We start from the raw sequence: 288,358 nt of genomic DNA on the forward strand, positions 1-288,358 counted from the left end.
CAAGATTTGTTTTTCTCTTTCTGACTTACTTCACTCTGTATGACAGTCTCTAGATCCATCGACGTCTCTACAAATGACCCAATTTCATTCCTTTTCATGGCTTAGTAATATTCCATTTTATATATGTACCACAGCTTTATGCATTCGTCTGTCTGTGGGCATTTAGGTTGCTTCCATTACCTCGATATTGTAAATAGTGATGCAATGAACATTGCGGTGAATGACTCTTTTTGATTTATGGTTTTGTCTGGGTATATGTCCAGTACTGGGATTGCTGTATCATATGGTAATTCTATTGTTAGTTTCTTAAGAAATTCCATATTGTTCTCCATAATGACTGTATCAATTTATATTCCCAACAATAGTGGAAGAGGGTTCCTTTTCTCCACACCCTTTCCAGCATTTTTTGTTTGTAGATTTTCAATGATGCCTATTCTACCAGGTGTGAGGTGATACCTCATTGTTGAATCCATTTCGTTGAGCAAGGGGTAGCTCTTGTCTATTCCATATTTGGCTTATGGAACGGTATCTGTGCTAATTTCAAACTCTGCTTTTATGCAGCACCCCAACTCACCTTCCCCCTTAAGCAGGCATAAGTTGGTTTTCTAAACTTGAGACCCTGTTCTGTTTTGTAATTCAGTTCATGTGTAGCCAAGTTCACATTCCGTGTATTAGTGATACCTTATGATGTTTCTTTTTCTGTGTGACTTATTTCACTTAGAATCATCATGCCTCAATGCACTCATTATGCTGGTACGGGCCTGGTGACATAGATTTCATTGCTGAGTGGTATTCTGTTGTACAGAAGTACCGCAACTTCTTTATCCATTATTTGCTCTCTGGGATATTTAACTTGTGCCGTAGAAGAGATTCCTCTAAAAAGAGCCGTCCCAAATTTTGGGGTTGCTGTGTCTTTTTGATATTAATTTCCCTAAGCTATAGGACCATAAGTGGAAGTGCCCTAGGCTCTGTTGCTTTGTTTTTTAGATGTTTCAGGAAACACCATACACTTCTCCTGAGTGTCTGTTGGCAATTTACATCCCGCCCATCAGCATAACAAGGCTCCTAGTTCTCCATGGCCTGTCCTGCCTTTCTGGATTTTACACTTTATTCTGATGGCCCTTTTGACCGGGGGGAAGTGAGACTTCATTGTAGTGCAGATTTCCTTTGCAAGCTTGCTTGGTTGGCCAAAAAGGGCGTATGCGTTTTTTCCTGAATATATTCAGGAAAAAACGCATATGCCCTTTTGGCAAAGTGCATCATTGTGGACGTTCTGCCTCTTTTCCTACGCTTTCAATACAATTCCAGTCTACCTCCTGAAATCGGTATCCTGCAATTCTGCCCCGCTTTCAAGTCCTCTTGGAAGCCTTACTTCTGTCTATTTTTGGACGATAGCTGTCATTTATAACTCTGCAGGTTTGTGAATTACAGAGCCCCTGAGCTCCTTTCTTCAACTCACTTTCTTGTGAGCTGGCCGCAACACCGCAGGATGGCTTCAGGCCCTAATCTGTTTCCGCCACGGCACGCTGAGCCTTTGGTTAATTCCTCTTCCTAGTGGGAAATGAGAGTTAAATTTGCCCGTCCAGACACCTCCAGCTAGTCTCTCATTGGTTCTCCCTATTCCTGTTCATCTTCCGCAGAAATTGCAAACTGGGCCAAACAGGAGGTTAAAGGCACTGACTGTCCAAGTCGGGAGAGTGTTAGTAAAGCGTCTGGAATGTTGCACCCGAGTACCAGGGTATGAAAACTGAGACATATTTGAACACGTCTCCCGATCACACGGTTGATCATACTCTGGGTTCCACATGCATGTTTTAGCTGAAGGAAGAACACCTTAAACCTGGAGAGTTGAGACCCGTGGAATGGGTACCATGCAATATGACTTCAAAGGGTCTTCATTTGCTCACCGAACCTCTCCAATCCTATCACTGCTGCATTTATGCCCCAGTACACACGCTTGATTCTCTTTCGGAGACATAGCAATCCATAGGTTTTAAGATACTTACTAGTCAGGTATATTCTTAGGCGTTTAATATGGGGTGTGGAGTCCATTTCGTTGAGCAAGGAGTAGCTCTTGTCTATTCCATATTTGGCTTAAGGAACTTTATCTGTGCTCATTTCAATCTCTGGTTTTATGCAGCACCCCAACTCACCTTTCCACTTAAGCAAGCATAAGTTGGTTTTCTAAATTTGAGACCCTGTTCTGTTTTGCAATTCAGTTCCTCTGTAGCCAAGTTTAAATTCCATGTATTAGTGATATTTTTTGATGTTTCTTTTTCTGTGTGACTTATTTCAGTTAGAATCACCATACCTGAATCCACTCATTATGCTGCTACGGGCCTGGTGACATAGATTTCATTGCTGAGTGATATTGCTTTGTACATGAGTACCACAACTTCTTTATCCATTTTTCACTTTCTGTGATATTGAACTTGTACGGTAAACGAGGTTCTTGTAAACAGAGGCGTCCCAAACTTTGGGGTGGCTGTGTCTTTTTGATTTTAATTTCCCTAAGCTATAGGACCATAAGTGGAAGTGCACTAGGCTCTGTTGCTTTGTTTTTTAGATGTTTCAGGAAACACCATACACTTCTCCGGAGTGGCTGTTGGCAATTTACATCCCGCCCATCAGCATAACAAGGCTCCCAGTTCTCCATGTCCTGTCCTGCCTTTCTGGATTTTACACTTTTTTCAGATGGCCCTTTTGACCGGGGGGAAGTGAGACTTCATTGTAGTGCAGATTTCCTTTGCAAGCTTGCTTGGTTGGCCAAAAAGGGCGTATGCGTTTTTTCCTGAATATATTCAGGAAAAAACGCATACGCCCTTTTTGGCCAAGTGCATCATTGTGGACGTTCTGCCTCTTTTCCTATGCTTTCAATGCAATTCCAGTCTACTTCCTGAAATCGGATTCCTGCAATTCTGCCCCGCTTTCAAGTCCTCTTGGCAGCCTTACTTCAGTCTATTTTTGGACGATAGCTGTCATTTATAACTTTGCAGGTTTGTGAATTACAGTGCCCCTGAGCTCCTTTCTTCAACTCGCTTTCTTTTGAGCTGGCCGCAACACCGCAGGATGGCTTCAGGCCCTAATCTGGTTCCGGTACGGCACGCTGAGCCTTTGGTTATTTCCTCTTCCTGGTGGGAAATGAGAGTTAAATTTGCCCGTCCAGACACCTCCAGCTAGCCTCTCATTGGTTCTCGCTATTCCTGTTCATCTTCCGCAGAAATTGCAAACTGGGCCAAACAGGAGGTTAAAGGGACTGACTCTCCAAGTGGGGAGAGTGTTAGTAAAGCGTCTGGAATGTTGCACCCGAGTACCAGGGGAGGAAAACTGAGACATATTTGAACACGTCTCCCGATCACATGGTTGATCATACTCTGGGTTCCACATGCATGTTTTAGCTGAAGGAAGAATACCTAAAATCTGTGTAGTTGAAACCCGTGGAATGGGTACCATGCAATATAACTTCAAAGGACTTCATTTGCTCACTGAACCTCTCCAATCCTATCACTGCTGCGTTTATGCCCCTGTACACATGCTTGATTCTCTTTCGGAGACATAGCAATCTATAAGTTTTAAGATACTTACTAGTCAGGTACATTCTTAGGCGTTTAATATGCGGTGTTGAGTCCATTTCGTTGAGCAAGGAGTAGCTCTTGTCTATTCCATATTTCGCTTAAGGAACTTTGTGCTCATTTCAATCTCTGGTTTTATGCAGCACCCCAACTCACCTTTCCCCTTAAGCAAGTATAAGTTGGTTTTCTAAATTTGAGACCCTGTTCTGTTCTGTAATTCAGTTCCTGTGTAGCCAAGTTTACATTCCGTGTATTACTGATATCTTATGATGTTTCTTTTTCTGTGTGACTTATTTCAGTTAGAATCACCATACCCGAATCCACTCATTACGCTGCTACGGGCCTGGTGACATAGATTTCATTGCTGAGTGATATTGCTTTGTACATGAGTACCACAACTTCTTTATCCATTTTTCACTTTCTGTGATATTGAACTTGTACGGTAAACGAGGTTCTTGTAAACAGAGGCGTCCCAAACTTTGGGGTGGCTGTGTCTTTTTGATTTTAATTTCCCTAAGCTATAGGACCATAAGTGGAAGTGCACTAGGCTCTGTTGCTTTGTTTTTTAGATGTTTCAGGAAACACCATACACTTCTCCGGAGTGGCTGTTGGCAATTTACATCCCGCCCATCAGCATAACAAGGCTCCCAGTTCTCCATGTCCTGTCCTGCCTTTCTGGATTTTACACTTTTTTCAGATGGCCCTTTTGACCGGGGGGAAGTGAGACTTCATTGTAGTGCAGATTTCCTTTGCAAGCTTGCTTGGTTGTCCAAAAAGGGCATATGCGTTTTTTCCTGAATATATTCAGGAAAAAACGCATACGCCCTTTTTGGCCAAGTGCATCATTGAGGACGTTCTGCCTCTTTTCCTATGCTTTCAATGCAATTCCAGTCTACCTCCTGAAATTGGTTTCCTGCAATTCTGCCCCGCTTTCAAGTCCTCTTGGCAGCCTTACTTCAGTATATTTTTGGACGATAGCTGTCATTTATAACTCTGCAGGTTTGTGAATTACAGTGCCCCTGAGCTCCTTTCTTCAACTCGCTTTCTTTTGAGCTGGCCGCAACACCGCAGGATGGCTTCAGGCCCTAATCTGGTTCCGGTTCGGCACGCTGAGCCTTTGGTTATTTCCTCTTCCTGGTGGGAAATGAGAGTTAAATTTGCCCGTCCAGACACCTCCAGCTAGCCTCTCATTGGTTCTCGCTATTCCTGTTCATCTTCCGCAGAAATTGCAAACTGGGCCAAACAGGAGGTTAAAGGGACTGACTGTCCAAGTCGGGAGAGTGTTAGTAAAGCGTCTGGAATGTTCCACCGAAGTACCAGGGGACGAAAACTGAGACATATTTGAACACGTCTCCCGTTCACACGGTTGATCATACTCTGGGTTCCACATGCATGTTTTAGCTGAAGAAAGAATACCTTAAACCTGGAGAGTTGAGACCCGTGGAATGGGTACCATGCAATATGACTTCAAAGGGTCTTCATTTGCTCACCGAATCTCTCCAATCCTATCACTGCTGCGTTTATGACCCTTGTACACACGCTTGATTCTCTTTTGGAGACATAGCAATCCATAGGTTTTAAGATACTTACTAGTCAGGTATATTCTTAGGCGTTTAATATGGGGTGTGGAGTCCATTTCGTTGAGCAAGGAGTAGCTCTTGTCTATTCCATATTTGGCTTAAGGAACTTTATCTGTGCTCATTTCAATCTCTGGTTTTATGCAGCACCCCAACTCACCTTTCCACTTAAGCAAGCATAAGTTGGTTTTCTAAATTTGAGACCCTGTTCTGTTTTGCAATTCAGTTCCTCTGTAGCCAAGTTTAAATTCCATGTATTAGTGATATTTTTTGATGTTTCTTTTTCTTTGTGACTTATTTCATTTAGAATCACCATACCCGAATCCACTCATTATGCTGCTACGGGCCTGGTGACATAGATTTCATTGCTGAGTGATATTGCTTTGTACATGAGTACCACAACTTCTTTATCCATTTTTCACTTTCTGTGATATTGAACTTGTACGGTAAACGAGGTTCTTGTAAACAGAGGCGTCCCAAACTTTGGGGTGGCTGTGTCTTTTTGATTTTAATTTCCCTAAGCCATAGGACCATAAGTGGAAGTGCACTAGGCTCTGTTGCTTTGTTTTTTAGATGTTTCAGGAAACACCATACACTTCTCCGGAGTGGCTGTTGGCAATTTACATCCCGCCCATCAGCATAACAAGGCTCCCAGTTCTCCATGTCCTGTCCTGCCTTTCTGGATTTTACACTTTTTTCAGATGGCCCTTTTGACCGGGGGGAAGTGAGACTTCATTGTAGTGCAGATTTCCTTTGCAAGCTTGCTTGGTTGGCCAAAAAGGGCGTATGCGTTTTTTCCTGAATATATTCAGGAAAAAACGCATACGCCCTTTTTGGCCAAGTGCATCATTGTGGACGTTCTGCCTCTTTTCCTATGCTTTCAATGCAATTCCAGTCTACTTCCTGAAATCGGATTCCTGCAATTCTGCCCCGCTTTCAAGTCCTCTTGGCAGCCTTACTTCAGTCTATTTTTGGACGATAGCTGTCATTTATAACTTTGCAGGTTTGTGAATTACAGTGCCCCTGAGCTCCTTTCTTCAACTCGCTTTCTTTTGAGCTGGCCGCAACACCGCAGGATGGCTTCAGGCCCTAATCTTGTTCCGGTACGGCACGCTGAGCCTTTGGTTATTTCCTCTTCCTGGTGGGAAATGAGAGTTAAATTTGCCCGTCCAGACACCTCCAGCTAGCCTCTCATTGGTTCTCGCTATTCCTGTTCATCTTCTGCAGAAATTGCAAACTGGGCCAAACAGGAGGTTAAAGGCGCTGACTCTCCAAGTGGGGAGAGTGTTAGTAAAGCGTCTGGAATGTTGCACCCGAGTACCAGGGGAGGAAAACTGAGACATATTTGAACACGTCTCCCGATCACATGGTTGATCATACTCTGGGTTCCACATGCATGTTTTAGCTGAAGGAAGAATACCTAAAATCTGTGTAGTTGAAACCCGTGGAATGGGTACCATGCAATATAACTTCAAAGGACTTCATTTGCTCACTGAACCTCTCCAATCCTATCACTGCTGCGTTTATGCCCCTGTACACATGCTTGATTCTCTTTCGGAGACATAGCAATCTATAGGTTTTAAGATACTTACTAGTCAGGTACATTCTTAGGCGTTTAATATGCGGTGTTGAGTCCATTTCGTTGAGCAAGGAGTAGCTCTTGTCTATTCCATATTTGGCTTAAGGAACTTTGTGCTCATTTCAATCTCTGGTTTTATGCAGCACCCCAACTCACCTTTCCCCTTAAGCAAGTATAAGTTGGTTTTCTAAATTTGAGACCCTGTTCTGTTCTGTAATTCAGTTCCTGTGTAGCCAAGTTTCCATTCCGTGTATTACTGATATCTTATGATGTTTCTTTTTCTGTGTGACTTATTTCAGTTAGAATCACCATACCCGAATCCACTCATTATGCTGCTACGGGCCTGGTGACATAGATTTCATTGCTGAGTGATATTGCTTTGTACATGAGTACCACAACTTCTTTATCCATTTTTCACTTTCTGTGATATTGAACTTGTACGGTAAACGAGGTTCTTGTAAACAGAGGCGTCCCAAACTTTGGGGTGGCTGTGTCTTTTTGATTTTAATTTCCCTAAGCTATAGGACCATAAGTGGAAGTGCACTAGGCTCTGTTGCTTTGTTTTTTAGATGTTTCAGGAAACACCATACACTTCTCTGGAGTGGCTGTTGGCAATTTACATCCCGCCCATCAGCATAACAAGGCTCCCAGTTCTCCATGTCCTGTCCTGCCTTTCTGGATTTTACACTTTTTTCAGATGGCCCTTTTGACCGGGGGGAAGTGAGACTTCATTGTAGTGCAGATTTCCTTTGCAAGCTTGCTTGGTTGTCCAAAAAGGGCATATGCGTTTTTTCCTGAATATATTCAGGAAAAAACGCATACGCCCTTTTTGGCCAAGTGCATCATTGTGGACGTTCTGCCTCTTTTCCTATGCTTTCAATGCAATTCCAGTCTACCTCCTGAAATTGGTTTCCTGCAATTCTGCCCCGCTTTCAAGTCCTCTTGGCAGCCTTACTTCAGTATATTTTTGGACGATAGCTGTCATTTATAACTCTGCAGGTTTGTGAATTACAGTGCCCCTGAGCTCCTTTCTTCAACTCGCTTTCTTTTGAGCTGGCCGCAACACCGCAGGATGGCTTCAGGCCCTAATCTGGTTCCGGTTCGGCACGCTGAGCCTTTGGTTATTTCCTCTTCCTGGTGGGAAATGAGAGTTAAATTTGCCCGTCCAGACACCTCCAGCTAGCCTCTCATTGGTTCTCGCTATTCCTGTTCATCTTCCGCAGAAATTGCAAACTGGGCCAAACAGGAGGTTAAAGGGACTGACTGTCCAAGTCGGGAGAGTGTAAGTAAAGCGTCTGGAATGTTCCACCGAAGTACCAGGGGACGAAAACTGAGACATATTTGAACACGTCTCCCGTTCACACGGTTGATCATACTCTGGGTTCCACATGCATGTTTTAGCTGAAGAAAGAATACCTTAAACCTGGAGAGTTGAGACCCGTGGAATGGGTACCATGCAATATGACTTCAAAGGGTCTTCATTTGCTCACCGAACCTCTCCAATCCTATCACTGCTGCGTTTATGCCCCTGTACACATGCTTGATTCTCTTTCGGAGACATAGCAATCCATAGGTTTTAAGATACTTACTAGTCAGGTACATTCTTAGGCGTTTAATATGCGGTGTTGAGTCCATTTCGTTGAGCAAGGAGTAGCTCTTGTCTATTCCATATTTGACTTAAGGAACTTTATCTGTGCTCATTTCAATCTCTGGTTTTATGCAGCACCCCAACTCACCTTTACCCTTAAGCAAGCATAAGTTGGTTTTCTAAATTTGAGACCCTGTTCTGTTCTGTAATTCAGTTCCTGTGTAGCCAAGTTTACATTCCGTGTATTACTGATATCTTATGATGTTTCTTTTTCTGTGTGACTTACTTCAGTTAGAATCATCATACCTGAATCCACTCATTGTGCTGCTAAGGGCCTGATGACACAGATTTCATTGCTGAGTGATATTGCTTTGTAAGTAAATACCACAACTTCTTTATCCATTTTTCACTTTCTGCGATGTTGAACTTGTACTGTAAACGAGGTTCTTGTAAACAGAGGCGTCCCAAACTTTGGGGTGGCTGTGTCTTTTTGATTTTAATTTCCCTAAGCTATAGGACCATAAGTGGCAGTGCCCTAGGCTCTGTTGCTTTGTTTTTTAGATGTTTCAGGAAACACCATACACTTCTCCCAAGTGTCTGTTGGCAATTTACATCCCGCCCATCAGCATAACAAGGCTCCCAGTTGTCCATGGCCTGTCCTGCCTTTCTGGATTTTACACTTTTTTCAGATGGCCCTTTTGACCGGGGGGAAGTGAGACTTCATTGTAGTGCAGATTTCCTTTGCAAGCTTGCTTGGTTGGCCAAAAAGGGCGTATGCGTTTTTTCCTGAATATATTCAGGAAAAAACGCATACGCCCTTTTTGGCCAAGTGCATCATTGTGGACGTTCTGCCTCTTTTCCTATGCTTTCAATGCAATTCCAGTCTACCTCCTGAAATCGGTTTCCTGCAATTCTGCCCCGCTTTCAAGTCCTCTTGGCAGCCTTACTTCAGTCTATTTTTGGACGATAGCTGTCATTTATAACTCTGCAGGTTTGTGAATTACAGTGCCCCTGAGCTCCTTTCTTCAACTCGCTTTCTTGTGACCTGGCCGCAACACCGCAGGATGGCTTCAGGCCCTAATCAGGTTCCGGCCCGGCACACTGAGCCTTTGGTTAATTCCTCTTCCTGGTGGGAAATGAGAGTTAAATTTGCCCGTCCAGACACCTCCAGCTAGCCTCTCATTGGTTCTCGCTATTCCTGTTCATCTTCCGCAGAAATTGCAAACTGGGCCAAACAGGAGGTTAAAGGGACTGACTCTCCAAGTGGGGAGAGTGTTAGTAAAGCGTCTGGAATGTTGCACCCGAGTACCAGGGGAGGAAAACTGAGACATATTTGAACACATCTCCCGATCACATGGTTGATCATACTCTAGGTTCCACATGCATGTTTTAGCTGAAGGAAGAATACCTTAAACCTGGGTAGTTGAAACCCGTGGAATGGGTACCATGCAATATGACTTCAAAGGGTCTTCATTTGCTCACCGAACCTCTCCAATCCTATCACTGCTGCGTTTATGCCCCTGTACACATGCTTGATTCTCTTTCGGAGACATAGCAATCCATAGGTTTTAAGATACTTACTAGTCAGGTACATTCTTAGGCATTTAATATGGGGTGTTGAGTCCATTTCGTTGAGCAAGGAGTAGCTCTTGTCTATTCCATATTTGGCTTAAGGAACTTTATCTGTGCTCATTTCAATCTCTGGTTTTATGCAGCACCCCAACTCACCTTTACCCTTAAGCAAGCATAAGTTGGTTTTCTAAATTTGAGACCCTGTTCTGTTCTGTAATTCAGTTCCTGTGTAGCCAAGTTTACATTCCGTGTATTACTGATATCTTATGATGTTTCTTTTTCTGTGTGACTTACTTCAGTTAGAATCATCATACCTGAATCCACTCATTGTGCTGCTAAGGGCCTGATGACACAGATTTCATTGCTGAGTGATATTGCTTTGTAAGTAAATACCACAACTTCTTTATCCATTTTTCACTTTCTGCGATGTTGAACTTGTACTGTAAACGAGGTTCTTGTAAACAGAGGCGTCCCAAACTTTGGGGTGGCTGTGTCTTTTTGATTTTAATTTCCCTAAGCTATAGGACCATAAGTGGCAGTGCCCTAGGCTCTGTTGCTTTGTTTTTTCGATGTTTCAGGAAACACCATACACTTCTCCCGAGTGTCTGTTGGCAATTTACATCCCGCCCATCAGCATAACAAGGCTCCCAGTTGTCCATGGCCTGTCCTGCCTTTCTGGATTTTACACTTTTTTCAGATGGCCCTTTTGACCGGGGGGAAGTGAGACTTCATTGTAGTGCAGATTTCCTTTGCAAGCTTGCTTGGTTGGCCAAAAAGGGCGTATGCGTTTTTTCCTGAATATATTCAGGAAAAAACGCATACGCCCTTTTTGGCCAAGTGCATCATTGTGGACGTTCTGCCTCTTTTCCTATGCTTTCAATGCAATTCCAGTCTACCTCCTGAAATCGGTTTCCTGCAATTCTGCCCCGCTTTCAAGTCCTCTTGGCAGCCTTACTTCAGTCTATTTTTGGACGATAGCTGTCATTTATAACTCTGCAGGTTTGTGAATTACAGTGCCCCTGAGCTCCTTTCTTCAACTCGCTTTCTTGTGACCTGGCCGCAACACCGCAGGATGGCTTCAGGCCCTAATCTGGTTCCGGCCCGGCACACTGAGCCTTTGGTTAATTCCTCTTCCTGGTGGGAAATGAGAGTTAAATTTGCCCGTCCACACACCTCCAGCTAGTCTCTCATTGGTTCTCGCTATTCCTGTTCATCTTCCGCAGAAATTGCAAACTGGGCCAAACAGGAGGTTAAAGGGACTGACTCTCCAAGTGGGGAGAGTGTTAGTAAAGCGTCTGGAATGTTGCACCCGAGTACCAGGGGAGGAAAACTGAGACATATTTGAACAGGTCTCCTGTTCACATGGTTAATCATACTTGGGTTCCACATGCATGTTTTAGCTGAAGGAAGAATACCTTAAACCTGGAGAGTTAAGAACCGTGTAATGGGTACCATGCAATATGACTTCAAAGGGTCTTCATTTGCTCACCGAACCTCTCCAATCCTATCACTGCTGCGTTTATGCCCCTGTACACATGCTTGATTCTCTTTCGGAGACATAGCAATCCATAGGTTTTAAGATACTTACTAGTCAGATACATTCTTAGGCGTTTAATATGCGGTGTTGAGTCCATTTCGTTGAGCAAGGAATAGCTCTTGTCTATTCCATATTTGACTTAAGGAACTTTATCTGTGCTCATTTCAATCTCTGGTTTTATGCAGCACCCCAACTCACCTTTACCCTTAAGCAAGCATAAGTTGATTTTCTAAATTTGAGACCCTGTTCTGTTCTGTAATTCAGTTCCTGTGTAGCCAAGTTTACATTCCGTGTATTACTGATATCTTATGATGTTTCTTTTTCTGTGTGACTTATTTCAGTTAGAAGCATCATACCTGAATCCACTCATTGTGCTGCTAAGGGCCTGATGACACAGATTTCATTGCTGAGTGATATTGCTTTGTAAGTAAATACCACAACTTCTTTATCCATTTTTCACTTTCTGCGATGTTGAACTTGTACTGTAAACGAGGTTCTTGTAAACAGAGCCGTTCCAAACTTTGGGGTGGCTGTGTCTTTTTGATTTTAATTTCCCTAAGCTATAGGACCATAAGTGGAAGTGCCCTAGGTTCTGTTGCTTTGTTTTTTAGATGTTTCAGGAAACACCATACACTTCTCCCGAGTGGTTGTTGGCAATTTACATCCTGCCCATCAGCATAACAAGGCTCCCAGTTCTCCATGGCATGTCCTGCCTTTCTGGATTTTACACTTTTTTCAGATGGCCCTTTTGACCAGGGGGAAGTGAGACTTCATTGTAGTGCAGATTTCCTTTGCAAGCTTGCTTGGTTGGCCAAAAAGGGCGTATGCGTTTTTTCCTGAATATATTCAGGAAAAAACGCATACGCCCTTTTTGGCCAAGTGCATCATTGTGGACGTTCTGCCTCTTTTCCTATGCTTTCAATGCAATTCCAGTCTACCTCCTGAAATCGGTTTCCTGCAATTCTGCCCCGCTTTCAAGTCCACTTGGCAGCCTTACTTCAGTCTATTTTTGGACGATAGCTGTCATTTATAACTCTGCAGGTTTGTGAATTACAGTGCCCCTGAGCTCCTTTCTTCAACTCGCTTTCTTTTGAGCTGGCCGCAACACCGCAGGATGACTTCAGGCCCTAATCTGGCTCCGGTACGGCACGCTGAGCCTTTGGTTATTTCCTCTTCCTGGTGGGAAATGAGAGTTAAATTTGCCCGTCCAGACACCTCCAGCTAGCCTCTCATTGGTTCTCGCTATTCCTGTTCATCTTGCGCAGAAATTGCAAACTGGGCCAAACAGGAGGTTAAAGGCGCTGACTCTCCAAGTGGGGAGAGTGTTAGTAAAGCGTCTGGAATGTTGCACCCGAGTACCAGGGGAGGAAAACTGAGACATATTTGAACACGTCTCCCGTTCACATGGTTGATCATACTTGGGTTCCACATGCATGTTTTAGCTGAAGGAAGAATACCTTAAACCTGGAGAGTTGAGACCCGTGTAATGGGTACCATGCAATATGACTTCAAAGGGTCTTCATTTGCTCACCGAACCTCTCCAATCCTATCACTGCTGCGTTTATGCCCCTGTACACACGCTTGATTCTCTTTCGGAGACATAGCAATCCATAGGTTTTACGATACTTACTAGTCAGGTACATTCTTAGGCGTTTAATATGCGGTGTTGAGTCCATTTCGTTCAGCAAGGAGTAGCTCTTGTCTATTCCATATTTGACTTAAGGAACTTTATCTGTGCTCATTTCAATCTCTGGTTTTATGCAGCACCCCAACTCACCTTTACCCTTAAGCAAGCATAAGTTGGTTTTCTAAATTTGAGACCCTGTTCTGTTCTGTAATTCAGTTCCTGTGTAGCCAAGTTTACATTCCGTGTATTACTGATATCTTATGATGTTTCTTTTTCTGTGTGACTTATTTCAGTTAGAATCATCATACCTGAATCCACTCATTGTGATGCTAAGGGCCTGATGACATAGATTTCATTGCTGAGTGATATTGCTTTGTAAGTAAATACCACAACTTCTTTATCCATTTTTCACTTTCTGCGATGTTGAACTTGTACTGTAAACGAGGTTCTTGTAAACAGAGGCGTCCCAAACTTTGGGGTGGCTGTGTCTTTTTGATTTTAATTTCCCTAAGCTATAGGACCATAATTGGCAGTGCCCTAGGCTCTGTTGCTTTGTTTTTTAGATGTTTCAGGAAACACCATACACTTCTCCCCAGTGTCTGTTGGCAATTTACATCCCGCCCATCAGCATAACAAGGCTCCCAGTTCTCAATGGCCTGTTGCCTTTCTGGATTTTACACTTTTTTCAGATGGCCCTTTTGACCGGGGGGAAGTGAGACTTCATTGTAGTGCAGATTTCCTTTGCAAGCTTGCTTGGTTGGCCAAAAAGGGCGTATGCGTTTTTTCCTGAATATATTCAGGAAAAAACGCATACGCCCTTTTTGGCCAAGTGCATCATTGTCGAGTTTCTGACTCTCTTCATATGCTTTCAATGCAATTCCAGTCTACCTCCTGAAATCGGTTTCCTGCAATTCTGCCTTGCTTTCAATGCCTCTTCATAGCCTTACCTCAATATATTTTTTAAAAATAGTTGGCCTTTATAACTCTGCAGGTTTTTGAATTGCAGTGGCCCTTAGCTCCATTTTTTAGCTCTTATTTTTGTGGTCTTGCCCCATAACCACAGGATTCCTTGAAGCCCTATTTTTCTTCTGGGGCACCTTGCTGTGCCTTTGGTTAATTCTTCTTACTGATGTGATATTAGAGTGACATGTGCCCATTGAAACCGCTACAGCTAGTTTCTCACTGGTTCCCCCTATTCCCATTCATCCTCTGCACTAACTGCAGACTGTGCGATACCAGAACTTAAAGGCATTGACTCCATGTGGGGATGTTGTTAGTAAAGTGGCTGGAATGTCGATCCGGAGCCCCAGGAGAGGAAAAATGAGGTGCGTTTTAGAAACCTTTCCCGATCATATGGTATACCAGTCGCTGGGTTTCCCAAGCATGGTTTAGCTGTAGGAAGATTCCCTTCAACCTGGAGTGTTGGGACCCTTGGAATGAGTAGCATGAAGTATTGCATTAAACTTTCGGCAGTTGCTCACCAAAGCTCACCAATCCTGTCAGCCCCAAGTGTCCAGCCTTATGTCTTATCCAGCTGTGGGTTTATATGTGGTCAATCCAGGTTGCATCACAGCCCCTGAGCGAATTTTGTAAGAATTTTTCTCTCTTTCATTGTTTCAGCGTTTTGTTTTTAAAATTTATTTCTATAATGGGGTTTAGCTCCTTTTCACTGCTGTGTTTGTGCCGCTCTGCACACACTTGATTCCCTTATGGAGATATATCAATACATGGGTTTTAAGATTCTTATTCCTCAGATATATTTCTCTGCGGTGTATAGGGTGTGTTGAGGCCTGTTCATTGAGCAAGGTGTAGATCTTGTCTAATACCTATTTGGTTTATTGAACGGTATCTGTGCTAATTTCAAACTCTGGTTTTATGCATCACCCCACCTCTCCTTTCCCCTTAAGCTGACATAAGTGTGTTTTCTAAATGTGAGACACCGTTCTGTTCTGTAATTCATTTCTTGTGCAGCCATATTTACCCTCCCTCTATAAGTGATATCTTATGATATGTTTCTTTTTCTGTTTGACTTATTTCAAGTAGTATTATCGGACCTAAATCCACTCTTTATCCTTCTACTAGCCTTATTACATTGATTTCATGGTGAAGAGATATTCCATTGTACATAAGTACCACATCTTCTTTATCCATTGTTCTCTTTCCTGGGATATTTAAGGTGTACTGAAGTTGAGGTTCTTGTAAACAGAGTAGCCCTAAACTGTGGTGTGCTTGTGTCTTGTTGATTTTTAGACTTCCCTAGATATACTCCCATGATTGGAAGTGTCCTATGCTCTGTAGCTCTGTTTTTTAGATGATTTAGGAACCACCATACACTTCTCCAGAGTGGCTCTCGGCAGTTCACACACTGCCCATCAGCGTATAAAGGCTCCCTGTTCTCCATGGCCTGTCCTGCATTTCTGGTTTTTACAATTTTTTAGGATGGCCCTTTTGACCGGTGGGAAGTGAGACTTCTTTGTTGTGCACATTTGCATTGCTTGCTTGCTTCGTTGCCCATAAAGTGCGTATGCGTTTTTTCCTGGATATAATCAGGAAAAAACGCATACGCCCTTTTGGGCCAACTGCATCATTGTCGAAATTCTGCCGCTTTTCATGTGCGTTAAAGACGAGTCCAATCTATCTCTTGAAATCTGTTTCTTGCAATTCTGTCTTGCATTCAGATCCTCTTCTTTGCCTTACCTCAACATATTTTTGGACGTTAGTTTTCATTTATAACTCTGCAGGTTTGTGAATTGCAGTGACCCTGAGCTCCATTTTTTAAGTTGCTCTTTTGTGAGCTGGCCTCAAACCCGCAGGATTGCTTCAGGCCCTATTTTGGCTCCGGTGAGGCAGGCTGAGCCTTTCTTTAATTCTTATTCTTAATGGGAAATTAGAGTGATATGTGCCCGTCCAAACCCCTACAACTCTTCTCTCATTGGTTCCCCCTCTTCCCGTTCATCCTCCTCACAATTTGCAAAATGTGTGAAACAGAAGTTTAAATGTGCTGATTCTCCAAGTGGGGAGATTCTAAGTAGCGTGGCTGGAATGGTGAACAGGAGCACCAGGAGAGGATAAATGAGGTGCATTTTAGACACATCTCCCGATCACATGGTGTACAGTCCTCTGGGTTTTCCATGCATGTTTTAGCTGTAGGAAGATCCCTTGAACCTGCAGATTTGGGACCCATTGAATGGGTACCAGGTAGTATTACTTTAAAGGGTGTGCATTTCCTCACCCAACCTCACATTTCTCTTAGCGCAAACAGTTTCCAGCCTTATGTCTCATCCTGCTGTGGGTCTAGATGTGTTCAATCCATGTTGCATCACCGTCCCTGAGGAAAAGTTGTAAGAGGTTTTCTCTGTCTCTCTGTCGTTTATTTTTTTCAATTTATTACTATATTGGTTACAGCTGATTTTCAAAGCTCTGTTTCTTGCTGCTGTACATCCACTTGATTCGCGTACAGAGAGACATCAATAAATTCTTTTTCAGATTCTTACCAGTCGTATATATTCTTTTCCGGTGACTTGAGTGTGCTGAGTGCAGTTCTTTTAGCTACCGTGTAGGCCTTGTTGATTATCAGTTTGGTATTTGGAATGGTATCTTTGCTAATTTCAACCTCCTGGATGATGCCTCACCCCTCCCCACCTTTCCCGTTTAGCAGCCTTATGCGTGTTTTCTACATATTTGACTATGTTTTTGTTTTGTAATTTATTTCATGTGTAGCCATTTTGGATTCCACCTTTAAGTGATATCTTATGATATGTGTCTTTTTCTTTTTGAATTCTGTCACTTAGAATGATCATACGTAACTCCTCCGGAGTTGTTACAACTGGCCATATTTCATTGATTTCCAGGCTGAATAATATTCCACTCTACCTAAGTACCACATCTCTATCCATTTTTTCCCTCCAGAGACATTTAAGTTATATCCTAGTCGAGGATCTTTTAAACAGAGAGGGGGTAAACATTGGGGTGCCTGTGTCCTCTCGATTTTTGTTTTTCCCAAGATATACGCCCATGAGTGCAAGTGCCCTATGCTCTGTAGCTCATTTTTTAGATGCTTTAGTAAACACAATACACTTCTCCAGAATGGCCGTTGGCAATATACATTTCCACTATAAGTCTCACAGGGCTCCCTCTTCTCGTTGCCCTGTCCTGCATTTCTGTTGTTTACGCTTTATGAGGATGGCTCTTCTGACTGATGCGAAGTGATATCTTTTGTAGTATTGACTTCCAGTGCCCACCTGTTTGGTTGGCTAAAAAAGTGTATGCCCTTTTCTTGAATATATACAGAAAAGAACGCATACACCCTTTTTGGCCAACTGCAATGTTGGCAATGTTCAGCTCCTTTTCTTGTGCTTAATGGCGAGTCCTTTCTACCTCCTCAAATCCCTTTCCTGCCATTCTCCCTTGCTTACAAGTCCTTTTCTCTGACTTTCCTCAAGACATTTTTCAGTGATGGATATTTTCAACTCTGCAGTTTTGTGAATTTTACTGCCCCTGAGTTCCATTGTTCAACTCGTGTTTATGGGAACTGGCCACAAAGCAGCGGGATTTCCTCAAGCCCTATACTGTTTCCATGGGCAACCCTAGCCTTTGGTCAATTCGTCTTCCTGATTGGAAATTAGAGTGACATGTGCCTGTCTGAACACCTAGGACTTGTCTCTCATTGTTCCTCATCCTTCCGCTTCATCCTCTGGACAAATTCCAAACTGTACGCAACAGGATGTTGACAGTGCTGACATCTCCAAGTGGGGAGACTGTTAGTAAAGACGCTGGAGGGGTGAACCCGAGCACCAGGAGATGAGGAGATGAGATGCCTTTTCCAAACTCTTCCCGATCAGACGGTATACCATCCTCTGGGTGTGACAGACATGTTTTAGCAGTAGGAAGAGTCCCATTCATGTAAGGAGAACACCAGGGCTTTTTCAAAATCAGTGTCTCCCCGAAACCCAAACTGGGGAAGTTTTTAAGCTACGGCTACACATATGTTCATTAAGGGCCTTGGGAAGTAGGCAGAGTCCAAACTTTAGATGATTGAAGTCTTCAGGGTCAGAAGCACTCACCACCAGCTTCCCTTAGGCTACACTTTAACTGTCATTGATAGATGATGTCAATAAAAATATCTATTCTTTTTCAGATTATTTCCCCTTATAGGTTATTGCAAAATGTTGAGTGTAGTTCCCTGTGCTATACAGTAGTTCCTTGTTGATGATCTATTTTATACATAGCAGTGTGTATGTGTTCATTCCAAACTGTTAATTTATCCCTCCTCCCACCTTTCCCCTTTGGTAATAATAAATTATAAGATTTTATACTTCTCAGAAATGGGGGAGCTGAAAGAGAGGTATCATTTTCAATGGAAAAGCATTTAAAACAAGATTGAAGGTTTAACCAAGATTATTAGCTGTACATCCTTGGAAAGAAATCACTTCGTTTCTCTAATATTGACCTGACAAATAAGACAAACCTTTTCACTGAACTTGCTTATAAAAAGTGATGGAAATATCAAATGGAAGTGTTAAAAACATCTTATTTTACCCGAGCCTTATACACTGTTCTATGTTAACTACAGTTTGGCTCACACATCTGTTCATTGAGGTTACAATAGTCTCAATTTCTGTTACTGATCCTCCAGAGTGGACCCCAACAAGTGTCCCCCTGCCCAGTGTCATTGGGGCCAACAGATCGAGACTGAGTTTGGTTCACAAGCAAAGGAAACTTTATATTTTGATCAGAGAATGGAGAGGTGAGAGCATGCACTACCCCGTGGGCTGTGGGCTGGGCTGCTGTGTAGAGATCCTGTCAGAGTCAGTGGGAGGGAGGGAGGCGGCAGAGCTCTCGAGGGCCGGGTTGGCTGTAGCTCAGGCTCTATATCGTGGAGTCTGCACTGGGCCCCAGGAGCTGAGGTGTCGACCCAGCCATTCTGCACTAGGAAATCTGGTCTGAAGTGCCGGGTGTGGAACCTCTGCATGCGGGACCCTAGGAGCACGTGAAATTAGACAAAGCACAAAGGATAAAAAAGGTTAGACTTGACTTTATTGCCCAGATTCTATTTTTATCTCCCAGGGATTTTTAATGGGCTTTGCTGGGGACAAACCCCTCCTCTGCCTTTTGTCCCGTTCCTCATTCTTGGAGTGCTGAGGGTGCAGACCCTTCTTCTGTAACTGCTGAGTGCTGAGTTGGGAGCCCTCATACCCTGGGGCGAGGGTCAGAGCTTCTCCCCAGCAGCCTCCCGGTGACGTTGATTGTCCCCAGGACCCCTGCCTCCCTGCTCGTCCACCTGAGCACCAGCATTGGAAGTGTTATAGATTCTAATGACCTTTAAGGGTCCAGGAAAGAGATGTGCAGAGACGCTGTGGGGGCCGGTTTCACCCCGCCCCACATTTGTTCGGCCACCTTAGGCTGACCGTCTCTGCCAGCCTAGATGCTCTGACCAGTAGTCTGCGCTTTCTTCAATTAGGCCCCTGAATTAACGTACAAACAGCACCAGGTGTCAGAGCCCTGCCCGCTCAACTCCCAGACAGTCCAGGGTCAGTGGTGACCAAGGACCATGATGGCTACTGAGTCAACAGCCTTTTGAAGTAAACAGGAGTCCAGCCGGTCTTATTGGCCACCATCATCACGGTGTCTGTAGGCTTTTCTATGGTGACAGTGTGGTATACTGTTCCCCCGCCAAGATTATTAGCTCCCCTCTGGGTGCAGTAAGTCCTGCAAGCAGTAGTCTACTCTTTTGGGACACACTCTTGTTGTTTTATGAGAGAAACTCCAGGTCAAGTGATGTTCACACGAGTCGTCATGGTGCCCTGTTGCCCCCGGTTATCTCTCTGGATGTTGGAGTTGGAGGGCCTCCTCACTCGAGGTCGGTGTGCCCACGGAGCGAACCCTGCAACTTCAGGGCATGGTTGGTGGTTAGGATCACCACGTGGGGTCCTTTTCCCTTAGGAGGGAGGTGGCCTTTTGGGCTGCTGATTTCCAGGTTTTTAGATACCGCCAGTATCTTGGCCAGATGTGGCAGTGGGCCAAGCCCCTTAGTGACCGTAGTTTATCCTACCTGGATGGCATTCTTGCATTGTTCCATTTCAAGCGGTCCCAGTTTTTGCACTAATTCTCCAATGGCGATTCACCTTTCACTGGGAATGTAAAGGTCAAAGGGTTTAGCTAAATTAGGGAGTTCCAGGGCAAGGGTCTGAATTGACTGCTCTTTCCATTCTTGAAAGGCCACTTCTGGATTCTATTCAAAAGGATCATCATCTTTTCCTTTCAGTGTTTCATATAGAGGCCCAGCTAGTAGACTGTAGTTAGGGATCCAGAAGCAGCAAACCCTGGCCTCCCCAGGAACCCCTAAGCTGTCTTCTAGTTTTAGAAAGGGGTAAGGCTGAAAATGGTTTCTTCCCTTTCCTGGGATGGGCTTCTCTGACCTTCTGTGAGAATGAAGCCCAGGCAGGTCACCGCAGTCTGTGATATTTGAGCTTTTTCTTGGACAACTTCTATCCTTTATTGGCTTGGTAGTTCAGAGGCCTCCTTAGTAGGGCTGGTGATCAGAATGTCGTCTGCATATTGAAGGAGGGTTTCCTTTTCCAGAGGTAGAACTTTTAGGTCTTTAGCTAAGCTTTCCCCAAAGATGGTGTGGGAATTTTTGCACCCTTGGGGCCAGACGGCCCGGAAGTATTGTTTTAGTTGTATGTGGAGTCCTGCCACTCACAAGCCAAAATTTCTTGTGACTCTGGGACTAATGGAATACAAAAGAAGGCATCATTGAAGACTAATACAGAATACCATGTCCTGGTGGTTGGTAGAATGACCAGCAGGGTGTAGGAATTAGGAGCAACTGGAGGTATATCCTCGGTGGCTTCACTGACTGTCCTGACATCCTTTACCAGGTCCCCAGCAGCCCATGGGGCTCTCGTGGTCAGACCAATCCCAGAATATGGAGCTCACCTGGGCAGGTACCCCACCCCCACCCCAGCCCACGGGGCTCTCGTGGTCAGGCCCCTCCCAGGATACAGAGCTACCCTTGCAGGTACCGTGGCAGGGCTGGGCACACAGGAACCGTGCACATAGCCCTCATTGCAGAGCACCCCCAGCTCACCTGTCGCTCAGAGCTGACACAGAGCACCTCAGAGCAGGACTTGAACTAACAAACAGCAGCTGCGACAGGTCTGTGACCCTGGGCATCACTCTGTGAGGCCTCCCTCCACCTGGTCTTCCAGAGACTTCCACTGCACCCGGGGCACCAGGCCTCTGTCTCCAACCACCACCCACCCCTCCTCTGCCTGACTCCTGGGTTCCTCTCATTAGGAGAGGGTTTTCTTGAAGTTGTCTCCCACTCATGGGCCAGATAAAATGATTAGAAAACAAGCCAAAGCTGCAGCCCCTTGTCTATCCTGACTCTCAGGAGCCCACACCTGTTCCTTGGACCTGGCCGGTTCAGCAAGTTCCATTTTCTGCAACTGTGAGCCCCGGAGGGGTGATGATTGGCTGACCTGGGCAGCCTTACCGTGCCGGCCAGCCCTCCCCAGGTGTGCCTGGGTTGAGATCAATATAAATACCACTCCAGGCAGCAAGAGCCCCTGCAGCCGTGCCTGACGCCATTTTCTCTGCCCTGTCAGCAGTCTCGGGGCTGGGCTGGTGGGAGGGAGTGAGAGGCCACGGCTTTGTGGGTGGCCCAGTGTGAGTGGGGCTCTGCTGGACTTTCTGCAGCAGTTGCCAGGCTGCCACCTGCTAAAGAAGAGGATGTGTCACCCATACCTGCTGCTGGAATTTCTCCCTGGGCAGAGGTGAGGAAGGAAAAAAGCAGTGGGGGCAGGGACAGGACGGGTATCTCAGGCAGGGAAATGGAAATCTTCCAGAAGAGCACCCAGGGCCAGGACCATCCTGGCTGGCCTGCAGGCACCAAGTCGGCCGGCATGCTGTCACTCGTGTGGCTCTATGGCCCTTCCTCTAGGCTTTCAAGTCCTTGTATATATTCAGGTGTTTTACCTGGGACGGGTGGGAATAGTTCAGCAGCAACTGGCCTGGGGCTCAGCTCACGTTTACTCACAGATGCCTCGGCACGGTGCCCCAGCTTTGCAATGAGGACGCTTGTTGTGTGGGGGCTGCTGGCTGAATGGGAGACGATTCCCCACCACTGACCAACTTCAGAATTGTTTACAACTGGAGCAAGTGCCCTGATACGGTTTTCCTCTGTGTAACTGGTGGGTTCTGTGTTTTTTTTCTCTTTTTCGTTTTTGGTTCAAGGTAGATTTTATTCCTCTTTTTTGTATTTACAGATATAAGCATGGAAATAATTTATTCATATAAATACATGTATGTGCAGGGAATAATTGTTTTTTCTGTTTTATTTTTTAAATTTTATTTCTTTTTAATTTTGAATTTTATTTTATATTTTTATACAGCAGGTTCTTATTGGTTATCTATTTTATACATATAAATGTATACATGCCAATCCCAGTCTCTCAACTCCTCCCACCACCACCCCCCCAACAGCTTTCCCCCCTTGTTGTCCATACGTTTGTTGTCTACATCTGTTGCTCTATTTATGCCTTGCAAAATGGTTAATCTGTACAGTATTTCTAGGTTCCACATATATGCATGAATATACAAGATTTGTTTTTCTCTTTCTGACTTACTTCACTCTGTATGACAGTCTCTAGATCCATCGACGTCTCTACAAATGACCCAATTTCATTCCTTTTCATGGCTTAGTAATATTCCATTTTATATATGTACCACAGCTTTATGCATTCGTCTGTCTGTGGGCATTTAGGTTGCTTCCATTACCTCGATATTGTAAATAGTGATGCAATGAACATTGCGGTGAATGACTCTTTTTGATTTATGGTTTTGTCTGGGTATATGTCCAGTACTGGGATTGCTGTATCATATGGTAATTCTATTGTTAGTTTCTTAAGAAATTCCATATTGTTCTCCATAATGACTGTATCAATTTATATTCCCAACAATAGTGGAAGAGGGTTCCTTTTCTCCACACCCTTTCCAGCATTTTTTGTTTGTAGATTTTCAATGATGCCTATTCTACCAGGTGTGAGGTGATACCTCATTGTTGAATCCATTTCGTTGAGCAAGGGGTAGCTCTTGTCTATTCCATATTTGGCTTATGGAACGGTATCTGTGCTAATTTCAAACTCTGCTTTTATGCAGCACCCCAACTCACCTTCCCCCTTAAGCAGGCATAAGTTGGTTTTCTAAACTTGAGACCCTGTTCTGTTTTGTAATTCAGTTCATGTGTAGCCAAGTTCACATTCCGTGTATTAGTGATACCTTATGATGTTTCTTTTTCTGTGTGACTTATTTCACTTAGAATCATCATGCCTCAATGCACTCATTATGCTGGTACGGGCCTGGTGACATAGATTTCATTGCTGAGTGGTATTCTGTTGTACAGAAGTACCGCAACTTCTTTATCCATTATTTGCTCTCTGGGATATTTAACTTGTGCCGTAGAAGAGATTCCTCTAAAAAGAGCCGTCCCAAATTTTGGGGTTGCTGTGTCTTTTTGATATTAATTTCCCTAAGCTATAGGACCATAAGTGGAAGTGCCCTAGGCTCTGTTGCTTTGTTTTTTAGATGTTTCAGGAAACACCATACACTTCTCCTGAGTGTCTGTTGGCAATTTACATCCCGCCCATCAGCATAACAAGGCTCCTAGTTCTCCATGGCCTGTCCTGCCTTTCTGGATTTTACACTTTATTCTGATGGCCCTTTTGACCGGGGGGAAGTGAGACTTCATTGTAGTGCAGATTTCCTTTGCAAGCTTGCTTGGTTGGCCAAAAAGGGCGTATGCGTTTTTTCCTGAATATATTCAGGAAAAAACGCATATGCCCTTTTGGCAAAGTGCATCATTGTGGACGTTCTGCCTCTTTTCCTACGCTTTCAATACAATTCCAGTCTACCTCCTGAAATCGGTATCCTGCAATTCTGCCCCGCTTTCAAGTCCTCTTGGAAGCCTTACTTCTGTCTATTTTTGGACGATAGCTGTCATTTATAACTCTGCAGGTTTGTGAATTACAGAGCCCCTGAGCTCCTTTCTTCAACTCACTTTCTTGTGAGCTGGCCGCAACACCGCAGGATGGCTTCAGGCCCTAATCTGTTTCCGCCACGGCACGCTGAGCCTTTGGTTAATTCCTCTTCCTAGTGGGAAATGAGAGTTAAATTTGCCCGTCCAGACACCTCCAGCTAGTCTCTCATTGGTTCTCCCTATTCCTGTTCATCTTCCGCAGAAATTGCAAACTGGGCCAAACAGGAGGTTAAAGGCACTGACTGTCCAAGTCGGGAGAGTGTTAGTAAAGCGTCTGGAATGTTGCACCCGAGTACCAGGGTATGAAAACTGAGACATATTTGAACACGTCTCCCGATCACACGGTTGATCATACTCTGGGTTCCACATGCATGTTTTAGCTGAAGGAAGAACACCTTAAACCTGGAGAGTTGAGACCCGTGGAATGGGTACCATGCAATATGACTTCAAAGGGTCTTCATTTGCTCACCGAACCTCTCCAATCCTATCACTGCTGCATTTATGCCCCAGTACACACGCTTGATTCTCTTTCGGAGACATAGCAATCCATAGGTTTTAAGATACTTACTAGTCAGGTATATTCTTAGGCGTTTAATATGGGGTGTGGAGTCCATTTCGTTGAGCAAGGAGTAGCTCTTGTCTATTCCATATTTGGCTTAAGGAACTTTATCTGTGCTCATTTCAATCTCTGGTTTTATGCAGCACCCCAACTCACCTTTCCACTTAAGCAAGCATAAGTTGGTTTTCTAAATTTGAGACCCTGTTCTGTTTTGCAATTCAGTTCCTCTGTAGCCAAGTTTAAATTCCATGTATTAGTGATATTTTTTGATGTTTCTTTTTCTGTGTGACTTATTTCAGTTAGAATCACCATACCTGAATCCACTCATTATGCTGCTACGGGCCTGGTGACATAGATTTCATTGCTGAGTGATATTGCTTTGTACATGAGTACCACAACTTCTTTATCCATTTTTCACTTTCTGTGATATTGAACTTGTACGGTAAACGAGGTTCTTGTAAACAGAGGCGTCCCAAACTTTGGGGTGGCTGTGTCTTTTTGATTTTAATTTCCCTAAGCTATAGGACCATAAGTGGAAGTGCACTAGGCTCTGTTGCTTTGTTTTTTAGATGTTTCAGGAAACACCATACACTTCTCCGGAGTGGCTGTTGGCAATTTACATCCCGCCCATCAGCATAACAAGGCTCCCAGTTCTCCATGTCCTGTCCTGCCTTTCTGGATTTTACACTTTTTTCAGATGGCCCTTTTGACCGGGGGGAAGTGAGACTTCATTGTAGTGCAGATTTCCTTTGCAAGCTTGCTTGGTTGGCCAAAAAGGGCGTATGCGTTTTTTCCTGAATATATTCAGGAAAAAACGCATACGCCCTTTTTGGCCAAGTGCATCATTGTGGACGTTCTGCCTCTTTTCCTATGCTTTCAATGCAATTCCAGTCTACTTCCTGAAATCGGATTCCTGCAATTCTGCCCCGCTTTCAAGTCCTCTTGGCAGCCTTACTTCAGTCTATTTTTGGACGATAGCTGTCATTTATAACTTTGCAGGTTTGTGAATTACAGTGCCCCTGAGCTCCTTTCTTCAACTCGCTTTCTTTTGAGCTGGCCGCAACACCGCAGGATGGCTTCAGGCCCTAATCTGGTTCCGGTACGGCACGCTGAGCCTTTGGTTATTTCCTCTTCCTGGTGGGAAATGAGAGTTAAATTTGCCCGTCCAGACACCTCCAGCTAGCCTCTCATTGGTTCTCGCTATTCCTGTTCATCTTCCGCAGAAATTGCAAACTGGGCCAAACAGGAGGTTAAAGGGACTGACTCTCCAAGTGGGGAGAGTGTTAGTAAAGCGTCTGGAATGTTGCACCCGAGTACCAGGGGAGGAAAACTGAGACATATTTGAACACGTCTCCCGATCACATGGTTGATCATACTCTGGGTTCCACATGCATGTTTTAGCTGAAGGAAGAATACCTAAAATCTGTGTAGTTGAAACCCGTGGAATGGGTACCATGCAATATAACTTCAAAGGACTTCATTTGCTCACTGAACCTCTCCAATCCTATCACTGCTGCGTTTATGCCCCTGTACACATGCTTGATTCTCTTTCGGAGACATAGCAATCTATAAGTTTTAAGATACTTACTAGTCAGGTACATTCTTAGGCGTTTAATATGCGGTGTTGAGTCCATTTCGTTGAGCAAGGAGTAGCTCTTGTCTATTCCATATTTCGCTTAAGGAACTTTGTGCTCATTTCAATCTCTGGTTTTATGCAGCACCCCAACTCACCTTTCCCCTTAAGCAAGTATAAGTTGGTTTTCTAAATTTGAGACCCTGTTCTGTTCTGTAATTCAGTTCCTGTGTAGCCAAGTTTACATTCCGTGTATTACTGATATCTTATGATGTTTCTTTTTCTGTGTGACTTATTTCAGTTAGAATCACCATACCCGAATCCACTCATTATGCTGCTACGGGCCTGGTGACATAGATTTCATTGCTGAGTGATATTGCTTTGTACATGAGTACCACAACTTCTTTATCCATTTTTCACTTTCTGTGATATTGAACTTGTACGGTAAACGAGGTTCTTGTAAACAGAGGCGTCCCAAACTTTGGGGTGGCTGTGTCTTTTTGATTTTAATTTCCCTAAGCTATAGGACCATAAGTGGAAGTGCACTAGGCTCTGTTGCTTTGTTTTTTAGATGTTTCAGGAAACACCATACACTTCTCCGGAGTGGCTGTTGGCAATTTACATCCCGCCCATCAGCATAACAAGGCTCCCAGTTCTCCATGGCCTGTCCTGCCTTTCTGGATTTTACACTTTTTTCAGATGGCCCTTTTGACCGGGGGGAAGTGAGACTTCATTGTAGTGCAGATTTCCTTTGCAAGCTTGCTTGGTTGTCCAAAAAGGGCATATGCGTTTTTTCCTGAATATATTCAGGAAAAAACGCATACGCCCTTTTTGGCCAAGTGCATCATTGTGGACGTTCTGCCTCTTTTCCTATGCTTTCAATGCAATTCCAGTCTACCTCCTGAAATTGGTTTCCTGCAATTCTGCCCCGCTTTCAAGTCCTCTTGGCAGCCTTACTTCAGTATATTTTTGGACGATAGCTGTCATTTATAACTCTGCAGGTTTGTGAATTACAGTGCCCCTGAGCTCCTTTCTTCAACTCGCTTTCTTTTGAGCTGGCCGCAACACCGCAGGATGGCTTCAGGCCCTAATCTGGTTCCGGTTCGGCACGCTGAGCCTTTGGTTATTTCCTCTTCCTGGTGGGAAATGAGAGTTAAATTTGCCCGTCCAGACACCTCCAGCTAGCCTCTCATTGGTTCTCGCTATTCCTGTTCATCTTCCGCAGAAATTGCAAACTGGGCCAAACAGGAGGTTAAAGGGACTGACTCTCCAAGTGGGGAGAGTGTTAGTAAAGCGTCTGGAATGTTGCACCCGAGTACCAGGGGAGGAAAACTGAGACATATTTGAACACGTCTCCCGATCACATGGTTGATCATACTCTGGGTTCCACATGCATGTTTTAGCTGAAGGAAGAATACCTAAAATCTGTGTAGTTGAAACCCGTGGAATGGGTACCATGCAATATAACTTCAAAGGACTTCATTTGCTCACTGAACCTCTCCAATCCTATCACTGCTGCGTTTATGCCCCTGTACACATGCTTGATTCTCTTTCGGAGACATAGCAATCTATAAGTTTTAAGATACTTACTAGTCAGGTACATTCTTAGGCGTTTAATATGCGGTGTTGAGTCCATTTCGTTGAGCAAGGAGTAGCTCTTGTCTATTCCATATTTCGCTTAAGGAACTTTGTGCTCATTTCAATCTCTGGTTTTATGCAGCACCCCAACTCACCTTTCCCCTTAAGCAAGTATAAGTTGGTTTTCTAAATTTGAGACCCTGTTCTGTTCTGTAATTCAGTTCCTGTGTAGCCAAGTTTACATTCCGTGTATTACTGATATCTTATGATGTTTCTTTTTCTGTGTGACTTATTTCAGTTAGAATCACCATACCCGAATCCACTCATTATGCTGCTACGGGCCTGGTGACATAGATTTCATTGCTGAGTGATATTGCTTTGTACATGAGTACCACAACTTCTTTATCCATTTTTCACTTTCTGTGATATTGAACTTGTACGGTAAACGAGGTTCTTGTAAACAGAGGCGTCCCAAACTTTGGGGTGGCTGTGTCTTTTTGATTTTAATTTCCCTAAGCTATAGGACCATAAGTGGAAGTGCACTAGGCTCTGTTGCTTTGTTTTTTAGATGTTTCAGGAAACACCATACACTTCTCCGGAGTGGCTGTTGGCAATTTACATCCCGCCCATCAGCATAACAAGGCTCCCAGTTCTCCATGGCCTGTCCTGCCTTTCTGGATTTTACACTTTTTTCAGATGGCCCTTTTGACCGGGGGGAAGTGAGACTTCATTGTAGTGCAGATTTCCTTTGCAAGCTTGCTTGGTTGTCCAAAAAGGGCATATGCGTTTTTTCCTGAATATATTCAGGAAAAAACGCATACGCCCTTTTTGGCCAAGTGCATCATTGTGGACGTTCTGCCTCTTTTCCTATGCTTTCAATGCAATTCCAGTCTACCTCCTGAAATTGGTTTCCTGCAATTCTGCCCCGCTTTCAAGTCCTCTTGGCAGCCTTACTTCAGTATATTTTTGGACGATAGCTGTCATTTATAACTCTGCAGGTTTGTGAATTACAGTGCCCCTGAGCTCCTTTCTTCAACTCGCTTTCTTTTGAGCTGGCCGCAACACCGCAGGATGGCTTCAGGCCCTAATCTGGTTCCGGTTCGGCACGCTGAGCCTTTGGTTATTTCCTCTTCCTGGTGGGAAATGAGAGTTAAATTTGCCCGTCCAGACACCTCCAGCTAGCCTCTCATTGGTTCTCGCTATTCCTGTTCATCTTCCGCAGAAATTGCAAACTGGGCCAAACAGGAGGTTAAAGGGACTGACTGTCCAAGTCGGGAGAGTGTTAGTAAAGCGTCTGGAATGTTCCACCGAAGTACCAGGGGACGAAAACTGAGACATATTTGAACACGTCTCCCGTTCACACGGTTGATCATACTCTGGGTTCCACATGCATGTTTTAGCTGAAGAAAGAATACCTTAAACCTGGAGAGTTGAGACCCGTGGAATGGGTACCATGCAATATGACTTCAAAGGGTCTTCATTTGCTCACCGAATCTCTCCAATCCTATCACTGCTGCGTTTATGACCCTTGTACACACGCTTGATTCTCTTTTGGAGACATAGCAATCCATAGGTTTTAAGATACTTACTAGTCAGGTATATTCTTAGGCGTTTAATATGGGGTGTGGAGTCCATTTCGTTGAGCAAGGAGTAGCTCTTGTGTATTCCATATTTGGCTTAAGGAACTTTATCTGTGCTCATTTCAATCTCTGGTTTTATGCAGCACCCCAACTCACCTTTCCACTTAAGCAAGCATAAGTTGGTTTTCTAAATTTGAGACCCTGTTCTGTTTTGCAATTCAGTTCCTCTGTAGCCAAGTTTAAATTCCATGTATTAGTGATATTTTTTGATGTTTCTTTTTCTTTGTGACTTATTTCAGTTAGAATCACCATACCCGAATCCACTCATTATGCTGCTACGGGCCTGGTGACATAGATTTCATTGCTGAGTGATATTGCTTTGTACATGAGTACCACAACTTCTTTATCCATTTTTCACTTTCTGTGATATTGAACTTGTACGGTAAACGAGGTTCTTGTAAACAGAGGCGTCCCAAACTTTGGGGTGGCTGTGTCTTTTTGATTTTAATTTCCCTAAGCTATAGGACCATAAGTGGAAGTGCACTAGGCTCTGTTGCTTTGTTTTTTAGATGTTTCAGGAAACACCATACACTTCTCCGGAGTGGCTGTTGGCAATTTACATCCCGCCCATCAGCATAACAAGGCTCCCAGTTCTCCATGGCCTGTCCTGCCTTTCTGGATTTTACACTTTTTTCAGATGGCCCTTTTGACCGGGGGGAAGTGAGACTTCATTGTAGTGCAGATTTCCTTTGCAAGCTTGCTTGGTTGGCCAAAAAGGGCGTATGCGTTTTTTCCTGAATATATTCAGGAAAAAACGCATACGCCCTTTTTGGCCAAGTGCATCATTGTGGACGTTCTGCCTCTTTTCCTATGCTTTCAATGCAATTCCAGTCTACCTCCTGAAATCGGTTTCCTGCAATTCTGCCCCGCTTTCAAGTCCTCTTGGCAGCCTTACTTCAGTCTATTTTTGGACGATAGCTGTCATTTATAACTCTGCAGGTTTGTGAATTACAGTGCCCCTGAGCTCCTTTCTTCAACTCGCTTTCTTTTGAGCTGGCCGCAACACTGCAGGATGGCTTCAGGCCCTAATCTGGTTCCGGTACGGCACGCTGAGCCTTTGGTTATTTCCTCTTCCTGGTGGGAAATGAGAGTTAAATTTGCCCGTCCAGACACCTCCAGCTAGCCTCTCATTGGTTCTCGCTATTCCTGTTCATCTTCCGCAGAAATTGCAAACTGGGCCAAACAGGAGGTTAAAGGGACTGACTCTCCAAGTGGGGAGAGTGTTAGTAAAGCGTCTGGAATGTTGCACCCGAGTACCAGGGGAGGAAAACTGAGACATATTTGAACACGTCTCCCGATCACATGGTTGATCATACTCTGGGTTCCACATGCATGTTTTAGCTGAAGGAAGAATACCTAAAATCTGTGTAGTTGAAACCCGTGGAATGGGTACCATGCAATATGACTTCAAAGGTCTTCATTTGCTCACTGAACCTCTCCAATCCTATCACTGCTGCGTTTATGCCCCTGTACACATGCTTGATTCTCTTTCGGAGACATAGCAATCTATAGGTTTTAAGATACTTACTAGTCAGGTACATTCTTAGGCGTTTAATATGCGGTGTTGAGTCCATTTCGTTGAGCAAGGAGTAGCTCTTGTCTATTCCATATTTGGCTTAAGGAACTTTGTGCTCATTTCAATCTCTGGTTTTATGCAGCACCCCAACTCACCTTTCCCCTTAAGCAAGCATAAGTTGGTTTTCTAAATTTGAGACCCTGTTCTGTTCTGTAATTCAGTTCCTGTGTAGCCAAGTTTACATTCCGTGTATTACTGATATCTTATGATGTTTCTTTTTCTGTGTGACTTATTTCAGTTAGAATCATCATACCTGAATCCACTCATTGTGCTGCTAAGGGCCTGATGACACAGATTTCATTGCTGAGTGATATTGCTTTGTAACTAAATACCACAACTTCTTTATCCATTTTTCACTTTCTGCAATGTTGAACTTGTACTGTAAACGAGGTTCTTGTAAACAGAGCCGTTCCAAACTTTGGGGTGGCTGTGTCTTTTTGATTTTAATTTCCCTAAGCTATAGGACCATAAGTGGAAGTGCCCTAGGTTCTGTTGCTTTGTTTTTTAGATGTTTCAGGAAACACCATACACTTCTCCCGAGTGGTTGTTGGCAATTTACATCCCGCCCATCAGCATAACAAGGCTCCCAGTTCTCCATGGCCTGTCCTGCCTTTCTGGATTTTACACTTTTTTCAGATGGCCCTTTTGACCGGGGGGAAGTGAGACTTCATTGTAGTGCAGATTTCCTTTGCAAGCTTGCTTGGTTGGCCAAAAAGGGCGTATGCGTTTTTTCCTGAATATATTCAGGAAAAAACGCATACGCCCTTTTTGGCCAAGTGCATCATTGTGGACGTTCTGCCTCTTTTCCTATGCTTTCAATGCAATTCCAGTCTACCTCCTGAAATCGGATTCCTGCAATTCTGCCCCGCTTTCAAGTCCTCTTGGCAGCCTTACTTCAGTCTATTTTTGGACGATAGCTGTCATTTATAACTCTGCAGATTTGTGAATTACAGTGCCCCTGAGCTCCTTTCTTCAACTCGCTTTCTTTTGAGCTGGCCGCAACACCACAGGATGGCTTCAGGCCCTAATCTGGTTCCGGTACGGCACGCTGAGCCTTTGGTTATTTCCTATTCCTGGTGGGAAATGAGAGTTAAATTTGCCCGTCCAGACACCTCCAGCTAGTCTCTCATTGGTTCTCGCTATTCCTGTTCATCTTCCGCAGAAATTGCAAACTGGGCCAAACAGGAGGTTAAAGGGACTGACTCTCCAAGTGGGGAGAGTGTTAGTAAAGCGTCTGGAATGTTGCACCCGAGTACCAGGGGAGGAAAACTGAGACATATTTGAACACGTCTCCCGATCACATGGTTGATCATACTCTGGGTTCCACATGCATGTTTTAGCTGAAGGAAGAATACCTAAAATTGCGTAGTTGAAATCCGTGGAATGGGTACCATGCAATATGACTTCAAAGGTCTTCATTTGCTCACTGAACCTCTCCAATCCTATCACTGCTGCGTTTATGCCCCTGTACACATGCTTGATTCTCTTTCGGAGACATAGCAATCTATAGGTTTTAAGATACTTACTAGTCAGGTACATTCTTAGGCGTTTAATATGCGGTGTTGAGTCCATTTCGTTGAGCAAGGAGTAGCTCTTGTCTATTCCATATTTGGCTTAAGGAACTTTGTGCTCATTTCAATCTCTGGTTTTATGCAGCACCCCAACTCACCTTTCCCCTTAAGCAAGCATAAGTTGGTTTTCTAAATTTGAGACCCTGTTCTGTTCTGTAATTCAGTTCCTGTGTAGCCAAGTTTACATTCCGTGTATTACTGACATCTTATGATGTTTCTTTTTCTGTGTGACTTATTTCAGTTAGAATCATCATACCTGAATCCACTCATTGTGCTGCTAAGGGCCTGATGACACAGATTTCATTGCTGAGTGATATTGCTTTGTAACTAAATACCACAACTTCTTTATCCATTTTTCACTTTCTGCAATGTTGAACTTGTACTGTAAACGAGGTTCTTGTAAACAGAGCCGTTCCAAACTTTGGGGTGGCTGTGTCTTTTTGATTTTAATTTCCCTAAGCTATAGGACCATAAGTGGAAGTGCCCTAGGTTCTGTTGCTTTGTTTTTTAGATGTTTCAGGAAACACCATACACTTCTCCCGAGTGGTTGTTGGCAATTTACATCCCGCCCATCAGCATAACAAGGCTCCCAGTTCTCCATGGCCTGTCCTGCCTTTCTGGATTTTACACTTTTTTCAGATGGCCCTTTTGACCGGGGGGAAGTGAGACTTCATTGTAGTGCAGATTTCCTTTGCAAGCTTGCTTGGTTGGCCAAAAAGGGCGTATGCGTTTTTTCCTGAATATATTCAGGAAAAAACGCATACGCCCTTTTTGGCCAAGTGCATCATTGTGGACGTTCTGCCTCTTTTCCTATGCTTTCAATGCAATTCCAGTCTACCTCCTGAAATCGGATTCCTGCAATTCTGCCCCGCTTTCAAGTCCTCTTGGCAGCCTTACTTCAGTCTATTTTTGGACGATAGCTGTCATTTATAACTCTGCAGGTTTGTGAATTACAGTGCCCCTGAGCTCCTTTCTTCAACTCGCTTTCTTTTGAGCTGGCCGCAACACCGCAGGATGGCTTCAGGCCCTAATCTGGTTCCGGTACGGCACGCTGAGCCTTTGGTTATTTCCTCTTCCTGGTGGGAAATGAGAGTTAAATTTGCCCGTCCAGACACCTCCAGCTAGCCTCTCATTGGTTCTCGCTATTCCTGTTCATCTTCCGCAGAAATTGCAAACTGGGCCAAACAGGAGGTTAAAGGGACTGACTCTCCAAGTGGGGAGAGTGTTAGTAAAGCGTCTGGAATGTTGCACCCGAGTACCAGGGGAGGAAAACTGAGACATATTTGAACACGTCTCCCGATCACATGGTTGATCATACTCTGGGTTCCACATGCATGTTTTAGCTGAAGGAAGAATACCTAAAATCTGTGTAGTTGAAACCCGTGGAATGGGTACCATGCAATATGACTTCAAAGGTCTTCATTTGCTCACTGAACCTCTCCAATCCTATCACTGCTGCGTTTATGCCCCTGTACACATGCTTGATTCTCTTTCGGAGACATAGCAATCTATAGGTTTTAAGATACTTACTAGTCAGGTACATTCTTAGGCGTTTAATATGCGGTGTGGAGTCCACTTCGTTGAGCAAGGAGTAGCTCTTGTCTATTCCATATTTTGCTTAAGGAACTTTGTGCTCATTTCAATCTCTGGTTTTATGCAGCACCCCAACTCACCTTTCCCCTTAAGCAAGCATAAGTTGGTTTTCTAAATTTGAGACCCTGTTCTGTTCTGTAATTCAGTTCCTGTGTAGCCAAGTTTACATTCCGTGTATTACTGATATCTTATGATGTTTCTTTTTCTGTGTGACTTATTTCAGTTAGAATCACCATACCCGAATCCACTCATTATGCTGCTACGGGCCTGGTGACATAGATTTCATTGCTGAGTGATATTGCTTTGTACATGAGTACCACAACTTCTTTATCCATTTTTCACTTTCTGTGATATTGAACTTGTACGGTAAACGAGGTTCTTGTAAACAGAGGCGTCCCAAACTTTGGGGTGGCTGTGTCTTTTTGATTTTAATTTCCCTAAGCTATAGGACCATAAGTGGCAGTGCCCTAGGCTCTGTTGCTTTGTTTTTTAGATGTTTCAGGAAACACCATACACTTCTCCGGAGTGGTTGTTGGCAATTTACATCCCGCCCATCAGCATAACAAGGCTCCCAGTTCTCCATGTCCTGTCCTGCCTTTCTGGATTTTACACTTTTTTCAGATGGCTCTTTTGACCGGGGGGAAGTGAGACTTCATTGTAGTGCAGATTTCCTTTGCAAGCTTGCTTGGTTGGCCAAAAAGGGCATATGCGTTTTTTCCTGAATATATTCAGGAAAAAACGCATATGCCCTTTTTGGCCAAGTGCATCATTGTGGACGTTCTGCCTCTTTTCCTATGCTTTCAATGCAATTCCAGTCTACCTCCTGAAATCGGTTTCCTGCAATTCTGCCCCGCTTTCAAGTCTTCTTGGCAGCCTTACTTCAGTCTATTTTGGGACGATAGCTGTCATTTATAACTCTGCAGGTTTGTGAATTACAGTGCCCCTGAGCTCCTTTCTTCAACTCGCTTTCTTTTCAGCTGGCCGCAACACTGCATGATGGCTTCAGGCCCTAATCTGGTTCCGGTACGGCACGCTGAGCCTTTGGTTATTTCCAGTTCCTGGTGGGAAGTGAGAGTTAAATTTGCCCGTCCAGACACCTCCAGCTAGCCTCTCATTGGTTCTCGCTATTCCTGTTCATCTTCCGCAGAAATTGCAAACTGGGCCAAACAGGAGGTTAAAGGCTCTGACTCTCCAAGTGGGGAGAGTGTTAGTAAAGCGTCTGGAATGTTGCAACCGAGTACCAGGGGAGGAAAACTGAGACATATTTGAACACGTCTCCCGATCACATGTTTGATCATACTCTGGGTTCCACATGCATGTTTTAGCTGAAGGAAGAATACCTAAAATCTGGGTAGTTGAACCCCGTGGAATGGGTACCATGCAATATGACTTCAAAGGGTCTTCATTTGCTCACTGAACCTCTCCAATCCTATCACTGCTGCGTTTATGCCCCTGTACACATGCTTGATTCTCTTTCGAAGACATAGCAATCCATAGGTTTTAAGATACTTACTAGTCAGGTACATTCTTAGGCGTTTAATATGCGGTGTTGAGTCCATTTCGTTGAGCAAGGAGTAGCTCTTGTCTATTCCATATTTGGCTTAAGGAACTTTATCTGTGCTCATTTCAATCTCTGGTTTTATGCAGCACCCCAACTCACCTTTCCCCTTAAGCAAGCATAAGTTGGTTTTCTAAATTTGAGACCCTGTTCTGTTCTGTAATTCAGTTCCTGTGTAGCCAAGTTTACATTCTGTGTTTTACTGATGTCTTATGATGTTTCTTTTTCTGTGTGACTTATTTCAGTTAGAATCATCATACCTGAATCCACTCACTGTGCTGCTAAGGGCCTGATGACACAGATTTCATTGCTGAGTGATATTGCTTTGTAAGTAAATACCACAACTTTTTTATACATTTTTCACTTTCTGCGATGTTGAACTTGTACTGTAAACGAGGTTCTTGTAAACAGAACCGTTCGAAACTTTGGGGTGGCTGTGTCTTTTTGATTTTAAATTCCCTAAGCTATAGGACCATAAGTGGAAGTGCCCTAGGCTCTGTTGCTTTGTTTTTTAGATGTTTCAGGAAACACCATACACTTCTCCCGAGTGTTTGTTGGCAATTTATATCCCGCCCTTCAGCATAACAAGGCTCCCAGTTCTCCATGGCCTGTCCTGCCTTTCTGGATTTTACACTTTTTTCAGATGGCCCTTTTGACCGGGGGGAAGTGAGACTTCATTGTAGTGCAGATTTCCTTTGCAAGCTTGCTTGGTTGGCCAAAAAGGGCGTATGCGTTTTTTCCTGAATATATTCAGGAAAAAACGCATACGCCCTTTTTGGCCAAGTGCATCATTGTGGACGTTCTGCCTCTTTTCCTATGCTTTCAATGCAATTCCAGTCTACCTCCTGAAATCGGATTCCTGCAATTCTGCCCCGCTTTCAAGTCCTCTTGGCAGCCTTACTTCAGTCTATTTTTGGACGATAGCTGTCATTTATAACTCTGCAGGTTTGTGAATTACAGTGCCCCTGAGCTCCTTTCTTCAACTCGCTTTCTTTTGAGCTGGCCGCAACACCGCAGGATGGCTTCAGGCCCTAATCTGGTTCCGGTACGGCACGCTGAGCCTTTGGTTATTTCCTCTTCCTGGTGGGAAATGAGAGTTAAATTTGCCCGTCCAGACACCTCCAGCTAGCCTCTCATTGGTTCTCGCTATTCCTGTTCATCTTCCGCAGAAATTGCAAACTGGGCCAAACAGGAGGTTAAAGGGACTGACTCTCCAAGTGGGGAGAGTGTTAGTAAAGCGTCTGGAATGTTGCACCCGAGTACCAGGGGAGGAAAACTGAGACATATTTGAACACGTCTCCCGATCACATGGTTGATCATACTCTGGGTTCCACATGCATGTTTTAGCTGAAGGAAGAATACCTAAAATCTGTGTAGTTGAAACCCATGGAATGGGTACCATGCAATATGACTTCAAAGGTCTTCATTTGCTCACTGAACCTCTCCAATCCTATCACTGCTGCGTTTATGCCCCTGTACACATGCTTGATTCTCTTTCGGAGACATAGCAATCTATAGGTTTTAAGATACTTACTAGTCAGGTACATTCTTAGGCGTTTAATATGCGGTGTGGAGTCCACTTCGTTGAGCAAGGAGTAGCTCTTGTCTATTCCATATTTTGCTTAAGGAACTTTGTGCTCATTTCAATCTCTGGTTTTATGCAGCACCCCAACTCACCTTTCCCCTTAAGCAAGCATAAGTTGGTTTTCTAAATTTGAGACCCTGTTCTGTTCTGTAATTCAGTTCCTGTGTAGCCAAGTTTACATTCCGTGTATTACTGATATCTTATGATGTTTCTTTTTCTGTGTGACTTATTTCAGTTAGAATCACCATACCCGAATCCACTCATTATGCTGCTACGGGCCTGGTGACATAGATTTCATTGCTGAGTGATATTGCTTTGTACATGAGTACCACAACTTCTTTATCCATTTTTCACTTTCTGTGATATTGAACTTGTACGGTAAACGAGGTTCTTGTAAACAGAGGCGTCCCAAACTTTGGGGTGGCTGTGTCTTTTTGATTTTAATTTCCCTAAGCTATAGGACCATAAGTGGAAGTGCACTAGGCTCTGTTGCTTTGTTTTTTAGATGTTTCAGGAAACACCATACACTTCTCCGGAGTGGCTGTTGGCAATTTACATCCCGCCCATCAGCATAACAAGGCTCCCAGTTCTCCATGTCCTGTCCTGCCTTTCTGGATTTTACACTTTTTTCAGATGGCCCTTTTGACCGGGGGGAAGTGAGACTTCATTGTAGTGCAGATTTCCTTTGCAAGCTTGCTTGGTTGGCCAAAAAGGGCGTATGCGTTTTTTCCTGAATATATTCAGGAAAAAACGCATACGCCCTTTTTGGCCAAGTGCATCATTGTGGACGTTCTGCCTCTTTTCCTATGCTTTCAATGCAATTCCAGTCTACCTCCTGAAATCGGTTTCCTGCAATTCTGCCCCGCTTTCAAGTCCTCTTGGCAGCCTTACTTCGTCTATTTTTGGACGATAGCTGTCATTTATAACTCTGCAGGTTTGTGAATTACAGTGCCCCTGAGCTCCTTTCTTCAACTCGCTTTCTTTTGAGCTGGCCGCAACACCGCAGGATGGCTTCAGGCCCTAATCTGGTTCCGGTACGGCACGCTGAGCCTTTGGTTATTTCCTCTTCCTGGTGGGAAATGAGAGTTAAATTTGCCCGTCCAGACACCTCCAGCTAGCCTCTCATTGGTTCTCGCTATTCCTGTTCATCTTCCGCAGAAATTGCAAACTGGGCCAAACAGGAGGTTAAAGGGACTGACTCTCCAAGTGGGGAGAGTGTTAGTAAAGCGTCTGGAATGTTGCACCCGAGTACCAGGGGAGGAAAACTGAGACATATTTGAACACGTCTCCCGATCACATGGTTGATCATACTCTGGGTTCCACATGCATGTTTTAGCTGAAGGAAGAATACCTAATATCTGCGTAGTTGAAATCCGTGGAATGGGTACCATGCAATATGACTTCAAAGGTCTTCATTTGCTCACTGAACCTCTCCAATCCTATCACTGCTGCGTTTATGCCCCTGTACACATGCTTGATTCTCTTTCGGAGACATAGCAATCTATAGGTTTTAAGATACTTACTAGTCAGGTACATTCTTAGGCGTTTAATATGCGGTGTTGAGTCCATTTCGTTGAGCAAGGAGTAGCTCTTGTCTATTCCATATTTGGCTTAAGGAACTTTGTGCTCATTTCAATCTCTGGTTTTATGCAGCACCCCAACTCACCTTTCCCCTTAAGCAAGCATAAGTTGGTTTTCTAAATTTGAGACCCTGTTCTGTTCTGTAATTCAGTTCCTGTGTAGCCAAGTTTACATTCCGTGTATTACAGATATCTTATGATGTTTCTTTTTCTGTGTGACTTATTTCAGTTAGAATCATCATACCTGAATCCACTCATTGTGCTGCTAAGGGCCTGATGACACAGATTTCATTGCTGAGTGATATTGCTTTGTAACTAAATACCACAACTTCTTTATCCATTTTTCACTTTCTGCAATGTTGAACTTGTACTGTAAACGAGGTTCTTGTAAACAGAGCCGTTCCAAACTTTGGGGTGGCTGTGTCTTTTTGATTTTAATTTCCCTAAGCTATAGGACCATAAGTGGAAGTGCCCTAGGCTCTGTTGCTTTGTTTTTTAGATGTTTCAGGAAACACCATACACTTCTCCCGAGTGGTTGTTGGCAATTTACAAACCGCCCATCAGCATAACAAGGCTCCCAGTTCTCCATGGCCTGTCCTGCCTTTCTGGATTTTACACTTTTTTCAGATGGCCCTTTTGACCGGGGGGAAGTGAGACTTCATTGTAGTGCAGATTTCCTTTGCAAGCTTGCTTGGTTGGCCAAAAAGGGCGTATGCGTTTTTTCCTGAATATATTCAGGAAAAAACGCATACGCCCTTTTTGACCAAGTGCATCATTGTGGACGTTCTGCCTCTTTTCCTATGCTTTCAATGCAATTCCAGTCTACCTCCTGAAATCGGATTCCTGCAATTCTGCCCCGCTTTCAAGTCCTCTTGGCAGCCTTACTTCAGTCTATTTTTGGACGATAGCTGTCATTTATAACTCTGCAGGTTTGTGAATTACAGTGCCCCTGAGCTCCTTTCTTCAACTCGCTTTCTTGTGACCTGGCCGCAACACCGCAGGATGGTTTCAGGCCCTAATCTGGTTCCGGTACGGCACGCTGAGCCTTTGGTTATTTCCTCTTCCTGGTGGGAAATGAGAGTTAAATTTGCCCGTCCAGACACCTCCAGCTAGCCTCTCATTGGTTCTCGCTATTCCTGTTCATCTTCCGCAGAAATTGCAAACTGGGCCAAACAGGAGGTTAAAGGGACTGACTCTCCAAGTGGGGAGAGTGTTAGTAAAGCGTCTGGAATGTTGCACCTGAGTACCAGGGGAGGAAAACTGAGACATATTTGAACACGTCTCCCGATCACATGGTTGATCATACTCTGGGTTCCACATGCATGTTTTAGCTGAAGGAAGAATACCTAAAATCTGTGTAGTTGAAACCCGTGGAATGGGTACCATGCAATATGACTTCAAAGGTCTTCATTTGCTCACTGAACCTCTCCAATCCTATCACTGCTGCGTTTATGCCCCTGTACACATGCTTGATTCTCTTTCGGAGACATAGCAATCTATAGGTTTTAAGATACTTACTAGTCAGGTACATTCTTAGGCGTTTAATATGCAGTGTTGAGTCCACTTCGTTGAGCAAGGAGTAGCTCTTGTCTATTCCATATTTGGCTTAAGGAACTTTGTGCTCATTTCAATCTCTGGTTTTATGCAGCACCCCAACTCACCTTTCTCCTTAAGCAAGCATAAGTTGGTTTTCTAAATTTGAGACCCTGTTCTGTTCTGTAATTCAGTTCCTGTGTAGCCAAGTTTACATTCCGTGTATTACTGATATCTTATAATGTTTCTTTTTCTGTGTGACTTATTTCAGTTAGAATCACCATACCCGAATCCACTCATTATGCTGCTACGGGCCTGGTGACATAGATTTCATTGCTGAGTGATATTGCTTTGTACATGAGTACCACAACTTCTTTATCCATTTTTCACTTTCTGTGATATTGAACTTGTACGGTAAACGAGGTTCTTGTAAACAGAGGCGTCCCAAACTTTGGGGTGGCTGTGTCTTTTTGATTTTAATTTCCCTAAGCTATAGGACCATAAGTGGAAGTGCACTAGGCTCTGTTGCTTTGTTTTTTAGATGTTTCAGGAAACACCATACACTTCTCCGGAGTGGCTGTTGGCAATTTACATCCCGCCCATCAGCATAACAAGGCTCCCAGTTCTCCATGGCCTGTCCTGCCTTTCTGGATTTTACACTTTTGTCAGATGGCCCTTTTGACCGGGGGGAAGTGAGACTTCATTGTAGTGCAGATTTCCTTTGCAAGCTTGCTTGGTTGGCCAAAAAGGGCGTATGCGTTTTTTCCTGAATATATTCAGGAAAAAACGCATACGCCCTTTTTGACCAAGTGCATCATTGTGGACGTTCTGCCTCTTTTCCTATGCTTTCAATGCAATTCCAGTCTACCTCCTGAAATTGGTTTCCTGCAATTCTGCCCCGCTTTCAAGTCCTCTTGGCAGCCTTACTTCAGTCTATTTTTGGACGATAGCTGTCATTTATAACTCTGCAGGTTTGTGAATTACAGTGCCCCTGAGCTCCTTTCTTCAACTCGCTTTCTTGTGAGCTGGCCGCAACACCGCAGGATGGCTTCAGGCCCTAATCTGGTTCCGGTACGGCACGCTGAGCCTTTGGTTATTTCCTCTTCCTGGTGGGAAATGAGAGTTAAATTTGCCCGTCCAGACACCTCCAGCTAGCCTCTTAATGGTTCTCGCTATTCCTGTTCATCTTCCACAGAAATTGCAAACTGGGCCAAACAGGAGGTTAAAGGGACTGACTCTCCAAGTGGGGAGAGTGTTAGTAAAGCGTCTGGAATGTTGCACCCGAGTACCAGGGGAGGAAAACTGAGACATATTTGAACACGTCTCCCGATCACATGGTTGATCATACTCTACGTTCCACATGCATGTTTTAGCTGAAGGAAGAATACCTAAAATCTGCGTAGTTGAAACCCGTGGAATGGGTACCATGCAATATGACTCCAAAGGTCTTCATTTGCTCACTGAACCTCTCCAATCCTATCACTGCTGCGTTTATGCCCCTGTACACATGCTTGATTCTCTTTCGGAGACATAGCAATCTATAGGTTTTAAGATACTTACTAGTCAGGTACATTCTTAGGCGTTTAATATGCGGTGTTGAGTCCATTTCGTTGAGCAAGGAGTAGCTCTTGTCTATTCCATATTTGGCTTAAGGAACTTTGTGCTCATTTCAATCTCTGGTTTTATGCAGCACCCCAACTCACCTTTCCCCTTAAGCAAGCATAAGTTGGTTTTCTAAATTTGAGACCCTGTTCTGTTCTGTAATTCAGTTCCTGTGTAGCCAAGTTTACATTCCGTGTATTACTGATATCTTATGATGTTTCTTTTTCTGTGTGACTTATTTCAGTTAGAATCACCATACCCGAATCCACTCATTATGCTGCTACGGGCCTGGTGACATAGATTTCATTGCTGAGTGATATTGCTTTGTACATGAGTACCACAACTTCTTTATCCATTTTTCACTTTCTGTGATATTGAACTTGTATGGTAAACGAGGTTCTTGTAAACAGAGGCGTCCCAAACTTTGGGGTGGCTGTGTCTTTTTGATTTTAATTTCCCTAAGCTATAGGACCATAAGTGGCAGTGCCCTAGGCTCTGTTGCTTTGTTTTTTAGATGTTTCAGGAAACACCATACACTTCTCCCGAGTGGTTGTTGGCAATTTACATCCCGCCCATCAGCATAACAAGGCTCCCAGTTCTCCATGTCCTATCCTGCCTTTCTGGATTTTACACTTTTTTCAGATGGCTCTTTTGACCGGGGGGAAGTGAGACTTCATTGTAGTGCAGATTTCCTTTGCAAGCTTGCTTGGTTGGCCAAAAAGGGCATATGCGTTTTTTCCTGAATATATTCAGGAAAAAACGCATATGCCCTTTTTGGCCAAGTGCATCATTGTGGACGTTCTGCCTCTTTTCCTATGCTTTCAATGCAATTCCAGTCTACCTCCTGAAATCGGTTTCCTGCAATTCTGCCCCGCTTTCAAGTCTTCTTGGCAGCCTTACTTCAGTCTATTTTGGGACGATAGCTGTCATTTATAACTCTGCAGGTTTGTGAATTACAGTGCCCCTGAGCTCCTTTCTTCAACTCGCTTTCTTTTCAGCTGGCCGCAACACTGCAGGATGGCTTCAGGCCCTAATCTGGTTCCGGTACGGCACGCTGAGCCTTTGGTTATTTCCAGTTCCTGGTGGGAAGTGAGAGTTAAATTTGCCCGTCCAGACACCTCCAGCTAGCCTCTCATTGGTTCTCGCTATTCCTGTTCATCTTCCGCAGAAATTGCAAACTGGGCCAAACAGGAGGTTAAAGGCTCTGACTCTCCAAGTGGGGAGAGTGTTAGTAAAGCGTCTGGAATGTTGCAACCGAGTACCAGGGGAGGAAAACTGAGACATATTTGAACACGTCTCCCGATCACATGGTTGATCATACTCTGGGTTCCACATGCATGTTTTAGCTGAAGGAAGAATACCTAAAATCTGGGTAGTTGAACCCCGTGGAATGGGTACCATGCAATATGACTTCAAAGGGTCTTCATTTGCTCACTGAACCTCTCCAATCCTATCACTGCTGCGTTTATGCCCCTGTACACATGCTTGATTCTCTTTCGAAGACATAGCAATCCATAGGTTTTAAGATACTTACTAGTCAGGTACATTCTTAGGCGTTTAATATGCGGTGTTGAGTCCATTTCGTTGAGCAAGGAGTAGCTCTTGTCTATTCCATATTTGGCTTAAGGAACTTTATCTGTGCTCATTTCAATCTCTGGTTTTATGCAGCACCCCAACTCACCTTTCCCCTTAAGCAAGCATAAGTTGGTTTTCTAAATTTGAGACCCTGTTCTGTTCTGTAATTCAGTTCCTGTGTAGCCAAGTTTACATTCCGTGTTTTACTGATGTCTTATGATGTTTCTTTTTCTGTGTGACTTATTTCAGTTAGAATCATCATACCTGAATCCACTCACTGTGCTGCTAAGGGCCTGATGACACAGATTTCATTGCTGAGTGATATTGCTTTGTAAGTAAATACCACAACTTTTTTATACATTTTTCACTTTCTGCGATGTTGAACTTGTACTGTAAACGAGGTTCTTGTAAACAGAACCGTTCGAAACTTTGGGGTGGCTGTGTCTTTTTGATTTTAAATTCCCTAAGCTATAGGACCATAAGTGGAAGTGCCCTAGGCTCTGTTGCTTTGTTTTTTAGATGTTTCAGGAAACACCATACACTTCTCCCGAGTGTTTGTTGGCAATTTATATCCCGCCCTTCAGCATAACAAGGCTCCCAGTTCTCCATGGCCTGTCCTGCCTTTCTGGATTTTACACTTTTTTCAGATGGCCCTTTTGACCGGGGGGAAGTGAGACTTCATTGTAGTGCAGATTTCCTTTGCAAGCTTGCTTGGTTGGCCAAAAAGGGCGTATGCGTTTTTTCCTGAATATATTCAGGAAAAAACGCATACGCCCTTTTTGGCCAAGTGCATCATTGTGGACGTTCTGCCTCTTTTCCTATGCTTTCAATGCAATTCCAGTCTACCTCCTGAAATCGGATTCCTGCAATTCTGCCCCGCTTTCAAGTCCTCTTGGCAGCCTTACTTCAGTCTATTTTTGGACGATAGCTGTCATTTATAACTCTGCAGGTTTGTGAATTACAGTGCCCCTGAGCTCCTTTCTTCAACTCGCTTTCTTTTGAGCTGGCCGCAACACCGCAGGATGGCTTCAGGCCCTAATCTGGTTCCGGTACGGCACGCTGAGCCTTTGGTTATTTCCTCTTCCTGGTGGGAAATGAGAGTTAAATTTGCCCGTCCAGACACCTCCAGCTAGCCTCTCATTGGTTCTCGCTATTCCTGTTCATCTTCCGCAGAAATTGCAAACTGGGCCAAACAGGAGGTTAAAGGGACTGACTCTCCAAGTGGGGAGAGTGTTAGTAAAGCGTCTGGAATGTTGCACCCGAGTACCAGGGGAGGAAAACTGAGACATATTTGAACACGTCTCCCGATCACATGGTTGATCATACTCTGGGTTCCACATGCATGTTTTAGCTGAAGGAAGAATACCTAAAATCTGTGTAGTTGAAACCCATGGAATGGGTACCATGCAATATGACTTCAAAGGTCTTCATTTGCTCACTGAACCTCTCCAATCCTATCACTGCTGCGTTTATGCCCCTGTACACATGCTTGATTCTCTTTCGGAGACATAGCAATCTATAGGTTTTAAGATACTTACTAGTCAGGTACATTCTTAGGCGTTTAATATGCGGTGTTGAGTCCACTTCGTTGAGCAAGGAGTAGCTCTTGTCTATTCCATATTTTGCTTAAGGAACTTTGTGCTCATTTCAATCTCTGGTTTTATGCAGCACCCCAACTCACCTTTCTCCTTAAGCAAGCATAAGTTGGTTTTCTAAATTTGAGACCCTGTTCTGTTCTGTAATTCAGTTCCTGTGTAGCCAAGTTTACATTCCGTGTATTACTGATATCTTATAATGTTTCTTTTTCTGTGTGACTTATTTCAGTTAGAATCACCATACCCGAATCCACTCATTATGCTGCTACGGGCCTGGTGACATAGATTTCATTGCTGAGTGATATTGCTTTGTACATGAGTACCACAACTTCTTTATCCATTTTTCACTTTCTGTGATATTGAACTTGTACGGTAAACGAGGTTCTTGTAAACAGAGGCGTCCCAAACTTTGGGGTGGCTGTGTCTTTTTGATTTTAATTTCCCTAAGCTATAGGATCACAAGTGGAAGTGCCCTAGGTTCTGTTGCTTTGTTTTTTAGATGTTTCAGGAAACACCATACACTTCTCCCGAGTGGTTGTTGGCAATTTACATCCCGCCCATCAGCATAACAAGGCTCCCAGTTCTCCATGGCCTGTCCTGCCTTTCTGGATTTTACACTTTTTTCAGATGGCCCTTTTGACCGGGGGGAAGTGAGACTTCATTGTAGTGCAGATTTCCTTTGCAAGCTTGCTTGGTTGGCCAAAAAGGGCGTATGCGTTTTTTCCTGAATATATTCAGGAAAAAACGCATAAGCCCTTTTTGGCCAAGTGCATCATTGTGGACGTTCTGCCTCTTTTCCTATGCTTTCAATGCAATTCCAGTCTACCTCCTGAAATCGGTTTCCTGCAATTCTGCCCCGCTTTCAAGTCCTCTTGGCAGCCTTACTTCAGTCTATTTTTGGACGATAGCTGTCATTTATAACTCTGCAGGTTTGTGAATTACAGTGCCCCTGAGCTCCTTTCTTCAACTCGCTTTCTTTTGAGCTGGCCGCAACACCGCAGGATGGCTTCAGGCCCTAATCTGGTTCCGGTACGGCACGCTGAGCCTTTGGTTATTTCCTCTTCCTGGTGGGAAATGAGAGTTAAATTTGCCCGTCCAGACACCTCCAGCTAGCCTCTCATTGGTTCTCGCTATTCCTGTTCATCTTCCGCAGAAATTGCAAACTGGGCCAAACAGGAGGTTAAAGGGACTGACTCTCCAAGTGGGGAGAGTGTTAGTAAAGCGTCTGGAATGTTGCACCCGAGTACCAGGGGAGGAAAACTGAGACATATTTGAACACGTCTCCCGATCACATGGTTGATCATACTCTGGGTTCCACATGCATGTTTTAGCTGAAGGAAGAATACCTAAAATCTGCGTAGTTGAAACCCGTGGAATGGGTACCATGCAATATGACTTCAAAGGTCTTCATTTGCTCACTGAACCTCTCCAATCCTATCACTGCTGCGTTTATGCCCCTGTACACATGCTTGATTCTCTTTCGGAGACATAGCAATCTATAGGTTTTAAGATACTTACTAGTCAGGTACATTCTTAGGCGTTTAATATGCGGTGTTGAGTCCATTTCGTTGAGCAAGGAGTAGCTCTTGTCTATTCCATATTTGGCTTAAGGAACTTTGTGCTCATTTCAATCTCTGGTTTTATGCAGCACCCCAACTCACCTTTCCCCTTAAGCAAGCATAAGTTGGTTTTCTAAATTTGAGACCCTGTTCTGTTCTGTAATTCAGTTCCTGTGTAGCCAAGTTTACATTCCGTGTATTACTGATATCTTATGATGTTTCTTTTTCTGTGTGACTTATTTCAGTTAGAATCACCATACCCGAATCCACTCATTATGCTGCTACGGGCCTGGTGACATAGATTTCATTGCTGAGTGATATTGCTTTGTACATGAGTACCACAACTTCTTTATCCATTTTTCACTTTCTGTGATATTGAACTTGTACGGTAAACGAGGTTCTTGTAAACAGAGGCGTCCCAAACTTTGGGGTGGCTGTGTCTTTTTGATTTTAATTTCCCTAAGCTATAGGACCATAAGTGGCAGTGCCCTAGGCTCTGTTGCTTTGTTTTTTAGATGTTTCAGGAAACACCATACACTTCTCCTGAGTGTCTGTTGGCAATTTACATCCCGCCCATCAGCATAACAAGGCTCCCAGTTCTCCATGTCCTGTCCTGCCTTTCTGGATTTTACACTTATTTCAGATGGCTCTTTTGACCGGGGGGAAGTGAGACTTCATTGTAGTGCAGATTTCCTTTGCAAGCTTGCTTGGTTGGCCAAAAAGGGCATATGCGTTTTTTCCTGAATATATTCAGGAAAAAACGCATATGCCCTTTTTGGCCAAGTGCATCATTGTGGACGTTCTGCCTCTTTTCCTATGCTTTCAATGCAATTCCAGTCTACCTCCTGAAATCGGTTTCCTGCAATTCTGCCCCGCTTTCAAGTCTTCTTGGCAGCCTTACTTCAGTCTATTTTGGGACGATAGCTGTCATTTATAACTCTGCAGGTTTGTGAATTACAGTGCCCCTGAGCTCCTTTCTTCAACTCGCTTTCTTTTCAGCTGGCCGCAACACTGCAGGATGGCTTCAGGCCCTAATCTGGTTCCGGTACGGCACGCTGAGCCTTTGGTTATTTCCAGTTCCTGGTGGGAAGTGAGAGTTAAATTTGCCCGTCCAGACACCTCCAGCTAGCCTCTCATTGGTTCTCGCTATTCCTGTTCATCTTCCGCAGAAATTGCAAACTGGGCCAAACAGGAGGTTAAAGGCTCTGACTCTCCAAGTGGGGAGAGTGTTAGTAAAGCGTCTGGAATGTTGCACCCGAGTACCAGGGGAGGAAAACTGAGACATATTTGAACACGTCTCCCGATCACATGGTTGATCATACTCTGGGTTCCACATGCATGTTTTAGCTGAAGGAAGAATACCTAAAATCTGGGTAGTTGAACCCCGTGGAATGGGTACCATGCAATATGACTTCAAAGGGTCTTCATTTGCTCACTGAACCTCTCCAATCCTATCACTGCTGCGTTTATGCCCCTGTACACATGCTTGATTCTCTTTCGAAGACATAGCAATCCATAGGTTTTAAGATACTTACTAGTCAGGTACATTCTTAGGCGTTTAATATGCGGTGTTGAGTCCATTTCGTTGAGCAAGGAGTAGCTCTTGTCTATTCCATATTTGGCTTAAGGAACTTTATCTGTGCTCATTTCAATCTCTGGTTTTATGCAGCACCCCAACTCACCTTTCCCCTTAAGCAAGCATAAGTTAGTTTTCTAAATTTGAGACCCTGTTCTGTTCTGTAATTCAGTTCCTGTGTAGCCAAGTTTACATTCCGTGTTTTACTGATGTCTTATGATGTTTCTTTTTCTGTGTGACTTATTTCAGTTAGAATCATCATACCTGAATCCACTCACTGTGCTGCTAAGGGCCTGATGACACAGATTTCATTGCTGAGTGATATTGCTTTGTAAGTAAATACCACAACTTTTTTATACATTTTTCACTTTCTGCGATGTTGAACTTGTACTGTAAACGAGGTTCTTGTAAACAGAACCGTTCGAAACTTTGGGGTGGCTGTGTCTTTTTGATTTTAAATTCCCTAAGCTATAGGACCATAAGTGGAAGTGCCCTAGGCTCTCTTGCTTTGTTTTTTAGATGTTTCAGGAAACACCATACACTTCTCCCGAGTGTTTGTTGGCAATTTATATCCCGCCCTTCAGCATAACAAGGCTCCCAGTTCTCCATGGCCTGTCCTGCCTTTCTGGATTTTACACTTTTTTCAGATGGCCCTTTTGACCGGGGGGAAGTGAGACTTCATTGTAGTGCAGATTTCCTTTGCAAGCTTGCTTGGTTGGCCAAAAAGGGCGTATGCGTTTTTTCCTGAATATATTCAGGAAAAAACGCATACGCCCTTTTTGGCCAAGTGCATCATTGTGGACGTTCTGCCTCTTTTCCTATGCTTTCAATGCAATTCCAGTCTACCTCCTGAAATCGGATTCCTGCAATTCTGCCCCGCTTTCAAGTCCTCTTGGCAGCCTTACTTCAGTCTATTTTTGGACGATAGCTGTCATTTATAACTCTGCAGGTTTGTGAATTACAGTGCCCCTGAGCTCCTTTCTTCAACTCGCTTTCTTTTGAGCTGGCCGCAACACCGCAGGATGGCTTCAGGCCCTAATCTGGTTCCGGTACGGCACGCTGAGCCTTTGGTTATTTCCTCTTCCTGGTGGGAAATGAGAGTTAAATTTGCCCGTCCAGACACCTCCAGCTAGCCTCTCATTGGTTCTCGCTATTCCTGTTCATCTTCCGCAGAAATTGCAAACTGGGCCAAACAGGAGGTTAAAGGGACTGACTCTCCAAGTGGGGAGAGTGTTAGTAAAGCGGCTGGAATGTTGCACCCGAGTACCAGGGGAGGAAAACTGAGACATATTTGAACACGTCTCCCGATCACATGGTTGATCATACTCTGGGTTCCACATGCATGTTTTAGCTGAAGGAAGAATACCTAAAATCTGTGTAGTTGAAACCCATGGAATGGGTACCATGCAATATGACTTCAAAGGTCTTCATTTGCTCACTGAACCTCTCCAATCCTATCACTGCTGCGTTTATGCCCCTGTACACATGCTTGATTCTCTTTCGGAGACATAGCAATCTATAGGTTTTAAGATACTTACTAGTCAGGTACATTCTTAGGCGTTTAATATGCGGTGTTGAGTCCACTTCGTTGAGCAAGGAGTAGCTCTTGTCTATTCCATATTTTGCTTAAGGAACTTTGTGCTCATTTCAATCTCTGGTTTTATGCAGCACCCCAACTCACCTTTCTCCTTAAGCAAGCATAAGTTGGTTTTCTAAATTTGAGACCCTGTTCTGTTCTGTAATTCAGTTCCTGTGTAGCCAAGTTTACATTCCGTGTATTACTGATATCTTATAATGTTTCTTTTTCTGTGTGACTTATTTCAGTTAGAATCACCATACCCGAATCCACTCATTATGCTGCTACGGGCCTGGTGACATAGATTTCATTGCTGAGTGATATTGCTTTGTACATGAGTACCACAACTTCTTTATCCATTTTTCACTTTCTGTGATATTGAACTTGTACGGTAAAAGAGGTTCTTGTAAACAGAGGCGTCCCAAACTTTGGGGTGGCTGTGTCTTTTTGATTTTAATTTCCCTAAGCTATAGGATCACAAGTGGAAGTGCCCTAGGTTCTGTTGCTTTGTTTTTTAGATGTTTCAGGAAACACCATACACTTCTCCCGAGTGGTTGTTGGCAATTTACATCCCGCCCATCAGCATAACAAGGCTCCCAGTTCTCCATGGCCTGTCCTGCCTTTCTGGATTTTACACTTTTTTCAGATGGCCCTTTTGACCGGGGGGAAGTGAGACTTCATTGTAGTGCAGATTTCCTTTGCAAGCTTGCTTGGTTGGCCAAAAAGGGCGTATGCGTTTTTTCCTGAATATATTCAGGAAAAAACGCATACGCCCTTTTTGGCCAAGTGCATCATTGTGGACGTTCTGCCTCTTTTCCTATGCTTTCAATGCAATTCCAGTCTACCTCCTGAAATCGGTTTCCTGCAATTCTGCCCCGCTTTCAAGTCCTCTTGGCAGCCTTACTTCAGTCTATTTTTGGACGATAGCTGTCATTTATAACTCTGCAGGTTTGTGAATTACAGTGCCCCTGAGCTCCTTTCTTCAACTCGCTTTCTTTTGAGCTGGCCGCAACACCGCAGGATGGCTTCAGGCCCTAATCTGGTTCCGGTACGGCACGCTGAGCCTTTGGTTATTTCCTCTTCCTGGTGGGAAATGAGAGTTAAATTTGCCCGTCCAGACACCTCCAGCTAGCCTCTCATTGGTTCTCGCTATTCCTGTTCATCTTCCGCAGAAATTGCAAACTGGGCCAAACAGGAGGTTAAAGGGACTGACTCTCCAAGTGGGGAGAGTGTTAGTAAAGCGTCTGGAATGTTGCACCCGAGTACCAGGGGAGGAAAACTGAGACATATTTGAACACGTCTCCCGATCACATGGTTGATCATACTCTGGGTTCCACATGCATGTTTTAGCTGAAGGAAGAATACCTAAAATCTGCGTAGTTGAAACCCGTGGAATGGGTACCATGCAATATGACTTCAAAGGTCTTCATTTGCTCACTGAACCTCTCCAATCCTATCACTGCTGCGTTTATGCCCCTGTACACATGCTTGATTCTCTTTCGGAGACATAGCAATCTATAGGTTTTAAGATACTTACTAGTCAGGTACATTCTTAGGCGTTTAATATGCGGTGTTGAGTCCATTTCGTTGAGCAAGGAGTAGCTCTTGTCTATTCCATATTTGGCTTAAGGAACTTTGTGCTCATTTCAATCTCTGGTTTTATGCAGCACCCCAACTCACCTTTCCCCTTAAGCAAGCATAAGTTGGTTTTCTAAATTTGAGACCCTGTTCTGTTCTGTAATTCAGTTCCTGTGTAGCCAAGTTTACATTCCGTGTATTACTGATATCTTATGATGTTTCTTTTTCTGTGTGACTTATTTCAGTTAGAATCACCATACCCGAATCCACTCATTATGCTGCTACGGGCCTGGTGACATAGATTTCATTGCTGAGTAATATTGCTTTGTACATGAGTACCACAACTTCTTTATCCATTTTTCACTTTCTGTGATATTGAACTTGTACGGTAAACGAGGTTCTTGTAAACAGAGGCGTCCCAAACTTTGGGGTGGCTGTGTCTTTTTGATTTTAATTTCCCTAAGCTATAGGATCATAAGTGGAAGTGCCCTAGGTTCTGTTGCTTTGTTTTTTAGATGTTTCAGGAAACACCATACACTTCTCCCGAGTGGTTGTTGGCAATTTACATCCCGCCCATCAGCATAACAAGGCTCCCAGTTCTCCATGGCCTGTCCTGCCTTTCTGGATTTTACACTTTTTTCAGATGGCTCTTTTGACCGGGGGGAAGTGAGACTTCATTGTAGTGCAGATTTCCTTTGCAAGCTTGCTTGGTTGGCCAAAAAGGGCATATGCGTTTTTTCCTGAATATATTCAGGAAAAAACGCATATGCCCTTTTTGGCCAAGTACATCATTGTGGACGTTCTGCCTCTTTTCCTATGCTTTCAATGCAATTCCAGTCTACCTCCTGAAATCGGTTTCCTGCAATTCTGCCCCGCTTTCAAGTCTTATTGGCAGCCTTACTTCAGTCTATTTTGGGACGATAGCTGTCATTTATAACTCTGCAGGTTTGTGAATTACAGTGCCCCTGAGCTCCTTTCTTCAACTCGCTTTCTTTTGAGCTGGCCGCAACACCGCAGGATGGCTTCAGGCCCTAATCTGGTTCCGGTACGGCACGCTGAGCCTTTGGTTATTTCCTCTTCCTGGTGGGAAGTGAGAGTTAAATTTGCCCGTCCAGACACCTCCAGCTAGCCTCTCATTGGTTCTCGCTATTCCTGTTCATCTTCCGCAGAAATTGCAAACTGGGCCAAACAGGAGGTTAAAGGTGCTGACTCTCTAAGTGGGGAGAGTGTTAGTAAAGCGTCTGGAATGTTGCACCCGAGTACCAGGGGAGGAAAACTGAGACATATTTGAACACGTCTCCCGATCACATGGTTGATCATACTCTGGGTTCCACATGCATGTTTTAGCTGAAGGAAGAATACCTAAAATCTGGGTAGTTGAACCCCGTGGAATGGGTACCATGCAATATGACTTCAAAGGGTCTTCATTTGCTCACTGAACCTCTCCAATCCTATCACTGCTGCGTTTATGCCCCTGTACACATGCTTGATTCTCTTTCGAAGACATAGCAATCCATAGGTTTTAAGATACTTACTAGTCAGGTACATTCTTAGGCGTTTAATATGCGGTGTTGAGTCCATTTCGTTGAGCAAGGAGTAGCTCTTGTCTATTCCATATTTGGCTTAAGGAACTTTATCTGTGCTCATTTCAATCTCTGGTTTTATGCAGCACCCCAACTCACCTTTCCCCTTAAGCAAGCATAAGTTGGTTTTCTAAATTTGAGACCCTGTTCTGTTCTGTAATTCAGTTCCTGTGTAGCCAAGTTTACATTCCGTGTATTACTGATATCTTATGATGTTTCTTTTTCTGTGTGACTTATTTCAGTTAGAATCATCATACCTGAATCCACTCACTGTGCTGCTAAGGGCCTGATGACACAGATTTAATTGCTGAGTGATATTGCTTTGTAAGTAAATACCACAACTTTTTTATCCATTTTTCACTTTCTGCGATGTTGAACTTGTACTGTAAACGAGGTTCTTGTAAACAGAACCGTTCGAAACTTTGGGGTGGCTGTGTCTTTTTGATTTTAAATTCCCTAAGCTATAGGACCATAAGTGGAAGTGCCCTAGGCTCTGTTGCTTTGTTTTTTAGATGTTTCAGGAAACACCATACACTTCTCCCGAGTGTTTGTTGGCAATTTATATCCCGCCCTTCAGCATAACAAGGCTCCCAGTTCTCCATGGCCTGTCCTGCCTTTCTGGATTTTACACTTTTTGCAGATGGCCCTTTTGACCAGGGGGAAGTGAGACTTCATTGTAGTGCAGATTTCCTTTGCAAGCTTGCTTGGTTGGCCAAAAAGGGCGTATGCGTTTTTTCCTGAATATATTCAGGAAAAAATGCATACGCCCTTTTTGGCCAAGTGCATCATTGTGGACGTTCTGCCTCTTTTCCTATGCTTTCAATGCAATTCCAGTCTACCTCCTGAAATCGGTTTCCTGCAATTCTGCCCCGCTTTCAAGTCCTCTTGTCAGCCTTACTTCAGTCTATTTTTGGACGATAGCTGTCATTTATAACTCTGCAGGTTTGTGAATTACAGTGCCCCTGAGCTCCTTTCTTCAACTCGCTTTCTTTTGAGCTGGCCGCAACACCGCAGGATGGCTTCAGGCCCTAATCTGGTTCCGGCACGGCACACTGAGCCTTTGGTTATTTCCTCTTCCTGGTGGGAAATGAGAGTTAAATTTGCCCGTCCAGACACCTCCAGCTAGCCTCTCATTGGTTCTCGCTATTCTTGTTCATCTTCCGCAGAAATTGCAAACTGGGCCAAACAAGAGGTTAAAGGCGCTCACTTTCCAAGTGGGGAGAGTGTTAGTAAAGCATCTGGAATGTTGCACCCGAGTACCAGGGGAGGAAAACTGAGACATATTTGAACACGTCTCCCGTTCACATGGTTGATCATACTTGGGTTCCACATGCATGTTTTAGCTGAAGGAAGAATACCTAAAACCTGGGTAGTTGAAACCCGTGGAATGGGTACCATGCAATATGACTTCAAAGGGTCTTCATTTGCTCACCGAACCTCTCCAATCCTATCACTGCTGCGTTTATGCCCCTGTCCACATGCTTGATTCTCTTTCGGAGACATAGCAATCCATAGGTTTTAAGATACTTACTAGTCAGGTACATTCTTAGGCGTTTAATATGCGGTGTTGAGTCCATTTCGTTGAGCAAGGAGTAGCTCTTGTCTATTCCATATTTGGCTTAAGGAACCTTATCTGTGCTCATTTCAATCTCTGGTTTTATGCAGCACCCCAACTCACCTTTACCCTTAAGCAAGCATAAGTTGGTTTTCTAAATTTGAGACCCTGTTCTGTTCTGTAATTCAGTTCCTGTGTACCGAAGTTTCCATTCCGTGTATTACTGATATCTTATGATGTTTCTTTTTCTGTGTGACTTATTTCAGTTAGAATCATCGTACCTGAATCCACTCATTGTGCTGCTAAGGGCCTGATGACATAGATTTCATTGCTGAGTGATATTGCTTTTTAAGTGAATACCACAACTTCTTTATCCATTTCTCACTTTCTGCGATGTTGAACTTGTACTTTAAATGAGGTTCTTGTAAACAGAGCCGTTCCAAACTTTGGGGTGGCTGTGTCTTTTTGATTTTAATTTCCCTAAGCTATAGGACCATAAGTGGAAGTGCCCTAGGCTCTGTTGCTTTGTTTTTTAGATGTTTCAGGAAACACCATACACTTCTCCCAAGTGGTTGTTGGCAATTTACATCCCGCCCATCAGCATAACAAGGCTCCCAGTTCTCCATGGCCTGTCCTGCCTTTCTGGATTTTACACTTTTTTCAGATGGCCCTTTTGACCGGGGGGAAGTGAGACTTCATTGTAGTGCAGATTTCCTTTGCAAGCTTGCTTGGTTGGCCAAAAAGGGCGTATGCGTTTTTTCCTGAATATATTCAGGAAAAAACGCATACGCCCTTTTTGGCCAAGTGCATCATTGTGGACGTTCTGCCTCTTTTCCTATGCTTTCAATGCAATTCCAGTCTACCTCCTGAAATCGGTTTCCTGCAATTCTGCCCCGCTTTCAAGTCCTCTTGGCAGCCTTACTTCAGTCTATTTTTGGACGATAGCTGTCATTTATAACTCTGCAGGTTTGTGAATTACAGTGCCCCTGAGCTCCTTTCTTCAACTCGCTTTCTTGTGAGCTGGCCGCAACACCGCAGGATGGCTTCAGGCCCTAATCTGGTTCTGGCACGGCACGCTGAGCCTTTGGTTAATTCCTCTTCCTGGTGGGAAATGAGAGTTAAATTTGCCCGTCCAGACACCTCCAGCTAGTCTCTCATTGGTTCTCGCTATTCCTGTTCATCTTCCGCAGAAATTGCAAACTGGGGCAAACAGGAGGTTAAAGGCACTTACTCTCCAAGTAGGGAGAGTGTTAGTAAAGCGTCTGGAATGTTGCACCCGAGTACCAGGGTACGAAAACTGAGACATATTTGAACACGTCTCCCGATCACATGGTTGATCATACTCTAGGTTCCACATGCATGTTTTAGCTGAAGGAAGAATACCTTAAACCTGGGTAGTTGAAACCCGTGGAATGGGTACCATGCAATATGACTTCAAAGGGTCTTCATTTGCTCACTGAACCTCTCCAATCCTATCACTGCTGCGTTTATGCCCCTGTACAAATGCTTGATTCTCTTTCGGAGACATAGCAATCCATAGGTTTTAAGATACTTACAAGTCAGGTACATTCTTAGGCATTTAATATGCGGTGTTGAGTCCATTTCGTTGAGCAAGGAGTAGCTCTTGTCTATTCCATATTTGGCTTAAGGAACTTTATCTGTGCTCATTTCAATCTCTGGTTTTATGCAGGACCCCAACTCACCTTTACCCTTAAGCAAGCATATGTTGGTTTTCTAAATTTGAGACCCTGTTCTGTTCTGTAATTCAGTTCCTGTGTAGCCAAGTTTACATTCCGTGTATTTCTGATATCTTATGATGTTTCTTTTTCTGTGTGACTTATTTCAGTTAGAATCATCATACCTGAATCCACTCATTGTGCTGCTAAGGGCCTGATGACACAGATTTCATTGCTGAGTGATACTGCATTGTAAGTAAATACCACAAGTTCTTTATCCATTTTTCACTTTCTGCGATGTTGAACTTGTACTGTAAACGAGGTTCTTGTAAACAGAGGCGTCCCAAACTTTGGGGTGGCTGTGTCTTTTTGATTTTAATTTCCCTAAGCTATAGGACCATAAGTGGAAGTGCCCTAGGTTCTGTTGCTTTGATTTTTAGATGTTTCAGGAAACACCATACACTTCTCCCCAGTGGTTGTTGACAATTTACATCCCGCCCATCAGCATAACAAGGCTCCCAGTTCTCCATGGCCTGTCCTGCCTTTCTGGATTTTACACTTTTTTCAGATGGCCCTTTTGACCAGGGGGAAGTGAGACTTCATTGTAGTGCAGATTTCCTTTGCAAGCTTGCTTGGTTGGCCAAAAAGGGCGTATGCGTTTTTTCCTGAATATATTCAGGAAAAATCGCATACGCCCTTTTTGGCCAAGTGCATCATTGTGGACGTTCTGCCTCTTTTCCTATGCTTTCAATGCAATTCCAGTCTACCTCCTAAAATCAGTTTCCTGCAATTCTGCCCCGCTTTCAAGTCCTCTTGGCAGCCTTACTTCAGTCTATTTTTGGACGATAGCTGTCATTTATAACTCTGCAGGTTTGTGAATTACAGTGCCCCTGAGCTCCTTTCTTCAACTCGCCTTCTTTTGAGCTGGCCGCAACACCGCAGGATGGCTTCAGGCCCTAATCTGGTTCTGGCATGGCACGCTGAGCCTTTGGTTAATTCCTCTTCCTGGTAGGAAATGAGAGTTAAATTTGCCCATCCAGACACCTCCAGCTAGTCTCCATTGGTTCTCGCTATTCCTGTTCATCTTCCGCAGAAATTGCAAACTGGACCAAACAGGAGGTTAAAGGGACTGACTGTCCAAGTCGGGAGAGTGTTAGTAAAGCGTCTGGAATGTTGCACCCGAGTACCAGGGTACGAAAACTGAGACATATTTGAACACGTCTCCCGATCACATGGTTGATCATACTCTAGGTTCCACATGCATGTTTTAGCTGAAGGAAGAATACCTGAAACCTGGGTAGTTGAAACCCGTGGAATGGGTACCATGCAATATGACTTCAAAGGGTCTTCATTTGCTCACCGAACGTCTCCAATCCTATCACTGCTGCGTTTATGCCCCTGTACACATGCTTGATTCTCTTTCGGAGACATAGCAATCCATAGGTTTTAAGATACTTACAAGTCAGGTACATTCTTAGGCGTTTAATATGCGGTGTTGAGTCCATTTCGTTGAGCAAGGAGTAGCTCTTGTCTATTCCATATTTGGCTTAAGGAACTTTATCTGTGCTCATTTCAATCTCTGGTTTTATGCAGCACCCCAACTCACCTTTACCCTTAAACAAGCATAAGTTGGTTTTCTAAATTTGAGACCCTGTTCTGTTCTGTAATTCAGTTCCTGTGTAGCCAAGTTTACATTCCGTGTATTTCTGATATCTTATGATGTTTCTTTTTCTGTGTGACTTATTTCAGTTAGAATCATCATACCTGAATCCACTCATTGTGCTGCTAAGGGCCTGATGACACAGATTTCATTGCTGAGTGATACTGCATTGTAAGTAAATACCACAAGTTCTTTATCCATTTTTCACTTTCTGCGATGTTGAACTTGTACTGTAAACGAGGTTCTTGTAAACAGAGCCGTTCCAAACTTTGGGGTGGCTGTGTCTTTTTGATTTTAATTTCCCTAAGCTATAGGACCATAAGTGGAAGTGCCCTAGGCTCTGTTGCTTTGTTTTTTAGATGTTTCAGGAAACACCATACACTTCTCCCGAGTGGTTGTTGGCAATTTACATCCCGCCCATCAGCATATCAAGGCTCCCAGTTCTCCATGGCCTGTCCTGCCTTTCTGGATTTTACACTTTTTTCAGATGGCCCTTTTGACCGGGGTGAAGTGAGACTTCATTGTAGTGCAGATTTCCTTTGCAAGCTTGCTTGGTTGGCCAAAAAGGGCGTATGCGTTTTTTCCTGAATATATTCAGGAAAAAACGCATACGCCCTTTTTGGCCAAGTGCATCATTGTGGACGTTCTGCCTCTTTTCCTATGCTTTCAATGCAATTCCAGTCTACCTCCTGAAATCGGTTTCCTGCAATTCTGCCCCGCTTTCAAGTCCTCTTGGCAGCCTTACTTCAGTCTATTTTTGGACGATAGCTGTCATTTATAACTCTGCAGGTTTGTGAATTACAGTGCCCCTGATCTCCTTTCTTCAACTCGCTTTCTTGTGACCTGGCCGCAACATCGCAGGATGGCTTCAGGCCCTAATCTGTTTCCGGCACGGCACACTGAGCCTTTGGTTATTTCCTCTTCCTGGTGGGAAATGAGAGTTAAATTTGCCCGTCCAGACACCTCCAGCTAGCCTCTCATTGGTTCTCGCTATTCCTGTTCATCTTCCGCAGAAATTGCAAACTGAGCCAAACAGGAGGTTAAAGGCGCTGACTCTCCAAGTGGGGAGAGTGTTAGTAAAGCGTCTGGAATGTTGCACCCGAGTACCAGGGGAGAAAAACTGAGACATATTTGAACACGTCTCCCGTTCACACGGTTGATCATACTCTGGGTTCCACCTGCATGTTTTAGCTGAAGGAAGAATACTTTAAACCTGCAGATTTGAGACCCGTGGAATGGATCCCATGCAATATGACTTCAAAGGGTCTTCATTTGCTCACCGAACCTCTCCAATCCTATCACTGCTGCGTTTATGCCCCTGTACACACGCTTGATTCTCTTTTGGAGACATAGCAATCCATAGGTTTTAAGATACTTACTAGTCAGGTACATTCTTAGGCGTTTAATATGGGGTGTTGAGTCCATTTCGTTGAGCAAGGAGTAGCTCTTGTCTATTCCATATTTGGCTTAAGGAACTTTATCTGTGCTCATTTCAATCTCTGGTTTTATGCAGCACCCCAACTCACCTTTCCCCTTAAGCAAGCATAAGTTGCTTTTCTAAATTTGAGACCCTGTTCTGTTTTGGAATTCAGTTCCTGTGTAGCCAAGTTTACATTCTGTGTATTAGTGATATCTTATGATGTTTCTTTTTCTGTGTGACTTATTTCAGTTAGAATCATCGTACCTGAATCCACTCATTATGCTGCTACGGGCCTGATGACATAGATTTCATTGCTGAGTGATACTGCATTGTACATAAGTACCACAAGTTCTTTATCCATTTTTCACTTTCTGTGATATTGAACTTGTACGGTAAACGAGGTTCTTGTAAACAGAGGCGTCCCAAACTTTGCGGTGGCTGTGTCTTTTTGATTTTAATTTCCCTAAGCTATAGGACCATAAGTGGCAGTGCCCTAGGCTCTGTTGCTTTGTTTTTTAGATGTTTCAGGAAACACCATACACTTCTCCCGAGTGTCTGTTGGCAATTTACATCCCGCCCATCAGCATAACAAGGCTCCCAGTTCTCCATGGCTTGTCCTGCCTTTCTGGATTTTACACTTTTTTCAGATGGCCCTTTTGACCGGGGGGAAGTGAGACTTCATTGTAGTGCAGATTTCCTTTGCAAGCTTACTTGGTTGGCCAAAAAGGGCGTATGCGTTTTTTCCTGAATATATTCAGGAAAAAACGCATACGCCCTTTTTGGCCAAGTGCATCATTGTGGACGTTCTGCCTCTTTTCCTATGCTTTCAATGCAATTCCAGTCTACCTCCTGAAATCGGTTTCCTGCAATTCTGCCCCGCTTTCAAGTCCTCTTGGCAGCCTTACCTCAGTATATTTTTGGACGATAGCTGTCATTTATAACTCTGCAGGTTTGTGAATTACAGTGCCCCTGAGCTCCTTTCTTCAACTCGCTTTCTTGTGAGCTGGCCGCAACACTGCAGGATGGCTTCAGGCCCTAATCTGCTACCGGCACGGCACGCTGAGCCTTTGGTTATTTCCTCTTCCTGGTGGGAAATGAGAGTTAAATTTGCCCGTCCAGACACCTCCAGCTAGTCTCTCATTGGTTCTCCCTATTCCTGTTCATCTTGCGCAGAAATTGCAAACTGGGCCAAACAGGAGGTTAAAGGTGCTGACTCTCCAAGTGGGGAGAGTGTTAGTAAAGCGTCTGGAATGTTGCACCCGAGTACCAGGGTACGAAAACTGAGACATATTTGAACACGTCTCCTGATGACATGGTTGATCATACTCTAGGTTCTACATGCATGTTTTAGCTGAAGGAAGAATACCTTAAACCTAAGTAGTTGAAACCCGTGGAATGGGTACCATGCAATATGACTTCAAAGGGTCTTCATTTGCTCACCGAACCTCTCCAATCCTATCACTGCTGCGTTTATGCCCCTGTACACACGCTTGATTCTCTTTTGGAGACATAGCAATCCATAGGTTTTACGATACTTACTAGTCAGGTACATTCTTAAGCGTTTAATATGCGGTGTTGAGTCCATTTCGTTGAGCAAGGAGTAGCTCTTGTCTATTCCATATTTGGCTTAAGGACCTTTATCTGTGCTCATTTCAATCTCTGGTTTTATGCAGCACCCCAACTCACCTTTCCCCTTAAGCAAGCATAAGTTGCTTTTCTAAATTTGAGACCCTGTTGTGTTTTGGAATTCAGTTCCTGTGTAGCCAAGTTTACATTCTGTGTATTAGTGATACCTTATGATGTTTCTTTTTCTGTGTGACTTATTTCAGTTAGAATCATCGTACCTGAATCCACTCATTATGCTGCTACGGGCCTGATGACATAGATTTCATTGCTGAGTGATACTGCATTGTACGTAAGAACCACAAGTTCTTTATCCATTTTTCACTTTCTGTGATATTGAACTTGTACGGTAAATGAGGTTCTTGTAAACGGAGGCGTCCCAAATTTTGGGGTGGCTGTGTGTTTTTGATTTTAATTTTCCTAAGCTATAGGACCATAAGTGGAAGTGCCCTAGGTTCTGTTGCTTTGTTTTTTAGATGTTTCAGGAAACACCATACACTTCTCCCGAGTGGTTGTTGGCAATTTACATCCCGCCCATCAGCATAACAAGGCTCCCAGTTCTCCATGGCCTGTCCTGCCTTTCTGGATTTTACACTTTTTTCAGATGGCCCTTTTAACCGAGGGGAAGTGAGACTTCATTGTAGTGCAGATTTCCTTTGCAAGCTTGCTTGGTTGGCCAAAAAGGGCGTATGCGTTTTTTCCTGAATATATTCAGGAAAAAACGCATACGCCCTTTTTGGCCAAGTGCATCATTGTGGACGTTCTGCCTCTTTTCCTATGCTTTCAATGCAATTCCAGTCTACCTCCTGAAATCGGTTTCCTGCAATTCTGCCCCGCTTTCAAGTCCTCTTGGCAGCCTTACTTCAGTCTATTTTTGGACGATAGCTGTCATTTATAACTCTGCAGGTTTGTGAATTACAGTGCCCCTGAGCTCCTTTCTTCAACTCGCTTTCTTGTGACCTGGCCGCAACACCGCAGGATGGCTTCAGGCCCTAATCTGGTTCCGGCACGACACGCTGAGCCTTTGGTTATTTCCTCTTCCTGGTGGGAAATGAGAGTTAAATTTGCCCGTCCAGACACCTCCAGCTAGTCTCTCATTGGTTCTCGCTATTCCTCTTCATCTTCCGCAGAAATTGCAAACTGGGCCAAACAGGAGGTTAAAGGCGCTGACTTTCCAAGTGGGGAGAGTGTTAGTAAAGCGTCTGGAATGTTGCACCCGAGTTCCAGGGTACGAAAACTGAGACATATTTGAACACGTCTCCCGATCACATGGTTGATCATACTCTAGGTTCCACATGCATGTTTTAGCTGAAGGAAGAATACCTTAAACCTGGGTAGTTGAAACCCTTGGAATGGGTACCATGCAATATGACTTCAAAGGGTCTTCATTTGCTCACCGAACCTCTCCAATCCTATCACTGTTGCGTTTATGCCCCTGTACACATGCTTGATTCTCTTTCGGAGACATAGCAATCCATAGGTTTTAAGATACTTACAAGTCAGGTACATTCTTAGGCGTTTAATATGCGGTGTTGAGTCCATTTCGTTGAGCAAGGAGTAGCTCTTGTCTATTCCATATTTGGCTTAAGGAACTTTATCTGTGCTCATTTCAATCTCTGGTTTTATGCAGCACCCAACTCACCTTTCCCCTTAAGCAAGAATAAGTTGGTTTTCTAAATTTGAGACCCTGTTCTGTTCTGTAATTCAGTTCCTGTGTAGCCAAGTTTACATTCCGTGTATTACTGATATCTTACAATGTTTCTTTTTCTGTGTGACTTATTTCAGTTAGAATCATCATACCTGAATCCACTCATTGTGCTGCTCAGGGCCTGATGACACAGATTTCATTGCTGAGTGATATTGCTTTGTAAGTAAATACCACAACTTCTTTATCCATTTTTCACTTTCTGCGATGTTGAACTTGTACTGTAAACGAGGTTCTTGTAAACAGAGCCGTTCCAAACTTTGGGGTGGCTGTGTCTTTTTGATTTTAATTTCCCTAAGCTATAGGACCATAAGTGGAAGTGCCCTAGGTTCTGTTGCTTTGTTTTTTAGATGTTTCAGGAAACACCATACACTTCTCCCGAGTGGTTGTTGGCAATTTACATCCCGCCCATCAGCATAACAAGGCTCCCAGTTCTCCATGGCCTGTCCTGCCTTTCTGGATTTTACACTTTTTTCAGATGGCCCTTTTGACCGGGGGGAAGTGAGACTTCATTGTAGTGCAGATTTCCTTTGCAAGCTTGCTTGGTTGGCCAAAAAGGGCGTATGCGTTTTTTCCTGAATATATTCAGGAAAAAACGCATACGCCCTTTTTGGCCAAGTGCATCATTGTGGACGTTCTGCCTCTTTTCCTATGCTTTCAATGCAATTCCAGTCTACCTCCTGAAATCGGTTTCCTGCAATTCTGCCCCGCTTTCAAGTCCTCTTGGCAGCCTTACTTCAGTCTATTTTTGGACGATAGCTGTCATTTATAACTCTGCAGGTTTGTGAATTACAGTGCCCCTGAGCTCCTTTCTTCAACTCGCTTTCTTGTGACCTGGCCGCAACACCGCAGGATGGCTTCAGGCCCTAATCTGGTTCCAGCACGGCACGCTGAGCCTTTGGTTAATTCCTCTTCCTGGTGGGAAATGAGAGTTAAATTTGCTCGTCCAGACACCTCCAGCTAGTCTCTCATTGGTTCTCGCTATTCCTGTTCATCTTCCGCAGAAATTGCAAACTGGGCCAAACAGGAGGTTAAAGGGACTGACTCTCCAAGTCGGGAGAGTGTTAGTAAAGCGTCTGGAATGTTGCACCCGAGTACCAGGGGAGGAAAACTGAGACATATTTGAACACGTCTCCCGTTCACATGGTTGATCATACTTGGGTTCCACATGCATGTTTTAGCTGAAGGAAGAATACCTAAAAGCTGGGTAGTTGAAACCCGTGGAATGGGTACCATGCAATATGACTTCAAAGGATCTTCATTTGCTCACCGAACCTCTCCAATCCTATCACTGCTGCGTTTATGCCCCTGTACACACGCTTGATTCTCTTTTGGAGACATAGCAATCCATCGGTTTTACGATACTTACTAGTCAGGTACATTCTTAGGCGTTTAATATGCGGTGTTGAGTCCATTTCGTTGAGCAAGGAGTAGCTCTTGTCTATTCCATATTTGACTTAAGGAACTTTATCTGTGCTCATTTCAATCTCTGGTTTTATGCAGCACCCCAACTCACCTTTACCCTTAAGCAAGCATAAGTTGGTTTTCTAAATTTGAGACCCTCTTCTGTTTTGGAATGCAGTTCCTGTGTAGCCAAGTTTACATTCCGTGTATTAGTGATATCTTATGATGTTTCTTTTTCTGTGTGACTTATTTCAGTTAGAATCATCATACCTGAATCCACTCATTGTGCTGCTAAGGGCCTGATGACACAGATTTCATTGCTGAGTGATATTGCTTTGTAAGTAAATACCACAACTTCTTTATCCATTTTTCACTTTCTGTGATATTGAACTTGTACGGTAAACGAGATTCTTGTAAACGGAGGCGTCCCAAACTTTGGGGTGGCTGTGTCTTTTTGATTTAATTTCCCTAAGCTATAGGACCATAAGTGAAAGTGCCCTAGGGTCTGTTGCTTTGTTTTTTAGATGTTTCTGGAAACACTATACACTTCTCCCGAGTGGTTGTTGGCAATTTACGTCCCGCCCATCAGCATAACAAGGCTCCCAGTTCTCCATGGCCTGTCCTGCCTTTCTGGATTTTACACTTTTTTCAGATGGCCCTTTTGACCGGGGGGAAGTGAGACTTCATTGTAGTGCAGATTTCCTTTGCAAGCTTGCTTGGTTGGCCAAAAAGGGCGTATGCGTTTTTTCCTGAATATATTCAGGAAAAAACGCATACGCCCTTTTTGGCCAAGTGCATCATTGTGGACGTTCTGCCTCTTTTCCTATGCTTTCAATGCAATTCCAGTCTACCTCCTGAAATCGGTTTCCTGCAATTCTGCCCCGCTTTCAAGTCCTCTTGGCAGCCTTACTTCAGTCTATTTTTGGACGATAGCTGTCATTTATAACTCTGCAGGTTTGTGAATTACAGTGCCCCTGAGCTCCTTTCTTCAACTCGCTTTCTTGTGACCTGGCCGCAACACCGCAGGATGTCTTCAGGCCCTAATCTGGTTCCGGCATGGCACGCTGAGCCTTTGGTTATTTCCTCTTCCTGGTGGGAAATGAGAGTTAAATTTGCCCGTCCACATACCTCCAGCTAGTCTCTCATTGGTTCTCGCTATTCCTGTTCATCTTCCGCAGAAATTGCAAACTGGGCCAAACAGGAGGTTAAAGGGACTGACTCTCCAAGTGGGGAGAGTGTTAGTAAAGCGTCTGGAATGTTGCACCCGAGTACCAGGGGAGGAAAAGTGAGACATATTTGAACACGTCTCCCGATCACATGGTTGATCATACTCTAGGTTCCACATGCATGTTTTAGCTGAAGGAAGAATACCTTAAACCTGGGTAGTTGAAACCCGTGGAATGGGTACCATGCAATATGACTTCAAAGGGTCTTCATTTGCTCACCGAACCTCTCCAATCCTATCACTGCTGCGTTTATGCCCCTGTACACATGCTTGATTCTCTTTCGGAGACATAGCAATCCATAGGTTTTAAGATACTTACAAGTCAGTTACATTCTTAGGCGTTTAATATGCGGTGTTGAGTCCATTTCGTTGAGCAAGGAGTAGCTCTTGTCTATTCCATATTTGGCTTAAGGAACTTTATCTGTGCTCATTTCAATCTCTGGTTTTATGCAGCACCCCAACTCACCTTTACCCTTAAGCAAGCATAAGTTGTTTTTCTAAAGTTGAGACCCTGGTCTGTTCTGTAATTCAGTTCCTGTGTAGCCAAGTTTCCATTCCGTGTATTACTGATATCTTATGATGTTTCTTTTTCTGTGTGACTTATTTCAGTTAGAATCATCATAGCTGAATCCACTCATTGTGCTGCTAAGGGCCTGATGACACAGATTTCATTGCTGAGTGATATTGCTTTGTAAGTAAATACCACAACTTCTTTATCCATTTTTCACTTTCTGCGATGTTGAACTTGTACTGTAAACGAGGTTCTTGTAAACAGAGCCGTTCCAAACTTTGGGGTGGCTGTGTCTTTTTGATTTTAATTTCCCTAAGCTATAGGACCATAAGTGGAAGTGCCCTAGGTTCTGTTGCTTTGTTTTTTAGATGTTTCAGGAAACACCATACACTTCTCCCGAGTGGTTGTTGGCAATTTACATCCCGCCCATCAGCATAACAAGGCTCCCAGTTCTCCATGGCCTGTCCTGCCTTTCTGGATTTTACACTTTTTTCAGATGGCCCTTTTGACCGGGGGGAAGTGAGACTTCATTGTAGTGCAGATTTCCTTTGCAAGCTTGCTTGGTTGGCCAAAAAGGGCGTATGTGTTTTTTCCTGAATATATTCAGGAAAAAACGCATACGCCCTTTTTGGCCAAGTGCATCATTGTGGACGTTCTGCCTCTTTTCCTATGCTTTCAGTGCAATTCCAGTCTACCTCCTGAAATTGGTTTCCTGCAATTCTGCCCCGCTTTCAAGTCCTCTTGGCAGCCTTACTTCAGTCTATTTTTGGACGATAGCTGTCATTTATAACTCTGCAGGTTTGTGAATTACAGTGCCCCTGAGCTCCTTTCTTCAACTCGCTTTCTTTTGAGCTGGCCGCAACACCGCAGGATGGCTTCAGGCCCTAATCTGGTTCCGGTACGGCATGCTGAGCCTTTGGTTATTTCCTCTTCCTGTTGGGAAATGAGAGTTAAATTTGCCCGTCCAGACACCTCCAGCTAGCCTCTCATTGGTTCTCGCTATTCCTGTTCATCTTCCGCAGAAATTGCAAACTGTGCCAAACAGGAGGTTAAAGGCGCTGACTCTCCAAGTGGGGAGAGTGTTAGTAAAGCGTCTGGAATGTTCCACCGAAGTACCAGGGGACGAAAACTGAGACATATTTGAACACGTCTCCCGTTCACACGGTTGATCATACTCTGGGTTCCACATGCATGTTTTAGCTGAAGAAAGAATACCTTAATCCTGGAGAGTTGAGACCCGTGGAATGGGTACCATGCAATATGACTTCAAAGGGTCTTCATTTGCTCACCGAATCTCTCCAATCCTATCACTGCTGCGTTTATGACCCTTGTACACACGCTTGATTCTCTTTTGGAGACATAGCAATCCATAGGTTTTAAGATACTTACTAGTCAGGTATATTCTTAGGCGTTTAATATGGGGTGTGGAGTCCATTTCGTTGAGCAAGGAGTATCTCTTGTCTATTCCATATTTGGCTTAAGGAACTTTATCTGTGCTCATTTCAATCTCTGGTTTTATGCAGCACCCCAACTCACCTTTCCACTTAAGCAAGCATAAGTTGGTTTTCTAAATTTGAGACCCTGTTCTGTTTTGCAATTCAGTTCCTCTGTAGCCAAGTTTAAATTCCATGTATTAGTGATATTTTTTGATGTTTCTTTTTCTTTGTGACTTATTTCAGTTAGAATCACCATACCCGAATCCACTCATTATGCTGCTACGGGCCTGGTGACATAGATTTCATTGCTGAGTGATATTGCTTTGTACATGAGTACCACAACTTCTTTATCCATTTTTCACTTTCTGTGATATTGAACTTGTACGGTAAACGAGGTTCTTGTAAACAGAGGCGTCCCAAACTTTGGGGTGGCTGTGTCTTTTTGATTTTAATTTCCCTAAGCTATAGGACCATAAGTGGAAGTGCACTAGGCTCTGTTGCTTTGTTTTTTAGATGTTTCAGGAAACACCATACACTTCTCCGGAGTGGCTGTTGGCAATTTACATCCAGCCCATCAGCATAACAAGGCTCCCAGTTCTCCATGTCCTGTCCTGCCTTTCTGGATTTTACACTTTTTTCAGATGGCCCTTTTGACCGGGGGGAAGTGAGACTTCATTGTAGTGCAGATTTCCTTTGCAAGCTTGCTTGGTTGGCCAAAAAGGGCGTATGCGTTTTTTCCTGAATATATTCAGGAAAAAACGCATACGCCCTTTTTGGCCAAGTGCATCATTGTGGACGTTCTGCCTCTTTTCCTATGCTTTCAATGCAATTCCAGTCTACTTCCTGAAATCGGATTCCTGCAATTCTGCCCCGCTTTCAAGTCCTCTTGGCAGCCTTACTTCAGTCTATTTTTGGACGATAGCTGTCATTTATAACTTTGCAGGTTTGTGAATTACAGTGCCCCTGAGCTCCTTTCTTCAACTCGCTTTCTTTTGAGCTGGCCGCAACACCGCAGGATGGCTTCAGGCCCTAATCTGGTTCCGGTACGGCACGCTGAGCCTTTGGTTATTTCCTCTTCCTGGTGGGAAATGAGAGTTAAATTTGCCCGTCCAGACACCTCCAGCTAGCCTCTCATTGGTTCTCGCTATTCCTGTTCATCTTCCGCAGAAATTGCAAACTGGGCCAAACAGGAGGTTAAAGGGACTGACTCTCCAAGTGGGGAGAGTGTTAGTAAAGCGTCTGGAATGTTGCACCCGAGTACCAGGGGAGGAAAACTGAGACATATTTGAACACGTCTCCCGATCACATGGTTGATCATACTCTGGGTTCCACATGCATGTTTTAGCTGAAGGAAGAATACCTAAAATCTGTGTAGTTGAAACCCGTGGAATGGGTACCATGCAATATGACTTCAAAGGTCTTCATTTGCTCACTGAACCTCTCCAATCCTATCACTGCTGCGTTTATGCCCCTGTACACATGCTTGATTCTCTTTCGGAGACATAGCAATCTATAGGTTTTAAGATACTTACTAGTCAGGTACATTCTTAGGCGTTTAATATGCGGTGTTGAGTCCATTTCGTTGAGCAAGGACTAGCTCTTGTCTATTCCATATTTGGCTTAAGGAACTTTGTGCTCATTTCAATCTCTGGTTTTATGCAGCACCCCAACTCACCTTTCCCCTTAAGCAAGCATAAATTGGTTTTCTAAATTTGAGACCCTGTTCTGTTCTGTAATTCAGTTCCTGTGTAGCCAAGTTTACATTCCGTGTATTACTGATATCTTATGATGTTTCTTTTTCTGTGTGACTTATTTCAGTTAGAATCATCATACCTGAATCCACTCATTGTGCTGCTAAGGGCCTGATGACACAGATTTCATTGCTGAGTGATATTGCTTTGTAACTAAATACCACAACTTCTTTATCCATTTTTCACTTTCTGCAATGTTGAACTTGTACTGTAAACGAGGTTCTTGTAAACAGAGCCGTTCCAAACTTTGGGGTGGCTGTGTCTTTTTGATTTTAATTTCCCTAAGCTATAGGACCATAAGTGGAAGTGCCCTAGGTTCTGTTGCTTTGTTTTTTAGATGTTTCAGGAAACACCATACACTTCTCCCGAGTGGCTGTTGGCAATTTACATCCCGCCCATCAGCATAACAAGGCTCCCAGTTCTCCATGTCCTGTCCTGCCTTTCTGGATTTTACACTTTTTTCAGATGGCCCTTTTGACCGGGGGGAAGTGAGACTTCATTGTAGTGCAGATTTCCTTTGCAAGCTTGCTTGGTTGGCCAAAAAGGGCGTATGCGTTTTTTCCTGAATATATTCAGGAAAAAACGCATACGCCCTTTTTGGCCAAGTGCATCATTGTGGACGTTCTGCCTCTTTTCCTATGCTTTCAATGCAATTCCAGTCTACCTCCTGAAATCGGTTTCCTGCAATTCTGCCCCGCTTTCAAGTCCTCTTGGCAGCCTTACTTCAGTCTATTTTTGGATGATAGCTGTCATTTATAACTCTGCAGGTTTGTGAATTACAGTGCCCCTGAGCTCCTTTCTTCAACTCACTTTCTTTTGAGCTGGCCGCAACACCGCAGGATGGCTTCAGGCCCTAATCTGGTTCCGGTACGGCACGCTGAGCCTTTGGTTATTTCCTCTTCCTGGTGGGAAATGAGAGTTAAATTTGCCCGTCCAGACACCTCCAGCTAGCCTCTCATTGGTTCTCGCTATTCCTGTTCATCTTCCGCAGAAATTGCAAACTGGGCCAAACAGGAGGTTAAAGGGACTGACTCTCCAAGTGGGGAGAGTGTTAGTAAAGCGTCTGGAATGTTGCACCCGAGTACCAGGGGAGGAAAACTGAGACATATTTGAACACGTCTCCCGATCACATGGTTGATCATACTCTGGGTTCCACATGCATGTTTTAGCTAAAGGAAGAATACCTAAAATCTGCGTAGTTGAAACCCGTGGAATGGGTACCATGCAATATGACTTCAAAGGTCTTCATTTGCTCACTGAACCTCTCCAATCCTATCACTGCTGCGTTTATGTCCCTGTACACATGCTTGATTCTCTTTCGGAGACATAGCAATCTATAGGTTTTAAGATCCTTACTAGTCAGGTACATTCTTAGGCGTTTAATATGCGGTGTTGAGTCCATTTCGTTGAGCAAGGAGTAGCTCTTGTCTATTCCATATTTGGCTTAAGGAACTTTGTGCTCATTTCAATCTCTGGTTTTATGCAGCACCCCAACTCACCTTTCCCCTTAAGCAAGCATAAGTTGGTTTTCTAAATTTGAGACCCTGTTCTGTTCTGTAATTCAGTTCCTGTGTAGCCAAGTTTACATTCCGTGTATTACTGATATCTTATGATGTTTCTTTTTCTGTGTGACTTATTTCAGTTAGAATCATCATACCTGAATCCACTCATTGTGCTGCTAAGGGCCTGATGACACAGATTTCATTGCTGAGTGATATTGCTTTGTAACTAAATACCACAACTTCTTTATCCATTTTTCACTTTCTGCGATGTTGAACTTGTACTGTAAACGAGGTTCTTGTAAACAGAGCCGTTCCAAACTTTGGGGTGGCTGTGTCTTTTTGATTTTAATTTCCCTAAGCTATAGGACCATAAGTGGAAGTGCCCTAGGTTCTGTTGCTTTGTTTTTTAGATGTTTCAGGAAACACCATACACTTCTCCCGAGTGGTTGTTGGCAATTTACATCCCGCCCATCAGCATAACAAGGCTCCCAGTTCTCCATGGCCTGTCCTGCCTTTCTGGATTTTACACATTTTTCAGATGGCCCTTTTGACCGGGGGGAAGTGAGACTTCATTGTAGTGCAGATTTCCTTTGCAAGCTTGCTTGGTTGGCCAAAAAGGGCGTATGCGTTTTTTCCTGAATATATTCAGGAAAAAACGCATACGCCCTTTTTGGCCAAGTGCATCATTGTGGACGTTCTGCCTCTTTTCCTATGCTTTCAATGCAATTCCAGTCTACCTCCTGAAATCGGATTCCTGCAATTCTGCCCCGCTTTCAAGTCCTCTTGGCAGCCTTACTTCAGTCTATTTTTGGACGATAGCTGTCATTTATAACTTTGCAGGTTTGTGAATTACAGTGCCCCTGAGCTCCTTTCTTCAACTCGCTTTCTTTTGAGCTGGCCGCAACACCGCAGGATGGCTTCAGGCCCTAATCTGGTTCCGGTACGGCACGCTGAGCCTTTGGTTATTTCCTCTTCCTGGTGGGAAATGAGAGTTAAATTTGCCCGTCCAGACACCTCCAGCTAGCCTCTCATTGGTTCTCGCTATTCCTGTTCATCTTCCGCAGAAATTGCAAACTGGGCCAAACAGGAGGTTAAAGGGACTGACTCTCCAAGTGGGGAGAGTGTTAGTAAAGCGTCTGGAATGTTGCACCCGAGTACCAGGGGAGGAAAACTGAGACATATTTGAACACGTCTCCCGATCACATGGTTGATCATACTCTGGGTTCCACATGCATGTTTTAGCTGAAGGAAGAATACCTAAAATCTGTGTAGTTGAAACCCGTGGAATGGGTACCATGCAATATGACTTCAAAGGTCTTCATTTGCTCACTGAACCTCTCCAATCCTATCACTGCTGCGTTTATGCCCCTGTACACATGCTTGATTCTCTTTCGGAGACATAGCAATCTATAGGTTTTAAGATACTTACTAGTCAGGTACATTCTTAGGCGTTTAATATGCGGTGTTGAGTCCATTTCGTTGAGCAAGGAGTAGTTCTTGTCTATTCCATATTTGGCTTAAGGAACTTTGTGCTCATTTCAATCTCTGGTTTTATGCAGCACCCCAACTCACCTTTCCCCTTAAGCAAGCATAAGTTGGTTTTCTAAATTTGAGACCCTGTTCTGTTCTGTAATTCAGTTCCTGTGTAGCCAAGTTTACATTCCGTGTATTACTGATATCTTATGATGTTTCTTTTTCTGTGTGACTTATTTCAGTTAGAATCATCATACCTGAATCCACTCATTGTGCTGCTAAGGGCCTGATGACACAGATTTCATTGCTGAGTGATATTGCTTTGTAACTAAATACCACAACTTCTTTATCCATTTTTCACTTTCTGCAATGTTGAACTTGTACTGTAAACGAGGTTCTTGTAAACAGAGCCGTTCGAAACTTTGGGGTGACTGTGTCTTTTTGATTTTAATTTCCCTAAGCTATAGGACCATAAGTGGAAGTGCCCTAGGTTCTGTTGCTTTGTTTTTTAGATGTTTCAGGAAACACCATACACTTCTCCCGAGTGGCTGTTGGCAATTTACATCCCGCCCATCAGCATAACAAGGCTCCCAGTTCTCCATGTCCTGTCCTGCCTTTCTGGATTTTACACTTTTTTCAGATGGCCCTTTTGACCGGGGGGAAGTGAGACTTCATTGTAGTGCAGATTTCCTTTGCAAGCTTGCTTGGTTGGCCAAAAAGGGCGTATGCGTTTTTTCCTGAATATATTCAGGAAAAAACGCATACGCCCTTTTTGGCCAAGTGCATCATTGTGGACGTTCTGCCTCTTTTCCTATGCTTTCAATGCAATTCCAGTCTACCTCCTGAAATCGGTTTCCTGCAATTCTGCCCCGCTTTCAAGTCCTCTTGGCAGCCTTACTTCAGTCTATTTTTGGACGATAGCTGTCATTTATAACTCTGCAGGTTTGTGAATTACAGTGCCCCTGAGCTCCTTTCTTCAACTCACTTTCTTTTGAGCTGGCCGCAACACCGCAGGATGGCTTCAGGCCCTAATCTGGTTCCGGTACGGCACGCTGAGCCTTTGGTTATTTCCTCTTCCTGGTGGGAAATGAGAGTTAAATTTGCCCGTCCAGACACCTCCAGCTAGCCTCTCATTGGTTCTCGCTATTCCTGTTCATCTTCCGCAGAAATTGCAAACTGGGCCAAACAGGAGGTTAAAGGGACTGACTCTCCAAGTGGGGAGAGTGTTAGTAAAGCGTCTGGAATGTTGCACCCGAGTACCAGGGGAGGAAAACTGAGACATATTTGAACACGTCTCCCGATCACATGGTTGATCATACTCTGGGTTCCACATGCATGTTTTAGCTAAAGGAAGAATACCTAAAATCTGCGTAGTTGAAACCCGTGGAATGGGTACCATGCAATATGACTTCAAAGGTCTTCATTTGCTCACTGAACCTCTCCAATCCTATCACTGCTGCGTTTATGTCCCTGTACACATGCTTGATTCTCTTTCGGAGACATAGCAATCTATAGGTTTTAAGATCCTTACTAGTCAGGTACATTCTTAGGCGTTTAATATGCGGTGTTGAGTCCATTTCGTTGAGCAAGGAGTAGCTCTTGTCTATTCCATATTTGGCTTAAGGAACTTTGTGCTCATTTCAATCTCTGGTTTTATGCAGCACCCCAACTCACCTTTCCCCTTAAGCAAGCATAAGTTGGTTTTCTAAATTTGAGACCCTGTTCTGTTCTGTAATTCAGTTCCTGTGTAGCCAAGTTTACATTCCGTGTATTACTGATATCTTATGATGTTTCTTTTTCTGTGTGACTTATTTCAGTTAGAATCATCATACCTGAATCCACTCATTGTGCTGCTAAGGGCCTGATGACACAGATTTCATTGCTGAGTGATATTGCTTTGTAACTAAATACCACAACTTCTTTATCCATTTTTCACTTTCTGCGATGTTGAACTTGTACTGTAAACGAGGTTCTTGTAAACAGAGCCGTTCCAAACTTTGGGGTGGCTGTGTCTTTTTGATTTTAATTTCCCTAAGCTATAGGACCATAAGTGGAAGTGCCCTAGGTTCTGTTGCTTTGTTTTTTAGATGTTTCAGGAAACACCATACACTTCTCCCGAGTGGTTGTTGGCAATTTACATCCCGCCCATCAGCATAACAAGGCTCCCAGTTCTCCATGGCCTGTCCTGCCTTTCTGGATTTTACACATTTTTCAGATGGCCCTTTTGACCGGGGGGAAGTGAGACTTCATTGTAGTGCAGATTTCCTTTGCAAGCTTGCTTGGTTGGCCAAAAAGGGCGTATGCGTTTTTTCCTGAATATATTCAGGAAAAAACGCATACGCCCTTTTTGGCCAAGTGCATCATTGTGGACGTTCTGCCTCTTTTCCTATGCTTTCAATGCAATTCCAGTCTACCTCCTGAAATCGGATTCCTGCAATTCTGCCCCGCTTTCAAGTCCTCTTGGCAGCCTTACTTCAGTCTATTTTTGGACGATAGCTGTCATTTATAACTCTGCAGGTTTGTGAATTACAGTGCCCCTGAGCTCCTTTCTTCAACTCGCTTTCTTTTGAGCTGGCCGCAACACCGCAGGATGGCTTCAGGCCCTAATCTGGTTCCGGTACGGCACGCTGAGCCTTTGGTTATTTCCTCTTCCTGGTGGGAAATGAGAGTTAAATTTGGCCGTCCAGACACCTCCAGCTAGCCTCTCATTGGTTCTCGCTATTCCTGTTCATCTTCCGCAGAAATTGCAAACTGGGCCAAACAGGAGGTTAAAGGGACTGACTCTCCAAGTGGGGAGAGTGTTAGTAAAGCGTCTGGAATGTTGCACCCGAGTACCAGGGGAGGAAAACTGAGACATATTTGAACACGTCTCCCGATCACATGGTTGATCATACTCTGGGTTCCACATGCATGTTTTAGCTGAAGGAAGAATACCTAAAATCTGTGTAGTTGAAACCCGTGGAATGGGTACCATGCAATATGACTTCAAAGGTCTTCATTTGCTCACTGAACCTCTCCAATCCTATCACTGCTGCGTTTATGTCCCTGTACACATGCTTGATTCTCTTTCGGAGACATAGCAATCTATAGGTTTTAAGATACTTACTAGTCAGGTACATTCTTAGGCGTTTAATATGCGGTGTTGAGTCCACTTCGTTGAGCAAGGAGTAGCTCTTGTCTATTCCATATTTGGCTTAAGGAACTTTGTGCTCATTTCAATCTCTGGTTTTATGCAGCACCCCAACTCACCTTTCCCCTTAAGCAAGCATAAGTTGGTTTTCTAAATTTGAGACCCTGTTCTGTTCTGTAATTCAGTTCCTGTGTAGCCAAGTTTACATTCCGTGTATTACTGATATCTTATGATGTTTCTTTTTCTGTGTGACTTATTTCAGTTAGAATCATCATACCTGAATCCACTCATTGTGCTGCTAAGGGCCTGATGACACAGATTTCATTGCTGAGTGATATTGCTTTGTAACTAAATACCACAACTTCTTTATCCATTTTTCACTTTCTGCAATGTTGAACTTGTACTGTAAACGAGGTTCTTGTAAACAGAGCCGTTCCAAACTTTGGGGTGGCTGTGTCTTTTTGATTTTAATGTCCCTAAGCTATAGGACCATAAGTGGAAGTGCCCTAGGTTCTGTTGCTTTGTTTTTTAGATGTTTCAGGAAACACCATACACTTCTCCCGAGTGGTTGTTGGCAATTTACATCCCGCCCATCAGCATAACAAGGCTCCCAGTTCTCCATGGCCTGTCCTGCCTTTCTGGATTTTACACTTTTTTCAGATGGCCCTTTTGACCGGGGGGAAGTGAGACTTCATTGTAGTGCAGATTTCCTTTGCAAGCTTGCTTGGTTGGCCAAAAAGGGCGTATGCGTTTTTTCCTGAATATATTCAGGAAAAAACGCATACGCCCTTTTTGGCCAAGTGCATCATTGTGGACGTTCTGCCTCTTTTCCTATGCTTTCAATGCAATTCCAGTCTACCTCCTGAAATCGGATTCCTGCAATTCTGCCCCGCTTTCAAGTCCTCTTGGCAGCCTTACTTCAGTCTATTTTTGGACGATAGCTGTCATTTATAACTCTGCAGGTTTGTGAATTACAGTGCCCCTGAGCTCCTTTCTTCAACTCGCTTTCTTTTGAGCTGGCCGCAACACCGCAGGATGGCTTCAGGCCCTAATCTGGTTCCGGTACGGCACGCTGAGCCTTTGGTTATTTCCTCTTCCTGGTGGGAAATGAGAGTTAAATTTGCCCGTCCAGACACCTCCAGCTAGCCTCTCATTGGTTCTCGCTATTCCTGTTCATCTTCCGCAGAAATTGCAAACTGGGCCAAACAGGAGGTTAAAGGGACTGACTCTCCAAGTGGGGAGAGTGTTAGTAAAGCGTCTGGAATGTTGCACCCGAGTACCAGGGGAGGAAAACTGAGACATATTTGAACACGTCTCCCGATCACATGGTTGATCATACTCTGGGTTCCACATGCATGTTTTAGCTGAAGGAAGAATACCTAAAATCTGTGTAGTTGAAACCCGTGGAATGGGTACCATGCAATATGACTTCAAAGGTGTTCATTTGCTCACTGAACCTCTCCAATCCTATCACTGCTGCGTTTATGCCCCTGTACACATGCTTGATTCTCTTTCGGAGACATAGCAATCTATAGGTTTTAAGATACTTACTAGTCAGGTACATTCTTAGGTGTTTAATATGCGGTGTTGAGTCCACTTCGTTGAGCAAGGAGTAGCTCTTGTCTATTCCATATTTGGCTTAAGGAACTTTGTGCTCATTTCAATCTCTGGTTTTATGAAGCACCCCAACTCACCTTTCCCCTTAAGCAAGCATAAGTTGGTTTTCTAAATTTGAGACCCTGTTCTGTTCTGTAATTCAGTTCCTGTGTAGCCAAGTTTACATTCCGTGTATTACTGATATCTTATGATGTTTCTTTTTCTGTGTGACTTATTTCAGTTAGAATCACCATACCCGAATCCATTCATTATGCTGCTATGGGCCTGGTGACATAGATTTCATTGCTGAGTGATATTGCTTTGTACATGAGTACCACAACTTCTTTATCCATTTTTCACTTTCTGTGATATTGAACTTGTACGGTAAACGAGGTTCTTGTAAACAGAGGCGTCCCAAACTTTGGGGTGGCTGTGTCTTTTTGATTTTAATTTCCCTAAGCTATAGGACCATAAGTGGAAGTGCACTAGGCTCTGTTGCTTTGTTTTTTAGATGTTTCAGGAAACACCATACACTTCTCCGGAGTGGCTGTTGGCAATTTACATCCCGCCCATCAGCATAACAAGGCTCCCAGTTCTCCATGTCCTGTCCTGCCTTTCTGGATTTTACACTTTTTTCAGATGGCCCTTTTGACCGGGGGGAAGTGAGACTTCATTGTAGTGCAGATTTCCTTTGCAAGCTTGCTTGGTTGGCCAAAAAGGGCGTATGCGTTTTTTCCTGAATATATTCAGGAAAAAACGCATACGCCCTTTTTGGCCAAGTGCATCATTGTGGACGTTCTGCCTCTTTTCCTATGCTTTCAATGCAATTCCAGTCTACCTCCTGAAATCGGTTTCCTGCAATTCTGCCCCGCTTTCAAGTCCTCTTGGCAACCTTACTTCAGTCTATTTTTGGACGATAGCTGTCATTTATAACTCTGCAGGTTTGTGAATTACAGTGCCCCTGAGCTCCTTTCTTCAACTCGCTTTCTTTTGAGCTGGCCGCAACACCGCAGGATGGCTTCAGGCCCTAATCTGGTTCCGGTACGGCACGCTGAGCCTTTGGTTATTTCCTCTTCCTGGTGGGAAATGAGAGTTAAATTTGCCCGTCCAGACACCTCCAGCTAGCCTCTCATTGGTTCTCGCTATTCCTGTTCATCTTCCGCAGAAATTGCAAACTGGGCCAAACAGGAGGTTAAAGGGACTGACTCTCCAAGTGGGGAGAGTGTTAGTAAAGCGTCTGGAATGTTGCACCCGAGTACCAGGGGAGGAAAACTGAGACATATTTGAACACGTCTCCCGATCACATGGTTGATCATACTCTGGGTTCCACATGCATGTTTTAGCTGAAGGAAGAATACCTAAAATCTGTGTAGTTGAAACCCGTGGAATGGGTACCATGCAATATGACTTCAAAGGTCTTCATTTGCTCACTGAACCTCTCCAATCCTATCACTGCTGCGTTTATGCCCCTGTACACATGCTTGATTCTCTTTCGGAGACATAGCAATCTATAGGTTTTAAGATACTTACTAGTCAGGTACATTCTTAGGCGTTTAATATGCGGTGTTGAGTCCACTTCGTTGAGCAAGGAGTAGCTCTTGTCTATTCCATATTTGGCTTAAGGAACTTTATCTGTGCTCATTTCAATCTCTGGTTTCATGCAGCACCCCAACTCACCTTTCCCCTTAAGCAAGCATAAGTTGGTTTTCTAAATTTGAGACCCTGTTCTGTTCTGTAATTCAGTTCCTGTGTAGCCAAGTTTACATTCCGTGTATTACTGATATCTTATGATGTTTCTTTTTCTGTGTGACTTATTTCAGTTAGAATCACCATACCCGAATCCACTCATTATGCTGCTACGGGCCTGGTGACATAGATTTCATTGCTGAGTGATATTGCTTTGTACATGAGTACCACAACTTCTTTATCCATTTTTCACTTTCTGTGATATTGAACTTGTACGGTAAACGAGGTTCTTGTAAACAGAGGCGTCCCAAACTTTGGGGTGGCTGTGTCTTTTTGATTTTAATTTCCCTAAGCTATAGGACCATAAGTGGAAGTGCACTAGGCTCTGTTGCTTTGTTTTTTAGATGTTTCAGGAAACACCATACACTTCTCCGGAGTGGCTGTTGGCAATTTACATCCCGCCCATCAGCATAACAAGGCTCCCAGTTCTCCATGTCCTGTCCTGCCTTTCTGGATTTTACACTTTTTTCAGATGGCCCTTTTGACCGGGGGGAAGTGAGACTTCATTGTAGTGCAGATTTCCTTTGCAAGCTTGCTTGGTTGGCCAAAAAGGGCGTATGCGTTTTTTCCTGAATATATTCAGGAAAAAACGCATACGCCCTTTTTGGCCAAGTGCATCATTGTGGACGTTCTGCCTCTTTTCCTATGCTTTCAATGCAATTCCAGTCTACCTCCTGAAATCGGTTTCCTGCAATTCTGCCCCGCTTTCAAGTCCTCTTGGCAGCCTTACTTCAGTCTATTTTTGGACGATAGCTGTCATTTATAACTCTGCAGGTTTGTGAATTACAGTGCCCCTGAGCTCCTTTCTTCAACTCACTTTCTTTTGAGCTGGCCGCAACACCGCAGGATGGCTTCAGGCCCTAATCTGGTTCCGGTACGGCACGCTGAGCCTTTGGTTATTTCCTCTTCCTGGTGGGAAATGAGAGTTAAATTTGCCCGTCCAGACACCTCCAGCTAGCCTCTCATTGGTTCTCGCTATTCCTGTTCATCTTCCGCAGAAATTGCAAACTGGGCCAAACAGGAGGTTAAAGGGACTGACTCTCCAAGTGGGGAGAGTGTTAGTAAAGCGTCTGGAATGTTGCACCCGAGTACCAGGGGAGGAAAACTGAGACATATTTGAACACGTCTCCCGATCACATGGTTGATCATACTCTGGGTTCCACATGCATGTTTTAGCTGAAGGAAGAATACCTAAAATCTGCGTAGTTGAAACCCGTGGAATGGGTACCATGCAATATGACTTCAAAGGTCTTCATTTGCTCACTGAACCTCTCCAATCCTATCACTGCTGCGTTTATGCCCCTGTACACATGCTTGATTCTCTTTCGGAGACATAGCAATCTATAGGTTTTAAGATACTTACTAGTCAGGTACATTCTTAGGCGTTTAATATGCGGTGTTGAGTCCATTTCGTTGAGCAAGGAGTAGCTCTTGTCTATTCCATATTTGGCTTAAGGAACTTTGTGCTCATTTCAATCTCTGGTTTTATGCAGCACCCCAACTCACCTTTCCCCTTAAGCAAGCATAAGTTGGTTTTCTAAATTTGAGACCCTGTTCTGTTCTGTAATTCAGTTCCTGTGTAGCCAAGTTTACATTCCGTGTATTACTGATATCTTATGATGTTTCTTTTTCTGTGTGACTTATTTCAGTTAGAATCATCATACCTGAATCCACTCATTGTGCTGCTAAGGGCCTGATGACACAGATTTCATTGCTGAGTGATATTGCTTTGTAACTAAATACCACAACTTCTTTATCCATTTTTCACTTTCTGCAATGTTGAACTTGTACTGTAAACGAGGTTCTTGTAAACAGAGCCGTTCCAAACTTTGGGGTGGCTGTGTCTTTTTGATTTTAATTTCCCTAAGCTATAGGACCATAAGTGGAAGTGCCCTAGGTTCTGTTGCTTTGTTTTTTAGATGTTTCAGGAAACACCATACACTTCTCCCGAGTGGTTGTTGGCAATTTACATCCCGCCCATCAGCATAACAAGGCTCCCAGTTCTCCATGGCCTGTCCTGCCTTTCTGGATTTTACACATTTTTCAGATGGCCCTTTTGACCGGGGGGAAGTGAGACTTCATTGTAGTGCAGATTTCCTTTGCAAGCTTGCTTGGTTGGCCAAAAAGGGCGTATGCGTTTTTTCCTGAATATATTCAGGAAAAAACGCATACGCCCTTTTTGGCCAAGTGCATCATTGTGGACGTTCTGCCTCTTTTCCTATGCTTTCAATGCAATTCCAGTCTACCTCCTGAAATCGGATTCCTGCAATTCTGCCCCGCTTTCAAGTCCTCTTGGCAGCCTTACTTCAGTCTATTTTTGGACGATAGCTGTCATTTATAACTCTGCAGGTTTGTGAATTACAGTGCCCCTGAGCTCCTTTCTTCAACTCGCTTTCTTTTGAGCTGGCCGCAACACCGCAGGATGGCTTCAGGCCCTAATCTGGTTCCGGTACGGCACGCTGAGCCTTTGGTTATTTCCTCTTCCTGGTGGGAAATGAGAGTTAAATTTGGCCGTCCAGACACCTCCAGCTAGCCTCTCATTGGTTCTCGCTATTCCTGTTCATCTTCCGCAGAAATTGCAAACTGGGCCAAACAGGAGGTTAAAGGGACTGACTCTCCAAGTGGGGAGAGTGTTAGTAAAGCGTCTGGAATGTTGCACCCGAGTACCAGGGGAGGAAAACTGAGACATATTTGAACACGTCTCCCGATCACATGGTTGATCATACTCTGGGTTCCACATGCATGTTTTAGCTGAAGGAAGAATACCTAAAATCTGTGTAGTTGAAACCCGTGGAATGGGTACCATGCAATATGACTTCAAAGGTCTTCATTTGCTCACTGAACCTCTCCAATCCTATCACTGCTGCGTTTATGTCCCTGTACACATGCTTGATTCTCTTTCGGAGACATAGCAATCTATAGGTTTTAAGATACTTACTAGTCAGGTACATTCTTAGGCGTTTAATATGCGGTGTTGAGTCCACTTCGTTGAGCAAGGAGTAGCTCTTGTCTATTCCATATTTGGCTTAAGGAACTTTGTGCTCATTTCAATCTCTGGTTTTATGCAGCACCCCAACTCACCTTTCCCCTTAAGCAAGCATAAGTTGGTTTTCTAAATTTGAGACCCTGTTCTGTTCTGTAATTCAGTTCCTGTGTAGCCAAGTTTACATTCCGTGTATTACTGATATCTTATGATGTTTCTTTTTCTGTGTGACTTATTTCAGTTAGAATCACCATACCCGAATCCACTCATTATGCTGCTACGGGCCTGGTGACATAGATTTCATTGCTGAGTGATATTGCTTTGTACATGAGTACCACAACTTCTTTATCCATTTTTCACTTTCTGTGATATTGAACTTGTACGGTAAACGAGGTTCTTGTAAACAGAGGCGTCCCAAACTTTGGGGTGGCTGTGTCTTTTTGATTTTAATTTCCCTAAGCTATAGGACCATAAGTGGCAGTGCCCTAGGCTCTGTTGCTTTGTTTTTTAGATGTTTCAGGAAACACCATACACTTCTCCCGAGTGGTTGTTGGCAATTTACATCCCGCCCATCAGCATAACAAGGCTCCCAGTTCTCCATGGCCTGTCCTGCCTTTCTGGATTTTACACTTTTTTCAGATGGCCCTTTTGACCGGCGGGAAGTGACACTTCATTGTAGTGCAGATTTCCTTTGCAAGCTTGCTTGGTTGGCCAAAAAGGGCGTATGCGTTTTTTCCTGAATATATTCAGGAAAAAACGCATACGCCCTTTTTGGCCAAGTGCATCATTGTGGACGTTCTGCCTCTTTTCCTATGCTTTCAATGCAATTCCAGTCTACCTCCTGAAATCGGATTCCTGCAATTCTGCCCCGCTTTCAAGTCCTCTTGGCAGCCTTACTTCAGTCTATTTTTGGACGATAGCTGTCATTTATAACTCTGCAGGTTTGTGAATTACAGTGCCCCTGAGCTCCTTTCTTCAACTCGCTTTCTTTTGAGCTGGCCGCAACACCGCAGGATGGCTTCAGGCCCTAATCTGGTTCCGGTACGGCACGCTGAGCCTTTGGTTATTTCCTCTTCCTGGTGGGAAATGAGAGTTAAATTTGCCCGTCCAGACACCTCCAGCTAGCCTCTCATTGGTTCTCGCTATTCCTGTTCATCTTCCGCAGAAATTGCAAACTGGGCCAAACAGGAGGTTAAAGGGACTGACTCTCCAAGTGGGGAGAGTGTTAGTAAAGCGTCTGGAATGTTGCACCCGAGTACCAGGGGAGGAAAACTGAGACATATTTGAACACGTCTCCCGATCACATGGTTGATCATACTCTGGGTTCCACATGCATGTTTTAGCTGAAGGAAGAATACCTAAAATCTGCGTAGTTGAAACCCGTGGAATGGGTACCATGCAATATGACTTCAAAGGTCTTCATTTGCTCACTGAACCTCTCCAATCCTATCACTGCTGCGTTTATGCCCCTGTACACATGCTTGATTCTCTTTCGGAGACATAGCAATCTATAGGTTTTAAGATACTTACTAGTCAGGTACATTCTTAGGCGTTTAATATGCGGTGTTGAGTCCATTTCGTTGAGCAAGGAGTAGCTCTTGTCTATTCCATATTTGGCTTAAGGAACTTTGTGCTCATTTCAATCTCTGGTTTTATGCAGCACCCCAACTCACCTTTCCCCTTAAGCAAGCATAAGTTGGTTTTCTAAATTTGAGACCCTGTTCTGTTCTGTAATTCAGTTCCTGTGTAGCCAAGTTTACATTCCGTGTATTACTGATATCTTATGATGTTTCTTTTTCTGTGTGACTTATTTCAGTTAGAATCATCATACCTGAATCCACTCATTGTGCTGCTAAGGGCCTGATGACACAGATTTCATTGCTGAGTGATATTGCTTTGTAACTAAATACCACAACTTCTTTATCCATTTTTCACTTTCTGCAATGTTGAACTTGTACTGTAAACGAGGTTCTTGTAAACAGAGCCATTCCAAACTTTGGGGTGGCTGTGTCTTTTTGATTTTAATTTCCCTAAGCTATAGGACCATAAGTGGAAGTGCCCTAGGTTCTGTTGCTTTGTTTTTTAGATGTTTCAGGAAACACCATACACTTCTCCCGAGTGGTTGTTGGCAATTTACATCCCGCCCATCAGCATAACAAGGCTCCCAGTTCTCCATGGCCTGTCCTGCCTTTCTGGATTTTACACTTTTTTCAGATGGCCCTTTTGACCGGGGGGAAGTGAGACTTCATTGTAGTGCAGATTTCCTTTGCAAGCTTGCTTGGTTGGCCAAAAAGGGCGTATGCGTTTTTTCCTGAATATATTCAGGAAAAAACGCATACGCCCTTTTTGGCCAAGTGCATCATTGTGGACGTTCTGCCTCTTTTCCTATGCTTTCAATGCAATTCCAGTCTACCTCCTGAAATCGGATTCCTGCAATTCTGCCCCGCTTTCAAGTCCTCTTGGCAGCCTTACTTCAGTCTATTTTTGGACGATAGCTGTCATTTATAACTCTGCAGGTTTGTGAATTACAGTGCCCCTGAGCTCCTTTCTTCAACTCGCTTTCTTTTGAGCTGGCCGCAACACCGCAGGATGGCTTCAGGCCCTAATCTGGTTCCGGTACGGCACGCTGAGCCTTTGGTTATTTCCTCTTCCTGGTGGGAAATGAGAGTTAAATTTGCCCGTCCAGACACCTCCAGCTAGCCTCTCATTGGTTCTCGCTATTCCTGTTCATCTTCCGCAGAAATTGCAAACTGGGCCAAACAGGAGGTTAAAGGGACTGACTCTCCAAGTGGGGAGAGTGTTAGCAAAGCGTCTGGAATGTTGCACCCGAGTACCAGGGGAGGAAAACTGAGACATATTTGAACACGTCTCCCGTTCACATGGTTGATCATACTTGGGTTCCACATGCATGTTTTAGCTGAAGGAAGAATACCTAAAAGCTGGGTAGTTGAAACCCGTGGAAAGGGTACCATGCAATATGACTTCAAAGGGTCTTCATTTGCTCACCGAACCTCTCCAATCCTATCACTGCTGCGTTTATGCCCCTGTACACATGCTTGATTCTCTTTCGGAGACATAGCAATCCATCGGTTTTAAGATACTTACTAGTCAGGTACATTCTTAGGCGTTTAATATGCGGTGTTGAGTCCATTTCGTTGAGCAAGGAGTAGCTCTTGTCTATTCCATATTTGGCTTAAGGAACTTTATCTGTGCTCATTTCAATCTCTGGTTTTATGCAGCACCCCAACTCACCTTTCCCCTTAAGCAAGCATAAGTTGGTTTTCTAAATTTGAGACCCTGTCCTGTTCTGTAATTCAGTTCCTGTGTAGCCAAGTTTACATTCCGTGTATTACTGATATCTTATGATGTTTCTTTTTCTGTGTGACTTATTACAGTGAGAATCATCATACCTGAATCCACTCATTGTGCTGCTAAGGGCCTGATGACACAGATTTGATTGCTGAGTGATATTGCTTTGTAAGTAAATACCACAACTTCTTTATCCATTTTTCACTTTCTGCGATGTTGAACTTGTACTGTAAACGAGTTTCTTGTAAACAGAGGCGTCCCAAACTTTGGGGTGGCTGTGTCTTTTTGATTTTAATTTCCCTAAGCTATAGGACCATAAGTGGAAGTGCCCTAGGCTCTGTTGCTTTGTTTTTTAGATGTTTCAGGAAACACCATACACTTCTCCCAAGTGGTTGTTGGCAATGTACATCCCGCCCATCAGCATAACAAGGCTCCCAGTTCTCCATGGCCTGTCCTGCCTTTCTGGATTTTACACTTTTTTCAGATGGCCCTTTTGACCGGGGGTGGGGGGGAAGTGAGACTTCATTGTAGTGCAGATTTCCTTTGCAAGCTTGCTTGGTTGGCCAAAAAGGGCGTATGCGTTTTTTCCTGAATATATTCAGGAAAAAACGCATACGCCCTTTTTGGCCAAGTGCATCATTGTGGACGTTCTGCCTCTTTTCCTATGCTTTCAATGCAATTCCAGTCTACCTCCTGAAATCGGTTTCCTGCAATTCTGCCCCGCTTTCAAGTCCTCTTGGCAGCCTTACTTCAGTCTATTTTTGGACGATAGCTGTCATTTATAACTCTGCAGGTTTGTGAATTACAGTGCCCCTGAGCTCCTTTCTTCAACTCGCTTTCTTTTGAGCTGGCCGCAACACCGCAGGATGGCTTCAGGCCCTAATCTGGTTCCGGTACGGCACGCTGAGCCTTTGGTTATTTCTCTTCCTGGTGGGAAATGAGAGTTAAATTTGCCCGTCCAGACACCTCCAGCTAGTCTCCATTGGTTCTCGCTATTCCTGTTCATCTTCCGCAGAAATTGCAAACTGGGCCAAACAGGAGGTTAAAGGGACTGACTCTCCAAGTCGGGAGAGTGTTAGTAAAGCGTCTGGAATGTTGCACCCGAGTACCAGGGTACGAAAACTGAGACATATTTGAACACGTCTCCCGATCACATGGTTGATCATACTCTGGGTTCCACATGCATGTTTTAGCTGAAGGAAGAATACCTTAAACCTGGAGAGTTGAAACCCGTGGAATGGGTACCATGCAATATGACTTCAAAGGGTCTTCATTTGCTCACCGAACCTCTCCAATCCTATCACTGCTGCATTTATGCCCCTGTACACATGCTTGATTCTCTTTTGGAGACATAGCAATCCATAGGTTTTAACATACTTACAAGTCAGGTACATTCTTAGGCGTTTAATATGCGGTGTTGAGTCCATTTTGTTGAGCAAGGAGTAGCTCTTGTCTATTCCATATTTGGCTTAAGGAACTTTATCTGTGCTCATTTCAATCTCTGGTTTTATGCAGCACCCCAACTCACCTTTACCCTTAAGCAAGCATAAGTTGGTTTTCTAAATTTGAGACCCTGTTCTGTTCTGTAATTCAGTTCCTGTGTAGCCAAGTTTACATTCCATGTATTACTGATATCTTATGATGTTTCTTTTTCTGTGTGACTTATTTCAGTTAGAATCATCATACCTGAATCCACTCATTGTGCTGCTAAGGGCCTGATGACACAGATTTCATTGCTGAGTGATACTGCATTGTAAGTAAATACCACAAGTTCTTTATCCATTTTTCACTTTCTGCGATGTTGAACTTGTACTGTAAACGAGGTTCTTGTAAACAGAGCCGTTCGAAAATTTGGGGTGGCTGTGTCTTTTTGATTTTAAATTCCCTAAGCTATAGGACCATAAGTGGAAGTGCCCTAGGCTCTGTTGCTTTGTTTTTTAGATGTTTCAGGAAACACCATACACTTCTCCCGAGTGGTTGTTGGCAATTTACATCCCGCCCATCAGCATAACAAGGCTCCCAGTTCTCCATGGCCTGTCCTGCCTTTCTGGATTTTACACTTTTTTCAGATGGCCCTTTTGACCGGGGGGAAGTGAGACTTCATTGTAGTGCAGATTTCCTTTGCAAGCTTGCTTGGTTGGCCAAAAAGGGCGTATGCGTTTTTTCCTGAATATATTCAGGAAAAAACGCATACGCCCTTTTTGGCCAAGTGCATCATTGTGGACGTTCTGCCTCTTTTCCTATGCTTTCAATGCAATTCCAGTCTACCTCCTGAAATCGGTTTCCTGCAATTCTGCCCCACTTTCAAGTCCTCTTGGCAGCCTTACTTCAGTCTATTTTTGGACGATAGCTGTCATTTATAACTCTGCAGGTTTGTGAATTACAGTGCCCCTGAGCTCCTTTCTTCAACTCGCTTTCTTGTGAGCTGGCCGCAACATCGCAGGATGGCTTCAGGCCCTAATCTGGTTCATGCACGGCACGCTGAGCCTTTGGTTAATTCCTCTTCCTGGTGGGAAATGAGAGTTAAATTTGCCCGTCCAGACACCTCCAGCTAGCCTCTCATTGGTTCTCGCTATTCCTGTTCATCTTGCGCAGAAATTGCAAACTGGGCCAAACAGGAGGTTAAAGGCACTGACTCTCCAAGTAGGGAGAGTGTTAGTAAAGCGTCTGGAATGTTGCACCCGAGTACCAGGGTACGAAAACTGAGACATATTTGAACACGTCTCCCGATCACATGGTTGATCATACTCTAGGTTCCACATGCATGTTTTAGCTGAAGGAAGAATACCTTAAACCTGGGTAGTTGAAACCCGTGGAATGGGTACCATGCAATATGACTTCAAAGGGTCTTCATTTGCTCACCGAACCTCTCCAATCCTATCACTGCTGTGTTTATGCCACTGTACACATGCTTGATTCTCTTTCGGAGACATAGCAATCCATAGGTTTTAAGATACTTACAAGTCAGGTACATTCTTAAGCGTTTAATATGCGGTGTTGAGTCCATTTTGTTGAGCAAGGAGTAGCTCTTGTCTATTCCATATTTGGCTTAAGGAACTTTATCTGTGCTCATTTCAATCTCTGGTTTTATGCAGCACCCCAACTCACCTTTACCCTTAAGCAAGCATAAGTTGTTTTTCTAAATTTGAGACCCTGTTCTGTTCTGTAATTCAGTTCCTGTGTAGCCAAGTTTACATTCCGTGTATTACTGATATCTTATTATGTTTCTTTTTCTGTGTGACTTATTTCAGTTAGAATCATCATACCTGAATCCACTCATTGTGCTGCTAAGGACCTGATGACACAGATTTCATTGCTGAGTGATATTGCTTTGTAAGTAAATACCACAACTTCTTTATCCATTTTTCACTTTCTGCGGTGTTGAACTTGTACTGTAAACGAGGTTCTTGTAAACAGAGGCGTCCCAAACTTTGGGGTGGCTGTGTCTTTTTGATTTTAATTTCCCTAAGCTATAGGACCATAAGTGGAAGTGCCCTAGGTTCTGTTGCTTTGTTTTTTAGATGTTTCAGGAAACACCATACACTTCTCCCGAGTGGTTGTTGGCAATTTACATCCCGCCCATCAGCATAACAAGGCTCCCAGTTCTCCATGGCCTGTCCTGCCTTTCTGGATTTTACACTTTTTTCAGATGGCCCTTTTGACCAGGGGGAAGTGAGACTTCATTGTAGTGCAGATTTCCTTTGCAAGCTTGCTTGGTTGGCCAAAAAGGGCGTATGCGTTTTTTCCTGAATATATTCAGGAAAAAACGCATACGCCCTTTTTGGCCAAGTGCATCATTGTGGACGTTCTGCCTCTTTTCCTATGCTTTCAATGCAATTCCAGTCTACCTCCTGAAATCGGTTTCCTGCAATTCTGCCCCGCTTTCAAGTCCTCTTGGCAGCCTTACTTCAGTCTATTTTTGGACGATAGCTGTCATTTATAACTCTGCAGGTTTGTGAATTACAGTGCCCCTGAGCTCCTTTCTTCAACTCGCCTTCTTTTGAGCTGGCCGCAACACCGCAGGATGGCTTCAGGCCCTAATCTGGTTCTGGCATGGCACGCTGAGCCTTTGGTTAACTCCTCTTCCTGGTAGGAAATGAGAGTTAAATTTGCCCGTCCAGACACCTCCAGCTAGTCTCCATTGGTTCTCGCTATTCCTGTTCATCTTCCGCAGAAATTGCAAACTGGGCCAAACAGGAGGTTAAGGGACTGACTCTCCAAGTCGGGAGAGTGTTAGTAAAGCGTCTGGAATGTTGCACCCGAGTACCAGGGTACGAAAACTGAGACATATTTGAACACGTCTCCCGATCACATGGTTGATCATACTCTAGGTTCCACATGCATGTTTTAGCTGAAGGAAGAATACCTTAAACCTGGAGAGTTGAAACCCGTGGAATGGGTACCATGCAATATGACTTCAAAGGGTCTTCATTTGCTCACCGAACCTCTCCAATCCTATCACTGCTGTGTTTATGCCACTGTACACATGCTTGATTCTCTTTCGGAGACATAGCAATCCATAGGTTTTAAGATACTTACAAGTCAGGTACATTCTTAAGCGTTTAATATGCGGTGTTGAGTCCATTTTGTTGAGCAAGGAGTAGCTCTTGTCTATTCCATATTTGGCTTAAGGAACTTTATCTGTGCTCATTTCAATCTCTGGTTTTATGCAGCACCCCAACTCACCTTTACCCTTAAGCAAGCATAAGTTGTTTTTCTAAATTTGAGACCCTGTTCTGTTCTGTAATTCAGTTCCTGTGTAGCCAAGTTTACATTCCGTGTATTACTGATATCTTATTATGTTTCTTTTTCTGTGTGACTTATTTCAGTTAGAATCATCATACCTGAATCCACTCATTGTGCTGCTAAGGACCTGATGACACAGATTTCATTGCTGAGTGATATTGCTTTGTAAGTAAATACCACAACTTCTTTATCCATTTTTCACTTTCTGCGGTGTTGAACTTGTACTGTGAACGAGGTTCTTGTAAACAGAGGCGTCCCAAACTTTGGGGTGGCTGTGTCTTTTTGATTTTAATTTCCCTAAGCTATAGGACCATAAGTGGAAGTGCCCTAGGTTCTGTTGCTTTGTTTTTTAGATGTTTCAGGAAACACCATACACTTCTCCCGAGTGGTTGTTGGCAATTTACATCCCGCCCATCAGCATAACAAGGCTCCCAGTTCTCCATGGCCTGTCCTGCCTTTCTGGATTTTACACTTTTTTCAGATGGCCCTTTTGACCAGGGGGAAGTGAGACTTCATTGTAGTGGAGATTTCCTTTGCAAGCTTGCTTGGTTGGCCAAAAAGGGCGTATGCGTTTTTTCCTGAATATATTCAGGAAAAAACGCATACGCCCTTTTTGGCCAAGTGCATCATTGTGGACGTTCTGCCTCTTTTCCTATGCTTTCAATGCAATTCCAGTCTACCTCCTGAAATCGGTTTCCTGCAATTCTGCCCCGCTTTCAAGTCCTCTTGGCAGCCTTACTTCAGTCTATTTTTGGACGATAGCTGTCATTTATAACTCTGCAGGTTTGTGAATTACAGTGCCCCTGAGCTCCTTTCTTCAACTCGCCTTCTTTTGAGCTGGCCGCAACACCGCAGGATGGCTTCAGGCCCTAATCTGGTTCTGGCATGGCACGCTGAGCCTTTGGTTAATTCCTCTTCCTGGTAGGAAATGAGAGTTAAATTTGCCCGTCCAGACACCTCCAGCTAGTCTCCATTGGTTCTCGCTATTCCTGTTCATCTTCCGCAGAAATTGCAAACTGGACCAAACAGGAGGTTAAAGGGACTGACTCTCCAAGTCGGGAGAGTGTTAGTAAAGCGTCTGGAATGTTGCACCCGAGTACCAGGGTACGAAAACTGAGACATATTTGAACACGTCTCCCGATCACATGGTTGATCATACTCTAGGTTCCACATGCATATTTTAGCTGAAGGAAGAATACCTTAAACCTGGAGAGTTGAAACCCGTGGAATGGGTACCATGCAATATGACTTCAAAGGGTCTTCATTTGCTCACCGAACCTCTCCAATCCTATCACTGCTGCGTTTATGCCCCTGTACACATGCTTGATTCTCTTTTGGAGACATAGCAATCCATAGGTTTTAAGATACTTACAAGTCAGGTACATTCTTAGGCGTTTAATATGCGGTGTTGAGTCCATTTTGTTGAGCAAGGAGTAGCTCTTGTCTATTCCATATTTGGCTTAAGGAACTTTATCTGTGCTCATTTCAATCTCTGGTTTTATGCAGCACCCCAACTCACCTTTACCCTTAAGCAAGCATAAGTTGGTTTTCTAAATTTGAGACCCTGTTCTGTTCTGTAATTCAGTTCCTGTGTAGCCAAGTTTACATTCCGTGTATTACTGATATGTTATGATGTTTCTTTTTCTGTGTGACTTATTTCAGTTAGAATCATCATACCTGAATCCACTCATTGTGCTGCTAAGGGCCTGATGACACAGATTTCATTGCTGAGTGATATTGCTTTGTAAGTAAATACCACAACTTCTTTATCCATTTTTCACTTTCTGCGGTGTTGAACTTGTACTGTAAACGAGGTTCTTGTAAACAGAGGCGTCCCAAACTTTGGGGTGGCTGTGTCTTTTTGATTTTAATTTCCCTAAACTATAGGACCATAAGTGGAAGTGCCCTAGGTTCTGTTGCTTTGTTTTTTAGATGTTTCAGGAAACACCATACACTTCTCCCGAGTGGTTGTTGGCAATTTACATCCCGCCCATCAGCATAACAAGGCTCCCAGTTCTCCATGGCCTGTCCTGCCTTTCTGGATTTTACACTTTTTTCAGATGGCCCTTTTGACCAGGGGGAAGTGAGACTTCATTGTAGTGCAGATTTCCTTTGCAAGCTTGCTTGGTTGGCCAAAAAGGGCGTATGCGTTTTTTCCTGAATATATTCAGGAAAAAACGCATATGCCCTTTTTGGCCAAGTGCATCATTGTGGACGTTCTGCCTCTTTTCCTATGCTTTCAATGCAATTCCAGTCTACCTCCTGAAATCGGTTTCCTGCAATTCTGCCCCGCTTTCAAGTCCTCTTGGCAGCCTTACTTCAGTCTATTTTTGGACGATAGCTGTCATTTATAACTCTGCAGGTTTGTGAATTACAGTGCCCCTGAGCTCCTTTCTTCAACTCGCCTACTTTTGAGCTGGCCGCAACACCGCAGGATGGCTTCAGGCCCTAATCTGGATCTGGCATGGCACGCTGAGCCTTTGGTTAATTCCTCTTCCTGGTAGGAAATGAGAGTTAAATTTGCCCGTCCAGACACCTCCAGCTAGTCTCCATTGGTTCTCGCTATTCCTGTTCATCTTCCGCAGAAATTGCAAACTGGACCAAACAGGAGGTTAAAGGGACTGACTCTCCAAGTCGGGAGAGTGTTAGTAAAGCGTCTGGAATGTTGCACCCGAGTACCAGGGTACGAAAACTGAGACATATTTGAACACGTCTCCCGATCACATGGTTGATCATACTCTAGGTTCCACATGCATGTTTTAGCTGAAGGAAGAATACCTTAAACCTGGGTAGTTGAAACCCGTGGAATGGGTACCATGCAATATGACTTCAAAGGGTCTTCATTTGCTCACCGAACCTCTCCAATCCTATCACTGCTGCGTTTATGCCCCTGTACACATGCTTGATTCTCTTTCGGAGACATAGCAATCCATAGGTTTTAAGATACTTACTAGTCAGGTACATTCTTAGGCGTTTAATATGGGGTGTTGAGTCCAGTTCGTTGAGCAAGGAGTAGCTCTTGTCTATTCCATATTTGGCTTAAGGAACTTTATCTGTGCTCATTTCAATCTCTGGTTTTATGCAGCACCCCAACTCACCTTTCCCCTTAAGCAAGCATAAGTTGCTTTTCTAAATTTGAGACCCTGTTCTGTTTTGGAATTCAGTTCCTGTGTAGCCAAGTTTACATTCCGTGTATTACTGATATCTTATGATGTTTCATTTTCTGTGTGACTTATTTCAGTTAGAATCATCGTACCTGAATCCACTCATTATGCTGCTACGGGCCTGATGACATAGATTTCATTGCTGAGTGATACTGCATTGTACGTAAGTACCACAAGTTCTTTATCCATTTTTCACTTTCTGTGATGTTGAACTTGTACGGTAAACGAGGTTCTTGTAAACAGAGGCGTCCCAAACTTTGGGGTGGCTGTGTCTTTTTGATTTTAATTTCCCTAAGCTATAGGACCATAAGTGGCAGTGCCCTAGGCTCTGTTGCTTTGTTTTTTAGATGTTTCAGGAAACACCATACACTTCTCCGGAGTGTCTGTTGGCAATTTACATCCCGCCCATCAGCATAACAAGGCTCCCAGTTCTCCATGGCCTGTCCTGCCTTTCTGGATTTTACACTTTTTTCAGATGGCCCTTTTGACCGGGGGGAAGTGAGACTTCATTGTAGTGCAGATTTCCTTTGCAAGCTTGCTTGGTTGGCCAAAAAGGGCGTATGCGTTTTTTCCTGAATATATTCAGGAAAAAACGCATACGCCCTTTTTGGCCAAGTGCATCATTGTGGACGTTCTGCCTCTTTTCCTATGCTTTCAATGCAATTCCAGTCTACCTCCTGAAATCGGTTTCCTGCAATTCTGCCCCGCTTTCAAGTCCTCTTGGCAGCCTTACCTCAGTATATTTTTGGACTATAGCTGTCATTTATAACTCTGCAGGTTTGTGAATTACAGTGCCCCTGAGCTCCTTTCTTCAACTCGCTTTCTTGTGAGCTGGCCGCAACACCGCAGGATGGCTTCAGGCCCTAATCTGGTTCCGGCACGGCACGCTGAGCCTTTGGTTAATTCCTCTTCCTGGTGGGAAATGAGAGTTAAATTTGCCCGTCCAGACACCTCCAGCTAGTCTCTCATTGGTTCTCGCTATTCCTGTTCATCTTGCGCAGAAATTGCAAACTGGGCCAAACAGGAGGTTAAAGGCGCTGACTCTCCAAGTGGGGAGAGTGTTAGTAAAGCGTCTGGAATGTTGCACCCGAGTACCAGGGTACGAAAACTGAGACATATTTGAACACGTCTCCCGATCACATGGTTGATCATACTCTAGGTTCCACATGCATGTTTTAGCTGAAGGAAGAATACCTTAAACCTGGGTAGTTGAAAGCCGTGGAATGGGTACCATGCAATATGACTTCAAAGGGTCTTCATTTGCTCACTGAACCTCTCCAATCCTATCACTGCTGCGTTTATGCCCCTGTACACATGCTTGATTCTCTTTCGGAGACATAGCAATCCATAGGTTTTAAGATACTTACAAGTCAGGTACATTCTTAGGCGTTTAATATGGGGTGTTGAGTCCATTTCGTTGAGCAAGGAGTAGCTCTTGTCTATTCCATATTTGGCTTAAGGAACTTTATCTGTGCTCATTTCAATCTCTGGTTTTATGCAGCACCCCAACTCACCTTTACTCTTAAGCAAGCATAAGTTGCTTTTCTAAATTTGAGACCCTGTTCTGTTCTGTAATTCAGTTCCTGTGTAGCCAAGTTTACATTCCGTGTATTACTGATATCTTATGATGTTTCTTTTTCTGTGTGACTTATTTCAGTTAGAATCATCATACCTGAATCCACTCATTGTGCTGCTAAGGGCCTGATGACACAGATTTCATTGCTGAGTGATACTGCATTGTAAGTAAATACCACAAGTTCTTTATCCATTTTTCACTTTCTGCGATGTTGAACTTGTACTGTAAACGAGGTTCTTGTAAACAGAGGCGTCCCAAACTTTGGGGTGGCTGTGTCTTTTTGATTTTAATTTCCCTAAGCTATAGGACCATAAGTGGAAGTGCCCTAGGTTCTGTTGCTTTGTTTTTTAGATGTTTCAGGAAACACCATACACTTCTCCCGAGTGGTTGTTGGCAATTTACATCCCGCCCATCAGCATAACAAGGCTCCCAGTTCTCCATGGCCTGTCCTGCCTTTCTGGATTTTACACTTTTTTCAGATGGCCCTTTTGACCGGGGGGAAGTGAGACTTCATTGTAGTGCAGATTTCCTTTGCAAGCTTGCTTGGTTGGCCAAAAAGGGCGTATGCGTTTTTTCCTGAATATATTCAGGAAAAAACGCATACGCCCTTTTTGGCCAAGTGCATCATTGTGGATGTTCTGCCTCTTTTCCTATGTTTTCAATGCAATTCCAGTCTACCTCCTGAAATCGGTTTCCTGCAATTCTGCCCCGCTTTCAAGTCCTCTTGGCAGCCTTACTTCAGTCTATTTTTGGACGATAGCTGTCATTTATAACTCTGCAGGTTTGTGAATTACAGTGCCCCTGAGCTCCTTTCTTCAACTCGCCTTCTTTTGAGCTGGCCGCAACACCGCAGGATGGCTTCAGGCCCTAATCTGGTTCTGGCATGGCACGCTGAGCCTTTGGTTAATTCCCCTTCCTGGTAGGAAATGAGAGTTAAATTTGCCCGTCCAGACACCTCCAGCTAGTCTCCATTGGTTCTCGCTATTCCTGTTCATCTTCCGCAGAAATTGCAAACTGGGCCAAACAGGAGGTTAAGGGACTGACTCTCCAAGTCGGGAGAGTGTTAGTAAAGCGTCTGGAATGTTGCACCCGAGTACCAGGGTACGAAAACTGAGACATATTTGAACACGTCTCCCGATCACATGGTTGATCATACTCTAGGTTCCACATGCATGTTTTAGCTGAAGGAAGAATACCTTAAACCTGGGTAGTTGAAACCCGTGGAATGGGTACCATGCAATATGACTTCAAAGGGTCTTCATTTGCTCACCGAACCTCTCCAATCCTATCACTGCTGCGTTTATGCCCCTGTACACATGCTTGATTCTCTTTCGGAGACATAGCAATCCATAGGTTTTAAGATACTTACTAGTCAGGTACATTCTTAGGCGTTTAATATGGGGTGTTGAGTCCAGTTCGTTGAGCAAGGAGTAGCTCTTGTCTATTCCATATTTGGCTTAAGGAACTTTATCTGTGCTCATTTCAATCTCTGGTTTTATGCAGCACCCCAACTCACCTTTCCCCTTAAGCAAGCATAAGTTGCTTTTCTAAATTTGAGACCCTGTTCTGTTTTGGAATTCAGTTCCTGTGTAGCCAAGTTTACATTCCGTGTATTACTGATATCTTATGATGTTTCATTTTCTGTGTGACTTATTTCAGTTAGAATCATCGTACCTGAATCCACTCATTATGCTGCTACGGGCCTGATGACATAGATTTCATTGCTGAGTGATACTGAATTGTACGTAAGTACCACAAGTTCTTTATCCATTTTTCACTTTCTGTGATGTTGAACTTGTACGGTAAACGAGGTTCTTGTAAACAGAGGCGTCCCAAACTTTGGGGTGGCTGTGTCTTTTTTATTTTAATTTCCCTAAGCTATAGGACCATAAGTGGCAGTGCCCTAGGCTCTGTTGCTTTGTTTTTTAGATGTTTCAGGAAACACCATACACTTCTCCGGAGTGTCTGTTGGCAATTTACATCCCGCCCATCAGCATAACAAGGCTCCCAGTTCTCCATGGCCTGTCCTGCCTTTCTGGATTTTACACTTTTTTCAGATGGCCCTTTTGACCGGGGGGAAGTGAGACTTCATTGTAGTGCAGATTTCCTTTGCAAGCTTGCTTGGTTGGCCAAAAAGGGCGTATGCGTTTTTTCCTGAATATATTCAGGAAAAAACGCATACGCCCTTTTTGGCCAAGTGCATCATTGTGGACGTTCTGCCTCTTTTCCTATGCTTTCAATGCAATTCCAGTCTACCTCCTGAAATCGGTTTCCTGCAATTCTGCCCCGCTTTCAAGTCCTCTTGGCAGCCTTACCTCAGTATATTTTTGGACTATAGCTGTCATTTATAACTCTGCAGGTTTGTGAATTACAGTGCCCCTGAGCTCCTTTCTTCAACTCGCTTTCTTGTGAGCTGGCCGCAACACCGCAGGATGGCTTCAGGCCCTAATCTGGTTCCGGCACGGCACGCTGAGCCTTTGGTTAATTCCTCTTCCTGGTGGGAAATGAGAGTTAAATTTGCCCGTCCAGACACCTCCAGCTAGTCTCTCATTGGTTCTCGCTATTCCTGTTCATCTTGCGCAGAAATTGCAAACTGGGCCAAACAGGAGGTTAAAGGCGCTGACTCTCCAAGTGGGGAGAGTGTTAGTAAAGCGTCTGGAATGTTGCACCCGAGTACCAGGGTACGAAAACTGAGACATATTTGAACACGTCTCCCGATCACATGGTTGATCATACTCTAGGTTCCACATGCATGTTTTAGCTGAAGGAAGAATACCTTAAACCTGGGTAGTTGAAAGCCGTGGAATGGGTACCATGCAATATGACTTCAAAGGGTCTTCATTTGCTCACTGAACCTCTCCAATCCTATCACTGCTGCGTTTATGCCCCTGTACACATGCTTGATTCTCTTTCGGAGACATAGCAATCCATAGGTTTTAAGATACTTACAAGTCAGGTACATTCTTAGGCGTTTAATATGGGGTGTTGAGTCCATTTCGTTGAGCAAGGAGTAGCTCTTGTCTATTCCATATTTGGCTTAAGGAACTTTATCTGTGCTCATTTCAATCTCTGGTTTTATGCAGCACCCCAACTCACCTTTACTCTTAAGCAAGCATAAGTTGCTTTTCTAAATTTGAGACCCTGTTCTGTTCTGTAATTCAGTTCCTGTGTAGCCAAGTTTACATTCCGTGTATTACTGATATCTTATGATGTTTCTTTTTCTGTGTGACTTATTTCAGTTAGAATCATCATACCTGAATCCACTCATTGTGCTGCTAAGGGCCTGATGACACAGATTTCATTGCTGAGTGATACTGCATTGTAAGTAAATACCACAAGTTCTTTATCCATTTTTCACTTTCTGCGATGTTGAACTTGTACTGTAAACGAGGTTCTTGTAAACAGAGGCGTCCCAAACTTTGGGGTGGCTGTGTCTTTTTGATTTTAATTTCCCTAAGCTATAGGACCATAAGTGGAAGTGCCCTAGGTTCTGTTGCTTTGTTTTTTAGATGTTTCAGGAAACACCATACACTTCTCCCGAGTGGTTGTTGGCAATTTACATCCCGCCCATCAGCATAACAAGGCTCCCAGTTCTCCATGGCCTGTCCTGCCTTTCTGGATTTTACACTTTTTTCAGATGGCCCTTTTGACCGGGGGGAAGTGAGACTTCATTGTAGTGCAGATTTCCTTTGCAAGCTTGCTTGGTTGGCCAAAAAGGGCGTATGCGTTTTTTCCTGAATATATTCAGGAAAAAACGCATACGCCCTTTTTGGCCAAGTGCATCATTGTGGATGTTCTGCCTCTTTTCCTATGTTTTCAATGCAATTCCAGTCTACCTCCTGAAATCGGTTTCCTGCAATTCTGCCCCGCTTTCAAGTCCTCTTGGCAGCCTTACTTCAGTCTATTTTTGGACGATAGCTGTCATTTATAACTCTGCAGGTTTGTGAATTACAGTGCCCCTGAGCTCCTTTCTTCAACTCGCCTTCTTTTGAGCTGGCCGCAACACCGCAGGATGGCTTCAGGCCCTAATCTGGTTCTGGCATGGCACGCTGAGCCTTTGGTTAATTCCCCTTCCTGGTAGGAAATGAGAGTTAAATTTGCCCGTCCAGACACCTCCAGCTAGTCTCCATTGGTTCTCGCTATTCCTGTTCATCTTCCGCAGAAATTGCAAACTGGGCCAAACAGGAGGTTAAGGGACTGACTCTCCAAGTCGGGAGAGTGTTAGTAAAGCGTCTGGAATGTTGCACCCGAGTACCAGGGTACGAAAACTGAGACATATTTGAACACGTCTCCCGATCACATGGTTGATCATACTCTAGGTTCCACATGCATGTTTTAGCTGAAGGAAGAATACCTTAAACCTGGGTAGTTGAAACCCGTGGAATGGGTACCATGCAATATGACTTCAAAGGGTCTTCATTTGCTCACCGAACCTCTCCAATCCTATCACTGCTGCGTTTATGCCCCTGTACACATGCTTGATTCTCTTTCGGAGACATAGCAATCCATAGGTTTTAAGATACTTACTAGTCAGGTACATTCTTAGGCGTTTAATATGGGGTGTTGAGTCCAGTTCGTTGAGCAAGGAGTAGCTCTTGTCTATTCCATATTTGGCTTAAGGAACTTTATCTGTGCTCATTTCAATCTCTGGTTTTATGCAGCACCCCAACTCACCTTTCCCCTTAAGCAAGCATAAGTTGCTTTTCTAAATTTGAGACCCTGTTCTGTTTTGGAATTCAGTTCCTGTGTAGCCAAGTTTACATTCCGTGTATTACTGATATCTTATGATGTTTCATTTTCTGTGTGACTTATTTCAGTTAGAATCATCGTACCTGAATCCACTCATTATGCTGCTACGGGCCTGATGACATAGATTTCATTGCTGAGTGATACTGCATTGTACGTAAGTACCACAAGTTCTTTATCCATTTTTCACTTTCTGTGATGTTGAACTTGTACGGTAAACGAGGTTCTTGTAAACAGAGGCGTCCCAAACTTTGGGGTGGCTGTGTCTTTTTTATTTTAATTTCCCTAAGCTATAGGACCATAAGTGGCAGTGCCCTAGGCTCTGTTGCTTTGTTTTTTAGATGTTTCAGGAAACACCATACACTTCTCCGGAGTGTCTGTTGGCAATTTACATCCCGCCCATCAGCATAACAAGGCTCCCAGTTCTCCATGGCCTGTCCTGCCTTTCTGGATTTTACACTTTTTTCAGATGGCCCTTTTGACCGGGGGGAAGTGAGACTTCATTGTAGTGCAGATTTCCTTTGCAAGCTTGCTTGGTTGGCCAAAAAGGGCGTATGCGTTTTTTCCTGAATATATTCAGGAAAAAACGCATACGCCCTTTTTGGCCAAGTGCATCATTGTGGACGTTCTGCCTCTTTTCCTATGCTTTCAATGCAATTCCAGTCTACCTCCTGAAATCGGTTTCCTGCAATTCTGCCCCGCTTTCAAGTCCTCTTGGCAGCCTTACCTCAGTATATTTTTGGACTATAGCTGTCATTTATAACTCTGCAGGTTTGTGAATTACAGTGCCCCTGAGCTCCTTTCTTCAACTCGCTTTCTTGTGAGCTGGCCGCAACACCGCAGGATGGCTTCAGGCCCTAATCTGGTTCCGGCACGGCACGCTGAGCCTTTGGTTAATTCCTCTTCCTGGTGGGAAATGAGAGTTAAATTTGCCCGTCCAGACACCTCCAGCTAGTCTCTCATTGGTTCTCGCTATTCCTGTTCATCTTGCGCAGAAATTGCAAACTGGGCCAAACAGGAGGTTAAAGGCGCTGACTCTCCAAGTGGGGAGAGTGTTAGTAAAGCGTCTGGAATGTTGCACCCGAGTACCAGGGTACGAAAACTGAGACATATTTGAACACGTCTCCCGATCACATGGTTGATCATACTCTAGGTTCCACATGCATGTTTTAGCTGAAGGAAGAATACCTTAAACCTGGGTAGTTGAAAGCCGTGGAATGGGTACCATGCAATATGACTTCAAAGGGTCTTCATTTGCTCACTGAACCTCTCCAATCCTATCACTGCTGCGTTTATGCCCCTGTACACATGCTTGATTCTCTTTCGGAGACATAGCAATCCATAGGTTTTAAGATACTTACAAGTCAGGTACATTCTTAGGCGTTTAATATGGGGTGTTGAGTCCATTTCGTTGAGCAAGGAGTAGCTCTTGTCTATTCCATATTTGGCTTAAGGAACTTTATCTGTGCTCATTTCAATCTCTGGTTTTATGCAGCACCCCAACTCACCTTTACTCTTAAGCAAGCATAAGTTGCTTTTCTAAATTTGAGACCCTGTTCTGTTCTGTAATTCAGTTCCTGTGTAGCCAAGTTTACATTCCGTGTATTACTGATATCTTATGATGTTTCTTTTTCTGTGTGACTTATTTCAGTTAGAATCATCATACCTGAATCCACTCATTGTGCTGCTAAGGGCCTGATGACACAGATTTCATTGCTGAGTGATACTGCATTGTAAGTAAATACCACAAGTTCTTTATCCATTTTTCACTTTCTGCGATGTTGAACTTGTACTGTAAACGAGGTTCTTGTAAACAGAGGCGTCCCAAACTTTGGGGTGGCTGTGTCTTTTTGATTTTAATTTCCCTAAGCTATAGGACCATAAGTGGAAGTGCCCTAGGTTCTGTTGCTTTGTTTTTTAGATGTTTCAGGAAACACCATACACTTCTCCCGAGTGGTTGTTGGCAATTTACATCCCGCCCATCAGCATAACAAGGCTCCCAGTTCTCCATGGCCTGTCCTGCCTTTCTGGATTTTACACTTTTTTCAGATGGCCCTTTTGACCGGGGGGAAGTGAGACTTCATTGTAGTGCAGATTTCCTTTGCAAGCTTGCTTGGTTGGCCAAAAAGGGCGTATGCGTTTTTTCCTGAATATATTCAGGAAAAAACGCATACGCCCTTTTTGGCCAAGTGCATCATTGTGGATGTTCTGCCTCTTTTCCTATGCTTTCAATGCAATTCCAGTCTACCTCCTGAAATCGGTTTCCTGCAATTCTGCCCCGCTTTCAAGTCCTCTTGGCAGCCTTACTTCAGTCTATTTTTGGACGATAGCTGTCATTTATAACTCTGCAGGTTTGTGAATTACAGTGCCCCTGAGCTCCTTTCTTCAACTCGCCTTCTTTTGAGCTGGCCGCAACACCGCAGGATGGCTTCAGGCCCTAATCTGGTTCTGGCATGGCACGCTGAGCCTTTGGTTAATTCCTCTTCCTGGTAGGAAATGAGAGTTAAATTTGCCCGTCCAGACACCTCCAGCTAGTCTCCATTGGTTCTCGCTATTCCTGTTCATCTTCCGCAGAAATTGCAAACTGGACCAAACAGGAGGTTAAAGGGACTGACTCTCCAAGTCGGGAGAGTGTTAGTAAAGCGTCTGGAATGTTGCACCCGAGTACCAGGGTACGAAAACTGAGACATATTTGAACACGTCTCCCGATCACATGGTTGATCATACTCTAGGTTCCACATGCATGTTTTAGCTGAAGGAAGAATACCTTAAACCTGGGTAGTTGAAACCCGTGGAATGGGTACCATGCAATATGACTTCAAAGGGTCTTCATTTGCTCACCGAACCTCTCCAATCCTATCACTGCTGCGTTTATGCCCCTGTACACATGCTTGATTCTCTTTTGGAGACATAGCAATCCATAGGTTTTAAGATACTTACAAGTCAGGTACATTCTTAGGCGTTTAATATGCGGTGTTGAGTCCATTTCGTTGAGCAAGGAGTAGCTCTTGTCTATTCCATATTTGGCTTAAGGAACTTTATCTGTGCTCATTTCAATCTCTGGTTTTATGCAGCACCCCAACTCACCTTTCCCCTTAAGCAAGCATAAGTTGGTTTTCTAAATTTGAGACCCTGTTCTGTTCTGTAATTCAGTTCCTGTGTAGCCAAGTTTACATTCCGTGTATTACTGATATCTTATGATGTTTCTTTTTCTGTGTGACTTATTTCAGTTAGAATCATCATACCTGAATCCACTCATTGTGCTGCTAAGGGCCTGATGACACAGATTTCATTGCTGAGTGATACTGCATTGTAAGTAAATACCACAAGTTCTTTATCCATTTTTCACTTTCTGCGATGTTGAACGTGTACTGTAAACGAGGTTCTTGTAAACAGAGGCGTCCCAAACTTTGGGGTGGCTGTGTCTTTTTGATTTTAATTTCCCTAAGCTATAGGACCATAAGTGGAAGTGCCCTAGGTTCTGTTGCTTTGTTTTTTAGATGTTTCAGGAAACACCATACACTTCTCCCGAGTGGTTGTTGGCAATTTACATCCCGCCCATCAGCATAACAAGGCTCCCAGTTCTCCATGGCCTGTCCTGCCTTTCTGGATTTTACACTTTTTTCAGATGGCCCTTTTGACCGGGGGGAAGTGAGACGTCATTGTAGTGGAGATTTCCTTTGCAAGCTTGCTTGGTTGGCCAAAAAGGGCGTATGCGTTTTTTCCTGAATATATTCAGGAAAAAACGCATACGCCCTTTTTGGCCAAGTGCATCATTGTGGACGTTCTGCCTCTTTTCCTATGCTTTCAATGCAATTCCAGTCTACCTCCTGAAATCGGTTTCCTGCAATTCTGCCCCGCTTTCAAGTCCTCTTGGCAGCCTTACTTCAGTCTATTTTTGGACGATAGCTGTCATTTATAACTCTGCAGGTTTGTGAATTACAGAGCCCCTGAGCTCCTTTCTTCAACTCGCCTTCTTTTGAGCTGGGCGCAACACCGCAGGATGGCTTCAGGCCCTAATCTGGTTCTGGCATGGCACGCTGAGCCTTTGGTTAATTCCTCTTCCTGGTAGGAAATGAGAGTTAAATTTGCCCGTCCAGACACCTCCAGCTAGTCTCCATTGGTTCTCGCTATTCCTGTTCATCTTCCGCAGAAATTGCAAACTGGACCAAACAGGAGGTTAAAGGGACTGACTCTCCAAGTCGGGAGAGTGTTAGTAAAGCGTCTGGAATGTTGCACCCGAGTACCAGGGTACGAAAACTGAGACATATTTGAACACGTCTCCCGATCACATGGTTGATCATACTCTAGGTTCCACATGCATGTTTTAGCTGAAGGAAGAATACCTTAAACCTGGGTAGTTGAAACCCGTGGAATGGGTACCATGCAATATGACTTCAAAGGGTCTTCATTTGCTCACCGAACCTCTCCAATCCTATCACTGCTGCGTTTATGCCCCTGTACACATGCTTGATTCTCTTTTGGAGACATAGCAATCCATAGGTTTTAAGATACTTACAAGTCAGGTACATTCTTAGGCGTTTAATATGCGGTGTTGAGTCCATTTCGTTGAGCAAGGAGTAGCTCTTGTCTATTCCATATTTGGCTTAAGGAACTTTATCTGTGCTCATTTCAATCTCTGGTTTTATGCAGCACCCCAACTCACCTTTCCCCTTAAGCAAGCATAAGTTGGTTTTCTAAATTTGAGACCCTGTTCTGTTCTGTAATTCAGTTCCTGTGTAGCCAAGTTTACATTCCGTGTATTACTGATATCTTATGATGTTTCTTTTTCTGTGTGACTTATTTCAGTTAGAATCATCATACCTGAATCCACTCATTGTGCTGCTAAGGGCCTGATGACACAGATTTCATTGCTGAGTGATACTGCATTGTAAGTAAATACCACAAGTTCTTTATCCATTTTTCACTTTCTGCGATGTTGAACTTGTACTGTACATGAGGTTCTTGTAAACAGAGGCGTCCCAAACTTTGGGGTGGCTGTGTCTTTTTGATTTTAATTTCCCTAAGCTATAGGACCATAAGTGGAAGTGCCCTAGGCTCTGTTGCTTTGTTTTTTAGATGTTTCAGGAAACACCATACACTTCTCCCGAGTGTCTGTTGGCAATTTACATCCCGCCCATCAGCATAACAAGGCTCCCAGTTCTCCATGGCCTGTTGCCTTTCTGGATTTTACACTTTTTTCAGATGGCCCTTTTGACCGGGGGGAAGTGAGACTTCATTGTAGTGCAGATTTCCTTTGCAAGCTTGCTTGGTTGGCCAAAAAGGGCGTATGCGTTTTTTCCTGAATATATTCAGGAAAAAACGCATATGCCCTTTTTGGCCAAGTGCATCATTGTGGACGTTCTGCCTCTTTTCCTATGCTTTCAATGCAATTCCAGTCTACCTCCTGAAATCGGTTTCCTGCAATTCTGCCCCGCTTTCAAGTCCTCTTGGCAGCCTTACTTCAGTCTATTTTTGGACGATAGCTGTCATTTATAACTCTGCAGCTTTGTGAATTACAGTGCCCCTGAGCTCCTTTCTTCAACTCGCTTTCTTGTGAGCTGGCCGCAACACCGCAGGATGGCTTCAGGCCCTAATCTGGTTCCGGCACGTCACGCTGAGCCTTTGGTTAATTCCTCTTCCTGGTGGGAAATGAGAGTTAAATTTGCCCGTCCAGACACCTCCAGCTAGTCTCTCATTGGTTCTCGCTATTCCTGTTCATCTTCCGCAGAAATTGCAAACTGGGCCAAACAGGAGGTTAAAGACACTGACTCTCCAAGTCAGGAGAGTGTTAGTAAAGCGTCTGGAATGTTGCACCCGAGTACCAGGGTACGAAAACTGAGACATATTTGAACACGTCTCCCGATCACATGGTTGATCATACTCTGGGTTCCACATGCATGTTTTAGCTGAAGGAAGAATACCTAAAACCTGGGTAGTTGAAACCCGTGGAATGGGTACCATGCAATATGACTTCAAAGGGTCTTCATTTGCTCACCGAACCTCTCCAATCCTATCACTGCTGCGTTTATGCCCCTGTACACATGCTTGATTCTCTTTCGGAGACATAGCAATCCATAGGTTTTAAGATACTTACTAGTCAGGTACATTCTTAGGCGTTTAATATGCGGTGTTGAGTCCATTTCGTTGAGCAAGGAGTAGCTCTTGTCTATTCCATATTTGGCTTAAGGAACTTTATCTGTGCTCATTTCAATCTCTGGTTTTATGCAGCAACCCAACTCACCTTTACCCTTAAGCAAGCATAAGTTGGTTTTCTAAATTTGAGAAACTGTTCTGTTTTGGAATTCAGTTCCTGTTAAGCCAAGTTTACATTCCGTGTATTACTGATATCTTATGATGTTTCTTTTTCTGTGTGACTTATTTCAGTTAGAATCATCATACCTGAATCCACTCATTGTGCTGCTAAGGGCCTGATGACACAGATTTCATTGCTGAGTGATATTGCTTTGTAAGTAAATACCACAACTTCTTTATCCATTTTTCACTTTCTGCGATGTTGAACTTGTACTGTAAACGAGGTTCTTGTAAACAGAGGCGTCCCAAACTTTGGGGTGGCTGTGTCTTTTTGATTTTAATTTCCCTAAGCTATAGGACCATAAGTGGAAGTGCCCTAGGTTCTGTTGCTTTGTTTTTTAGATGTTTCAGGAAACACCATACACTTCTCCCGAGTGGTTGTTGGCAATTTACATCCCGCCCATCAGCATAACAAGGCTCCCAGTTCTCCATGGCCTGTCCTGACTTTCTGGATTTTACACTTTTTTCAGATGGCCGTTTTGACCGGGGGGAAGTGAGACTTCATTGTAGTGCAGATTTCCTTTGCAAGCTTGCTTGGTTGGCCAAAAAGGGCGTATGCGTTTTTTCCTGAATATATTCAGGAAAAAACGCATACGCCCTTTTTGGCCAAGTGCATCATTGTGGACGTTCTGCCTCTTTTCCTATGCTTTCAATGCAATTCCAGTCTACCTCCTGAAATCGGTTTCCTGCAATTCTGCCCCGCTTTCAAGTCCTCTTGGCAGCCTTACTTCAGTCTATTTTTGGACGATAGCTGTCATTTATAACTCTGCAGGTTTGTGAATTACAGTGCCCCTGAGCTCCTTTCTTCAACTCGCTTTCTTGTGACCTGGCCGCAACACCGCAGGATGGCTTCAGGCCCTAATTTTGTTCCGGCCCGGCATGCTGAGCCTTTGGTTAATTCCTCTTCCTGGTGGGAAATGAGAGTTAAATTTGCCCGTCCAGACACCTCCAGCTAGCCTCTCATTGGTTCTCGCTATTCCTGTTCATCTTCCGCAGAAATTGCAAACTGGACCAAACAGGAGGTTAAAGGGACTGACTCTCCAAGTCGGGAGAGTGTTAGTAAAACGTCTGGAATGTTGCACCCGAGTACCAGGGGAGGAAAACTGAGACATATTTGAACACGTCTCCCGTTCACATGGTTGATCATACTCTGGGTTCCACACGCATGTTTTAGCTGAAGGAAGAATACCTTAAACCTGGAGAGTTGAGACCCGTGTAATGGGTACCATGCAATATGACTTCAAAGGGTCTTCATTTGCTCACCGAACCTCTCCAATCCTATCACTGCTGCGTTTATGCCCCTGTACACATGCTTGATTCTCTTTCGGAGACATAGCAATCCATAGGTTTTAAGATACTTACTAGTCAGGTACATTCTTAGGTGTTTAATATGCGGTGTTGAGTCCATTTCATTGAGCAAGGAGTAGCTCTTGTCTATTCAATATTTGACTTAAGGAACTTTATCTGTGCTCATTTCAATCTCTGGTTTTATGCAGCACCCCAACTCACCTTTACCCTTAAGCAAGCATAAGTTGGTTTTCTAAATTTAAGACCCTGTTCTGTTCTGTAATTCAGTTCCTGTGTAGCCAAGTTTACATTCCGTGTATTAGTGATATCTTATGATGTTTCTTTTTCTGTGTGACTTATTTCAGTTAGAATCATCGTACCTGAATCCACTCATTATGCTGCTACGGGCCTGATGACATAGATTTCATTGCTGAGTGATACTGCATTGTACGTAAGTACCACAAGTTCTTTATCCATTTTTCACTTTCTGTGATATTGAACATGTACGGTAAACAAGGTTCTTGTAAACGGAGGCGTCCCAAACTTTGGGGTGGCTGTGTCTTTTTGATTTTAATTTCCCTATGCTATAGGACTATAAGTGGCAGTGCCCTAGGCTCTGTTGCTTTGTTTTTTAGATGTTTCAGGAAACACCATACACTTCTCCCGAGTGGTTGTTGGCAATTTACATCCTGCCCATCAGCATAACAAGGCTCCCAGTTCTCCATGGCCTGTCCTGCCTTTCTGGATTTTACACTTTTTTCAGATGGCCCTTTTGACCGGGGGGAAGTGAGACTTCATTGTAGTGCAGATTTCCTTTGCAAGCTTGCTTGGTTGGCCAAAAAGTGCGTATGCGTTTTTTCCTGAATATATTCAGGAAAAAACGCATACGCCCTTTTTGGCCAAGTGCATCATTGTGGACGTTCTGCCTCTTTTCCTATGCTTTCAATGCAATTCCAGTCTACCTCCTGAAATCGGTTTCCTGCAATTCTGCCCCGCTTTCAAGTCCTCTTGGCAGCCTTACTTCAGTCTATTTTTGGACGATAGCTGTCATTTATAACTCTGCAGGTTTGTGAATTACAGTGCCCCTGAGCTCCTTTCTTCAACTTGCTTTCTTGTGACCTGGCCGCAACACCGCAGGATGGCTTCAGGCCCTAATCTGGTTCCGGCACGGCACGCTGAGCCTTTGGTTATTTCCTCTTCCTGGTGGGAATTGAGAGTTAAATTTGCCCGTCCAGACACCTCCAGCTAGTCTCTCATTGGTTCTCGCTATTCCTGTTCATCTTCCGCAGAAATTGCAAACCGGGCCAAACAGGAGGTTAAAGGCGCTGACTCTCCAAGTGGGGAGAGTGTTAGTAAAGCGTCTGGAATGTTGCACCCGAGTACCAGGGGAGGAAAACTGAGACATATTTGAACACGTCTCCCGTTCACATGGTTGATCATACTTGGGTTCCACATGCATGTTTTAGCTGAAGGAAGAATACCTTAAACCTGGAGAGTTAAGACCCGTGGAATGGGTACCATGCAATATGACTTCAAAGGGTCTTCATTTGCTCACCGAACCTCTCCAATCCTATCACTGCTGCGTTTATGCCCCTGTACACATGCTTGATTCTCTTTCGGAGACATAGCAATCCATAGGTTTTAAGATACTTACTAGTCAGGTACATTCTTAGGCGTTTAATATGCGATGTTGAGTCCATTTCGTTGAGCAAGGAGTAGCTCTTGTCTATTCCATATTTGGCTTAAGGAACTTTATCTGTGCTCATTTCAATCTCTGGTTTTATGCAGCACCCCAACTCACCTTTACCCTTAAGCAAGCATAAGTTGGTTTTCTAAATTTGAGACCCTGTTCTGTTCTGTAATTCAGTTCCTGTGTAGCCAAGTTTACATTCCGTGTATTACTGATATCTTATGATGTTTCTTTTTCTGTGTGACTTATTTCAGTTAGAATCATCATACCTGAATCCACTCATTGTGCTGCTAAGGGCCTGATGACACAGATTTCATTGCTGAGTGATACTGCATTGTAAGTAAATACCACAAGTTCTTTATCCATTTTTCACTTTCTGCGATGTTGAACTTGTACTGTACATGAGGTTCTTGTAAACAGAGGCGTCCCAAACTTTGGGGTGGCTGTGTCTTTTTGATTTTAATTTCCCTAAGCTATAGGACCATAAGTGGAAGTGCCCTAGGTTCTGTTGCTTTGTTTTTTAGATGTTTCAGGAAACACCATACACTTCTCCCGAGTGGTTGTTGGCAATTTACATCCCGCCCATCAGCATAACAAGGCTCCCAGTTCTCCATGGCCTGTCCTGCCTTTCTGGATTTTACACTTTTTTCAGATGGCCCTTTTGACCGGGGGGAAGTGAGACTTAATTGTAGTGCAGATTTCCTTTGCAAGCTTGCTTGGTTGGCCAAAAAGGGCGTATGCGTTTTTTCCTGAATATATTCAGGAAAAAACGCATACGCCCTTTTTGGCCAAGTGCATCATTGTGGACGTTCTGCCTCTTTTCCTATGCTTTCAATGCAATTCCAGTCTACCTCCTGAAATCGGTTTCCTGCAATTCTGCCCCGCTTTCAAGTCCTCTTGGCAGCCTTACTTCAGTCTATTTTTGGACGATAGCTGTCATTTATAACTCTGCAGGTTTGTGAATTACAGTGCCCCTGAGCTCCTTTCTTCAACTCGCCTTCTTTTGAGCTGGCCGCAACACCGCAGGATGGCTTCAGGCCCTAATCTGGTTCTGGCATGGCACGCTGAGCCTTTGGTTAATTCCTCTTCCTGGTAGGAAATGAGAGTTAAATTTGCCCGTCCAGACACCTCCAGCTAGTCTCCATTGGTTCTCGCTATTCCTGTTCATCTTCCGCAGAAATTGCAAACTGGACCAAACAGGAGGTTAAAGGGACTGACTCTCCAAGTCGGGAGAGTGTTAGTAAAGCGTCTGGAATGTTGCACCCGAGTACCAGGGTACGAAAACTGAGACATATTTGAACACGTCTCCCGATCACATGGTTGATCATACTCTAGGTTCCACATGCATGTTTTAGCTGAAGGAAGAATACCTTAAACCTGGGTAGTTGAAACCCGTGGAATGGGTACCATGCAATATGACTTCAAAGGGTCTTCATTTGCTCACCGAACCTCTCCAATCCTATCACTGCTGCGTTTATGCCCCTGTACACATGCTTGATTCTCTTTCGGAGACATAGCAATCCATAGGTTTTAAGATACTTACTAGTCAGGTACATTCTTAGGCGTTTAATATGCGGTGTTGAGTCCATTTCGTTGAGCAAGGAGTAGCTCTTGTCTATTCCATATTTGGCTTAAGGAACTTTATCTGTGCTCATTTCAATCTCTGGTTTTATGCAGCACCCCAACTCACCTTTCCCCTTAAGCAAGCATAAGTTGGTTTTCTAAATTTGAGAACCTGTTCTGTTTGGAATTCAGTTCCTGTTAAGCCAAGTTTACATTCCGTGTATTACTGATATCTTATGATGTTTCTTTTTCTGTGTGACTTATTTCAGTTAGAATCATCATACCTGAATCCACTCATTGTGCTGCTAAGGGCCTGATGACACAGATTTCATTGCTGAGTGATATTGTTTTGTAAGTAAATACCACAACTTCTTTATCCATTTTTCACTTTCTGCGATGTTGAACTTGTACTGTAAACGAGGTTCTTGTAAACAGAGGCGTCCCAAACTTTGGGGTGGCTGTGTCTTTTTGATTTTAATTTCGCTAAGCTATAGGACCATAAGTGGCAGTGCCCTAGGTTCTGTTGCTTTGTTTTTTAGATGTTTCAGGAAACACCATACACTTCTCCCGAGTGGTTGTTGGCAATTTACATCCCGCCAATCAGCATAACAAGGCTCCCAGTTCTCCATGGCCTGTCCTGCCTTTCTGGATTTTACACTTTTTTCAGATGGCCCTTTAGACCGGGGGGAAGTGCGACTTCATTGTAGTGCAGATTTCCTTTGCAAGCTTGCTTGGTTGGCCAAAAAGGGCGTATGCGTTTTTTCCTGAATATATTCAGGAAAAAACGCATACGCCCTTTTTGGCCAAGTGCATCATTGTGGACGTTCTGCCTCTTTTCCTATGCTTTCAATGCAATTCCAGTCTACCTCCTGAAATCGGTTTCCTGCAATTCTGCCCCGCTTTCAAGTCCTCTTGGCAGCCTTACTTCAGTCTATTTTTGGACGATAGCTGTCATTTATAACTCTGCAGGTTTGTGAATTACAGTGCCCCTGAGCTCCTTTCTTCAACTCGCTTTCTTGTGACCTGGCCGCAACACCGCAGGATGGCTTCAGGCCCTAATATGGTTCCGGCACGGCACGCTGAGCCTTTGGTTATTTCCTCATCCTGGTGGGAAATGAGAGTTAAATTTGCCCGTCCAGACACCTCCAGCTAGTCTCTCATTGGTTCTCGCTATTCCTGTTCATCTTCCGCAGAAATTGCAAACTGGGCCAAACAGGAGGTTAAAGGCGCTGACTCTCCAAGTGGGGAGAGTGTTAGTAAGGTGTCTGGAATGTTGCACCCGAGTACCAGGGGAGGAAAACTGAGACATATTTGAACACGTCTCCCGTTCACACGGTTGATCATACTCTGGGTTCCACCTGCATGTTTTAGCTGAAGGAAGAATACTTTAAACCTGCAGAGTTGAGACCCGTGGAATGGGTCCCATGCAATATGACTTCAAAGGGTCTTCATTTGCTCACCGAACCTCTCCAATCCTATCACTGCTGCGTTTATGCCCCTGTACACATGCTTGATTCTCTTTTGGAGACATAGCAATCCATAGGTTTTAAGATACTTACTAGTCAGGTACATTCTTAGGCGTTTAATATGGGGTGTTGAGTCCATTTCGTTGAGCAAGGAGTAGCTCTTGTCTATTCCATATTTGGCTTAAGGAAATTTATCTGTGCTCATTTCAATCTCTGGTTTTATGCAGCACCCCAACTCACCTTTCCCCTTAAGCAAGCATAAGTTGCTTTTCTAAATTTGAGACCCTGTTCTGTTTTGGAATTCAATTCCTGTGTAGCCAAGTTTACATTCCGTGTATTACTGATATCTTATGATGTTTCTTTTTCTGTGTGACTTATTTCAGTTAGAATCATCATACCTGAATCCACTCATTGTGCTGCTAAGGGCCTGATGACACAGATTTCATTGCTGAGTGATACTGCATTGTACGTAAGTACCACAAGTTGTTTATCCATTTTTCACTTTCTGCGATGTTGAACTTGTACTGTAAACGAGGTTCTTGTAAACAGAGCCGTTCCAAACTTTGGGGTGGCTGTGTCTTTTTGATTTTAATTTCCCTAAGCTATAGGACCATAAGTGGAAGTGCCCTAGGCTCTGTTGCTTTGTTTTTTAGATGTTTCAGGAAACACCATACACTTCTCCCGAGTGTCTGTTGGCAATTTACATCCCGCCCATCAGCATAACAAGGCTCCCAGTTCTCCATGGCCTGTTGCCTTTCTGGATTTTACACTTTTTTCAGATGGCCCTTTTGACCGGGGGGAAGTGAGACTTCATTGTAGTGCAGATTTCCTTTGCAAGCTTGCTTGGTTGGCCAAAAAGGGCGTATGCGTTTTTTCCTGAATATATTCAGGAAAAAACGCATATGCCCTTTTTGGCCAAGTGCATCATTGTGGACGTTCTGCCTCTTTTCCTATGCTTTCAATGCAATTCCAGTCTACCTCCTGAAATCGGTTTCCTGCAGTTCTGCCCCGCTTTCAAGTCCTCTTGGCAGCCTTACTTCAGTCTATTTTTGGACGATAGCTGTCATTTATAACTCTGCAGCTTTGTGAATTACAGTGCCCCTGAGCTCCTTTCTTCAACTCGCTTTCTTGTGAGCTGGCCGCAACACCGCAGGATGGCTTCAGGCCCTAATCTGGTTCCGGCACGTCACGCTGAGCCTTTGGTTAATTCCTCTTCCTGGTGGGAAATGAGAGTTAAATTTGCCCGTCCAGACACCTCCAGCTAGTCTCTCATTCGTTCTCGCTATTCCTGTTCATCTTCCGCAGAAATTGCAAACTGGGCCAAACAGGAGGTTAAAGACACTGACTCTCCAAGTCAGGAGAGTGTTAGTAAAGCGTCTGGAATGTTGCACCCGAGTACCAGGGTACGAAAACTGAGACATATTTGAACACGTCTCCCGATCACATGGTTGATCATACTCTGGGTTCCACATGCATGTTTTAGCTGAAGGAAGAATACCTAAAACCTGGGTAGTTGAAACCCGTGGAATGGGTACCATGCAATATGACTTCAAAGGGTCTTCATTTGCTCACCGAACCTCTCCAATCCTATCACTGCTGCGTTTATGCCCCTGTACACATGCTTGATTCTCTTTCGGAGACATAGCAATCCATAGGTTTTAAGATACTTACTAGTCAGGTACATTCTTAGGCGTTTAATATGCGGTGTTGAGTCCATTTCGTTGAGCAAGGAGTAGCTCTTGTCTATTCCATATTTGGCTTAAGGAACTTTATCTGTGCTCATTTCAATCTCTGGTTTTATGCAGCAACCCAACTCACCTTTACCCTTAAGCAAGCATAAGTTGGTTTTCTAAATTTGAGAAACTGTTCTGTTTTGGAATTCAGTTCCTGTTAAGCCAAGTTTACATTCCGTGTATTACTGATATCTTATGATGTTTCTTTTTCTGTGTGACTTATTTCAGTTAGAATCATCATACCTGAATCCACTCATTGTGCTGCTAAGGGCCTGATGACACAGATTTCATTGCTGAGTGATATTGCTTTGTAAGTAAATACCACAACTTCTTTATCCATTTTTCACTTTCTGCGATGTTGAACTTGTACTGTAAACGAGGTTCTTGTAAACAGAGGCGTCCCAAACTTTGGGGTGGCTGTGTCTTTTTGATTTTAATTTCCCTAAGCTATAGGACCATAAGTGGAAGTGCCCTAGGTTCTGTTGCTTTGTTTTTTAGATGTTTCAGGAAACACCATACACTTCTCCCGAGTGGTTGTTGGCAATTTACATCCCGCCCATCAGCATAACAAGGCTCCCAGTTCTCCATGGCCTGTCCTGACTTTCTGGATTTTACACTTTTTTCAGATGGCCGTTTTGACCGGGGGGAAGTGAGACTTCATTGTAGTGCAGATTTCCTTTGCAAGCTTGCTTGGTTGGCCAAAAAGGGCGTATGCGTTTTTTCCTGAATATATTCAGGAAAAAACGCATACGCCCTTTTTGGCCAAGTGCATCATTGTGGACGTTCTGCCTCTTTTCCTATGCTTTCAATGCAATTCCAGTCTACCTCCTGAAATCGGTTTCCTGCAATTCTGCCCCGCTTTCAAGTCCTCTTGGCAGCCTTACTTCAGTCTATTTTTGGACGATAGCTGTCATTTATAACTCTGCAGGTTTGTGAATTACAGTGCCCCTGAGCTCCTTTCTTCAACTCGCTTTCTTGTGACCTGGCCGCAACACCGCAGGATGGCTTCAGGCCCTAATTTTGTTCCGGCCCGGCATGCTGAGCCTTTGGTTAATTCCTCTTCCTGGTGGGAAATGAGAGTTAAATTTGCCCGTCCAGACACCTCCAGCTAGCCTCTCATTGGTTCTCGCTATTCCTGTTCATCTTCCGCAGAAATTGCAAACTGGACCAAACAGGAGGTTAAAGGGACTGACTCTCCAAGTCGGGAGAGTGTTAGTAAAACGTCTGGAATGTTGCACCCGAGTACCAGGGGAGGAAAACTGAGACATATTTGAACACGTCTCCCGTTCACATGGTTGATCATACTCTGGGTTCCACACGCATGTTTTAGCTGAAGGAAGAATACCTTAAACCTGGAGAGTTGAGACCCGTGTAATGGGTACCATGCAATATGACTTCAAAGGGTCTTCATTTGCTCACCGAACCTCTCCAATCCTATCACTGCTGCGTTTATGCCCCTGTACACATGCTTGATTCTCTTTCGGAGACATAGCAATCCATAGGTTTTAAGATACTTACTAGTCAGGTACATTCTTAGGTGTTTAATATGCGGTGTTGAGTCCATTTCATTGAGCAAGGAGTAGCTCTTGTCTATTCAATATTTGACTTAAGGAACTTTATCTGTGCTCATTTCAATCTCTGGTTTTATGCAGCACCCCAACTCACCTTTACCCTTAAGCAAGCATAAGTTGTTTTTCTAAATTTAAGACCCTGTTCTGTTCTGTAATTCAGTTCCTGTGTAGCCAAGTTTACATTCCGTGTATTAGTGATATCTTATGATGTTTCTTTTTCTGTGTGACTTATTTCAGTTAGAATCATCGTACCTGAATCCACTCATTATGCTGCTACGGGCCTGATGACATAGATTTCATTGCTGAGTGATACTGCATTGTACGTAAGTACCACAAGTTCTTTATCCATTTTTCACTTTCTGTGATATTGAACATGTACGGTAAACAAGGTTCTTGTAAACGGAGGCGTCCCAAACTTTGGGGTGGCTGTGTCTTTTTGATTTTAATTTCCCTATGCTATAGGACTATAAGTGGCAGTGCCCTAGGCTCTGTTGCTTTGTTTTTTAGATGTTTCAGGAAACACCATACACTTCTCCCGAGTGGTTGTTGGCAATTTACATCCTGCCCATCAGCATAACAAGGCTCCCAGTTCTCCATGGCCTGTCCTGCCTTTCTGGATTTTACACTTTTTTCAGATGGCCCTTTTGACCGGGGGGAAGTGAGACTTCATTGTAGTGCAGATTTCCTTTGCAAGCTTGCTTGGTTGGCCAAAAAGGGCGTATGCGTTTTTTCCTGAATATATTCAGGAAAAAACGCATACGCACTTTTTGGCCAAGTGCATCATTGTGGACGTTCTGCCTCTTTTCCTATGCTTTCAATGCAATTCCAGTCTACCTCCTGAAATCGGTTTCCTGCAATTCTGCCCCGCTTTCAAGTCCTCTTGGCAGCCTTACTTCAGTCTATTTTTGGACGATAGCTGTCATTTATAACTCTGCAGGTTTGTGAATTACAGTGCCCCTGAGCTCCTTTCTTCAACTTGCTTTCTTGTGACCTGGCCGCAACACCGCAGGATGGCTTCAGGCCCTAATCTGGTTCCGGCACGGCACGCTGAGCCTTTGGTTATTTCCTCTTCCTGGTGGGAATTGAGAGTTAAATTTGCCCGTCCAGACACCTCCAGCTAGTCTCTCATTGGTTCTCGCTATTCCTGTTCATCTTCCGCAGAAATTGCAAACCGGGCCAAACAGGAGGTTAAAGGCGCTGACTCTCCAAGTGGGGAGAGTGTTAGTAAAGCGTCTGGAATGTTGCACCCGAGTACCAGGGGAGGAAAACTGAGACATATTTGAACACGTCTCCCGTTCACATGGTTGATCATACTTGGGTTCCACATGCATGTTTTAGCTGAAGGAAGAATACCTTAAACCTGGAGAGTTAAGACCCGTGGAATGGGTACCATGCAATATGACTTCAAAGGGTCTTCATTTGCTCACCGAACCTCTCCAATCCTATCACTGCTGCGTTTATGCCCCTGTACACATGCTTGATTCTCTTTCGGAGACATAGCAATCCATAGGTTTTAAGATACTTACTAGTCAGGTACATTCTTAGGCGTTTAATATGCGATGTTGAGTCCATTTCGTTGAGCAAGGAGTAGCTCTTGTCTATTCCATATTTGGCTTAAGGAACTTTATCTGTGCTCATTTCAATCTCTGGTTTTATGCAGCACCCCAACTCACCTTTACCCTTAAGCAAGCATAAGTTGGTTTTCTAAATTTGAGACCCTGTTCTGTTCTGTAATTCAGTTCCTGTGTAGCCAAGTTTACATTCCGTGTATTACTGATATCTTATGATGTTTCTTTTTCTGTGTGACTTACTTCAGTTAGAATCATCATACCTGAATCCACTCATTGTGCTGCTAAGGGCCTGATGACACAGATTTCATTGCTGAGTGATATTGCTTTGTAAGTAAATACCACAACTTCTTTATCCATTTTTCACTTTCTGCGATGTTGAACTTGTACTGTAAACGAGGTTCTTGTAAACAGAGGCGTCCCAAACTTTGGGGTGGCTGTGTCTTTTTGATTTTAATTTCCCTAAGCTATAGGACCATAAGTGGAAGTGCCCTAGGCTCTGTTGCTTTGTTTTTTAGATGTTTCAGGAAACACCATACACTTCTCCGGAGTGGTTGTTGGCAATTTACATCCCGCCCATCAGCATAACAAGGCTCCCAGTTCTCCATGGCCTGTCCTGCCTTTCTGGATTTTACACTTTTTTCAGATGGCCGTTTTGACCGGGGGGAAGTGAGACTTCATTGTAGTGCAGATTTCCTTTGCAAGCTTGCTTGGTTGGCCAAAAAGGGCGTATGCGTTTTTTCCTGAATATATTCAGGAAAAAACGCATACGCCCTTTTTGGCCAAGTGCATCATTGTGGACGTTCTGCCTCTTTTCCTATGCTTTCAATGCAATTCCAGTCTACCTCCTGAAATCGGTTTCCTGCAATTCTGCCCCGCTTTCAAGTCCTCTTGGCAGCCTTACTTCAGTCTATTTTTGGACGATAGCTGTCATTTATAACTCTGCAGGTTTGTGAATTACAGTGCCTCTGAGCTCCTTTCTTCAACTCGCTTTCTTGTGAGCTGGCCGCAACACCGCAGGATGGCTTCAGGCCCTAATTTTGTTCCGGCCCGGCATGCTGAGCCTTTGGTTAATTCCTCTTCCTGGTGGGAAATGAGAGTTAAATTTGCCCGTCCAGACACCTCCAGCTAGCCTCTCATTGGTTCTCGCTATTCCTGTTCATCTTCCGCAGAAATTGCAAACTGGGCCAAACAGGAGGTTAAAGGGACTGACTCTCCAATTCGGGAGAGTGTTAGTAAAACGTCTGGAATGTTGCACCCGAGTACCAGGGGAGGAAAACTGAGACATATTTGAACACGTCTCCCGTTCACATGGTTGATCATACTCTGGGTTCCACATGCATGTTTTAGCTGAAGGAAGAATACCTTAAACCTGGAGAGTTGAGACCCGTGTAATGGGTACCATGCAATATGACTTCAAAGCGTCTTCATTTGCTCACCGAACCTCTCCAATCCTATCACTGCTGCGTTTATGCCCCTGTACACATGCTTGATTCTCTTTCGGAGACATAGCAATCCATAGGTTTTAAGATACTTACTAGTCAGGTACATTCTTAGGTGTTTAATATGCGGTGTTGAGTCCATTTCATTGAGCAAGGAGTAGCTCTTGTCTATTCAATATTTGACTTAAGGAACTTTATCTGTGCTCATTTCAATCTCTGGTTTTATGCAGCACCCCAACTCACCTTTACACTTAAGCAAGCATAAGTTGGTTTTCTAAATTTGAGACCCTGTTCTGTTCTGTAATTCAGTTCCTGTGTAGCCAAGTTTACATTCCGTGTATTAGTGATATCTTATGATGTTTCTTTTTCTGTGTGACTTATTTCAGTTAGAATCATCGTACCTGAATCCACTCATTATGCTGCTACGGGCCTGATGACATAGATTTCATTGCTGAGTGATACTGCATTGTACGTAAGTACCACAAGTTCTTTATCCATTTTTCACTTTCTGTGATATTGAACATGTACGGTAAACAAGGTTCTTGTAAACGGAGGCGTCCCAAACTTTGGGGTGGCTGTGTCTTTTTGATTTTAATTTCCCTAAGCTATAGGACCATAATTGGAAGTGCCCTAGGCTCTGTTGCTTTGTTTTTTAGATGTTTCAGGAAACACCATACACTTCTCCCGAGTGGTTGTTGGCAATTTACATCCCGCCCATCAGCATAACAAGGCTCCCAGTTCTCCATGGCCTGTCCTGCCTTTCTGGATTTTACACTTTTTTCAGATGGCCCTTTTGACCGGGGGGAAGTGAGACTTAATTGTAGTGCAGATTTCCTTTGCAAGCTTGCTTGGTTGGCCAAAAAGGGCGTATGCGTTTTTTCCTGAATATATTCAGGAAAAAACGCATACGCCCTTTTTGGCCAAGTGCATCATTGTGGACGTTATGCCTCTTTTCCTATGCTTTCAATGCAATTCCAGTCTACCTCCTGAAATCGGTTTCCTGCAATTCTGCCCCGCTTTCAAGTCCTCTTGGCAGCCTTACTTCAGTCTATTTTTGGACGATAGCTGTCATTTATAACTCTGCAGGTTTGTGAATTACAGTGCCCCTGAGCTCCTTTCTTCAACTCGCTTTCTTGTGAGCTGGCCGCAACACCGCAGGATGGCTTCAGGCCCTAATATGGTTCCGGCATGGCACGCTGAGCCTTTGGTTTTTTCCTCATCCTGGTGGGAAATGAGAGTTAAATTTGCCCGTCCAGACACCTCCAGCTAGTCTCTCATTGGTTCTCGCTATTCCTGTTCATCTTCCGCAGAAATTGCAAACTGGGCCAAACAGGAGGTTAAAGGCGCTGACTCTCCAAGTGGGGAGAGTGTTAGTAAGGCGTCTGGAATGTTGCACCCGAGTACCAGGGGAGGAAAACTGAGACATATTTGAACACGTCTCCCGTTCACACGGTTGATCATACTCTGGGTTCCACCTGCATGTTTTAGGTGAAGGAAGAATACTTTAAACCTGCAGAGTTGAGACCCGTGGAATGGGTCCCATGCAATATGACTTCAAAGGGTCTTCATTTGCTCACCGAACCTCTCCAATCCTATCACTGCTGCGTTTATGCCCCTGTACACATGCTTGATTCTCTTTTGGAGACATAGCAATCCATAGGTTTTAAGATACTTACTAGTCAGGTACATTCTTAGGCGTTTAATATGGGGTGTTGAGTCCATTTCGTTGAGCAAGGAGTAGCTCTTGTCTATTCCATATTTGGCTTAAGGAAATTTATCTGTGCTCATTTCAATCTCTGGTTTTATGCAGCACCCGAACTCACCTTTCCCCTTAAGCAAGCATAAGTTGCTTTTCTAAATTTGAGACCCTGTTCTGTTTTGGAATTCAATTCCTGTGTAGCCAAGTTTACATTCCGTGTATTACTGATATCTTATGATGTTTCTTTTTCTGTGTGACTTATTTCAGTTAGAATCATCATACCTGAATCCACTCATTGTGCTGCTAAGGGCCTGATGACACAGATTTCATTGCTGAGTGATACTGCATTGTACGTAAGTACCACAAGTTGTTTATCCATTTTTCACTTTCTGCGATGTTGAACTTGTACTGTAAACGAGGTTCTTGTAAACAGAGCCGTTCCAAACTTTGGGGTGGCTGTGTCTTTTTGATTTTAATTTCCCTAAGCTATAGGACCATAAGTGGAAGTGCCCTAGGCTCTGTTGCTTTGTTTTTTAGATGTTTCAGGAAACACCATACACTTCTCCTGAGTGTCTGTTGGCAATTTACATCCCGCCCATCAGCATAACAAGGCTCCCAGTTCTCCATGGCCTGTTGCCTTTCTGGATTTTACACTTTTTTCAGATGGCCCTTTTGACCGGGGGGAAGTGAGACTTCATTGTAGTGCAGATTTCCTTTGCAAGCTTGCTTGGTTGGCCAAAAAGGGCGTATGCGTTTTTTCCTGAATATATTCAGGAAAAAACGCATACACCCTTTTTGGCCAAGTGCATCATTGTGGACGTTCTGCCTCTTTTCCTATGCTTTCAATGCAATTCCAGTCTACCTCCTGAAATCGGTTTCCTGCAATTCTGCCCCGCTTTCAAGTCCTCTTGGCAGCCTTACTTCAGTCTATTTTTGGACGATAGCTGTCATTTATAACTCTGCAGGTTTGTGAATTACAGTGCCCCTGAGCTCCTTTCTTCAACTCGTCTTCTTTTGAGCTGGCCGCAACACCGCAGGATGGCTTCAGGCCCTAATCTGGTTCCGGCACGGCACGCTGAGCCTTTGGTTAATTCCTCTTCCTGGTGGGAAATGAGAGTTAAATTTGCCCGTCCAGACACCTCCAGCTAGTCTCTCATTGGTTCTCGCTATTCCTGTTCATCTTCCGCAGAAATTGCAAACTGGGCCAAACAGGAGGTTAAAGGGACTGACTCTCCAATTCGGGAGAGTGTTAGTAAAACGTCTGGAATGTTGCACCCGAGTACCAGGGGAGGAAAACTGAGACATATTTGAACACGTCTCCCGTTCACATGGTTGATCATACTCTGGGTTCCACATGCATGTTTTAGCTGAAGGAAGAATACCTTAAACCTGGAGAGTTGAGACCCGTGTAATGGGTACCATGCAATATGACTTCAAAGCGTCTTCATTTGCTCACCGAACCTCTCCAATCCTATCACTGCTGCGTTTATGCCCCTGTACACATGCTTGATTCTCTTTCGGAGACATAGCAATCCATAGGTTTTAAGATACTTACTAGTCAGGTACATTCTTAGGTGTTTAATATGCGGTGTTGAGTCCATTTCATTGAGCAAGGAGTAGCTCTTGTCTATTCAATATTTGACTTAAGGAACTTTATCTGTGCTCATTTCAATCTCTGGTTTTATGCAGCACCCCAACTCACCTTTACACTTAAGCAAGCATAAGTTGGTTTTCTAAATTTGAGACCCTGTTCTGTTCTGTAATTCAGTTCCTGTGTAGCCAAGTTTACATTCCGTGTATTAGTGATATCTTATGATGTTTCTTTTTCTGTGTGACTTATTTCAGTTAGAATCATCGTACCTGAATCCACTCATTATGCTGCTACGGGCCTGATGACATAGATTTCATTGCTGAGTGATACTGCATTGTACGTAAGTACCACAAGTTCTTTATCCATTTTTCACTTTCTGTGATATTGAACATGTACGGTAAACAAGGTTCTTGTAAACGGAGGCGTCCCAAACTTTGGGGTGGCTGTGTCTTTTTGATTTTAATTTCCCTAAGCTATAGGACCATAATTGGAAGTGCCCTAGGCTCTGTTGCTTTGTTTTTTAGATGTTTCAGGAAACACCATACACTTCTCCCGAGTGGTTGTTGGCAATTTACATCCCGCCCATCAGCATAACAAGGCTCCCAGTTCTCCATGGCCTGTCCTGCCTTTCTGGATTTTACACTTTTTTCAGATGGCCCTTTTGACCGGGGGGAAGTGAGACTTAATTGTAGTGCAGATTTCCTTTGCAAGCTTGCTTGGTTGGCCAAAAAGGGCGTATGCGTTTTTTCCTGAATATATTCAGGAAAAAACGCATACGCCCTTTTTGGCCAAGTGCATCATTGTGGACGTTATGCCTCTTTTCCTATGCTTTCAATGCAATTCCAGTCTACCTCCTGAAATCGGTTTCCTGCAATTCTGCCCCGCTTTCAAGTCCTCTTGGCAGCCTTACTTCAGTCTATTTTTGGACGATAGCTGTCATTTATAACTCTGCAGGTTTGTGAATTACAGTGCCCCTGAGCTCCTTTCTTCAACTCGCTTTCTTGTGAGCTGGCCGCAACACCGCAGGATGGCTTCAGGCCCTAATATGGTTCCGGCATGGCACGCTGAGCCTTTGGTTATTTCCTCATCCTGGTGGGAAATGAGAGTTAAATTTGCCCGTCCAGACACCTCCAGCTAGTCTCTCATTGGTTCTCGCTATTCCTGTTCATCTTCCGCAGAAATTGCAAACTGGGCCAAACAGGAGGTTAAAGGCGCTGACTCTCCAAGTGGGGAGAGTGTTAGTAAGGCGTCTGGAATGTTGCACCCGAGTACCAGGGGAGGAAAACTGAGACATATTTGAACACGTCTCCCGTTCACACGGTTGATCATACTCTGGGTTCCACCTGCATGTTTTAGGTGAAGGAAGAATACTTTAAACCTGCAGAGTTGAGACCCGTGGAATGGGTCCCATGCAATATGACTTCAAAGGGTCTTCATTTGCTCACCGAACCTCTCCAATCCTATCACTGCTGCGTTTATGCCCCTGTACACATGCTTGATTCTCTTTTGGAGACATAGCAATCCATAGGTTTTAAGATACTTACTAGTCAGGTACATTCTTAGGCGTTTAATATGGGGTGTTGAGTCCATTTCGTTGAGCAAGGAGTAGCTCTTGTCTATTCCATATTTGGCTTAAGGAAATTTATCTGTGCTCATTTCAATCTCTGGTTTTATGCAGCACCCGAACTCACCTTTCCCCTTAAGCAAGCATAAGTTGCTTTTCTAAATTTGAGACCCTGTTCTGTTTTGGAATTCAATTCCTGTGTAGCCAAGTTTACATTCCGTGTATTACTGATATCTTATGATGTTTCTTTTTCTGTGTGACTTATTTCAGTTAGAATCATCATACCTGAATCCACTCATTGTGCTGCTAAGGGCCTGATGACACAGATTTCATTGCTGAGTGATACTGCATTGTACGTAAGTACCACAAGTTGTTTATCCATTTTTCACTTTCTGCGATGTTGAACTTGTACTGTAAACGAGGTTCTTGTAAACAGAGCCGTTCCAAACTTTGGGGTGGCTGTGTCTTTTTGATTTTAATTTCCCTAAGCTATAGGACCATAAGTGGAAGTGCCCTAGGCTCTGTTGCTTTGTTTTTTAGATGTTTCAGGAAACACCATACACTTCTCCTGAGTGTCTGTTGGCAATTTACATCCCGCCCATCAGCATAACAAGGCTCCCAGTTCTCCATGGCCTGTTGCCTTTCTGGATTTTACACTTTTTTCAGATGGCCCTTTTGACCGGGGGGAAGTGAGACTTCATTGTAGTGCAGATTTCCTTTGCAAGCTTGCTTGGTTGGCCAAAAAGGGCGTATGCGTTTTTTCCTGAATATATTCAGGAAAAAACGCATACACCCTTTTTGGCCAAGTGCATCATTGTGGACGTTCTGCCTCTTTTCCTATGCTTTCAATGCAATTCCAGTCTACCTCCTGAAATCGGTTTCCTGCAATTCTGCCCCGCTTTCAAGTCCTCTTGGCAGCCTTACTTCAGTCTATTTTTGGACGATAGCTGTCATTTATAACTCTGCAGGTTTGTGAATTACAGTGCCCCTGAGCTCCTTTCTTCAACTCGCCTTCTTTTGAGCTGGCCGCAACACCGCAGGATGGCTTCAGGCCCTAATCTGGTTCCGGCACGGCACGCTGAGCCTTTGGTTAATTCCTCTTCCTGGTGGGAAATGAGAGTTAAATTTGCCCGTCCAGACACCTCCAGCTAGTCTCTCATTGGTTCTCGCTATTCCTGTTCATCTTCCGCAGAAATTGCAAACTGGGCCAAACAGGAGGTTAAAGACACTGACTCTCCAAGTCAGGAGAGTGTTAGTAAAGCGTCTGGAATGTTGCACCCGAGTACCAGGGTACGAAAACTGAGACATATTTGAACACGTCTCCCGATCACATGGTTGATCATACTCTGGGTTCCACATGCATGTTTTACCTGAAGGAAGAATACCTAAAACCTGGGTAGTTGAAACCCGTGGAATGGGTACCATGCAATATGACTTCAAAGGGTCTTCATTTGCTCACCGAACCTCTCCAATCCTATCACTGCTGCGTTTATGCCCCTGTACACATGCTTGATTCTCTTTCGGAGACATAGCAATCCATAGGTTTTAAGATACTTACTAGTCAGGTACATTCTTAGGCGTTTAATATGCGGTGTTTAGTCCATTTCGTTGAGCAAGGAGTAGCTCTTGTCTATTCCATATTTGGCTTAAGGAACTTTATCTGTGCTCATTTCAATCTCTGGTTTTATGCAGCACCCCAACTCACCTTTCCCCTTAAGCAAGCATAAGTTGGTTTTCTAAATTTGAGACCCTGTTCTGTTCTGTAATTCAGTTCCTGTGTAGCCAAGTTTACATTCCGTGTATTACTGATATCTTATGATGTTTCTTTTTCTGTGTGACTTATTTCAGTTAGAATCATCATACCTGAATCCACTCATTGTGCTGCTAAGGGCCTGATGACACAGATTTCATTGCTGAGTGATATTGCTTTGTAAGTAAATACCACAACTTCTTTATCCATTTTTCACTTTCTGCGATGTTGAACTTGTACTGTAAACGAGGTTCTTGTAAACAGAGGCGTCCCAAACTTTGGGGTGGCTGTGTCTTTTTGATTTTAATTTCCCTAAGCTATAGGACCATATGTGGAAGTGCCCTAGGCTCTGTTGCTTTGTTTTTTAGATGTTTCAGGAAACACCATACACTTCTCCCGAGTGGTTGTTGGCAATTTACATCCCGCCCATCAGCATAACAAGGCTCCCAGTTCTCCATGGCCTGTCCTGACTTTCTGGATTTTACACTTTTTTCAGATGGCCGTTTTGACCGGGGGGAAGTGAGACTTCACTGTAGTGCAGATTTCCTTTGCAAGCTTGCTTGGTTGGCCAAAAAGGGCGTATGCGTTTTTTCCTGAATATATTCAGGAAAAAACGCATACGCTCTTTTTGGCCAAGTGCATCATTGTGGACGTTCTGCCTCTTTTCCTATGCTTTCAATGCAATTCCAGTCTACCTCCTGAAATCGGTTTCCTGCAATTCTGCCCCGCTTTCAAGTCCTCTTGGCAGCCTTACTTCAGTCTATTTTTGGACGATAGCTGTCATTTATAACTCTGCAGGTTTGTGAATTACAGTGCCCCTGAGCTCCTTTCTTCAACTCGCTTTCTTGTGACCTGGCCGCAACACCGCAGGATGGCTTCAGGCCCTAATTTTGTTCCGGCCCGGCATGCTGAGCCTTTGGTTAATTCCTCTTCCTGGTGGGAAATGAGAGTTAAATTTGCCCGTCCAGACACCTCCAGCTAGCCTCTCATTGGTTCTCGCTATTCCTGTTCATCTTCCGCAGAAATTGCAAACTGGGCCAAACAGGAGGTTAAAGGGACTGACTCTCCAAGTCGGGAGAGTGTTAGTAAAACGTCTGGAATGTTGCACCCGAGTACCAGGGGAGGAAAACTGAGACATATTTGAACACGTCTCCCGTTCACATGGTTGATCATACTCTGGGTTCCACATGCATGTTTTAGCTGAAGGAAGAATACCTTAAACCTGGAGAGTTGAGACCCGTGTAATGGGTACCATGCAATATGACTTCAAAGGGTCTTCATTTGCTCACCGAACCTCTCCAATCCTATCACTGCTGCGTTTATGCCCCTGTACACATGCTTGATTCTCTTTCGGAGACATAGCAATCCATAGGTTTTAAGATACTTACTAGTCAGGTACATTCTTAGGTGTTTAATATGCGGTGTTGAGTCCATTTCATTGAGCAAGGAGTAGCTCTTGTCTATTCAATATTTGACTTAAGGAACTTTATCTGTGCTCATTTCAATCTCTGGTTTTATGCAGCACCCCAACTCACCTTTACCCTTAAGCAAGCATAAGTTGGTTTTCTAAATTTGAGACCCTGTTCTGTTCTGTAATTCAGTTCCTGTGTAGCCAAGTTTACATTCCGTGTATTAGTGATATCTTATGATGTTTCTTTTTCTGTGTGACTTATTTCAGTTAGAATCATCGTACCTGAATCCACTCATTATGCTGCTACGGGCCTGATGACATAGATTTCATTGCTGAGTGATACTGCATTGTACGTAAGTACCACAAGTTCTTTATCCATTTTTCACTTTCTGTGATATTGAACATGTACGGTAAACAAGGTTCTTGTAAACGGAGGCGTCCCAAACTTTGGGGTGGCTGTGTCTTTTTGATTTTAATTTCCCTAAGCTATAGGACTATAAGTGGCAGTGCCCTAGGCTCTGTTGCTTTGTTTTTTAGATGTTTCAGGAAACACCATACACTTCTCCCGAGTGGTTGTTGGCAATTTACATCCCGCCCATCAGCATAACAAGGCTCCCAGTTCTCCATGGCCTGTCCTGCCTTTCTGGATTTTACACTTTTTTCAGATGGCCCTTTTGACCGGGGGGAAGTGAGACTTCATTGTAGTGCAGATTTCCTTTGCAAGCTTGCTTGGTTGGCCAAAAAGGGCGTATGCGTTTTTTCCTGAATATATTCAGGAAAAAACGCATACGCCCTTTTTGGCCAAGTGCATCATTGTGGACGTTCTGCCTCTTTTCCTATGCTTTCAATGCAATTCCAGTCTACCTCCTGAAATCGGTTTCCTGCAATTCTGCCCCGCTTTCAAGTCCTCTTGGCAGCCTTACTTCAGTCTATTTTTGGACGATAGCTGTCATTTATAACTCTGCAGGTTTGTGAATTACAGTGCCCCTGAGCTCCTTTCTTCAACTTGCTTTCTTGTGACCTGGCCGCAAGACCGCAGGATGGCTTCAGGCCCTAATCTGGTTCCGGCACGGCACGCTGAGCCTTTGGTTATTTCCTCTTCCTGGTGGGAATTGAGAGTTAAATTTGCCCGTCCAGACACCTCCAGCTAGTCTCTCATTGGTTCTCGCTATTCCTGTTCATCTTCCGCAGAAATTGCAAACCGGGCCAAACAGGAGGTTAAAGGCGCTGACTCTCCAAGTGGGGAGAGTGTTAGTAAAGCGTCTGGAATGTTGCACCCGAGTACCAGGGGAGGAAAACTGAGACATATTTGAACACGTCTCCCGTTCACATGGTTGATCATACTTGGGTTCCACATGCATGTTTTAGCTGAAGGAAGAATACCTTAAACCTGGAGAGTTAAGACCCGTGGAATGGGTACCATGCAATATGACTTCAAAGGGTCTTCATTTGCTCACCGAACCTCTCCAATCCTATCACTGCTGCGTTTATGCCCCTGTACACATGCTTGATTCTCTTTCGGAGACATAGCAATCCATAGGTTTTAAGATACTTACTAGTCAGGTACATTCTTAGGTGTTTAATATGCGGTGTTGAGTCCATTTCATTGAGCAAGGAGTAGCTCTTGTCTATTCAATATTTGACTTAAGGAACTTTATCTGTGCTCATTTCAATCTCTGGTTTTATGCAGCACCCCAACTCACCTTTACCCTTAAGCAAGCATAAGTTGGTTTTCTAAATTTGAGACCCTGTTCTGTTCTGTAATTCAGTTCCTGTGTAGCTAAGTTTACATTCCGTGTATTAGTGATATCTTATGATGTTTCTTTTTCTGTGTGACTTATTTCAGTTTGAATCATCGTACCTGAATCCACTCATTATGCTGCTACGGGCCTGATGACATAGATTTCATTGCTGAGTGATACTGCATTGTACGTAAGTACCACAAGTTCTTTATCTATTTTTCACTTTCTGTGATATTGAACATGTACGGTAAACAAGGTTCTTGTAAACGGAGGCGTCCCAAACTTTGGGGTGGCTGTGTCTTTTTGATTTTAATTTCCCTAAGCTATAGGACCATAATTGGAAGTGCCCTAGGCTCTGTTGCTTTGTTTTTTAGATGTTTCAGGAAACACCATACACTTCTCCCGAGTGGTTGTTGGCAATTTACATCCCGCCCATCAGCATAACAAGGCTCCCAGTTCTCCATGGCCTGTCCTGCCTTTCTGGATTTTACACTATTTTCAGTTGGCCCTTTTGACCGGGGGGAAGTGAGACTTCATTGTAGTGCAGATTTCCTTTGCAAGCTTGCTTGGTTGGCCAAAAAGGGCGTATGCGTTTTTTCCTGAATATATTCAGGAAAAAACGCATACGCCCTTTTTGGCCAAGTGCATCATTGTGGACGTTCTGCCTCTTTTCCTATGCTTTCAATGCAATTCCAGTCTACCTCCTGAAATCGGTTTCCTGCAATTCTGCCCCGCTTTCAAGTCCTCTTGGCAGCCTTACTTCAGTCTATTTTTGGACGATAGCTGTCATTTATAACTCTGCAGGTTTGTGAATTACAGTGCCCCTGAGCTCCTTTCTTCAACTCGCTTTCTTGTGAGCTGGCCGCAACACCGCAGGATGGCTTCAGGCCCTAATCTGGTTCCGGCACGGCATGCTGAGCCTTTGGTTAATTCCTCTTCCTGGTGGGAAATGAGAGTTAAATTTGCCCGTCCAGACACCTCCAGCTAGTCTCTCATTGGTTCTCGCTATTCCTGTTCATCTTCCGCAGAAATTGCAAACTGGGCCAATCAGGAGGTTAAAGACACTGACCCTCCAAGTCGGGAGAGTGTTAGTAAAGCGTCTGGAATGTTGCACCCGAGTACCAGGGTACGAAAACTGAGACATATTTGAACACGTCTCCCGATCACATGGTTGATCATACTCTGGGTTCCACATGCATGTTTTAGCTGAAGGAAGAATACCTAAAACCTGGGTAGTTGAAACCCGTGGAATGGGTACCATGCAATATGACTTCAAAGGGTCTTCATTTGCTCACCGAACCTCTCCAATCCTATCACTGCTGCATTTATGCCCCTGTACACATGCTTGATTCTCTTTCGGAGACATAGCAATCCATAGGTTTTAAGATACTTAGTAGTCAGGTACATTCTTAGGCGTTTAATATGCGGTGTTGAGTCCATTTCGTTGAGCAAGGAGTAGCTCTTGTCTATTCCATATTTGGCTTAAGGAACTTTATCTGTGCTCATTTCAATCTCTGGTTTTATGCAGCACCCCAACTCACCTTTACCCTTAAGCAAGCATAAGTTGGTTTTCTAAATTTGAGAACCTGTTCTGTTTTGGAATTCAGTTCCTGTGTAGCCAAGTTTACATTCAGTGTATTAGTGATAACTTATGATGTTTCTTTTCTGTGTGACTTATTTCAGTTAGAATCATCGTACCTGAATCTACTCATTATGCTGCTACGGCCCTGATGACATAGATTTCATTGCTGAGTGATACTGCATTGTACGTAAGTACCACAAGTTCTTTATCCATTTTTCACTTTCTGCGATGTTGAACTTGTACTGTAAACGAGGTTCTTGTAAACAGAGCCGTTCCAAACTTTGGGGTGGCTGTGTCTTTTTGATTTTAATTTCCCTAAGCTATAGGACCATAAGTGGAAGTGCCCTAGGCTCTGTTGCTTTGTTTTTTAGATGTTTCAGGAAACACCATACACTTCTCCCGAGTGGTTGTTGGCAATTTACATCCCGCCCATCAGCATAACAAGGCTCCCAGTTCTCCATGGCCTGTCCTGCCTTTCTGGATTTTACACTTTTTTCAGATGGCCCTTTTGACCGGGGGGAAGTGAGACTTCATTGTAGTGCAGATTTCCTTTGCAAGCTTGCTTGGTTGGCCAAAAAGGGCGTATGCGTTTTTTCCTGAATATATTCAGGAAAAAACGCATACGCCCTTTTTGACCAAGTGCATCATTGTGGACGTTCTGCCTCTTTTCCTATGCTTTCAATGCAATTCCAGTCTACCTCCTGAAATCGGTTTCCTGCAATTCTGCCCCGCTTTCAAGTCCTCTTGGCAGCCTTACTTCAGTCTATTTTTGGACGATAGCTGTCATTTATAACTCTGCAGGTTTGTGAATTACAGTGCCCCTGAGCTCCTTTCTTCAACTCGGTTTCTTTTGAGCTGGCCGCAACACCGCAGGATGGCTTCAGGCCCTAATCTGGTTCCGGCACGGCACGCTGAGCCTTTGGTTAATTCCTCTTCCTGGTGGGAAATGAGAGTTAAATTTGCCCGTCCAGACACCTCCAGCTAGTCTCTCATTGGTTCTCGCTATTCCTGTTCATCTTCCGCAGAAATTGCAAACTGGGCCAAACAGGAGGTTAAAGACACTGACTCTCCAAGTCGGGAGAGTGTTAGTAAAGCGTCTAGAATGTTGCACCTGAGTACCAGGGTACGAAAACTGAGACATATTTGAACACGTCTCCCGATCACATGGTTGATCATACTCTGGGTTCCACATGCATGTTTTAGCTGAAGGAAGAATACCTAAAACCTGGGTAGTTGAAACCCGTGGAATGGGTACCATGCAATATGACTTCAAAGGGTCTTCATTTGCTCACCGAACCTCTCCAATCCTATCACTGCTGCGTTTATGCCCCTGTACACATGCTTGATTCTCTTTCGGAGACATAGCAATCCATAGGTTTTAAGATACTTACTAGTCAGGTACATTCTTAGGCGTTTAATATGCGGTGTTGAGTCCATTTCGTTGAGCAAGGAGTAGCTCTTGTCTATTCCATATTTAGCTTAAGGAACTTTATCTGTGCTCATTTCAATCTCTGGTTTTATGCAGCAACCCAACTCACCTTTCCCCTTAAGCAAGCATAAGTTGGTTTTCTAAATTTGAGAACCTGTTCTGTTTTGGAATTCAGTTCCTGTGTAGCCAAGTTTACATTCCGTGTATTAGTGATAACTTATGATGTTTCTTTTCTGTGTGACTTATTTCAGTTAGAATCATCATACCTGAATCCACTCATTGTGCTGCTAAGGGCCTGATGACACAGATTTCATTGCTGAGTGATACTGCATTGTACGTAAGTACCACAAGTTGTTTATCCATTTTTCACTTTCTGCGATGTTGAACTTGTACTGTAAACGAGGTTCTTGTAAACAGAGCCGTTCCAAACTTTGGGGTGGCTGTGTCTTTTTGATTTTAATTTCCCTAAGCTATAGGACTATGAGTGGCAGTGCCCTAGGCTCTGTTGCTTTGTTTTTTAGATGTTTCAGGAAACACCATACACTTCTCCCGAGTGGTTGTTGGCAATTTACATCCCGCCCATCAGCATAACAAGGCTCCCAGTTCTCCATGGCCTGTCCTGCCTTTCTGGATTTTACACTTTTTTCAGATGGCCCTTTTGACCGGGGGGAAGTGAGACTTCATTGTAGTGCAGATTTCCTTTGCAAGCTTGCTTGGTTGGCCAAAAAGGGCGTATGCGTTTTTTCCTGAATATATTCAGGAAAAAACGCATACGCCCTTTTTGGCCAAGTGCATCATTGTGGACGTTCTGCCTCTTTTCCTATGCTTTCAATGCAATTCCAGTCTACCTCCTGAAATCGGTTTCCTGCAATTCTGCCCCGCTTTCAAGTCCTCTTGGCAGCCTTACTTCAGTCTATTTTTGGACGATAGCTGTCATTTATAACTCTGCAGGTTTGTGAATTACAGTGCCCCTGAGCTCCTTTCTTCAACTCGCTTTCTTGTGAGCTGGCCGCAACACCGCAGGATGGCTTCAGGCCCTAATCTGGTTCCGGCACGGCACGCTGAGCCTTTGGTTAATTCCTCTTCCTGGTGGGAAATGAGAGTTAAATTTGCCCGTCCAGACACCTCCAGCTAGTCTCTCATTGGTTCTCGCTATTCCTGTTCATCTTCCGCAGAAATTGCAAACTGGGCCAAACAGGAGGTTAAAGACACTGACTCTCCAAGTCAGGAGAGTGTTAGTAAAGCGTCTGGAATGTTGCACCCGAGTACCAGGGTACGAAAACTGAGACATATTTGAACACGTCTCCCGATCACATGGTTGATCATACTCTGGGTTCCACATGCATGTTTTAGCTGAAGGAAGAATACCTAAAACCTGGGTAGTTGAAACCCGTGGAATGGGTACCATGCAATATGACTTCAAAGGGTCTTCATTTGCTCACCGAACCTCTCCAATCCTATCACTGCTGCGTTTATGCCCCTGTACACATGCTTGATTCTCTTTCGGAGACATAGCAATCCATAGGTTTTAAGATACTTACTAGTCAGGTACATTCTTAGGCGTTTAATATGCGGTGTTGAGTCCATTTCATTGAGCAAGGAGTAGCTCTTGTCTATTCCATATTTGGCTTAAGGAACTTTATCTGTGCTCATTTCAATCTCTGGTTTTATGCAGCAACCCAACTCACCTTTCCCCTTAAGCAAGCATAAGTTGGTTTTCTAAATTTGAGAACCTGTTCTGTTTTGGAATTCAGTTCCTGTGTAGCCAAGTTTACATTCCGTGTATTAGTGATATCTTATGATGTTTCTTTTTCTGTGTGACTTATTTCAGTTAGAATCATCGTACCTGAATCCACTCATTATGCTGCTACGGGCCTGATGACATAGATTTCATTGCTGAGTGATACTGCATTGTACGTAAGTACCACAAGTTCTTTATCCATTTTTCACTTTCTGCGATGTTGAACTTGTACTGTAAACGAGGTTCTTGTAAACAGAGCCGTTCCAAACTTTGGGGTGGCTGTGTCTTTTTGATTTTAATTTCCCTAAGCTATAGGACCATAAGTGGAAGTGCCCTAGGCTCTGTTGCTTTGTTTTTTAGATGTTTCAGGAAACACCATACACTTCTCCCGAGTGTCTGTTGGCAATTTACATCCCGCCCATCAGCATAACAAGGCTCCCAGTTCTCCATGGCCTGTTGCCTTTCTGGATTTTACACTTTTTTCAGATGGCCCTTTTGACCGGGGGGAAGTGAGACTTCATTGTAGTGCAGATTTCCTTTGCAAGCTTGCTTGGTTGGCCAAAAAGGGCGTATGCGTTTTTTCCTGAATATATTCAGGAAAAAACGCATACGCCCTTTTTGGCCAAGTGCATCATTGTGGACGTTCTGCCTCTTTTCCTATGCTTTCAATGCAATTTCAGTCTACCTCCTGAAATCGGTTTCCTGCAATTCTGCCCCGCTTTCAAGTCCTCTTGGCAGCCTTACTTCAGTCTATTTTTGGACGATAGCTGTCATTTATAACTCTGCAGGTTTGTGAATTACAGTGCCCCTGAGCTCCTTTCTTCAACTCGCTTTCTTGTGACCTGGCCGCAACACCGCAGGATGGCTTCAGGCCCTAATCTGGTTCCGGCCCGGCATGCTGAGCCTTTGGTTAATTCCTCTTCCTGGTGGGAAATGAGAGTTAAATTTGCCCGTCCAGACACCTCCAGCTAGCCTCTCATTGGTTCTCGCTATTCCTGTTCATCTTCCGCAGAAATTGCAAACTGGGCCAAACAGGAGGTTAAAGGGACTGACTCTCCAAGTGGGGAGAGTGTTAGTAAAGCATCTGGAATGTTGCACCCGAGTACCAGGGGAGGAAAACTGAGACATATTTGAACACGTCTCCCGATCACATGGTTGATCATACTCTAGGTTCCACATGCATGTTTTAGCTGAAGGAAGAATACCTGAAACCTGGGTAGTTGAAACCCTTGGAATGGGTACCATGCAATATGACTTCAAAGGGTCTTCATTTGCTCACCGAACCTCTCCAATCCTATCACTGCTGCGTTTATGCCCCTGTACACATGCTTGATTCTCTTTCGGAGACATAGCAATCCATAGGTTTTAAGATACTTACAAGTCAGGTACATTCTTAGGCGTTTAATATGCGGTGTTGAGTCCATTTCGTTGAGCAAGGAGTAGCTCTTGTCTATTCCATATTTGGCTTAAGGAACTTTATCTGTGCTCATTTCAATCTCTGGTTTTATGCAGCACCCCAACTCACCTTTACCCTTAAGCAAGCATAAGTTGTTTTTCTAAATTTGAGACACTGTTCTGTTCTGTAATTCAGTTCCTGTGTAGCCAAGTTTACATTCCGTGTATTACTGATATCTTATGATGTTTCTTTTTCTGTGTGACTTATTTCAGTTAGAATCATCATACCTGAATCCACTCATTGTGCTGCTAAGGGCCTGATGACATAGATTTCATTGCTGAGTGATATTGCTTTGTAAGTGAATACCACAACTTCTTTATCCATTTTTCACTTTCTGCGATGTTGAACTTGTACTGTAAACGAGGTTCTTGTAAACAGAGCCGTTCCAAACTTTGGGGTGGCTGTGTCTTTTTGATTTTAATTTCCCTAAGCTATAGGACCATAAGTGGAAGTGCCCTAGGCTCTGTTGCTTTGTTTTTTAGATGTTTCAGGAAACACCATACACTTCTCCCAAGTGTCTGTTGGCAATTTACATCCCGCCCATCAGCATAACAAGGCTCCCAGTTCTCAATGGCCTGTTGCCTTTCTGGATTTTACACTTTTTTCAGATGGCCCTTTTGACCGGGGGGAAGTGAGACTTCATTGTAGTGCAGATTTCCTTTGCAAGCTTGCTTGGTTGGCCAAAAAGGGCGTATGCGTTTTTTCCTGAATATATTCAGGAAAAAACTCATACGCCCTTTTTGGCCAAGTGCATCATTGTGGACGTTCTGCCTCTTTTCCTATGCTTTCAATGCAATTCCAGTCTACCTCCTGAAATCGGTTTCCTACAATTCTGCCCCGCTTTCAAGTCCTCTTGGCAGCCTTACTTCAGTCTATTTTTGGACGATAGCTGTCATTTATAACTCTGCAGGTTTGTGAATTACAGTGCCCCTGAGCTCCTTTCTTCAACTCGCTTTCTTGTGACCTGGCCGCAACACCGCAGGATGGCTTCAGGCCCTAATCTGGTTCCGGCCGGGCATGTTGAGCCTTTGGTTAATTCCTCTTCCTGGTGGGAAATGAGAGTTAAATTTGCCCGTCCAGACACCTCCAGCTAGCCTCTCATTGGTTCTCGCTATTCCTGTTCATCTTCCGCAGAAATTGCAAACTGGGCCAAACAGGAGTTTAAAGGGACTGATTCTCCAAGTGGGGAGAGTGTTAGTAAAGCGTCTGGAATGTTGCACCCGAGTACCAGGGGAGGAAAACTGAGACATATTTGAACACGTCTCCCGATCACATGGTTGATCATACTCTAGGTTCCACATGCATGTTTTAGCTGAAGGAAGAATACCTTAAACCTGGGTAGTTGAAACCCGTGGAATGGGTACCATGCAATATGACTTCAAAGGGTCTTCATTTGCTCACCGAACCTCTCCAATCCTATCACTGCTGCGTTTATGCCCCTGTACACATGCTTGATTCTCTTTCGGAGACATAGCAATCCATAGGTTTTAAGATACTTACTAGTCAGGTACATTCTTAGGCGTTTAATATGCGGTGTTGAGTCCATTTCGTTGAGCAAGGAGTAGCTCTTGTCTATTCCATATTTGGCTTAAGGAACTTTATCTGTGCTCATTTCAATCTCTGGTTTTATGCAGCACCCCAACTCACCTTTACCCTTAAGCAAGCATAAGTTGGTTTTCTAAATTTGAGAACCTGTTCTGTTTTGGAATTCAGTTCCTGTATAGCCACGTTTACATTCCGTGTATTAGTGATATCTTATGATGTTTCTTTTTCTGTGTGACTTATTTCAGTTAGAATCATCGTACCTGAATCTACTCATTATGCTGCTACGGGCCTGATGACATAGATTTCATTGCTGAGTGATACTGCATTGTACGTAAGTACCACAAGTTCTTTATCCATTTTTCACTTTCTGCGATGTTGAACTTGTACTGTAAACGAGGTTCTTGTAAACAGAGGCGTCCCAAACTTTGGGGTGGCTGTGTCTTTTTGATTTTAATTTCCCTAAGCTATAGGACCATAAGTGGAAGTGCCCTAGGCTCTGTTGCTTTGTTTCTTAGATGTTTCAGGAAACACCATACACTTCTCCCGAGTGTCTGTTGGCAATTTACATCCCGCCCATCAGCATAACAAGGCTCCCAGTTCTCCATGGCCTGTCCTGCCTTTCTGGATTTTACACTTTTTTCAGATGGCCCTTTTGACCGGGGGGAAGTGAGACTTCATTGTAGTGCAGATTTCCTTTGCAAGCTTGCTTGGTTGGCCAAAAAGGGCGTATGCGTTTTTTCCTGAATATATTCAGGAAAAAACGCATACGCCCTTTTTGGCCAAGTGCATCATTGTGGACGTTCTGCCTCTTTTCCTATGCTTTCAATGCAATTCCAGTCTACCTCCTGAAATCGGTTTCCTGCAATTCTGCCCCGCTTTCAAGTCCTCTTGGCAGCCTTACTTCAGTCTATTTTTGGACGATAGCTGTCATTTATAACTCTGCAGGTTTGTGAATTACAGTGCCCCTGAGCTCCTTTCTTCAACTCGCTTTCTTGTGAGCTGGCCGCAACACCGCAGGATGGCTTCAGGCCCTAATCTGGTTCCGGTACGGCACGCTGAGCCTTTGGTTATTTCCTCTTCCTGGTGGGAAATGAGAGTTAAATTTGCCCGTCCAGACACCTCCAGCTAGTCTCTCATTGGTTCTCGCTATTCCTGTTCATCTTCCGCAGAAATTGCAAACTGGGCCAAACAGGAGGTTAAAGGCGCTGACTCTCCAAGTGGGGAGAGTGTTAGTAAAGCGTCTGGAATGTTGCACCCGAGTACCAGGGGAGGAAAACTGAGACATATTTGAACACGTCTCCCGTTCACATGGTTGATCATACTTGGGTTCCACATGCATGTTTTAGCTGAAGGAAGAATACCTTAAACCTGGAGAGTTGAGACCCGTGGAATGGGTACCATGCAATATGACTTCAAAGGGTCTTCATTTGCTCACCGAACCTCTCCAATCCTATCACTGCTGCGTTTATGCCCCTGTACACATGCTTGATTCTCTTTCAGAGACATAGCAATCTATAGGTTTTACGATACTTACTAGTCAGGTACATTCTTAGGCGTTTAATATGCGGTGTTGAGTCCATTTCGTTGAGCAAGGAGTAGCTCTTGTCTATTCCATATTTGACTTAAGGAACTTTATCTGTGCTCATTTCAATCTCTGGTTTTATGCAGCACCCCAACTCACCTTTACCCTTAAGCAAGCATAAGTTGGTTTTCTAAATTTGAGACCCTGTTCTGTTCTGTAATTCAGTTCCTGTGTAGCCAAGTTTACATTCCGTGTATTACTGATATCTTATGATGTTTCTTTTTCTGTGTGACTTATTTCAGTTAGAATCATCATACCTGAATCCACTCATTGTGATGCTAAGGGCCTGATGACATAGATTTCATTGCTGAATGATATTGCTTTGTAAGTAAATACCACAACTTCTTTATCCATTTTTCACTTTCTACGATGTTGAACTTGTACTGTAAACGAGGTTCTTGTAAACAGAGTCGTCCCAAACTTTGGGGAGGCTGTGTCTTTTTGATTTTAATTTCCCTAAGCTATAGGACCATAAGTGGCAGTGCCCTAGGCTCTGTTGCTTTGTTTTTTAGATGTTTCAGGAAACACCATACACTTCTCCCGAGTGTCTGTTGGCAATTTACATCCCGCCCATCAGCATAACAAGGCTCCCAGTTCTCCATGGCCTGTCCTGCCTTTCTGGATTTTACACTTTTTTCAGATGGCCCTTTTGACCGAGGGGAAGTGAGACTTCATTGTAGTGCAGATTTCCTTTGCAAGCTTGCTTGGTTGGCCAAAAAGGGCGTATGCGTTTTTTCCTGAATATATTCAGGAAAAAACGCATACGCCCTTTTTGGCCAAGTGCATCATTGTGGACGTTCTGCCTCTTTTCCTATGCTTTCAATGCAATTCCAGTCTACCTCCTGAAATCGGTTTCCTGCAATTCTGCCCCGCTTTCAAGTCCTCTTGGCAGCCTTACTTCAGTCTATTTTTGGACGATAGCTGTCATTTATAACTCTGCAGGTTTGTGAATTACAGTGCCCCTGAGCTCCTTTCTTCAACTCGCTTTCTTGTGAGCTGGCCGCAACACCGCAGGATGGCTTCAGGCCCTAATTTGGTTCCGGCACGGCACGCTGAGCCTTTGGTTATTTCCTCTTCCTGGTGGGAAATGAGAGTTAAATTTGCCCGTCCAGACACCTCCAGCTAGTCTCTCATTGGTTCTCGCTATTCCTGTTCATCTTCCGCAGAAATTGCAAACTGGGCCAAACAGGAGGTTAAAGGCGCTGACTCTCCAAGTGGGGAGAGTGTTAGTAAAGGGTCTGGAATGTTGCACCCGAGTACCAGGGGAGGAAAACTGAGACATATTTGAACACGTCTCCCGTTCACATGGTTGATCATACTTGGGTTCCACATGCATGTTTTAGCTGAAGGAAGAATACCTTAAACCTGGAGAGTTGAGACCCGTGGAATGGGTACCATGCAATATGACTTCAAAGGGTCTTCATTTGCTCACCGAACCTCTCCAATCCTATCACTGCTGCGTTTATGCCCCTGTACACATGCTTGATTCTCTTTTGGAGACATAGCAATCCATAGGTTTTAAGATACTTACTAGTCAGGTACATTCTTAGGCGTTTAATATGCGGTGTTGAGTCCATTTCGTTGAGCAAGGAGTAGCTCTTGTCTATTCCATATTTGGCTTAAGGAACTTTATCTGTGCTCATTTCAATCTCTGGTTTTATGCAGCACCCCAACTCACCTTTCCCCTTAAGCAAGCATAAGTTGGTTTTCTAAATTTGAGACCCTGTCCTGTTCTGTAATTCAGTTCCTGTGTAGCCAAGTTTACATTCCGTGTATTACTGATATCTTATGATGTTTCTTTTTCTGTGTGACTTATTTCAGTTAGAATCATCATACCTGAATCCACTCATTGTGCTGTTAAGGGCCTGATGACACAGATTTCATTGCTGAGTGATATTGCTTTGTAAGTAAATACCACAACTTCTTTATCCATTTTTCACTTTCTGCGATGTTGAACTTGTACTGTAAACGAGGTTCTTGTAAACAGAGGCGTTCCAAACTTTGGGGTGGCTGTGTCTTTTTGATTTTAATTTCCCTAAGCTATAGGACCATAAGTGGAAGTGCCCTAGGTTCTGTTGCTTTGTTTTTTAGATGTTTCAGGAAACACCATACACTTCTCCTGAGTGGTTGTTGGCAATTTACATCCCGCCCATCAGCATAACAAGGCTCCCAGTTCTCCATGGCCTGTCCTGCCTTTCTGGATTTTACACTTTTTTCAGATGGCCCTTTTGACCGGGGGGAAGTGAGACTTCATTGTAGTGCAGATTTCCTTTGCAAGCTTGCTTGGTTGGCCAAAAAGGGCGTATGCGTTTTTTCCTGAATATATTCAGGAAAAAACGCATACGCCCTTTTTGGCCAAGTGCATCATTGTGGACGTTCTGCCTCTTTTCCTATGCTTTCAATGCAATTCCAGTCTACCTCCTGAAATCGGTTTCCTGCAATTCTGCCCCGCTTTCAAGTCCTCTTGGCAGCCTTACTTCAGTCTATTTTTGGACGATAGCTGTCATTTATAACTCTGCAGGTTTGTGAATTACAGTGCCCCTGAGCTCCTTTCTTCAACTCGCTTTCTTGTGAGCTGGCCGCAACACCGCAGGATGGCTTCAGGCCCTAATCTGGTTCCGGTACGGCACGCTGATCCTTTGGTTATTTCCTCTTCCTGGTGGGAAATGAGAGTTAAATTTGCCCGTCCAGACACCTCCAGCTAACCTCTCATTGGTTCTCGCTATTCCTGTTCATCTTCCGCAGAAATTGCAAACTGGGCCAAACAGGAGGTTAAAGACACTCACTCTCCAAGTCGGGAGAGTGTTAGTAAAGCGTCTGGATTGTTGCACCCGACTACCAGGGGAGGAAAACTGAGACATATTTGAACACGTCTCCCGATCACATGGTTGATCATACTCTGGGTTCCACATGCATGTTTTAGCTGAAGGAAGAATACCTTAAACCTGGAGAGTTAAGACCCGTGGAATGGGTACCATGCAATATGACTTCAAAGGGTCTTCATTTGCTCACCGAACCTCTCCAATCCTATCACTGCTGCATTTATGCCCCTGTACACATGCTTGATTCTCTTTCGGAGACTTAGCAATCCATAGCTTTTAAGATACTTAGTAGTCAGGTACATTCTTAGGCGTTTAATATGCGGTGTTGAGTCCATTTCGTTGAGCAAGGAGTAGCTCTTGTCTATTCCATATTTGGCTTAAGGAACTTTATCTGTGCTCATTTCAATCTCTGGTTTTATGCAGCACCCCAACTCACCTTTACCCTTAAGCAAGCATAAGTTGGTTTTCTAAATTTGAGACCCTGTTCTGTTCTGTAATTCAGTTCCTGTGTAGCCAAGTTTACATTCCGTGTATTACTGATATCTTATGATGTTTCTTTTTCTGTGTGACTTACTTCAGTTAGAATCATCATACCTGAATCCACTCATTGTGATGCTAAGGGCCTGATGACATAGATTTCATTGCTGAGTGATATTGCTTTGTAAGTAAATACCACAACTTCTTTATCCATTTTTCACTTTCTGCGATGTTGAACTTGTACTGTAAACGAGGTTCTTGTAAACAGAGCCGTTCCAAACTTTGGGGTGGCTGTGTCTTTTTGATTTTAATTTCCCTAAGCTATAGGACCATAAGTGGAAGTGCCCTAGGTTCTGTTGCTTTGTTTTTTAGATGTTTCAGGAAACACCATACACTTCTCCCGAGTGGTTGTTGGCAATTTACATCCCGCCCATCAGCATAACAAGGCTCCCAGTTCTCCATGGCCTGTCCTGCCTTTCTGGATTTTACACTTTTTTCAGATGGCCCTTTTGACCGGGGGGAAGTGAGACTTCATTGTAGTGCAGATTTCCTTTGCAAGCTTGCTTGGTTGGCCAAAAAGGGCGTATGCGTTTTTTCCTGAATATATTCAGGAAAAAACGCATACGCCCTTTTTGGCCAAGTGCATCATTGTGGACGTTCTGCCTCTTTTCCTGTGCTTTCAATGCAATTCCAGTCTACCTCCTGAAATCGGTTTCCTGCAATTCTGCCCCGCTTTCAAGTCCTCTTGGCAGCCTTACTTCAGTCTATTTTTGGACGATAGCTGTCATTTATAACTCTGCAGGTTTGTGAATTACAGTGCCCCTGAGCTCCTTTCTTCAACTCGCTTTCTTTTGAGCTGGCCGCAACACCGCAGGATGGCTTCAGGCCCTAATCTGGTTCCGGTACGGCACGCTGAGCCTTTGGTTATTTCCTCTTCCTGGTGGGAAATGAGAGTTAAATTTGCCCGTCCAGACACCTTCAGCTAGCCTCTCATTGGTTCTCGCTATTCCTGTTCATCTTCCGCAGAAATTGCAAACTGGGCCAAACAGGAGGTTAAAGGCGCTGACTCTCCAAGTGGGGAGAGTGTTAGTAAAGCGTCTGGAATGTTGCACCCGAGTACCAGGGGAGGAAAACTGAGACATATTTGAACACGTCTCCCGTTCACATGGTTGATCATACTTGGGTTCCACATGCATGTTTTAGCTGAAGGAAGCATACCTTAAACCTGGAGAGTTGAGACCCGTGTAATGGGTACCATGCAATATGACTTCAAAGGGTCTTCATTTGCTCACCGAACCTCTCCAATCCTATCACTGCTGCGTTTATGCCCCTGTACACATGCTTGATTCTCTTTTGGAGACATAGCAATCCACAGGTTTTAAGATACTTACTAGTCAGGTACATTCTTAGGCGTTTAATATGCGGTGTTGAGTCCATTTCGTTGAGCAAGGAGTAGCTCTTGTCTATTCCATATTTGACTTAAGGAACTTTATCTGTGCTCATTTCAATCTCTGGTTTTATGCAGCACCCCAACTCACCTTTACCCTTAAGCAAGCATAAGTTGGTTTTCTAAATTTGAGACCCTGTTCTGTTCTGTAATTCAGTTCCTGTGTAGCCAAGTTTACATTCCGTGTATTACTGATATCTTATGATGTTTCTTTTTCTGTGTGACTTACTTCAGTTAGAATCATCATACCTGAATCCACTCATTGTGCTGCTAAGGGCCTGATGACACAGATTTCATTGCTGAGTGATATTGCTTTGTAAGTAAATACCACAACTTCTTTATCCATTTTTCACTTTCTGCGATGTTGAACTTGTACTGTAAACGAGGTTCTTGTAAACAGAGCCGTTCCAAACTTTGGGGTGGCTGTGTCTTTTTGATTTTAATTTCCCTAAGCTATAGGACCATAAGTGGCAGTGCCCTAGGCTCTGTTGCTTTGTTTTTTAGATGTTTCAGGAAACACCATACACTTCTCCCAAGTGTCTGTTGGCAATTTACATCCCGCCCATCAGCATAACAAGGCTCCCAGTTCTCCATGGCCTGTCCTGCCTTTCTGGATTTTACACTTTTTTCAGATGGCCCTTTTGACCGGGGGGAAGTGAGACTTCATTGTAGTGCAGATTTCCTTTGCAAGCTTGCTTGGTTGGCCAAAAAGGGCGTATGCGTTTTTTCCTGAATATATTCAGGAAAAAACGCATACGCCCTTTTTGGCCAAGTGCATCATTGTGGACGTTCTGCCTCTTTTCCTATGCTTTCAATGCAATTTCAGTCTACCTCCTGAAATCGGTTTCCTGCAATTCTGCCCCGCATTCAAGTCCTCTTGGCAGCCTTACTTCAGTCTATTTTTGGACGATAGCTGTCATTTATAACTCTGCAGGTTTGTGAATTACAGTGCCCCTGAGCTCCTTTCTTCAACTCGCTTTCTTGTGACCTGGCCGCAACACCGCAGGATGGCTTCAGGCCCTAATCTGGTTCCGGACCGGCATGCTGAGCCTTTGGTTAATTCCTCTTCCTGGTGGGAAATGAGAGTTAAATTTGCCCGTCCAGACACCTCCAGCTAGCCTCTCATTGGTTCTCGCTATTCCTGTTCATCTTCCTAAGAAATTGCAAACTGGGCCAAACAGGAGGTTAAAGGGACTGACTCTCCAAGTGGGGAGAGTGTTAGTAAAGCGTCTGGAATGTTGCACCCGAGTCCCAGGGGAGGAAAACTGAGACATATTTGAACACGTCTCCCGATCACATGGTTGATCATACTCTAGGTTCCACATGCATGTTTTAGCTGAAGGAAGAATACCTTAAACCTGGGTAGTTGAAACCCTTGGAATGGGTACCATGCAATATGACTTCAAAGGGTCTTCATTTGCTCACCGAACCTCTCCAATCCTATCACTGCTACGTTTATGCCCCTGTACACATGCTTGATTCTCTTTCGGAGACATAGCAATCCATAGGTTTTAAGATACTTACAAGTCAGGTACATTCTTAGGCGTTTAATATGCGGTGTTGAGTCCATTTCGTTGAGCAAGGAGTAGCTCTTGTCTATTCCATATTTGGCTTAAGGAACTTTATCTGTGCTCATTTCAATCTCTGGTTTTATGCAGCACCCCAACTCACCTTTCCCCTTAAGCAAGAATAAGTTGGTTGTCTAAATTTGAGACCCTGTTCTGTTCTGTATTTCAGTTCCTGTGTAGCCAAGTTTACATTCCGTGTATTACTGTTACCTTACGATGTTTCTTTTTCTGTGTGACTTATTTCAGTTAGAATCATCATACCTGAATCCACTCATTGTGCTGCTAAGGGCCTGATGACACAGATTTCATTGCTGAGTGATACTGCATTGTACATAAGTACCACAAGTTCTTTATCCATTTTTCACTTTCTGTGATATTGAACTTGTACGGTAAACGAGGTTCTTGTAAACGGAGGCGTCCCAAACTTTGGGGTGGCTGTGTCTTTTTGATTTTAATTTCCCTAAGCTATAGGACCATAAGTGGCAGTGCCCTAGGCTCTGTTGCTTTGTTTTTTAGATGTTTCAGGAAACACCATACACTTCTCCCGAGTGGTTGTTGGCAATTTACATCCCGCCCATCAGCATAACAAGGCTCCCAGTTCTCCATGGCCTGTCCTGCCTTTCTGGATTTTACACTTTTTTCAGATGGCCCTTTTGACCGGGGGGAAGTGAGACTTCATTGTAGTGCAGATTTCCTTTGCAAGCTTGCTTGGTTGGCCAAAAAGGGCGTATGCGTTTTTTCCTGAATATATTCAGGAAAAAACGCATACGCCCTTTTTGGCCAAGTGCATCATTGTGGACGTTCTGCCTCTTTTCCTATGCTTTCAATGCAATTCCAGTCTACCTCCTGAAATCGGTTTCCTGCAATTCTGCCCCGCTTTCAAGTCCTCTTGGCAGCCTTACTTCAGTCTATTTTTGGACGATAGCTGTCATTTATAACTCTGCAGGTTTGTGAATTACAGTGCCCCTGAGCTCGTTTCTTCAACTCGCTTTCTTGTGACCTGGCCGCAACACCGCAGTATGGCTTCAGGCCCTAATATGGTTCTGGCACGGCACGCTGAGCCTTTGGTTAATTCCTCTTCCTGGTGGGAAATGAGAGTTAAATTTGCCCGTCCAGACACCTCCAGCTAGTCTCTCATTGGTTCTCGCTATTCCTGTTCATCTTCCGCAGAAATTGCAAACTGGGCCAAACAGGAGGTTAAAGACGCTGACTCTCCAAGTCGGGAGAGTGTTAGTAAAGCGTCTGGATTGTTGCACCCGAGTACCAGGGGAGGAAAACTGAGACATATTTGAACACGTCTCCCGATCACATGGTTGATCATACTCTGGGTTCCACATGCATGTTTTAGCTGAAGGAAGAATACCTTAAACCTGGAGAGTTGAGACTCGTGTAATGGGTACCATGCAATATGACTTCAAAGGGTCTTCATTTGCTCACCGAACCTCTCCAATCCTATCACTGCTGCGTTTATGCCCCTGTACACATGCTTGATTCTCTTTCGGAGACATAGCAATCCATAGGTTTTAAGATACTTACTAGTCGGGTACATTCTTAGGCGTTTAATATGCGGTGTTGAGTCCATTTCGTTGAGCAAGGAGTAGCTCTTGTCTATTCCATATTTGACTTAAGGAACTTTATCTGTGCTCATTTCAATCTCTGGTTTTATGCAGCAACCCAACTCACCTTTCCCCTTAAGCAAGCATAAGTTGGTTTTCTAAATTTCAGAACCTGTTCTGTTTTGGAATTCAGTTCCTGTGTAGCCAAGTTTACATTCCGTGTATTAGTGATATCTTATGATGTTTCTTTTTCTGTGTGACTTATTTCAGTTAGAATCATCGTACCTGAATCCACTCATTATGCTGCTACGGGCCTGATGACATAGATTTCATTGCTGAGTGATACTGCGTTGTAAGTAAATACTACAAGTTCTTTATCCATTTTTCACTTTCTGCGATGTTGATCTTGTACTGTAAACGAGGTTCTTGTAAACAGAGGCGTCCCAAACTTTGGGGTGGCTGTGTCTTTTTTATTTTAATTTCCCTAAGCTATAGGACCATAAGTGGCAGTGCCCTAGGCTCTGTTGCTTTGTTTTTTAGATGTTTCAGGAAACACCATACACTTCTCCGGAGTGTCTGTTGGCAATTTACATCCCGCCCATCAGCATAACAAGGCTCCCAGTTCTCCATGGCCTGTCCTGCCTTTCTGGATTTTACACTTTTTTCAGATGGCCCTTTTGACCGGGGGGAAGTGAGACTTCATTGTAGTGCAGATTTCCTTTGCAAGCTTGCTTGGTTGGCCAAAAAGGGCGTATGCGTTTTTTCCTGAATATATTCAGGAAAAAACGCATACGCCCTTTTTGGCCAAGTGCATCATTGTGGACGTTCTGCCTCTTTTCCTATGCTTTCAATGCAATTCCAGTCTACCTCCTGAAATCGGTTTCCTGCAATTCTGCCCCGCTTTCAAGTCCTCTTGGCAGGCTTACTTCAGTCTATTTTTGGACGATAGCTGTCATTTATAACTCTGCAGGTTTGTGAATTACAGTGCCCCTGAGCTCCTTTCTTCAACTCGCTTTCTTGTGAGCTGGCCGCAACACCGCAGGATGGCTTCAGGCCCTAATCTGCTACCGGCACGGCACGCTGAGCCTTTGGTTATTTCCTCTTCCTGGTGGGAAATGAGAGTTAAATTTGCCCGTCCAGACACCTCCAGCTAGTCTCTCATTGGTTCTCGCTATTCCTGTTCATCTTCCGCAGAAATTGCAAACTGGGCCAAACAGGAGGTTAAAGGCGCTGACTCTCCAAGTGGGGAGAGTGTTAGTAAAGCGTCTGGAATGTTGCACCCGAGTACCAGGGGAGGAAAACTGAGACACATTTGAACACGTCTCCCGTTCACATGGTTGATCATACTTGGGTTCCACATGCATGTTTTAGCTGAAGGAAGAATACCTTAAACCTGGAGAGTTAAGACCCGTGGAATGGGTACCATGCAATATGACTTCAAAGGGTCTTCATTTGCTCACCGAACCTCTCCAATCCTATCACTGCTGCATTTATGCCCCTGTACACATACTTGATTCTCTTTCGGAGACTTAGCAATCCATAGCTTTTAAGATACTTAGTAGTCAGGTACATTCTTAGGCGTTTAATATGCGGTGTTGAGTCCATTTCGTTGAGCAAGGAATAGCTCTTGTCTATTCCATATTTGGCTTAAGGAACTTTATCTGTGCTCATTTCAATCTCTGGTTTTATGCAGCACCCCAACTCACCTTTACCCTTAAGCAAGCATAAGTTGGTTTTCTAAATTTGAGACCCTGTTCTGTTCTGTAATTCAGTTCCTGTGTAGCCAAGTTTACATTCCGTGTATTACTGATATCTTATGATGTTTCTTTTTCTGTGTGACTTACTTCAGTTAGAATCATCATACCTGAATCCACTCATTGTGCTGCTAAGGGCCTGATGACACAGATTTCATTGCTGAGTGATATTGCTTTGTAAGTAAATACCACAACTTCTTTATCCATTTTTCACTTTCTGCGATGTTGAACTTGTACTGTAAACGAGGTTCTTGTAAACAGAGCCGTTCCAAACTTTGGGGTGGCTGTGTCTTTTTGATTTTAATTTCCCTAAGCTATAGGACCATAAGTGGAAGTGCCCTAGGTTCTGTTGCTTTGTTTTTTAGATGTTTCAGGAAACACCATACACTTCTCCCGAGTGGTTGTTGGCAATTTACATCCCGCCCATCAGCATAACAAGGCTCCCAGTTCTCCATGGCCTGTTGCCTTTCTGGATTTTACACTTTTTTCAGATGGCCCTTTTGACCGGGGGGAAGTGAGACTTCATTGTAGTGCAGATTTCCTTTGCAAGCTTGCTTGGTTGGCCAAAAAGGGCGTATGCGTTTTTTCCTGAATATATTCAGGAAAAAACGCATACGCCCTTTTTGGCCAAGTGCATCATTGTGGACGTTCTGCCTCTTTTCCTATGCTTTCAATGCAATTCCAGTCTACCTCCTGAAATCGGTTTCCTGCAATTCTGCCCCGCTTTCAAGTCCTCTTGGCAGCCTTACTTCAGTCTATTTTTGGACGATAGCTGTCATTTATAACTCTGCAGGTTTGTGAATTACAGTGCCCCTGAGCTCCTTTCTTCAACTCGCTTTCTTGTGAGCTGGCCGCAACACCGCAGGATGGCTTCAGGCCCTAATCTGGTTCCGGCACGGCACGCTGAGCCTTTGGTTAATTCCTCTTCCTGGTGGGAAATGAGAGTTAAATTTGCCCGTCCAGACACCTCCAGCTAGTCTCTCATTGGTTCTCGCTATTCCTGTTCATCTTCCGCAGAAATTGCAAACTGGGCCAAACAGGAGGTTAAAGGGACTGACTCTCCAAGTCGGGAGAGTGTTAGTAAAGCGTCTGGAATGTTGCACCCGAGTACCAGGGTACGAAAACTGAGACATATTTGAACACGTCTCCCGATCACATGGTTGATCATACTTGGGTTCCACATGCATGTTTTAGCTGAAGGAAGAATACCTTAAACCTGGAGAGTTGAGACCCGTGGAATGGGTACCATGCAATATGACTTCAAAGGGTCTTCATTTGCTCACCGAACCTCTCCAATCCTATCACTGCTGCGTTTATACCCCTGTACACATGCTTGATTCTCTTTTGGAGACATAGCAATCCATAGGTTTTACGATACTTACTAGTCAGGTACATTCTTAGGCGTTTAATATGCGGTATTGAGTCCATTTCGTTGAGCAAGGAGTAGCTCTTGTCTATTCCATATTTGACTTAAGGAACTTTATCTGTGCTCAATTCAATCTCTGGTTTTATGCAGCAACCCAACTCACCTTTACCCTTAAGCAAGCATAAGTTGGTTTTCTAAATTTGAGACCCTGTTCTGTTCTGTAATTCAGTTCCTGTGTAGCCAAGTTTACATTCCGTATATTACTGATATCTTATGATGTTTCTTTTTCTGTGTGACTTATTTCAGTTAGAATCATCATACCTGAATCCACTCATTGTGATGCTAAGGACCTGATGACATAGATTTCATTGCTGAGTGATATTGCTTTGTAAGTAAATACCACAACTTCTTTATCCATTTTTCACTTTCTGCGATGTTGTACTTGTACTGTATACGAGGTTCTTGTAAACAGAGCCGTTCCAAACTTTGGGGTGGCTGTGTCTTTTTGATTTTAATTTCCCTAAGCTATAGGACCATAAGTGGAAGTGCCCTAGGCTCTGTTGCTTTGTTTTTTAGATGTTTCAGGAAACACCATACACTTCTCCCGAGTGTCTGTTGGCAATTTACATCCCGCCCATCAGCATAACAAGGCTCCCAGTTCTCCATGGCCTGTCCTGCCTTTCTGGATTTTACACTTTTTTCAGATGGCCCTTTTGACCGGGGGGAAGTGAGACTTCATTGTAGTGCAGATTTCCTTTGCAAGCTTGCTTGGTTGGCCAAAAAGGGCGTATGCGTTTTTTCCTGAATATATTCAGGAAATAACGCATACGCCCTTTTTGGCCAAGTGCATCATTGTGGACGTTCTGCCTCTTTTCCTGTGCTTTCAGTGCAATTCCAGTCTACCTCCTGAAATCGGTTTCCTGCAATTCTGCCCCGCTTTCAAGTCCTCTTGGCAGCCTTACTTCAGTATATTTTTGGACGATAGCTGTCATTTATAACTCTGCAGGTTTGTGAATTACAGTGCCCCTGAGCTCCTTTCTTACAACTCGCTTTCTTTTGAGCTGGCCGCAACACCGCAGGATGGCTTCAGGCCCTAATCTGGTTCCGGTACGGCATGCTGAGCCTTTGGTTATTTCCTCTTCCTGGTGGGAAATGAGAGTTAAATTTGCCCGTCCAGACACCTCCAGCTAGCCTCTCATTGGTTCTCGCTATTCCTGTTCATCTTCCGCAGAAATTGCAAACTGGGCCAAACAGGAGGTTAAAGGCGCTGACTCTCCAAGTGGGGAGAGTGTTAGTAAAGCGTCTGGAATGTTGCACCCGAGTACCAGGGGAGGAAAACTGAGACATATTTGAACACGTCTCCCGTTCACATGGTTGATCATACTTGGGTTCCACAAGCATGTTTTAGCTGAAGGAAGAATACCTTAAACCTGGAGAGTTGAGACCCGTGTAATGGGTACCATGCAATATGACTTCAAAGGGTCTTCATTTGCTCACCGAACCTCTCCAATCCTATCACTGCTGCGTTTATGCCCCTGTACACATGCTTGATTCTCTTTCGGAGACATAGCAATCCATAGGTTTTACGATACTTACTAGTCAGGTACATTCTTAGGCGTTTAATATGCGGTGTTGAGTCCATTTCGTTGAGCAAGGAGTAGCTCTTGTCTATTCCATATTTGACTTAAGGAACTTTATCTGTGCTCATTTCAATCTCTGGTTTTATGCAGCACCCCAACTCACCTTTACCCTTAAGCAAGCATAAGTTGGTTTTCTAAATTTGAGACCCTGTTCTGTTCTGTAATTCAGTTCCTGTGTAGCCAAGTTTACATTCCGTGTATTACTGATATCTTATGATGTTTCTTTTTCTGTGTGACTTATTTCAGTTAGAATCATCATACCTGAATCCACTAATTGTGATGCTAAGGCCCTGATGACATAGATTTCATTGCTGAGTGATATTGCTTTGTAAGTAAATACCACAACTTCTTTATCCATTTTTCACTTTCTGCGATGTTGAACTTGTACTGTAAACGAGGTTCTTGTAAAGAGAGGCTTCCCAAACTTTGGGGTGGCTGTGTCTTTTTGATTTTAATTTCCCTAAGCTATAGGACCATAAGTGGCAGTGCCCTAGGCTCTGTTGCTTTGTTTTTTAGATGTTTCAGGAAACACCATACACTTCTCCCGAGTGTCTGTTGGCAATTTCCATCCCGCCCATCAGCATAACAAGGCTCCCAGTTCTCCATGGCCTGTCCTGCCTTTCTGGATTTTACACTTTTTTCAGATGGCCCTTTTGACCGGGGGGAAGTGAGACTTCATTGTAGTGCAGATTTCCTTTGCAAGCTTGCTTGGTTGGCCAAAAAGGGCGTATGCGTTTTTTCCTGAATATATTCAGGAAAAAACGCATACGCCCTTTTTGGCCAAGTGCATCATTGTGGACGTTCTGCCTCTTTTCCTATGCTTTCAATGCAATTCCAGTCTACCTCCTGAAATCGGTTTCCTGCAATTCTGCCCTGCTTTCAAGTCCTCTTGGCAGCCTTACTTCAGTCTCTTTTTGGACGATAGCTGTCATTTATAACTCTGCAGGTTTGTGAATTACAGTGCCCCTGAGCTCCTTTCTTCAACTCGCTTTCTTGTGAGCTGGCCGCAACACCGCAGGATGGCTTCAGGCCATAATCTGGTTCCGGCCCGGCATGCTGAGCCTTTGGTTAATTCCTCTTCCTGGTGGGAAATGAGAGTTAAATTTGCCCGTCCAGACACCTCCAGCTAGCCTCTCATTGGTTCTCGCTATTCCTGTTCATCATCCGCAGAAATTGCAAAGTGGGCCAAACAGGAGGTTAAAGGCGCTGACTCTCCAAGTGGGGAGAGTGTTAGTAAAGCATCTGGAATGTTGCACCCGAGTACCAGGGGAGGAAAACTGAGACATATTTGAACACGTCTCCCGATCACATGGTTGATCATACTCTAGGTTCCACATGCATGTTTTAGCTGAAGGAAGAATACCTTAAACCTGGGTAGTTGAAACCCGTGGAATGGGTACCATGCAATATGACTTCAAAGGGTCTTCATTTGCTCACCGAACCTCTCCAATCCTATCACTGCTGCGTTTATGCCCCTGTACACATGCTTGATTCTCTTTCGGAGACATAGCAATCCATAGGTTTAAAGATACTTACTAGTCAGGTACATTCTTAGGCGTTTAATATGCGTTGTTGAGTCCATTTCGTTGAGCAAGGAGTAGCTCTTGTCTATTCCATATTTGACTTAAGGAACTTTATCTGTGCTCATTTCAATCTCTGGTTTTATGCAGCACCCCAACTCACCTTTACCCTTAAGCAAGCATAAGTTGGTTTTCTAAATTTGAGACCCTGTTCTGTTCTGTAATTCAGTTCCTGTGTAGCCAAGTTTACATTCCGTGTATTACTGATATCTTATGATGTTTCTTTTTCTGTGTGACTTACTTCAGTTAGAATGATCATACCTGAATCCACTCATTGTGCTGCTAAGGGCCTGATGACACAGATTTCATTGCTGAGTGATATTGCTTTGTAAGTAAATACCACAACTTCTTTATCCATTTTTCACTTTCTGCGATGTTGAACTTGTACTGTAAACGAGTTTCTTGTAAACAGAGCCGTTCCAAACTTTGGGGTGGCTGTGTCTTTTTGAGTTTAATTTCCCTAAGCTATAGGACCATAAGTGGAAGTGCCCTAGGTTCTGTTGCTTTGTTTTTTAGATGTTTCAGGAAACACCATACACTTCTCCCGAGTGGTTGTTGGCAATTTACATCCCGCCCATCAGCATAACAAGGCTCCCAGTTCTCCATGGCCTGTCCTGCCTTTCTGGATTTTACACTATTTTCAGATGGCCCTTTTGACCGGGGGGAAGTGAGACTTCATTGTAGTGCAGATTTCCTTTGCAAGCTTGCTTGGTTGGCCAAAAAGGGCGTATGCGTTTTTTCCTGAATATATTCAGGAAAAAACCCATACGCCCTTTTTGGCCAAGTGCATCATTGTGGACGTTCTGCCTCTTTTCCTATGCTTTCAATGCAATTCCAGTCTACCTCCTGAAATCGGTTTCCTGCAATTCTGCCCCGCTTTCAAGTCCTCTTGGCAGCCTTACTTCAGTGTATTTTTGGACGATAGCTGTCATTTATAACTCTGCAGGTTTGTGAATTACAGTGCCCCTGAGCTCCTTTCTTCAACTCGCTTTCTTGTGACCTGGCCGCAACACCGCAGGATGGCTTCAGGCCATAATCTGGTTCCGGCCCGGCATGCTGAGCCTTTGGTTAATTCCTCTTCCTGGTGGGAAATGAGAGTTAAATTTGCCCGTCCAGACACCTCCAGCTAGCCTCTCATTGGTTCTCGCTATTCCTGTTCATCTTCCGCAGAAATTGCAAACTGTGCCAAACAGGAGTTTAAAGGCGCTGACTCTCCAAGTGGGGAGAGTGTTAGTAAAGCGTCTGGAATGTTGCACCCGAGTACCAGGGGAGGAAAACTGGGACATATTTGAACACGTCTCCCGATCACATGGTTGATCATACTCGGGGTTCCACATGCATGTTTTAGCTGAAGGAAGAATACCTTAAACCTGGGTAGTTGAAACCCGTGGAATGGGTACCATGCAATATGACTTCAAAGGGTCTTCATTTGCTCACCGAACCTCTCCAATCCTATCACTGCTGCGTTTATGCCCCTGTACACATGCTTGATTCTCTTTCGGAGACATAGCAATCCATAGGTTTTAAGATACTTACTAGTCAGGTACATTCCTAGGCGTTTAATATGCGGTGTTGAGTCCATTTCGTTGAGCAAGGAGTAGCTCTTGTCTATTCCATATTTGACTTAAGGAACTTTATCTGTGCTCATTTCAATCTCTGGTTTTATGCAGCACCCCAACTCACCTTTACCCTTAAGCAAGCATAAGTTGGTTTTCTAAATTTGAGACCCTGTTCTGTTCTGTAATTCAGTTCCTGTGTAGCCAAGTTTACATTCCGTGTATTACTGATATCTTATGATGTTTCTTTTTCTGTGTGACTTATTTCAGTTAGAATCACCATACCCGAATCCACTCATTATGCTGCTACGGGCCTGGTGACATAGATTTCATTGCTGAGTGATACTGCATTGTACGTAAGTACCACAAGTTCTTTATCCATTTTTCACTTTCTGCGATGTTGAACTTGTACTGTAAACGAGGTTCTTCTAAACAGAGCCGTTCCAAACTTTGGGGTGGCTCTGTCTTTTTGATTTTAATTTCCCTAAGCTATAGGACCATAAGTGGAAGTGCCCTAGGCTCTGTTGCTTTGTTTTTTAGATGTTTCAGGAAACACCATACTCTTCTCCCAAGTGTCTGTTGGCAATTTACATCCCGCCCATCTGCATAACAAGGCTCCCAGTTCTCAATGGCCTGTTGCCTTTCCGGATTTTACACTTTTTTCAGATGGCCCTTTTGACCAGGGGGAAGTGAGACTTCATTGTAGTGCAGATTTCCTTTGCAAGCTTGCTTGGTTGGCCAAAAAGGGCGTATGCGTTTTTTCCTGAATATATTCAGGAAAAAACGCATACGCCCTTTTTGGCCAAGTGCATCATTGTGGACGTTCTGCCTCTTTTCCTATGCTTTCAATGCAATTCCAGTCTACCTCCTGAAATTGGTTTCCTGCAATTCTGCCCCGCTTTCAAGTCCTCTTGGCAGCCTTACTTCAGTCTATTTTTGGACGATAGCTGTCATTTATAACTCTGCAGGTTTGTGAATTACAGTGCCCCTGAGCTCCTTTCTTCAACTCGGTTTCTTTTGAGCTGGCCGCAACACCGCAGGATGGCTTCAGGCCCTAATCTGGTTCCGGTACGGCACGCTGAGCCTTTGGTTATTTCCTCTTCCTGGTGGGAAATGAGAGTTAAATTTGCCCGTCCAGACACCTCCAGCTAGCCTCTCATTGGTTCTCGCTATTCCTGTTCATCTTCCGCAGAAATTGCAAACTGTGCCAAACAGGAGGTTAAAGGCGCTGACTCTCCAAGTGGGGAGAGTGTTAGTAAAGCGTCTGGAATGTTGCACCCGAGTACCAGGGGAGGAAAACTGAGACATATTTGAACACGTCTCCCGTTCACATGGTTGATCATACTTGGGTTCCACATGAATGTTTTAGCTGAAGAAAGAATACCTTAAACCTGGAGAGTTGAGACCCGTGTAATGGGTACCATGCAATATGACTTCAAAGGGTCTTCATTTGCTCACCGAACCTCTCCAATCCTATCACTGCTGCGTTTATGCCCCTGTACACATGCTTGATTCTCTTTCGGAGACATAGCAATCCATAGGTTTTAAGATACTTACTAGTCAGGTACATTCTTAGGCGTTTAATATGCGGTGTTGAGTCCATTTCGTTGAGCAAGGAGTAGCTCTTGTCTATTCCATATTTGACTTAAGGAACTTTATCTGTGCTCATTTCAATCTCTGGTTTTATGCAGCACCCCAACTCACCTTTACCCTTAAGCAAGCATAAGTTGGTTTTCTAAATTTGAGACCCTGTTCTGTTCTGTAATTCAGTTCCTGTGTAGCCAAGTTTACATTCCGTGTATTACTGATATCTTATGATGTTTCTTTTTCTGTGTGACTTACTTCAGTTAGAATCATCATACCTGAATCCACTCATTGTGCTGCTAAGGGCCTGATGACACAGATTTCATTGCTGAGTGATATTGCTTTGTAAGTAAATACCACAACTTCTTTATCCATTTTTCACTTTCTGCGATGTTGAACTTGTACTGTAAACGAGGTTCTTGTAAACAGAGGTGTCCCAAACTTTGGGGTGGCTGTGTCTTTTTGAGTTTAATTTCCCTAAGCTATAGGACCATAAGTGGCAGTGCCCTAGGCTCTGTTGCTTTGTTTTTTAGATGTTTCAGGAAACACCATACACTTCTCCCAAGTGTCTGTTGGCAATTTACATCCCGCCCATCAGCATAACAAGGCTCCCAGTTCTCCATGGCCTGTCCTGCCTTTCTGGATTTTACACTTTTTTCAGATGTCCCTTTTGACCGGGGGGAAGTGAGACTTCATTGTAGTGCAGATTTCCTTTGCAAGCTTGCTTGGTTGGCCAAAAAGGGCGTATGCATTTTTTCCTGAATATATTCAGGAAAAAACGCATATGCCCTTTTTGGCCAAGTGCATCATTGTGGACGTTCTGCCTCTTTTCCTATGCTTTCAATGCAATTCCAGTCTACCTCCTGAAATCGGTTTCCTGCAATTCTGCCCCGCTTTCAAGTCCTCTTGGCAGCCTTACTTCAGTCTATTTTTGGACGATAGCTGTCATTTATAACTCTGCAGGTTTGTGAATTACAGTGCCCCTGAGCTCCTTTCTTCAACTTGCTTTCTTGTGACCTGGCCGCAACACCGCAGGATGGCTTCAGGCCCTAATCTTGTTCCGGCCCGGCATGCTGAGCCTTTGGTTATTTCCTCTTCCTGGTGGGAAATGAGAGTTAAATTTGCCCATCCAGACACCTCCAGCTAGCCTCTCATTGGTTCTCACTATTCCTGTTCATCTTCCGCAGAAATTGCAAACTGGGCCAAACAGGAGGTTAAAGGGACTGACTCTCCAAGTGGGGAGAGTGTTAGTAAAGCGTCTGGAATGTTGCACCCGAGTACCAGGGGAGGAAAACTGAGACATATTTGAACACGTCTCCCGTTCACATGGTTGATCATACTTGGGTTCTACACGCATGTTTTAGCTGAAGGAAGAATACCTTAAACCTGGAGAGTGGAGACCCGTGGAATGGGTACCATGCAATATGACTTCAAAGGGTCTTCATTTGCTCACCGAACCTCTCCAATCCTATCACTGCTGCGTTTATGCCCCTGTACACATGCTTGATTCTCTTTCGGAGACATAGCAATCCATAGGTTTTACGATACTTACTAGTCAGGTACATTCTTAGGCGTTTAATATGCGGTGTTGAGTCCATTTCGTTGAGCAAGGTGTAGCTCTTGTCTATTCCATATTTGACTTAAGGAACTTTATCTGTGCTCATTTCAATCTCTGGTTTTATGCAGCACCCCAACTCACCTTTACCCTTAAGCAAGCATAAGTTGGTTTTCTAAATTTGAGACCCTGTTCTGTTCTGTAATTCAGTTCTTGTGTAGCCAAGTTTACATTCCGTATATTACTGATATCTTATGATGTTTCTTTTTCTGTGTGACTTATTTCAGTTAGAATCATCATACCTGAATCCACTCATTGTGATGCTAAGGGCCTGATGACATAGATTTCATTGCTGAGTGATATTGCTTTGTAAGTAAATACCACAACTTCTTTATCCATTTTTCACTTTCTGCGATGTTGAACTTGTACTGTAAACGAGGTTCTTGTAAACAGAGGCGTCCCAAACTTTGGGGTGGCTGTGTCTTTTTGATTTTAATTTCCCTAAGCTATAGGACCATAAGTGGCAGTGCCGTAGGCTCTGTTGCTTTGTTTTTTAGATGTTTCAGGAAACACCATACACTTCTCCCGAGTGGTTGTTGGCAATTTACATCCCGCCCATCAGCATAACAAGGCTCCCAGTTCTCCATGGCCTGTCCTGCCTTTCTGGATTTTACACTTTTTTCAGATGGCCCTTTTGACCGGGGGGAAGTGAGACTTCATTGTAGTGCAGATTTCCTTTGCAAGCTTGCTTGGTTGGCCAAAAAGGGCGTATGCGTTTTTTCCTGAATATATTCAGGAAAAAACGCATACGCCCTTTTTGGCCAAGTGCATCATTGTGGACGTTCTGCCTCTTTTCCTATGCTTTCAATGCAATTCCAGTCTACCTCCTGAAATCGGTTTCCTGCAATTCTGCCCCGCTTTCAAGTCCTCTTGGCAGCCTTACTTCAGTCTATTTTTGGACGATAGCTGTCATTTATAACTCTGCAGGTTTGTGAATTACAGTGCCCCTGAGCTCCTTTCTTCAACTCGCTTTCTTGTGACCTGGCCGCAACACCGCAGGATGGCTTCAGGCCATAATCTGGTTCCGGCCCGGCATGCTGAGCCTTTGGTTAATTCCTCTTCCTGGTGGGAAATGAGAGTTAAATTTGCCCGTCCAGACACCTCCAGCTAGCCTCTCATTGGTTCTCGCTATTCCTGTTCATCTTCCGCAGAAATTGCAAACTGTGCCAAACAGGAGGTTAAAGGCGCTGACTCTCCAAGTGGGGAGAGTGTTAGTAAAGCGTATGGTATGTTGCACCCGAGTACCAGGGGAGGAAAACTGAGACATATTTGAACACGTCTCCCGTTCACATGGTTGATCATACTTGGGTTCCACATGAATGTTTTAGCTGAAGAAAGAATACCTTAAACCTGGTGAGTTGAGACCCGTGTAATGGGTACCATTCAATATGACTTCAAAGGGTCTTCATTTGCTCACCGAACCTCTCCAATCCTATCACTGCTGCGTTTATGCCCCTGTACACATGCTTGATTCTCTTTTGAAGACATAGCAATCCATAGGTTTTACGCTACTTACTAGTCAGGTACATTCTTAGGCGTTTAATATGCGGTGTTGAGTCCATTTCATTGAGCAAGGAGTAGCTCTTGTCTATTCCATATTTGACTTAAGGAACTTTATCTGTGCTCATTTCAATCTCTGGTTTTATGCAGCACCCCAACTCACCTTTACCCTTAAGCAAGCATAAGTTGGTTTTCTAAATTTGAGACCCTGTTCTGTTCTGTAATTCAGTTCCTGTGTAGCCAAGTTTACATTCCGTGTATTAGTGATATCTTATGATGTTTCTTCTTCTGTGTGACTTCTCTCAGTTAGAATCATCGTACCTGAATCTGCTCATTATGCTGCTACGGGCCTGATGACATAGATTTCATTGCTGAGTGATACTGCATTGTACGTAAGTACCACAAGTTCTTTATCCATTTTTCACTTTCTGCGATGTTGAACTTGTACTGTAAACGAGGTTCTTGTAAACAGAGGCGTTCCAAACTTTGGGGTGGCTCTGTCTTTTTGATTTTAATTTCCCTAAGCTATAGGACCATAAGTGGAAGTGCCCTAGGCTCTGTTGCTTTGTTTTTTAGATGTTTCAGGAAACACCATACTCTTCTCCCAAGTGTCTGTTGGCAATTTACATCCCGCCCATCAGCATAACAAGGCTCCCAGTTCTCCATGGCCTGTTGCCTTTCTGGATTTTACACTTTTTTCAGATGGCCCTTTTGACCGGGGGGAAGTGAGACTTCATTGTAGTGCAGATTTCCTTTGCAAGCTTGCTTGGTTGGCCAAAAAGGGCGTATGCGTTTTTTCCTGAATATATTCAGGAAAAAACGCATATGCCCTTTTTGGCCAAGTGCATCATTGTGGACGTTATGCCTCTTTTCCTATGCTTTCAATGCAATTCCAGTCTACCTCCTGAAATCGGTTTCCTGCAATTCTGCCCCGCTTTCAAGTCCTCTTGGCAGCCTTACTTCAGTGTATTTTTGGACGATAGCTGTCATTTATAACTCTGCAGGTTTGTGAATTACAGTGCCCCTGAGCTCCTTTCTTCAACTCGCTTTCTTGTGAGCTGGCCGCAACACCGCAGGATGGCTTCAGGCCCTAATCTGGTTCCGGCACGGCACGCTGAGCCTTTGGTTAATTCCTCTTCCTGGTGGGAAATGAGAGTTAAATTTGCCCGTCCAGACACCTCCAGCTAGTCTCTCATTGGTTCTCGCTATTCCTGTTCATCTTCCGCAGAAATTGCAAACTGGGCCAAACAGGAGGTTAAAGGCGCTGACTCTCCAAGTGGGGAGAGTGTTAGTAAAGCGTCTGGAATGTTGCACCCGAGTACCAGGGGAGGAAAACTGAGACATATTTGAACACGTCTCCCGTTCACATGGTTGATCATACTTGGGTTCCACATGCATGTTTTAGCTGAAGGAAGAATACCTTAAACCTGGTGAGTTGAGACCCGTGTAATGGGTACCATGCAATATGACTTCAAAGGGTCTTCATTTGCTCACCGAACCTCTCCAATCCTATCACTGCTGCGTTTATGCCCCTGTACACATGCTTGATTCTCTTTCGGAGACATAGCAATCCATAGGTTTTAAGATACTTACTAGTCAGGTACATTCTTAGGCGTTTAATATGCGGTGTTGAGTCCATTTCGTTGAGCAAGGAGTAGCTCTTGTCTATTCCATATTTGACTTAAGGAACTTTATCTGTGCTCATTTCAATCTCTGGTTTTATGCAGCACCCCAACTCACCTTTACCCTTAAGCAAGCATAAGTTGGTTTTCTAAATTTGAGACCCTGTTCTGTTCTGTAATTCAGTTCCTGTGTAGCCAAGTTTACATTCCGTGTATTACTGATATCTTATGATGTTTCTTTTTCTGTGTGACTTACTTCAGTTAGAATCATCATACCTGAATCCACTCATTGTGCTGCTAAGGGCCTGATGACACAGATTTCATTGCTGAGTGATATTGCTTTGTAAGTAAATACCACAACTTCTTTATCCATTTTTCACTTTCTGCGATGTTGAACTTGTACTGTAAACGAGTTTCTTGTAAACAGAGCCGTTCCAAACTTTGCGGTGGCTGTGTCTTTTTTATTTTAATTTCCCTAAGCTATAGGACCATAAGTGGAAGTGCCCTAGGCTCTGTTGCTTTGTTTTCTAGATGTTTCAGGAAACACCATACACTTCTCCCGAGTGGTTGTTGGCAATTTACATCCCGCCCATCAGCATAACAAGGCTCCCAGTTCTCCATGGCCTGTCCTGCCTTTCTGGATTTTACACTTTTTTCAGATGGCCCTTTTGACCGGGGGGAAGTGAGACTTCATTGTAGTGCAGATTTCCTTTGCAAGCTTGCTTGGTTGGCCAAAAAGGGCGTATGCGTTTTTTCCTGAATATATTCAGGAAAAAACGCATACGCCCTTTTTGGCCAAGTGCATCATTGTGGACGTTCTGCCTCTTTTCCTATGCTTTCAATGCAATTCCAGTCTACCTCCTGAAATCGGTTTCCTGCAATTCTGCCCCGCTTTCAAGTCCTCTTGGCAGCCTTACTTCAGTCTATTTTTGGACGATAGCTGTCATTTATAACTCTGCAGGTTTGTGAATTACAGTGCCCCTGAGCTCCTTTCTTCAACTCGGTTTCTTTTGAGCTGGCCGCAACACCGCAGGATGGCTTCAGGCCCTAATCTGGTTCCGGTACGGCACGCTGAGCCTTTGGTTATTTCCTCTTCCTGGTGGGAAATGAGAGTTAAATTTGCCCGTCCAGACACCTCCAGCTAGCCTCTCATTGGTTCTCGCTATTCCTGTTCATCTTCCGCAGAAATTGCAAACTGTGCCAAACAGGAGGTTAAAGGCGCTGACTCTCCAAGTGGGGAGAGTGTTAGTAAAGCGTCTGGAATGTTGCACCCGAGTACCAGGGGAGGAAAACTGAGACATATTTGAACACGTCTCCCGTTCACATGGTTGATCATACTTGGGTTCCACATGAATGTTTTAGCTGAAGAAAGAATACCTTAAACCTGGAGAGTTGAGTCCCGTGTAATGGGTACCATGCAATATGACTTCAAAGGGTCTTCATTTGCTCACCGAACCTCTCCAATCCTATCACTGCTGCGTTTATGCCCCTGTACACATGCTTGATTCTCTTTTGAAGACATAGCAATCCATAGGTTTTATGCTACTTATTAGTCAGGTACATTCTTAGGCGTTTAATATGCGGTGTTGAGTCCATTTCGTTGAGCAAGGAGTAGCTCTTGTCTATTCCATATTTGACTTAAGGAACTTTATCTGTGCTCATTTCAATCTCTGGTTTTATGCAGCACCCCAACTCACCTTTCCCCTTAAGCAAGCATAAGTTGGTTTTCTAAATTTGAGACCCTGTTCTGTTCTGTAATTAAGTTCCTGTGTAGCCAAGTTTACATTCCGTGTATTAGTGATATCTTATGATGTTTCTTCTTCTGTGTGACTTATCTCAGTTAGAATCATCGTACCTGAATCTACTCATTATGCTGCTACGGGCCTGATGACATAGATTTCATTGCTGAATGATACTGCATTGTACGTAAGTACCACAAGTTCTTTATCCATTTTTCACTTTCTGCGATGTTGAACTTGTACTGTAAACGAGGTTCTTGTAAACAGAGCCGTTCCAAACTTTGGGGTGGCTGTGTCTTTTTGATTTTAATTTCCCGAAGCTATAGGACCATAAGTGGAAGTGCCCTAGGCTCTGTTGCTTTGTTTTTTAGATGTTTCAGGAAACACCATACACTTCTCCCAAGTGGTTGTTGGCAATTGACATCCCGCCCATCAGCATAACAAGGCTCCCAGTTCTCCATGGCCTGTCCTGCCTTTCTGGATTTTACACTTTTTTCAGATGGCCCTTTTGACCGGGGGGAAGTGAGACTTCATTGTAGTGCAGATTTCCTTTGCAAGCTTGCTTGGTTGGCCAAAAAGGGCGTATGCGTTTTTTCCTGAATATATTCAGGAAAAAACGCATACGCCCTTTTTGGCCAAGTGCATCATTGTGGACGTTCTGCCTCTTTTCCTATGCTTTCAATGCAATTCCAGTCTACCTCCTGAAATCGGTTTCCTGCAATTCTGTCCCGCTCTCAAGTCCTCTTGGCAGCCTTACTTCAGTCTATTTTTGGACGATAGCTGTCATTTATAACTCTGCAGGTTTGTGAATTACAGTGCCCCTGAGATCCTTTCTTCAACTTGCTTTCTTGTGACCTGGCCGCAACACCGCAGGATGGCTTCAGGCCCTAATCTGGTTCCGGCACGGCACGCTGAGCCTTTGGTTATTTCCTTTTCCTGGTGGGAAATGAGAGTTAAATTTGCCCGCCCAGACACCTCCAGCTAGTCTCTCATTGGTTCTCGCTATTCCTGTTCATCTTCCGCAGAAATTGCAAACTGGGCCAAACAGGAGGTTAAAGGCGCTGACTCTACAAGTGGGGAGAGTGTTAGTAAAGCGTCTGGAATGTTGCACCCGAGTACCAGGGGAGGAAAACTGAGACATATTTGAACACGTCTCCCGTTCACATGGTTGATCATACTTGGGTTCCACATGCATGTTTTAGCTGAAGGAAGAATACCTTAAACCTGGAGAGTTAAGACCCGTGTAATGGGTACCATGCAATAAGTCTTCTAAGGGTCTTCATTTGCTCACCGAACCTCTCCAATCCTATCACTGCTGCGTTTATGTCCCTGTACACATGCTTGATTCTCTTTCGGAGACATAGCAGTCCATAGGTTTTAAGATACTTACTAGTCAGGTACATTCTTAGGCGTTTAATATGCGGTGTTGAGTCCATTTCGTTGAGCAAGGAGTAGCTTTTGTCTATTCCATATTTGACATAAGGAACTTTATCTGTGCTCATTTCAATCTCTGGTTTTATGCAGCACCCCAACTCACCTTTACCCTTAAGCAAGCATAAGTTGGTTTTCTAAATTTGAGACCCTGTTCTGTTCTGTAATTCAGTTCCTGTGTAGCCAAGTTTACATTCCGTGTATTACTGATATCTTATGATGGTTCTTTTTCTGTGTGACTTACTTCAGTTAGAATCATCATACCTGAATCCACTCATTGTGCTGCTAAGGGCCTGATGACACAGATTTCATTGCTGAGTGATATTGCTTTGTAAGTATATACCACAACTTCTTTATCCATTTTTCACTTTCTGCGATGTTGAACTTGTACTGTAAACGAGGTTCTTGTAAACAGAGGCGTCCCAAACTTTGGGGTGGCTGTGTCTTTTTGATTTTAATTTCCCTAAGCTATAGGACCATAAGTGGCAGTGCCCTAGGCTCTGTTGCTTTGTTTTTTAGATGTTTCAGGAAACACCATACACTTCTCCCGAGTGTCTGTTGGCAATTTACATCCCGCCCATCAGCATAACAAGGCTCCCAGTTCTCCATGGCCTGTCCTGCCTTTCTGGATTTTACACTTTTTTCAGATGGCCCTTTTGACCGGGGGGAAGTGAGACTTCATTGTAGTGCAGATTTCCTTTGCAAGCTTGCTTGGTTGGCCAAAAAGTGCGTATGCGTTTTTTCCTGAATATATTCAGGAAAAAACGCATACGCCCTTTTTGGCCAAGTGCATCATTGTGGACGTTCTGCCTCTATTCCTATGCTTTCAATGCAATTTCAGTCTACCTCCTGAAATCGGTTTCCTGCAATTCTGCCCCGCTTTCAAGTCCACTTGGCAGCCTTACTTCAGTCTATTTTTGGACGATAGCTGTCATTTATAACTCTGCAGGTTTGTGAATTACAGTGCCCCTGAGCTCCTTTCTTCAACTCGCTTTCTTGTGACCTGGCCGCAACACCGCAGGATGGCTTCAGGCCCTAATCTGGTTCTGGCACGACACGCTGAGCCTTTGGTTATTTCCTCCTCCTGGTGGGAAATGAGAGTTAAATTTGCCCGTCCAGAAACCTCCAGCTAGCCTCTCATTGGTTCTCGCTATTCCTGTTCATCTTCCGCAGAAATTGCAAACTGTGCCAAACAGGAGGTTAAAGGCGCTGACTCTCCCAGTGGGGAGAGTGTTAGTAAAGCGTCTGGAATGTTGCACCCCAGTACCAGGGGAGGAAAACTGAGACATATTTGAACACGTCTCCCGATCACATGGTTGATCATACTCTGGGTTCCACATGCATGTTTTAGCTGAAGGAAGAATACCTTAAACCTGGTGAGTTGAGACCCGTGTAATGGGTACCATGCAATATGACTTCAAAGGGTCTTCATTTGCTCACCGAACCTCTCCAATCCTATCACTGCTGCGTTTATGCCCCTGTACACATGCTTGATTCTCTTTCGGAGACATAGCAATCCATAGGTTTTAAGATACTTACTAGTCAGGTACATTCTTAGGCGTTTAATATGCGGTGTTGAGTCCATTTCGTTGAGCAAGGAGTAGCTCTTGTCTATTCCATATTTGACTTAAGGAACTTTATCTGTGCTCATTTCAATCTCTGGTTTTATGCAGCACCCCAACTCACCTTTACCCTTAAGCAAGCATAAGTTGGTTTTCTAAATTTGAGACCCTGTTCTGTTCTGTAATTCAGTTCCTGTGTAGCCAAGTTTACATTCCGTGTATTACTGATATCTTATGATGTTTCTTTTTCTGTGTGACTTACTTCAGTTAGAATCATCATACCTGAATCCACTCATTGTGCTGCTAAGGGCCTGATGACACAGATTTCATTGCTGAGTGATATTGCTTTGTAAGTAAATACCACAACTTCTTTATCCATTTTTCACTTTCTGCGATGTTGAACTTGTACTGTAAACGAGTTTCTTGTAAACAGAGCCGTTCCAAACTTTGCGGTGGCTGTGTCTTTTTTATTTTAATTTCCCTAAGCTATAGGACCATAAGTGGAAGTGCCCTAGGCTCTGTTGCTTTGTTTTCTAGATGTTTCAGGAAACACCATACACTTCTCCCGAGTGGTTGTTGGCAATTTACATCCCGCCCATCAGCATAACAAGGCTCCCAGTTCTCCATGGCCTGTCCTGCCTTTCTGGATTTTACACTTTTTTCAGATGGCCCTTTTGACCGGGGGGAAGTGAGACTTCATTGTAGTGCAGATTTCCTTTGCAAGCTTGCTTGGTTGGCCAAAAAGGGCGTATGCGTTTTTTCCTGAATATATTCAGGAAAAAACGCATACGCCCTTTTTGGCCAAGTGCATCATTGTGGACGTTCTGCCTCTTTTCCTATGCTTTCAATGCAATTCCAGTCTACCTCCTGAAATCGGTTTCCTGCAATTCTGCCCCGCTTTCAAGTCCTCTTGGCAGCCTTACTTCAGTCTATTTTTGGACGATAGCTGTCATTTATAACTCTGCAGGTTTGTGAATTACAGTGCCCCTGAGCTCCTTTCTTCAACTCGGTTTCTTTTGAGCTGGCCGCAACACCGCAGGATGGCTTCAGGCCCTAATCTGGTTCCGGTACGGCACGCTGAGCCTTTGGTTATTTCCTCTTCCTGGTGGGAAATGAGAGTTAAATTTGCCCGTCCAGACACCTCCAGCTAGCCTCTCATTGGTTCTCGCTATTCCTGTTCATCTTCCGCAGAAATTGCAAACTGTGCCAAACAGGAGGTTAAAGGCGCTGACTCTCCAAGTGGGGAGAGTGTTAGTAAAGCGTCTGGAATGTTGCACCCGAGTACCAGGGGAGGAAAACTGAGACATATTTGAACACGTCTCCCGTTCACATGGTTGATCATACTTGGGTTCCACATGAATGTTTTAGCTGAAGAAAGAATACCTTAAACCTGGAGAGTTGAGTCCCGTGTAATGGGTACCATGCAATATGACTTCAAAGGGTCTTCATTTGCTCACCGAACCTCTCCAATCCTATCACTGCTGCGTTTATGCCCCTGTACACATGCTTGATTCTCTTTTGAAGACATAGCAATCCATAGGTTTTATGCTACTTATTAGTCAGGTACATTCTTAGGCGTTTAATATGCGGTGTTGAGTCCATTTCGTTGAGCAAGGAGTAGCTCTTGTCTATTCCATATTTGACTTAAGGAACTTTATCTGTGCTCATTTCAATCTCTGGTTTTATGCAGCACCCCAACTCACCTTTCCCCTTAAGCAAGCATAAGTTGGTTTTCTAAATTTGAGACCCTGTTCTGTTCTGTAATTCAGTTCCTGTGTAGCCAAGTTTACATTCCGTGTATTAGTGATATCTTATGATGTTTCTTCTTCTGTGTGACTTATCTCAGTTAGAATCATCGTACCTGAATCTACTCATTATGCTGCTACGGGCCTGATGACATAGATTTCATTGCTGAATGATACTGCATTGTACGTAAGTACCACAAGTTCTTTATCCATTTTTCACTTTCTGCGATGTTGAACTTGTACTGTAAACGAGGTTCTTGTAAACAGAGCCGTTCCAAACTTTGGGGTGGCTGTGTCTTTTTGATTTTAATTTCCCGAAGCTATAGGACCATAAGTGGAAGTGCCCTAGGCTCTGTTGCTTTGTTTTTTAGATGTTTCAGGAAACACCATACACTTCTCCCAAGTGGTTGTTGGCAATTGACATCCCGCCCATCAGCATAACAAGGCTCCCAGTTCTCCATGGCCTGTCCTGCCTTTCTGGATTTTACACTTTTTTCAGATGGCCCTTTTGACCGGGGGGAAGTGAGACTTCATTGTAGTGCAGATTTCCTTTGCAAGCTTGCTTGGTTGGCCAAAAAGGGCGTATGCGTTTTTTCCTGAATATATTCAGGAAAAAACGCATACGCCCTTTTTGGCCAAGTGCATCATTGTGGACGTTCTGCCTCTTTTCCTATGCTTTCAATGCAATTCCAGTCTACCTCCTGAAATCGGTTTCCTGCAATTCTGTCCCGCTCTCAAGTCCTCTTGGCAGCCTTACTTCAGTCTATTTTTGGACGATAGCTGTCATTTATAACTCTGCAGGTTTGTGAATTACAGTGCCCCTGAGATCCTTTCTTCAACTTGCTTTCTTGTGACCTGGCCGCAACACCGCAGGATGGCTTCAGGCCCTAATCTGGTTCCGGCACGGCACGCTGAGCCTTTGGTTATTTCCTTTTCCTGGTGGGAAATGAGAGTTAAATTTGCCCGCCCAGACACCTCCAGCTAGTCTCTCATTGGTTCTCGCTATTCCTGTTCATCTTCCGCAGAAATTGCAAACTGGGCCAAACAGGAGGTTAAAGGCGCTGACTCTACAAGTGGGGAGAGTGTTAGTAAAGCGTCTGGAATGTTGCACCCGAGTACCAGGGGAGGAAAACTGAGACATATTTGAACACGTCTCCCGTTCACATGGTTGATCATACTTGGGTTCCACATGCATGTTTTAGCTGAAGGAAGAATACCTTAAACCTGGAGAGTTAAGACCCGTGTAATGGGTACCATGCAATAAGTCTTCTAAGGGTCTTCATTTGCTCACCGAACCTCTCCAATCCTATCACTGCTGCGTTTATGTCCCTGTACACATGCTTGATTCTCTTTCGGAGACATAGCAGTCCATAGGTTTTAAGATACTTACTAGTCAGGTACATTCTTAGGCGTTTAATATGCGGTGTTGAGTCCATTTCGTTGAGCAAGGAGTAGCTTTTGTCTATTCCATATTTGACATAAGGAACTTTATCTGTGCTCATTTCAATCTCTGGTTTTATGCAGCACCCCAACTCACCTTTACCCTTAAGCAAGCATAAGTTGGTTTTCTAAATTTGAGACCCTGTTCTGTTCTGTAATTCAGTTCCTGTGTAGCCAAGTTTACATTCCGTGTATTACTGATATCTTATGATGGTTCTTTTTCTGTGTGACTTACTTCAGTTAGAATCATCATACCTGAATCCACTCATTGTGCTGCTAAGGGCCTGATGACACAGATTTCATTGCTGAGTGATATTGCTTTGTAAGTATATACCACAACTTCTTTATCCATTTTTCACTTTCTGCGATGTTGAACTTGTACTGTAAACGAGGTTCTTGTAAACAGAGGCGTCCCAAACTTTGGGGTGGCTGTGTCTTTTTGATTTTAATTTCCCTAAGCTATAGGACCATAAGTGGCAGTGCCCTAGGCTCTGTTGCTTTGTTTTTTAGATGTTTCAGGAAACACCATACACTTCTCCCGAGTGTCTGTTGGCAATTTACATCCCGCCCATCAGCATAACAAGGCTCCCAGTTCTCCATGGCCTGTCCTGCCTTTCTGGATTTTACACTTTTTTCAGATGGCCCTTTTGACCGGGGGGAAGTGAGACTTCATTGTAGTGCAGATTTCCTTTGCAAGCTTGCTTGGTTGGCCAAAAAGTGCGTATGCGTTTTTTCCTGAATATATTCAGGAAAAAACGCATACGCCCTTTTTGGCCAAGTGCATCATTGTGGACGTTCTGCCTCTATTCCTATGCTTTCAATGCAATTTCAGTCTACCTCCTGAAATCGGTTTCCTGCAATTCTGCCCCGCTTTCAAGTCCACTTGGCAGCCTTACTTCAGTCTATTTTTGGACGATAGCTGTCATTTATAACTCTGCAGGTTTGTGAATTACAGTGCCCCTGAGCTCCTTTCTTCAACTCGCTTTCTTGTGACCTGGCCGCAACACCGCAGGATGGCTTCAGGCCCTAATCTGGTTCTGGCACGACACGCTGAGCCTTTGGTTATTTCCTCCTCCTGGTGGGAAATGAGAGTTAAATTTGCCCGTCCAGAAACCTCCAGCTAGCCTCTCATTGGTTCTCGCTATTCCTGTTCATCTTCCGCAGAAATTGCAAACTGTGCCAAACAGGAGGTTAAAGGCGCTGACTCTCCCAGTGGGGAGAGTGTTAGTAAAGCGTCTGGAATGTTGCACCCCAGTACCAGGGGAGGAAAACTGAGACATATTTGAACACGTCTCCCGATCACATGGTTGATCATACTCTGGGTTCCACATGCATGTTTTAGCTGAAGGAAGAATACCTAAAACCTGGGTAGTTGAAACCCGTGGAATGGGTACCATGCAATATGACTTCAAAGGGTCTTCATTTGCTCACCAAACCTCTCCAATCTTATCACTGCTGCGTTTATGCCCCTGTACACATGCTTGATTCTCTTTCGGAGACATAGCAATCTATAGGTTTTAAGATACTTACTAGTCAGGTACATTCTTAGGCGTTTAATATGCGGTGTTGAGTCCATTTCGTTGAGCAAGGAGTAGCTCTTGTCTATTCCATATTTGGCTTAAGGAACTTTATCTGTGCTCATTTCAATCTCTGGTTTTATGCAGCACCCCAACTCACCTTTACCCTTAAGCAAGCATAAGTTGGTTTTCTAAATTTGAGACCCTGTTCTGTTCTGTAATTCAGTTCCTGTGTAGCCAAGTTTACATTCCGTGTATTACTGATATCTTATGATGTTTCTTTTTCTGTGTGACTTATTTCAGTTAGAATCATCATACCTGAATCCACTCATTGTGCTGCTAAGGGCCTTGTGACACAGATTTCATTGCTGAGTGATATTGCTTTGTAAGTAAATACCACAACTTCTTTATCCATTTTTCACTTTCTGCGATGTTGAACTTGTACTGTAAACGAGGTTCTTGTAAACAGAGGCGTCCCAAACTTTGGGGTGGCTGTGTCTTTTTGATTTTAATTTCCCTAAGCTATAGGACCATAAGTGGAAGTGCCCTAGGTTCTGTTGCTTTGTTTTTTAGATGTTTCAGGAAACACCATACACTTCTCCCGAGTGTCTGTTGGCAATTTACATCCCGCCCATCAGCATAACAAGCCTCCCAGTTCTCCATGGCCTGTCCTGCCTTTCTGGATTTTACACTTTTTTCAGATGGCCCTTTTGACCGGGGGGAAGTGAGACTTCATTGTAGTGCAGATTTCCTTTGCAAGCTTGCTTGGTTGGCCAAAAAGGGCGTATGCGTTTTTTCCTGAATATATTCAGGAAAAAACGCATACGCCCTTTTTGGCCAAGTGCATCATTGTGGACGTTCTGCCTCTTTTCCTATGCTTTCAATGCAATTCCAGTCTACCTCCTGAAATCGGTTTCCTGCAATTCTGCCCCGCTTTCAAGTCCTCTTGGCAGCCTTACTTCAGTCTATTTTTGGACGATAGCTGTCATTTATAACTCTGCAGGTTTGTGAATTACAGTGCCCCTGAGCTCCTTTCTTCAACTCGCTTTCTTGTGACCTGGCCGCAACACCGCAGGATGGCTTCAGGCCCTAATCTGGTTCCGGCCCGGCATGCTGAGTCTTTGGTTAATTCCTCTTCCTGGTGGGAAATGAGAGTTAAATTTGCCCGTCCAGACACCTCCAGCTAGGCTCTCATTGGTTCTCGCTATTCCTGTTCATCTTCCGCAGAAATTGCAAACTGGGCCAAACAGGAGGTTAAAGGGACTGACTCTCCAAGTGGGGAGAGTGTTAGTAAAGCGTCTGGAATGTTGCACCCGAGTACCAGGGGAGGAAAACTGAGACATATTTGAACACGTCTCCCGATCACATGGTTGATCATACTCTAGGTTCCACATGCATGTTTTAGCTGAAGGAAGAATACCTTAAACCTGGGTAGTTGAAACCCGTGGAATGGGTACCATGCAATATGACTTCAAAGGGTCTTCATTTGCTCACCAAACCTCTCCAATCCTATCACTGCTGCGTTTATGCCCCTGTACACATGCTTGATTCTCTTTCGGAGACATAGCAATCCATAGATTTTAAGATACTTACAAGTCAGGTACATTCTTAGACGTTTAATATGGGGTGTTGAGTCCATTTCATTGAGCAAGGATTAGCTCTTGTCTATTCCATATTTGGCTTAAGGAACTTTATCTGTGCTCATTTCAATCTCTGGTTTTATGCAGCACCCCAACTCACCTTTCCCCTTAAGCAAGAATAAGTTGTTTTTCTAAATTTGAGTCCCTGTTCTGTTCTGTAATTCAGTTCCTGTGTAGCCAAGTTTCCATTCCGTGTACTACTGATATCTTATGATGTTTCTTTTTCTGTGTCACTTACTTCAGTTAGAATCAACATACCTGAATCCACTCATTGTGCTGCTAAGGGCCTGATGACACAGATTTCATTGCTGAGTGATATTGCTTTGTAAGTAAATACCACAACTTCTTTATCCATTTTTCACTTTCTGCGATGTTGAACTTGTACTGTAAACGAGGTTCTTGTAAACAGAGCCGTTCCAAACTTTGGGGTGGCTGTGTGTTTTTGATTTTAATTTCCCTAATCTATAGGACCATAAGTGGAAGTTCCCTAGGTTCTGTTGCTTTGTTTTTTAGATGTTTCAGGAAACACCATACACTTCTCCCGAGTGGTTGTTGGCAATTTACATCCCGCCCATCAGCATAACAAGGCTCCCAGTTCTCCATGGCCTGTCCTGCCTTTCTGGATTTTACACTTTTATCAGATGGCCCTTTTGACCGGGGGGAAGTGAGACTTCATTGTAGTGCAGATTTCCTTTGCAAGCTTGCTTGGTTGGCCAAAAAGTGCGTATGCGTTTTTTCCTGAATATATTCAGGAAAAAACGCATACGCCCTTTTTGGCCAAGTGCATCATTGTGGACGTTCTGCCTCTTTTCCTATGCTTTCAATGCAATTCCAGTCTACCTCCTGAAATCGGTTTCCTGCAATTCTGCCCCGCTTTCAAGTCCTCTTGGCAGCCTTACTTCAGTCTATTTTTGGACGATAGCTGTCATTTATAACTCTGCAGGTTTGTGAATTACAGTGTCCCTGAGCTCCTTTCTTCAACTCGCTTTCTTGTGAGCTGGCCGCAACACCGCAGGATGTCTTCAGGCCCTAATCTGGTTCTGGCACGGCACACTGAGCCTTTGGTTAATTCCTCTTCCTGGTGGGAAATGAGAGTTAAATTTGCCCATCCAGACACCTCCAGCTAGTCTCTCATTGGTTCTCCCTATTCCTGTTCAACTTCCGCAGTAATTGCAAACTGGGCCAAACAGGAAGTTAAAGGCACTGACTCTCCAAGTCGGGAGAGCGTTAGTAAAGTATCTGGAATGTTGCACCCGAGTACCAGGGGACGAAAACTGAGACATATTTGAACACGTCTCCCGATCACACGGTTGATCATACTCTGGGTTCCACATGCATGTTTTAGCTGAAGGAAAAATACCTTAAACCTGGAGAGCTGAGACCCGTGGAATGGGTACCATGCAATATGACTTCAAAGGGTCTTCATTTGCTCACCGAACCTCTCCAATCCTATCACTGCTGCGTTTATGCCCCTGTACACACGCTTGATTCTCTGTTGGAGACATAGCAATCCATAGGTTTTAAGATACTTACTAGTCATGTACATTCTTAGGCGTTTAATATGGGGTGTTGAGTCCATTTCGTTGAGCAAGGAGTAGCTCTTGTCTATTCCATATTTGGCTTAAGGAACTTTATCTGTGCTCATTTCAATCTCTGGTTTTATGCAGCACCCCAACTCACCTTTCCCCTTAAGCAAGCATAAGTTGGTTTTCTAAATTTGAGACCCTGTTCTGTTTTGGAATTCAGTTCCTGTGTAGCCAAGTTTACATTCCGTGTATTAGTGATACCTTATGATGTTTCTTTTTCTGTGTGACATATTTCAGTTAGAATCATCGTACCTTAATCCACTCATTATGCTGCTACGGGCCTGATGACATAGATTTCATTGCTGAGTGATACTGCATTGTACGTAAGTACCACAAGTTCTTTATCCATTTTTCACTTTCTGTGATATTGAACTTGTACGGTAAACGAGGTTCTTGTAAACAGAGGCGTCCCAAACTTTGGGGTGGCTGTGTCTTTTTGATTTTAATTTCCCTAAGCTATAGGACCATAAGTGGAAGTGCCCTAGGCTCTGTTGCTTTGTTTTTTAGATGTTTCAGGAAACACCATACACTTCTCCGGAGTGTCTGTTGACAATTTACATCCCGCCCATCAGCATAACAAGGCTCCCAGTTCTCCATGGCCTGTCCTGCCTTTCTGGATTTTACACCTTTTTCAGATGGCCCTTTTGACCTGGGGTAAGTGAGACTTCTTTGTAGTGCAGATTTCCTTTGCAAGCTTGCTTGGTTGGCCAAAAAGGGCGTATGCGTTTTTTCCTGAATATATTCAGGAAAAAACGCATACGCCCTTTTTGGCCAAGTGCATCATTGTGGACGTTCTGCCTCTTTTCCTATGCTTTCAATGCAATTCCAGTCTACCTCCTGAAATCGGTTTCCTGCAATTCTGCCCCGCTTTCAAGTCCTCTTGGCAGCCTTACTTCAGTCTATTTTTGGACGATAGCTGTCATTTATAACTCTGCAGGTTTTTGAATTACAGTGCCCCTGAGCTCCTTTCTTCAACTCGCTTTCTTGTGACCTGGCGGCAACACCGTAGGATGGCTTCAGGCCCTAATCTGGTTCTGGCACGGCACGCTGAGCCTTTGGTTAATTCCTCTTCCTGGTGGGAAATAAGAGTTAAATTTGCCCGTCCAGACACCTCCAGCTAGTCTCTCATTGGTTCTCCCTATTCCTGTTCATCTTCCGCAGAAATTGCAAACTGGGCCAAACAGGAGGTTAAAGGGACTGACTCTCCAAGTGGGGAGAGTGTTAGTAAAGCGTCTGGAATGTTGCACCCGAGTACCAGGGGAGGAAAACTGAGACATATTTGAACACGTCTCCCGATCACATGGTTGATCATACTCTAGGTTCCACATGCATGTTTTAGCTGAAGGAAGAATACCTTAAACCTGGAGAGCTGAGACCCGTGTAATGGGTACCATGCAATATGACTTCAAAGGGTCTTCATTTGCTCACCGAACCTCTCCAATCCTATCACTGCTGCATTTATGCCCCTGTACACACGCTTGATTCTCTTTCAGAGACATAGCAATCCATAGGTTTTAAGATACTTACTAGTCAGGTACATTCTTAGGTGTTTAATATGCGGTGTTGAGTCCATTTCGTTGAGCAAGGAGTAGCTCTTGTCTATTCCATATTTGGCTTAAGGAACTTTATCTGTGCTCATTTCAATCTCTGGTTTTATGCAGCACCCCTACTCACCTTTACCCTTAAGCAAGCATAAGTTGGTTTTCTAAATTTGAGTCCCTGTTCTGTTCTGTAATTCAGTTCCTGTGTAGCCAAGATTACATTCCGTGTATTACTGATATCTTATGATGTTTCTTTTTCTGTGTGACTTATTTCAGTTAGAATCATCATACCTGAATCCACTCATTGTGATGCTAAGGGCCTGATGACATAGATTTCATTGCTGAGTGATATTGCTTTGTAAGTAAATACCACAACTTCTTTATCCATTTTTCACTTTCTGAGATGTTGAACTTGTACTGTAAACGAGGTTCTTGTAAACAGAGCCGTTCCAAACTTTGGGGTGGCTGTGTCTTTTTGATTTTAATTTCCCTAAGCTATAGGACCATAAGTGGAAGTGCCCTAGGGTCTGTTGCTTTGTTTTTTAGATGTTTCAGGAAACACCATACACTTCTCCCCAGTGTCCGTTGGCAATTTACATCCCGCCCATCAGCATAACAAGGCTCCCGGTTCTCCATGGCCTGTCCTGCCTTTCTGGATTTTACACTTTTTTCAGATGGCCCTTTTGACCGGGGGGAAGTGAGACTTCATTGTAGTGCAGATTTCCTTTGCAAGCTTGCTTGGTTGGCCAAAAAGGGCGTATGCGTTTTTTCCTGAATATATTCAGGAAAAAACGCATACGCCCTTTTTGGCCAAGTGCATCATTGTGGACGTTCTGCCTCTTTTCCTATGCTTTCAATGCAATTCCAGTCTACCTCCTGAAATCGGTTTCCTGCAATTCTGCCCCGCTTTCAAGTCCTCTTGGCAGCCTTACTTCAGTATATTTTTGGACGATAGCTGTCATTTATAACTGCAGGTTTGTGAGTTACAGTGCCCCTGAGCTCCTTTCTTCAACTCGGTTTCTTTTGAGCTGGCCGCAACACCGCAGGATGACTTCAGGCCCTAATCTGGTTCCGGCACGGCATGCTGAGCCTTTGGTTATTTCCTCTTCCTGGTGGGAAATGAGAGTTAAATTTGCCCGTCCAGACACCTCCAGCTAGTCTCTCATTCGTTCTCCCTATTCCTGTTCATCTACTGCAGAAATTGCAAACTGGGCCAAACAGGAGGTTAAAGGCGCTGACTCTCCAAGTGGGGAGAGTGTTAGTAAAGCGTCTGGAATGTTGCACCCGAGTACCAGGGGAGGAAAACTGAGACATATTTGAACACGTCTCCCGATCACACGGTTGATCATACTCTGGGTTCCACATGCATGTTTTAGCTGAAGGAAGAATACCTGAAACCTGGAGAGATGAGACCCGTGTAATGGGTACCATGCAATATGACTTCAAAGGGTCTTCATTTGCTCACCGAACCTCTCCAATCCTTTCACTGCTGCGTTTATGCCCCTGTACACATGCTTGATTCTCTTTCGGAGACATAGCAATCCATAGGTTTTAAGATACTTACAAGTCAGGTACATTCTTAGGCGTTTAATATGGGGTGTTGAGTCCATTTCGTTGAGCAAGGAGTAGCTCTTGTCTATTCCATATTTGGCTTAAGGAATTTATCTGTGCTCATTTCAATCTCTGGTTTTATGCAGCACCCCTACTCACCTTTACCCTTAAGCAAGCATATGTTGGTTTCCTAAATTTGAGTCCCTGTTCTGTTCTGTAATTCAGTTCCTGTGTAGCCAAGTTTACATTCCGTGTATTACTGATATCTTATGATGTTTCTTTTTCTGTGTGACTTATTTCAGTTAGAATCATCATACCTGAATCCACTCATTGTGCTGCTAAGGGCCTGGTGACATAGATTTCATTGCTGAGTGATATTGCTTTGTAAGTAAATACCGCAACTTCTTTATCCATTTTTCACTTTCTGAGATGTTGAACTTGTACTGAAAACGAGGTTCTTGTAAACAGAGCCGTTCCAAACTTTGGGGTGGCTGTGTCTTTTTGATTTTAATTTCCCTAAGCTATAGGACCATAAGTGGAAGTGCCCTAGGCTCTGTTGCTTTGTTTTTTAGATGTTTCAGGAAACACCATACACTTCTCCCGAGTGTCTGTTGGCAATTTACATCCCGCCCATCAGCATAACAAGGCTCCCAGTTCTCCATGGCCTGTCCTGCCTTTCTGGATTTTACACTTTTTTCAGATGGCCCTTTTGACCGGGGGGAAGTGAGACTTCATTGTAGTGCAGATTTCCTTTGCAAGCTTGCTTGGTTGGCCAAAAAGGGCGTATGCGTTTTTTCCTGAATATATTCAGGAAAAAACGCATACGCCCTTTTTGGCCAAGTGCATCACTGTGGACGTTCTGCCTCTTTTCCTATGCTTTCAATGCAATTCCAGTCTACCTCCTGAAATCGGTTTCCTGCAATTCTGCCCCGCTTTCAAGTCCTCTTGGCAGCCTTACTTCAGTCTATTTTTGGACGATAGCTGTCATTTATAACTCTGCAGGTTTGTGAATTACAGTGCCCCTGAGCTCCTTTCTTCAACTCGCTTTCTTTTGAGCTGGCCGCAACGCCGCAGGATGGCTTCAGGCCCTAATCTGGTTCCGGCACGGCACACTGAGCCTTTGGTTATTTCCTCTTCCTGGTGGGAAATGAGAGTTAAATTTGTCCGTCCAGAAACTTCCAGCTAGTCTCTCATTGGTTCTCCATATTCCTGTTCATCTTCCGCAGAAATTGCAAACTGGGCCAAACAGGAGATTAAAGGCACTGACTCTCCAAGTGGGGAGAGTGTTCGTTAAGCGTCTGGAATGTTGCACCCGAGTACCAGGGGACCAAAAGTGAGACATATTTGAACATGTCTCCCGATCACACAGTTGATCATACTCTGGGTTCCACATGCATGTTTTAGCTGAAGGAAGAATACCTTAAACATGGGTAGTTGAAACCCGTGGAATGGGTACCATGCAATATGACTTCAAAGGGTCTTCATTTGCTCACCGAACCTCTCCAATCCTATCACTGCTGCGTTTATGCCCTTGTACACATGCTTGATTCTCTTTCGGAGACATAGAAATCCATAGGTTTTAAGATACTTACTAGTCAGGTACATTCTTAGGCGTTTAATATGCGGTGTTGAGTCCATTTCGTTGAGCAAGGAGTAGCTCTTGTCTATTCCATATTTGGCTTAAGGAACTTTATCTGTGCTCATTTCAATCTCTGGTTTTATGCAGCAACCCAACTCACCTTTCCCCTTAAGCAAGCATAAGTTGGTTTTCTAAATTTGAGAACCTTTTCTGTTTTGGAATTCAGTTCCTGTGTAGTCAAGTTTACATTCAGTGTATTAGTGATATCTTATGATGTTTCTTTTTCTGTGTGACTTATTTCAGTAAGAATTATCGTACCTGAATCTACTCATTATGCTGCTACGGGCCTGATGACATAGATTTCATTGCTGAGTGATACTGCATTGTATGTAGGTACCACAAGTTCTTTATCCATTTTTCACTTTCTGCGATGTTGAACTTGTACTGTAAACGAGTTTCTTGTAAACAGAGCCGTTCCAAACTTTGGGGTGGCTGTGTCTTTTTGATTTTAATTTCCCTAAGCTATAGGACCATAAGTGGAAGTGCCCTAGGCTCTGTTGCTTTGTTTTTTAGATGTTTCAGGAAACACCATACACTTCTCCCGAGTGGTTGTTGGCAATTTACATCCCGCCCATCAGCATAACAAGGCTGCCAGTTCTCCATGGCCTGTCCTGCCTTTCTGGATTTTACACTTTTTTCAGATGGCCCTTTTGACCGGGGGGAAGTGAGACTTCATTGTAGTGCAGATTTCCTTTGCAAGCTTGCTTGGTTGGCCAAAAAGGGCGTATGCGTTTTTTCCTGAATATATTCAGGAAAAAATGCATACGCCCTTTTTGGCCAAGTGCATCATTGTGGACGTTCTGCCTCTTTTCCTATGCTTTCAATGCAATTCCAGTCTACCTCCTGAAATCGGTTTCCTGCAATTCTGCCCCGCTTTCAAGTCCTCTTGGCAGCCTTACTTCAGTCTATTTTTGGACGATAGCTGTCATTTATAACTCTGCAGGTTTGTGAATTACAGTGCCCCTGAGCTCCTTTCTTCAACTCGTTTTCTTTTGAGTTGGCCGCAACACCGCAGGATGGCTTCAGGCCCTAATCTGGTTCCGGCACGGCACGCTGAGCCTTTGGTTATTTCCTCTTCCTGGTGGGAAATAAGAGTTAAATTTGCCCGTCCAGACACCTCCAGCTAGCCTCTCATTGGTTCTCGCTATTCCTGTTCATCTTCTGCAGAAATTGCAAACTGGGCCAAACAGGAGATTAAAGGCAATGACTCTCCAAGTGGGGAGAGTGTTCGTTAAGCGTCTGGAATGTTGCACCCGAGTACCAGGGGACCAAAAGTGAGACATATTTGAACATGTCTCCCGATCACACAGTTGATCATACTCTGGGTTCCACATGCATGTTTTAGCTGAAGGAAGAATACCTTAAACATGGGTAGTTGAAACCCGTGGAATGGGTACCATGCAATATGACTTCAAAGGGTCTTCATTTGCTCACCAAACCTCTCCAATCCTATCACTGCTGCGTTTATGCCCCTGTACACACGCTTGATTCTCTTTCAGAGACCTAGCAATCCATAGGTTTTAGGATACTTACTAGTCAGGTACATTCTTAGGCGTTTAATATGGGGTGTTGGGTCCATTTCGTTGAGCAAGGAGTAGCTCTTGTCTATTCCATATTTGGCTTAAGGAACGTTATCTGTGCTCATTTGAATCTCTGGTTTTATGCAGCACCCCAACTCACCTTTACCCTTAAGCAAGCATAAGTTGGTTTTCTAAATTTGATACCCTGTTCTGTTTTGGAATTCAGTTCCTGTGTAGCCAAGTTTACATTCCGTGTATTAGTGATATCTTATGATGTTTCTTTTTCTGTGTGACTTATTTCAGTTAGAATCATCGTACCTGAATCCACTCATTATGCTGCTACGGGCCTGATGACATAGATTTCATTGCTGAGTGATACTGCATTGTACGTAAGTACCACAAGTTCTTTATCCATTTTTCACTTTCTGTGATATTGAACTTGTACGGTAAATGAGGTTCTTGTAAACAGAGGCGTCCCAAACTTTGGGGTGGCTGTGTCTTTTTGATTTTAATTTCCCTATGCTATAGGACCATAAGTGGCAGTGCCCTAGGCTCTGTTGCTTTGTTTTTTAGATGTTTCAGGAAACACCATACACTTCTCCCGAGTGGTTGTTGGCAATTTACATCCCGCCCATCAGCATAACAAGGCTCCCAGTTCTCCATGGCCTGTCCTGCCTTTCTGGATTTTACACTTTTTTCAGATGGCCCTTTTGACCAGGGGGAAGTGAGACTTCATTGTAGTGCAGATTTCCTTTGCAAGCTTGCTTGGTTGGCCAAAAAGGGCGTATGCGTTTTTTCCTGAATATATTCAGGAAAAAACGCATACGCCCTTTTTGGCCAAGTGCATCATTGTGGACGTTCTGCCTCTTTTCCTATGCTTTCAATGCAATTCCAGTCTACCTCCTGAAATCGGTTTCCTGCAATTCTGCCCCGCTTTCAAGTCCTCTTGGCAGCCTTACTTCAGTCTATTTTTGGACGATAGCTGTCATTTATAACTCTGCAGGTTTGTGAATTACAGTGCCCCTGAGCTCCTTTCTTCAACTCGCTTTCTTTTGAGCTGGCCGCAACACCGCAGGATGGCTTCAGGCCCTAATATGGTTCTGGTACGGCACGCTGAGCCTTTGGTTATTTCCTCTTCCTGGTGGGAAATAAGAGTTAAATTTGCCCGTCCAGACACCTCCAGCTAGCCTCTCATTGGTTCTCGCTATTCCTGTTCATCTTCTGCAGAAATTGCAAACTGGGCCAAACAGGAGGTTAAAGGCGCTGACTCTCCAGGTGGGGAGAGTGTTAGTAAAGTGTCTGGAATGTTGCACCCGAGTACCAGGGGAGGAAAACTGAGACATATTTGAACACGTCTCCCGATCACATGGTTGATCATACTCTAGGTTCCACATGCATGTTTTAGCTGAAGGAAGAATACCTTAAACCTGGGTAGTTGAAACCCGTGGAATGGGTACCATGCAATATGACTTCAAAGGGTCTTCATTTGCTCACCGAACCTCTCCAATCCTATCACTGCTGCGTTTATGCCCCTGTACACATGCTTGATTCTCTTTCGGAGACATAGCAATCCATAGGTTTTAAGATACTTACAAGTCAGGTACATTCTTAGGCGTTTAATATGGGGTGTTGAGTCCATTTCGTTGAGCAAGGAGTAGCTCTTGTCTATTCCATATTTGGCTTAAGGAACTTTATCTGTGCTCATTTCAATCTCTGGTTTTATGCAGCACCCCAACTCACCTTTCCCCTTAAGCAAGCATATGTTGGTTTTCTAAATTTGAGTCCCTGTTCTGTTCTGTAATTCAGTTCCTGTGTAGCCAAGTTTACATTCCGTGTATTACTGATATCTTATGATGTTTCTTTTTCTGTGTGACTTATTTCAGTTAGAATCATCATACCTGAATCCACTCATTGTGCTGCTAAGGGCCTGGTGACATAGATTTCATTGCTGAGTGATATTGCTTTGTAAGTAAATACCGCAACTTCTTTATCCATTTTTCACTTTCTGAGATGTTGAACTTGTACTGAAAACGAGGTTCTTGTAAACAGAGCCGTTCCAAACTTTGGGGTGGCTGTGTCTTTTTTATTTTAATTTCCCTAAGCTATAGGACCATAAGTGGAAGTGCCCTAAGCTCTGTTGCTTTGTTTTTTAGATGTTTCAGGAAACACCATACACTTCTCCCGAGTGTCTGTTGGCAATTTACATCCCGCCCATCAGCATAACAAGGCTCCCAGTTCTCCATGGCCTGTCCTGCCTTTCTGGATTTTACACTTTTTTCATATGGCCCTTTTGACCGGGGGGAAGTGAGACTTCATTGTAGTGCAGATTTCCTTTGCAAGCTTGCTTGGTTGGCCAAAAAGGGCGTATGCGTTTTTTCCTGAATATATTCAGGAAAAAACGCATACGCCCTTTTTGGCCAAGTGCATCATTGTGGACGTTCTGCCTCTTTTCCTATGCTTTCAATGCAATTCCAGTCTACCTCCTGAAATCGGTTTCCTGCAATTCTGCCCCGCTTTCAAGTCCTCTTGGCAGCCTTACTTCAGTCTATTTTTGGACGATAGCTGTCATTTATAACTCTGCAGGTTTGTGAATTACAGTGCCCCTGAGCTCCTTTCTTCAACTCGTTTTCTTTTGAGCTGGCCGCAACACCGCAGGATGGCTTCAGGCCCTAATCTGGTTCCGGCACGGCACGCTGAGCCTTTGGTTATTTCCTCTTCCTGGTGGGAAATAAGAATTAAATTTGCCCGTCCAGACACCTCCAGCTAGCCTCTCATTGGTTCTCGCTATTCCTGTTCATCTTCTGCAGAAATTGCAAACTGGGCCAAACAGGAGATTAAAGGCACTGACTCTCCAAGTGGGGAGAGTGTTCGTTAAGCGTCTGGAATGTTGCACCCGAGTACCAGGGGACCAAAAGTGAGACATATTTGAACATGTCTCCCGATCACACAGTTGATCATATTCTGTGTTCCACATGCATGTTTTAGCTGAAGGAAGAATACCTTAAACATGGGTAGTTGAAACCCGTGGAATGGGTACCATGCAATATGACTTCAAAGGGTCTTCATTTGCTCACCGAACCTCTCCAATCCTATCACTGCTGCGTTTATGCCCCTGTACACATGCTTGATTCTCTTTTGGAGACATAGCAATCCATAGGTTTTACGATACTTACTAGTCAGGTACATTCTTAGGCGTTTAATATGCGGTGTTGAGTCCATTTCGTTGAGCAAGGAGTAGCTCTTGTCTATTCCATATTTGGCTTAAGGAACTTTATCTGTGCTCATTTCAATCTCTGGTTTTATGCAGCACCCCAACTCACCTTTCCCCTTAAGCAAGCATAAGTTGGTTTTCTAAATTTGAGTCCCTGTTCTGTTCTGTAATTCAGTTCCTGTGTAGCCAAGTTTACATTCCGTGTATTAGTGATATCTTATGATGTTTCTTTTTCTGTGTGACTTATTTCAGTTAGAATCATCGTACCTGAATCCACTCATTATGCTGCTATGGGCCTGATGACATAGATTTCATTGCTGAGTGATACTGCATTGTACGTAAGTACCACAAGTTCTTTATCCATTTTTCACTTTCTGTGATATTGAACTTGTACGGTAAACGAGGTTCTTGTAAACAGAGGCGTCCCAAACTTTGGGGTGGCTGTGTCTTTTTGATTTTAATTTCCCTAAGCTATAGGACCATAAGTGGAAGTGCCCTAGGCTCTGTTGCTTTGTTTTTTAGATGTTTCAGGAAACACCATACACTTCTCCCGAGTGTCTGTTGGCAATTTACATCCCGCCCTTCAGCATAACAAGGCTCCCAGTTCTCCATGGCCTGTCCTGCCTTTCTGCATTTTACACTTTTTTCAGATGGCCCTTTTGACCGGGGGGAAGTGAGACTTCATTGTAGTGCAGATTTCCTTTGCAAGCTTGCTTGGTTGGCCAAAAAGGGCGTATGCGTTTTTTCCTGAATATATTCAGGAAAAAACGCATACACCCTTTTTGGCCAAGTGCATCATTGTGGACGTTCTGCCTCTTTTCCTATGCTTTCAATGCAATTCCAGTCTACCTCCTGAAATCGGTTTCCTGCAATTCTGCCCCGCTTTCAAGTCCTCTTGGCAGCCTTACTTCAGTCTATTTTTGGACGATAGCTGTCATTTATAACTCTGCAGGTTTGTGAATTACAGTGCCCCTGAGCTCCTTTCTTCAACTCGGTTTCTTTTGAGCTGGCCACAACACCGCAGGATGGCTTCAGGCCCTAATCTGGTTCCGGTACGGCACGCTGAGCCTTTGGTTATTTCCTCTTCATGGTGGGAAATGAGAGTTAAATTTGCCCGTCCAGACACCTCCAGCTAGCCTCTCATTGGTTCTCGCTATTCCTGTTCATCTTCCGCAGAAATTGCAAACTGTGCCAAACAGGAGGTTAAAGGCGCTGACTCTCCAAGTGGGGAGAGTGTTAGTAAAGCATCTGGAATGTTGCACCCGAGTACCAGGGGAGGAAAACTGAGACATATTTGAACACGTCTCCCGATCACATGGTTGATCATACTCTGGGTTCCACATGCATGTTTTAGCTGAAGGAAGAATACCTAAAACCTGGGTAGTTGAAACCCGTGGAATGGGTACCATGCAATATGACTTCAAAGGGTCTTCATTTGCTCACCGAACCTCTCCAATCCTATCACTGCTGCGTTTATGCCCTTGTACACATGCTTGATTCTCTTTCGGAGACATAGCAATCCATAGGTTTTAAGATACTTACTAGTAAGGTACATTCTTAGGCGTTTAATATGCGGTGTTGAGTCCATTTCGTTGAGCAAGGAGTAGCTCTTGTCTATTCCATATTTGGCTTAAGGAACTTTATCTGTGCTCATTTCAATCTCTGGTTTTATGCAGCAACCCAACTCACCTTTCCCCTTAAGCAAGCATAAGTTGGTTTTCTAAATTTGAGAACCTTTTCTGTTTTGGAATTCAGTTCCTGTGTAGTCAAGTTTACATTCAGTGTATTAGTGATATCTTATGATGTTTCTTTTTCTGTGTGACTTATTTCAGTTAGAATCATCGTACCTGAATCCACTCATTATGCTGCTACGGGCCTGATGACATAGATTTCATTGCTGAGTGATACTGCATTGTACGTAGGTACCACAAGTTCTTTATCCATTTTTCACTTTCTGCGATGTTGAACTTGTACTGTAAACGAGTTTCTTGTAAACAGAGCCGTTCCAAACTTTGGGGTGGCTCTGTCTTTTTTATTTTAATTTCCCTAAGCTATAGGACCATAAGTGGAAGTGCCCTAGGCTCTGTTGCTTTGTTTTTTAGATGTTTTGGAAACACCATACACTTCTCCCGAGTGGTTGTTGGCAATTTACATCCCGCCCATCAGCATAACAAGGCTCCCAGTTCTCCATGGCCTGTCCTGCCTTTCTGGATTTTACACTTTTTTCAGATGGCCCTTTTGACCAGGGGGAAGTGAGACTTCATTGTAGTGCAGATTTCCTTTGCAAGCTTGCTTGGTTGGCCAAAAAGGGCGTATGCGTTTTTTCCTGAATATATTCAGGAAAAAACGCATACGCCCTTTTTGGCCAAGTGCATCATTGTGGACGTTCTGCCTCTTTTCCTATGCTTTCAATGCAATTCCAGTCTACCTCCTGAAATCGGTTTCCTGCAATTCTGCCCCGCTTTCAAGTCCTCTTGGCAGCCTTACTTCAGTCTATTTTTGGACGATAGCTGTCATTTATAACTCTGCAGGTTTGTGAATTACAGTGCCCCTGAGCTCCTTTCTTCAACTCGGTTTCTTTTGAGCTGGCCGCAACACCGCAGGATGGCTTCAGGCCCTAATCTCGTTCCGGTACGGCACGCTGAGCCTTTGGTTATTTCCTCTTCCTGTTGGGAAATGAGAGTTAAATTTGCCCGTCCAGACACCTCCAGCTAGCCTCTCATTGGTTCTCGCTATTCCTGTTCATCTTCCGCAGAAATTGCAAACTGGGCCAAACAGGAAGTTAAAGGCGCTGACTCTCCAAGTGGGGAGAGTGTTAGTAAAGCGTCTGGAATGTTGCACCCGAGTACCAGGGGAGGAACACTGAGACATATTTGAACACGTCTCCCGATCACATGGTTGATCATACTCTGGGTTCCACATGCATGTTTTAGCTGAAGGAAGAATACCTAAAACCTGGGTAGTTGAAACCCGTGGAATGGGTACCATGCAATATGACTTCAAAGGGTCTTCATTTGCTCACCGAACCTCTCCAATCCTATCACTGCTGCGTTTATGCCCCTGTACACATGCTTGATTCTCTTTCGGAGACATAGCAATCCATAGGTTTTAAGATACTTACTAGTCAGGTACATTCTTAGGCGTTTAATATGGGGTGTTGAGTCCATTTCGTTGAGCAAGGAGTAGCTCTTGTCTATTCCATATTTGGCTTAAGGAACTTTATCTGTGCTCATTTCAATCTCTGGTTTTATGCAGCACCCCAACTCACCTTTCCCCTTAAGCAAGCATATGTTGGTTTTCTAAATTTGAGTCCCTGTTCTGTTCTGTAATTCAGTTCCTGTGTAGCCAAGTTTACATTCCGTGTATTACTGATATCTTATGATGTTTCTTTTTCTGTGTGACTTATTTCAGTTAGAATCATCATACCTGAATCCACTCATTGTGCTGCTAAGGGCCTGGTGACATAGATTTCATTGCTGAGTGATATTGCTTTGTAAGTAAATACCACAACTTCTTTATCCATTTTTCACTTTCTGCGATGTTGAACTTGTACTGTAAACGAGGTTCTTGTAAACAGAGCCGTTCCAAACTTTGGGGTGGCTGTGTCTTTTTTATTTTAATTTCCCTAAGCTATAGGACCATAAGTGGAAGTGCCCTAGGCTCTGTTGCTTTGTTTTTTAGATGTTTCAGGAAACACCATACACTTCTCCCGAGTGTCTGTTGGCAATTTACATCCCGCCCATCAGCATAACACGGCTCCCAGTTCTCCATGGCCTGTCCTGCCTTTCTGGATTTTACACTTTTTTCAGATGGCCCTTTTGACCGGGGGGAAGTGAGACTTCATTGTAGTGCAGATTTCCTTTGCAAGCTTGCTTGGTTGGCCAAAAAGGGCGTATGCTTTTTTTCCTGAATATATTCAGGAAAAAACGCATACGCCCTTTTTGGCCAAGTGCATCACTGTGGACGTTCTGCCTCTTTTCCTATGCTTTCAATGCAATTCCAGTCTACCTCCTGAAATCGGTTTCCTGCAATTCTGCCCCGCTTTCAAGTCCTCTTGGCAGCCTTACTTCAGTCTATTTTTGGACGATAGCTGTCATTTATAACTCTACAGGTTTGTGAATTACAGTGCCCCTGAGCTCCTTTCTTCAACTCGCTTTCTTTTGAGCTGGCCGCAACACCGCAGGATGGCTTCAGGCCCTAATCTGGTTCCGGCACGGCACGCTGAGCCTTTGGTTATTTCCTCTTCCTGGTTGGAAATGAGAGTTAAATTTGTCCGTCCAGAAACTTCCAGCTAGTCTCTCATTGGTTCTCCCTATTCCTGTTCATCTTCCGCAGAAATTGCAAACTGGGCCAAACAGGAGATTAAAGGCACTGACTCTCCAAGTGGGGAGAGTGTTCGTTAAGCGTCTGGAATGTTGCACCCGAGTACCAGGGGACCAAAAGTGAGACATATTTGAACATGTCTCCCGATCACACAGTTGATCATACTCTGGGTTCCACATGCATGTTTTAGCTGAAGGAAGAATACCTTAAACATGGGTAGTTGAAACCCGTGGAATGGGTACCATGCAATATGACTTCAAAGGGTCTTCATTTGCTCACCAAACCTCTCCAATCCTATCACTGCTGTGTTTATGCCCCTGTACACACGCTTGATTCTCTTTCAGAGACATAGCAATCCATAGGTTTTAGGATACTTACTAGTCAGGTACATTCTTAGGCGTTTAATATGGGGTGTTGGGTCCATTTCGTTGAGCAAGGAGTAGCTCTTGTCTATTCCATATTTGGCTTAAGGAACGTTATCTGTGCTCATTTGAATCTCTGGTTTTATGCAGCACCCCAACTCACCTTTACCCTTAAGCAAGCATAAGTTGGTTTTCTAAATTTGATACCCTGTTCTGTTTTGGAATTCAGTTCCTGTGTAGCCAAGTTTACATTCCGTGTATTAGTGATATCTTATGATGTTTCTTTTTCTGTGTGACTTATTTCAGTTAGAATCATCGTACCTGAATCCACTCATTATGCTGCTACGGGCCTGATGACATAGATTTCATTGCTGAGTGATACTGCATTGTACGTAAGTACCACAAGTTCTTTATCCATTTTTCACTTTCTGTGATATTGAACTTGTACGGTAAACGAGGTTCTTGTAAAGAGAGGCGTCCCAAACTTTAGGGTGGCTGTGTCTTTTTGATTTTAATTTCCCTAAGCTATAGGACCATAAGTGGAAGTGCCCTAGGCTCTGTTGCTTTGTTTTTTAGATGTTTCAGGAAACACCATACACTTCTCCCGAGTGGTTGTTCGCAATTTACATCCCGCCCTTCAGCATAACAAGGCTCCCAGTTCTCCATGGCCTGTCCTGCCTTTCTGGATTTTACACATTTTTCAGATGGCCCTTTTGACCGGGGGGAAGTGAGACTTCATTGTAGTGCAGATTTCCTTTGCAAGCTTGCTTGGTTGGCCAAAAAGGGCGTATGCGTTTTTTCCTGAATATATTCAGGAAAAAACGCATATGCCCTTTTTGGCCAAGTGCATCATTGTGGACGTTCTGCCTCTTTTCCTATGCTTTCAATGCAATTCCAGTCTACCTCCTGAAATCGGTTTCCTGCAATTCTGCCCCCCTTTCAAGTCCTCTTGGCAGCCTTACTTCAGTCTATTTTTGGACGATAGCTGTCATTTATAACTCTGCAGGTTTGTGAATTACAGTGCCCCTGAATTCCTTTCTTCAAATCGCTTTCTTTCGAGCTGGCCGCAACACCGCAGGATGGCTTCAGGCCCTAATCTGGTTCCGGCACGGCACGCTGAGCCTTTGGTTATTTCCTCTTCCTGGTGGGAAATGAGAGTTAAATTTGCCCGTCCAGACACCTCCAGCTAGTCTCTCATTGGTTCTCCCTATTGCTGTTCATCTACTGCAGAAATTGCAAACTGGGCCAAACAGGAGGTTAAAGGCGCTGACTCTCCAAGTGGGGAGAGTGTTAGTAAAGCGTCTGGAATGTTGCACCCGAGTACCAGGGTACGAAAACTGAGACATATTTGAACACGTCTCCCGATCACACGGTTGATCATACTCTGGGTTCCACATGCATGTTTTAGCTGAAGGAAGAATACCTTAAACCTGGAGAGTTGAGACCCGTGTAATGGGTACCATGCAATATGACTTCAAAGGGTCTTCATTTGCTCACCGAACCTCTCCAATCCTATCACTGCTGCGTTTATGCCCCTGTACACATGCATGATTCTCTTTCAGAGACATAGCAATCCATAGGTTTTAAGATACTTACTAGTCAGGTACATTCTTAGGCGTTTAATATGCGGTGTTGAGTCCATTTCGTTGAGCAAGGAGTAGCTCTTGTCTATTCCATATTTGACTTAAGGAACTTTATCTGTGCTCATTTCAATCTCTGGTTTTATGCAGCACCCCAACTCACCTTTACCCTTAAGCAAGCATAAGTTGGTTTTCTAAATTTGAGACCCTGTTCTGTTCTGTAATTCAGTTCCTGTGTAGCCAAGTTTACATTCCGTGTATTACTGATATCTTATGATGTTTCTTTTTCTGTGTGACTTACTTCAGTTAGAATCATCATACCTGAATCCACTCATTGTGCTGCTAAGGGCCTGATGACACAGATTTCATTGCTGAGTGATATTGCTTTGTAAGTAAATACCACAACTTCTTTATCCATTTTTCACTTTCTGCGATGTTGAACTTGTACTGTAAACGAGGTTCTTGTAAACAGAGCCGTTCCAAACTTTGGGGTGGCTGTGTCTTTTTGATTTTAATTTCCCTAAGCTATAGGACCATAAGTGGAAGTGCCCTAGGTTCTGTTGCTTTGTTTTTTAGATGTTTTAGGAAACACCATACACTTCTCCCGAGTGGTTGTTGGCAATTTACATCCCGCCCATCAGCATAACAAGGCTCCCAGTTCTCCATGGCCTGTCCTGCCTTTCTGGATTTTACACTTTTTTCAGATGGCCCTTTTGACCTGGGGGAAGTGAGACTTCATTGTACTGCAGATTTCCTTTGCAAGCTTGCTTGGTTGGCCAAAAAGGGCGTATGCGTTTTTTCCTGAATATATTCAGGAAAAAACGCATACGCCCTTTTTGGCCAAGTGCATCATTGTGGACGTTCTGCCTCTTTTCCTATGCTTTCAATGCAATTCCAGTCTACCTCCTGAAATCGGTTTCCTGCAATTCTGCTCCGCTTTCAAGTCCTCTTGGCAGCCTTACTTCAGTCTATTTTTGGACGATAGCTGTCATTTATAACTCTGCAGGTTTGTGAATTACAGTGCCCCTGAGCTCCTTTCTTCAACTCGGTTTCTTTTGAGCTGGCCGCAACACCGCAGGATGGCTTCAGGCCCTAATATGGTTCCGGTACGGCACGCTGAGCCTTTGGTTATTTCCTCTTCCTGGTGGGAAATGAGAGTTAAATTTGCCCGTCCAGACACCTCCAGCTAGTCTCTCATTGGTTCTCGCTATTCCTGTTCATCTTCCGCAGAAATTGCAAACTGGGCCAAACAGGAGGTTAAAGGCGCTGACTCTCCAAGTGGGGAGAGTGTTAGTAAAGCGTCTGGAATGTTGCACCCGAGTACCAGTGGAGGAAAACTGAGACATATTTGAACACGTCTCCCGTTCACATGGTTGATCATACTTGGATTCCACATGCATGTTTTAGTTGAAGGAAGAATACCTTAAACCTGCAGAGTTGAGACCCGTGTAATGGCTACCATGCAATATGACTTCAAAGGGTCTTCATTTGCTCACCGAACCTCTCCAATCCTATCACTGCTGCGTTTATGCCCCTGTACACATGCTTGATTCTCTTTTGGAGACATAGCAATCCATAGGTTTTACGATACTTACTAGTCAGGTACATTCTTAGGCGTTTAATATGCGGTGTTGAGTCCATTTCGTTGAGCAAGGAGTAGCTCTTGTCTATTCCATATTTGACTTAAGGAACTTTATCTGTGCTCATTTCAATCTCTGGTTTTATGCAGCACCCCAACTCACCTTTACCCTTAAGCAAGCATAAGTTGGTTTTCTAAATTTGAGACCCTGTTCTGTTCTGTAATTCAGTTCCTGTGTAGCCAAGTTTACAATCCGTGTATTACTGATATCTTATGATGTTTCTTTTTCTGTGTGACTTATTTCATTTAGAATCATCATACCTGAATCCACTCATTGTGCTGCTAAGGGCCTGATGACACAGATTTCATTGCTGAGTGATATTGCTTTGTAAGTAAATACCACAACTTCTTTATCCATTTTTCACTTTCTGCGATGTTGAACTTGTACTGTAAACGAGGTTCTTGTAAACAGAGCCGTTCCAAACTTTGGGGTGGCTGTGTCTTTTTGATTTTAATTTCCCTAAGCTATAGGACCATAAGTGGAAGTGCCCTAGGTTCTGTTGCTTTGTTTTTTAGATGTTTCAGGAAACACCATACACTTCTCCCGAGTGGTTGTTGGCAATTTACATCCCGCCCATCAGCATAACAAGGCTCCCAGTTCTCCATGGCCTGTCCTGCCTTTCTGGATTTTACACTTTTTTCAGATGGCCCTTTTGACCGGGGGGAAGTGAGACTTCATTGTAGTGCAGATTTCCTTTGCAAGCTTGCTTGGTTGGCCAAAAAGGGCGTATGCGTTTTTTCCTGAATATATTCAGGAAAAAACGCATACGCCCTTTTTGGCCAAGTGCATCATTGTGGACGTTCTGCCTCTTTTCCTATGCTTTCAATGCAATTCCAGTCTACCTCCTGAAATCGGTTTCCTGCAATTCTGCCCCGCTTTCAAGTCCTCTTGGCAGCCTTACTTCAGTCTATTTTTGGACGATAGCTGTCATTTATAACTCTGCAGGTTTGTGAATTACAGTGCCCCTGAGCTCCTTTCTTCAACTCGCTTTCTTGTGACCTGGCCGCAACACCGCAGGATGGCTTCAGGCCCTAATCTGGTTCCGGTATGGCACGCTGAGCCTTTGGTTATTTCCTCTTCCTGTTGGGAAATGAGAGTTAAATTTGCCCGTCCAGACACCTCCAGCTAGCCTCTCATTGGTTCTCGTTATTCCTGTTCATCTTCCGCAGAAATTGCAAACTGGGCCAAACAGGAGGTTAAAGGCGCTGACTCTCCAAGTGGGGAGAGTGTTAGTAAAGCGTCTGGAATGTTGCACCCGAGTACCAGGGGAGGAAAACTGAAGACATATTTGAACACGTCTCCCGATCACATGGTTGATCATACTCTGGGTTCCACATGCATGTTTTAGCTGAAGGAAGAATACCTAAAACCTGGGTAGTTGAAACCCGTGGAATGGGTACCATGCAATATGACTTCAAAGGGTCTTCATTTGCTCACCGAACCTCTCCAATCCTATCACTGCTGCGTTTATGCCCCTGTACACATGCTTGATTCTCTTTCGGAGACATAGCAATCCATAGGTTTTAAGATACTTACTAGTCAGGTACATTCTTAGGCGTTTAATATGCGGTGTTGAGTCCATTTCGTTGAGCAAGGAGTAGCTCTTGTCTATTCCATATTTGGCTTAAGGAACTTTATCTGTGCTCATTTCAATCTCTGGTTTTATGCAGCAACCCAACTCACCTTTCCCCTTAAGCAAGCATAAGTTGGTTTTCTAAATCTGAGAACCTGTTCTGTTTTGGAATTCAGTTCCTGTGTAGCCAAGTTTACATTCCGTGTATTAGTGATATCTTATGATGTTTCTTCTTCTGTGTGACTTATGTCAGTTAGAATCATCGTACCTGAATCTACTCATTATGGTGCTACGGGCCTGATGACATAGATTTCATTGCTGAGTGATACTGCATTGTACGTAAATACCACAAGTTCTTTATCCATTTTTCACTTTCTGCGATGTTGAACTTGTACTGTAAACGAGGTTCTTGTAAACAGAGCCGTTCCAAACTTTGGGGTGGCTCTGTCTTTTTGATTTTAATTTCCCTAAGCTATAGGACCATAAGTGGAAGTGCCCTAGGCTCTGTTGCTTTGTTTTTTAGATGTTTCAGGAAACACCATACTCTTCTCCCAAGTGTCTGTTGCCAATTTACATCCCGCCCATCAGCATAACAAGGCTCCCAGTTCTCAATGGCCTGTTGCCTTTCTGGATTTTACACTTTTTTCAGATGGCCCTTTTGACCAGGGGGAAGTGAGACTTCATTGTAGTGCAGATTTCCTTTGCAAGCTTGCTTGGTTGGCCAAAAAGGGCGTATGCGTTTTTTCCTGAATATATTCAGGAAAAAACGCATACGCCCTTTTTGGCCAAGTGCATCATTGTGGACGTTCTGCCTCTTTTCCTATGCTTTCAATGCAATTCCAGTCTACCTCCTGAAATCGGTTTCCTGCAATTCTGCCCTGCTTTCAAGTCCTCTTGGCAGCCTTACTTCAGTCTATTTTTGGACGATAGCTGTCATTTATAACTCTGCAAGTTTGTGAATTACAGTGCCGCTGAGCTCCTTTCTTCAACTCGCTTTCTTGTGACCTGGCCGCAACACCGCAGGATGGCTTCAGGCCCTAATCTGGTTCTGGCACGGCACGCTGAGCCTTTGGTTAATTCCTCTTCCTGGTGGGAAATGAGAGTTAAATTTGCCCGTCCAGACACCTCCAGCTAGTCTCTCATTGGTTCTCGCTATTCCTGTTCATCTTCCGCAGAAATTGCAAACTGGGCCAAACAGGAGGTTAAAGGCGCTGACTCTCCAAGTGGGGAGAGTGTTAGTAAAGCGTCTGGAATGTTGCACCCGAGTACCAGTGGAGGAAAACTGAGACATATTTGAACACGTCTCCCGTTCACATGGTTGATCATACTTGGGTTCCACATGCATGTTTTAGCTGAAGGAAGAATACCTTAAACCTGCAGAGTTGAGACCCGTGTAATGGGTACCATGCAATATGACTTCAAAGGGTCTTCATTTGCTCACCGAACCTCTCCAATCCTATCACTGCTGCGTTTATGCCCCTGTACACATGCTTGATTCTCTTTTGGAGACATAGCAATCCATAGGTTTTACGATACTTACTAGTCAGGTACATTCTTAGGCGTTTAATATGCGGTGTTGAGTCCATTTCGTTGAGCAAGGAGTAGCTCTTGTCTATTCCATATTTGACTTAAGGAACTTTATCTGTGCTCATTTCAATCTCTGGTTTTATGCAGCACCCCAACTCACCTTTACCCTTAAGCAAGCATAAGTTGGTTTTCTAAATTTGAGACCCTGTTCTGTTCTGTAATTCAGTTCCTGTGTAGCCAAGTTTACAATCCGTGTATTACTGATATCTTATGATGTTTCTTTTTCTGTGTGACTTATTTCATTTAGAATCATCATACCTGAATCCACTCATTGTGCTGCTAAGGGCCTGATGACACAGATTTCATTGCTGAGTGATATTGCTTTGTAAGTAAATACCACAACTTCTTTATCCATTTTTCACTTTCTGCGATGTTGAACTTGTACTGTAAACGAGGTTCTTGTAAACAGAGCCGTTCCAAATTTTGGGGTGGCTGTGTCTTTTTGATTTTAATTTCCCTAAGCTATAGGACCATAAGTGGAAGTGCCCTAGGTTCTGTTGCTTTGTTTTTTAGATGTTTCAGGAAACACCATACACTTCTCCCGAGTGGTTGTTGGCAATTTACATCCCGCCCATCAGCATAACAAGGCTCCCAGTTCTCCATGGCCTGTCCTGCCTTTCTGGATTTTACACTTTTTTCAGATGGCCCTTTTGACCGGGGGGAAGTGAGACTTCATTGTAGTGCAGATTTCCTTTGCAAGCTTGCTTGGTTGGCCAAAAAGGGCGTATGCGTTTTTTCCTGAATATATTCAGGAAAAAACGCATACGCCCTTTTTGGCCAAGTGCATCATTGTGGACGTTCTGCCTCTTTTCCTATGCTTTCAATGCAATTCCAGTCTACCTCCTGAAATCGGTTTCCTGCAATTCTGCCCCGCTTTCAAGTCCTCTTGGCAGCCTTACTTCAGTCTATTTTTGGACGATAGCTGTCATTTATAACTCTGCAGGTTTGTGAATTACAGTGCCCCTGAGCTCTTTCTTCAACTCGCTTTCTTGTGACCTGGCCGCAACACCGCAGGATGGCTTCAGGCCCTAATCTGGTTCCGGTATGGCACGCTGAGCCTTTGGTTATTTCCTCTTCCTGTTGGGAAATGAGAGTTAAATTTGCCCGTCCAGACACCTCCAGCTAGTCTCTCATTGGTTCTCGTTATTCCTGTTCATCTTCCGCAGAAATTGCAAACTGGGCCAAACAGGAGGTTAAAGGCGCTGACTCTCCAAGTGGGGAGAGTGTTAGTAAAGCGTCTGGAATGTTGCACCCGAGTACCAGGGGAGGAAAACTGAAGACATATTTGAACACGTCTCCCGATCACATGGTTGATCATACTCTGGGTTCCACATGCATGTTTTAGCTGAAGGAAGAATACCTAAAACCTGGGTAGTTGAAACCCGTGGAATGGGTACCATGCAATATGACTTCAAAGGGTCTTCATTTGCTCACCGAACCTCTCCAATCCTATCACTGCTGCGTTTATGCCCCTGTACACATGCTTGATTCTCTTTCGGAGACATAGCAATCCATAGGATTTAAGATACTTACTAGTCAGGTACATTCTTAGGCGTTTAATATGCGGTGTTGAGTCCATTTCGTTGAGCAAGGAGTAGCTCTTGTCTATTCCATATTTGGCTTAAGGAACTTTATCTGTGCTCATTTCAATCTCTGGTTTTATGCAGCAACCCAACTCACCTTTCCCCTTAAGCAAGCATAAGTTGGTTTTCTAAATCTGAGAACCTGTTCTGTTTTGGAATTCAGTTCCTGTGTAGCCAAGTTTACATTCCGTGTATTAGTGATATCTTATGATGTTTCTTCTTCTGTGTGACTTATGTCAGTTAGAATCATCGTACCTGAATCTACTCATTATGCTGCTACGGGCCTGATGACATAGATTTCATTGCTGAGTGATACTGCATTGTACGTAAATACCACAAGTTCTTTATCCATTTTTCACTTTCTGCGATGTTGAACTTGTACTGTAAACGAGGTTCTTGTAAACAGAGCCGTTCCAAACTTTGGGGTGGCTCTGTCTTTTTGATTTTAATTTCCCTAAGCTATAGGACCATAAGTGGAAGTGCCCTAGGCTCTGTTGCTTTGTTTTTTAGATGTTTCAGGAAACACCATACTCTTCTCCCAAGTGTCTGTTGCCAATTTACATCCCGCCCATCAGCATAACAAGGCTCCCAGTTCTCAATGGCCTGTTGCCTTTCTGGATTTTACACTTTTTTCAGATGGCCCTTTTGACCAGGGGGAAGTGAGACTTCATTGTAGTGCAGATTTCCTTTGCAAGCTTGCTTGGTTGGCCAAAAAGGGCGTATGCGTTTTTTCCTGAATATATTCAGGAAAAAACGCATACGCCCTTTTTGGCCAAGTGCATCATTGTGGACGTTCTGCCTCTTTTCCTATGCTTTCAATGCAATTCCAGTCTACCTCCTGAAATCGGTTTCCTGCAATTCTGCCCTGCTTTCAAGTCCTCTTGGCAGACTTACTTCAGTCTATTTTTGGACGATAGCTGTCATTTATAACTCTGCAGGTTTGTGAATTACAGTGCCCCTGAGCTCCTTTCTTCAACTCGCTTTCTTGTGACCTGGCCGCAACACCGCAGGATGGCTTCAGGCCCTAATCTGGTTCTGGCACGGCACGCTGAGCCTTTGGTTAATTCCTCTTCCTGGTGGGAAATGAGAGTTAAATTTGCCCGTCTAGACACCTCCAGCTAGTCTCTCATTGGTTCTCGCTATTCCTGTTCATCTTTCGCAGAAATTGCAAACTGGGCCAAACAGGAGGTTAAAGGGACTGACTCTCCAAGTCGGGAGAGTGTTAGTAAAGCGTCTGGAATGTTGCACCCGAGTACCAGGGTACGAAAACTGAGACATATTTGAACACGTCTCCCGATCACATGGTTGATCATACTCTAGGTTCCACATGCATGTTTTAGCTGAAGGAAGAATACCTAAAACCTGGGTAGTTGAAACCCGTGGAATGGGTACCATGCAATATGACTTCAAAGGGTCTTCATTTGCTCACCGAACCTCTCCAATCCTATCACTGCTGCGTTTATGCCCCTGTACACATGCTTGATTCTCTTTCGGAGACATAGCAATCCATAGGTTTTAAGATACTTACTAGTCAGGAACATTCTTAGGCGTTTAATATGGGGTGTTGAGTCCATTTCGTTGAGCAAGGAGTAGCTCTTGTCTATTCCATATTTGACTTAAGGAACTTTATCTGTGCTCATTTCAATCTCTGGTTTTATGCAGCACCCCAACTCACCTTTACCCTTAAGCAAGCATAAGTTGGTTTTCTAAATTTGAGACCCTGTTCTGTTTTGGAATTCAGTTCCTGTGTAGCCAAGTTTACATTCCGTGTATTACTGATATCTTATGATGTTTCTTTTTCTGTGTGACTTACTTCAGTTAGAATCATCATACCTGAATCCACTCATTGTGCTGCTAAGGGCCTGATGACACAGATTTCATTGCTGAGTGATATTGCTTTGTAAGTAAATACCACAACTTCTTTATCCATTTTTCACTTTCTGCGATGTTGAACTTGTACTGTAAACGAGGTTCTTGTAAACAGAGCCGTTCCAAACTTTGGGGTGGCTGTGTCTTTTTGATTTTAATTTCCCTAAGCTATAGGACCATAAGTGGAAGTGCCCTAGGTTCTGTTGCTTTGTTTTTTAGATGTTTTAGGAAACACCATACACTTCTCCCGAGTGGTTGTTGGCAATTTACATCCCGCCCATCAGCATAACAAGGCTCCCAGTTCTCCATGGCCTGTCCTGCCTTTCTGGATTTTACACTTTTTTCAGATGGCCCTTTTGACCTGGGGGAAGTGAGACTTCATTGTAGTGCAGATTTCCTTTGCAAGCTTGCTTGGTTGGCCAAAAAGGGCGTATGCGTTTTTTCCTGAATATATTCAGGAAAAAACGCATACGCCCTTTTTGGCCAAGTGCATCATTGTGGACGTTCTGCCTCTTTTCCTATGCTTTCAATGCAATTCCAGTCTACCTCCTGAAATCGGTTTCCTGCAATTCTGCTCCGCTTTCAAGTCCTCTTGGCAGCCTTACTTCAGTCTATTTTTGGACGATAGCTGTCATTTATAACTCTGCAGGTTTGTGAATTACAGTGCCCCTGAGCTCCTTTCTTCAACTCGGTTTCTTTTGAGCTGGCCGCAACACCGCAGGATGGCTTCAGGCCCTAATATGGTTCCGGTACGGCACGCTGAGCCTTTGGTTATTTCCTCTTCCTGGTGGGAAATGAGAGTTAAATTTGCCCGTCCAGACACCTCCAGCTAGTCTCTCATTGGTTCTCGCTATTCCTGTTCATCTTCCGCAGAAATTGCAAACTGGGCCAAACAGGAGGTTAAAGGCGCTGACTCTCCAAGTGGGGAGAGTGTTAGTAAAGCGTCTGGAATGTTGCACCCGAGTACCAGTGGAGGAAAACTGAGACATATTTGAACACGTCTCCCGTTCACATGGTTGATCATACTTGGGTTCCACATGCATGTTTTAGCTGAAGGAAGAATACCTTAAACCTGCAGAGTTGAGACCCGTGTAATGGCTACCATGCAATATGACTTCAAAGGGTCTTCATTTGCTCACCGAACCTCTCCAATCCTATCACTGCTGCGTTTATGCCCCTGTACACATGCTTGATTCTCTTTTGGAGACATAGCAATCCATAGGTTTTACGATACTTACTAGTCAGGTACATTCTTAGGCGTTTAATATGCGGTGTTGAGTCCATTTCGTTGAGCAAGGAGTAGCTCTTGTCTATTCCATATTTGACTTAAGGAACTTTATCTGTGCTCATTTCAATCTCTGGTTTTATGCAGCACCCCAACTCACCTTTACCCTTAAGCAAGCATAAGTTGGTTTTCTAAATTTGAGACCCTGTTCTGTTCTGTAATTCAGTTCCTGTGTAGCCAAGTTTACAATCCGTGTATTACTGATATCTTATGATGTTTCTTTTTCTGTGTGACTTATTTCATTTAGAATCATCATACCTGAATCCACTCATTGTGCTGCTAAGGGCCTGATGACACAGATTTCATTGCTGAGTGATATTGCTTTGTAAGTAAATACCACAACTTCTTTATCCATTTTTCACTTTCTGCGATGTTGAACTTGTACTGTAAACGAGGTTCTTGTAAACAGAGCCGTTCCAAACTTTGGGGTGGCTGTGTCTTTTTGATTTTAATTTCCCTAAGCTATAGGACCATAAGTGGAAGTGCCCTAGGTTCTGTTGCTTTGTTTTTTAGATGTTTCAGGAAACACCATACACTTCTCCCGAGTGGTTGTTGGCAATTTACATCCCGCCCATCAGCATAACAAGGCTCCCAGTTCTCCATGGCCTGTCCTGCCTTTCTGGATTTTACACTTTTTTCAGATGGCCCTTTTGACCGGGGGGAAGTGAGACTTCATTGTAGTGCAGATTTCCTTTGCAAGCTTGCTTGGTTGGCCAAAAAGGGCGTATGCGTTTTTTCCTGAATATATTCAGGAAAAAACGCATACGCCCTTTTTGGCCAAGTGCATCATTGTGGACGTTCTGCCTCTTTTCCTATGCTTTCAATGCAATTCCAGTCTACCTCCTGAAATCGGTTTCCTGCAATTCTGCCCCGCTTTCAAGTCCTCTTGGCAGCCTTACTTCAGTCTATTTTTGGACGATAGCTGTCATTTATAACTCTGCAGGTTTGTGAATTACAGTGCCCCTGAGCTCCTTTCTTCAACTCGCTTTCTTGTGACCTGGCCGCAACACCGCAGGATGGCTTCAGGCCCTAATCTGGTTCCGGTATGGCACGCTGAGCCTTTGGTTATTTCCTCTTCCTGTTGGGAAATGAGAGTTAAATTTGACCGTCCAGACACCTCCAGCTAGCCTCTCATTGGTTCTCGCTATTCCTGTTCATCTTCCGCAGAAATTGCAAACTGGGCCAAACAGGAGGTTAAAGGCGCTGACTCTCCAAGTGGGGAGAGTGTTAGTAAAGCGTCTGGAATGTTGCACCCGAGTACCAGGGGAGGAAAACTGAAGACATATTTGAACACGTCTCCCGATCACATGGTTTATCATACTCTGGGTTCCACATGCATGTTTTAGCTGAAGGAAGAATACCTAAAACCTGGGTAGTTGAAACCCGTGGAATGGGTACCATGCAATATGACTTCAAAGGGTCTTCATTTGCTCACCGAACCTCTCCAATCCTATCACTGCTGCGTTTATGCCCCTGTAAACATGCTTGATTCTCTTTCGGAGACATAGCAATCCATAGGTTTTAAGATACTTACTAGTCAGGTACATTCTTAGGCGTTTAATATGCGGTGTTGAGTCCATTTCGTTGAGCAAGGAGTAGCTCTTGTCTATTCCATATTTGGCTTAAGGAACTTTATCTGTGCTCATTTCAATCTCTGGTTTTATGCAGCAACCCAACTCACCTTTCCCCTTAAGCAAGCATAAGTTGGTTTTCTAAATCTGAGAACCTGTTCTGTTTTGGAATTCAGTTCCTGTGTAGCCAAGTTTACATTCCGTGTATTAGTGATATCTTATGATGTTTCTTCTTCTGTGTGACTTATGTCAGTTAAAGTCATCGTACCTGAATCTACTCATTATGCTGCTACGGGCCTGATGACATAGATTTCATTGCTGAGTGATACTGCATTGTACGTAAATACCACAAGTTCTTTATCCATTTTTCACTTTCTGCGATGTTGAACTTGTACTGTAAACGAGGTTCTTGTAAACAGAGCCGTTCCAAACTTTGGGGTGGCTCTGTCTTTTTGATTTTAATTTCCCTAAGCTATAGGACCATAAGTGGAAGTGCCCTAGGCTCTGTTGCTTTGTTTTTTAGATGTTTCAGGAAACACCATACTCTTCTCCCAAGTGTCTGTTGCCAATTTACATCCCGCCCATCAGCATAACAAGGCTCCCAGTTCTCAATGGCCTGTTGCCTTTCTGGATTTTACTCTTTTTTCAGATGGCCCTTTTGACCAGGGGGAAGTGAGACTTCATTGTAGTGCAGATTTCCTTTGCAAGCTTGCTTGGTTGGCCAAAAAGTGCGTATGCGTTTTTTCCTGAATATATTCAGGAAAAAACGCATACGCCCTTTTTGGCCAAGTGCATCATTGTGGACGTTCTGCCTCTTTTCCTATGCTTTCAATGCAATTCCAGTCTACCTCCTGAAATCGGTTTCCTGCAATTCTGCCCTGCTTTCAAGTCCTCTTGGCAGCCTTACTTCAGTCTATTTTTGGACGATAGCTGTCATTTATAACTCTGCAGGTTTGTGAATTACAGTGCCCCTGAGCTCCTTTCTTCAACTCGCTTTCTTGTGACCTGGCCGCAACACCGCAGGATGGCTTCAGGCCCTAATCTGGTTCTGGCATGGCACGCTGAGCCTTTGGTTAATTCCTCTTCCTGGTGGGAAATGAGAGTTAAATTTGCCCGTCCAGACACCTCCAGCTAGTCTCTCATTGGTTCTCGCTATTCCTGTTCATCTTCCGCAGAAATTGCAAACTGGGCCAAACAGGAGGTTAAAGGGACTGACTCTCCAAGTCGGGAGAGTGTTAGTAAAGCGTCTGGAATGTTGCACCCGAGTACCAGGGTACGAAAACAGAGACATATTTGAACACGTCTCCCGATCACATGGTTGATCATACTCTAGGTTCCACATGCATGTTTTAGCTGAAGGAAGAATACCTTAAACCTGGGTAGTTGAAACCCGTGGAATGGGTACCATGCAATATGACTTCAAAGGGTCTTCATTTGCTCACCGAACCTCTCCAATCCTATCACTGCTGCATTTATGCCCCTGTACACATGCTTGATTCTCTTTTGGAGACATAGCAATCCATAGGTTTTAAGATACTTACTAGTCAGGTACATTCTTAGGCGTTTAATATGCGGTGTTGAGTCCATTTCGTTGAGCAAGGAGTAGCTCTTGTCTATTCCATATTTGGCTTAAGGAACTTTATCTGTGCTCATTTCAATCTCTGGTTTTATGCAGCACCCCAACTCACCTTTACCCTTAAGCAAGCATAAGTTGGTTTTCTAAATTTGAGACCCTGTTCTGTTCTGTAATTCAGTTCCTGTGTAGCCAAGTTTACATTCCGTGTATTACTGATATCTTATGATGTTTCTTTTTCTGTGTGACTTACTTCAGTTAGAATCATCATACCTGAATCCACTCATTGTGCTGCTAAGGGCCTGATGACACAGATTTCATTGCTGAGTGATATTGCTTTGTAAGTAAATACCACAACTTCTTTATCCATTTTTCACTTTCTGCAATGTTGAACTTGTACTGTAAACGAGGTTCTTGTAAACAGAGCCGTTCCAAACTTTGGGGTGGCTGTGTCTTTTTGATTTTAATTTCCCTAAGCTATAGGACCATAAGTGGAAGTGCCCTAGGTTCTGTTGCTTTGTTTTTTAGATGTTTCAGGAAACACCATACACTTCTCCCGAGTGGTTGTTGGCAATTTACATCCCGCCCATCAGCATAACAAGGCTCCCAGTTCTCCATGGCCTGTCCTGCCTTTCTGGATTTTACACTTTTTTCAGATGGCCCTTTTGACCGGGGGGAAGTGAGACTTCATTGTAGTGCAGATTTCCTTTGCAAGCTTGCTTGGTTGGCCAAAAAGGGCGTATGCGTTTTTTCCTGAATATATTCAGGAAAAAACGCATACGCCCTTTTTGGCCAAGTGCATCATTGTGGACGTTCTGCCTCTTTTCCTATGCTTTCAATGCAATTCCAGTCTACCTCCTGAAATCGGTTTCCTGCAATTCTGCCCCGCTTTCAAGTCCTCTTGGCAGCCTTACTTCAGTCTATTTTTGGACGATAGCTGTCATTTATAACTCTGCAGGTTTGTGAATTACAGTGCCCCTGAGCTCCTTTCTTCAACTCGCTTTCTTGTGACCTGGCCGCAACACCGCAGGATGGCTTCAGGCCCTAATCTGGTTCCGGTACGGCACGCTGAGCCTTTGGTTATTTCCTCTTCCTGGTGGGAAATGAGAGTTAAATTTGCCCGTCCAGACACCTCCAGCTAGCCTCTCATTGGTTCTCGCTATTCCTGTTCATCTTCCTCAGAAATTGCAAACTGGGCCAAACAGGAGGTTAAAGGCGCTGACTCTCCAAGTGGGGAGAATGTTAGTAAAGCGTCTGGAATGTTGCACCCGAGTACGAGGGGAGGAAAACTGAGACATATTTGAACACGTCTCCCGTTCACATGGTTGATCATACTTGGGTTCCACATGCATGTTTTAGCTGAAGGAAGAATACCTTAAACCTGGGTAGTTGAGACCCTTGGAATGGGTACCATGCAATATGACTTCAAAGGGTCTTCATTTGCTCACCGAACCTCTCCAATCCTATCACTGCTGCGTTTATGCCCCTGTACACATGCTTGATTCTCTTTTGGAGACATAGCAATCCATAGGTTTTACGATACTTACTAGTCAGGTACATTCTTAGGCGTTTAATATGCGGTGTTGAGTCCATTTCGTTGAGCAAGGAGTAGCTCTTGTCTATTCCATATTTGACTTAAGGAACTTTATCTGTGCTCATTTCAATCTCTGGTTTTATGCAGCACCCCAACTCACCTTTACCCTTAAGCAAGCATAAGTTGGTTTTCTAAATTTGAGACCCTGTTCTGTTCTGTAATTCAGTTCCTGTGTAGCCAAGTTTACAATCCGTGTATTACTGATATCTTATGATGTTTCTTTTTCTGTGTGACTTATTTCAGTTAGAATCATCATACCTGAATCCACTCATTGTGATGCTAAGGGACTGATGACATAGATTTCATTGCTGAGTGATATTGCTTTGTAAGTAAATACCACAACTTCTTTATCCATTTTTCACTTTCTGCGATGTTGAACTTGTACTGTAAACGAAGTTCTTGTAAACAGAGGCATCCCAAACTTTGGGGTGGCTGTGTCTTTTTGATTTTAATTTCCCTAAGCTATAGGACCATAAGTGGCAGTGCCCTAGGCTCTGTTGCTTTGTTTTTTAGATGTTTCAGGAAACACCATACACTTCTCCCGAGTGTCTGTTGGCAATTTACATCCCGCCCATCAGCATAACAAGGCTCCCAGTTCTCCATGGCCTGTCCTGCCTTTCTGGATTTTACACTTTTTTCAGATGGCCCTTTTGACCGGGGGGAAGTGAGACTTCATTGTAGTGCAGATTTCCTTTGCAAGCTTGCTTGGTTGGCCAAAAAGGGCGTATGCGTTTTTTCCTGAATATATTCAGGAAAAAACGCATACGCCCTTTTTGGCCAAGTGCATCATTGTGGACGTTCTGCCTCTTTTCCTATGCTTTCAATGCAATTCCAGTCTACCTCCTGAAATCGGTTTCCTGCAATTCTGCCCTGCTTTCAAGTCCTCTTGGCAGCCTTACTTCAGTCTATTTTTGGACGATAGCTGTCATTTATAACTCTGCAGGTTTGTGAATTACAGTGCCCCTGAGCTCCTTTCTTCAACTCGCTTTCTTGTGACCTGGCCGCAACACCGCAGGATGGCTTCAGGCCCTAATCTGGTTCTGGCCCGGCATGCTGAGCCTTTGGTTAATTCCTCTTCCTGGTGGGAAATGAGAGTTAAATTTGCCCGTCCAGACACCTCCAGCTAGCCTCTCATTGGTTCTCGCTATTCCTGTTCATCTTCCGCAGAAATTGCAAACTGGGCCAAACAGGAGGTTAAAGGGACTGACTCTCCAAGTGGGGAGAGTGTTAGTAAAGCGTCTGGAATGTTGCACCCGAGTACCAGGGGAGGAAAACTGAGACATATTTGAACACGTCTCCCGATCACATGGTTGATCATACTCTAGGTTCCACATGCATGTTTTAGCTGAAGGAAGAATACCTTAAACCTGGGTAGTTGAAACCCGTGGAATGGGTACCATGCAATATGACTTCAAAGGGTCTTCATTTGCTCACCGAACCTCTCCAATCCTATCACTGCTGCGTTTATGCCCCTGTACACATGCTTGATTCTCTTTCGGAGACATAGCAATCCATAGGTTTTAAGATACTTACAAGTCATGTACATTCTTAGGCGTTTAATATGGGGTGTTGAGTCCATTTCGTTGAGCAAGGAGTAGCTCTTGTCTATTCCATATTTGACTTAAGGAACTTTATCTGTGCTCATTTCAATCTCTGGTTTTATGCAGCACCCCAACTCACCTTTACCCTTAAGCAAGCATAAGTTGTTTTTCTAAATTTGAGACCCTGTTCTGTTCTGTAATTCAGTTCCTGTGTAGCCAAGTTTACATTCCGTGTATTACTGATATCTTATGATGTTTCTTTTTCTGTGTGACTTATTTCAGTTAGAATCATCATACGTGAATCCACTCATTGTGCTGCTAAGGGCCTAATGACATAGATTTCATTGCTGAGTGATATTGCTTTGTAAGTGAATACCACAACTTCTTTATCCATTTTTCTCTTTCTGCGATGTTGAACTTGTACTGTAAACGAGGTTCTTGTAAACAGAGGCGTCCCAAACTTTGGGGTGGCTGTGTCTTTTTGATTTTAATTTCCCTAAGCTATAAGACCATAAGTGGAAGTGCCCTAGGCTCTTTTGCTTTGTTTTTTAGATGTTTCAGGAAACACCATACACTTCTCCCAAGTGTCTGTTGGCAATTTACATCCCGCCCATCAGCATAACAAGGCTCCCAGTTCTCAATGGCCTGTTGCCTTTCTGGATTTTACACTTTTTTCAGATGGCCCTTTTGACCGGGGGGAAGTGAGACTTCATTGAAGTGCAGATTTCCTTTGCAAGCTTGCTTGGTTGGCCAAAAAGGGCGTATGCGATTTATCCTGAATATATTCAGGAAAAAACACATACGCCCTTTTTGGCCAAGTGCATCATTGTGGACGTTCTGCCTCTTTTCCTATGCTTTCAATGCAATTCCAGTCTACCTCCTGAAATCGGTTTCCTGCAATTCTGCCCCGCTTTCAAGTCCTCTTGGCAGCCTTACTTCAGTCTATTTTTGGACGATAGCTGTCATTTATAACTCTGCAGGTTTGTGAATTACAGTGCCCCTGAGCTCCTTTCTTCAACTCGCTTTCTTGTGACCTGGCCGCAACACCGCAGGATGGCTTCAGGCCCTAATCTGGTTCTGGCCCGGCATGCTGAGCCTTTGGTTAATTCCTCTTCCTGGTGGGAAATGAGAGTTAAATTTGCCCGTCCAGACACCTCCAGCTAGCCTCTCATTGGTTCTCGCTATTCCTGTTCATCTTCCGCAGAAATTGCAAACTGGGCCAAACAGGAGGTTAAAGGGACTGACTCTCCAAGTGGGGAGAGTGTTAGTAAAGCGTCTGGAATGTTGCACCCGAGTACCAGGGGAGGAAAACTGAGACATATTTGAACACGTCTCCCGATCACATGGTTGATCATACTCTAGGTTCCACATGCATGTTTTAGCTGAAGGAAGAATACCTTAAACCTGGGTAGTTGAAACCCGTGGAATGGGTACCATGCAATATGACTTCAAAGGGTCTTCATTTGCTCACCGAACCTCTCCAATCCTATCACTGCTGCGTTTATGCCCCTGTACACATGCTTGATTCTCTTTCGGAGACATAGCAATCCATAGGTTTTAAGATACTTACAAGTCATGTACATTCTTAGGCGTTTAATATGGGGTGTTGAGTCCATTTCGTTGAGCAAGGAGTAGCTCTTGTCTATTCCATATTTGACTTAAGGAACTTTATCTGTGCTCATTTCAATCTCTGGTTTTATGCAGCACCCCAACTCACCTTTACCCTTAAGCAAGCATAAGTTGTTTTTCTAAATTTGAGACCCTGTTCTGTTCTGTAATTCAGTTCCTGTGTAGCCAAGTTTCCATTCCGTGTATTACTGATATCTTATGATGTTTCTTTTTCTGTGTGACTTATTTCAGTTAGAATCATCATACGTGAATCCACTCATTGTGCTGCTAAGGGCCTAATGACATAGATTTCATTGCTGAGTGATATTGCTTTGTAAGTGAATACCACAACTTCTTTATCCATTTTTCTCTTTCTGCGATGTTGAACTTGTACTGTAAACGAGGTTCTTGTAAACAGAGCCGTTCCAAACTTTGGGGTGGCTGTGTCTTTTTGATTTTAATTTCCCTAAGCTATAGGACCATAAGTGGAAGTGCCCTAGGTTCTGTTGCTTTGTTTTTTAGATGTTTCAGGAAACACCATACACTTCTCCCGAGTGGTTGTTGGCAATTTACATCCCGCCCATCAGCATAACAAGGCTCCCAGTTCTCCATGGCCTGTCCTGCCTTTCTGGACTTTACACTTTTTTCAGATGGCCCTTTTGACTGGGGGGAAGTGAGACTTCATTGTAGTGCAGATTTCCTTTGCAAGCTTGCTTGGTTGGCCAAAAAGGGCGTATGCGTTTTTTCCTGAATATATTCAGGAAAAAACGCATACGCCCTTTTTGGCCAAGTGCATCATTGTGGACGTTCTGCCTCTTTTCCTATGCTTTCAATGCAATTCCAGTCTACCTCCTGAAATCGGTTTCCTGCAATTCTGCCCCGCTTTCAAGTCCTCTTGGCAGCCTTACTTCAGTCTATTTTTGGACGATAGCTGTCATTTATAACTCTGCAGGTTTGTGAATTACAGTGCCCCTGAGCTCCTTTCTTCAACTCGCTTTCTTGTGACCTGGCCGCAACACCGCAGGATGGCTTCAGGCCCTAATCTGGTTCCGGCCCGGCATGCTGAGCCTTTGGTTAATTCCTCTTCCTGGTGGGAAATGAGAGTTAAATTTGCCCGTCCAGACACCTCCAGCTAGGCTCTCATTGGTTCTCGCTATTCCTGTTCATCTTCCGCAGAAATTGCAAACTGGGCCAAACAGGAGGTTAAAGGGACTGACTCTCCAAGTGGGGAGAGTGTTAGTAAAGCGTCTGGAATGTTGCACCCGAGTACCAGGGGAGGAAAACTGAGACATATTTGAACACGTCTCCCGATCACATGGTTGATCATACTCTAGGTTCCACATGCATGTTTTAGCTGAAGGAAGAATACCTTAAACCTGGGTAGTTGAAACCCGTGGAATGGGTACCATGCAATATGATTTCAAAGGGTCTTCATTTGCTCACCGAACCTCTCCAATCCTATCACTGCTGCGTTTATGCCCCTGTACACATGCTTGATTCTCTTTCGGAGACATAGCAATCCATAGGTTTTAAGATACTTACTAGTCAGTTACATTCTTAGGCGTTTAATATGGGGTGTTGAGTCCATTTCGTTGAGCAAGGAGTAGCTCTTGTGTATTACATATTTGGCTTAAGGAACTTTATCTGTGCTCATTTCAATCTCTGGTTTTATGCAGCACCCCAACTCACCTTTATCCTTAAGCAAGCATAAGTTGGTTTTCTAAATTTGAGACCCTGTTCTGTTCTGTAATTCAGTTCCTGTGTAGCCAAGTTTACATTCCGTGTATTACTGATATCTTATGATGTTTCTTTTTCTGTGTGACTTATTTCAGTTAGAATCATCATACCTGAATCCACTCATTGTGCTGCTAAGGGCCTGATGACACAGATTTCATTGCTGAGTGATATTGCTTTGTAAGTAAATACCACAACTTCTTTATCCATTTTTCACTTTCTGCGATGTTGAACTTGTACTGTAAACGAGGTTCTTGTAAACAGAGCCGTTCCAAACTTTGGGGTGGCTGTGTCTTTTTGATTTTAATTTCCCTAAGCTATAGGACCATAAGTGGAAGTGCCCTAGGTTCTGTTGCTTTGTTTTTTAGATGTTTCAGGAAACACCATACACTTCTCCCGAGTGGTTGTTGGCAATTTACATCCCGCCCATCAGCATAACAAGGCTCCCAGTTCTCCATGTCCTGTCCTGCCTTTCTGGATTTTACACTTTTTTCAGATGGCCCTTTTGACCGGGGGGAAGTGAGACTTCATTGTAGTGCAGATTTCCTTTGCAAGCTTGCTTGGTTGGCCAAAAAGTGCGTATGCGTTTTTTCCTGAATATATTCAGGAAAAAACGCATACGCCCTTTTTGGCCAAGTGCATCATTGTGGACGTTCTGCCTCTTTTCCTATGCTTTCAATGCAATTCCAGTCTACCTCCTGAAATCGGTTTCCTGCAATTCTGCCCCGCTTTCAAGTCCTCTTGGCAGCCTTACTTCAGTCTATTTTTGGACGATAGCTGTCATTTATAACTCTGCAGGTTTGTGAATTACAGTGCCCCTGAGCTCCTTTCTTCAACTCCCTTTCTTTTGAGCTGGCCGCAACACCGCAGGATGGCTTCAGGCCCTAATCTGGTTCTGGTACGGTCGGTGAGCCTTTGGTTATTTCCTCTTCCTGGTGGGAAATGAGAGTTAAATTTGCCCGTCCAGACACCTCCAGCTAGGCTCTCATTGGTTCTCGCTATTCCTGTTCATCTTCCGCAGAAATTGCAAACTGGGCCAAACAGGAGGTTAAAGGCGCTGACTCTCCAAGTGGGGAGAGTGTTAGTAAAGCGTCTGGAATGTTGCACCCGAGTACCAGGGGAGGAAAACTGAGACATATTTGAACACGTCTCCCGTTCACATGGTTGATCATACTTGGGTTCCACATGCATGTTTTAGCTGAAGGAAGAATACCTAAAACCTGGGTAGTTGAAACCCGTGGAATGGGTACCATGCAATATGACTTCAAAGGGTCTTCATTTGCTCACCGAGCCTCTCCAATCCTATCACTGCTGCGTTTATGCCCCTGTACACATGCTTGATTCTCTTTCGGAGACATAGCAATCTCTAGGTTTTAAGATACTTACTAGTCTGGTACATTCTTAGGCGTTTAATATGCGGTGTTGAGTCCATTTCGTTGAGCAAGGAGTAGCTCTTGTCTATTCCATATTTGGCTTAAGGAACTTTATCTGTGCTCATTTCAATCTCTGGTTTTATGCAGCACCCCAACTCACCTTTCCCCTTAAGCAAGCATAAGTTGGTTTTCTAAATTTGAGACCCTGTTCTGTTCTGAAATTCAGTTCCTGTGTAGCCAAGTTTACATTCCATGTATTACTGATATCTTATGATGTTTCTTTTTCTGTGTGACTTATTTCAGTTAGAATCATCATACCTGAATCCACTCATTGTGCTGCTAAGGGCCTGATGACACAGATTTCATTGCTGAGTGATATTGCTTTGTAAGTAAATACCACAACTTCTTTATCCATTTTTCACTTTCTGCGATGTTGAACTTGTACTGTAAACGAGGTTCTTGTAAACAGAGCCGTTCCAAACTTTGGGGTGGCTGTGTCTTTTTGATTTTAATTTCCCTAAGCTATAGGACCATAAGTGGAAGTGCCCTAGGTTCTGTTGCTTTGTTTTTTAGATGTTTCAGGAAACACCATACACTTCTCCCGAGTGGTTGTTGGCAATTTACATCCCGCCCATCAGCATAACAAGGCTCCCAGTTCTCCATGGCCTGTCCTGCCTTTCTGGATTTTACACTTTTTTCAGATGGCCCTTTTGACCGGGGGGAAGTGAGACTTCATTGTAGTGCAGATTTCCTTTGCAAGCTTGCTTGGTTGGCCAAAAAGGGCGTATGCGTTTTTTCCTGAATATATTCAGGAAAAAACGCATACGCCCTTTTTGGCCAAGTGCATCATTGTGGACGTTCTGCCTCTTTTCCTATGCTTTCAATGCAATTCCAGTCTACCTCCTGAAATCGGTTTCCTGCAATTCTGCCCCGCTTTCAAGTCCTCTTGGCAGCCTTACTTCAGTCTATTTTTGGACGATAGCTGTCATTTATAACTCTGCAGGTTTGTGAATTACAGTGCCCCTGAGCTCCTTTCTTCAACTCGCTTTCTTTTGAGCTGGCCGCAACACCGCAGGATGGCTTCAGGCCCTAATCTGGTTCCGGCATGGCACGCTGAGCCTTTGGTTAATTCCTCTTCCTGGTGGGAAATGAGAGTTAAATTTGCCCGTCCAGACACCTCCAGCTAGCCTCTCATTTGTTCTCGCTATTCCTGTTCATCTTCCGCAGAAATTGTAAACTGGGCCAAACAGGAGGTTAAAGGGACTGACTCTCCAAGTCGGGAGAGTGTTAGTAAAGCGTCTGAAATGTTGCACCCGAGTACCAGGGTACGAAAACTGAGACATATTTGAACACGTCTCCCGATCACATGGTTGATCATACTCTAGGTTCCACATGCATGTTTTAGCTGAAGGAAGAATACCTTAAACCTGGGTAGTTGAAACCCGTGGAATGGGTACCATGCAATATGACTTCAAAGGGTCTTCATTTGCTCACCGAACCTCTCCAATCCTATCACTGCTGCGTTTATGCCCCTGTACACATGCTTGATTCTCTTTCGGAGACATAGCAATCCATAGGTTTTAAGATACTTACTAGTCAGGTACATTCTTAGGCGTTTAATATGCGGTGTTGAGTCCATTTCGTTGAGCAAGGAGTAGCTCTTGTCTATTCCATATTTGACTTAAGGAACTTTATCTGTGCTCATTTCAATCTCTGGTTTTATGCAGCACCCCAACTCACCTTTACCCTTAAGCAAGCATAAGTTGGTTTTCTAAATTTGAGTCCCTGTTCTGTTCTGTAATTCAGTTCCTGTGTAGCCAAGTTTACATTCCGTGTATTACTGATATCTTATGATGTTTCTTTTTCTGTGTGACTTACTTCAGTTAGAATCATCATACCTGAATCCACTCATTGTGCTGCCAAGGGCCTGATGACACAGATTTCATTGCTGAGTGATATTGCTTTGTAAGTAAATACCACAACTTCTTTATCCATTTTTCACTTTCTGCGATGTTGATCTTGTACTGTAAACGAGGTTCTTGTAAACAGAGCCATTCCAAACTTTGGGGTGGCTGTGTCTTTTTGATTTTAATTTCCCTAAGCTATAGGACCATAAGTGGAAGTGCCCTAGGTTCTGTTGCTTTGTTTTTTAGATGTTTCAGGAAACACCATACACTTCTCCCGAGTGTCTGTTGGCAATTTACAATCCGCCCATCAGCACAACAAGGCTCCCAGTTCTCCATGGCCTGTCCTGCCTTTCTGGATTTTACACTTTTTACAGATGGCCCTTTTGACCGGGGGTAAGTGAGACTTCATTGTAGTGCAGATTTCCTTTGCAAGCTTGCTTGGTTGGCCAAAAAGGGCGTATGCGTTTTTTCCTGAATATATTCAGGAAAAAACGCATACGCCCTTTTTGGCCAAGTGCATCATTGTGGACGTTCTGCCTCTTTTCCTATGCTTTCAATGCAATTCCAGTCTACCTCCTGAAATCGGTTTCCTGCAATTCTGCCCCGCTTTCAAGTCCTCTTGGCAGCCTTACTTCAGTCTATTTTTGGACGATAGCTGTCATTTATAACTCTGCAGGTTTGTGAATTACAGTGCCCCTGAGCTCCTTTCTTCAACTCGCTTTCTTTTGAGCTGGCCGCAACACCGCAGGATGGCTTCAGGCCCTAATCTGGTTCCGGCACGCCCGCTGAGCCTTTGGTTATTTCCTCTTCCTGGTGGGAAATGAGAGTTAAATTTGCCCGTCCAGACACCTCCAGCTAGCCTCTCATTGGTTCTCGCTATTCCTGTTCATCTTCCGCAGAAATTGCAAACTGGGCCAAACAGGAGGTTAAAGGGACTGACTCTCCAAGTCGGGAGAGTGTTAGTAAAGCGTCTGGAATGTTGCACCCGAGTACCAGGGGAGGAAAACTGAGACATATTTGAACACGTCTCCCGATCACATGGTTGATTATACTCTAGGTTCCACATGCATGTTTTAGCTGAAGGAAGAATACCTTAAACCTGGGTAGTTGAAACCCGTGGAATGGGTACCATGCAATATGACTTCAAAGGGTCTTCATTTGCTCACCGAACCTCTCCAATCCTATCACTGCTGCGTTTATGCCCCTGTACACATGCTTGATTCTCTTTCGGAGACATAGCAATCCATAGGTTTTAAGATACTTACTAGTCAGGTACATTCTTAGGCGTTTAATATGCGGTGTTGAGTCCATTTCGTTGAGCAAGGAGTAGCTCTTGTCTATTCCATATTTGACTTAAGGAACTTTATCTGTGCTCATTTCAATCTCTGGTTTTATGCAGCACCCCAACTCACCTTTACCCTTAAGCAAGCATAAGTTGGTTTTCTAAATTTGAGTCCCTGTTCTGTTCTGTAATTCAGTTCCTGTGTAGCCAAGTTTACATTCCGTGTATTACTGATATCTTATGATGTTTCTTTTTCTGTGTGACTTACTTCAGTTAGAATCATCATACCTGAATCCACTCATTGTGCTGCCAAGGGCCTGATGACACAGATTTCATTGCTGAGTGATATTGCTTTGTAAGTAAATACCACAACTTCTTTATCCATTTTTCACTTTCTGCGATGTTGAACTTGTACTGTAAACGAGGTTCTTGTAAACAGAGCCGTTCCAAACTTTGGGGTGGCTGTGTCTTTTTGATTTTAATTTCCCTAAGCTATAGGACCATAAGTGGAAGTGCCCTAGGTTCTGTTGCTTTGTTTTTTAGATGTTTCAGGAAACACCATACACTTCTCCTGAGTGTCTGTTGGCAATTTACATCCCGCCCATCAGCATAACAAGGCTCCCAGTTCTCCATGGCCTGTCCTGCCTTTCTGGATTTTACACTTTTTTCAGATGGCCCTTTTGACCGGGGGGAAGTGAGACTTCATTGTAGTGCAGATTTCCTTTGCAAGCTTGCTTGGTTGGCCAAAAAGGGCGTATGCGTTTTTTCCTGAATATATTCAGGAAAAAACGCATACGCCCTTTTTGGCCAAGTGCATCATTGTGGACGTTCTGCCTCTTTTCCTATGCTTTCAATGCAATTCCAGTCTACCTCCTGAAATCGGTTTCCTGCAATTCTGCCCCGCTTTCAAGTCCTCTTGGCAGCCTTACTTCAGTCTATTTTTGGACGATAGCTGTCATTTATAACTCTGCAGGTTTGTGAATTACAGTGCCCCTGAGCTCCTTTCTTCAACTCGCTTTCTTTTGAGCTGGCCGCAACACCGCAGGATGGCTTCAGGCCCTAATCTGGTTCCGGTACGGCACGCTGAGCCTTTGGTTATTTCCTCTTCCTGTTGGGAAATGAGAGTTAAATTTGCCCGTCCAGACACCTCCAGCTAGCCTCTCATTGGTTCTCGCTATTCCTGTTCATCTTCCGCAGAAATTGCAAACTGGGCCAAACAGGAGGTTAAAGGCGCTGACTCTCCAAGTGGGGAGAGTGTTAGTAAAGCGTCTGGAATGTTGCACCCGAGTACCAGGGTAGGAAAACTGAGACATATTTGAACACGTCTCCCGTTCACATGGTTGATCGTACTTGGGTTCCACATGCATGTTTTAGCTGAAGGAAGAATACCTTAAACCTGGAGAGTTGAGACCCGTGTAATGGGTACCATGCAATATGACTTCAAAGGGTCTTCATTTGCTCACCGAACCTCTCCAATCCTATCACTGCTGCGTTTATGCCCCTGTACACATGCTTGATTCTCTTTCGGAGACATAGCAATCCATAGGTTTTAAGATACTTACTAGTCAGGTACATTCTTAGGCGTTTAATATGGGGTGTTGAGTCCATTTCGTTGAGCAAGGAGTAGCTCTTGTCTATTCCATATTTGGCTTAAGGAACTTTATCTGTGCTCATTTCAATCTCTGGTTTTATGCAGCACCCCAACTCACCTTTCCCCTTAAGCAAGCATAAGTTGGTTTTCTAAATTTGAGACCCTGTTCTCTTTTGGAATGCAGTTCCTGTGTAGCCAAGTTTACATTCCGTGTATTAGTGATATCTTATGATGTTTCTTTTTCTGTGTGACTTATTTCAGTTAGAATCATCATACCTGAATCCACTCATTGTGCTGCTAAGGGCCTGATGACACAGATTTCATTGCTGAGTGATATTGCTTTGTAAGTAAATACCACAACTTCTTTATCCATTTTTCACTTTCTGCGATGTTGAACTTATACTGTAAACGAGGTTCTTGTAAACAGAGGCGTCCCAAACTTTGGGGTGGCTGTGTCTTTTTGATTTTAATTTCCCTAAGCTATAGGACCATAAGTGGAAGTGCCCTAGGTTCTGTTGCTTTGTTTTTTAGATGTTTCAGGAAACACCATACACTTCTCCCGAGTGTCTGTTGGCAATTTACATCCCGCCCATCAGCATAACAAGGCTCCCAGTTCTCCATGGCCTGTCCTGCCTTTCTGGATTTTACACTTTTTTCAGATGGCCCTTTTGACCCGGGGGAAGTGAGACTTCATTGTAGTGCAGATTTCCTTTGCAAGCTTGCTTGGTTGGCCAAAAAGGGCGTATGCGTTTTTTCCTGAATATATTCAGGAAAAAACGCATACGCCCTTTTTGGCCAAGTGCATCATTGTGGACGTTCTGCCTCTTTTCCTATGCTTTCAATGCAATTCCAGTCTACCTCCTGAAATCGGTTTCCTGCAATTCTGCCCCGCTTTCAAGTCCTCTTGGCAGCCTTACTTCAGTCTATTTTTGGACGATAGCTGTCATTTATAACTCTGCAGGTTTGTGAATTACAGTGCCCCTGAGCTCCTTTCTTCAACTCGCTTTCTTTTGAGCTGGCCGCAACACCGCAGGATGGCTTCAGGCCCTAATCTGGTTCCGGCCTGGCATGCTGAGCCTTTGGTTAATTCCTCTTCCTGGTGGGAAATGAGAGTTAAATTTGCCCGTCCAGACACCTCCAGCTAGCCTCTCATTGGTTCTCGCTATTCCTGTTCATCTTCCGCAGAAATTGCAAACTGGGCCAAACAGGAGGTTAAAGGGACTGACTCTCCAAGTCGGGAGAGTGTTAGTAAAGCGTCTGGAATGTTGCACCCGAGTACCAGGATATGAAAACTGAGACATATTTGAACACGTCTCCCGTTCACATGGTTGATCATACTCTGGGTTCCACATGCATGTTTTAGCTGAAGGAAGAATACCTTAAACCTGGGTAGTTGAAACCCGTGGAATGGGTACCATGCAATATGACTTCAAAGGGTCTTCATTTGCTCACCGAACCTCTCCAATCCTATCACTGCTGCGTTTATGCCCCTGTACACATGCTTGATTCTCTTTCGGAGACATAGCAATCCATAGGTTTTAAGATACTTACTAGTCAGGTACATTCTTAGGCGTTTAATATGGGGTGTTGAGTCCATTTCGTTGAGCAAGGAGTAGCTCTTGTCTATTCCATATTTGGCTTAAGGAACTTTATCTGTGCTCATTTCAATCTCTGGTTTTATGCAGCACCCCAACTCACCTTTCCCCTTAAGCAAGCATAAGTTAGTTTTCTAAATTTGAGACCCTGTTCTGTTCTGTAATTCAGTTCCTGTGTAGCCAAGTTTACGTTCAGTGTATTACAGATATCTTATGATGTTTCTTTTTCTGTGTGACTTATTTCAGTTAGAATCATCATACCTGAATCCACTCATTGTGCTGCTAAGGGCCTGATGACACAGATTTCATTGCTGTGTGATATTGCTTTGTAAGTAAATACCACAAGTTCTTTATCCATTTTTCACTTTCTGCGATGTTGAACTTGTACTGTAAACGAGGTTCTTGTAAACAGAGCCGTTTCAAACTTTGGGGTGGCTGTGTCTTTTTCATTTTAATTTCCCTAAGCTATAGGACCATAAGTGGAAGTGCGCTAGGTTCTGTTGCTTTGTTTTTTAGTTGTTTCAGGAAACACCATACACTTCTCCCAAGTGGTTCTTGGCAATTTACATCCCGCCCATCAGCATAACAAGGCTCCCAGTTCTCCATGGCCTGTCCTGCCTTTCTGGATTTTACACGTTTTTCAGATGGCCCTTTTGACCGGGGGGAAGTGAGACTTCATTGTAGTGCAGATTTCCTTTGCAAGCTTGCTTGGTTGGCCAAAAAGGGCGTATGCGTTTTTTCCTGAATATATTCAGGAAAAAACGCATACGCCCTTTTTGGCCAAGTGCATCATTGTGGACGTTCTGCCTCTTTTCCTATGCTTTCAATGCAATTCCAGTCTACCTCCTGAAATCGGTTTCCTGCAATTCTGCCCCGCTTTCAAGTCCTCTTGGCAGCCTTACTTCAGTCTATTTTTGGACGATAGCTGTCATTTATAACTCTGCAGGTTTGTGAATTACAGTGCCCCTGAGCTCCTTTCTTCAACTCGCTTTCTTGTGACCTGGCCACAACACCGCAGGATGGCTTCAGGCCCTAATCTGGTTCCGGCACGGCACAGGGAGCCTTTGGTTATTTCCTCTTCCTGGTGGGAAATGAGAGTTAAATTTGCCCGTGCAGACACCTCCAGCTAGTCTCTCATTGGTTCTCGCTATTCCTGTTCATCTTCCGCAGAAATTGCAAACTGGGCCAAACAGGAGGTTAAAGGGACTGACTCTCCAAGTGGGGAGAGTGTTAGTAAAGCGTCTAGAATGTTGCACCCGAGTACCAGGGGAGGAAAACTGAGACATATTTGAACACGTCTCCCGTTCACATGGTTGATCATACTTGGGTTCCACATGCATGTTTTAGCTGAAGGAAGAATACCTTAAACCTGGAGAGTTAAGACCCGTGTAATGGGTACCATGCAATATGACTTCAAAGGGTCTTCATTTGCTCACTGAACCTCTCCAATCCTATCACTGCTGCGTTTATGCCCCTGTACACATGCTTGATTCTCTTTTGGAGACATAGCAATCCATAGGTTTTAAGATACTTGCTAGTCAGGTACATTCTTAGACGTTTAATATGCGGTGTTGAGTCCATTTCGTTGAGCAAGGAGTAGCTCTTGTCTATTCCATATTTGGCTTAAGGAACTTTATCTGTGCTCATTTCAATCTCTGGTTTTATGCAGCACCCCAACTCACCTTTACCCTTAAGCAAGCATAAGTTGGTTTTCTAAATTTGAGACCCTGTTCTGTTCTGTAATTCAGTTCCTGTGTAGCCAAGTTTACATTCCGTGTATTACTGATATCTTATGATGATTCTTTTTCTGTGTGACTTACTTCAGTTAGAATCATCATACCTGAATCCACTCATTGTGCTGCTAAGGGCCTGATGACACAGATTTCATTGCTGAGTGATATTGCTTTGTAAGTAAATACCACAACTTCTTTTCCATTTTTCACTTTCTGCGATGTTGAACTTGTACTGTAAACGAGGTTCTTGTAAACAGAGCCGTTCCAAACTTTGGGGTGGCTGTGTCTTTTTGATTTTAATTTCCCTAAGCTATAGGACCATAAGTGGAAGTGCCCTAGGTTCTGTTGCTTTGTTTTTTAGATGTTTCAGGAAACACCATACACTTCTCCCGAGTGTCTGTTGGCAATTTACATCCCGCCCATCAGCATAACAAGCCTCCCAGTTCTCCATGGCCTGTCCTGCCTTTCTGGATTTTACACTTTTTTCAGATGGCCCTTTTGACCCGGGGGAAGTGAGACTTCATTGTAGTGCAGATTTCCTTTGCAAGCTTGCTTGGTTGGCCAAAAAGGGCGTATGCGTTTTTTCCTGAATATATTCAGGAAAAAACGCATACGCCCTTTTTGGCCAAGTGCATCATTGTGGACGTTCTGCCTCTTTTCCTATGCTTTCAATGCAATTCCAGTCTACCTCCTGAAATCGGTTTCCTGCAATTCTGCCCCGCTTTCAAGTCCTCTTGGCAGCCTTACTTCAGTCTATTTTTGGACGATAGCTGTCATTTATAACTCTGCAGGTTTGTGAATTACAGTGCCCCTGAGCTCCTTTCTTCAACTCGCTTTCTTTTGAGCTGGCCGCAACACCGCAGGATGGCTTCAGGCCCTAATCTGGTTCCGGCCTGGCATGCTGAGCCTTTGGTTAATTCCTCTTCCTGGTGGGAAATGAGAGTTAAATTTGCCCGTCCAGACACCTCCAGCTAGCCTCTCATTGGTTCTCGCTATTCCTGTTCATCTTCCGCAGAAATTGCAAACTGGGCCAAACAGGAGGTTAAAGGGACTGACTCTCCAAGTCGGGAGAGTGTTAGTAAAGCGTCTGGAATGTTGCACCCGAGTACCAGGATATGAAAACTGAGACATATTTGAACACGTCTCCCGTTCACATGGTTGATCATACTCTGGGTTCCACATGCATGTTTTAGCTGAAGGAAGAATACCTTAAACCTGGGTAGTTGAAACCCGTGGAATGGGTACCATGCAATATGACTTCAAAGGGTCTTCATTTGCTCACCGAACCTCTCCAATCCTATCACTGCTGCGTTTATGCCCCTGTACACATGCTTGATTCTCTTTCGGAGACATAGCAATCCATAGGTTTTAAGATACTTACTAGTCAGGTACATTCTTAGGCGTTTAATATGGGGTGTTGAGTCCATTTCGTTGAGCAAGGAGTAGCTCTTGTCTATTCCATATTTGGCTTAAGGAACTTTATCTGTGCTCATTTCAATCTCTGGTTTTATGCAGCACCCCAACTCACCTTTCCCCTTAAGCAAGCATAAGTTAGTTTTCTAAATTTGAGACCCTGTTCTGTTCTGTAATTCAGTTCCTGTGTAGCCAAGTTTACATTCAGTGTATTACAGATATCTTATGATGTTTCTTTTTCTGTGTGACTTATTTCAGTTAGAATCATCATACCTGAATCCACTCATTGTGCTGCTAAGGGCCTGATGACACAGATTTCATTGCTGTGTGATATTGCTTTGTAAGTAAATACCACAAGTTCTTTATCCATTTTTCACTTTCTGCGATGTTGAACTTGTACTGTAAACGAGGTTCTTGTAAACAGAGCCGTTCCAAACTTTGGGGTGGCTGTGTCTTTTTCATTTTAATTTCCCTAAGCTATAGGACCATAAGTGGAAGTGCGCTAGGTTCTGTTGCTTTGTTTTTTAGTTGTTTCAGGAAACACCATACACTTCTCCCAAGTGGTTCTTGGCAATTTACATCCCGCCCATCAGCATAACAAGGCTCCCAGTTCTCCATGGCCTGTCCTGCCTTTCTGGATTTTACACGTTTTTCAGATGGCCCTTTTGACCGGGGGGAAGTGAGACTTCATTGTAGTGCAGATTTCCTTTGCAAGCTTGCTTGGTTGGCCAAAAAGGGCGTATGCGTTTTTTCCTGAATATATTCAGGAAAAAACGCATACGCCCTTTTTGGCCAAGTGCATCATTGTGGACGTTCTGCCTCTTTTCCTATGCTTTCAATGCAATTCCAGTCTACCTCCTGAAATCGGTTTCCTGCAATTCTGCCCCGCTTTCAAGTCCTCTTGGCAGCCTTACTTCAGTCTATTTTTGGACGATAGCTGTCATTTATAACTCTGCAGGTTTGTGAATTACAGTGCCCCTGAGCTCCTTTCTTCAACTCGCTTTCTTGTGACCTGGCCACAACACCGCAGGATGGCTTCAGGCCCTAATCTGGTTCCGGCACGGCACAGGGAGCCTTTGGTTATTTCCTCTTCCTGGTGGGAAATGAGAGTTAAATTTGCCCGTCCAGACACCTCCAGCTAGTCTCTCATTGGTTCTCGCTATTCCTGTTCATCTTCCGCAGAAATTGCAAACTGGGCCAAACAGGAGGTTAAAGGGACTGACTCTCCAAGTGGGGAGAGTGTTAGTAAAGCGTCTAGAATGTTGCACCCGAGTACCAGGGGAGGAAAACTGAGACATATTTGAACACGTCTCCCGTTCACATGGTTGATCATACTTGGGTTCCACATGCATGTTTTAGCTGAAGGAAGAATACCTTAAACCTGGAGAGTTAAGACCCGTGTAATGGGTACCATGCAATATGACTTCAAAGGGTCTTCATTTGCTCACTGAACCTCTCCAATCCTATCACTGCTGCGTTTATGCCCCTGTACACATGCTTGATTCTCTTTTGGAGACATAGCAATCCATAGGTTTTAAGATACTTGCTAGTCAGGTACATTCTTAGACGTTTAATATGCGGTGTTGAGTCCATTTCGTTGAGCAAGGAGTAGCTCTTGTCTATTCCATATTTGGCTTAAGGAACTTTATCTGTGCTCATTTCAATCTCTGGTTTTATGCAGCACCCCAACTCACCTTTACCCTTAAGCAAGCATAAGTTGGTTTTCTAAATTTGAGACCCTGTTCTGTTCTGTAATTCAGTTCCTGTGTAGCCAAGTTTACATTCCGTGTATTACTGATATCTTATGATGATTCTTTTTCTGTGTGACTTACTTCAGTTAGAATCATCATACCTGAATCCACTCATTGTGCTGCTAAGGGCCTGATGACACAGATTTCATTGCTGAGTGATATTGCTTTGTAAGTAAATACCACAACTTCTTTTCCATTTTTCACTTTCTGCGATGTTGAACTTGTACTGTAAACGAGGTTCTTGTAAACAGAGCCGTTCCAAACTTTGGGGTGGCTGTGTCTTTTTGATTTTAATTTCCCTAAGCTATAGGACCATAAGTGGAAGTGCCCTAGGTTCTGTTGCTTTGTTTTTTAGATGTTTCAGGAAACACCATACACTTCTCCCGAGTGTCTGTTGGCAATTTACATCCCGCCCATCAGCATAACAAGCCTCCCAGTTCTCCATGGCCTGTCCTGCCTTTCTGGATTTTACACTTTTTTCAGATGGCCCTTTTGACCCGGGGGAAGTGAGACTTCATTGTAGTGCAGATTTCCTTTGCAAGCTTGCTTGGTTGGCCAAAAAGGGCGTATGCGTTTTTTCCTGAATATATTCAGGAAAAAACGCATACGCCCTTTTTGGCCAAGTGCATCATTGTGGACGTTCTGCCTCTTTTCCTATGCTTTCAATGCAATTCCAGTCTACCTCCTGAAATCGGTTTCCTGCAATTCTGCCCCGCTTTCAAGTCCTCTTGGCAGCCTTACTTCAGTCTATTTTTGGACGATAGCTGTCATTTATAACTCTGCAGGTTTGTGAATTACAGTGCCCCTGAGCTCCTTTCTTCAACTCGCTTTCTTTTGAGCTGGCCGCAACACCGCAGGATGGCTTCAGGCCCTAATCTGGTTCCGGCCTGGCATGCTGAGCCTTTGGTTAATTCCTCTTCCTGGTGGGAAATGAGAGTTAAATTTGCCCGTCCAGACACCTCCAGCTAGCCTCTCATTGGTTCTCGCTATTCCTGTTCATCTTCCGCAGAAATTGCAAACTGGGCCAAACAGGAGGTTAAAGGGACTGACTCTCCAAGTCGGGAGAGTGTTAGTAAAGCGTCTGGAATGTTGCACCCGAGTACCAGGATATGAAAACTGAGACATATTTGAACACGTCTCCCGTTCACATGGTTGATCATACTCTGGGTTCCACATGCATGTTTTAGCTGAAGGAAGAATACCTTAAACCTGGGTAGTTGAAACTCGTGGAATGGGTACCATGCAATATGACTTCAAAGGGTCTTCATTTGCTCACCGAACCTCTCCAATCCTATCACTGCTGCGTTTATGCCCCTGTACACATGCTTGATTCTCTTTCGGAGACATAGCAATCCATAGGTTTTAAGATACTTACTAGTCAGGTACATTCTTAGGCGTTTAATATGGGGTGTTGAGTCCATTTCGTTGAGCAAGGAGTAGCTCTTGTCTATTCCATATTTGGCTTAAGGAACTTTATCTGTGCTCATTTCAATCTCTGGTTTTATGCAGCACCCCAACTCACCTTTCCCCTTAAGCAAGCATAAGTTAGTTTTCTAAATTTGAGACCCTGTTCTGTTCTGTAATTCAGTTCCTGTGTAGCCAAGTTTACATTCAGTGTATTACAGATATCTTATGATGTTTCTTTTTCTGTGTGACTTATTTCAGTTAGAATCATCATACCTGAATCCACTCATTGTGCTGCTAAGGGCCTGATGACACAGATTTCATTGCTGTGTGATATTGCTTTGTAAGTAAATACCACAAGTTCTTTATCCATTTTTCACTTTCTGCGATGTTGAACTTGTACTGTAAACGAGGTTCTTGTAAACAGAGCCGTTCCAAACTTTGGGGTGGCTGTGTCTTTTTCATTTTAATTTCCCTAAGCTATAGGACCATAAGTGGAAGTGCGCTAGGTTCTGTTGCTTTGTTTTTTAGTTGTTTCAGGAAACACCATACACTTCTCCCAAGTGGTTCTTGGCAATTTACATCCCGCCCATCAGCATAACAAGGCTCCCAGTTCTCCATGGCCTGTCCTGCCTTTCTGGATTTTACACGTTTTTCAGATGGCCCTTTTGACCGGGGGGAAGTGAGACTTCATTGTAGTGCAGATTTCCTTTGCAAGCTTGCTTGGTTGGCCAAAAAGGGCGTATGCGTTTTTTCCTGAATATATTCAGGAAAAAACGCATACGCCCTTTTTGGCCAAGTGCATCATTGTGGACGTTCTGCCTCTTTTCCTATGCTTTCAATGCAATTCCAGTCTACCTCCTGAAATCGGTTTCCTGCAATTCTGCCCCGCTTTCAAGTCCTCTTGGCAGCCTTACTTCAGTCTATTTTTGGACGATAGCTGTCATTTATAACTCTGCAGGTTTGTGAATTACAGTGCCCCTGAGCTCCTTTCTTCAACTCGCTTTCTTGTGACCTGGCCACAACACCGCAGGATGGCTTCAGGCCCTAATCTGGTTCCGGCACGGCACAGGGATCCTTTGGTTATTTCCTCTTCCTGGTGGGAAATGAGAGTTAAATTTGCCCGTCCAGACACCTCCAGCTAGTCTCTCATTGGTTCTCGCTATTCCTGTTCATCTTCCGCAGAAATTGCAAACTGGGCCAAACAGGAGGTTGAAGGGACTGACTCTCCAAGTGGGGAGAGTGTTAGTAAAGCGTCTGGAATGTTGCACCCGAGTACCAGGGGAGGAAAACTGAGACATATTTGAACACGTCTCCCGTTCACATGGTTGATCATACTTGGGTTCCACATGCATGTTTTAGCTGAAGGAAGAATACCTTAAACCTGGAGAGTTAAGACCCGTGTAATGGGTACCATGCAATATGACTTCAAAGGGTCTTCATTTGCTCACTGAACCTCTCCAATCCTATCACTGCTGCGTTTATGCCCCTGTACACATGCTTGATTCTCTTTTGGAGACATAGCAATCCATAGGTTTTAAGATACTTGCTAGTCAGGTACATTCTTAGACGTTTAATATGCGGTGTTGAGTCCATTTCGTTGAGCAAGGAGTAGCTCTTGTCTATTACATATTTGGCTTAAGGAACTTTATCTGTGCTCATTTCAATCTCTGGTTTTATGCAGCACCCCAACTCACCTTTACCCTTAAGCAAGCATAAGTTGGTTTTCTAAATTTGAGACCCTGTTCTGTTCTGTAATTCAGTTCCTGTGTAGCCAAGTTTACATTCCGTGTATTACTGATATCTTATGATGATTCTTTTTCTGTGTGACTTACTTCAGTTAGAATCATCATACCTGAATCCACTCATTGTGCTGCTAAGGGCCTGATGACACAGATTTCATTGCTGAGTGATATTGCTTTGTAAGTAAATACCACAACTTCTTTTCCATTTTTCACTTTCTGCGATGTTGAACTTGTACTGTAAACGAGGTTCTTGTAAACAGAGCCGTTCCAAACTTTGGGGTGGCTGTGTCTTTTTGATTTTAATTTCCCTAAGCTATAGGACCATAAGTGGAAGTGCCCTAGGTTCTGTTGCTTTGTTTTTTAGATGTTTCAGGAAACACCATACACTTCTCCCGAGTGGTTGTTGGCAATTTACATCCCGCCCATCAGCATAACAAGCCTCCCAGTTCTCCATGGCCTGTCCTGCCTTTCTGGATTTTACACTTTTTTCAGATGGCCCTTTTCACCGGGGGGAAGTGAGACTTCATTGTAGTGCAGATTTCCTTTGCAAGCTTGCTTGGTTGGCCAAAAAGGGCGTATGCGTTTTTTCCTGAATATATTCAGGAAAAAACGCATACGATCTTTTTGGCCAAGTGCATCATTGTGGACGTTCTGCCTCTTTTCCTATGCTTTCAATGCAATTCCAGTCTACCTCCTGAAATCGGTTTCCTGCAATTCTGCCCCGCTTTCAAGTCCTCTTGGCAGCCTTACTTCAGTCTATTTTTGGACGATAGCTGTCATTTATAACTCTGCAGGTTTGTGAATTACAGTGCCCCTGAGCTCCTTTCTTCAACTCGCTTTCTTGTGACCTGGCCGCAACACCGCAGGATGGCTTCAGGCCCTAATCTGGTTCCGGCCCGGCATGCTGAGCCTTTGGTTAATTCCTCTTCCTGGTGGGAAATGAGAGTTAAATTTGCCCGTCCAGACACCTCCAGCTAGGCTCTCATTGGTTCTCGCTATTCCTGTTCATCTTCCGCAGAAATTGCAAACTGGGCCAAACAGGAGGTTAAAGGGACTGACTCTCCAAGTGGGGAGAGTGTTAGTAAAGCGTCTGGAATGTTGCACCCGAGTACCAGGGGAGGAAAACTGAGACATATTTGAACACGTCTCCCGATCACATGGTTGATCATACTCTAGGTTCCACATGCATGTTTTAGCTGAAGGAAGAATACCTTAAACCTGGGTAGTTGAAACCCGTGGAATGGGTACCATGCAATATGATTTCAAAGGGTCTTCATTTGCTCACCGAACCTCTCCAATCCTATCACTGCTGCGTTTATGCCCCTGTACACATGCTTGATTCTCTTTCGGAGACATAGCAATCCATAGGTTTTAAGATACTTACTAGTCAGGTACATTCTTAGGCGTTTAATATGGGGTGTTGAGTCCATTTCGTTGAGCAAGGAGTAGCTCTTGTGTATTACATATTTGGCTTAAGGAACTTTATCTGTGCTCATTTCAATCTCTGGTTTTATGCAGCACCCCAACTCACCTTTCCCCTTAAGCAAGCATAAGTTGGTTTTCTAAATTTGAGACCCTGTTCTGTTCTGTAATTCAGTTCCTGTGTAGCCAAGTTTACATTCCGTGTATTACTGATATCTTATGATGTTTCTTTTTCTGTGTGACTTATTTCAGTTAGAATCATCATACCTGAATCCACTCATTGTGCTGCTAAGGGCCTGATGACACAGATTTCATTGCTGAGTGATATTGCTTTGTAAGTAAATACCACAACTTCTTTATCCATTTTTCACTTTCTGCGATGTTGAACTTGTACTGTAAACGAGGTTCTTGTAAACAGAGCCATTCCAAACTTTGGGGTGGCTGTGTCTTTTTGATTTTAATTTCCCTAAGCTATAGGACCATAAGTGGAAGTGCCCTAGGTTCTGTTGCTTTGTTTTTTAGATGTTTCAGGAAACACCATACACTTCTCCCGAGTGGTTCTTGGCAATTTACATCCCGCCCATCAGCATAACAAGGCTCCCAGTTCTCCATGGCCTGTCCTGCCTTTCTGGATTTTACACTTTTTTCAGATGGCCCTTTTGACCGGGGGGAAGTGAGACTTCATTGTAGTGCAGATTTCCTTTGCAAGCTTGCTTGGTTGGCCAAAAAGGGCGTATGCGTTTTTTCCTGAATATATTCAGGAAAAAACGCATACGCCCTTTTTGGCCAAGTGCATCATTGTGGACGTTCTGCCTCTTTTCCTATGCTTTCAATGCAATTCCAGTCTACCTCCTGAAATCGGTTTCCTGCAATTCTGCCCCGCTTTCAAGTCCTCTTGGCAGCCTTACTTCAGTCTATTTTTGGACGATAGCTGTCATTTATAACTCTGCAGGTTTGTGAATTACAGTGCCCCTGAGCTCCTTTCTTCAACTCCCTTTCTTTTGAGCTGGCCGCAACACCGCAGGATGGCTTCAGGCCCTAATCTGGTTCTGGTACGGTCGGTGAGCCTTTGGTTATTTCCTCTTCCTGGTGGGAAATGAGAGTTAAATTTGCCCGTCCAGACACCTCCAGCTAGCCTCTCATTGGTTCTCGCTATTCCTGTTCATCTTCCGCAGAAATTGCAAACTGGGCCAAACAGGAGGTTAAAGGCGCTGACTCTCCAAGTGGGGAGAGTGTTAGTAAAGCGTCTGGAATGTTGCACCCGAGTACCAGGGGAGGAAAACTAAGACATATTTGAACACGTCTCCCGTTCACATGGTTGATCATACTTGGGTTCCACATGCATGTTTTAGCTGAAGGAAGAATACCTAAAACCTGGGTAGTTGAAACCCGTGGAATGGGTACCATGCAATATGACTTCAAAGGGTCTTCATTTGCTCACCGAGCCTCTCCAATCCTATCACTGCTGCGTTTATGCCCCTGTACACATGCTTGATTCTCTTTCGGAGACATAGCAAACTCTAGGTTTTAAGATACTTACTAGTCAGGTACATTCTTAGGCGTTTAATATGCGGTGTTGAGTCCATTTCGTTGAGCAAGGAGTAGCTCTTGTCTATTCCATATTTGGCTTAAGGAACTTTATCTGTGCTCATTTCAGTCTCTGGTTTTATGCAGCACCCCAACTCACCTTTCCCCTTAAGCAAGCATAAGTTGGTTTTCTAAATTTGAGACCCTGTTCTGTTCTGAAATTCAGTTCCTGTGTAGCCAAGTTTACATTCCGTGTATTACTGATATCTTATGATGTTTCTTTTTCTGTGTGACTTATTTCAGTTAGAATCATCATACCTGAATCCACTCATTGTGCTGCTAAGGGCCTGATGACACAGATTTCATTGCTGAGTGATATTGCTTTGTAAGTAAATACCACAACTTCTTTATCCATTTTTCACTTTCTGCGATGTTGAACTTGTACTGTAAACGAGGTTCTTGTAAACAGAGCCGTTCCAAACTTTGGGGTGGCTGTGTCTTTTTGATTTTAATTTCCCTAAGCTATAGGACCATAAGTGGCAGTGCCCTAGGTTCTGTTGCTTTGTTTTTTAGATGTTTCAGGAAACACCATACACTTCTCCCGAGTGGTTGTTGGCAATTTACATCCCGCCCATCAGCATAACAAGGCTCCCAGTTCTCCATGGCCTGTCCTGCCTTTCTGGATTTTACACTTTTTTCAGATGGCCCTTTTGACCGGGGGGAAGTGAGACTTCATTGTAGTGCAGATTTCCTTTGCAAGCTTGCTTGGTTGGCCAAAAAGGGCGTATGCGTTTTTTCCTGAATATATTCAGGAAAAAACGCATACGCCCTTTTTGGCCAAGTGCATCATTGTGGACGTTCTGCCTCTTTTCCTATGCTTTCAATGCAATTCCAGTCTACCTCCTGAAATCGGTTTCCTGCAATTCTGCCCCGCTTTCAAGTCCTCTTGGCAGCCTTACTTCAGTCTATTTTTGGACGATAGCTGTCATTTATAACTCTGCAGGTTTGTGAATTACAGTGCCCCTGAGCTCCTTTCTTCAACTCGCTTTCTTGTGACCTGGCCGCAACACCGCAGGATGGCTTCAGGTCCTAATCTGGTTCCGGCCCGGCATGCTGAGCCTTTGGTTAATTCCTCTTCCTGGTGGGAAATGAGAGTTAAATTTGCCCGTCCAGACACCTCCAGCTAGGCTCTCATTGGTTCTCGCTATTCCTGTTCATCTTCCGCAGAAATTGCAAACTGGGCCAAACAGGAGGTTAAAGGGACTGACTCTCCAAGTCGGGAGAGTGTTAGTAAAGCGTCTGGAATGTTGCACCCGAGTACCAGGGTATGAAAACTGAGACATATTTGAAAACGTCTCCCGTTCACATGGTTGATCATACTCTGGGTTCCACATGCATGTTTTAGCTGAAGGAAGAATACCTTAAACCTGGAGAGTTGAGACCCGTGTAATGGGTACCATGCAATATGACTTCAACGGGTCTTCATTTGCTCACCGAACCTCTCCAATCCTATCACTGCTGCGTTTATTCCCCTGTACACACGCTTGATTCTCTTTTGGAGACATAGCAATCCATAGGTTTTAAGATACTTACTAGTCAGGTACATTCTTAGGGGTTTAATATGGGGTTTTGAGTCCATTTCGTTGAGCAAGGAGTAGCTCTTGTCTATTCCATATTTGGCTTAAGGAACTTTATCTGTGCTCATTTCAATCTCTGGTTTTATGCAGCACCCCAACTCACCTTTCCCCTTAAGCAAGCATAAGATGGTTTTATAAATTTGAGACCCTGTTCTGTTTTGGAATGCAGTTCCTGTGTAGCCAAGTTTACATTCCGTGTATTAGTGATATCTTATGATGTTTCTTTTTCTGTGTGACTTATTTCAGTTAGAATCATCGTACCTGAATCCACTCATTATGCTGCTACGGGCCTGATGACATAGATTTCATTGCTGAGTGATACTGCATTGTACGTAAGTACCACAAGTTCTTTATCCATTTTTCACTTTCTGCGATGTTGAACTTGTACTGTAAACGAGGTTCTTGTAAACAGAGGCGTCCCAAACTTTGGGGTGGCTGTGTCTTTTTGATTTTAATTTCCCTAAGCTATAGGACCATAAGTGGCAGTGCCCTAGGCTCTGTTGCTTTGTTTTTTAGATGTTTCAGGAAACACCATACACTTCTCCCAAGTGTCTGTTGGCAATTTACATCCCGCCCATCAGCATAACAAGGCTCCCAGTTCTCCATGGCCTGTCCTGCCTTTCTGGATTTTACACTTTTTTCAGATGGCCCTTTTGACCGGGGGGAAGTGAGACTTCATTGTAGTGCAGATTTCCTTTGCAAGATTGCTTGGTTGGCCAAAAAGGGCGTATGCGTTTTTTCCTGAATATATTCAGGAAAACACGCATACGCCCTTTTTGGCCAAGTGCATCATTGTGGACGTTCTGCCTCTTTTCCTATGCTTTCAATGCAATTCCAGTCTACCTCCTGAAATCGGTTTCCTGCAATTCTGCCCCGCTTTCAAGTCCTCTTGGCAGCCTTACTTCAGTCTATTTTTGGACGATAGCTGTCATTTATAACTCTGCAGGTTTGTGAATTACAGTGCCCCTGAGCTCCTTTCTTCAACTCGGTTTCTTTTGAGCTGGCCGCAACACCGCAGGATGGCTTCAGGCCCTAATCTGGTTCCGGTACGGCACGCTGAGCCTTTGGTTATTTCCTCTTCCTGTTGGGAAATGAGAGTTAAATTTGCCCGTCCAGACACCTCCAGCTAGCCTCTCATTGGTTCTCGCTATTCCTGTTCATCTTCCGCAGAAATTGCAAACTGGGCCAAACAGGAGGTTAAAGGCGCTGACTCTCCAAGTGGGGAGAGTGTTAGTAAAGCGTCTGGAATGTTGCACCCGAGTACCAGGGGAGGAAAACTGAGACATATTTGAACACGTCTCCCGTTCACATGGTTGATCGTACTTGGGTTCCACATGCATGTTTTAGCTGAAGGAAGAATACCTTAAACCTGGAGAGTTGAGACCCGTGGAATGGGTACCATGCAATATGACTTCAAAGGGTCTTCATTTGCTCACCGAACCTCTCCAATCCTATCACTGCTGCGTTTATGCCCCTGTACACATGCTTGATTCTCTTTTGGAGACATAGCAATCCATAGGTTTTAAGATACTTACTAGTCAGGTACATTCTTAGGCGTTTAATATGCGGTGTTGAGTCCATTTCGTTGAGCAAGGAGTAGCTGTTGTCTATTCCATATTTGACTTAAGGAACTTTATCTGTGCTCATTTCAATCTCTGGTTTTATGCAGCACCCCAACTCACCTTTACCCTTAAGCAAGCATAAGTTGGTTTTCTAAATTTGAGACCCTGTTCTTTTCTGTAATTCAGTTCCTGTGTAGCCAAGTTTACATTCCGTGTATTACTGATATCTTATGATGTTTCTTTTTCTGTGTGACTTATTTCAGTTAGAATCATCATACCTGAATCCACTCATTGTGCTGCTAAGGGCCTGATGACACAGATTTCATTGCTGAGTGATATTGCTTTGTAAGTAAATACCACAACTTCTTTATCCATTTTTCACTTTCTGCGATGTTGAACTTGTACTGTAAACGAGGTTCTTGTAAACAGAGCCGTTCCAAACTTTGGGGTGGCTGTGTCTTTTTGATTTTAATTTCCCTAAGCTATAGGACCATAAGTGGAAGTGCCCTAGGTTCTGTTGCTTTGTTTTTTAGATGTTTCAGGAAACACCATACACTTCTCCCGAGTGGTTGTTGGCAATTTACATCCCGCCCATCAGCATAACAAGGCTCCCAGTTCTCCATGCCCTGTCCTGCCTTTCTGGATTTTACACTTTTTTCAGATGGCCCTTTTGACCGGGGGGAAGTGAGACTTCATTGTAGTGCAGATTTCCTTTGCAAGCTTGCTTGGTTGGCCAAAAAGGGCGTATGCGTTTTTTCCTGAATATATTCAGGAAAAAACGCATACGCCCTTTTTGGCCAAGTGCATCATTGTGGACGTTCTGCCTCTTTTCCTATGCTTTCAATGCAATTCCAGTCTACCTCCTGAAATCGGTTTCCTGCAATTCTGCCCCGCTTTCAAGTCCTCTTGGCAGCCTTACTTCAGTCTATTTTTGGACGATAGCTGTCATTTATAACTCTGCAGGTTTGTGAATTACAGTGCCCCTGAGCTCCTTTCTTCAACTCGCTTTCTTGTGACCTGGCCGCAACACCGCAGGATGGCTTCAGGTCCTAATCTGGTTCCGGCCCGGCATGCTGAGCCTTTGGTTAATTCCTCTTCCTGGTGGGAAATGAGAGTTAAATTTGCCCGTCCAGACACCTCCAGCTAGGCTCTCATTGGTTCTCGCTATTCCTGTTCATCTTCCGCAGAAATTGCAAACTGGGCCAAACAGGAGGTTAAAGGGACTGACTCTCCAAGTCGGGAGAGTGTTAGTAAAGCGTCTGGAATGTTGCACCCGAGTACCAGGGGAGGAAAACTGAGACATATTTGAACACGTCTCCCGTTCACATGGTTGATCATACTCTGGGTTCCACATGCATGTTTTAGCTGAAGGAAGAATACCTTAAACCTGGAGACTTGAGACCCGTGTAATGGGTACCATGCAATATGACTTCAACGGGTCTTCATTTGCTCACCGAACCTCTCCAATCCTATCACTGCTGCGTTTATTCCCCTGTACACACGCTTGATTCTCTTTTGGAGACTTAGCAATCCATAGGTTTTAAGATACTTACTAGTCAGGTACATTCTTAGGGGTTTAATATGGGGTTTTGAGTCCATTTCGTTGAGCAAGGAGTAGCTCTTGTCTATTCCATATTTGGCTTAAGGAACTTTATCTGTGCTCATTTCAATCTCTGGTTTTATGCAGCACCCCAACTCACCTTTCCCCTTAAGCAAGCATAAGTTGGTTTTCTAAATTTGAGACCCTGTTCTGTTTTGGAATGCAGTTCCTGTGTAGCCAAGTTTACATTCCGTGTATTAGTGATATCTTATGATGTTTCTTTTTCTGTGTGACTTATTTCAGTTAGAATCATCGTACCTGAATCCACTCATTATGCTGCTACGGGCCTGATGACATAGATTTCATTGCTGAGTGATACTGCATTGTACGTAAGTACCACAAGTTCTTTATCCATTTTTCACTTTCTGCGATGTTGAACTTGTACTGTAAACGAGGTTCTTGTAAACAGAGGCGTCCCAAACTTTGGGGTGGCTGTGTCTTTTTGATTTTAATTTCCCTAAGCTATAGGACCATAAGTGGCAGTGCCCTAGGCTCTGTTGCTTTGTTTTTTAGATGTTTCAGGAAACACCATACACTTCTCCCAAGTGTCTGTTGGCAATTTACATCCCGCCCATCAGCATAACAAGGCTCCCAGTTCTCCATGGCCTGTCCTGCCTTTCTGGATTTTACACTTTTTTCAGATGGCCCTTTTGACCGGGGGGAAGTGAGACTTCATTGTAGTGCAGATTTCCTTTGCAAGCTTGCTTGGTTGGCCAAAAAGGGCGTATGCGTTTTTTCCTGAATATATTCAGGAAAAAAAGCATACGCCCTTTTTGGCCAAGTGCATCATTGTGGACGTTCTGCCTCTTTTCCTATGTTTTCAATGCAATTCCAGTCTACCTCCTGAAATCGGTTTCCTGCAATTCTGCCCCGCTTTCAAGTCCTCTTGGCAGCCTTACTTCAGTCTATTTTTGGACGATAGCTGTCATTTATAACTCTGCAGGTTTGTGAATTACAGTGCCCCTGAGCTCCTTTCTTCAACTCGCTTTCTTTTGAGCTGGCCGCAACACCGCAGGATGGCTTCAGGCCCTAATCTGGTTCCGGCACGGCACGCTGAGCCTTTGGTTAATTCCTCTTCCTGGTGGGAAATGAGAGTTAAATTTGCCCGTCCAGACACCTCCAGCTAGCCTCTCATTGGTTCTCGCTATTCCTGTTCATCTTCCGCAGAAATTGCAAACTGGGCCAAACAGGAGGTTAAAGGGACTGACTCTCCAAGTCGGGAGAGTGTTAGTAAAGCGTCTGGAATGTTGCACCCGAGTACCAGGGTACGAAAACTGAGACATATTTGAACACGTCTCCCGATCACATGGTTGATCATACTCTAGGTTCCACATGCATGTTTTAGCTGAAGGAAGAATACCTTAAACCTGGGTAGTTGAAACCCGTGGAATGGGTACCATGCAATATGACTTCAAAGGGTCTTCATTTGCTCACCGAACCTCTCCAATCCTATCACTGCTGCGTTTATGCCCCTGTACACATGCTTGATTCTCTTTCGGAGACATAGCAATCCATAGGTTTTAAGATACTTACTAGTCAGGTACATTCTTAGGCGTTTAATATGCGGTGTTGAGTCCATTTCGTTGAGCAAGGAGTAGCTCTTGTCTATTCCATATTTGACTTAAGGAACTTTATCTGTGCTCATTTCAATCTCTGGTTTTATGCAGCACCCCAACTCACCTTTACCCTTAAGCAAGCATAAGTTGGTTTTCTAAATTTGAGTCCCTGTTCTGTTCTGTAATTCAGTTCCTGTGTAGCCAAGTTTACATTCCGTGTATTACTGATATCTTATGATGTTTCTTTTTCTGTGTGACTTACTTCAGTTAGAATCATCATACCTGAATCCACTCATTGTGCTGCCAAGTGCCTGATGACACAGATTTCATTGCTGAGTGATATTGCTTTGTAAGTAAATACCACAACTTCTTTATCCATTTTTCACTTTCTGCGATGTTGAACTTGTACTGTAAACGAGGTTCTTGTAAACAGAGCCGTTCCAAACTTTGGGGTGGCTGTGTCTTTTTGATTTTAATTTCCCTAAGCTATAGGACCATAAGTGGAAGTGCCCTAGGTTCTGTTGCTTTGTTTTTTAGATGTTTCAGGAAACACCATACACTTCTCCCGAGTGTCTGTTGGCAATTTACATCCCGCCCATCAGCATAACAAGGCTCCCAGTTCTCCATGGCCTGTCCTGCCTTTCTGGATTTTACACTTTTTTCAGATGGCCCTTTTGACCGGGGGGAAGTGAGACTTCATTGTAGTGCAGATTTCCTTTGCAAGCTTGCTTGGTTGGCCAAAAAGGGCGTATGCGTTTTTTCCTGAATATATTCAGGAAAAAACGCATACGCCCTTTTTGGCCAAGTGCATCATTGTGGACGTTCTGCCTCTTTTCCTATGCTTTCAATGCAATTCCAGTCTACCTCCTGAAATCGGTTTCCTGCAATTCTGCCCCGCTTTCAAGTCCTCTTGGCAGCCTTACTTCAGTCTATTTTTGGACGATAGCTGTCATTTATAACTCTGCAGGTTTGTGAATTACAGTGCCCCTGAGCTCCTTTCTTCAACTCGCTTTCTTTTGAGCTGGCCGCAACACCGCAGGATGGCTTCAGGCCCTAATCTGGTTCCGGTACGGCACGCTGAGCCTTTGGTTATTTCCTCTTCCTGTTGGGAAATGAGAGTTAAATTTGCCCGTCCAGACACCTCCAGCTAGCCTCTCATTGGTTCTCGCTATTCCTGTTCATCTTCCGCAGAAATTGCAAACTGGGCCAAACAGGAGGTTAAAGGCGCTGACTCTCCAAGTGGGGAGAGTGTTAGTAAAGCGTCTGGAATGTTGCACCCGAGTACCAGGGTAGGAAAACTGAGACATATTTGAACACGTCTCCCGTTCACATGGTTGATCGTACTTGGGTTCCACATGCATGTTTTAGCTGAAGGAAGAATACCTTAAACCTGGAGAGTTGAGACCCGTGTAATGGGTACCATGCAATATGACTTCAAAGGGTCTTCATTTGCTCACCGAACCTCTCCAATCCTATCACTGCTGCGTTTATGCCCCTGTACACATGCTTGATTCTCTTTTGGAGACATAGCAATCCATAGGTTTTACGATACTTACTAGTCAGGTACATTCTTAGGCGTTTAATATGCGGTGTTGAGTCCATTTCGTTGAGCAAGGAGTAGCTGTTGTCTATTCCATCTTTGACTTAAGGAACTTTATCTGTGCTCATTTCAATCTCTGGTTTTATGCAGCACCCCAACTCACCTTTACCCTTAAGCAAGCATAAGTTGGTTTTCTAAATTTGAGACCCTGTTCTTTTCTGTAATTCAGTTCCTGTGTAGCCAAGTTTACATTCCGTGTATTACTGATATCTTATGATGTTTCTTTTTCTGTGTGACTTATTTCAGTTAGAATCATCATACCTGAATCCACTCATTGTGATGCTAAGGGCCTGATGACATAGATTTCATTGCTGAGTGATATTGCTTTGTAAGTAAATACCACAACTTCTTTATCCATTTTTCACTTTCTGTGATGTTGAACTTGTACTGTAAACGAGGTTCTTGTAAACAGAGGCGTCCCAAACTTTGGGGTGGCTGTGTCTTTTTGATTTTAATTTCCCTAAGCTATAGGACCATAAGTGGCAGTGCCCTAGGCTCTGTTGCTTTGTTTTTTAGATGTTTCAGGAAACACCATACACTTCTCCTGAGTGTCTGTTGGCAATTTACATCCCGCCCATCAGCATAACAAGGCTCCCAGTTCTCCATGGCCTGTCCTGCCTTTCTGGATTTTACACTTTTTTCAGATGGCCCTTTTGACCGGGGGGAAGTGAGACTTCATTGTAGTGCAGATTTCCTTTGCAAGCTTGCTTGGTTGGCCAAAAAGGGCGTATGCGTTTTTTCCTGAATATATTCAGGAAAAAACGCATACGCCCTTTTTGGCCAAGTGCATCATTGTGGACGTTCTGCCTCTTTTCCTATGCTTTCAATACAATTCCAGTCTACCTCCTGAAATCGGTTTCCTGCAATTCTGCCCCGCTTTCAAGTCCTCTTGGCAGCCTTACTTCAGTCTATTTTTGGACGATAGCTGTCATTTATAACTCTGCAGGTTTGTGAATTACAGTGCCCCTGAGCTCCTTTCTTCAACTCGGTTTCTTTTGAGCTGGCCGCAACACCGCAGGATGGCTTCAGGCCCTAATCTGGTTCCGGCCCGGCATGCTGAGCCTTTGGTTAATTCCTCTTCCTGGTGGGAAATGAGAGTTAAATTTGCCCGTCCAGACACCTCCAGCTAGCCTCTCATTGGTTCTCGCTATTCCTGTTCATCTTGCACAGAAATGGCAAACTGGGTCAAACAGGAGGTTAAAGGGACTGACTCTCCAAGTGGGGAGAGTGTTAGTAAAGCGTCTGGAATGTTGCACCCGAGTACCAGGGTACGAAAACTGAGACATATTTGAACATGTCTCCCGATCACATGGTTGATCATACTCCAGGTTCCACATGCATGTTTTAGCTGAAGGAAGAATACCTTACACCTGGGTAGTTGAAACACGTGGAATGGGTACCATGCAATATGACTTCAAAGGGTCTTCATTTGCTCACCGAACCTCTCCAATCCTATCACTGCTGCGTTTATGCCCCTGTACACATGCTTGATTCTCTTTCGGAAACATAGCAATCCATAGGTTTTAAGATACTTACTAGTCAGGTACATTCTTAGGCGTTTAATATGCGGTGTTGAGTCCATTTCATTGAGCAAGGAGTAGCTCTTGTGTATTCAATATTTGACTTAAGGAACTTTATCTGTGCTCATTTCAATCTCTGGTTTTATGCAGCACCCCAACTCACCTTTCCCCTTAAGCAAGCATAAGTTAGTTTTCTAAATTTGAGACCCTGTTCTGTTCTGTAATTCAGTTCCTGTGTAGCCAAGTTTACATTCCGTGTATTACTGATATCTTATGATGTTTCTTTTTCTGTGTGACTTATTTCAGTTAGAATCATCATACCTGAATCCACTCATTGTGCTGCTAAGGGCCTGATGACACAGATTTCATTGCTGAGTGATATTGCTTTGTAAGTAAATACCACAACTTCTTTATCCATTTTTCACTTTCTGCGATGTTGAACTTGTACTGTAAACGAGGTTCTTGTAAACAGAGCCGTTCCAAACTTTGGGGTGGCTGTGTCTTTTTGATTTTAATTTCCCTAAGCTATAGGACCATAAGTGGAAGTGCCCTAGGTTCTGTTGCTTTGTTTTTTAGATGTTTCAGGAAACACCATACACTTCTCCCGAGTGGTTGTTGGCAATTTACATCCCGCCCATCAGCATAACAAGGCTCCCAGTTCTCCATGCCCTGTCCTGCCTTTCTGGATTTTACACTTTTTTCAGATGGCCCTTTTGACCGGGGGGAAGTGAGACTTCATTGTAGTGCAGATTTCCTTTGCAAGCTTGCTTGGTTGGCCAAAAAGGGCGTATGCGTTTTTTCCTGAATATATTCAGGAAAAAACGCATACGCCCTTTTTGGCCAAGTGCATCATTGTGGACGTTCTGCCTCTTTTCCTATGCTTTCAATGCAATTCCAGTCTACCTCCTGAAATCGGTTTCCTGCAATTCTGCCCCGCTTTCAAGTCCTCTTGGCAGCCTTACTTCAGTCTATTTTTGGACGATAGCTGTCATTTATAACTCTGCAGGTTTGTGAATTACAGTGCCCCTGAGCTCCTTTCTTCAACTCGCTTTCTTGTGACCTGGCCGCAACACCGCAGGATGGCTTCAGGTCCTAATCTGGTTCCGGCCCGGCATGCTGAGCCTTTGGTTAATTCCTCTTCCTGGTGGGAAATGAGAGTTAAATTTGCCCGTCCAGACACCTCCAGCTAGGCTCTCATTGGTTCTCGCTATTCCTGTTCATCTTCCGCAGAAATTGCAAACTGGGCCAAACAGGAGGTTAAAGGGACTGACTCTCCAAGTCGGGAGAGTGTTAGTAAAGCGTCTGGAATGTTGCACCCGAGTACCAGGGGAGGAAAACTGAGACATATTTGAACACGTCTCCCGTTCACATGGTTGATCATACTCTGGGTTCCACATGCATGTTTTAGCTGAAGGAAGAATACCTTAAACCTGGAGACTTGAGACCCGTGTAATGGGTACCATGCAATATGACTTCAACGGGTCTTCATTTGCTCACCGAACCTCTCCAATCCTATCACTGCTGCGTTTATTCCCCTGTACACACGCTTGATTCTCTTTTGGAGACTTAGCAATCCATAGGTTTTAAGATACTTACTAGTCAGGTACATTCTTAGGGGTTTAATATGGGGTTTTGAGTCCATTTCGTTGAGCAAGGAGTAGCTCTTGTCTATTCCATATTTGGCTTAAGGAACTTTATCTGTGCTCATTTCAATCTCTGGTTTTATGCAGCACCCCAACTCACCTTTCCCCTTAAGCAAGCATAAGTTGGTTTTCTAAATTTGAGACCCTGTTCTGTTTTGGAATGCAGTTCCTGTGTAGCCAAGTTTACATTCCGTGTATTAGTGATATCTTATGATGTTTCTTTTTCTGTGTGACTTATTTCAGTTAGAATCATCGTACCTGAATCCACTCATTATGCTGCTACGGGCCTGATGACATAGATTTCATTGCTGAGTGATACTGCATTGTACGTAAGTACCACAAGTTCTTTATCCATTTTTCACTTTCTGCGATGTTGAACTTGTACTGTAAACGAGGTTCTTGTAAACAGAGGCGTCCCAAACTTTGGGGTGGCTGTGTCTTTTTGATTTTAATTTCCCTAAGCTATAGGACCATAAGTGGCAGTGCCCTAGGCTCTGTTGCTTTGTTTTTTAGATGTTTCAGGAAACACCATACACTTCTCCCGAGTGTCTGTTGGCAATTTACATCCCGCCCATCAGCATAACAAGGCTCCCAGTTCTCCATGGCCTGTCCTGCCTTTCTGGATTTTACACTTTTTTCAGATGGCCCTTTTGACCGGGGGGAAGTGAGACTTCATTGTAGTGCAGATTTCCTTTGCAAGCTTGCTTGGTTGGCCAAAAAGGGCGTATGCGTTTTTTCCTGAATATATTCAGGAAAAAAAGCATACGCCCTTTTTGGCCAAGTGCATCATTGTGGACGTTCTGCCTCTTTTCCTATGTTTTCAATGCAATTCCAGTCTACCTCCTGAAATCGGTTTCCTGCAATTCTGCCCCGCTTTCAAGTCCTCTTGGCAGCCTTACTTCAGTCTATTTTTGGACGATAGCTGTCATTTATAACTCTGCAGGTTTGTGAATTACAGTGCCCCTGAGCTCCTTTCTTCAACTCGCTTTCTTTTGAGCTGGCCGCAACACCGCAGGATGGCTTCAGGCCCTAATCTGGTTCCGGCACGGCACGCTGAGCCTTTGGTTAATTCCTCTTCCTGGTGGGAAATGAGAGTTAAATTTGCCCGTCCAGACACCTCCAGCTAGCCTCTCATTGGTTCTCGCTATTCCTGTTCATCTTCCGCAGAAATTGCAAACTGGGCCAAACAGGAGGTTAAAGGGACTGACTCTCCAAGTCGGGAGAGTGTTAGTAAAGCGTCTGGAATGTTGCACCCGAGTACCAGGGTACGAAAACTGAGACATATTTGAACACGTCTCCCGATCACATGGTTGATCATACTCTAGGTTCCACATGCATGTTTTAGCTGAAGGAAGAATACCTTAAACCTGGGTAGTTGAAACCCGTGGAATGGGTACCATGCAATATGACTTCAAAGGGTCTTCATTTGCTCACCGAACCTCTCCAATCCTATCACTGCTGCGTTTATGCCCCTGTACACATGCTTGATTCTCTTTCGGAGACATAGCAATCCATAGGTTTTAAGATACTTACTAGTCAGGTACATTCTTAGGCGTTTAATATGCGGTGTTGAGTCCATTTCGTTGAGCAAGGAGTAGCTCTTGTCTATTCCATATTTGACTTAAGGAACTTTATCTGTGCTCATTTCAATCTCTGGTTTTATGCAGCACCCCAACTCACCTTTACCCTTAAGCAAGCATAAGTTGGTTTTCTAAATTTGAGTCCCTGTTCTGTTCTGTAATTCAGTTCCTGTGTAGCCAAGTTTACATTCCGTGTATTACTGATATCTTATGATGTTTCTTTTTCTGTGTGACTTACTTCAGTTAGAATCATCATACCTGAATCCACTCATTGTGCTGCCAAGTGCCTGATGACACAGATTTCATTGCTGAGTGATATTGCTTTGTAAGTAAATACCACAACTTCTTTATCCATTTTTCACTTTCTGCGATGTTGAACTTGTACTGTAAACGAGGTTCTTGTAAACAGAGCCGTTCCAAACTTTGGGGTGGCTGTGTCTTTTTGATTTTAATTTCCCTAAGCTATAGGACCATAAGTGGAAGTGCCCTAGGTTCTGTTGCTTTGTTTTTTAGATGTTTCAGGAAACACCATACACTTCTCCCGAGTGTCTGTTGGCAATTTACATCCCGCCCATCAGCATAACAAGGCTCCCAGTTCTCCATGGCCTGTCCTGCCTTTCTGGATTTTACACTTTTTTCAGATGGCCCTTTTGACCGGGGGGAAGTGAGACTTCATTGTAGTGCAGATTTCCTTTGCAAGCTTGCTTGGTTGGCCAAAAAGGGCGTATGCGTTTTTTCCTGAATATATTCAGGAAAAAACGCATACGCCCTTTTTGGCCAAGTGCATCATTGTGGACGTTCTGCCTCTTTTCCTATGCTTTCAATGCAATTCCAGTCTACCTCCTGAAATCGGTTTCCTGCAATTCTGCCCCGCTTTCAAGTCCTCTTGGCAGCCTTACTTCAGTCTATTTTTGGACGATAGCTGTCATTTATAACTCTGCAGGTTTGTGAATTACAGTGCCCCTGAGCTCCTTTCTTCAACTCGCTTTCTTTTGAGCTGGCCGCAACACCGCAGGATGGCTTCAGGCCCTAATCTGGTTCCGGTACGGCACGCTGAGCCTTTGGTTATTTCCTCTTCCTGTTGGGAAATGAGAGTTAAATTTGCCCGTCCAGACACCTCCAGCTAGCCTCTCATTGGTTCTCGCTATTCCTGTTCATCTTCCGCAGAAATTGCAAACTGGGCCAAACAGGAGGTTAAAGGCGCTGACTCTCCAAGTGGGGAGAGTGTTAGTAAAGCGTCTGGAATGTTGCACCCGAGTACCAGGGTAGGAAAACTGAGACATATTTGAACACGTCTCCCGTTCACATGGTTGATCGTACTTGGGTTCCACATGCATGTTTTAGCTGAAGGAAGAATACCTTAAACCTGGAGAGTTGAGACCCGTGTAATGGGTACCATGCAATATGACTTCAAAGGGTCTTCATTTGCTCACCGAACCTCTCCAATCCTATCACTGCTGCGTTTATGCCCCTGTACACATGCTTGATTCTCTTTTGGAGACATAGCAATCCATAGGTTTTACGATACTTACTAGTCAGGTACATTCTTAGGCGTTTAATATGCGGTGTTGAGTCCATTTCGTTGAGCAAGGAGTAGCTGTTGTCTATTCCATCTTTGACTTAAGGAACTTTATTTGTGCTCATTTCAATCTCTGGTTTTATGCAGCACCCCAACTCACCTTTACCCTTAAGCAAGCATAAGTTGGTTTTCTAAATTTGAGACCCTGTTCTTTTCTGTAATTCAGTTCCTGTGTAGCCAAGTTTACATTCCGTGTATTACTGATATCTTATGATGTTTCTTTTTCTGTGTGACTTATTTCAGTTAGAATCATCATACCTGAATCCACTCATTGTGATGCTAAGGGCCTGATGACATAGATTTCATTGCTGAGTGATATTGCTTTGTAAGTAAATACCACAACTTCTTTATCCATTTTTCACTTTCTGTGATGTTGAACTTGTACTGTAAACGAGGTTCTTGTAAACAGAGGCGTCCCAAACTTTGGGGTGGCTGTGTCTTTTTGATTTTAATTTCCCTAAGCTATAGGACCATAAGTGGCAGTGCCCTAGGCTCTGTTGCTTTGTTTTTTAGATGTTTCAGGAAACACCATACACTTCTCCTGAGTGTCTGTTGGCAATTTACATCCCGCCCATCAGCATAACAAGGCTCCCAGTTCTCCATGGCCTGTCCTGCCTTTCTGGATTTTACACTTTTTTCAGATGGCCCTTTTGACCGGGGGGAAGTGAGACTTCATTGTAGTGCAGATTTCCTTTGCAAGCTTGCTTGGTTGGCCAAAAAGGGCGTATGCGTTTTTTCCTGAATATATTCAGGAAAAAACGCATACGCCCTTTTTGGCCAAGTGCATCATTGTGGACGTTCTGCCTCTTTTCCTATGCTTTCAATACAATTCCAGTCTACCTCCTGAAATCGGTTTCCTGCAATTCTGCCCCGCTTTCAAGTCCTCTTGGCAGCCTTACTTCAGTCTATTTTTGGACGATAGCTGTCATTTATAACTCTGCAGGTTTGTGAATTACAGTGCCCCTGAGCTCCTTTCTTCAACTCGGTTTCTTTTGAGCTGGCCGCAACACCGCAGGATGGCTTCAGGCCCTAATCTGGTTCCGGCCCGGCATGCTGAGCCTTTGGTTAATTCCTCTTCCTGGTGGGAAATGAGAGTTAAATTTGCCCGTCCAGACACCTCCAGCTAGCCTCTCATTGGTTCTCGCTATTCCTGTTCATCTTGCACAGAAATGGCAAACTGGGTCAAACAGGAGGTTAAAGGGACTGACTCTCCAAGTGGGGAGAGTGTTAGTAAAGCGTCTGGAATGTTGCACCCGAGTACCAGGGTACGAAAACTGAGACATATTTGAACATGTCTCCCGATCACATGGTTGATCATACTCTAGGTTCCACATGCATGTTTTAGCTGAAGGAAGAATACCTTACACCTGGGTAGTTGAAACACGTGGAATGGGTACCATGCAATATGACTTCAAAGGGTCTTCATTTGCTCACCGAACCTCTCCAATCCTATCACTGCTGCGTTTATGCCCCTGTACACATGCTTGATTCTCTTTCGGAAACATAGCAATCCATAGGTTTTAAGATACTTACTAGTCAGGTACATTCTTAGGCGTTTAATATGCGGTGTTGAGTCCATTTCATTGAGCAAGGAGTAGCTCTTGTGTATTCAATATTTGACTTAAGGAACTTTATCTGTGCTCATTTCAATCTCTGGTTTTATGCAGCACCCCAACTCACCTTTCCCCTTAAGCAAGCATAAGTTAGTTTTCTAAATTTGAGACCCTGTTCTGTTCTGTAATTCAGTTCCTGTGTAGCCAAGTTTACATTCCGTGTATTACTGATATCTTATGATGTTTCTTTTTCTGTGTGACTTATTTCAGTTAGAATCATCATACCTGAATCCACTCATTGTGCTGCTAAGGGCCTGATGACACAGATTTCATTGCTGAGTGATATTGCTTTGTAAGTAAATACCACAACTTCTTTATCCATTTTTCACTTTCTGCGATGTTGAACTTGTACTGTAAACGAGGTTCTTGTAAACAGAGCCGTTCCAAACTTTGGGGTGGCTGTGTCTTTTTGATTTTAATTTCCCTAAGCTATAGGACCATAAGTGGAAGTGCCCTAGGTTCTGTTGCTTTGTTTTTTAGATGTTTCAGGAAACACCATACACTTCTCCCAAGTGGTTGTTGGCAATTTACATCCTGCCCATCAGCATAACAAGGCTCCCAGTTCTCCATGGCCTGTCCTGCCTTTCTGGATTTTACACTTTTTTCAGATGGCCCTTTTGACCGGGGGGAAGTGAGACTTCATTGTAGTGCAGATTTCATTTGCAAGCTTGCTTGGTTGGCCAAAAAGGGCGTATGCGTTTTTTCCTGAATATATTCAGGAAAAAACGCATACGCCCTTTTTGGCCAAGTGCATCATTGTGGACGTTCTGCCTCTTTTCCTATGCTTTCAATGCAATTCCAGTCTACCTCCTGAAATCGGTTTCCTGCAATTCTGCCCCGCTTTCAAGTCCTCTTGGCAGCCTTACTTCAGTCTATTTTTGGACGATAGCTGTCATTTATAACTCTCCAGGTTTGTGAATTACAGTGCCCCTGAGCTCCTTTCTTCAACTCGCTTTCTTGTGACCTGGCCGCAACACCGCACGATGGCTTCAGGCCCTAATCTGGTTCCGGCACGGCACGCTGAGCCTTTGGTTAATTCCTCTTCCTGGTGGGAAATGAGAGTTAAATTTGCCCGTCCAGACACCTCCAGCTAGTCTCTCATTGGTTCTCGCTATTCCTGTTCATCTTCCGCAGAAATTGCAAACTGGGACAAACAGGAGGTTAAAGGGACTGACTCTCCAAGTGGGGAGAGTGTTAGTAAAGCGTCTGGAATGTTGCACCCGAGTACCAGGGTACGAAAACTGAGACATATTTGAACACGTCTCCCGATCTCATGGTTGATCATACTCTAGGTTCCACATGCATGTTTTAGCTGAAGGAACAATACCTTACACCTGGGTAGTTGAAACCCGTGGAATGGGTACCATGCAATATGACTTCAAAGGGTCTTCATTTGCTCACGAACCTCTCCAATCCTATCACTGCTGCATTTATGCCCCTGTACACATGCTTGATTCTCTTTCGGAGACATAGCAATCCATAGGTTTTAAGATACTTACTAGTCAGGTACATTCTTAGGCGTTTAATATGCGGTGTTGAGTCCATTTCATTGAGCAAGGAGTAGCTCTTGTCTATTCAATATTTGACTTAAGGAACTTTATCTGTGCTCATTTCAATCTCTGGTTTTATGCAGCACCCCAACTCACCTTTACCCTTAAGCAAGCATAAGTTGGTTTTCTAAATTTGAGACCCTGTTCTGTTCTGTAATTCAGTTCCTGTGTAGCCAAGTTTACATTCCGTGTATTACTGATATCTTATGATGTTTCTTTTTCTGTGTGACTTACTTCAGTTAGAATCATCATACCTGAATCCACTCATTGTGCTGCCAAGGGCCTGATGACACAGATTTCATTGCTGAGTGATATTGCTTTGTAAGTAAATACCACAACTTCTTTATCCATTTTTCACTTTCTGCGATGTTGAACTTGTACTGTAAACGAGGTTCTTGTAAACAGAGGCGTCCCAAACTTTGGGGTGGCTGTGTCTTTTTGATTTTAATTTCCCTAAGCTATAGGACCATAAGTGGCAGTGCCCTAGGCTCTGTTGCTTTGTTTTTTAGATGTTTCAGGAAACACCATACACTTCTCCTGAGTGTCTGTTGGCAATTTACATCCCGCCCATCAGCATAACAAGGCTCCCAGTTCTCCATGGCCTGTCCTGCCTTTCTGGATTTTACACTTTTTTCAGATGGCCCTTTTGACCGGGGGGAAGTGAGACTTCATTGTAGTGCAGATTTCCTTTGCAAGCTTGCTTGGTTGGCCAAAAAGGGCGTATACGTTTTTTCCTGAATATATTCAGGAAAAAATGCATACGCCCTTTTTGGCCAAGTGCATCATTGTGGACGTTCTGCCTCTTTTCCTATGCTTTCAATGCAATTCCAGTCTACCTCCTGAAATCGGTTTCCTGCAATTCTGCCCCGCTTTCAAGTCCTCTTGGCAGCCTTACTTCAGTCTATTTTTGGACGATAGCTGTCATTTATAACTCTGCAGGTTTGTGAATTACAGTGCCCCTGAGCTCCTTTCTTCAACTTGCTTTCTTTTGAGCTGGCCGCAACACCGCAGGATGGCTTCAGGCCCTAATCTGGTTCCGGCACGCCCGCTGAGCCTTTGGTTAATTCCTCTTCCTGGTGGGAAATGAGAGTTAAATTTGCCCGTCCAGACACCTCCAGCTAGCCTCTCATTGGTTCTCGCTATTCCTGTTCATCTTCCGCAGAAATTGCAAACTGGGCCAAACAGGAGGTTAAAGGGACTGACTCTCCAAGTGGGGAGAGTGTTAGTAAAGCGTCTGGAATGTTGCACCCGAGTACCAGGGGAGGAAAACTGAGACATATTTGAACACGTCTCCCGATCACATGGTTGATTATACTCTAGGTTCCACATGCATGTTTTAGCTGAAGGAAGAATACCTTAAACCTGTGTATTTGAAACCCGTGGAATGGGTACCATGCAACATGACTTCAAAGGGTCTTCATTTGCTCACCGAACCTCTCCAATCCTATCACTGCTGCATTTATGCCCCTGTACACATGCTTGATTCTCTTTCGGAGACATAGCAATCCATAGGTTTTAAGATACTTACTAGTCAGGTACATTCTTAGGCGTTTAATATGCAGTGTTGAGTCCATTTCGTTGAGCAAGGAGTAGCTCTTGTCTATTCCATATTTGACTTAAGGAAATTTATCTGTGCTCATTTCAATCTCTGGTTTTATGCAGCACCCCAACTCACCTTTACCCTTAAGCAAGCATAAGTTGGTTTTCTAAATTTGAGTCCCTGTTCTGTTCTGTAATTCAGTTCCTGTGTAGCCAAGTTTACATTCCGTGTATTACTGATATCTTATGATGTTTCTTTTTCTGTGTGACTTACTTCAGTTAGAATCATCATACCTGAATCCACTCATTGTGCTGCCAAGGGCCTGATGACACAGATTTCATTGCTGAGTGATATTGCTTTGTAAGTAAATACCACAACTTCTTTATCCATTTTTCACTTTCTGCGATGTTGAACTTGTACTGTAAACGAGGTTCTTGTAAACAGAGTCGTCCCAAACTTTGGGGAGGCTGTGTCTTTTTGATTTTAATTTCCCTAAGCTATAGGACCATAAGTGGCAGTGCCCTAGGCTCTGTTGCTTTGTTTTTTAGATGTTTCAGGAAACACCATACACTTCTCCCGAGTGTCTGTTGGCAATTTACATCCCGCCCATCAGCATCACAAGGCTCCCAGTTCTCCATGGCCTGTCCTGCCTTTCTGGATTTTACACTTTTTTCAGATGGCCCTTTTGACCGGGGGGAAGTGAGACTTCATTGTAGTGCAGATTTCCTTTGCAAGCTTGCTTGGTTGGCCAAAAAGGGCGTATGCGTTTTTTCCTGAATATATTCAGGAAAAAACGCATACGCACTTTTTGGCCAAGTGCATCATTGTGGACGTTCTGCCTCTTTTCCTATGCTTTCAATGCAATTCCAGTCTACCTCCTGAAATCGGTTTCCTGCAATTCTGCCCCGCTTTCAAGTCCTCTTGGCAGCCTTACTTCAGTCTATTTTTGGACGATAGCTGTCATTTATAACTCTGCAGGTTTGTGAATTACAGTGCCCCTGAGCTCCTTTCTTCAACTCGCTTTCTTTTGAGCTGGCCGCAACACCGCAGGATGGCTTCAGGCCCTAATCTGGTTCCGGTACGGCACGCTGAGCCTTTGGTTATTTCCTCTTCCTGTTGGGAAATGAGAGTTAAATTTCCCCGTCCAGACACCTCCAGCTAGCCTCTCATTGGTTCTCGCTATTCCTGTTCATCTTCCGCAGAAATTGCAAACTGGGCCAAACAGGAGGTTAAAGGCGCTGACTCTCCAAGTGGGGAGAGTGTTAGTAAAGCGTCTGGAATGTTGCACCCGAGTACCAGGGTAGGAAAACTGAGACATATTTGAACACGTCTCCCGTTCACATGGTTGATCGTACTTGGGTTCCACATGCATGTTTTAGCTGAAGGAAGAATACCTTAAACCTGGAGAGTTGAGACCCGTGTAATGGGTACCATGCAATATGACTTCAAAGGGTCTTCATTTGCTCACCGAACCTCTCCAATCCTATCACTGCTGCGTTTATGCCCCTGTACACATGCTTGATTCTCTTTTGGAGACATAGCAATCCATAGGTTTTAAGATACTTACTAGTCAGGTACATTCTTAGGCGTTTAATATGCGGTGTTGAGTCCATTTCGTTGAGCAAGGAGTAGCTGTTGTCTATTCCATCTTTGACTTAAGGAACTTTATCTGTGCTCATTTCAATCTCTGGTTTTATGCAGCACCCCAACTCACCTTTACCCTTAAGCAAGCATAAGTTGGTTTTCTAAATTTGAGACCCTGTTCTTTTCTGTAATTCAGTTCCTGTGTAGCCAAGTTTACATTCCGTGTATTACTGATATCTTATGATGTTTCTTTTTCTGTGTGACTTATTTCAGTTAGAATCATCATACCTGAATCCACTCATTGTGATGCTAAGGGCCTGATGACATAGATTTCATTGCTGAGTGATATTGCTTTGTAAGTAAATACCACAACTTCTTTATCCATTTTTCACTTTCTGTGATGTTGAACTTGTACTGTAAACGAGGTTCTTGTAAACAGAGGCGTCCCAAACTTTGGGGTGGCTGTGTCTTTTTGATTTTAATTTCCCTAAGCTATAGGACCATAAGTGGCAGTGCCCTAGGCTCTGTTGCTTTGTTTTTTAGATGTTTCAGGAAACACCATACACTTCTCCCGAGTGTCTGTTGGCAATTTACATCCCGCCCATCAGCATAACAAGGCTCCCAGTTCTCCATGGCCTGTCCTGCCTTTCTGGATTTTACACTTTTTTCAGATGGCCCTTTTGACCGGGGGGAAGTGAGACTTCATTGTAGTGCAGATTTCCTTTGCAAGCTTGCTTGGTTGGCCAAAAAGGGCGTATGCGTTTTTTCCTGAATATATTCAGGAAAAAACGCATACGCCCTTTTTGGCCAAGTGCATCATTGTGGACGTTCTGCCTCTTTTCCTATGCTTTCAATACAATTCCAGTCTACCTCCTGAAATCGGTTTCCTGCAATTCTGCCCCACTTTCAAGTCCTCTTGGCAGCCTTACTTCAGTCTATTTTTGGACGATAGCTGTCATTTATAACTCTGCAGGTTTGTGAATTACAGTGCCCCTGAGCTCCTTTCTTCAACTCGCTTTCTTGTGACCTGGCCGCAACACCGCAGGATGGCTTCAGGCCCTAATCTGGTTCCGGCCCGGCATGCTGAGCCTTTGGTTAATTCCTCTTCCTGGTGGGAAATGAGAGTTAAATTTGCCCGTCCAGACACCTCCAGCTAGTCTCTCATTGGTTCTCGCTATTCCTGTTCATCTTCTGCAGAAATTGCAAACTGGGCCAAACAGGAGGTTAAAGGGACAGACTCTCCAAGTGGGGAGAGTGTTAGTAAAGCGTCTGGAATGTTGCACCCGAGTACCAGGGTACGAAAACTGAGACATATTTGAACACGTCTCCCGATCACATGGTTGATCATACTCTAGGTTCCACATGCATGTTTTAGCTGAAGGAACAATACCTTACACCTGGGTAGTTGAAACCCGTGGAATTGGTACCATGCAATATGACTTCAAAGGGTCTTCATTTGCTCACGAACCTCTCCAATCCTATCACTGCTGCATTTATGCCCCTGTACACATGCTTGATTCTCTTTCAGAGACATAGCAATCCATAGGTTTTAAGATACTTACTAGTCATGTACATTCTTAGGCGTTTAATATGCGGTGTTGAGTCCATTTCGTTGAGCAAGGAGTAGCTCTTGTCTATTCCATATTTGGCTTAAGGAACTTTATCTGTGCTCATTTCAATCTCTGGTTTTATGCAGCACCCCAACTCACCTTTCCCCTTAAGCAAGCATAAGTTGGTTTTCTAAATTTGAGACCCTGTTCTGTTCTGTAATTCAGTTCCTGTGTAGCCAAGTTTACATTCCGTGTATTACTGATATCTTATGATGTTTCTTTTTCTGTGTGACTTACTTCAGTTAGAATCATCATACCTGAATCCACTCATTGTGCTGCTAAGGGCCTGATGACACAGATTTCATTGCTGAGTGATATTGCTTTGTAAGTAAATACCACAACTTCTTTATCCATTTTTCACTTTCTGCGATGTTGAACTTGTACTGTAAACGAGGTTCTTGTAAACAGAGCCGTTCCAAACTTTGGGGTGGCTGTGTCTTTTTGATTTTAATTTCCCTAAGCTATAGGACCATAAGTGGCAGCGCCCTAGGCTCTGTTGCTTTGTTTTTTAGATGTTTAAGGAAACACCATACACTTCTCCCGAGTGTCTGTTGGCAATTTACATCCCGCCCATCAGCATAACAAGGCTCCCAGTTGTCCATGGCCTGTCCTGCCTTTCTGGATTTTACACTTTTTTCAGATGGCCCTTTTGACCGGGGGGAAGTGAGACTTCATTGTAGTGCAGATTTCCTTTGCAAGTTTGCTTGGTTGGCCAAAAAGGGCGTATGCGTTTTTTCCTGAATATATTCAGGAAAAACGCATACGCCCTTTTTGGCCAAGTGCATCATTGTGGACGTTCTGCCTCTTTTCCTATGCTTTCAATGCAATTCCACTCTACCTCCTGAAATCGGTTTCCTGCAATTCTGCCCTGCTTTCAAGTCCTTTTGGCAGCCTTACTTCAGTCTATTTTTGGACGATAGCTGTCATTTATAACTCTGCAGGTTTGTGAATTACAGTGCCCCTGAGCTCCTTTCTTCAACTCGCTTTCTTTTGAGCTGGCCGCAACACCGCAGGATGGCTTCAAGCCCTAATCTGGTTCCGGTACGGCACGCTGAGCCTTTGGTTATTTCCTCTTCCTGTTGGGAAATGAGAGTTAAATTTGCCCGTCCAGACACCTCCAGCTAGCCTCTCATTGGTTCTCGCTATTCCTGTTCATCTTCCGCAGAAATTGCAAACTGGGCCAAACAGGAGGTTAAAGGCGCTGACTCTCCAAGTGGGGAGAGTGTTAGTAAAGCGTCTGGAATGTTGCACCCGAGTACCAGGGGAGGAAAACTGAGACATATTTGAACACGTCTCCCGTTCACATGGTTGATCATACTTGGGTTCCACATGCATGTTTTAGCTGAAGGAAGAATACCTTAAACCTGTGTATTTGAAACCCGTGGAATGGGTACCATGCAATATGACTTCAAAGGGTCTTCATTTGCTCACCGAACCTCTCCAATCCTATCACTGCTGCGTTTATGCCCCTGTACACACGCTTGATTCTCTTTCGGAGACATAGCAATCCATAGGTTTTAAGATACTTACTAGTCAGGTACATTCTTAGGCGTTTAATATGGGGTGTTGAGTCCATTTCGTTGAGCAAGGAGTAGCTCTTGTCTATTCCATATTTGGCTTAAGGAACTTTATCTGTGCTCATTTCAATCTCTGGTTTTATGCAGCACCCCAACTCACCTTTCCCCTTAAGCAAGCATAAGTTGGTTTTCTAAATTTGAGACCCTGTTCTGTTCTGTAATTAAGTTCCTGTGTAGCCAAGTTTACATTCCGTGTATTACTGATATCTTATGATGTTTCTTTTTCTGTGTGACTTATTTCAGTTAGAATCATCATACCTGAATCCACTCATTGTGCTGCTAAGGGCCTGATGACATAGATTTCATTGCTGAGTGATATTGCTTTGTAAGTAAATACCACAACTTCTTTATCCATTTTTCACTTTCTGCGATGTTGAACTTGTACTGTAAACGAGGTTCTTGTAAACAGAGGCGTCCCAAACTTTGGGGTGGCTGTGTCTTTTTTATTTTAATTTCCCTAAGCTATAGGACCATAAGTGGCAGTGCCCTAGGCTCTGTTGCTTTGTTTTTTAGATGTTTCAGGAAACACCATACACTTCTCCCGAGTGTCTGTTGGCAATTTACATCCCGCCCATCAGCATAACAAGGCTCCCAGTTCTCCATGGCCTGTCCTGCCTTTCTGGATTTTACCCTTTTTTCAGATGGCCCTTTTGACCGGGGGGAAGTGAGACTTCATTGTAGTGCACATTTCCTTTGCAAGCTTGCTTGGTTGGTCAAAAAGGGCGTATGCGTTTTTTCCTGAATATATTCAGGAAAAAACGCATACGCCCTTTTTGGCCAAGTGCATCATTGTGGACGTTCTGCCTCTTTTCCTATGCTTTCAATGCAATTCCAGTCTACCTCCTGAAATCGGTTTCCTGCAATTCTGCCCCGCTTTCAAGTCCTCTTTGCAGCCTTACTTCAGTCTATTTTTGGACGATAGCTGTCATTTATAACTCTGCAGGTTTGTGAATTACAGTGCCCCTGAGCTCCTTTCTTCAACTCGCTTTCTTTTGAGCTGGCCGCAACACCGCAGGATGGCTTCAGGCCCTAACCTGGTTCCGGTACGGCACGCTGAGCCTTTGGTTATTTCCTCTTCCTGGTGGGAAATGAGAGTTAAATTTGCCCGTCCAGACACCTCCAGCTAGCCTCTCATTGGTTCTCGCTATTCCTGTTCATCTTCCGCAGAAATTGCAAACTGTGCCAAACAGGAGGTTAAAGGCGCTGACTCTCCAAGTGGGGAGAGTGTTAGTAAAGCGTCTGGAATGTTGCACCCGAGTACCAGGGTACGAAAACTGAGACATATTTGAACACGTCTCCCGATCACATGGTTGATCATACTCTGGGTTCCACATGCATGTTTTAGCTGAAGGAAGAATACCTAAAACCTGGGTAGTTGAAACCCGTGGAATGGGTACCATGCAATATGACTTCAAAGGGTCTTCATTTGCTCACGAACCTCTCCAATCCTATCACTGCTGCATTTATGCCCCTGTACACATGCTTGATTCTCTTTCGGAGACATAGCAATCCATAGGTTTTAAGATACTTACTAGTCAGATACATTCTTAGGCGTTTAATATGCGGTGTTGAGTCCATTTCATTGAGCAAGGAGTAGCTCTTGTCTATTCAATATTTGACTTAAGGAACTTTATCTGTGCTCATTTCAATCTCTGGTTTTATGCAGCACCCCAACTCACCTTTACCCTTAAGCAAGCATAAGTTGGTTTTCTAAATTTGAGACCCTGTTCTGTTCTGTAATTCAGTTCCTGTGTAGCCAAGTTTACATTCCGTGTATTACTGATATCTTATGATGTTTCTTTTTCTGTGTGACTTATTTCAGTTAGAATCATCATACCTGAATCCACTCATTGTGCTGCTAAGGGCCTGATGACACAGATTTCATTGCTGAGTGATATTGCTTTGTAAGTAAATACCACAACTTCTTTATCCATTTTTCACTTTCTGCGATGTTGAACTTGTACTGTAAACGAGGTTCTTGTAAACAGAGCCGTTCCAAATTTTGGGGTGGCTGTGTCTTTTTGATTTTAATTTCCCTAAGCTATAGGACCATAAGTGGAAGTGCCCTAGGTTCTGTTGCTTTGTTTTTTAGATGTTTCAGGAAACACCATACACTTCTCCCAAGTGGTTGTTGGCAATTTACATCCCGCCCATCAGCATAGCAAGGCTCCCAGTTCTCCATGGCCTGTCCTGCCTTTCTGGATTTTACACTTTTTTCAGATGGCCCTTTTGACCGGGGGGAAGTGAGACTTCATTGTAGTGCAGATTTCCTTTGCAAGCTTGCTTGGTTGGCCAAAAAGGGCGTATGCGTTTTTTCCTGAATATATTCAGGAAAAAACGCATACGCCCTTTTTGGCCAAGTGCATCATTGTGGACGTTCTGCCTCTTTTCCTATGCTTTCAATGCAATTCCACTCTACCTCCTGAAATCGGTTTCCTGCAATTCTGCCCCGCTTTCAAGTCCTCTTGGCAACCTTACTTCAGTCTATTTTTGGACGATAGCTGTCATTTATAACTCTGCAGGTTTGTGAATTACAGTGCCCCTGAGCTCCTTTCTTCAACTCGCTTTCTTGTGACCTGGCCGCAACACCGCAGGATGGCTTCAGGCCCTAATCTGGTTCTGGCACGGCACGCTGAGCCTTTGGTTAATTCCTCTTCCTGGTGGGAAATGAGAGTTAAATTTGCCCGTCCAGACACCTCCAGCTAGTCTCTCATTGGTTCTCGCTATTCCTGTTCATCTTCCGCAGAAATTGCAAACTGGGCCAAACAGGAGGTTAAAGGGACTGACTCTCCAAGTGGGGAGAGTGTTAGTAAAGCGTCTGGAATGTTGCACCCGAGTACCAGGGTACGAAAACTGAGACATATTTGAACACTACTCCCGATCACATGGTTGATCATACTCTAGGTTCCACATGCATGTTTTAGCTGAAGGAACAATACCTTACACCTGGGTAGTTGAAACCCGTGGAATGGGTACCATGCAATATGACTTCAAAGGGTCTTCATTTGCTCACGAACCTCTCCAATCCTATCACTGCTGCATTTATGCCCCTGTACACATGCTTGATTCTCTTTCGGAGACATAGCAATCCATAGGTTTTAAGATACTTACTAGTCAGGTACATTCTTAGGCGTTTAATATGCGGTGTTGAGTCCATTTCGTTGAGCAAGGAGTAGCTCTTGTCTATTCCATATTTGGCTTAAGGAACTTTATCTGTGCTCATTTCAATCTCTGGTTTTATGCAGCACCCCAACTCACCTTTCCCCTTAAGCAAGCATAAGTTGGTTTTCTAAATTTGAGACCCTGTTCTGTTCTGTAATTCAGTTCCTGTGTAGCCAAGTTTACATTCCGTGTATTACTGATATCTTATGATGTTTCTTTTTCTGTGTGACTTATTTCAGTTAGAATCATCATACCTGAATCCACTCATTGTGCTGCTAAGGGCCTGATGACACAGATTTCATTGCTGAGTGATATTGCTTTGTAAGTAAATACCACAACTTCTTTATCCATTTTTCACTTTCTGCGATGTTGAACTTGTACTGTAAACGAGGTTCTTGTAAACAGAGCCGTTCCAAACTTTGGGGTGGCTGTGTCTTTTTGATTTTAATTTCCCTAAGCTATAGGACCATAAGTGGCAGTGCCCTAGGTTCTGTTGCTTTGTTTTTTAGATGTTTCAGGAAACACCATACACTTCTCCCCAGTGTCTGTTGGCAATTTACATCCCGCCCATCAGCATAACAAGGCTCCCAGTTCTCCATGGCCTGTCCTGCCTTTCTGGATTTTACACTTTTTTCAGATGGCCCTTTTGACCGGGGGGAAGTGAGACTTCATTGTAGTGCAGATTTCCTTTGCAAGCTTGCTTGGTTGGCCAAAAAGGGCGTATGCGTTTTTTCCTGAATATATTCAGAAAAAACGCATACGCCCTTTTTGGCCAAGTGCATCATTGTGTACGTTCTGCCTCTTTTCCTATGCTTTCAATGCAATTCCACTCTACCTCCTGAAATCGGTTTCCTGCAATTCTGCCCTGCTTTCAAGTCCTCTTGGCAGCCTTACTTCAGTCTATTTTTGGACGATAGCTGTCATTTATAACTCTGCAGGTTTGTGAATTACAGTGCCCCTGAGCTCCTTTCTTCAACTCGCTTTCTTTTGAGCTGGCCGCAACACCGCAGGAAGGCTTCAGGCCCTAATCTGGTTCCGGTACGGCACGCTGAGCCTTTGGTTATTTCCTCTTCCTGGTGGGAAATGAGAGTTAAATTTGCCCGTCCAGACACCTCCAGCTAGCCTCTCATTGGTTCTCGCTATTCCTGTTCATCTTCCGCAGAAATTGCAAACTGGGCCAAACAGGAGGTTAAAGGCGCTGACTCTCCAAGTGGGGAGAGTGTTAGTAAAGCGTCTGGAATGTTGCACCCGAGTACCAGGGGAGGAAAACTGAGACATATTTGAACACGTCTCCCGTTCACATGGTTGATCATACTTGGGTTCCACATGCATGTTTTAGCTGAAGGAAGAATACCTTAAACCTGTGTATTTGAAACCCGTGGAATGGGTACCATGCAATATGACTTCAAAGGGTCTTCATTTGCTCACCGAACCTCTCCAATCCTATCACTGCTGCGTTTATGCCCCTGTACACACGCTTGATTTTCTTTCGGAGACATAGCAATCCATAGGTTTTAAGATACTTACTAGTCAGGTACATTCTTAGGCGTTTAATATGGGGTGTTGAGTCCATTTCGTTGAGCAAGGAGTAGCTCTTGTCTATTCCATATTTGGCTTAAGGAACTTTATCTGTGCTCATTTCAATCTCTGGTTTTATGCAGCACCCCAACTCACCTTTACCCTTAAGCAAGCATAAGTTGGTTTTCTAAATTTGAGACCCTGTTCTGTTCTGTAATTCAGTTCCTGTGTAGCCAAGTTTACATTCCATGTATTACTGATATCTTATGATGTTTCTTTTTCTGTGTGACTTATTTCAGTTAGAATCATCATACCTGAATCCACTCATTGTGCTGCTAAGGGCCTGATGACACAGATTTCATTGCTGAGTGATATTGCTTTGTAAGTAAATACCACAACTTCTTTATCCATTTTTCACTTTCTGCGATGTTGAACTTGTACTGTAAACGAGGTTCTTGTAAACTGAGCCGTTCCAAACTTTGGGGTGGCTGTGTCTTTTTGATTTTAAATTCCCTAAGCTATAGGACCATAAGTGGAAGTGCCCTAGGTTCTGTTGCTTTGTTTTTTAGATGTTTCAGGAAACACCATACACTTCTCCCGAGTGTCTGTTGGCAATTTACATCCCGCCCATCAGCATAACAAGGCTCCCAGTTCTCCATGGCCTGTCCTGCCTTTCTGGATTTTACACTTTTTTCAGATGGCCCTTTTGACCGGGGGGAAGTGAGACTTCATTGTAGTGCAGATTTCCTTTGCAAGCTTGCTTGGTTGGCCAAAAAGGGCGTATGCGTTTTTTCCTGAATATATTCAGGAAAAAACGCATACGCCCTTTTTGGCCAAGTGCATCATTGTGGACGTTCTGCCTCTTTTCCTATGCTTTCAATGCAATTCCAGTCTACCTCCTGAAATCGGTTTCCTGCAATTCTGCCCCGCTTTCAAGTCCTCTTGGCAGCCTTACTTCAGTCTATTTTTGGACGATAGCTGTCATTTATAACTCTGCAGGTTTGTGAATTACAGTGCCCCTGAGCTCCTTTTTCAACTCGCTTTCTTGTGAGCTGGCCGCAACACCGCAGGATGGCTTCAGGCCCTAATCTGGTTCCGGCACGACACGCTGAGCCTTTGGTTAATTCCTCTTCCTGGTGGGAAATGAGAGTTAAATTTGCCCGTTCAGACACCTCCAGCTAGTCTCTCATTGGTTCTCGCTATTCCTGTTCATCTTCCGCAGAAATTGCAAACTGGGCCAAACAGGAGGTTAAAGGGACTGACTCTCCAAGTCGGGAGAGTGTTAGTAAAGCGTCTGGAATGTTGCACCCGAGTACCAGGGTACGAAAACTGAGACATATTTGAACACGTCTCCCGATCACATGGTTGATCATACTCTAGGTTCCACATGCATGTTTTAGCTGAAGGAAGAATACCTTAAACCTGGGTAGGTGAAACCCGTGGAATGGGTACCATGCAATATGACTTCAAAGGGTCTTCATTTGCTCACCGAACCTCTCCAATCCTATCACTGCTGCGTTTATGCCCCTGTACACATGCTTGATTCTCTTTCGGAGACATAGCAATCCATAGGTTTTAAGATACTTACTAGTCAGGTACATTCTTAGGCGTTTAATATGCGGTGTTGAGTCCATTTCGTTGAGCAAGGAGTAGCTCTTGTCTATTCCATATTTGGCTTAAGGAACTTTATCTGTGCTCATTTCAATCTCTGGTTTTATGCAGCACCCCAACTCACCTTTACCCTTAAGCAAGCATAAGTTGGTTTTCTAAAATTGAGACCCTGTTCTGTTCTGTAATTCAGTTCCTGTGTAGCCAAGTTTCCATTCCGTGTATTACTGATATCTTATGATGTTTCTTTTTCTGTGTGACTTATTTCAGTTAGAATCATCATACCTGAATCCACTCATTGTGCTGCTAAGGGCCTGATGACATAGATTTCATTGCTGAGTGATATTGCTTTGTAAGTGAATACCACAACTTCTTTATCCATTTTTCACTTTCTGCGATGTTGAACTTGTACTGTAAACGAGGTTCTTGTAAACAGAGCCGTTCCAAACTTTGGGGTGGCTGTGTCTTTTTGATTTTAATTTCCCTAAGCTATAGGACCTTAAGTGGAAGTGCCCTAGGCTCTGTTGCTTTGTTTTTTAGATGTTTCAGGAAACACCATACACTTCTCCCAAGTGTCTGTTGGCAATTTACATCCCGCCCATCAGCATAACAAGGCTCCCAGTTCTCCATGGCCTGTCCTGCCTTTCTGGATTTTACACTTTTTTCAGATTGCCTTTTTGACCGGGGGGAAGTGAGACTTCATTGTAGTGCAGATTTCCTTTGCAAGCTTGCTTGGTTGGCCAAAAAGGGCGTATGCGTTTTTTCCTGAATATATTCAGGAAAAAACGCATACGCCCTTTTTGGCCAAGTGCATCATTGTGGACGTTCTGCCTCTTTTCCTATGCTTTCAATGCAATTCCAGTCTACCTCCTGAAATCGGTTTCCTGCAATTCTGCCCCGCTTTCAAGTCCTCTTGGCAGCCTTACTTCAGTCTATTTTTGGACGATAGCTGTCATTTATAACTCTGCAGGTTTGTGAATTACAGTGCCCCTGAGCTCCTTTCTTCAACTCGCTTTCTTGTGAGCTGGCCGCAACACCGCAGGATGGCTTCAGGCCCTAATCTGGTTCCGGCACGGCACGCTGAGCCTTTGGTTATTTCCTCTTCCTGGTGGGAAATGAGAGTTAAATTTGCCCGTGCAGACACCTCCAGCTAGCCTCTCATTGGTTCTCGCTATTCCTGTTCATCTTCCGCAGAAATTGCAAACTGGGCCAAACAGGAGGTTAAAGGCGCTGACTCTCCAAGTGGGGAGAGTGTTAGTAAAGCATCTGGAATGTTGCACCCGAGTACCAGGGGAGGAAAACTGAGACATATTTGAACACGTCTCCCGTTCACATGGTTGATCATACTTGGGTTCCACATGCATGTTTTAGCTGAAGGAAGAATACCTTAAACCTGGAGAGTTGAGACCCGTGTAATGGGTACCATGCAATATGACTTCAAAGGGTCTTCATTTGCTCACCGAACCTCTCCAATCCTATCACTGCTGCGTTTATGCCCCTGTACACACGCTTGATTCTCTTTCGGAGACATAGCAATCCATAGGTTTTAAGATACTTACTAGTCAGGTACATTCTTAGGCGTTTAATATGCGGTGTTGAGTCCATTTCGTTGAGCAAGGAGTAGCTCTTGTCTATTCCATATTTGGCTTAAGGAACTTTATCTGTGCTCATTTCAATCTCTGGTTTTATGCAGCACCCCAACTCACCTTTCCCCTTAAGCAAGCATAAGTTGGTTTTCTAAATTTGAGACCCTGTTCTGTTCTGTAATTCAGTTCCTGTGTAGCCAAGTTTACATTCCGTGTATTACTGATATCTTATGATGTTTCTTTTTCTGTGTGACTTACTTCAGTTAGAATCATCATACCTGAATCCACTCATTGTGCTGCTAAGGGCCTGATGACATAGATTTCATTGCTGAGTGATATTGCTTTGTAAGTGAATACCACAACTTCTTTATCCATTTTTCACTTTCTGCGATGTTGAACTTGTACTGTAAACGAGGTTCTTGTAAACAGAGCCGTTCGAAACTTTGTTGTGGCTGTGTCTTTTTGATTTTAATTTCCCTAAGCTATAGGACCTTAAGTGGAAGTGCCCTAGGCTCTGTTGCTTTGTTTTTTAGATGTTTCAGGAAACACAATACACTTCTCCCAAGTGTCTGTTGGCAATTTACATCCCGCCCATCAGCATAACAAGGCTCCCAGTTCTCCATGGCCTGTCCTGCCTTTCTGGATTTTACACTTTTTTCAGATGGCCCTTTTGACCGGGGGGAAGTGAGACTTCATTGTAGTGCAGATTTCCTATGCAAGCTTGCTTGGTTGGCCAAAAAGGGCGTATGCGTTTTTTCCTGAATATATTCAGGAAAAAACGCATACGCCCTTTTTGGCCAAGTGCATCATTGTGGACGTTCTGCCTCTTTTCCTATGCTTTCAATGCAATTCCAGTCTACCTCCTGAAATCGGTTTCCTGCAATTCTGCCCCGCTTTCAAGTCCTCTTGGCAGCCTTACTTCAGTCTATTTTTGGACGATAGCTGTCATTTATAACTCTGCAGGTTTGTGAATTACAGTGCCCCTGAGCTCCTTTCTTCAACTCGCTTTCTTGTGAACTGGCCGCAACACCGCAGGATGGCTTCAGGCCCTAATCTGGTTCCGGCACGGCACGCTGAGCCTTTGGTTATTTCCTCTTCCTGGTGGGAAATGAGAGTTAAATTTGCCCGTCCAGACACCTCCAGGTAGTCTCTCATTGGTTCTCGCTATTCTTGTTCATCTTCCGCAGAAATTGCAAACTGGGCCAAACAGGAGGTTAAAGGCGCTGACTCTCCAAGTGGGGAGAGTGTTAGTAAAGCGTCTGGAATGTTGCACGCGAGTACCAGGGGAGGAAAACTGAGACATATTTGAACACGTCTCCCGTTCACATGGTTGATCATACTTGGGTTCCACATGCATGTTTTAGCTGAAGGAAGAATACCTTAAACCTGGGTAGTTGAAACCCGTGGAATGGGTACCATGCAATATGACTTCAAAGGGTCTTCATTTGCTCACCGAACCTCTCCAATCCTATCACTGCTGCGTTTATGCCCCTGTACACATGCTTGATTCTCTTTCGGAGACATAGCAATCCATAGGTTTTAAGATACTTACTAGTCAGGTACATTCTTAGGCGTTTAATATGCGGTGTTGAGTCCATTTCGTTGAGCAAGGAGTAGCTCTTGTCTATTCCATATTTGGCTTAAGGAACTTTATCTGTGCTCATTTCAATCTCTGGTTTTATGCAGCACCCCAACTCACCTTTACCCTTAAGAAAGCATAAGTTGGTTTTCTAAAATTGAGACCCTGTTCTGTTCTGTAATTCAGTTCCTGTGTAGCCAAGTTTCCATTCCGTGTATTACTGATATCTTATGATGTTTCTTTTTCTGTGTGACTTATTTCAGTTAGAATCATCATACCTGAATCCACTCATTGTGCTGCTAAGGGCCTGATGACATAGATTTCATTGCTGAGTTATATTGCTTTGTAAGTGATTACCACAACTACTTTATCCATTTTTCACTTTCTGCGATGTTGAACTTGTACTGTAAATGAGGTTCTTGTAAACAGAGCCATTCCAAACTTTGGGGTGGCTGTGTCTTTTTGATTTTAATTTCCCTAAGCTATAGGACCATAAGTGGCAGTGCCCTAGGCTCTGTTGCTTTGTTTTTTAGATGTTTAAGGAAACACCGTGCACTTCTCCCCAGTGTCTGTTGGCAATTTACATCCCGCCCATCAGCATAACAAGGCTCCCAGTTGTCCATGGCCTGTCCTGCCTTTCTGGATTTTACACTTTTTTCAGATGGCCCTTTTGACCGGGGGGAAGTGAGACTTCATTGTAGTGCAGATTTCCTTTGCAAGCTTGCTTGGTTGGCCAAAAAGGGCGTATGCGTTTTTTCCTGAATATATTCAGGAAAAAACGCATACGCCCTTTTTGGCCAAGTGCATCATTGTGGACGTTCTGCCTCTTTTCCTATGCTTTCAATGCAATTCCAGTCTACCTCCTGAAATCGGTTTCCTGCAATTCTGCCCCGCTTTCAAGTCCTCTTGGCAGCCTTACTTCAGTCTATTTTTGGACGATAGCTGTCATTTATAACTCTGCAGGTTTGTGAATTACAGTGTCCCTGAGCTCCTTTCTTCAACTCGCTTTCTTTTGAGCTGGCCGCAACACCGCAGGATGGCTTCAGGCCCTAATCTGGTTCCGGCATGGCACGCTGAGCCTTTGGTTATTTCCTCTTCCTGGTGGGAAATGAGAGTTAAATTTGCCCGTCCAGACACCTCCAGCTAGCCTCTCATTGGTTCTCGCTATTCCTGTTCATCTTCCGCAGAAATTGCAAACTGGGCCAAACAGGAGGTTAAAGGCGCTGACTCTCCAAGTGGGGAGAGTGTTAGGAAAGCATCTGGAATGTTGCACCCGAGTACCAGGGGAGGAAAACTGAGACATATTTGAACACGTCTCCCGTTCACATGGTTGATCATACTTGGGTTCCACATGCATGTTTTAGCTGAAGGAAGAATACCTTAAACCTGGGTAGTTGAAACCCGTGGAATGGGTACCATGCAATATGACTTCAAAGGGTCTTCATTTGCTCACGAACCTCTCCAATCCTATCACTGCTGCGTTTATGCCCCTGTACACATGCTTGATTCTCTTTCGGAGACATAGCAATCCATAGGTTTTAAGATACTTACTAGTCAGGTACATTCTTAGACGTTTAATATGCGGTGTTGAGTCCATTTCGTTGAGCAACGAGTAGCTCTTGTCTATTCCATATTTGGCTTAAGGAACTTTATCTCTGCTCATTTCAATCTCTGGTTTTATGCAGCACCCCAACTCACCTTTACCCTTAAGCAAGCATAAGTTGGTTTTCTAAATTTGAAACCCTGTTCTGTTCTGTAATTCAGTTCCTGTGTAGCCAAGTTTACATTCCGTGTATTACTGATATCTTATGATGTTTCTTTTTCTGTGTGACTTATTTCAGTTAGAATCATCATACCTGAATCCACTCATTGTGCTGCTAAGGGCCTGATGACATAGATTTCATTGCTGAGTGATATTGCTTTGTAAGTGAATACCACAACTTCTTTATCCATTTTTCACTTTCTGCGATGTTGAACTTGTACTGTAAACGAGGTTCTTGTAAACAGAGCCGTTCCAAACTTTGGGGTGGCTGTGTCTTTTTGATTTTAATTTCCCTAAGCTATAGGACCATAAGTGGAAGTGCCCTAGGCTCTGTTGCTTTGTTTTTTAGATGTTTCAGGAAACACCATACACTTCTCCCAAGTGTCTGTTGGCAATTTACATCCCACCCATCAGCATAACAAGGCTCCCAGTTCTCAATGGCCTGTTGCGTTTCTGGATTTTACACTTTTTTCAGATGGCCCTTTTGACCGGGGGAAGTGAGACTTCATTGTAGTGCAGATTTCCTTTGCAAGCTTGCTTGGTTGGCCAAAAAGGGCGTATGCGTTTTTTCCTGAATATATTCAGGAAAAAACGCATACGCCCTTTTTGGCCAAGTGCATCATTGTGGACGTTCTGCCTCTTTTCCTATGCTTTCAATGCAATTCCAGTCTACCTCCTGAAATCGGTTTCCTGCAATTCTGCCCCGCTTTCAAGTCCTCTTGGCAGCCTTACTTCAGTCTATTTTTGGACGATAGCTGTCATTTATAACTCTGCAGGTTTGTGAATTACAGTGCCCCTGAGCTCCTTTCTTCAACTCGCTTTCTTGTGACCTGGCCGCAACACCGCAGGATGGCTTCAGGCCCTAAACTGGTTCCGGCCCGGCATGCTGAGCCTTTGGTTAATTCCTCTTCCTGGTGGGAAATGAGAGTTAAATTTGCCCGTTCAGACACCTCCAGCTAGCCTCTCATTGGTTCTCGCTATTCCTGTTCATCTTCCGCAGAAATTGCAAACTGGGCCAAACAGGAGGTTAAAGGCACTGACTCTCCAAGTCGGGAGAGTGTTAGTAAAGCGTCTGGAATGTTGCACCCGAGTACCAGGGGAGGAAAACTGAGACATATTTGAACACATCTCCCGTTCACATGGTTGATCATACTCTGGGTTCCACATGCATGTTTTAGCTGAAGGAAGAATACCTTAAACCTGGAGAGTTGAGACCCGTGTAATGGGTACCATGCAATATGACTTCAAAGGGTCTTCATTTGCTCACCGAACCTCTCCAATCCTATCACTGCTGCGTTTATGCCCCTGTACACACGCTTGATTCTCTTTTGGAGACATAGCAATCCATAGGTTTTAAGATACTTACTAGTCAGGTACATTCTTAGGCGTTTAATATGGGGTGTTGAGTCCATTTCGTTGAGCAAGGATTAGCTCTTGTCTATTCCATATTTGGCTTAAGGAACTTTATCTGTGCTCATTTCAATCTCTGGTTTTATGCAGCACCCCAACTCACCTTTCCCCTTAAGCAAGCATAAGTTGGTTTTCTAAATTTGAGACCCTGTTCTGTTTTGGAATGCAGTTCCTGTGTAGCCAAGTTTACATTCCGTGTATTAGTGATATCTTATGATGTTTCTTTTTCTGTGTGACTTATTTCAGTTAGAATCATCGTACCTGAATCCACTCATTATGCTGCTAAGGGCCTGATGACATAGATTTCTTTGCTGAGTGATACTGCATTGTACGTAAGTACCTCAAGTTCTTTATCCATTTTTCACTTTCTGTGATATTGAACTTGTACTGTAAACGAGGTTCTTGTAAACAGAGCCGTTCCAAACTTTGGGGTGGCTGTGTCTTTTTGATTTTAATTTCCCTAAGCTATAAGACCATAAGTGGAAGTGCCCTAGGCTCTGTTGCTTTGTTTTTTAGATGTTTCAGGAAACACCATACACTTCTCCCAAGTGGTTGTTGGCAATTTACATCCCGCCCATCAGCATAACAAGGCTCCCAGTTCTCCATGGCCTGTCCTGCCTTTCTGGATTTTACACTTTATTCAGATGGCCCTTTTGACCAGGGGGAAGTGAGACTTCATTGTAGTGCAGGTTTCCTTTGCAAGCTTGCTTGGTTGGCCAAAAAGTGCGTATGCGTTTTTTCCTGAATATATTCAGGAAAAAACGCATACGCCCTTTTTGGCCAAGTGCATCATTGTGGACGTTCTGCCTCTTTTCCTATGCTTTCAATGCAATTCCAGTCTACCTCCTGAAATCGGTTTCCTGCAATTCTGCCCCGCTTTCAAGTCCTCTTGGCAGCCTTACTTCAGTCTATTTTTGGACGATAGCTGTCATTTATAACTCTGCAGGTTTGTGAATTACAGTGCCCCTGAGCTCCTTTCTTCAACTCGCTTTCTTGTGAGCTGGCCGCAACACCGCAGGATGGCTTCAGGCCCTAATCTGGTTCTGGCATGGCACGCTGAGCCTTTGGTTAATTCCTCTTCCTGGTGGGAAATGAGAGTTAAATTTGCCCGTCCAGACACCTCCAGCTAGTCTCTCATTGGTTCTCACTATTCCTGTTCATCTTCCGCAGAAATTGCAAACTGGGCCAAACAGGAGGTTAAAGGGACTGACTCTCCAAGTGGGGAGAGTGTTAGTAAAGCGTCTGGAATGTTGCACCCGAGTACCAGGGTACGAAAACTGAGACATATTTGAACACGTCTCCCGATCACATGGTTGATCATACTCTGGGTTCCACATGCATGTTTTAGCTGAAGGAAGAATACCTAAAACCTGGGTAGTTGAAACCCGTGGAATGGGTACCATGCAATATGACTTCAAAGGGTCTTCATTTGCTCACCGAACCTCTCCAATCCTATCACTGCTGCGTTTATGCCCCTGTACACATGCTTGATTCTCTTTTGGAGACATAGCAATCCATAGGTTTTAAGATACTTACTAGTCAGGTACATTCTTAGGCGTTTAATATGCGGTGTTGAGTCCATTTCGTTGAGCAAGGAGTAGCTCTTGTCTATTCCATATTTGGCTTAAGGAACTTTATCTGTGCTCATTTCAATCTCTGGTTTTATGCAGCACCCCAACTCACCTTTACCCTTAAGCAAGTATAAGTTGGTTTTCTAAATTTGAGACCCTGTTCTGTTTTGGAATGCAGTTCCTGTGTAGCCAAGTTTACATTCCGTGTATTACTGATATCTTATGATGTTTCTTTTTCTGTGTGACTTATTTCAGTTAGAATCATCATACCTGAATCCACTCATTTTGCTGCTAAGGGCCTGATGACACAGATTTCATTGCTGAGTGATATTGCTTTGTAAGTAAATACCACAACTTCTTTATCCATTTTTCACTTTCTGCGATGTTGAACTTGTACTGTAAACGAGGTTCTTGTAAACAGAGCCGTTCCAAACTTTGGGGTGGCTGTGTCTTTTTGATTTTAAATTCCCTAAGCTATAGGACCATAAGTGGAAGTGCCCTAGGCTCTGTTGCTTTGTTTTTTAGATGTTTCAGGAAACACCATACACTTCTCCCAAGTGGTTGTTGGCAATTTACATCCCGCCCATCAGCATAACAAGGCTCCCAGTTCTCCATGGCCTGTCCTGCCTTTCTGGATTTTACACTTTTTTCAGATGGCCCTTTTGACCGGGGGAAAGTGAGACTTAATTGTAGTGCAGATTTCCTTTGCAAGCTTGCTTGGTTGGCCAAAAAGGGCGTATGCGTTTTTTCCTGAATATATTCAGGAAAAAACGCATACGCCCTTTTTGGCCAAGTGCATCATTGTGGACGTTCTGCCTCTTTTCCTATGCTTTCAATGCAATTCCACTCTACCTCCTGAAATCGGTTTCCTGCAATGCTGCCCCGCTTTCAAGTCCTCTTGGCAGCCTTACTTCAGTCTATTTTTGGACGATAGCTGTCATTTATAACTCTGCAGGTTTGTGAATTACAGTGCCCCTGAGCTCCTTTCTTCAACTCGCTTTCTTGTGACCTGACCGCAACACCGCAGGATGGCTTCAGGCCCTAATCTGGTTCTGGCACGGCCCGCTGAGCCTTTGGTTAATTCCTCTTCCTGGTGGGAAATGAGAGTTAAATTTGCCCGTCCAGACACCTCCAGCTAGTCTCTCATTGGTTCTCGCTATTCCTGTTCATCTTCCGCAGAAATTGCAAACTGGGCCAAACAGGAGGTTAAAGGCGCTGACTCTCCAAGTCGGGAGAGTGTTAGTAAAGCGTCTGGAATGTTGCACCCGAGTACCAGGGTACAAAAACTGAGACATATTTGAACACGTCTCCCGTTCACAAGGATGATCATACTCTGGGTTACACATGCATGTTTTAGCTGAAGGAAGAATACCTTAAACCAGGGTAGTTGAAACCCGTGGAATGGGTACCATGCAATATGACTTCAAAGGGTCTTCATTTGCTCACCGAACCTCTCCAATCCTATCACTGCTGCGTTTATGCCCCTGTACACATGCTTGATTCTCTTTCGGAGACATAGCAATCCATAGGTTTTAAGATACTTACTAGTCAGGTACATTCTTTGGCGTTTAATATGCGGTGTTGAGTCCATTTCGTTGAGCAAGGAGTAGCTCTTGTCTATTCCATATTTGACTTAAGGAACTTTATCTGTGCTCATTTCAATCTCTGGTTTTATGCAGCACCCCAACTCACCTTTCCCCTTAAGCAAGCATAAGTTGGTTTTCTAAATTTGAGACCCTGTTCTGTTCTGTAATTCAGTTCCTGTGTAGCCAAGTTTACATTCCGTGTATTACTGATATCTTATGATGTTTCTTTTTCTGTGTGACTTATTTCAGTTAGAATCATCATACCTGAATCCACTCATTGTGCTGCTAAGGGCCTGATGACATAGATTTCATTGCTGAGTGTTATTGCTTTGTAAGTAAATACCACAGCTTCTTTATCCATTTTTCATTTTCTGCGATGTTGAACTTGTACTGTAAACGAGGTTCTTGTAAACAGAGGCATCCCAAACTTTGGGGTGGCTGTGTCTTTTTGATTTTAAATTCCCTAAGCTATAGGACCATAAGTGGAAGTGCCCTAGGCTCTGTTGCTTTGTTTTTTCGATGTTTCAGGAAACACCATACACTTCTCCCGAGTGTCTGTTGGCAATTTACATCCCGCCCATCAGCATAACAAGGCTCCCAGTTCTCCATGGCCTGTCCTGCCTTTCTGGATTTTACACTTTTTTCAGATGGCCCTTTTGACCGGGGGGAAGTGAGACTTCATTGTAGTGCAGATTTCCTTTGCAAGCTTGCTTGGTTGGCCAAAAAGGGCGTATGCGTTTTTTCCTGAATATATTCAGGAAAAAACGCATACGCCCTTTTTGGCCAAGTGCATCATTGTGGACGTTCTGCCTCTTTTCCTATGCTTTCAATGCAATTCCAGTCTACCTCCTGAAATCGGTTTCCTGCAATTCTGCCCCGCTTTCAAGTCCTCTTGGCAGCCTTACTTCAGTCTATTTTTCGACGATAGCTGTCATTTATAACTCTGCAGGTTTGTGAATTACAGTGCCCCTGAGCTCCTTTCTTCAACTCGCTTTCTTGTGACCTGGCCGCAACACCGCAGGATGTCTTCAGGCCCTAATCTGGTTCTGGCACGGCATTCTGAGCCTTTGGTTAATTCCTCTTCCTGGTGGGAAATGAGAGTTAAATTTGCCCGTCCAGACACCTCCAGCTAGTCTCTCATTGATTTTCGCTATTCCTGTTCATCTTCCGCAGAAATTGCAAACTGGGCCAAACAGGAGGTTAAAGGGACTGACTCTCCAAGTGGGGAGAGTGTTAGTAAGCGTCTGGAATGTTGCACCCAAGTACCAGGGTACGAAAACTGAGACATATTTGAACACGTCTCCCGTTCACACGGTTGATCATACTCTGGGTTCCACATGCATGTTTTAGCTGAAGGAAGAATACCTTAAACCTGGAGAGTTGAGACCCGTGTAATGGGTACCATGCAATATGACTTCAAAGGGCCTTCATTTGCTCACCGAACCTCTCCAATCCTATCACTGCTGCGTTTATGCCCCTGTACACACGCTTGATTCTCTTTTGGAGACATAGCAATCCATAGGTTTTAAGATACTTACTAGTCAGGTACATTCTTAGGCGTTTAATATGGGGTGTTGAGTCCATTTCGTTTAGCAAGGAGTAGCTCTTGTCTATTCCATATTTGGCTTAAGGAACTTTATCTGTGCTCATTTCAATCTCTGGTTTTATGCAGCACCCCAACTCACCTTCCCCCTTAAGCAAGCATAAGTTGGTTTTCTAAACTTGAGACACTGTTCTGTTTTGTAATTCAGTTCATGTGTAGCCAAGTTCACATTCTGTGTATTAGTGATACCTTATGATGTTTCTTTTCTGTGTGACTTATTTCAGTTCGAATCATCATACCTGAATCCACTCATTATGCTGCTACGGGCCTGATGACATAGATTTCATTGCTGAGTGATATTGCATTGTACGTAAGTACCACAAGTTCTTTATCCATTTTTCACTTTCTGCGATATTGAACTTGTACTGTAAACGAGGTTCTTGTAAACAGAGCCGTCCCAAACTTTGGGGTGGCTGTGTCTTTTTGATTTTAATTTCCCTAAGCTATAGGACCATAAGTGGAAGTGCCCTAGGCTCTGTTGCTTTGTTTTTTCGATGTTTCAGGAAACACCATACACTTCTCCAGAGTGGCTGTTGGCAATTTACATCCCGCCCATCAGCATAAGAAGGCTCCCAGTTCTCCATGGCCTGTCGTGCCTTCCTGGATTTTACACTTTTTTCAGATGGCCCTTTTGACCAAGTGGAAGTGAGACTTCATTGTAGTGCAGATTTCCTTTGCAAGCTTGCTTGGTTGGCCAAAAAGTGCGTATGCGTTTTTTCCTGAATATATTCAGGAAAAAACACATACGCCCTTTTTGGCCAGTGCATCATTGTCGAGTTTCTGACTCTCTTCATATGCTTTCAATGCAATTCCAGTCTACCTCCTGAAATCGGTTTCCTGCAATTCTGCCTTGCTTTCAATGCCTCTTCATAGCCTTACCTCAATATATTTTTTAAAAATAGTTGGCCTTTATAACTCTGCAGGTTTTTGAATTGCAGTGGCCCTTAGCTCCATTTTTTAGCTCTTATTTTTGTGGTATTGCCCCATAACCACAGGATTCCTTGAAGCCCTATTTTTCTTCTGGGGCACCTGCTGTGCCTTTGGTTAATTCTTCTTACTGATGTGATATTAGAGTGACATGTGCCCATTGAAACCGCTACAGCTAGTTTCTCACTGGTTCCCCCTATTCCCATTCATCCTCTGCACTAACTGCAGACTGTGCGATACCAGAACTTAAAGGCATTGACTCCATGTGGGGATGTTGTTAGTAAAGCGGCTGGAATGTCGATCCGGAGCCCCAGGAGAGGAAAAATGAGGTGCGTTTTAGAAACCTTTCCCGATCATATGGTATACCAGTCGCTGGGTTTCCCAAGCATGGTTTAGCTGTAGGAAGATTCCCTTCAACCTGGAGTGTTGGGACCCTTGGAATGAGTAGCATGAAGTATTGCATTAAACTTTCGGCAGTTGCTCACCAAAGCTCACCAATCCTCTCAGCCCCAAGTGTCCAGCCTTATGTCTTATCCAGCTGTGGGTTTATATGTGGTCAATCCAGGTTGCATCACAGCCCCTGAGCGAATTTTGTAAGAATTTTTCTCTCTTTCATTGTTTCAGCGTTTTGTTTTTAAAATTTATTTCTATAATGGGGTTTAGCTCCTTTTCACTGCTGTGTTTGTGCCGCTCTGCACACACTTGATTCCCTTATGGAGATATATCAATACATGGGTTTTAAGATTCTTATTCCTCAGATATATTTCTCTGCGGTGTATAGGGTGTGTTGAGGCCTGTTCATTGAGCAAGGTGTAGATCTTGTCTAATACCTATTTGGTTTATTGAACGGTATCTGTGCTAATTTCAAACTCTGGTTTTATGCATCACCCCACCTCTCCTTTCCCCTTAAGCTGACATAAGTGTGTTTTCTAAATGTGAGACACTGTTCTGTTCTGTAATTCATTTCTTGTGCAGCCATATTTACCCTCCCTCTATAAGTGATATCTTATGATATGTTTCTTTTTCTGTTTGACTTATTTCAAGTAGTATTATCGGACCTAAATCCACTCTTTATCCTTCTACTAGCCTTATTACATTGATTTCATGGTGAAGAGATATTCCATTGTACATAAGTACCACATCTTCTTTATCCATTGTTCTCTTTCCTGGGATATTTAAGGTGTACTGAAGTTGAGGTTCTTGTAAACAGAGTAGCCCTAAACTGTGGTGTGCTTGTGTCTTGTTGATTTTTAGACTTCCCTAGATATACTCCCATGATTGGAAGTGTCCTATGCTCTGTAGCTCTGTTTTTTAGATGATTTAGGAACCACCATACACTTCTCCAGAGTGGCTCTCGGCAGTTCACACACTGCCCATCAGCGTATAAAGGCTCCCTGTTCTCCATGGCCTGTCCTGCATTTCTGGTTTTTACAATTTTTTAGGATGGCCCTTTTGACCGGTGGGAAGTGAGACTTCTTTGTTGTGCACATTTGCATTGCTTGCTTGCTTCGTTGCCCATAAAGTGCGTATGCGTTTTTTCCTGGATATAATCAGGAAAAAACGCATACGCCCTTTTGGGCCAACTGCATCATTGTCGAAATTCTGCCGCTTTTCATGTGCGTTAAAGACGAGTCCAATCTATCTCTTGAAATCTGTTTCTTGCAATTCTGTCTTGCATTCAGATCCTCTTCTTTGCCTTACCTCAACATATTTTTGGACGTTAGTTTTCATTTATAACTCTGCAGGTTTGTGAATTGCAGTGACCCTGAGCTCCATTTTTTAAGTTGCTCTTTTGTGAGCTGGCCTCAAACCCGCAGGATTGCTTCAGGCCCTATTTTGGCTCCGGCGAGGCAGGCTGAGCCTTTCTTTAATTCTTATTCTTAATGGGAAATTAGAGTGATATGTGCCCGTCCAAACCCCTACAACTCTTCTCTCATTGGTTCCCCCTCTTCCCGTTCATCCTCCTCACAATTTGCAAAATGTGTGAAACAGAAGTTTAAATGTGCTGATTCTCCAAGTGGGGAGATTCTAAGTAGCGTGGCTGGAATGGTGAACAGGAGCACCAGGAGAGGATAAATGAGGTGCATTTTAGACACATCTCCCGATCACATGGTGTACAGTCCTCTGGGTTTTCCATGCATGTTTTAGCTGTAGGAAGATCCCTTGAACCTGCAGATTTGGGACCCATTGAATGGGTACCAGGTAGTATTACTTTAAAGGGTGTGCATTTCCTCACCCAACCTCACATTTCTCTTAGCGCAAACAGTTTCCAGCCTTATGTCTCATCCTGCTGTGGGTCTAGATGTGTTCAATCCATGTTGCATCACCGTCCCTGAGGAAAAGTTGTAAGAGGTTTTCTCTGTCTCTCTGTTGTTTATTTTTTTCAATTTATTACTATATTGGTTACAGCTGATTTTCAAAGCTCTGTTTCTTGCTGCTGTACATCCACTTGATTCGCGTACAGAGAGACATCAATAAATTCTTTTTCAGATTCTTACCAGTCGTATATATTCTTTTCCGGTGACTTGAGTGTGCTGAGTGCAGTTCTTTTAGCTACCGTGTAGGCCTTGTTGATTATCAGTTTGGTATTTGGAATGGTATCTTTGCTAATTTCAACCTCCTGGATGATGCCTCACCCCTCCCCACCTTTCCCGTTTAGCAGCCTTATGCGTGTTTTCTACATATTTGACTATGTTTTTGTTTTGTAATTTATTTCATGTGTAGCCATTTTGGATTCCACCTTTAAGTGATATCTTATGATATGTGTCTTTTTCTTTTTGAATTCTGTCACTTAGAATGATCATACGTAACTCCTCCGGAGTTGTTACAACTGGCCATATTTCATTGATTTCCAGGCTGAATAATATTCCACTCTACCTAAGTACCACATCTCTATCCATTTTTTCCCTCCAGAGACATTTAAGTTATATCCTAGTCGAGGATCTTTTAAACAGAGAGGGGGTAAACATTGGGGTGCCTGTGTCCTCTCGATTTTTGTTTTTCCCAAGATATACGCCCATGAGTGCAAGTGCCCTATGCTCTGTAGCTCATTTTTTAGATGCTTTAGTAAACACAATACACTTCTCCAGAATGGCCGTTGGCAATATACATTTCCACTATAAGTCTCACAGGGCTCCCTCTTCTCGTTGCCCTGTCCTGCATTTCTGTTGTTTACGCTTTATGAGGATGGCTCTTCTGACTGATGCGAAGTGATATCTTTTGTGGTATTGACTTCCAGTGCCCACCTGTTTGGTTGGCTAAAAAAGTGTATGCCCTTTTCTTGAATATATACAGAAAAGAACGCATACACCCTTTTTGGCCAACTGCAATGTTGGCAATGTTCAGCTCCTTTTCTTGTGCTTAATTGCGAGTCCTTTCTACCTCCTCAAATCCCTTTCCTGCCATTCTCCCTTGCTTACAAGTCCTTTTCTCTGACTTTCCTCAAGACATTTTTCAGTGATGGATATTTTCAACTCTGCAGTTTTGTGAATTTTACTGCCCCTGAGTTCCATTGTTCAACTCGTGTTTATGGGAACTGGCCACAAAGCAGCGGGATTTCCTCAAGCCCTATACTGTTTCCATGGGCAACCCTAGCCTTTGGTCAATTCGTCTTCCTGATTGGAAATTAGAGTGACATGTGCCTGTCTGAACACCTAGGACTTGTCTCTCATTGTTCCTCATCCTTCCGCTTCATCCTCTGGACAAATTCCAAACTGTACGCAACAGGATGTTGACAGTGCTGACATCTCCAAGTGGGGAGACTGTTAGTAAAGACGCTGGAGGGGTGAACCCGAGCACCAGGAGATGAGGAGATGAGATGCCTTTTCCAAACTCTTCCCGATCAGACGGTATACCATCCTCTGGGTGTGACAGACATGTTTTAGCAGTAGGAAGAGTCCCATTCATGTAAGGAGAACACCAGGGCTTTTTCAAAATCAGTGTCTCCCCGAAACCCAAACTGGGGAAGTTTTTAAGCTACGGCTACACATATGTTCATTAAGGGCCTTGGGAAGTAGGCAGAGTCCAAACTTTAGATGATTGAAGTCTTCAGGGTCAGAAGCACTCACCACCAGCTTCCCTTAGGCTACACTTTAACTGTCATTGATAGATGATGTCAATAAAAATATCTATTCTTTTTCAGATTATTTCCCCTTATAGGTTATTGCAAAATGTTGAGTGTAGTTCCCTGTGCTATACAGTAGTTCCTTGTTGATGATCTATTTTATACATAGCAGTGTGTATGTGTTCATTCCAAACTGTTAATTTATCCCTCCTCCCACCTTTCCCCTTTGGTAATAATAAATTATAAGATTTTATACTTCTCAGAAATGGGGGAGCTGAAAGAGAGGTATCATTTTCAATGGAAAAGCATTTAAAACAAGATTGAAGGTTTAACCAAGATTATTAGCTGTACATCCTTGGAAAGAAATCACTTCGTTTCTCTAATATTGACCTGACAAATAAGACAAACCTTTTCACTGAACTTGCTTATAAAAAGTGATGGAAATATCAAATGGAAGTGTTAAAAACATCTTATTTTACCCGAGCCTTATACACTGTTCTATGTTAACTACAGTTTGGCTCACACATCTGTTCATTGAGGTTACAATAGTCTCAATTTCTGTTACTGATCCTCCAGAGTGGACCCCAACAAGTGTCCCCCTGCCCAGTGTCATTGGGGCCAACAGATCGAGACTGAGTTTGGTTCACAAGCAAAGGAAACTTTATATTTTGATCAGAGAATGGAGAGGTGAGAGCATGCACTACCCCGTGGGCTGTGGGCTGGGCTGCTGTGTAGAGATCCTGTCAGAGTCAGTGGGAGGAAGGGAGGCGGCGGAGCTCTCGAGGGCCGGGTTGGCTGTAGCTCAGGCTCTATATCGTGGAGTCTGCACTGGGCCCCAGGAGCTGAGGTGTCGACCCAGCCATTCTGCACTAGGAAATCTGGTCTGAAGTGCCGGGTGTGGAACCTCTGCATGCGGGACCCTAGGAGCACGTGAAATTAGACAAAGCACAAAGGATAAAAAAGGTTAGACTTGACTTTATTGCCCAGATTCTATTTTTATCTCCCAGGGATTTTTAATGGGCTTTGCTGGGGACAAACCCCTCCTCTGCCTTTTGTCCCGTTCCTCATTCTTGGAGTGCTGAGGGTGCAGACCCTTCTTCTGTAACTGCTGAGTGCTGAGTTGGGAGCCCTCATACCCTGGGGCGAGGGTCAGAGCTTCTCCCCAGCAGCCTCCCGGTGACGTTGATTGTCCCCAGGACCCCTGCCTCCCTGCTCGTCCACCTGAGCACCAGCATTGGAAGTGTTATAGATTCTAATGACCTTTAAGGGTCCAGGAAAGAGATGTGCAGAGACGCTGTGGGGGCCGGTTTCACCCCGCCCCACATTTGTTCGGCCACCTTAGGCTGACCGTCTCTGCCAGCCTAGATGCTCTGACCAGTAGTCTGCGCTTTCTTCAATTAGGCCCCTGAATTAACGTACAAACAGCACCAGGTGTCAGAGCCCTGCCCGCTCAACTCCCAGACAGTCCAGGGTCAGTGGTGACCAAGGACCATGATGGCTACTGAGTCAACAGCCTTTTGAAGTAAACAGGAGTCCAGCCGGTCTTATTGGCCACCATCATCACGGTGTCTGTAGGCTTTTCTATGGTGACAGTGTGGTATACTGTTCCCCCGCCAAGATTATTAGCTCCCCTCTGGGTGCAGTAAGTCCTGCAAGCAGTAGTCTACTCTTTTGGGACACACTCTTGTTGTTTTATGAGAGAAACTCCAGGTCAAGTGATGTTCACACGAGTCGTCATGGTGCCCTGTTGCCCCCGGTTATCCCTCTGGATGTTGGAGTTGGAGGGCCTCCTCACTCGAGGTCGGTGTGCCCACGGAGCGAACCCTGCAACTTCAGGGCATGGTTGGTGGTTAGGATCACCACGTGGGGTCCTTTTCCCTTAGGAGGGAGGTGGCCTTTTGGGCTGCTGATTTCCAGGTTTTTAGATACCGCCAGTATCTTGGCCAGATGTGGCAGTGGGCCAAGCCCCTTAGTGACCGTAGTTTATCCTACCTGGATGGCATTCTTGCATTGTTCCATTTCAAGCGGTCCCAGTTTTTGCACTAATTCTCCAATGGCGATTCACCTTTCACCGGGAATGTAAAGGTCAAAGGGTTTAGCTAAATTAGGGAGTTCCAGGGCAAGGGTCTGAATTGACTGCTCTTTCCATTCTTGAAAGGCCACTTCTGGATTCTATTCAAAAGGATCATCATCTTTTCCTTTCAGTGTTTCATATAGAGGCCCAGCTAGTAGACTGTAGTTAGGGATCCAGAAGCAGCAAACCCTGGCCTCCCCAGGAACCCCTAAGCTGTCTTCTAGTTTTAGAAAGGGGTAAGGCTGAAAATGGTTTCTTCCCTTTCCTGGGATGGGCTTCTCTGACCTTCTGTGAGAATGAAGCCCAGGCAGGTCACCGCAGTCTGTGATATTTGAGCTTTTTCTTGGACAACTTCTATCCTTTATTGGCTTGGTAGTTCAGAGGCCTCCTTAGTAGGGCTGGTGATCAGAATGTCGTCTGCATATTGAAGGAGGGTTTCCTTTTCCAGAGGTAGAACTTTTAGGTCTTTAGCTAAGCTTTCCCCAAAGATGGTGTGGGAATTTTTGCACCCTTGGGGCCAGACGGCCCGGAAGTATTGTTTTAGTTGTATGTGGAGTCCTGCCACTCACAAGCCAAAATTTCTTGTGACTCTGGGACTAATGGAATACAAAAGAAGGCATCATTGAAGACTAATACAGAATACCATGTCCTGGTGGTTGGTAGAATGACCAGCAGGGTGTAGGAATTAGGAGCAACTGGAGGTATATCCTCGGTGGCTTCACTGACTGTCCTGACATCCTTTACCAGGTCCCCAGCAGCCCATGGGGCTCTCGTGGTCAGACCAATCCCAGAATATGGAGCTCACCTGGGCAGGTACCCCACCCCCACCCCAGCCCACGGGGCTCTCGTGGTCAGGCCCCTCCCAGGATACAGAGCTACCCTTGCAGGTACCGTGGCAGGGCTGGGCACACAGGAACCGTGCACATAGCCCTCATTGCAGAGCACCCCCAGCTCACCTGTCGCTCAGAGCTGACACAGAGCACCTCAGAGCAGGACTTGAACTAACAAACAGCAGCTGCGACAGGTCTGTGACCCTGGGCATCACTCCATGAGGCCTCCCTCCACCTGGTCTTCCAGAGACTTCCACTGCACCCGGGGCACCAGGTCTCTGTCTCCAACCACCACCCACCCCTCCTCTCCCTGACTCCTGGGTTCCTCTCATTAGGAGAGGGTTTTCTTGAAGTTGTCTCCCACTCATGGGCCAGATAAAATGATTAGAAAACAAGCCAAAGCTGCAGCCCCTTGTCTATCCTGACTCTCAGGAGCCCACACCTGTTCCTTGGACCTGGCCGGTTCAGCAAGTTCCATTTTCTGCAACTGTGAGCCCCTGAGGGGTGATGATTGGCTGACCTGGGCAGCCTTACCGTGCCGGCCAGCCCTCCCCAGGTGTGCCTGGGTTGAGATCAATATAAATACCACTCCAGGCAGCAAGAGCCCCTGCAGCCGTGCCTGACGCCATTTTCTCTGCCCTGTCAGCAGTCTCGGGGCTGGGCTGGTGGGAGGGAGTGAGAGGCCACGGCTTTGTGGGTGGCCCAGTGTGAGTGGGGCTCTGCTGGACTTTCTGCAGCAGTTGCCAGGCTGCCACCTGCTAAAGAAGAGGATGTGTCACCCATACCTGCTGCTGGAATTTCTCCCTGGGCAGAGGTGAGGAAGGAAAAAAGCAGTGGGGGCAGGGACAGGACGGGTATCTCAGGCAGGGAAATGGAAATCTTCCAGAAGAGCACCCAGGGCCAGGACCATCCTGGCTGGCCTGCAGGCACCAAGTCGGCTGGCATGCTGTCACTCGTGTGGCTCTATGGCCCTTCCTCTAGGCTTTCAAGTCCTTGTATATATTCAGGTGTTTTACCTGGGACGGGTGGGAATAGTTCAGCAGCAACTGGCCTGGGGCTCAGCTCACGTTTACTCACAGATGCCTCGGCATGGTGCCCCAGCTTTGCAATGAGGACGCTTGTTGCGTGGGGGCTGCTGGCTGAATGGGAGACGATTCCCCACCACTGACCAACTTCAGAATTGTTTACAACTGGAGCAAGTGCCCTGATACGGTTTTCCTCTGTGTAACTGGTGGGTTCTGTGTTTTTTTTCTCTTTTTCGTTTTTGGTTCAAGGTAGATTTTATTCCTCTTTTTTGTATTTACAGATATAAGCATGGAAATAATTTATTCATATAAATACATGTATGTGCAGGGAATAATTGTTTTTTCTGTTTTATTTTTTAAATTTTATTTCTTTTTAATTTTGAATTTTATTTTATATTTTTATACAGCAGGTTCTTATTGGTTATCTATTTTATACATATAAATGTATACATGCCAATCCCAGGCTCTCAACTCCTCCCACCACCACCCCCCCAAGAGCTTTCCCCCCTTGTTGTCCATACGTTTGTTGTCTACATCTGTTGCTCTATTTATGCCTTGCAAAATGGTTAATCTGTACAGTTTTTCTAGGTTCCACATATATGCATGAATATACAAGATTTGTTTTTCTCTTTCTGACTTACTTCACTCTGTATGACAGTCTCTAGATCCATCGACGTCTCTACAAATGACCCAATTTCATTCCTTTTCATGGCTTAGTAATATTCCATTTTATATATGTACCACAGCTTTATGCATTCGTCTGTCTGTGGGCATTTAGGTTGCTTCCATTACCTCGATATTGTAAATAGTGATGCAATGAACATTGCGGTGAATGACTCTTTTTGATTTATGGTTTTGTCTGGGTATATGTCCAGTACTGGGATTGCTGTATCATATGGTAATTCTATTGTTAGTTTCTTAAGAAATTCCATATTGTTCTCCGTAATGACTGTATCAATTTATATTCCCAACAATAGTGGAAGAGGGTTCCTTTTCTCCACACCCTTTCCAGCATTTTTTGTTTGTAGATTTTCAATGATGCCTATTCTACCAGGTGTGAGGTGATACCTCATTGTTGAATCCATTTCGTTGAGCAAGGGGTAGCTCTTGTCTATTACATATTTGGCTTATGGAACGGTATCTGTGCTAATTTCAAACTCTGCTTTTATGCAGCACCCCAACTCACCTTCCCCCTTAAGCAGGCATAAGTTGGTTTTCTAAACTTGAGACCCTGTTCTGTTTTGTAATTCAGTTCATCTGTAGCCAAGTTCACATTCCGTGTATTAGTGATACCTTATGATGTTTCTTTTTCTGTGTGACTTATTTCACTTAGAATCATCGTGCCTCAATCCACTCATTATGCTGGTACGGGCCTGGTGACATAGATTTCATTGCTGAGTGGTATTCTGTTGTACATAAGTACCGCAACTTCTTTATCCATTATTTGCTCTCTGGGATATTTAACTTGTGCCGTAGAAGAGATTTCTGTAAAAAGAGCCATCCCAAATTTTGGGGTTGCTGTGTCTTTTTGATATTAATTTCCCTAAGCTATAGGACCATAAGTGGCAGTGCCCTAGGCTCTGTTGCTTTGTTTTTTAGATGTTTCAGGAAACACCATACACATCTCCCAAGTGTCTGTTGGCAATTTACATCCCGCCCATCAGCATAACAAGGCTCCCAGTTCTCCATGGCCTGTCCTGCCTTTCTGGGTTTTACACTTTTTTCAGATGGCCCTTTTGACCGGGGGGAAGTGAGACTTCATTGTAGTGCAGATTTCCTTTGCAAGCTTGCTTGGTTGGCCAAAAAGGGCGTATGCGTTTTTTCCTGAATATATTCAGGAAAAAACGCATACGCCCTTTTTGGCCAAGTGCATCATTGTGGACGTTCTGCCTCTTTTCCTATGCTTTCAATGCAATTCCAGTCTACCTCCTGAAATCGGTATCCTGCAATTCTGCCCCGCTTTCAAGTCCTCTTGGCAGCCTTACTTCAGTATATTTTTGGACGATAGCTGTCATTTATAACTCTGCAGGTTTGTGAATTACAGAGACCCTGAGCTCCTTTCTTCAACTCGCTTTCTTTTGAGCTGGCCGCAACACCGCAGGATGGCTTCAGGCCCTAATCTGGTTCCGGCACGGCACGCTGAGCCTTTGGTTATTTCCTCTTCCTGGTGGGAAATGAGAGTTAAATTTGCCCGTCCAGACACCTCCAGCTAGCCTCTCATTGGTTCTCGCTATTCCTGTTCATCTTCCACAGAAATTGCAAACTGGGCCAAACAGGAGGTTAAAGGCGCTGACTCTCCAAGTCGGGAGAGTGTTAGTAAAGGGTCTGGAATGTTGCACCCGAGTACCAGGGGAGGAAAACTGAGACATATTTGAACACGTCTCCCGTTCACACGGTTGATCATACTCGGGGTTCCACATGCATGTTTTAGCTGAAGGAAGAATACCTTAAACCTGCAGAGTTGAGACCCGTGTAATGGGTACCATGCAATATGACTTCAAAGGGTCTTCATTTGCTCACCGAACCTCTCCAATCCTATCACTGCTGCGTTCATGCCCCCGTACACATGCTTGATTCTCTTTCGGAGACATAGCAATCCATAAGTTTTAAGATACTTACTAGTCAGGTACATTCTTAGGCGTTTAATATGCGGTGTTGAGTCCATTTCGTTGAGCAAGGAGTAGCTCTTGTCTATTCCATATTTGGCTTAAGGAACTTTATCTGTGCTCATTTCAATCTCTGGTTTTATGCAGCACCCCAACTCACCTTTACCCTTAAGCAAGCATAAGTTGGTTTTCGAAATTTGAGACCCTGTTCTGTTCTGTAATTCAGTTCCTGTGTAGCCAAGTTTCCATTCCGTGTATTACTGATATCTTATGATGTTTCTTTTTCTGTGTGACTTATTTCAGTTAGAATCATCATACCTGAATCCACTCATTGTTCTGCTAAGGGCCTGATGACATAGATTTCATTGCTGAGTGATACTGCATTGTACGTAAGTACCACAACTTCTTTATCCATTTTTCACTTTCTGCGATGTTGAACTTGTATTGTAAACGAGGTTCTTGTAAACAGAGCCGTTCCAAACTTTGGGGTGGCTGTGTCTTTTTGATTTTAATTTCCCTAAGCTATAGGACCATAAGTGGAAGTGCCCTAGGTTCTGTTGCTTTGTTTTTTAGATGTTTCAGGAAACACCATACACTTCTCCCGAGTGGTTGTTGGCAATTTACATCCCGCCCATCAGCATAACAAGGCTCCCAGTTCTCCATGGCCTGTCCTGCCTTTCTGGATTTTACACTTTTTTCAGATGGCCCTTTTGACCGGGGGGAAGTGAGACTTCATTGTAGTGCAGATTTCCTTTGCAAGCTTGCTTGGTTGGCCAAAAAGGGCGTATGCGTTTTTTCCTGAATATATTCAGGACAAAACGCATACGCCCTTTTTGGCCAAGTGCATCATTGTGGACGTTCTGCCTCTTTTCCTATGCTTTCAATGCAATTCCAGTCTACCTCCTGAAATCGGTTTCCTGCAATTCTGCCCCGCTTTCAAGTCCTCTTGGCAGCCTTACTTCAGTCTATTTTTGGACGATAGCTGTCATTTATAACTCTGCAGGTTTGTGAATTACAGTGCCCCTGAGCTCCTTTCTTCAACTTGCTTTCTTTTGAGCTGGCCGCAACACCGCAGGATGGCTTCAGGCCCTAATCTGGTTCCGGCACGGCACGCTGAGCCTTTGGTTATTTCCTCTTCCTGGTGGGAAATGAGAGTTAAATTTGCCCGTCCAGACACCTCCAGCTAGTCTCTCATTGGTTCTCGCTATTCCTGTTCATCTTCCGCAGAAATTGCAAACTGGGCCAAACAGGAGGTTAAAGGCGCTGACTCTCCAAGTGGGGAGAGTGTTAGTAAAGCGTCTGGAATGTTGCACCCGAGTACCAGGGGAGGAAAACTGAGACATATTTGAACACGTCTCCCGTTCACATGGTTGATCATACTTGGGTTCCACATGCATGTTTTAGCTGAAGGAAGAATACCTTAAACCTGGAGAGTTAAGACCCGTGGAATGGGTACCATGCAATATGACTTCAAAGGGTCTTCATTTGCTCACCGAACCTCTCCAATCCTATCACTGCTGCGTTTATGCCCCTGTACACATGCTTGATTCTCTTTCGGAGACTTAGCAATCCATAGGTTTTAAGATACTTACTAGTCAGGTACATTCTTAGGCGTTTAATATGCGGTGTTGAGTCCATTTCGTTGAGCAAGGAGTAGCTCTTGTCTATTCCATATTTGGCTTAAGGAACTTTATCTGTGCTCATTTCAATCTCTGGTTTTATGCAGCACCCCAACTCACCTTTCCCCTTAAGCAAGTATAAGTTGGTTTTCTAAATTTGAGACCCTGTTCTGTTCTGTAATTCAGTTCCTGTGTAGCCAAGTTTCCATTCCGTGTATTACTGATATCTTATGATGTTTCTTTTTCTGTGTGACTTATTTCAGTTAGAATCATCATACCTGAACCCACCCATTGTGCTGCTAAGGGCCTGATGACACAGATTTCATTGCTGAGTGATATTGCTTTGTAAGTAAATACCACAACTTCTTTATCCATTTTTCACTTTCTGCGATGTTGAACTTGTACTGTAAACGAGGTTCTTGTAAACAGAGCCGTTCCAAACTTTGGGGTGGCTGTGTCTTTTTGATTTTAATTTCCCTAAGCTATAGGACCATAAGTGGAAGTGCCCTAGGCTCTGTTGCTTTGTTTTTTAGATGTTTCAAGAAACACCGTACACTTCTCCCAAGTGTCTGTTGGCAATTTACATCCCGCCCATCAGCATAACAAGGCTCCCAGTTCTCCATGGCCTGTTGCCTTTCTGGATTTTACACTTTTTTCAGATGGCCCTTTTGACCGGGGGGAAGTGAGACTTCATTGTAGTGCAGATTTCCTTTGCAAGCTTGCTTGGTTGGCCAAAAAGGGCGTATGCGTTTTTTCCTGAATATATTCAGGACAAAACGCATACGCCCTTTTTGGCCAAGTGCATCATTGTGGACGTTCTGCCTCTTTTCCTATGCTTTCAATGCAATTCCAGTCTACCTCCTGAAATCGGTTTCCTGCAATTCTGCCCCGCTTTCAAGTCCTCTTGGCAGCCTTACTTCAGTCTATTTTTGGACGATAGCTGTCATTTATAACTCTGCAGGTTTGTGAATTACAGTGCCCCTGAGCTCCTTTCTTCAACTCGCTTTCTTTTGAGCTGGCCGCAACACCGCAGGATGGCTTCAGGCCCTAATCTGGTTCCGGCACGGCACGCTGAGCCTTTGGTTAATTCCTCTTCCTGGTGGGAAATGAGAGTTAAATTTGCCCGTCCAGACACCTCCAGCTAGCCTCTCATTGGTTCTCGCTATTCCTGTTCATCTTCCGCAGAAATTGCAAACTGGGCCAAACAGGAGGTTAAAGGGACTGACTCTCCAAGTGGGGAGAGTGTTAGTAAAGCGTCTGGAATGTTGCACCCGAGTACCAAGGGAGGAAAACTGAGACATATTTGAACACGTCTCCCGATCACATGGTTGATCATACTCTAGGTTCGACATGCATGTTTTAGCTGAAGGAAGAATACCTTAAACCTGGGTAGTTGAAACCCGTGTAAAGGGTACCATGCAACATGACTTCAAAGGGTCTTCATTTGCTCACCGAACCTCTCCAATCCTATCACTGCTGCGTTTATGCCCCTGTAAACATGCTTGATTCTCTTTCGGAGACATAGCAATCCATAGGTTTTAAGATACTTACTAGTCAGGTACATTCTTAGGCGTTTAATATGGGGTGTTGAGTCCATTTCGTTGAGCAAGGAGTAGCTCTTGTCTATTCCATATTTGGCTTAAGGAACTTTATCTGTGCTCATTTCAATCTCTGGTTTTATGCAGCACCCCAACTCACCTTTCCCCTTAAGCAAGCATAAGTTGGTTTTCTAAATTTGAGAACCTGTTCTGTTTTGGAATTCAGTTCCTGTGTAGCCAAGTTTACATTCCGTGTATTAGTGATATCTTATGATGTTTCTTTTTCTGTGTGACTTATTTCAGTTAGAATCATCGTACCTGAATCTACTCATTATGCTGCTACGGGCCTGATGACATAGATTTCATTGCTGAGTGATACTGCATTGTACGTAAGTACCACAAGTTCTTTATCCATTTTTCACTTTCTGCGATGTTGAACTTGTACTGTAAACGAGGTTCTTGTAAACAGAGCCGTTCCAAACTTTGGGGTGGCTGTGTCTTTTTGATTTTAATTTCCCTAAGCTATAGGACCATAAGTGGAAGTGCCCTAGGCTCTGTTGCTTTGTTTTTTAGATGTTTCAGGAAACACCATACACTTCTCCCAAGTGTCTGTTGGCAATTTACATCCCGCCCATCAGCATAACAAGGCTCCCAGTTCTCCATGGCCTGTTGCCTTTCTGGATTTTACACTTTTTTCAGATGGCCCTTTTGACCGGGGGGAAGTGAGACTTCATTGTAGTGCAGATTTCCTTTGCAAGCTTGCTTGGTTGGCCAAAAAGGGCGTATGCGTTTTTTCCTGAATATATTCAGGAAAAAACGCATACGCCCTTTTTGGCCAAGTGCATCATTGTGGACGTTCTGCCTCTTTTCCTATGCTTTCAATGCAATTCCAGTCTACCTCCTGAAATCGGTTTCCTGCAATTCTGCCCCGCTTTCAAGTCCTCTTGGCAGCCTTACTTCAGTCTATTTTTGGACGATAGCTGTCATTTATAACTCTGCAGGTTTGTGAATTACAGTGCCCCTGAGCTCCTTTCTTCAACTCGCTTTCTTGTGACCTGGCCGCAACACCGCAGAATGGCTTCAGGCCCTAATCTGGTTCGGGCCCGGCATGGTGAGCCTTTGGTTAATTCCTCTTCCTGGTGGGAAATGAGAGTTAAATTTGCCCGTCCAGAGACCTCCAGCTAGCCTCTCATTGGTTCTCGCTATTCCTGTTCATCTTCCGCAGAAATTGCAAACTGGGCCACACAGGAGGTTAAGGGGACTGACTCTCCAAGTCGGGAGAGTGTTAGTAAAGCGTGTGGAATGTTGCACCCGAGTACCAGGGGAGGAAAACTGAGACATATTTGAACACGTCTCCCGTTCACATGGTTGATCATACTCTGGGTTCCACATGCATGTTTTAGCTGAAGGAAGAATACCTTAAACCTGGAGAGTTGAGACCCGTGTAATGGGTACCATGCAATATGACTTCAAAGGGTCTTCATTTGCTCACCGAACCTCTCCAATCCTATCACTGCTGCGTTTATTCCCCTGTACACACGCTTGATTCTCTTTTGGAGACATAGCAATCCATAGGTTTTAAGATACTTACTAGTCAGGTACATTCTTAGGCGTTTAATATGGGGTTTTGAGTCCATTTCGTTGAGCAAGGAGTAGCTCTTGTCTATTCCATATTTGGCTTAAGGAACTTTATCTGTGCTCATTTCAATCTCTGGTTTTATGCAGCACCCCAACTCACCTTTCCCCTTAAGCAAGCATAAGTTGGTTTTCTAAATTTGAGACCCTGTTCTGTTCTGTAATTCAGTTCCTGTGTAGCCAAGTTTACATTCCGTGTATTACGGATATCTTATGATGTTTCTTTTTCTGTGTGACTTACTTCAGTTAGGATCATCATACCTGAATCCACTCATTGTGCTGCTAAGGGCCTGATGACACAGATTTCATTGCTGAGTGATATTGCTTTGTAAGTAAATACCACAACTTCTTTATCTATTTTTCACTTTCTGCGATGTTGAACTTGTACTGTAAACGAGGTTCTTGTAAACAGAGGCGTCCCAAACTTTGGGGTGGCTGTGTCTTTTTGATTTTAATTTCCCTAAGCTATAGGACCATAAGTGGCAGTGCCCTAGGCTCTGTTGCTTTGTTTTTTAGATGTTTCAGGAAACACCATACACTTCTGCCGAGTGTCTGTTGGCGATTTACATCCCGCCCATCAGCATAACAAGGCTCCCAGTTCTCCATGGCCTGTCCTGCCTTTCTGGATTTTACACTTTTTCCAGATGGCCCTTTTGACCGGGGGGAAGGGAGACTTCATTGTAGTGCAGATTTCCTTTGCAAGCTTGCTTGGTTGGCCAAAAAGGGCGTATGCGTTTTTTCCTGAATATATTCAGGAAAAAACGCATACGCCCTTTTTGGCCAAGTGCATCATTGTGGACGTTCTGCCTCTTTTCCTATGCTTTCAATGCAATTCCAGTCTACCTCCTGAAATCGGTTTCCTGCAATTCTGCCCCGCTTTCAAGTCCTCTTGGCAGCCTTACTTCAGTCTATTTTTGGACGATAGCTGTCATTTATAACTCTGCAGGTTTGTGAATTACAGTGCCCCTGAGCTCCTTTCTTCAACTCGCTTTCTTTTGAGCTGGCCGCAACACCGGAGGATGGCTTCAGGCCCTAATCTGGTTCTGGCACGGCATGCTGAGCCTTTGGTTAATTCCTCTTCCTGGTGGGAAATGAGAGTTAAATTTGCCCGTCCAGACACCTCCAGCTAGCCTCTCATTGCTTCTCGCTATTCCTGTTCATCTTCCGCAGAAATTGCAAACTGGGCCAAACAGGAGGTTAAAGGGACTGACTCTCCAAGTCGGGAGAGTGTTAGTAAAGCGTCTGGAATGTTGCACCCGAGTACCAGGGGAGGAAAACTGAGACATATTTGAACACGTCTCCCGTTCACATGGTTGATCATACTCTGGGTTCCACATGCATGTTTTAGCTGAAGGAAGAATACCTTAAACCTGGAGAGTTGAGACCCGTGTAATGGGTACCATGCAATATGACTTCAAAGGGTCTTCATTTGCTCACCGAACCTCTCCAATCCTATCACTGCTGCGTTTATTCCCCTGTACACACGCTTGATTCTCTTTCGGAGACATAGCAATCCATAGGTTTTAAGATACTTACTAGTCAGGTACATTCTTAGGCGTTTAATATGGGGTTTTGAGTCCATTTCGTTGAGCAAGGAGTAGCTCTTGTCTATTCCATATTTGGCTTAAGGAACTTTATCTGTGCTCATTTCAATCTCTGGTTTTATGCAGCACCCCAACTCACCTTTCCCCTTAAGCAAGCATAAGTTGGTTTTCTAAATTTGAGACCCTGTTCTGTTCTGTAATTCAGTTCCTGTGTAGCCAAGTTTACATTCCGTGTATTACTGATATCTTATGATGTTTCTTTTTCTGTGTGACTTATTTCAGTTAGAATCATCATACCTGAATCCACTCATTGTGCTGCTAAGGGCCTGATGACACAGATTTCATTGCTGAGTGATATTGCTTTGTAAGTAAATACCACAACTTCTTTATCCATTTTTCACTTTCTGCGATGTTGAACTTGTACTGTAAACGAGGTTCTTGTAAACAGAGGCGTCCCAAACTTTGGGGTGGCTGTGTCTTTTTGATTTTAATTTCCCTAAGCTATAGGACCATAAGTGGAAGTGCCCTAGGTTCTGTTGCTTTGTTTTTTAGATGTTTCAGGAAACACCATACACTTCTCCCGAGTGGTTGTTGGCAATTTACATCCCACCCATCAGCATAACAAGGGTCCCAGTTCTCCATGGCCTGTCCTGCCTTTCTGGATTTTACACTTTTTTCAGATGGCCCTTTTGACCGGGGGGAAGTGAGACTTCATTGTAGTGCAGATTTCCTTTGCAAGCTTGCTTGGTTGGCCAAAAAGGGCGTATGCGTTTTTTCCTGAATATATTCAGGAAAAAACGCATACGCCCTTTTTGGCCAAGTGCATCATTGTGGACGTTCTGCCTCTTTTCCTATGCTTTCAATGCAATTCCAGTCTACCTCCTGAAATCGGTTTCCTGCAATTCTGCCCCGCTTTCAAGTCCTCTTGGCAGCCTTACTTCAGTCTATTTTTGGACGATAGCTGTCATTTATAACTCTGCAGGTTTGTGAATTACAGTGCTCCTGAGCTCCTTTCTTTAACTCGCTTTCTTGTGACCTGGCCGCAACACCGCAGGATGTCTTCAGGCCCTAATCTGGTTCTGGCACGGCACGCTGAGCCTTTGGTTAATTCCTCTTCCTGGTGGGAAATGAGAGTTAAATTTGCCCATCCAGACACCTCCAGCTAGTCTCTCATTGGTTCTCGCTATTCCTGTTCATCTTCCACTTAAATTGCAAACTGGGCCAAACAGGAGGTTAAAGGGACTGACTCTCCAAGTGGGGAGAGTGTTAGTAAAGCGTCTGGAATGTTGCACCCGAGTACTGGGGTACAAAAACTGAGACATATTTGAACACGTCTCCCGATCACATGGTTGATCATACTCTAGGTTCCACATGCATGTTTTAGCTGAAGGAAGAATACCTTAAACCTGGGTAGTTGAAACCCGTGGAATGGGTACCATGCAATATGACTTCAAAGGGTCTTCATTTGCTCACCGAACCTCTCCAATCCTATCACTGCTGCGTTTATGCCCCTGTACACATGCTTGATTCTCTTTCGGAGACATAGCAATCCATAGGTTTTAAGATACTTACTAGTCAGGTACATTCTTAGGCGTTTAATATGCGGTGTTGAGTCCATTTCGTTGAGCAAGGAGTAGCTCTTGTCTATTCCATATTTGGCTTAAGGAACTTTATCTGTGCTCATTTCAATCTCTGGTTTTATGCAGCACCCCAACTCACCTTTACCCTTAAGCAAGCATAAGTTGGTTTTCTAAATTTGAGACCCTGTTCTGTTCTGTAATTCAGTTCCTGTGTAGCCAAGTTTACATTCCGTGTATTACTGATATCTTATGATGTTTCTTTTTCTGTGTGACTTATTTCAGTTAGAATCATCATACCTGAATCCACTCATTGTGCTGCTAAGGGCCTGATGACACAGATTTCATTGCTGAGTGATATTGCTTTGTAAGTAAATACCACAACTTCTTTATCCATTTTTCAATTTCTGCGATGTTGAACTTGTACTGTAAACGAGGTTCTTGTAAACAGAGGCGTCCCAAACTTTGGGGTGGCTGTGTCTTTTTGATTTTAATTTCCCTAAGCTATAGGACCATAAGTGGCAGTGCCCTACGCTCTGTTGCTTTGTTTTTTAGATGTTTCAGGAAACACCATACACTTCTCCCGAGTGTCTGTTGGCAATTTACATCCCGCCCATCAGCATAACAAGGCTCCCAGTTCTCCATGGCCTGTCCTGCCTTTCTGGATTTTACACTTTTTTCAGATGGCCCTTTTGACCGGGGGGAAGTGAGACTTCATTGTAGTGCAGATTTCCTTTGCAAGCTTGCTTGGTTGGCCAAAAAGGGCGTATGCGTTTTTTCCTGAATATATTCAGGAAAAAACGCATACGCCCTTTTTGGCCAAGTGCATCATTGTGGACGTTCTGCCTGTTTTCCTATGCTTTCAATGCAATTCCAGTCTACCTCCTGAAATCGGTTTCCTGCAATTCTGCCCCGCTTTCAAGTCCTCTTGGCAGCCTTACTTCAGTCTATTTTTGGACGATAGCTGTCATTTATTACTCTGCAGGTTGGTAAATTACAGTGCCCCTGAGCTCCTTTCTTCAACTCGCTTTCTTTTGAGCTGGCCGAAACACCGCAGGATGGCTTCAGGCCCTAATCTGGTTCTGGTACGGCACGCTGAGCCTTTGGTTATTTCCTCTTCCTGGTGGGAAATGAGAGTTAAATTTGCCCGTCCAGACACCTCCAGCTAGCCTCTCATTGGTTCTCGCTATTCCTGTTCATCTTCCGCAGAAATTGCAAACTGGGCCAAACAGGAGGTTAAAGGGACTGACTCTCCAAGTCGGGAGAGTGTTAGTAAAGCGTCTGTTATGTTCCACCGAAGTACCAGGGGACGAAAACTGAGACATATTTGAACACGTCTCCCGATCACACGGTTGATCATACTCTGGGTTCCACATGCATGTTTTAGCTGAAGAAAGAATACCTTAAACCTGGAGAGTTGAGACCCGTGGAATGGGTACCATGCAATATGACTTCAAAGGGTCTTCATTTGCTCACCGAACCTCTCCAATCCTATCACTGCTGCGTTTATGACCCTTGTACACACGCTTGATTCTCTTTTGGAGACATAGCAATCCATAGGTTTTAAGATACTTACTAGTCACGTATATTCTTAGGCGTTTAATATGGGGTGTGGAGTCCATTTCGTTGAGCAAGGAGTAGCTCTTGTCTATTCCATATTTGACTTAAGGAACTTTATCTGTGCTCATTTCAATCTCTGGTTTTATGCAGCACCCCAACTCTCCTTTCCACTTAAGCAAGCATAAGTTGGTTTTATAAATTTGAGACCCTGTTCTGTTTTGTAATTCAGTTCCTCTGTAGCAAAGTTTAAATTCCATGTATTAGTGATATTTTTTGATGTTTCTTTTTCTGTGTGACTTATTTCAGTTAGAATCACCATACCCGAATCCACTCATTATGCTGCTACGGGCCTGGTGACATAGATTTCATTGCTGAGTGATATTGCTTTGTACATGAGTACCACAACTTCTTTATCCATTTTTCACTTTCTGTGATATTGAACTTGTACGATAAACGAGGTTCTTGTAAACAGAGGCGTCCCAAACTTTGGGGTGGCTGTGTCTTTTTGATTTTAATTTCCCTAAGCTATAGGACCATAAGTGGAAGTGCCCTAGGCTCTGTTGCTTTGTTTTTTAGATGTTTCAGGAAACACCATACACTTCTCCGGAGTGGCTGTTGGCAATTTACATCACGCCCATCAGCATAACAAGGCTCCCATTCTCCATGGCCTGTCCTGCCTTTCTGGATTTTACACTTTTTTCAGATGGCCCTTTTGACCGGGGGGAAGTGAGACTTCATTGTAGTGCAGATTTCATTTGCAAGCTTGCTTGGTTGGCCAGAAAGGGCGTATGCGTTTTTTCCTGAATATATTCAGGAAAAAACGCATACGCCCTTTTTGGCCAAGTGCATCATTGTGGACGTTCTGCCTCTTTTCCTATGCTTTCAATGCAATTCCAGTCTACCTCCTGAAATCGGTTTCCTGCAATTCTGCCCCGCTTTCAAGTCCTCTTGGCAGCCTTACCTCAGTCTATTTTTGGACGATAGCTTTCATTTATAACTCTGCAGGTTTGTGAATTACAGTGCCCCTGAGCTCCTTTCTTCAACTCGCTTTCTTGTGAGCTGGCCGCAACACCGCAGGATGGCTTCAGGCCCTAATCTGGTTCCG

The 288,358-nt window shown here is 43.9% G+C and overlaps 1 long non-coding RNA gene across 10 annotated transcripts; it reads left to right on the plus strand.

The window, feature by feature from the left end:
- Window positions 1–11,766: 11,766 nt before the first annotated feature.
- Window positions 11,767–233,384, plus strand: LOC307181307. Of its 10 annotated transcripts, none has more exons than XR_013826390.1 (6): window positions 13,356–13,427; window positions 53,323–53,404; window positions 54,902–54,987; window positions 189,108–189,189; window positions 192,266–192,347; window positions 197,003–197,119. It is a non-coding gene; the product is annotated as an uncharacterized lncRNA (long non-coding RNA). The 10 variants fall into 10 exon arrangements; XR_013826391.1 differs by lacking the exon at window positions 54,902–54,987 and adding an exon at window positions 233,321–233,384 and having other exon boundaries at window positions 13,359–13,427; window positions 53,323–53,408; window positions 197,003–197,080; XR_013826392.1 differs by lacking the exon at window positions 54,902–54,987 and having other exon boundaries at window positions 13,361–13,427; window positions 53,323–53,408.
- Window positions 233,385–288,358: the final 54,974 nt, after the last annotated feature.

The sequence above is a fragment of the Stenella coeruleoalba genome (genome assembly GCF_951394435.1).
Source record: "Stenella coeruleoalba genome assembly, contig: scaffold_146, whole genome shotgun sequence".
Lineage (NCBI taxonomy): Eukaryota > Metazoa > Chordata > Mammalia > Artiodactyla > Delphinidae > Stenella > Stenella coeruleoalba.